Here is a 288358-nt window from a genome sequence, read left to right on the forward strand (position 1 = left end):
TCAAGTCCTCATACTGCAAAACTGAGTTTTGTCATCACATGAGGTTGCCAGGCAACCAGAAGATATTCCAGGAAGTTACTGTGCCCGGCCAAGAAATAGTCCAGCGAGTGGGTAGGAGCCACTTGTTAATCTACGATCATTTCTAAGAGTGTCTTCAGTCTCCATGCCTTTGGGAAACACCCCTTAAGGTTTGTAAAATAAGATTTACTGCACGTAACCGACTATAGGACAAGTCTACAAAAAGGGAGAGCAAGAGAGCAACTTAAATTGATACCATATTTGGAGGTATAATTCAAATACTGGAAGGCAATTTATTGCATGGTTCAGACCAACAATTCTCCTCATATGAATATGATATATTCCTCTCATATGAATTAAAATACATGAAATATAAACTAGACATATGGAATTCTTATCGTGCATTCATCCCATTATATCCCATTGCAGACCTCTAAAAGGGAGGCATGAACATTTAATAAAAGTCTATCCATCCGTTCTCAACACTGGCCATCATTTCTCCCATGCCTTATCTGTATGAAAGGTCACCCAAGTCTTGAATGTAACACTACAGTATACGTATGATAGCTATAGTGAATATCAGTAACCATTATCTATAATGCAGACAAGCATTGTTAAAGGGGGCAGCTAATAAGAACCACTGACATTTGCTGTGCTGTACCTAACACGGGTACAGAGCAATTTTCTTGTTGGCTGTTCAACATAATCTTTCTATCACTCTTCACTCAATGCCCTTCAGTAACAAACATTAAACTCCCTGATTGGCATATAGACCCAAAGTTTTTGGTGTTTGGAGTTGGTGTATGCCATTAATGATTTATTAGGTGTTTTTGTTTGTTGTTTGCTGTAAATTATGTATCTAAAATATCTGTGTGCCACCACTGTCATTGTTTCTAAGCAACCAGGGTTCCTAAAGACCAAAGCAGTATTTTTCTAAAAGAGAGCAAGACCAATTCGATGGCAACTATCTGGATCTGCATGCACAATGATCATCTTCACAGATTAGAAACATATTTTTTGACAGCGACCGCAGTTTTTAAAAAGAATGCCCCCGGGTGTCATGTATACAGTTACAAGAGTTGTTGTTAATTTTGTTTTCAACAGAGAAACATCCATTTTTAATTCATGACGTTTAAACTCAAATTAATATCATTATACTCATTTAATTGTTATTCACTGGAATGAACATCCACAAAGTATGGTGTGTAAACTACAGCACAATAATGAACTCTTCCAAATAAATCAATGTTATCAACTTTTGGAAAGTTGTCAACTAAACTGTATGTTTATGTCTTTCCTATATCCACATGCTACACAGCTCACGTCCTTGAGGCTAAAGAGTGACACTTAAAATCAGTTTGAAAGCGGAGATGCCATCATTTTTACAGAACTTAGTGTAGAAATCCTAAAATTTCCTTCGGGATGAATAAAGTATCTATCTATCTATCTATCTAGAAAATCCATCATTGCTAAAGCACAACCCACAACAACTCACACTGCCTCTCCCTAAAATTGGGTAACATTAGTAGATAGGCTGAAGCTCACATATCCCGGGTTTATATCTCTGATAGACCAAATCTTACCTGAAGCACTATTTAGCAAGACTGATCTGTGATGTTAGTGCTTTCCAAATTGATTTCTCACCATTCAGGAAAAGCTTAAACATCTGAACAGTGTTAACTGTATTCCTTCTCTCGTTTGATCCATATAATCACACAATGTCTAAAGTAATGTATAAAACGCCTACATGTAAATACACCATCCCCTTCATGTAAGGGCAGAAGAAAGAGGCAAATGCTGGGGAAAACACTGCTTTTAAGGTTACATAATTGGAAACCTACTGCTTCTCATGCCAAAATAACCAATTTGCCTGCGACCTGTGTCACACAGCTATAATTACCTCCATCCAATTAGAGACAGATCTTTAGCTCAGCCTACGGCCGGTACCTTAAATTTCCTTTGCCAGGAATATTCCCTTTTGACTTCAGATCTCTTTTTATTGTGCCTTTCATCAAAATCGGGGTCCCAGCCCCACAAAAAATTAATTGGTTGGTATTCTGCTGAGTCACAGCAGCTGGAGGTATGTGTGCTTACAGCTGTCTGGATTGCAAGAGAAAGCTAAAGAATGATTGACAATTTTTTTGTGAATTATTGCCAGATGCACATTTACAGCAGGCAGCCTATTCTCTGTGACTCTGGCCGATGTGAGAAACATACCACATACAGAAAACATCCTAAGCTACCATATACAGTAGTGTACATGTTTTGGCAAAAAGAAGTCAATGGGCATTGGAAACTGCACTGAAACATTCAATAAGCGGTATATGTCCAGTCTGTAGAGATCAACGATGGGTGTTCAAGAGCACACAGTACAAACCCAGTGATGAGTAAGCACTTCCACTATTGCTCTTGACAGATCTGACAGCTTCTCTTCAGTAATACCAAGCTGCAGCTTCATCTCAAGGGTGTCTGAATTGAGACAGATTATTTGGGGAGTGATTTAGAACTTTCATTATTAAGTCCTCTGCAATGCAATCGGCTGCGATTCAATGGCGCCGCCTTGAACAGAGGTTCTGCGAGACAAAGTCTGAAAACTACTTCAGCTAACATAGCCATCCAAGTAGCATTTCCGAGATTAACCAGTGTTCCACTACATGTGGTATGGGACAGAGTGTTATGACTGAGTAGGAGACGAAGAATACACAAAGATAGGATAGTATTGAAATAAAATGAAAGAATGGCAAGTCAGTTAGAAAGGTGACGTGGGGAAGTGGTTTCAACCCTAGAGCAGCTGATATATTCATGCACCACCAGAATTGATATTCTGCAACTGCAGTCCTAACAGAAAAGTCTTCTGTTCCAGGTTTAATGTGTGTTTGCAGGTCTGTGTATGCACCGACTGCATATAATATGATACTATATACAGTGTGTGATGTGAATGTTTGTTTGTTTGATTTGTGTGTGATTGTGTGTATGTGTGTGTGTGTGTGTGTGTGTGTGTGTGTGTGTGTGTGTGTGTGTGTGTGTGTGTGTGTGTGTGTGTGTGTGTGTTAATGGCTGGCTGGCTACAGGTCATCACACATCATATTAAGCGTCTAGTTAAAGACTGCCATATGGTGAGCTGAACTGTGGAGACATGAATTTTTTTCTTTATTTACGCAAATTAAAATACACATTTAGTCTGATTTCATTCATTTGCACAGTACTATTATTGAGAATGAGCTGCTTGAAAGAAAGTGGTTCCAAACCAACCCACCCATAAATATTAAAAGTCATCAAGACAACTCATTCTATGCTATTTCACCTTAAAATGAAGAACATTGGCCAAAGGGTAATATTATAGTTGAAAACATTGGCCAAAGGGTAATATTATAGTTGAAAAATGGTTACAATGCAGATAAGTATATTATGCAATATATTACAGTGCTCAGAGCACTGAATGATAAATGCCTACATGCCTGCATGGTCTTGAGTGACATACATAAATCTAATTTAAATATGCACTGGTGCTGATGTGGCCCACAAGGTTAAAGACACTAATGGTTATGTGGGAATATTGTGTTCCTTGGTAATAAAGTATCATAAATTATGGTTCAAAGATGCTGTATCAAGGGTTAATCCCCTGATATTCCAGCTGCTTAAAGCACAGTCTGTATGTCTGCTTCACTAAATAGCCGGTGGGGTTAGTTACCACTGAGATAGCATATGAGCTCAAATGGAAAAACTGATGAGTAACAATTATTTGTGATGGATGAACGGAGATGTCATCTTCACGCATGAGGAAACTTCAAAGCCATATAGGGTGAGTCACAAATAATGGCCCACTGAGAGTGGTATTCTGCAGTTCTTATATTAGCCGAGATATATCAAAGTCCTAACTACACATGTGTGATTAACATTTTTTTCATCTACCCTATTGAATATTGTTCGAAGCTCATCTCTTTTACAGAGCAGCACAGATTGCATATTTTTACTAATTCTGCATATGTTCTGTTCTTCAGTGCTATTGTGAGAGGCATAATTTTTTCGATAAGATAAAACCGCTGCAAAACGATTGCATATCTGAAAATATCTGATTAGTCTCAACAATATGGGCTGCCATGGAAACAAACATCTTCCAGTTTGAAGTAGTGCTTGTGAAGAGAAATAGGAAGCACATCCAGCATCACTGGGGCTCAGAGATCATTTCTCACATTGAAGTGTGTCGTCGACCAGTGCCTGCAGTTGGTGTTGACACAGACTGACAGCAAACAAAATCTGGGCCATTATGTATTTAATGATGGAGAGGAGGTACAGCCCCCCCCACCCCAACAGACCGTAACTGTTTCTCTTTAGGCACTGTGGACACCCGGTCAGCACTACAAAGAGACTTAAAGCTGATACGTGCACAATGTGCAAGTATTGAAGTGCCTGCTGTGCAGTGTGAAAGAAAACCATTAATAGAAAGGATAAAGACTGGGTTATTGGGCTATAACACTAAGCATTTCTTTGTTTGTGTTTCTTGCTGTTTTTTTTCACTTTTGGTAACCAATAATTTGATTAAGAGCATGTTTTTTAAAATTGTTTGCCTCACTGAGATTATTATATGGTATGTAGTCATATTCTGCAAATATGTCATGCTTACAGAAGCTCAAACCATTTGCACTAAGGAAATAAACTGTCACATCCTGCATCAACCTCAAACTGCTAGTACATTATGTTTACAAGAAAAGTAACATTTAAGAGGGTTTTTGTGCAGATATTCATGGTCCCCCAAAGGATTAAACACACAAACTTTGGGGATACCCCGACATTTCCTCTACACCACCATGAGGTTGACATTTGCGGTTCATAATGGAATACCTTGACAGCTATGTGATGGATTACATAAGAATTTGCTACATATATTCAAGGTCCCCAGAGGATAAATTCTAATGTCTTTGATGATCCTCTGAGTTTTCCTCTAGCACCACCAGCAGATCAAAGTTTTCATTCATTCAGTGAAATATCTCAACATGTACTTGATGAATTGACAGAAAATGTGGTGCAAACATTCATGTTTCCAACACAATGAATCCTCCTGATTTTGGTGATCCCCTGACTTTCCCTCTAGCCACCATGAGGTTAACATTTTAGTTTTTATTGTAATATGTCATAATGGATGGATTGCTGTACAATTTGGACATTAATGGTTCCTTACAGAGCCACTAGCATGGCAGTGGACTCTTAGTCGTGTTTATGTATATTAACACTGAATCAAATGATAACCCTTGTAATGGTTTGCTAATGCCAGGCCCACTGAATCTGTTTGTAATTTTCCCTTGCGGGATTAATAAAGTATGTATTCTTCTTCTCTGTTAAGTCAGGTATTACTGTCAATATATCTCTGGAAATCTGCCAAATTATCGCAAAGTAAAGATCTTGTAATCTAATATTCAAATCAACTTTCACTTCTGTGCAAACATTAAAACTCTGTTACAAACTTGCCGATTATCCTATCTAAAAAACTGTCAAAAAATGGTGAAATTCATTCCTCATTTCTTGTCTATCATTTGTTGATCCAATGAAAGCATGCTGCTCTGAGTCCCTACCGCCAGATTAGCTGTGTTTGAATGTGGTCTCAGGAGGGATGGGCACACAGTGCATATGCAAATAGATTTACAGACAACCAATTACACTGAGAAACTCCTCAAACAAAAGTAGGTCACAAAGGAGAGACCTGTCATTTCTGGATAGAGAAAGCAAAAAGAGCAAAGAGTCAAAGAGTGACTGAGAGTCAGATACACAGTAAGACAAAGTTTAGATTTTAATGTGTTGGATTATTTTATAAATAGGATTGTATTCTGATTGAGTTGTGACCCTAGTATGGATGAGAGGGACACTGAGACTAATTTCAAAACACCAGTATATTATGACTGATTTGTCATTGTGTTTATACACCACAGTAAATAGTCAGCCAGTAATCATCTGCAGCCAATGGAGAAATAATGGGTTATGTAACAATTCTATATTACATTGATTATTTATTTATTTTGAGTTTACGTGCCTGTGTTGTATAATAGAAATGAGTTAAGCAGCATTAGCGTTGGCTTCTCTGTGGGAGTTTTTACAGATAGTTAAGCCAATTGTCCAGAGACATTAATAGTGATTAACGGTGCTGTGTTTTTATTGCCATTTATCGGGATAAAACTGGAGTGGCAGTTTGGTGTGAAGACTCCTAAAATAGACCAGGAGTCAATACACCAATGACTGTTATCTCCTTAACGAGGACAATATCATTTAACATTATGGCAGTTTGGAGAATGACCACCACCTGTGTTCAACAAGGCGTGCAGTTCTTGCGAGTGTGTGTGTGTGTGTGTGTGTGTGTGTGTGTGTGTGTGTGTGTGTGTGTGTGTGTGTGTGTGTGTGTGTGTGTGCGTGCGTGCGTGTGTGTGTGTGTGCGTGTGCGTGTGCGTGTGCGTGTACATGTATGTGAATATCTGTACCACACGTCATGACAATCCATTCAAAAGTTTAGCCACAAATGTCAACCTTGTGGTGATGCTAGATGAAAGGTCAGGGGATCACCAAAGTCATTAGGGTTCACCATCTTGCAACCATGCATATCTGTACCATATGCTGTGCCAATTCATCCATTAGTGGGAACTTTTGACCTGACCTACTGGTGGTACAAGAGGAAAAATAAGTGGATCACCAAAATCAGTAGGATTAATCCTCTGGGGATGTTAATACAAAAATGTCATGACAATTCATCCAGTATTTGTTGAGATATTTCAGTCTGCACCACAGTGGTGGACTGACTGAATAACTGACCAACATTGCCATCCCTGTTGCCACGCCACTAGCATGACATAGAACTGCAACATGATCAGATGTGATGTCATTAGCTGTGATCATTGTATGTTTAGTACTGGTTCAAATATCATTCACCAAAAGCCTTTTTTTAGCAGGTGAAATCCGGATGTGTGAAGCAACCTCTCATGAGGAAGTCCTTGTTTATGCATATTTGTGGCTATGTGGAGTGATCTCACTTGTTCTGATCCCCATGTGTTTGCTGCATACAGTAGGAAAATAATTGTGAATAATTAAGATGAAAGATAAAAGCGTATGTGTACTTTTATAAGCTATAGCAACCATTTCTCTTTCACCTAGGGATGCTCTGTGGATCTGAGGGAAGCATTTGACAGTGCACACTTCCCTCACCTGTGAGACTTAGGAGAGATTGGGAAATCAACCGTAACAAAAATGACTAGTGTTTGTGTCTGAACCTCAACATTCTCTTTCAATCTTTTATAAAACATCTGCTGTTTGCCGTTCACACATTTTCACTTTCCCAAGCCTTCATTCAAATAAACATTTCCCTGGTTTAAATGGTGTATGACCACTTTACGTCTTAAAAAACACTTGAAATTCCATGCTTTTTGGTCTAAACGTCATACCCAAATTAAAAGTGGTACAGCTCCCATATACTTTGACACTCTGGGGTGTGCTTGATATCATTGGAAAGGTAACACTCTCGAGGTTTTGTTACGTGTCAGGGTGATTCTAGGCCTTACTGACACAGAGTTACAGAGGCTAGAATGGAGGTTCGTCCAAGTCATACCTGAAAATGACTAAAATACACTGCTGTAAAAACATCTAGGTGAGATACAATACAATACCATAGCCACATGTCTCAGCTTACTACAGAAAAAATGTGAAGTCAAAAGACTCAAAAATGGATTTTATATGATTTATTTTTCTACAGGTATGTCTGTCCGTTTTTCTTAGATCCATTTGGAAAGTTCAAAGAAAAAAGCCCAAAAAGTGCAAAATACAAAACTTCTCAAATACAAAAACACATCCACATCAATCACACACATACTTGAAATAACTATATACATAATTATATAGAAATAAGTAATTATAAATGTTTCAGGGAGTGCTATGCATTAAACAGTCCCTGTTTGTGCTTTGAAACAGCTACAGCCATTACAGGGTTAAAAATGTCATCATGTTGCATGGGCTCATTTGAATCGTCTCTTTATTGGCTAAAAAGGTAGTAGGGTCTCGTAACATGAAATTGTAACTGGCTGAAGCAAATGTTGATCGAAGCCCCCGTGACCCAGATCGACTGCTGGCTATCTCCGGCTCCCGGGAACGGATTGGCTTATGAGAGGTCTTGTTTGATTCGTAAGACTTCAGAGAATAGAATGGATGCCCTCATTGGCCGTTAGACGTCTAGCATGAGACGCGTTTGAAAAGCCCAGAAGTGGAATAGCGTTTGTCTTTTTTTGTAATTCGGGTCTCGTAATTACAAGATTGTTAGGCAAACAGCTAGTTTTGGATAAAATGGCTTGGATATTCCATTTCCTTGGAGTGTTGGCGAGGTATGAAAAAAAAGATTTTGGGACAATATCACCGATGTCGATAAAGGGAGAATGAAAAAGGTATGAATACTCACGGTGCAGATCCATTTGTCCGACACGACTGAAGCGTGGTGTCGCGACGTCATACATCCATGGTTGATGCTCCACGCCCTTGACCGGCAGCTGATGTGTTGGACGTGTGACGTGGGTCATGGCGGTTCGTTGAGAATACGATCTAGTATTTTACAAAAATAGTTCACCGAAACGTGTTTCTGAAAACATTTTAAGCAAGAAATAGGCCATACAGTTGCTGAATCTGTCTTCATTTCAGATCGACAAAGTTCAACGGATTCATTTGCATAAAGATGGGCATCGGCCAGCTTTTTGACTCGCAGCATTTTTTCAAATGCAGTGCCACCTTCCCGGAATGCTTTACGTGCACGTTGAAGTCGCTTGACGTCACCCATAGGAATAGAGTGGAGCGCAGCGCGACAGAAGCGTTGCACGGTCAAATTGATCTGTACCGACACTCGACTCTCGACACTAGCTGTGCAGTCTACTTCTGTATTTCATTATTTTCTTTAACTTGATTACAGTTGTATAACTGCTATAAATTATCTCATGCTTTGTGTGTGGGCTTAATTGAATCATGAGAGGCTAAGCTTTCAATTGTTATGACGCATGACCGTATATTTTGAAGATTTAATGCTTTAAAGTTATAACGAAGTTTATGAGTGGAGGTAACAGCGACGCCATGAAGTGTGCCGTTCACGGTAAACTCTGTTCTTAAAGAGGTTTAAAGTTTCTGCATGTAGAATATGTCCTCAGGGATCCAACCATAATGCATGGTTAAGCTGACAGTCATTGGCGAGCAGTGAGGGCTTTTTTTTGCATAAATCTAGACACTCCCCTCACAGCCTTTGGCAGGTCAATAAATGGCATAGTAGAGAAGAGATTAAGGAAATTGGTGAAGGGGGGATTTTCCCTACTTGTCATCTCTGTGTTGTTCCACTCATTAAGCACAGTGAAATTAAGCTGGTGTTGAGACTGAGGGCAATCTGTGGTTTGTAGCGGGTTGGATCAGCATGCATGCAGTGGGCGCAGTCAAAAGCTTGTCATAGGTCTATGAACAGGCAGGGCTGAGAGGAAAACAGACAATTAAATCAATAAGACAGCAGTCAGCTGATCACTGTGCTGGCTACCGCTCCCCCTTGCCGTTTTGGAATAAAAAACTCATTTGAAAAAGCTTTTTTTTCCTCTTTAGCTTGAGGTTGCTTACATAATGCAAAGAATGACAACTGTACTTTAAAAATATAAAATTGACTTAGAGCTCCATTCAATTTTATATTTAATATGCTTGTATTGGTAATTATTGGTATGACTGTAATAAAGACAATATTGTAGCCTAAGTATATTATTCATACCATAGTAAATTAGTAAACTTGTATCAACTGTTACTGTGAAAGCTACATTGGCAAGATTTAATCTATAACCAAAATCTCTTAGAAAACTGTATGAAGCAGAGTGCCAAAAAGACAATTCTGTATGATTCCCAGGAAATTAAAAGTATTAGTTCACTGAATGTACTCCCAACTTCATCTGCAATCAATACAACAGTATGTTTCAGGGAAATTAAACTAAACAATGAAACAGTAAGGCCACGTGTATGTTTCAGAAAACTGTAAACTATATAACAATGTCAATGATATTTGTATAGCACCTTTCATTATATGTAAACCCAAAGAGCTTTACATTTAAAACAGCATATACATTAAAACTAAGCATGAATAGAAATAGGAATACACAAAAGACAATCAACAAAAACAAACAAGTGCAACCATACAAAGTCATTTTTGAGTTTGCTTTTGATTGTGCACACAGTTGTGATGGACCTCAGGTCATCAGGCAGCTTGTTCCAGAAAGCAGGACGACAGTAACTAAAGGCCCCTTCACCAGACCTGGATTTTTTTCTGGGTACTGTGCTAGAAGTCCCCTGCCTGATGATCTGAGAGGCCTGATGGGGTTGTGATTAGTGTGCAAGTCAAAGATATACTGAGGAGCTAAACCATTAGGTGCTTTATAGACTATTAGCAGGATTTTGAAAGTGATTCTGTATTGTACCTGGAGCCAATGAAGTGATTTAAGTACCGGAGTAATGTGTTCTGATTGATGTGTACATGGACTTGAGATGAATGCATGCACCAGTCAGTCAGTTTGAGAAATAAATGCTCTAAGTGTTGATGTATTTTTTAAGTGATAAAATATGGGCTGAAATATGTTTCACCAGAAACTGAATTTGAATCATTTATATTTGAATTTGAATTGCTAAACTTGAATAATTGCATTGAAAAACTGAATTGGAATCACATAATTTGAAATTGTATTGTTTAATCTGAATCATTGCATTGAAAAACTGAATCTGAATAGTATAATTTGAAATTGAATTTATTCGTTTGGAACTGAAGTCCAATAAAATTTGCTTGCCTTGCCTTGACCCAGAGACTGGCCTGAGCCGCATGACCACCATGGATTCGGCTGGGACAAATACGGTAATGACAATTTAACATATATCTACGATCTAACGATCTTTTGTTTAACTGTTGTTAACTGTTCAATGTAATGATTCAAATTAAACAATACAATTTCAAATTATGTGATTCAAATTCAGTTTTTCAATGCAATTATTCAAGTTTAGCAATTCAAATTCAAATATCCAGCAATTAATATCGTTAATACAGTTTAATGGTTTGTTAACAGAGTTGATATCATCAGAGGAAAGCGAAATGTACAACTGTGTGTCATCGGCATATGACTGGTAGGATATATTGTGTTTCTTAATGATAATACCAGGCGGGAGCATGTACCGATTGTTTGCCTGACTCGATGTGATCTTAAAATGAAATTCCAGTTTGTCAAAAAATCAAAAAGTATTTTTTTTTCATTTATGATGTTACGCCGTTACCATGATTACGTTAGCGCGCCCTGTGAGAGTGCGAGTGAGGAAAAAGCAGACAGGAGAAGCAATGTCAGCTAAACAAGCGCGACCGATTTTGCAAACACTGGATTACATAGACTTCATTGTTGAGTTTGAAGGCAAGAAGGCAAGGAAAGTGACTTTCACTTTATCCAGCATGGTAAGTTGAACGCTATATAAAGCTTTAGAAAGAATATGCGACATAGTGACATGCAGATGAGCTGCCATGCTGAAGGTCAGATGGCATATTATTCTGAAAGGTAAATAGGCCGACATCTCTCTGACAATGCCTTTCATCCTATCTATTTTGGCATGTTTTTCAGCAACATGGACAGAGGGCGTACGTCCACATTTAACACAAGCACACACAGCAAGGCACATGAGAATACACACACACACACACACACACACACACACACACACACACACACACACACACATACACACACAGATATGACTATATAGCTGTCTGAATAACAGCAGTCCCCGTGCGGGTTGACAGTGATTCTTGCGCGTGTATCACGGTGTGTGTCAATGAGCAGGGCCTCAAACGTTATGTTCACACAGGGCCACGCATACCCCCTGCAATGGCTCTGATCATATATATTGTGATTTGAAAGAGATGCCTCCAGTTGTTTATATACAATTTTTTTCAGTTATGTATTTTTTATAATTGATTGGAAATTGGTCTGTACTTATTAAGTGTACCTGGATCCAGAGTGTTTTTCTTGAGGTGAGACAACAGCACGCTTATGAAAAGCAGGGAAAATGCCAGTCTGCAGAGTTGAAAATTAATAATATTTTCTGTAGTATTTTTAAAGCAATGAAAGACCGATTTAAACAATTAAGTAGGGATGGAATCAAGAGAACAAGTGCTAGACTTTAGGCACTGAATTACCTCCTTTAGATCTTTGGAGTTGACAGGTGAGAATGTTGACAAAAAATATTTATGGTGAGGCTTTTCAACTATAGGGTAACTTTGGTTTACTTTGATTTTAGCTTCTTTATTTAGTCCAACTCCTGAGAAAACTATTTAGGTGTCTTTGGTTTGTAAATGTTTGACTTTCTTCACCAGCTAAAAGGATTTAAGGTCTTTTGGGATTTTATCCATAATGATATAGATTTACAGTTTTTTTACGATCGCTATAACCATTTTTTCAATACTTTTAACAACTTTCCTAAACTCTTAATGCACCAAAACACCTACAACACACAATTGGCAAAACAGTTACAGTTTTTTCCAACTGCTTACACACATTTTCGATACTATGTCTCCTTTTTTCAAAACTCTACACACAATTCCCAAAACTGCACACACAAAATGCAAAATGCCTCACATCTCCTTCCAAATGAAACACTTCATTCAAAATACCATAAACACATCTCAAAAAGATAGCATTTGCATCAAATGGCAAACACTTTTTTCATAATAGTACATTTTTGGATATACCATGTACACACTGTTGTTCTAAATCTAAAGCTCTTATGTCTTTCATAGGCTTATATCTACATTTACAATGTTCTAGAGAGAAAGTAATCTGCTGAGAGGGGTTGAAAAGTGCATTGTAAACAACAATGTAATGTTACAATAAAACAGAAAATATTTATTGGGCAAAACATTACGTTTGTAAGAGTAGCTCAGTGTTGTATATAGTAGCATGAAACAAGAAAACAAAACTACAAACATATGTAAACCAAAGGTATCATTTTTAGAATAAAGTGTGTGTGTGTGTGTGTGTGTGTGTGTGTGTGTGTGTGTGTGTGTGTGTGTGTGTGTGTGTGTGTGCGTGCGTGCGTGTGTGTGTTGTGTGTGTTTGTACGTGTTTGTGTGTGTGTGTGTGTGTGTGTGTGTGTGTGTGTTGTGTGTGTTTGTGTCGGGGCGGGGGGGGGGGGGGGTGTATGCACTTTGTGCAAAACAAAGTCTGATTGATTTGTAATGCTGAAATAGTCATTAGATGGTTGCATGCAGTATGGACACCACTGTAGAGCTACTCAAGATGGCCTTCTCTCGTTGGTCAATCCGTGGTTGATCACATGATGAATAAGTGTGCAATAACACTATGTCTACCAAAACAATGCACACATGTCTCAAAATCAAATAATTCTTCCAAAACACTATCACATGTTCTCTTCCAACAGGAACATTTAGTCAATCATAGAACAATGTCATAAAAAACACTAACATCACATGGAATTACAGAAACTGCATTATTTTATGTGTCAGGTCTGCCCTTATACCACAGACAGACGTGATTGTATTGATCATAGATTGTATTTTGCACTGCAGTTTCTCTTGAAGCCTCTCTTGTTTTGTTGGGTTTAGTAAATGCATGCATATTTGTTTTCTTTTTTTTTTTGTAAGATTATTTTTTGGGCTTTTCCACCTTTATTTGACAGGACAGCTAGTTGAGAAAGGGGAGAGAGAGGGGGAAGACATGCAGTAAATCATCACAGGTCGGATTTGAACCCTGGACCTCTGCGTCGAGGAATAAACCTCCAAGTATATGTGCGTCTGCTCTACAAACTGATCCAACCCGGCCACCATTTTGTTTCTTTTGCTGCAGAGATTCAATACAAAAAATGAATGACCCATCTCAGAGTGGCTTTATAGAATGTACGGTTTATGAAAAAAAGGAGACAGAGACAGAATTGTCCTGGTACTCCTCTTCCTCTCCCTCATGAAGGCATTTTTCTTATTTTCTGTGTGTTCATCTATAGTATATTGTTCAAATAGGTCCTCTTTTTCTGTACTACCATATGATCATGCGATTGAAAGAACCTCAACACCTAGGTGTTGAGGTTCCTAGAGTGTGTTTCCTAGAAGGGAATCAGCTGGGATTGACCTATTTGCATAGCTTCAATCAGCTGTTTCTCAATAAATGCATGTATAAAATGCAGGGGATATATTTGTGTTTCAATTTACAATATGATCAGCTGTTCACTTTGACTTTAGCCTATAAGTTAGGTTAAGAACATGTTGTTATCTGTTCTGACATACAGTTTGAAAGCATTTGTAAATTTGGCAGTAAAGATCCATTGTTTTGGTCTTGGTGGAGCTTGTGTGTAAAAGCAGTTCAAGCATTTTAAATTTGTGTTAACTGTATGCATTTTGTGTCAAAGCAACAAGACATGTGTTACTGTAATTGTATAGCCTACACAGACAGATGTTGTGCTAACTGTGATAAGAGTTTAGGAAAGTTGTTAAAAGTATTGAAAAAACTGTAATTGCTGAATTTTACAATGTATTATTATTCTCCATAATTTTCTGAAAAGAATTTTGTAAAAAAGTTGTTTTTATTTTTTTTTTAACCTTTGGTGATGTTAATATTTAATGTTTAATTGCAAATAAACTAAGCTTAAAGCACCTTTCTTTACAATCTTTGTGTAATTTTAGCATCTATCCAATTATTCTGGCATAGATTTTGGTAGAAAAATGGAAAAATCCTAACTAAAATGTGTACAGTCTGTGCAGCTTTTAGCTCATTCATTCTTAGTGTTTTGTTATCCATAATGATTGGTATTGTTTCCAACGGTGGCTTTTCCAATACTGCCACTAGAACGTGGAAAGAAACAATATTATAAATCGCACACACAGGCGCTTTAAATAAAGCAACCTGCTGACCTGAAAACTAGAAATTAATAAATAACTTAAAAAAAAAAAAAAAGAAACACATTATTTGTAGAGGAGCAATGATCTAAACTAAAACAATATGGTTTTAGATCCCCCAAAAGGGCTGCATCAACTTATTCTCACATGAGAAAAACTTAATTGAAACATGATTGATCTTGTCCCAATATGATAAGTTGTGTCTGCAAACTATAGCCCTTCTACCCAAAAGACAACAGAGTGTAATATTGTATTATAAACTAACATCTTGTTTTCACAATGTATATTTTTTAAAGAGTCATATTTGTGACTTGTAGCAGTTGTTGTTGTTGTTGTTGTTGTTGTTTGCATTACTACAGAAACATAGTAGATTATTTATTGGCTTGCATTAGGACTTTATGGACTTTACATTAGGCTAAGCCATGAACTTCTAAGAAACTTAGAAAAACCTAAGAAATTTAAGACGTCCGCAAAATCAATATTCATCATTTACCAGTGAAGTAGGCTACATTTTTCTCCGTGCATCTCTGTCTCACTATCTCTATTAAGCCTACTGCCTCTCATCATTTCATTTTCCCTCCTGTCTCAGTTTCTCATTAACACTGCTGCCCTGTTGGCTCCTTACCTCCTCTGTTTCCCCTTTTGTACAGCTACAGTACTTCTCTTTTCCTTTGCTCGTCTCAGCCCCTTTCACCACCTCTCATAAGCAATGTGTCAGATGTATGAAAGTAACGGGGGCAGGAGACATCCAATTAAAAGCACAATCCATTATTATTATTTCACAGTTCCCCCTGTACGTCGTCTCCTGAAGCCCTTCAGATTATATAACAGCTCAGTGTCACCGTAGCCAGCCTGTGGAGGACAAGTTAAGGGGGTCTTCGCCAGTGATGCAGCTCAGCGACTCTGGACTTTCCCTAGCAGCTTGCGTACTACCCGTCACCCCTCCTCCTCCTTCTCCTCCTCCTCCTCCTTCCTCCCTTTGCCATATCCACCCACCAGCCCACCCTCTCCCTGCCTTTCTAACACACACATACACACAGACACTCAATCACGAATGCACAGGGATTGCAGCAGCAGCAGCACCGCGAGATGGAGATCTCCGCTGCATGTGTGAGTGCCTATTCCCGGTGAGTGCAGGGACAAGAGCGAATGAGTGTCAGTGATGCTTAAATGAGGTGTATAAAGGAGAAGAGAGCAGAGAAAAAGGCAGAAGGGGGATAACAGTGAGGACCCAATGAGGTTTTGAGGCAATGTCTTTCTGCTTTTTTCCCTCTCCCATCCCAATAACCTGAATCTTTGCCTGATGTGCCACAACTACTCCAGCTGTCACTGCGCCGGCTGCCTCTCTCTCAGTCCTCCCGCAGCCTGTGAGAGCTGCTCCAGTGGCTGGACAGTACCCTGCTGGCACCCACTGAATACATGGATAAACACTGGCTCTACAGAGGATCTGCGCTTTCTTGTCCTTTGCACCTCTGATCTGTTTCTCAAGGTAAGAGTTCTGCTTCTTTTTTTGGAGTTGCTTAAATATTCACAGTTACTGCAAAATAGAGTGGGGGATTCATCTGGTCTGCATTTTAAAATCTTAATTGAATCAAAGTGGATATCAGATGCATGCATCAATTCTGAAATAATACTGTTGAAGTCTTGGTTAGTGATGCATGCATGTGTATGATCCCTGTATGTTTTAGATATGGATACATTAGGGAGGGGGCATTTGTGCATCCAAGCACTGAAAGGTTTAATGACTAATCAGGAGAACACATCAAGGTTTTTCTTCACAATTGAAAATGAAGATGAATGGTGATGAAATTTGACTTGGACTTATATACTTACCATGATGTGTGTCTATGCAGCCTTTGACAGACAAGCAGCATTTATCAGATGATGCAGAGGCTGATTATCGAGATTGCTGTACTTGTGAATTGTCTGGGCTTGATAGTGAAGAATATTGATGAGCTCTCACTAATAGACTATTGTATATCGTGCTGTAACAGACTGCCGGAATGATGATCATTTATTGGAAAACACCTATCGTATTAAGTGGTGTAGACTATACGACAAATTCGTATGCGATGAGTGATGTGCTCCTCAAGGCTGAATTTGATAAAAGGTGGATTCAGACTCATCATGACTAATGACATGTGTGATCTGGGAAGCTCTAGGGTACTGCATCACATACAGAGCTGCACTTGTATTTGCTCTGAGTTGTTGCCTCCCCCCTTCTCTCTGTCCCTCTATTTTTTACATGTCATTCCTTGACTACCTGACTTTACAGGAAACACAGACGGAGACAGCTTTAAGGTGTCAAACACACTGTGGCTTGTCTATCTCAGCATCTTTTTCACTTGTAAATCATCTTCTACGTTACACCACAGTCAATCATCAAATCGACCTGAGTACACATGTATGCCCATAGCCCAACCCCTTATTAATCAATGAACTCATCAGGCTGATGCACTACAAATATAAGTGCTAAAGTTTAAGAGGCAGAGACTGTCTTATCCATTATGTTATACAAAAAGAGACCCACACTACAGCATTAAAGCATGGGATCACAAAAGCCCCCAAATACCCTTCTGCATATCAGCCTCTCCAAACTTACTCTTCCCAAGGATCCATTTCACAGCTAGTGCTCCCATCCAGGAGATAGAGGGAAGGGAGCCTTTTAAAACCTCCCGCTTTTCCCCATAACAGAAAGTGCTGCTCAGTGATAAATCTTTTAAGCCAATGTCATAAAGCAAACTTTCACAGGTGTAGCCGGCAGCACGGATACAGATAGCTCTGGACGACTGCTGGAATAAGATGGTGTGTGTATGTGTGTCTTTGTGTGTGCATGACTGTGGAGATCTCAAAATTGGCTGGGATTGCTTTCAAAAATTGAACAAAAGACAATATAAATTCTGGGACCAAAGGGGCTTACATTGTTGCTGGAAGAAGAACGTGATGGTGTGATGAGAAAAAGATTACTGCAACGTGGAGGGTGTAGGGGCCAGAACCTATACTGTATAATTGCACAGTATTTTAGGAATGCATTTGACTACGCACACACACAACCTTATGGATTGAACAAAGAGCGCGATATCTCGTCCTTTACATTGTGCTTAGTTGGTGCAATGTCATGCTCTGTAATTTATGCAAAAAATCCATAGTATAGTACAGTATAGAATGCATGGGGGATGATGAGCACAGCATCAACCTGTTATATAATGAAGATTGAATCATTTAGCTTGTGATACACAAGTTTTAGCACATGATTACTAAAATGATGAGCTGCAGCATTGACGAGCATCCCATGTTCACGATGCACTTAGTTTGTATAGATGGTGCAGTGGAGGTTACGATGTTTGAGGCCATTATAATAACATTACTTATCCATTAATGAGAGTGGCTAGACAGTGGTATCCTATTTAAATATCCTACAGATGCACTTCAGTAATTATTGTGTTGATCCAGGCTGTCAAGGATGTAAGACGATCTAAGCAAAGCCGCCTCTTTGCTCTTTCACTTTGTTTTTCAATGGGGCATAAATCATGAGTCAGCAGCGTTATAGACCTGCAGTTGCATGGAAAAATGGATCCATTCCCCCTAATAACATTCTTTACAAACAACCATGTTTCTACAACATTAGGGTTATGATAAATCAATCATGATACTGTTGTGAAACGTGTCTTCTTTCTCATACATGCAGCATTTTAGCGTTAAGAACTGAAGGGCAATTGGAACGTGGCCTGCCAGGATACATAAGGAGATTTCAGAGGATTACTTTTGCAATTTTAGAGTCAATGCATTAGTCATAATCCTTTGGATAGCTGAGGCCAAATCAGGGAAGGACCTCAGGTCATTAGCAGAGATATAGCTTGCTTTGAGAGGAGGAGGAGGACGAGAATACAGACTACGAGGCGAAGGAGATTCTCGCTCAACCATCTGAATATATTCATATGTCACGTCAGTCTCTCTCTCAGTCTGTGTGTATCTGATACCAATAATAATAAGTAATTGAAGAGCTTTTCTTGACTCCCTTTGCGTGAATTACCATTTAGCTACTTTACATGCCTCTCATGACTGCATAAGAAATCATATGCACTTAGAGGAGACTTCCTGCAGATGTGATTACCTTTTCAGTGGTGTGAGACTGGTATTTCTGAGTTGTGAAATAGTATGATCCCATGTGAATCAGCCTTGAACAAATTTCTTTTTATCCGTGGATCGGCTTCTGACAAACAACTTGCGCTAAAATCAAAGTGCATACTAAGCTATGTTTCAGAACAAATACCAACCCCAATAAAATTCAGCTGCTCCAAATTCCAAAACAACTGTGTGTAAATTCATGACACAGCATACCATATTGTTCTTGTATAATGAGACTGAGCTAGTTGCATGTTGTTGTTTTTTCTCATCTGGCACTGAATGCATTGCAGTGACTGAAGTGACACTAAAAGCTGTTGGCTTGCCATTTTATTCCAGCATTAATAGGAAGCACGATGAAACATAGTTGCCTCTAAATATATTCCATTTCATCAACAGTTTGAGCTCAGGGTTAGATTACAGTGGACAGGCTGCAAGGTGAAACACATGGCTGGACTTCAAAGAAATACAACCTCATGCTTTTTATTATCTTCCCTTGCCTGCTATTGTGTGTGAGTCTGTGCATGTTTCTGTTTGTGCACACACTCCTGGCAAAGGCCTCTTTTTAAAAAGGTGACAGCACGCACACACACACACACACACACACACACACACACACACACACTTGCAAGAACTGCACGCCTTGTTGACAGTCACAACAAACAGAGTTTTGACATCATTGTAAAGTGTGTATTCACATGATACTGAGTTACTCGTTCTTTGGTGAGTGCTTTTACACATTTAATCATTACGTCACTGGAACTCAACATGCACTGAAGATCAACTGCAGATCAGAAATTAACATTCATCTTTTCTACTCGTGTTTTTCCTTTTACTAATTTCATGGGAGTCATGAAACTTGACAGTAAGGAAATGTCTCTTCAGTATAAATTTCCCCACCAGAACAATCACATTGATGGATTTACAATGTCTCCGAATGATAAAACATGATTACTTTCAGAGAAGCGGCAACACCATGAATAGCTTGCTTTTGTGTGGTAATAAATGATTCAATGGAGTATATTTATCACGTGGTGTCTTGTCATATGAAAATGATTAACCAGCTTCTTCTGATGTTTCCTTTCAACCGTATCAGATATAAATTCAATTCCTTGTGCTGCATGTCAATCTCAAGCTATGAAATGTGTTTCATCACAGATGAGACAGAAAATGCAACATTTCTTAGATGATCATGGGCCTTAATTTGAAACTCTGCATGGGGAGTGACTACAGCAGCGATCCGTGTATTATGAAAGTAATGTTTAGCTCCTTTGCATGATCAAAGCAGTTGTGATTTATTACATATCTATATAAATCAAGCTATGCCATTGTAAATATGTCAAAATAAAGGGAAGACTGGGTAATAATGACATTACAAGTGATTGAAAGTATTTAGTAAATATGCAGACTGATCTCATGAAGTGGCGTATGTATAACACACCAATTCATATGCCATGATTTGTGTGTCATAAAGACGCATACTCGCTATTTCGCATGTTTATCAACACCGTTTGGCCTCCATTGACTTACATTACCTTGTGATTGCGTGTGAATTGATGCTGTATGAAAGGCTGAAAATCCATATGAGGAGGTTGGTTGGGGTGGTGGATGGGTAAAACACAGGACTTTCACCCAGGACTTTCACCCAGGAGAGCAGGGATCGCGTCCCGTGTGTGGCGTTTCCTTTGTGTCCCTCGTGTGATGTTTGCTTTCCACGTTTGTTCTTTTCCTAAACCCAACCCCGTTCTTCTTTTCCTGATCCCAACTGTTTCTTCGTTTCAACCTAAACTCAACCCCATTCTTCTTTTCCTGATCCCAACTGTTTCTTCTTTTCAACCTAAACTCAACCCCGTTCTTCTTTTCCTAATCCAGACCGTTTTGTCTTTTCAACCCAACCCCCACACACCACATGGCTTTAGAAAGACGTTGCAGACTGCAGTCAGCTGTATACAACATAAACATACACAGGGACAGCTGAAAATGCGCACAGATAACACGCCTCTTGGCTTTAGGAAAGTGGCGTGTATGTTTACGCAAAGTCATGATGTCATGTTGAAATATGAATTAAACATTAGAAATGAGTTACTAATTCATGTTAATAATTGGTTAAACGAGATACATCTCGTAAATGAAGCACATCGAATCCAGCTCGTCTAATGCTGCATTTACAAACACTATAAGTTATAATTATTTTTGATTAGCAGATCATAACAACTAGGGTTTGAATGCTTCAAATCAATTATTTAAACTGTTATACAAACCCATGTTTTATAAACCATTATGCTAAAACAGTTGTTAGAAAATATGCTTCACACCTTTTGGAGACTTGACCACTCTTACTCTAAAGTGAAAACTGTTGCTCATTTAAGAACATGTTCCAGTGATTTCAAACCATTCATAAACATATTCAATCACTTTGTCAACTGTTTGTTTCTCAAGCTGCCATTTAATAAAAAGTTGTAACAACAGTAATCTGTAATCAAAGAATTAAAGTTTAAGTTCAATTCAGTCAACCAACTTATGTAAAACCGATTCATTATGTGATCGCAGAGCATGTAGAGCCTTTATATTTGGTGTCTAGGCTCTGACCTCGTCACTCCACTCAGCACAGCATAGATTGGGGAGTGAAGATAATACATTTCCCCCTAGGGAGTTTAGACACAGAGCCTACAGGTGGATACAGGTGGAGGAGCCAAACACCAGCTATTAGTATGAATGGGCCACAGCTGCTGTATGGTCATTTCCTCTGCCATGGACCTCAGACCACAAGGGGAATATATTATATACTAAACACCTTCTACTAGTAGGCCAACCACCCCACAGCTATTCCTTAACAAAACACATCCAACCATTGTGGGGAACATATCAAGCAACGTAAATGCAAAAAGAATGCACAAAATATATCTTCTCAAAATGTTATGTAGCACTGATAAGTAGATGAACATAAGTGGGTGGATATACAGGAAGTTTGAGGGAGACAATGAGTGCAGCTGAGTGTACCAGTGCAGAGCAGACAACAGGAGTTCAGCCGTTTAGATGTAATTATGATATGAAGGACAGTAAAGCGAGCTGTCACATAACCCCATTTATTTGACTTAGAACGTTTCCCTAATATATAGCTGAACAGAATCTGTGTGAATAAAATGTAAATGTGATTCTGCTATGTGCGACAAAAGAGGCCCCATGAAGCAAAGAGAATGGGCTGTGTGCAAGGCCGCTGTGTGTTTAAATCACTAAAGCTAATGTACACTCTTACCTTCTAACAAGTAAAGAGAGATTGGAGTCTACAGTGATCCAGTAGAACATCCAAAGAATTGCATGAGCCGAGGGGAAATAAGCCACAAAACAGATTGAGCCCAAAACACTTAAAGCTGAGCCATTGCTATTTCACAACTACATAAATCAATAACATAAATGAGTCATAATGCATTTGTAAAAGGTCCGCTATTCAAAGTTTTCATTCACAAGCACATCTGACAGTAATTACAGCCTGCAGCTTTGACATTCGTCCTATAGTGTAATTATATTGTCAAATACACAAATACCTCTTGAATGACATAAACTCACGTTAAATATATGTTAGCATAACCAGCAAAAACTTAGCTTGGTGAGGTAAAGCCAAGTGACTCACAGTTGAAGCACCTTTTAAAGCTGTGATGGACATGAAACTCTCCAGGTTCAATCAATAGTGAAAAATATGAACAACTGTATTATCAAATATAATAATAATAATTTATATTTATTGATCTTGCAATGGAAAATACAATTTTGTAATTCAAAATATGTGGCTATTTAATAAAAAGTCAAGACTTGTGTAAACATCAGGTGAGAAATTAACTAGGACTCTGAAGGTGCATTTCCGTAAGAAACATTATGCGTTCAAGGTTTGCAATAAGTAAAAATGGTGGCAATAACCTAAACCTATAGGCTACATTGGGTTTTGGGGAAAACAATAATTGTGGGACTAATTACATGTTACATAATTGGAGAGTCTGACTTGTACATGCAGTATGATTATTAATTCTTTTTGTTGTGTAGTGGTTTTCAGTGTTTTTCTTTTGGCACATTTCATTTAATGTGTATTGATAGAAACCATGTTAAACATTTTGGATCTTTGATTTGGAATTTGCATTTTGGATCACAGATTGTGTCTTTAATAAAGGCTTATAATGTGTTTCCAGAATGTAAAGTTATGGTCCCAGAGGAGAAAAGAATCATTTGTTACAGTATCTCACAGGAGTGATTATAGATTAAATTCCTTCTCACTATGTAACAGAGTAACAGAGACACTGATGTTTTTTCTCTTTTACCTTTTTCAGGAAATATGGTGAGCAAAGAAGACGCCAAATGCATTGTTCTGTCAAATTCGGATGAATCAGATTCAGAGACAGGCCCATCACACAACCTTGATGCACAGCCAGGACCAGAATTAGGCAAACAGCAGGTGAAGAAGAGAAACAAGGCCTTACAAGTGCGTTTTAAGGATATTTGTGACGCTCAGAATGAGCATCGGGGAAAACACTCCAGATCCATTTCCTGCAAAGTGACACACAGAAAGTACATGACCATGCCTGCCAGACGCTCTATTCCAAACGTGACCAAGAGTACGGGTGTCCAGACCTCGCCGGACCTCACTAAGCAATACAAGACTTTCCCTTTTGAGAGGAAAAAAGGACATACATTTAAACATACTGCTTTGGTGGAAGATTATAAAGGACAAAACAATGGCTTTTTGAGTGATATAAAGACAGGAGGAAAGGATGGACAACCTATCGGGGAGTCCTCCAATTACAAGGGTAAGATTGTGGGGCAGACAAAAGCATTGCTTCACCACACTGATGACCACAGTGATACAGAGGATTTGCTTTCCAGTGCCAACTGTGTGGATGAACCCTCTTGTCCAGACCCTTCACATTTCTCAGAAGAGTGCCATCAGAGAAGCCCTCCTTCCAAAAGAGAAACGGAGTACCAGGTTTGTGGGACAAGGACCAAACACAAAGGATTACCCAAAGAAGACATGGAAGCTGGCACTTCCTCAAAGCGCCAGCTGGCTAACTCAGAGTTTTCACAGGACACGTCAAAGGGCAGGGGCCCTGTTGCGTGGAACTCTTTGACACAGGTGGAGTCTTTAGGAAGCCCGTCTGTGAGCTGTAAACGGAAAAAGGGTTCACAGCTAAACGAACAGCAGTCACAAACACTTCCCCATAGTGCCAAATGTGCCGTGCAGTCACAAGGGCAGTGTCGGACAAGGCATGTGTCAGCCTCCTCTAAACTCCAGCAAACAGTTGGAGGGGATGAGGGCTTTCCTCCAAGAGACACAGGAGCCCCAGGCATGGGGAGCAGCCAGCAGATAATGCCCTTATCTGGAGACAAGGATATCAAAGCACAGCTGCAGGCCATGGAGAGCCTCATCAGCTCGAGCCAGGAGACCATCAAGGTCCTACTTGGAGTTATTCAGGAGCTGGAGAAAGGTGAAGCACAGAGAGAGGGGTGAGTAGAGTAATCTTTACAGTTACTTACAGACGTTTATACAACCAAACATACATTATATATTGTACATAACATTTCACAGTGTGCTGTCAAGAAAAACTACGATAAAGGGTAATTTCAGTCTATTACAACTTGAGTCTTGAGTCTTATAGCTATGGCCATTATTTCTATGGGTTATGATAACAATGTACTCACCAAAGTAATTGCTAAGTTTTGGAAACATAGCAACATCAGTATGACAATGACAAAAAATGCAAGCAGTCAAACTGGTTGTAAAGAAGCCAACCGTTAAGTCAGATTATTTTAACACTTTATTTGGATTTAAAACCAAAGGAGAGAGAACCAAAAAAAGTTAACCTCATTATGGGGCTAGAAGAAACGACGAAAATCAGAGGATCACCAAGCCATACCCCTAGCATGGTTAAAGAATATTCTACAAGTGGTGTGACATGACCAACCATCAAGGTCAAATTATATGGTGAATAAAATACACAGCACAATACATGTTAATACTGGCACTGTGTAATTTTAATGCAAGAGCAAGAGTGCCTCCAAAACTTCTATGTCATAATTGATATATATATATATATATATATATATATATATATATATATATATATATATATATATATATATATATATATTAGGGCTGTCAATCGATTAAAAAAATTAATCTAATTAATTACATACTCTGTGATTAATTAATCTAAATTAATCGCATACATAATTTTTGTCCGGTGCCTTAACCGATAAACCGAAAAAAAAGAGAAAAAAAAGGACACTGAACAACAGTCGGCAACATTAAAGAACAGCTTGTTTATTGCTAGGCCATGTGGTCAAAATTAAATGATTTAATAATAATGTAATAACTATAACAATAACTTATTTCACTAGTAAATTGCTGTTGAATGAGAAAAACAACCACCAGATAGGAAAAGGGCATTTAACAACAACTTTGAGTGCACCACGAGACTGTAGGTTACCAGTTTCATTGAACGCACCGCACCGTCTGTGTTTTACCGACAACGGCAGCTGCAGACTGTTACATCCCAGTGTTGAATCCTCTACAGCAAAATACAGTCAGACTTTACACCGTTTAGCGTTAGCTGTCAGCATTGTAACCGTGTTTAATCCAGCTACTAGCTAGCGGTAGGCTAACGTTAGCTGCTGTTGAGTATAGTGTTAACTAGTGTCATGTGCAGCGATGTTTCTGTTGCCTGTAACGTCTGTTCTATTTCGTATAGGCTTCGCCCTCTAAGCCACGCTATTGGGTTTATCCCTTCGCGCATGCGCAGTCGTGAAGATTTTCTTTCCCGCCCTAGCGTGCCGCTCGGGCTTCAACTACGTCCGCAAATACTGTATATAAACAGAGCGGACCCGTAGCTCTGCTCCCACTTTTTCTTCAAGCTAGCAGTATGAAGACAAGCTCGACTTCCAGCGGTGTTCACCTCTGCCCCACCTGCCGGACTGGCTGCATCCTGCTGCCGGACCTCCATCCCCGCTGTGAGACCTGCCTTGGCGTCGCTTACGCCTCTTGCCAGTTCTGCATCCGCCTGCCATCTAAAGAGCTTAACCGGCGGGCGGAAGCTTTCTGGAGTGTCAGGCTCTCACCCCCGACGCCTCCTGCCAGTTCTGCATCCGCCTGCCATCTAAAGAGCTTATCGGCGGGCGGAAGCTTTTCTGGAGTGTCAGGCTAGCGGGGAAGGGGATGGCAGCTAGGCAGATAGACGGCAATCCGTCAACACCCTGGATCCGCCGGAGGAAGGCTTTATCGACGAGCACGAGTCCGATGGCTCGATTCTCTTGGATAACGCCTCCGTCACCGGCTGTCCCTCCTCCCCCTGGGAGATCTGGACCTCAAAACGGGGATCGATGCCCTCCCATTGCGGCTCTCCCCATCTCCGGAATGGCCAAGGGCACCACTCCGGCGGTCTTCCCCTCTGCCTCAGGCGGCTCCACCCTCTCTTTTGGATCTGCCGGAGATCATCAAAAGGCGGCAGACCAGAGAGGCATAGCGCTCCCGGCTGAGCTTCCAGCCCCCGCTCGCGGCCTCTTGAGCGGGGATGTTTACGCTCAGGAGCCGCCCTCCTTACGGGCCCCACTCTGGCCGCGCTTCACGGAGCTTCGGCCGTTTGTGGAAGAGGCGCTCTCCCAGCCCGGGAAACTGAAGGCTCCCGTCTTTCGCTACGCCCCGTTTAGCCGGGTTCAAGGCGACACAGAAGCGGGCTTCCCTTCGGTCCCCCCTCTGGAGCAGAGTCTGGCGTCCATCCTGCTTCCGAAGGCCACTTTTTTTCAGCCACCGGAAGCCTACGCCTCCTTCGCCCCATGGTTCAGGTATGTGCTCAGGTCACTGACCGGTCACACCAGTGTGCGGCCCAGGGTCTCGCGGCACAGAACAATATAGCTTTGCTAGCCGCCTCCGCCATGGCCATTAGCCTACTCCGGGAGCTCCTCCTCCGGAGCTAGTCACGGAGATTGGCAAAGCTATGACCGCGATCCTCACCCTGACCACGGCGTCCACGGTGGCGTTGTCCAGAGTCATGGCGTGGCAGACTGTGGAGCCAGCGGAACATCTGGCTCCACATGACACAGCTACGACATCAGACGCAAGCTTCTGTACGGCCCCATAGCTCCTGATGGACTATTTGGGCCCCGCCTACAGACAGCCACGTCCCATTTGCACCAAGCGGAACGATTTTGAATGCTCGGCTCTTGGAAGGCGGCTCCTCCACAGCAGCGCCGTCGCCATGACAACCGGCATGAAAGGAAGCGCGCCACAGCCTCTACTGCGGCTGCATTTTCCCAGGCTTCGAGCTCCGCTCCTCCGCCCGGCCCCCTCCGCAGCGACTGCCGGCTCCACATGACCGGCAGGCCTCTCGGAGCCGGAGGACCATGAAGGCGGCCCCCACCTGGTCCAACCCACCCCCGAGCCCCCCCAACAAACAGCGGCATCGGGGGCGCGGGAAACGTCTGTCCACATACAGTTGAGAGATGGAAACACAACGGCCCTTTTAAGGGCCACCCCCACCCATCTAAAGAGCAGTTTCCCCTCAGCCAAGCAGCCCCTGTTCCCATTGAACAGTGCGCTGACAACATGACAGTCGTTCCCCACACAAGCGCACACCAGCCCACCGCTGCACGCGGAGCTCTACCGCTCTCTCACTATGCAGACAGCGGGAGCGAACGCTCATTCACTATGAACGGTGCCGCTCAGTCATCCCTCTCCCCCCGGCCATGCCAGCGGGACGAGGAAGACAATGACCCGGACACTTCAGCTCGCCTCCCCCCCGCCTCGCTTCACGGGCGTATTGGAGACAACCGTGTCATCCCAGGCAGAGCCAGATGCCATGACAGAGCTAGGGGAGCTACTGTCATGGAGCGCCCATTCCACATGCTGACCATCAGACATGTATTGGAATGTGTGCGCCACCAAGAATGATTTACATCTCTGGATCTGAAAGACGCATACTTTCACATCCAAATCATTCCCAGACACAGGAGATTCCTGCGCTTCTTTTCCAAGGGGTCCATTTTCAGTACAACCGACTACCGTTCGGTTACTCACTGGCACCCCGCACTTTTTCCAAGTGCATGGACGGCACTTCAGCCGTTGCAGAAAAAAAGGCGTCAGAGTCCTGTTTTATCTGGACGATTTGCTCATCCTGGCTCCCTCTCGGGAAACGGTGGCGCTGCACACTGTGGCAGTTCTGCAGCGCCTGCAGACACTGGGTTTCGCCATAAACTGGCAGAAAAGCTCATTGGTTCCCACACAATCGATAGTTTATCTGGGCGTAGTGCTAAACTCGATTGTTATGAGAGCCAGGCTGTCAACACCAAGGCAAGACGCGCTGCTCTCTCTCCTGTTGCGCACCACGCCACGCGCAAAGGTGTCAGCGCTGTCCGTCATGCGCCTTCTGGGCATGATGTCCGCAGGCTATATGGTGGTCCCCCTGGGGCTTCTCCACATGAGAAAAATCCAGAGGTGGTTCCTCCGTCAGCGTCTCGACCCCATACGTCACAAGTGGCAAATGCTGATCATTCCTCCTTCCCTACAGTCGGACCTGTCATATTGGAAGAACCCCCGGACCTTGTCAGCTGGGGTTCCCCTGGGCAAGGTGACGTCATACGTGACAGTGTACACGGACGCGTCCCTCACTGGCTGGGGGAGGAATGTGCGAATCACAGGTGGTGGGAGGAGAATGCTGAGCGGGAACGCTTGCAGAGGTTAGGCTTGCCTCCTGCCGTGGTGCGCACTATTCAGAGCGCGAGAGCCCCCTCCACAACAGCGTCTTCCAGCGCTGGTGCACGGAGAGTGAAGCAGACCCTATATCGTGTCCCCTGCCTCTCGTGTTGACTTATCTCCAAACATTGGTAGATAATGACCTGGCTCCGTCCACAGTCAAAGCCTACGCAGCGGCCATTTCATCCTGCCACGAAGGCTATGGAAAGAGAACGTTTTTTGCGCACCCCCTAGTAAAGCATTTTTTCCAATGGGATCTGGCCCTGGTGTTTCGAGCTCTGGGGAAGCCTCCTTTCGAGCCCTTGGCACAAGCCTCTCTCAGGTTGCTGTCCCTAAAAACGGCGCTTCTCCTTGCCCTGACGTCAGCCAAGCGAGTGAGCGACTTATGTGCGCTGTCAGTTTCACCGTCCTGTCTCTTCATTAGAGGGGATGGGAGCGCAGCCACCCTACAGCCTACCCTTCTTTCACACCGAAATTTTTTTTTTTACAAATTCCTTTCGGTCGAGGGTCTTTTTCCCTCCAGGGTTTTTCCCCCCCGCCTCATTACAACGACGTGGAGGAGGTTTCCCACCGATTGTGCCCGGTGCGTGTGTTATCACAGTACGTTTTACGCACGGCGGACATAAGGCGGACACAACAGCTGTTTGTACACTATAGGGAACACTCCCAAGGAGCGGCCCTGTCAAAACAGCACTGCATGTGTACTGCCTGGGGTCCGCCCCTACTCTGGGTGGCTGGGAGGGACTCGGGCGTCCCATAATTATCAATCATGTACTACTCTCACCAATCATGCACGCCTGCCCTCGCGGCAAGGCCAAATTATTACCATGGCAGGCCCCGTTACCTAGATAACGGATTATCTGATACAGTCCCCTGTCAGTGCATGAGAGAGAGACAGAAGGGAAAAAACGTTTAGTCTATGTTCCACTGTGGGCTCTGGGTCGCAGGTGGCATTGACTACATCAGCTTCGCCCTAACCCAATAGCGTGGCTTAGAGGGCGAAGCCTATACGAAATAGAACGATAGTTACGTTATTGTAACTCCAGATTCTATGAGTATAGGCGTAGCCCTCTAAGACCCGGGCCACCTGCTCCAGTTACATTAGCTGAAGAAAAAGCTTATGTTGGGAGCAGAGCTACGGGTCCGCTCTGTTTATATATAGTATTTGCGGACGTAGTTGTAGCCCGAGCGGCACGCTAGGGCGGGAAAGAAAATCTTCACGACTGCGCATGCGCGAAGGGATAAACCCAATAGCGTGGCTTAGAGGGCTACGCCTATACTCATAGAATCTGGAGTTACAATAACGTAACTATCGTTTCAGAGCATCCGAGAGAAGCACAGATATATCAGTGGCACCAAAATGAGGCGCCGAAATCCACGTTGCTATTCGGTCCGGTAGATACAGGTCGTGAAGGCACCTGTGCCATATTAGCACCGGATTTCGGTACCCAACCCTATTCAGGAAGAAGATTTTTATAAGTAAATGTTCCAATTAATGATCCAGGCACCACATTCTTGTCTCCCTCCTTCATTTTACAGTCGAATGGTGGCTAGAACGGCTCTGGGTCAAAGTTCAATATGGAATGGATTAATCTGCGTTATTTTTTTCTCCGATTAATTAATCGAAATTAACGTGTTATTTTGACAGCCCTAATATATATATATATATATACAACATATGTACCTGTAAAGAAGAAAATGCATTAACCAGCTTCATAAAGCCCTCAAGCCGTGTCCACTATCAGATTGCTACAGCAGTGCAATTGTAAGAATCAATTTACTTCATCTCTAAAACACAAAGCAACACAAAGCAAATTGTATTTAAGTCGTATCCATATCCAGTAGAGAACAAGGCACCCCAGTGTGGCTCTGTGGAATTTGGTTTTAAAGGCCCAATTAGTGCAGCCTCATGACACTTTGCCTTTCATCTCCATGAAACTGTGCCTGCTGTAGTGCGTTATTAGAGAGATGCAGTTACAGGACGCAAAGCCTACAGTATACCTACCACAGTATGTTCCCAAATACGCTTCTCTTTTTTGCATAGCTGGATAGTCAGATAACCATTTTTAAAGCTACACTTTTTGATGAATCCAACCAAAAGAACCAAAAGAAATACACGATGTCCACTGCTTTTAGCATATAGTGACACAAGGATAAAGTAATCTATTGGCCCAGCAATGGTACAGGCACAATGTTTGTAAGAAAGCATGTTATACATTAAGTTATCTCTACTTCACTGTTTACATTGGAAATAGCGTTATTGTAAAATACCCTACTCCTCCATTTTTTGGGGGGATTTTACTTGCTGTCCCATACGTGTTGCATAAGCCAATTACAAACAAGACAAATATTCCCTGCAAAAGTACAACAAAAACGCAACAGAAATGCGTGTGATTGTCATCAGTTTCATTCTCTGTAAGTGTGATGAAGTCACAAGAAACTTTGAATAGTTATCAATGACATATTGCAAAAAAAGGAACTACAAACAATGCATTTTCTTGTCATCTGTATCACATATCTGATGTGAAACTCTGAAACCCTGACCAGCTTCATTACCTAAACTGTAGTGTTCAAGGTTTTTATCTCAAAGTGGTTGATCGACAGTCAACAACACAGTTACACACAGAATATTGGTTTAACAACAGCCCATAGCTTTATATTTGTTATGTGTGATGCATGCCAACTCTAGGTTATACTGTACTGATAAAACTGCCATAATATCTCTACCCATTCTAGTTAATAATGAAAATCTCTACCCATGCTAGTCACAATGCTGCATCAAATAGTCAGTAAATGTTACTGATGACATAGATGACACACAATACCGTATTTACCCCATGTTTAAGCATGCCATGTGAGACAATATGACCTCACAGGTTTTCAATAAAACACAAAATAGTATGCAGTGCTCAGGCAGGGCAGCAGGCAGGGGGTGTGGACAGTAAAACTGGAATGAAGAGGGCAGGACATCTCCCAGGACAGCTGACGTGGGCAAACAACACAGCAGTGGATCTGTGCCAACAAAGAGTCAGTTAAGAGAACGACTTTCAGAGGTCCAGTTATTTTTTCCCTCATGAAGCATCTATGAAATCATCCTCTGCGACATTTTTTTAATACAGTGGCACTATATTGGGTCATGAGCATTTTACCCTGAATGGGAAAAGTGAGTTTTTTTGTGCTGAGTAAACGTGGTGATTGTGAATTTAGGTTAATGCGTTTTGATTATTAGAGCGAAGCTCTTTAAATTACAAGGCTGTACATGAAAAGCCAGGCAGCAGCATAGCACTAGAGTGGACCTTGCAGTGAGTTACTGTCTGTGCTCACAGCTGTTCAGAGAGACTTAATTTGGAAACAGGGCAGGATGGATGAACTTGTTGACCTTGAGCTCCCATCAGCGTTTTCGACCCACGCGCTGTTCTCTCACCCAATGAGGTCACCTCTCATGTCATGGTGAGCGGTTGAGGTCCAACCCTTCCACATGTCATCCAACAGGGTGAATGGCTGCCGTGACAGCAAACAATTACATGTGCAGCTCTAACACAGCCCCTCCCATTATCCTCAGACCACTGCAGCCTGCCATTGCATGCAAACTCAAATGAGGAAATTTAAACAAAAAACTGGCAATATGAAAGATAAGGACTTTAAATTGTATATTTAATGTGTCATCTGTGACGAGTACACATACTGTAAGCCTCCATCGGGCCCGAGAGATGGCTTAAGTTGCTCCTTTGTAGAGGTCTTTCAACATAACAAATTACAACTCTTATACAGTAAATACAATAGACCCTCGGGGCTGTGTAACAATGCCATAAACAAAGCAGATACAATTTGTCTTGTTGATTGCTTTTTTTGAATCCTTGATGTTCATTATGTCTGTAGCAAATTAAGTTGGCTGAGAAATAAAAAAAAGATGTACAGTATAGCACAGAATGTAAAGGTATTGATTTTTCATTACACATGATTCATGCAGCATTTAGTTGCTACCTACTTCCTATTGCCTATAGAATAGAGACACAGAACACATTTTAAAACAATGTTGTGGCAAAGCGAGGTAATCCTGTTATGTAAAATCAGCAAGTCTACACACTTGATTAACCAAATCTGAGAGAACTGCAGGATCAGAGCCCCTGCTGCATTTTCAACTAATAGGAATAGTAACAACACTGGGTGAAAACAAAGCTGAACAAATTTTACCTGATAGCTGATGCCCACAGGTGTTGAAATGTGGAAGCTAAAGCCTGTCACTGGGTATCACATATATCTTTTCATCTCTCTGTTAACAGGCTCACCTACCGAACAGGACAAGACACAGCAAATTGTGACACTTGCCGAAACAGCGCATGCATCATTTACAGGTGGGCCCTTTTCACTGCCAGTGTCATTAATGCTGCATAAAATGCAGTTTTTTTTTTTTGTATGATAATTTGGTTCAGTGTGTAAGGGGGATGCTTCAAGAGATGTTTGGTGCAGTGAGCTTTACTGGGCAGAAAATGTAAATGTATGCATGTATGTATGAGCATGCATGCGTGCATTTACAGTGATCTGGCTAAGGCATGAGTGATCAGGCAAAGGCAAAAACATATTAGAAGAATTGCAAAATATGCATCAGGGATATGGAAGGAATAACTCAAAGAAGTAAATGTGCATATACTGGCAGTATTGTACACAGTTGATTGGCTGTTACACCAAAGCATGTTTTTCTACAATGGATGATAAAATAGATAATACCACCAATGTCATTTGCAATGGTTTCTGGGGGATGTAGGGCCTCACCGTATGAATAAGTAATCATACACAGCAGTGAGAGGTGAATTAGATAGGATAGGACATACAGTTGATCCTGTGAGGACTTAGAATTTTATCACGTCCCATAAAATGTACCAAGATGTTGGTTTTTTTAGAAACAATGACTGGATTAACCCTCTGGATAAAAAACAAACACTGTGTTTCTGACAAAACACACAGTGTTTTATAGTGGTGTAACTGTTACGGCCTGAAAAATGACTCAGGAGCAGGTGGAAAATCCACTCAAGTTTCAACCTTGTGTCATTTGTCACTTCACTCCAAAAGCCTCCACTGCGGAACCCGCTTGTTACCTTGTTCTCTAAAATGGGAAACAGACAGCTGCTTGGAAAAACTCTCCAGACAATACACTTTGTACAGTGGGACTTCACAGCTGTTTTCACATGAGCCTGTGTTAAAGTAGGTTAAAAAGCACAAAAACATAGATGTTAACTTTGTATCATTTCTGAATATGAGCATAAAGGGATCTTCCCCAACTTCTGCTTTATGCTTCTTTTTTTACACAATATACTGCACGACAATAGAGACTGGTTTTTAACAGCAATACAATACGGTTTGTCCAGTCCTACTCTGCTGTCCTTTCTGGACAATTTTGGATCAATTTCAGATATTTACAACAACTTTGAATATTCTAAACTCATTTGGATACTTACCCATGGACACTTATTGCAACAAAAAAAAAAGAAAACGGCCCTGTCCTGGAGATGATTTTTCAGGATTTTCCACAAGATGCCTTCTCTCTCTTCTCCCTTGACAAGTGCATTGTGTCAAACTGACCCAGATTGTGGTGTAAGACCGTACTGGAACTTGAAAGCACAAGCTACATTTCATATCAGATACAGGGAGATGAGAATTCATTGAGCCTCACAGATTTGTTCCTTGTGGTTTTCTTGTTCCAAGACATTTTTTTGGCACCTTAACTCATGTCAAACCATTCTTTATTTCTGTTCAGATGACAGCTTTTATTTTCTTATTCAGGGTCACCTAATACCATTACTAACTAATTTGTTGTTTTTTCATCTTAAAGTTAGGACTTAAAGCTCCTTGATTATGCTAATGATCGAATGATTAACGTGCAACAACTCATGAACAGGTGGTGGTTGATCATGTTTAAACTTGGAGCACTCCAAGCCACAGGGAAACACTCACATTGGATCTTGGCCGCACACACTAATCAAGACCTACTGGATATGAACACCACAACTGACCCACACGTGAGCCGCAGGCTTGCCTAAGGACGAGGACTAAACATTATTTCGTATTCTGCTCCTGGTGCACCAAAACAAGAGCTTTGGTCTGATGTTGGTCTGGGTAGAAGCAAAAATAGAAAAAAAGGCTTTCCTTCATCGATATCTCTCCAAAAACACAACAGGATAACAGAGACACACAATGCTGCAGAGTGAAAGCCACTCTCAACAGTGCAAAACAGACAGCAGCTGTGGACTGTAATAAAACTGGAAAACAGATTTAAGCCTCTACTGAATAAGCCTGAGTCACCATCAAAGAATAAGAATCACCAACCGAAGGCAAAGGGATATCACCTCTACTCAGCAAGAGCTGAAAAACTGACTTGACATTCCTCAGTAAGGCAAAACAAACATACCATATCAATCTAATTCTGCTATCAGAGACACTGACAGTTGTCAGCAGGAAGGCCTATTTTTTCTTGATGACCTGGTGTCTGACTTGACTAAAAAGTTCCTTTTAATCCTGTCTGCCTACCAATCTGTGAAGACCCTCGTAGGTCTTAATGTTTATTAAGAGTTCAGCTACATTAAATGAACCTGTTCATCTTCAACCTACTCCTACACCTAGCTGTTCATACCACTCATAAATATGTTGAAGTAAACAAGGCCAAGGTGAGCGAAAAGAAAAGAATGTCCCATTTCTCCGAGATGAATTGTGTGATAATTCTTACAGATTATTATAATCTTTTGTAATTTCCACCTGATAATAATTTCCATGAATCCTGCAAAGATCACAAATAATGAATGTGACAAAGCATACAGTGTGAGGCTTAATCAAGATATGCATTGTAAGAAAGATGTTTTTTTAAATATATATTATGCTGTCTTCCTTCTCCTACATTTCTTTCATTATGTAAAGTACTATAGGTGCAGCAAGAGTACTGCAGTGTGTCTGTGTGTGTCTGTTTGTGTCTCTATTGATCAGACAGGCCTTTTCTTTGATTTGTCTTCATGGGTTAAGCCATTATTGTAAGTAAGTGTCGCTTTCAATCTGGGGGTTTAAGCAGAGTAGGTATGTAAGAATATTTATAACCATGTAAATAAATTGTCATATGAGCCCATGAAGGGTATTATCCGTGTTGTGATTTTGTTTCATTGTGTCTTACTGCAGATACTGCATTTGGGAGAAGCAAACATTATAGATGTAACAGTAAGACTGAAGCAATAAGCCAACTGTGTAGAGGAGCAAAGAAAAGTCCTAAAGCCTATAGCTGAGTTTCTCTTTTTTCGCCTCACTGATTTTATCTTCTGCCAATTCTATATGTCGGTGAAGCAGCTTGGCTTAATTAACATACTCTGAACAATTTCTGATGGCGAAAGAAATGCCCTCAGTCGGTTGTTACTAAACCAAAGTATGTGGTATGCTAATAAAGTTTTTCACAATAAAAACCCACTCTGCGGAGTACTAATAAAGTGGGAGATTATCATTTACTCTGTGCTTTGTACCATTAAACATTGTTTATTTCAGATCAACCAATTGGTCATTGAATAGAGCTAGTAAACAGGGTAGTACTCTATCACAGTCCTATCTATCTCTGCCATAGCAATTGTCATCAATATCTTAAACTCTGCAAATAGTGCTGTTTAACAATTTTTCAGATGCACAAAGCTTTCCAGACTGAATTATGTTTTTAGAGAGAGAACAATGAAAGCATTTCTTTATGTTTATCTCTGCTCTTGATTTCAGGTATACCTTTTACTGTCAACCTCACCTTATCACCAGCATCCCTGTTATCATAATAGTATATTAATACAGTGAGATAAACTGCTGATGGTGATCACCATCCTACTTATGACACCTTGATGAGGAGGCCTGAGTACAGTGAGACAAATTAAAATGAGAAAAGCAAGTTGAGACCAAAAGTTAGCCTTCAAAGACAGCAACTGCATGTTGCAACTGTAAGTAAGATTAGCAGCCCCTGAGATCTAGCCCTTAATTTCAGAGCAGTCCAGCATCTCCAGTATATCCGATAAATTCAGGGCTTGAGCAGTTGCTGAGCTCAGGTAGTCAATCTATGGGTCTTATCCAGACTTCAGCTCCCCCCTGACAGTCTCCACCCACTCTCAGTATACTGCAGCATCTCATATATCACTGCAACAAATAGGGCATACATATGGCAAGTAAAACAGAAGGAGATAGAAGTTCAATGTATGGACGATTATTTAAGGGAATAACTATAATGATACTGTCTATCACATCAGGGGAAAAAAGGGTCCGTTAAAGGGTCCCCCTCACCCATGTTACAAAAGAAAACATAATTTCACACCTACCTATAGTGATGTTTACAGTGTTGTGGAGTGACGTTACATGTAACGGCATTACATAATTTAATTACAAAATAACTGTAATCCTTTACAGTTACCTTTTCTGTTAATATTTTCTGTAAAAAGTTAGGCTATATGTTGAATAATATTCATTTTTTTGCTTTCCATGTTTTTCATGTGCATAATATCTTTTGCCATTTCCAGCCACAGCTGTTTAGTAAAGTTTTGTTAGTAAAGTAGAGTTGCCACTATGGCTACGGATAAAAACGTGTTCCACTGCTGGAACTATAAAAAACATTTCATACAAAAACCTGAGAAGGGTTCTAACATAACTGTGCAATGCAAATAATGTTTGTGAGCAGTCAAAATTCTATCAACGTCAAAAATGTGGAAACATCTGCAGGTATGTAAATTAAGTTAGTTTAAAGTAACTGCAAGTAGTCATATTAAATAAAGTAGGGAAGACATGCCCACCTTCCATAAACATTAAACTCAAATATGAAAAAGATGAGACTGTATCCACCTTCTGCTGTTTTATATTCCCTTGTTATCTATTTGTGTAGTTCAAACAAGATTTAAACAAACAGTTGGAGATTGTATGTGGCCTGCCACTAAGTCAACCTAGAGTACAGCAGGAAGCCCAGTTTAACAAACATGCTCAAATCAAAGCATTAAAGGATTTTATTTCTATCATGCTGTGTTGAATAAGAACCAGCATTTGTATCAAAGTATACAATGTAGTTGTTTCCAATTTAGAACTAACAATGACTTTGAAAACAGTTAAGTTCAGGGAAAGGCAACTGCAAAGCAATATGATGAGACGCAAGGAGCTAATTAGCACTTGTATCCCACGCTGAGATGGCAGAACCATGGTTGTTTCGGTGAACAATTGTCAAGATTGCCTATTCTGTTTTGTTCTCATTAATGAGATTGCGTTTTTCTCTGTGCGTCTGTGAAGCAGAAAGCTATGTAATAGACATCGACAATAGCTTTAATATCTGATATACATGACAGGAGAAGAATTTCAACATCTAATTTGCATAACCTGTGGCAAGTTTCTGCTTCAACTGTTGCCTGTCAGTGGAGGAAATAACTGTCAGTCTCTAGTGATTCAATCTACTATGCCCCGTCATGTAGTTCTGAAATGTTACACTATACTGGGCCTGAACCACTCATCTTGTCAAGTGGAGAGTTTGAACACTGTGGATGGCCAAAGGGGAAATCACAGGACGAGAAATGACTTTACGCTGAAAGATGCCAGCAGCAGAAAGAACAGAGAATAGCAGCGAGCAGGTATATGCTGCTGAATGAATAGAGTTTGCCGTGCTAAAAAGACATCTCACAGCAGCAGAATCCCTCCCAGGAGCAACAATCATTGAATGGTGCTCAGCGCACCACGACCACAGACAAACGGCTCGCCACTGATCACAACAACAGCTACTCACACTGCATAGCTGAAGAGATGATTAATCTGCTTTGCTGAATGCCCTAGAAAAGCCTCCCTGTCTCCAGCTGCTTCAATCTGTTTGTGTACAGATGATCTTAGATATAGGGCTTTTGTTTGCTGAAGCACCTGCTCCCTAGTGCCACCCACATCATACAGTGCTGCCTCTGACTTCCCACCGAGGCATTTTGTCCACAGTAATTGCAGTGATCTGTGCAGTGATTAATTGCTTAATAATTGCTGAGGCTATTCTATGTTGCACTGTGCTGCTGTGATTCTGCTCTGCTTTCTGTCAAGTCAACATTGTTTAAACAGCAGTTGTAAAAGACAGTTTTTTAACATAAAACAAAAGATGCAAACAGAGATAAAAGCTGTAGGAAATGAAACAATGAATTATATGAATAAAAGACATAAAACAAGTGTATCTCATACTGCAGAAACAGCAGTTCTGTTAAGATAAGGGCTTCAGTGTAAGTGTTAAGTTTCTCATTGTCAAGGATTCAGTGTCCACCTGCAAATGTTCTATCAGGAAATCAGGAAAAAGCACATACAAGAATGGAGAACAAGCAAAGCACTGTGCAAAAAGACTTTCGTTTTGATACAACCAAACATGCTTAAAAACCCCTTCATAAATCAATAATGATGTTGACTTTCAAGCAGCCACAAACCAAGACTCCTGTACATTTTTGACTTGCTTTTAATGTAATCTAGCGTATTGATTCATTGGAAGTCCAAGCCTGCCAAACTACTATCCAGCCCTGCATTTGTTTTCTCCCCTGAAGGCTTTAATAGAGCTCTGTTCTCAACCGACACTTATCTTAAGGGTAAGAACAGTTCCCAAGATTCATTATGTCACTGTGAGTATAGCATATCCTGCAGTGAACTAATTACACTGCCCATCAAAGCCGTTACCCTGGTAGGCCAAACTTTGTACCTTAATGTCTACTTGTGTGCCTGCAGACAAGGAGAGGACTACATGTTTGACCTTGACATGTCAGATGTCATCTCGTTTGGCAGCTGTACGTCTCCCTTCCACCTTTAATCCTCCAGACTTTGAATGACAGGACTAAGCTTTCTAAATCCTAGTACTCACTGTGCTTTTAAAATGCAGTGTGTTAAGTAATGTTGGCGATTAAAAAAATGAATAAAATGAGGACAAATCAACAAAAAAAAGCAACAGAACATTTCATTATCAGGTTGAGAAATGTCACTTTGACAGGCACATAGCAGATGATTCATTCTCTTTTATTTCCACTCGAATGCTTTCAAAATGTATTGCATACCCCAGGAATAAATACATTAACAGAACACTACAAATCAATAGCAATAAACTGAAAGGAGATGGTGTATAATAATGCATTTATCCCCTGCTTGAATACAGGCAGTTAATCAAGGTTGGCTTGGCCTCTCAATGGTTTCATTTGGATGGGATTAAGCTCCGCATGTCTCCCAGGCCTGAGAGATTTAATCGGAGAGAGAGTTCATCTACAGTGCCGGAACAAAATCAGACGATGACCAGCCTGGGATTTTACTGGCGGATGTGGAAGTCTGATGTCAGGAGCAACCCACATTCCGGCTACAACTATAATCTATGCAGGAAAAGCCCTTTGACTGCATGCATGAAAAATACAGAGATGATGCAAAGGAACTCTATTACTCGGAGGAGTCTCTGAAATGTGGATATGTGCCACAAGAGATATACGCTGCCAGGATGTCTGTCAGTGCATTTGAACTGTTTGCCTCCCTCCCAGCCTCCATCTGGACATCAGTGAATTACTAATATAATAATAAGTCAAAACTGAGTCATAAATGTTATAGCCACCAAAAAGAGAAATCGCTATAAAACCCTTCACATCAATGCACCTGATTTTACTGTCAGTCAAGAAATCTATAATCTAATCTTTTTTTTTTTAAGTTTTTAAAGTACAATACTGAACTGAGTAATGTAAATGTTCAATCTGTCGCCCTCTTTTGCTTGTGTTACAGTGTCGAGCTGGACTTCAAGCTGCAGGAGGACAAGCTACAGCCCCTGATTAAGCGACTTTACCCCCTGGACAGCCAACAGTGCCCCGCTCTGCCTTACTCCAATGAAGTGTTCACATCCACCCCCAAACGCAAGTCCAAGACAGAGTCCAAAAAGCATGCTCGTTGGAAGCTATGGTTCCTTTGAATAAAACATGAAGGCTTTGGAAACAGCCTTTTTGTTGGGCACATTAGTACCTCTGTTATTCTCGAAATGGATGAGGGAATATTCAGAGGGAGTAATCAACATGTAAGGATGGATAACGACAGAAACCAGCTCATTTGGGGTTCTGAGTTGAGACTGCACATTGAGTCAGCTGGGGGACAACAGAGACTAAAACATTTTAAATTCTGTCAAACCTTTTTCTGGAATGTTCACTGAAGAGGATGGGACACACACCTGCAAAAACTAGGTGAGCTTTGGGATACATATATGTTTCTAAGCTGTGAAAAGATGGATGCTATTTTATATTCTGGGTACCTCTCACTTTATGTGTACATCTTTTTATTGCCTTCTAAAATGCAATGCACTTTTGGTCTTTTCCCCCTCAGAGCATATTGCTTGGCAACAAGAGGAGGCGCCATGTGGAGGGCCCTTTATGAGTGAAGCTATAATCTTTGAATGGACATCAGCCCCACCTCCGGCAAAGCACAAACATTTGACTATTGAGAGAAACGTGTAAAAGACTGAAACACAGTATAGTACATGGCAGTGTGTCAGCGCTGTTCTTATAACCCTGTCTATTCTCTCCTCTTCCTCCTTATCTGTTAGCATCCTGCCCAGTTTGTCTGTCCGACTGAACGTTTGCCTGCCATTGTTAATAACCCTTCTCTTTCCTCTCTTTGTAACTCTGTCCCTTTATCTCTCTCTGTCTTTCTTTCTGTCTCTCCATTTGCAGTAGCTCACTGTGCAACCAACCAACCAACTAGCCAGCCAAATTTGCCTCAGTCATTCTGTCATTTTCTGTTGGCTACACTGACACATAATGTTCAGAATCTATTTTTTAGAATATCTGCATCTTTTTAGCAAAGTACTGTGAGATGAAATGTTGGGCCCCTCCTCCTGAAGCAGGTATAATTGTTAAAAATTAAGTTTTCTTGGTTAGGTCAAATCTTTTAACAACATATATAATGTTTTGACTATTTCCAGGTATTTTCTATGATAACTTAATAGGGTTTGGGGTTTGTCTATTTTGAATTTCCAACAAAAAGTAAAGCCTATTTTGACATTTCTCTTTGAGTCCTTTAAGAATTTGCCTTGCCTTTCACTCTGTCACTCATTGTGTCACAGCAAAGCTCTGATTCAAAGACTCAAACCTAATCTTCTAAGTAATTTGTTTCATGCCCAGTTAGCTAACACTTGACATGTTGTTTTGTAATATTAATTTATCTTGCAACTGCTTGCAAAGTTCCATCTTGTAAAATGACAATTTTTTTTCGCTTAAAACAATTACAGAACACCAAACATCTGTTTACCAACCCACACAAACAACTGTGCACTAAACTTGCTAGAGTAGAATGGCTATACAGTGCTAGTATGGTAGCAACCTTACAGCAAAGAAGACTTGTAGCCACCAGCTTTGGTTGAGTACAAAACAAAACACTGATGATGTAGCAATGATACTGAACTTGCACGCTGTTACAAAGCAGGTATTTACTGAAGTCAGTAATTTTATAACAGCAGCTGTTATGTAGATTATGGTACTGTTAAATGTCTGAGAAATGTCTCACTGGCCTCCCATCGTTAGACTGCGCAGTAGATTACATTATTCAGGTCATCAATTTCCATGCAAAGATCTGTACATTGAGAAAGTGCAATTTAGTGAGTATGTGCAATATTATGCATTTTTCTACTGTTTCTACATCACAATTAAAACATTTTCAACTGAAGGTGATTCAGTGTGCTCCTGTTTCCACTGAAAGCCCATGGCAACAGAGTTGTAAAGTGAGAGGAGCTATATAGGGCTCTCCTGGTTCCGGAAGTAAAAGTCCCATTCATTTAGCTCATAGACAATGTTACATGACACACAGTTGGAGCACTTCTACAGCTTCGATTGGCATGAAACTCTTAGCTCAGATTAACAGCCACTACGATTAACAACGTTAAAAAAAAAACATCTGATAATTTCATCTTAACATGCTTTCACGTGCAATGACAAAGTTTCTTGAATTCTCTGCCACTGTGGCTTGTGCCTCTGACTGGATTCTTCTCAAAAGCAACGGTGGCTGCCTGAGGCTTATGAATATTGTAATATTTAGAGCCGTCCCCTCTGCCAAAATGATGGACACAACATGATTTCTTCAGAAACAAAGTTTAAATAATTGAAACCAGTGGCCATAACATAAATGTATATGATGATTGCATTATTCAAGAGAGTCCTGTGTTTAAGTAAAATTGAGTATGGTAAATAATTCAAATGGGAATACAGAATGGAGAAAAGCATCTATTCTTCTACTTCACAGCTCTATTTTACAGCAGACAACTATACCAGTAGGTGTAGTTACAGCCCTGCATTCACCCAATGTCAAACAGTCCACATTTTACATCTTTTGTGCTTTAGTAAAGCAGAGTTGGACCATAACCAGGGCTTAGCAGCAGCAGTGTGGTAAAGCTCCTTCTTCTCTCTTTTAATGTGATTAGTGCTCAATTGCAAGAAGAGACACAACCTTTAAGTCAAGACCAGGAAGTGAATGGGGATTCCATTCCATCAAACTAAGTGATATAATCCCACATCCATTCCTCTCCCCTGAACACTCCTACTCTGTCTGTCTCTTTCATTCTCCTCAGCTGATTCTCTTTTGCTTTTATTTTACCAGTGTATTTCCTTCCTCTATTTTTCCCTCAGCCTTCGTTTGGTGCTCAACTACACTCCTGTAAGGTTTTGTGACTGCATCTTGCACAGTTGCGAGACTATCACGTTGACAAAATCTGGCAGCAGAGATAAACAACTGGCAAAGTACTCAAAACGCCTCTGTGGTAGCCCCTGCTACAGGTAGCAGCAGGACCACATCTGGCCATGATGCAACACTAGACGTAGTCCCTTCTGTAGCATGGTCAGAAAAGGTTTTTACAATCATGTCATGTGATTCAATTAAGTATTATGTCAAAGTAAAGTGCATTTTTTTAATTGATATTGAGGGTTATGTGGAAGCCCATTTCTGCCAAGAAAAAAATAATAATACATAAACATTTTGATTTTTTTGTTTGAGATAGTAGGTCAAAAATTGTCTTTTGGAATTTTGATTTAGTATCTAATCATGTTGGCTTACATGAGCATTTTGATTTTTATCCCCTGACAGAAATGGGCTTCTAAAGTATGGCAGAAGTTTGACCACACCCAACAGCGATGTCACAGTGGACTGACCACATCATCGAGTACACTTCTACATCACTGGAGCGAACCAAGATGTTAAACCACTAGAGGTCAGCAAAAACAATATTTTAATCTAGTGTTATGCTGCTCCTCTCTTTGGTTTATCTAAAGGCCAAGACACACAGACCAGACGGCCGACGCTCGGCAGAAAAGGCAGTTGGACTGATCAGTCTCCCCGAGTTGGTCAAAAAAGTGTCTCGGAACACATCAAAGAGACGAGACGTAATACGTCTCCATAACAGCAGGCGGCGCTAATCTGTATAGTCGCCCAAAAATGAAAACCGGCAGCTGATTGGACGAACGCCTCACGTGGGTCTGGTTTCTCCGGAAATTCAAAGAAAGACTGTCATGGCGGCTTGTTCAGAATACGATCTCATATTTTACTAAAATAGTTCACCGAAACGTGTTTCTGAAAACATTTTAAGCGAGAAATAGACCATGCAGTTGCTGAATCTGTCTTCATTTCACGCTCATTCAGCTCCCCGTTTCCGGGTTAGCACTCTACCAATCAGATGGGTCATTTGAGTCTGACTGCCGGCAGTGCCCGCCACGCCAATTATACATGTCAAAACGGCTAAAATGAAGGCCGACGGCCCCTCCGACGGACGACGGCACGGAACACGCCGAACAGACTGTTGGTCTGTCTCGGGCTTAAGGGGTCATGGTTACTAAGAGCACCCTAAACATTTAGCAAGCACTACATGTTGCACAGCTGACCTAGCCAATTTACTAAGACTTAAATTCTAGTAACAACAAATACAATTGTTTAATTAGAATAATGGAAATAATGTCTGTTGATACTTATTATTTTGTAAACATTTCATAAATACAACCTGAATAGTGTAGTGCATCAAAAGCTGTTGGATATTGTGCATATCATAATTTACTATATACAGTATATATATATATATATATATATATATATATATATATATATATATATATATATATATATATATGTATATATATATATATATATATATATACTACTATCACATTTCAGTTTCTTTTGAAGCAGATGGTCTCTCTAAAATTAGTGCTTTTTGAGTGGTGTTACGAACACTCTTGAGGAAGACCATAAGACTGGATCCACCTGTCCCTGTTTCATTCAGCGCAGTGCCCACACCTCTCAGCGGGCACCCCATGGCGCGGGCGTGATTACCGGGCACAACGACATACTTGGCCACAGTATTGAGGTGGTAGTTCCGTAAATCCACCAGCGCTGAGACACAGGACTTGTAGGCCTGGCAGAGATCAGAGCTGGAGTGGGACAAGATGAAGTCTCGCAGAGAAGGACAGACAGACAGAGTTTCTATCAGCTGACGGTGGGCAGGAGGCATGTATTCCCTCATGCGTGTCAGGAAGGATCCTAAATAGGCCGAATCAATGAAGAGAACAGAAACGAGACTTTGAAAGAAAGAAAATAGCAACTGTTTCTGGAAACATTTTCTGTCAGAGCAATCAACTGACTGCACAAACAGTGATTCATTCATGAGAAGCATCTGATGGGGTCAAAAGGGAAATGCATTTTTACCTGTCTCATCCTCATGCTGGATGCACAGTAAAGCATCAAAGCACTGAATGGTTGAACTCTGGGCTGCACTTCCGCCTGATAACAAAATTGGCTCATTGCTCACACCTTCATACAACAGCCCCCTTGGAAGCATGGGGTTGTCTCGCCACCTAAAACAGTTTAGACCACATACAACCTCTGTTTTATAGATGCAATTAGAAGCACACAGTACTATTTTACATGTTATCCAGTTAAACATACAGTGCAGCAATAGAGAAAAGTACAATAGGAAGGTAGAGGCAGAAGGGAAGTTCATCATTTCATCTGCACCAGATGAGATAAATATTAATAATTTCAGTATGCAGGATATTGTAACGGCCCTAAAACTCACCCTGAGACAAAAATTCTCAATGTTCCATGAAAGGCAGTTGGATCCACATGATCTAGAAAGAGAAACAGTTTTTCTAATTATCTTGAATTTCCCTGCCTTCATAAAAGGCACAGCATGTAAATTGATTAAATTCTGACTGAGCTAGGTTTAATTCAAACTTACTGTGCATGAGTTTGAATGTCTCCTTCATCTTCTTCAAAGACTGAGTTACTTTGACGAGACCTTTCTGTATGCCACTGAGGTCCGAGGTTTTTATAGCATGCATCACCTCCAGAGCCCCCTGGTTAGAGTTGAAAAAATCCATCACTAAGTGACAAGGGACAAAAACACACACATTATGTGGCTGGAACCCAAAAAAGGAAGGGGAAATATGGACAGACAGAATCAGGCTGAGGTTCAGAAAGAGTTAACATAAAAAAAGGAACAGCAACAACTAACCGTTATGCCTGAACTGGCAGCCATCTCGACCAACAATGACACCATGAAAAATCCCCTGCAACTCTCACCACCAGGAAACGAAACTATCAAGTCCATGTTCCTATTTTTGAAAATTATGTTTTGAAAATAAATGAGCTGAACATCACGAGTACCAGACTACAAAAATCATGTGTGCAAAGTGCAGTTGAGAAATTCAAAACAATGTGACAGTGAATGAGCTTTCCTTTTCCTTCTACTCACCCAATTTCCATATCCCTAAAATGAAAATGAAAAGAGAAGCTAGCGTTTTCAATGGAGAGAGATGCATCACATTCTTTGTGAGTGACTGAAAATTAGACATATACAGTTTTATTGTAATGTTACTATTATAATAAAAGAGTGTCTGTGGATTGGACATGAAGTCAAGTCATTAAATAGGGCAATAAAACAACATTACTCACCCTGTGGGATCCTTTAATTTCCAGTTGGCTAAAACTGAATCAGCATAGGTCAGGATGGGTGGAAGGCCGAGCCTACGAGATACCAGCCAATATGGCAAGGCAAGGGCTTTTGGAAGAATCTGTCAAACAAGCATAATAGTAAAGTTTCAATCTGGTAGTGATGGCTGATGGTTTTTAGTCACGCTATTGGTATGTCTCAAGGGGAGGAAATGGCTGTTGGTCAGTCCACCACTTTGATCTAGACTGAAATATCTCAACAACTATGGATGGCTTGGCAAAATACTTTGGGCCCAGAGAATTAATCTTTTTTTTTTTTATTGAGATCAGAATCAAGTTTTGAAACTAGACATCTTGTACAGTTTAGATTTTAAACAGAAAAATACACAGAAGACAAAATTACAGAGCACAACACATTATACATAAAAGGCAAGGAAAAAGAAAAAGAAACAAAGAGTAAATAAATAAAATAAGGCACAAAACTCACCCACCCCACCCCACCCTGGCTTAGTTGGAATAATATGCATACATGCAAAATATAACAGAACTGAGTCTGGTAAGACTTGTAAGTCTGCGAAATATGATAGAAAAGGCTGCCATATACGAAAAACTTATCAATGTCACCTCTCATCGTGTACTTAATTTTCTCAAGTTTCAAGAAAAACATAACATCTTTGAGCCACTGTGAAACTGAAGGAGGGTTTGGAGACTTCCACTGTAAGAGAATTTGACATCTGGCTAGTAAAGAAGTGAAACTAAGAATTTCCTTCTGTGCCAAAGTTAGTCGAGCTCAGAGAATGAATTTTACTGAATTTGTGATTCCCCTGACTTTTCCTCTAATGCCACTTCTTGGTCAATGCTTTCGCTTATCCTGTGAAATATCTCAGCTTCTACTGAATGGATTAGTACAAATCAATACAGTACTAATGACATTCTCACCAGGTGCACTTTGTATTCAGTGCCAATTAACACGTTAGCATTCTAACAAGCTGGTGAACATGGTCAACATTCTACCTTCTTCAGCTTGTTAGCATGTTAGTATTTATCTTAAAATATTTGTCATAACACATTGCTGTGCCAAAGTACAGCCTCACAGAGCCACTGTAGACTCTTAGGCTACGTTCACACCGCAACTCTTAATGCTTAATTCAGATTTTTTGCTCAGATCCGATTTTTTGTTTGGCTGTTCACAGTATCTTTTAAAATGTGGCCTATATCAGATTCCAGTGTGAACTGTTTGCGGTTTCGAACTGACCTGCATGCACAAAAGAACAATAACAATGACATCAGACGCAGCACGCTGTTGCACTAAAGTTAGGGGGGTTATTGATAAGCATTTTCGCTTTTATTTCAAAATGTTTGTGTAATGGCAGCCGTAACATTAATGAGCAGGTGCTGAGGAGGAGAAGAATGAAGAGAAAGAGAGCTAAAGTGGCTATTTTGGCATTTTGCGGGGTTATGGCTGCAAATTCACTACAAATTCATTGCGTTGTGAATAGCTTCACAGAGACGCATAATTGTGACAAATGTCGATGTAGATTGACGTAAAAGTCGCATCAAATCCGCCTTGGTTGTTCACACTGCGGCCACATTGAAGAAAATCAGACCTGGGTCTGATTCAGGATCACATATGGAAGTGGTCTAAATGTGATTTGAAAAAATCCGATCTGGGCTAGTGTTCACGCTACTTCTGAAGAAGTCTGACCTGGTCACTTGACCCCAAAAAAAATCAGATTTGGGCCACTTTTGTCTGCAGTCTGAACGTAGCCTTAGTCATGTTACAGTATATGTCACATTGCCAAAACATCATTGACTGAAATGCATCTTCTTCTTTTTTACTATTCATCATTCCATTACACTGTAGGGTTTTACCTGAGCAGGCGCATGTTGTCCTTCCTGCCATACATATCCCATGCTGATGAATCCCAGCACCAGGTGAGCTAGCCTTAGCTCCCGATGGTCAATCAAGAAATCTGGACTTAAGACCGGCATCTGGATTGTGATAAGATTTTCAGTTTTTATATTTTCATAAGTGAACAGTGAACACCATCAAGGGTTCCACAAATTAAATTATATGTCTACATTTACATGTATGGGTTCTCAACTCTGATTTGCACTAGGAAGGCATTGCTCATTCTCACCTTGTGAACCAGATCCCGTAGTGTATGTGACTCTATCAGATGTGTGAGATTATTTGCCAGGTCCAACCACACCCGATAATAGTCTGGAAGGCTAGTCTAGACGATAATAACAATAAAGTGACTTGCATGTTGATTTTTTAATTTTTATTTTTATTTTTTTGCAGGGGGGATTTTCATGTATAGTGTAATCAGTAATATAATCAGCTCAGGTTTGCCATGGTGCCTGACCTGCATGTCAAGCAATGAATGGTTCTATCAATCAGAAAGAGAAAGCAATTTACAAGAGGGAGGCAATAGAAAACTGAGAAAATAAACAAAGCAGAAAACAGTGGATGCCTAGATGGAAAAAAAACTGTATAAGCAGACAAGTGGGTTTAATGCCAATGTTTAATTCTTTATTTTATAATTAACATCAATGCTCAATTATACATTTTGCAGCATTTACATATCTTTTTCGTAGGTTGTTAACTGAGTTTTCCATTATGTACAATTTTACTTCTACCAAATCTCTCCTTAGTCATAAAAGAGTTTGTGTAACAAACAGTGAGCAGGTCAAGTCATGTGAATGGCTCGATAGAAATATGAAGAGACAGGCTTTTACCAGATCAATAACTCTCCGTAATCCTACTCCAAAACAAGCATAGTTATCAGTTTCAGGCCAGAGGGACAACTGTACTGTATGTGTGCTGCTGACCAAATACTTATACAAAGGCAATAGAGGAAAGAGGAAATAGTCCTCGATGGTAAACAAATGTATGTGTGTCATTGTTATTGTTATGCCATATTGTAACCTTGTTTCAGATCAGTTTTGACTGAAAAATACTGACAGAATAGTCTGTTGTATGAGGAAAGAAATACAACTTACCAGTGGCTCTTCAAGGAGAAATCCAAGCTCCTCAGAAATATCAAATGCATCAAAGTCTGCCTTCAGTGTTTCTCTGCTGTTAGTCTCCATATGCTCTGCCCTGAAAGCCTACTCTGTACCCTGTGTGCTGTAGCAGTTCGGCTTTGAGAGGTAAATCACTCTGTGACACACAGATATCAATTGTTGAATTTGCTCTGAGCCTGATTTTACTATCTTTGTCACATCCCTTTTTGCACACTCCCAACAGCAAAGAGCCTATCAGATCTCTTGTATTGTAAGGTTAGGAGTTCACAGAGAAAAGCTGAAATTCCCTGTTTGGTACAGTGTGCTATGTAAACAATATTTTTCCATTTGTGGCAGATGATAAAAGAAACTGAAACAATAGCTGGTGCCAAACAACAGAAAATAAAGATTATACTTGCACACTTTGTGCAAAACGAACTAGTGACATATTATGTTTATATGGCTCAACCTTTTGCAAAAGTGATGTTTATATTTGAGTCTGTTATTGAGACAAATACCAAACAATTGAATAATACACACAACTGCTGTCTGTTCCAAACTCATGTATATTGATCAATTATTGGAGAAAAAAAACTGTTTATGTTATTTCTGACAGCTGAAAAACATTTTTCACTCTGAAATGTTTCATGTAATATCAGAAAACGTATTTGTGGGTAAAAGTTTTGAATTATTCTGCTTTCTGCTGTACCATGCCTTCTACACATGCATAGGTTGTTAGATTTGTATTTGTTGCTCTGCAACGAAAATACTTAACAATCCAACTTCGATGACACATATTATAGTTAGATATTGTCCTAATAGTCAGGCTATACTAATATTACATTTTTACTTTTGTGTATTTTGGGTGACTTTAAAACCAAGGTAGTACAATTTAAAAAAAAAAAAAAAAAAAAAGCTTCAAATAATGAGGTGAACATATTTAAAAGAAACCAAAACCTCAGATTTCACATTGTTGGGAACACTCTAGTTTCAACAGTTTTTTCTACTCTTGGAGCGTGCCTGGAGAAGATGACCAGGCACGCTACTGCTGTGTTTACATAACTCTGCTACACATAGCTACATGCTAATGCTAGAGAAAGCAGTAATCTTGACTGCAGATGTTGTTAATTTCTCTCCAATTTTGGATCACATTCCTACGGAGCCCTGGAAGGGTCACGGCGAGATTTTTTCAGGGGACTACTTTTGCGTTCTCTCGCAATATTTTGCGTTCCCTCGCAATATGTTTTGCGTTACCTCGCAAAACTTTTCTTCTTTCATTCCTTCTCAGCCATGTGTCTATTTCCACTCAGCTGCCTAGCGCAATGAATCAGCTCGTTTCATTTTACTTTGTGCTAAAAAAAACGTGAAAATACAGCCTGCACTTTGGTTACAATCAACTATGGCTACAACCCTTTCAGTCGCCTATGTTAATTTTCTACCTGTAATAGTAAAATTAAATTACTAAATTAATTATTAAATTAATTACTTAAATGAAGGCCAAATAAAGTTATTGTCTTCTGAGCTCTCAGGGTTTTGTCTGACTAAAGCTATGCCTGATATGGCATTACATTCTTATAATAACAGCCTGCTGTCTAATTAAGCTAAATGTCCAGGTTGGTAAAAGTGTCTACAAGTCTACAATTTGGCATCTACTGTAACACATTTGGGATCTAATAGCATTGTATTTGATTTCAAATTAGATAAAATTGTGTCTTATAATAATTTACAAGTATTAGGATAAATGGCATTTAAATTTAAAGTGTCTAATAGCCTACATTTTGGGTCTAATGTGGCATATTATGTGGTTTCTAATTTAAGTGGTTTCTAAATAGGTTTGTATGTTTGTTTACTGTCTGATAAAGAACGTATTTATTTGTATAATTTGATACAACCATAGAAACAAAATGGACACAAGCTATGACTTAGCAAAACATGAGCGGAGCCTCTATAAAGCTCCAAGGGGAGCTGCAGATTCTCTGATAATTCGATCAATATTGGTACATCTCCACATGTGACAGACGCACTTTATCTTTTCATTCATTTAAGAAATAGGTATTGATTATAGAACAGATATGAATGTGCCCATTTAGCAGTATATCAGCGTTCCCAGCTCAAAGCAACAAATTTCACAGTATAAAATCCCATAGTCCAAAGTCCCAATAGCTTACTTATTCTTCCACACATGCATGAGAAAATCCTATAATCCTGGAAATCCAAATATTTAGATTTGTGTCCAATGTTTGATGACTTTTCAAAAAAGGTAGTGCCATTCGATCATATCTATAGAGACACTGTACTTAAAATTATATTAAAATCTATTACGCATTGGAACTTAAGGAACTTATCTTATCATGCAAACAAACATACTGCTTGGTATATTTTCCAGTGGGTAAACCGGCTTCATACATGTAACTACTTTATGGAGGCTGCTTTGACATCTGTCAGCTGGAAGTGCTGGGTTATTTCTCTTGGATTTGATCAGGTAGGGAGTTGAGACCCATATCTGAGCTGCTGTGTCAAACTGCTGCATCACAGCAACGTAGAGCAATCGCCTCACCCCAAACCATCATGCAAGCCCTCGGTTTCTGCCCCCCATTGTCAGCATGCTTTACTGCCATGGCCAGCAATCTCTCAAACCGTTTAACCCTCCAAAGAGGCAGGAGAAACAGGCGGTAAGGAGAGAGGAGCAGGAGGGGTGGTGGTGGTGATCAAATTAATTTCAAGACCACTTACCGAGTCATCAGACGCAGGGGGCGCAAGGGACACTAAATTTACCCTGTAAGGGGAGAAGTAGAGAAATTGTTAAAATGGACTTTTAGGAATCAGGAAAGGATCTGTGCAGCATACTTCAAGGTGGGAAAGGGGGAAAAGCAGTGTTTAGGCTCATCTTGTTGATTTATACTCTGTTTCAGTCACAGATCTTTCATCCTGCCATCCCTCATTTCTTCTTATACTCGCTCACTGTCTGCTACTCCCCAACTTGTTTTCTTTGCTCTCCTTCATCCACGGTGTCTGGAGGCAAAAGAATGATGTCCAACTGGCACATCTACTGATGGAAAGAGAAATTCTCAGAGAAATGCTTTCCTTTTTTGCTCCTTTGAGTGTTAGTTGTGTTACAGTATAAGAAGGAATTTAACAGTTTTTGGAAGTATTTAATATCTTTTATTGTTAACATTTTAGGGAAAATCCCAGTAATGCATACTATTAATGGTCTAAGTCTTCCTCACCATCTGCAAATACAATATATGGGCATCTAATTCATCCTGTCATGCTTTTTATGCAGTATGTTTAGTTGCTAATGAAGAACCCTTTGCATTTTTTAAATTCATAAAACATTGTGCCAATGAGGGAGCAAAATATAAACCTCTCTTCAACAAGATAATCCAAGTATTAGTCTGATTAAAATGTATAATGTTTTGTCTTTTAAATGGTGTCAAATTTACACGCAATCGTAAAATGTATTTAAATATGAAACACTGTTTTTAATTAACAAAAAGGTCTTTGGCTTTGTCATCTCATGAGGCACATCTTGCAAATTGCCTTATTTGTAATTCATTCTAAATAATTCCCCATGCACAGTCATCGTGGCTTCAGGTAAGTTGAGAAGTGAAACTAAGGTTGAAGACTTGTCTAAATGTTCTCTATGAGATGTGCCAAATTATGCATCATCAAGGGGGGAGGGGGAGGGAGGGGGAGATTTTTTCAAATGTTGCTTAATTACAGTTTTTATTTACCCACAGTTGGGTTAGTAACAAAGTCAATTTCACAGTAACTCACTCCTACACACCGCTCCTCTTGGTTTTAAGCTGAGGCGCAACTACCCAGTGTCAGAGGGGTATGCAGCAACAATTTTGGCGCCACCCAAAAATAAAAAAAAGTGTGCCGGACATCATCATGTATGGGATTTAAATAATAAAGGTTTATTTTAAAGTATATCAGCGACATTAACGGTTGCCTGGTTGCCCTTGGCAACCAAATTGTGACAATTGGCAACCTAATCATCACCCCTGGTTGATGTGATTTGAATGATGAGTGGCTTTCCATCTCTGTCTGCACTATTTTCCCCCAAAAAGGACACAGTGAATAGGTTGGTCAACAGAACTTCAAACCATAGGCCTACTGGACATTTAGTTTTGTGTGGTCTAACTAATAGAACTAATAGAACTCCTATGTCATCACTGGTCTCATCTCTACTTGATGCCATTGCCGACCTCATGTCTGTCTCATTCACTCCTTGCCTGTGTTCTTCTCCACTAAGACATATTGTCAAACAAACATTATGTAATAGATTTTTCATTAGTTTTTCCATATTAATAATATTAAGAAAGTAATCTGTTGGTATCAAGTGCTAGACCTACCTGTTGCCTTTCCCTGTCTTTCCTGATCCACCATCCTCAGACCTGAATGAAATGAACTCACTGTTAAATATAGCAGCCTAAATTCAATTCTTAAATCAGCCTAGTGATGGCATCAGATAAGACAACTATTATGTAGTAAGGTTGTGCTGCTTTTTAAGTTACATTCACATTTTGTATTTTATATATATATATATATATATATATATATATATATATATATATATATATATATATATATATATATATATATATTAATATTTATTTATTTTTCTTCTTGTCATTTATTGTGCATGCTACCTTATATTTACCAGTTGTTATTTTACCTTAATAAAATTGAGATATGTCATGCATGGGATTGGTACCATAGGGTTTAAACAAAATCTAAATGTAGCTATCAGCAACATTGGTTTGCATTAAAGTGCCCATATTATGAAAAAAACACTTTTTCTGGGATTTGGAGTGTTCCACACACATACAAACTTTGAAAAAAATCCATCCATGCTGTTTAGAGTGAGATACAGTTTCTGAATGTGTCCTGCCTTCAGTCTCTGGGTGAGCTGTTCAAAATTAGCACGGCTTGTGACGTCACAAGCCGAAACGAGCAGGCTAACCACAACCATTAGCTTGTAGCGTTAGCATGCTAACGCTAGCATGCTAACGCTAGCATGCTACCTCGTTCTCAATAGCAAAGCACTGCTACAACACCACACAAGTTCACCATAATCTACAAAAGAACTACTTACATGTGCGCCCTCATTTAGAAGTCTCCCAGCTAATCCTGCCTTGTAATTGACCGAAGTTGTAGAAACAGCCTTTCTTTTACTGTCTATGGAGCTAGCTAGCTGACATGATCTACATCTGAACTACTGCGCATGTGCAAGTGCAATCAAAGATAGTACAGAAGAAGAAGAAGAAAAGAGGTCTCACTCTGTAGCTAAAACAGAGACCAGGTGAAAAGAGGAGCTGCAGCAGTGAGAGAGAGCAGTGCAGTACAACAAAAATATGGTGTTTTTTGAAAATTAAACCATGTAAACCAGGGGTGCCCAACCTTTTTTGACCCAAGATCTACTTTTCAAGTAACCAACCTCCCGAGATCTACCAGTCCAGTGTCAACATCGCAAACCCACACACATCGTTTCCAGCCTGCAGTAACTAACCTCACAACACTTTTTCTTGTTGTCACACAACTACTAGACATCACAACACAAACCCTCCCTCTCTCAAACACACACACACACACACACACACACACAAATTCCTCTCACACAGTTGCCAGTTTGCATAGTGCGCTGTAGCACAAACCCGCTCTCTGCTCCTCTCTCTCTCTCTCTCACACACACACACACACACACACACACACACACACACACACACACACACCAATCTGCATGATGAGCAATAGTCATATAACTGACCTTAATATGAACAAAACAGAAACATAAACCAGATACAAAACAGGTAGATCTCTGAGTTTGAAAAAAGGAAATCACTTTCTACCTTAATGGGAGACCTGGCACTGGGAGGAGGAGGCTAGCTTCTCATAGTCAGGAGTGTAGGAGCTGGTTGCAAGGCGTAGGCAGGCTGCAAGGTGGTCATCAGTCACTGTTGATCTGTACTTGGACTTGATGATTTTCATGTGCGAGAAAGCAGACTCGCACAAATAAGTTGATCCAAAAAGAGCTGTCAGGTTCAAGGCACATCTTCTGAGATTGGGATACTTCTCCTCCACCAGTAGTTTCCAGAACACTACATGCTCTCCAGGTTGAGCAGATGTTGATCTGGCTTTGATCTCAATGTCATTTTGCAATGTCAGAATCTCATCCTCAAGAGCGGAGCTTTCCAAGTCGAAAAGTGATTTGACTTTGGCGGCAATGTCACCAACATCAATACTTGCACCAAATGGATAACACATATAGCTGGCTACAGGCTCGATTGGATGCAAAGTCAGTAAAACGCCTCTCAAACTCTGATGAGATGCTCTGAACATGCTCCTCATAACGTGCGCTGTCAAGCTGTGTCACACCTTTACCTTGACGTTGTAGTTCTGCGTGCATGTGAGGGAAGTTGCGCAGGTTACCACTCTGCAGCCTGCTTGACATCAGCTGTAGCTTGCTTTTAAACGTGTTCACTGAACTCATCATGTTGACTACATCTTTACCCTTACCCCGCAGCTCTAAATTCAATTCATTGAGCTCGCCAGTGAGATCAGTGAGGAAAGATAAATCTAAAAGCCACTGTTGGTCCTCTAGCTTTGTATGGTAATCCACATGTTTTGAAAGCTTCAGGAAGTCCTTGATTTCAGGCAATAGCTCCGTGAATCTGGTCAAAAATGTACCTCTGCTTAACCACCTAACATCTGTGTGAAGCAGCAGGTCTGTGTGCTCAGCATCATTCTCCTCCAAGTGAGCACGTAAAACCCTTCTCTGCAGACTCCTGGCGCGAACTGAACACACAATCTTCATCGCAATATCCATCACTTCTTTCATATTTAAAATCTTTCCACACAATGCTTGCTGGTGAATTATACAATGATAATTCAGGATATCCGGGAAAGATTCACTTTCTTTGCACAGTGCAATGAACCCACTGGTGCGGCCCATCATAGCAGGCGCCCCATCAGTCGTGATGGAGATCAGCTTGAAGAGCGACAGTTTTGTCTCGCTAACAAATCCCATGAAAGCATTAAAAATATCCTCACCTCTGGTGTGTCCTTTTAATGGCAAAATTGTGAGTAGCTCTTCCTTGGCGCTCATGTCTTCAAAAACCATCCTGATGAAAACACACAATTGTGCCACATCCACCATATCAGTCGACTCGTCAAATTGGAGGGAAAAGCACTCACACGCGTCAATATCCTTCCTGAGTTGCTCCTCCACATCCACAGCCATTCGCTCACATCGCCTTGTAGTAGTATTGCGGGAGAGTTGCACTTCTTTAATAGCCTTCACGATCTCTGTTTTATTTTTAAAGTCGTCAAAAAGGCTATCCGCTGCCTCGAGAAAGGCTTCCTTCACCATATCGCCGTCATTGAATGGCTTCTTGTGTTTAGCGAGGACATGACTGACGCGATAGGAAGCAATAGTTGCGGCCTTACCCTGGGTCTTCAGTTTGGTGAAGACTGACTGCCGTGCTGCAAGCTGTGCTTTCAAATCCCGCACTTTTGTGGCGCGTAAAGGCGCTTTGAATGAGAATAAACAAAAAAATAATCTTCCTCCCATTCAGGGTGAAAATGGTAGGTCTTGGTTCGTTTCCCCTCAGCCATGTTAACGTTTAGGAGCGTGTAACCGCTCTGTTCGCTAGCTTCTAGCTAGCTACTGTTGACAGCTGTCAACTTCCTGTCATGTCACGCGCGACCGTAGGTTAAACGTGACCTACTTTTTAGTGATTTACTGATAGGGTGCAGGACTCATGATAGACTGTAGTGTACATTTAATACAAAATATAACACACACACACACACCCCAAAACATTTTTTTTTTGTTTCGTTTTTTTTTCCTACACCCCTCGCGGTCGACTTGGGATCAGTCCGCGGTCTACCAGTAGAACGCGATCGACTGGTTGGGCACTCCTGATGTAAACCTATTCTGGTACAACATTAACAAATACAATTATGAACCTGAAAATAAACATAATATGGCTGCTTTAAGTTGGCAAGCACTAGCCAGTCTGTTATGTCATGAATATTTGCAAGCCTCCAAGGTTGGTAGCAAATCTATGCATGATTCCATGGTAAACCAGAGTTATTGCATTAGTTATATTTTCCAGATTCTTGTCATTTATTGTACATGCTACCTTATATTTACCAGTTTTCAGCCCCATGGTGCTGTGCCCCTATGCGCCGCATATAGCGCATACCCACTTTTTGCGCCACTGGCTTTAAGCATGTTATGTGAAAGTGCGTAGTGCCCAAGAAAGTGCTTTCTAGGTACAAAATTAACTGGACAAAGTCAACACTAATTATTTAAATTACGTTACATCTCAAACTCCCCTGCCCTCCCCCATAAGAGTTTCAGGTATCTCCACCAATTTTCAACACTTTTTCACTTCTTAAGGGCAATATACCTTTTTCATTCCCACATTGGAAGAATATGGGAGTTTATGTCTTAAAAGACCTGTATTGTGACCGTGGCTTAAGAACCTTTAATGATTTACAGGCTGAGTATGATTTCCGGGATCATCTTTTTCTTCTACCTGCAGTTAAGGTCAGCCATGAGGACATACGGTGTCCCATGGGACGACTTAATGTAAATGATGACTCCTGTTTAGATTTGTCTGTACAGCAGAGACGCATCTTATTGGCTGGTCTCACGGCAGCTAAGAAGATGTTGGCCTTGAGATGGCAGCTGCCACATACCTTAACCTGGCAGCAATGGGCCAACTCACTTCTTGAAATTGTTTTTATGGAGTGCCAGCATTAAAACTACCTGGGCATGGGATGAAACATACACTTCATTTAAAGAAATGGTGCAGCTTGATCGACTTTAGTCTTTTGTCTTGTTTTTGGGGGTAGCGATCCAGGGTGGGGGGGTTTGGTAGCCATAGGGAAGGGGTTGGATGGGAGGTATACACTGGTTGGTTTTAGTTTTGGAATGTTTTACATTGTATGTGTGTTAAGGGATAGGTGGGCTGGGGGGGGGGAGAGAAAAAGGGCTAAGTCTGTGATGTGTAATGTTGTTAATCTTGTGCCTTTCTCAATAAAAAAAACAAAGTGCTGTACCATACTCATTGCACTGGGGCTCATTAACAAAAATCTGGAAGTGGCCTTTTTGGACTTACACAAGTTTTTTTTGTAACTCTTCAAACTCTAAAGATCTTTGTATTTTAAGAAAGCCTATGAGAACTATCAACCTGAGATTTAGAGCTCAGCCTTTCCAGCATGCAGAGGAATGCTTAATTGGGGCTAAACTGGGTCAAATGAGGGTTTTGTTCAGACAAAGCATTAAAGTTACAGAACACTGTAATAACTATAAAGAGGGGAGTGTGTCATGTGACTTTGTATGATGGAGTATTTTTATATAATTGCATACATTCTTTTTTGTAATTGAGTTGTAAAAATACCAATAATGTGAAAGTGAGGTTCGCACAAATTGTGAATGATGTGAAATGTCACATGGAGTACAATTCAAATGAGTCAATTCACCCTGTTCCCACTTTTATTTACTGTAGCTACAATTTTTCTTGTGTGGTAGCCTACATTTTTTACAATTATAATCACTCAAAATTCTTAGTAATTTGTTTTAAATGGGTCCTTGATTTCAGACAGAGGTATAGGCAAAAGCAGGCTTTAGCTCTATTAGCTCCTAGTCAGTTGGTTGAAAATGCTGTCTCACTTTTTAATGTTTCCAACTAATTCATTTACACCAAATTGTTTGAAGGATTATCAATTACATGCAAAACAACTGGGTAGGTCAGTAAAAGTTCTGTTATTTAAAAGAAATCTGGGCCAAAATAAAAGCATGCAAATCAAATGCTACAAAATAAAAGCTTGCCAGGCCCAAAGCAACACAATAAAACAAACCATGCAAAAAAGGAGAACCACAAAACAAGACTAGTAAACAAAATAAACAAGGGTACTGCAAAACACACAGTTAAAAACATGCAAACACAAAATAGCTGCCTCACTTCCTGCTCACACATACATACCTACACACTGTATACTGTACATACAATACATGTTATTCGTACTAAAAGACTGAGGCTAATGCTGTATGGCCCAGGCAAAAAGTTAGCATCCTCAACAGCTAATGATCCATGTGGAAGACATGGAAATAAAGAAACACTGTTGCTCTTGTATAACAGTGTGAAACTAGTTATTTAAATAGTATTATAATTATGAAAAGAACAAATGTAAGATTGTCATTCTAATGTTTGGCTGCTTCAATGTAGCTTACATAACAGTTGCTGATTCATATTTTCAAAATGTATGTTTTCACTTGTATCGTTTCAAGAGAAAAGGCTTTTAGGATAAGAACTAACCAATGTGTTTGGGAAATGTAACGCTATCTGAGGTAACGTTGGCTGTGGCTTGTGGTTTTGGAAAGCAGAAAAGTAGAGACAATCCTCTGTACTGTTCTAACTACACGCACATGGAGCTATGATTGGACATTCACTTGGTTTGACAAATGGTCAGTTGAGAACTTGAATATATTAAAGTGCCCATATTATGAAAAAATCACTTTTTCTGGGATTTGGGGTGTTATTTTGTGTCTGTGGTGCTTCCACACACATACAAACTTGGAAAAAAAAAACATCCATGCTGTTTTTAGTGAGATACGGGTTTCTGAATGTATCCTGCCTTCAGTCTCCAGGTGAGCTGGTCAAAATCGGCAGGGCAGTCTACGTCATTGGCAGAAACATTTGGTGTGTGCTAACCACTTTGGGTAATACCACATCAGCTAGCTGTTTCTCCAACTTCAGTCAGTACAAGGCAGGATTAGCCAGGAGACTTCTTCTAAACGAGGGCGCACTTCCAACTTTGCGTTGAATACCTGCAGACGAGGGACATGTAAGTAGTTCTATACAATTTCTTTTGTAGATTAGGGTGAACTTGTGTGTGTTGTAGCAGTGTTTTGCCATTGAGAACGAGGTGGCTAACCGCTAGCAGCGTTAGCTTCTAGCTAGTAGCCCAGTACCTAGCTACTGCGCATGTGCGAATCCCAACAAAGATGGGATAGAAGTGTGATGCCTCACTCTGTACAGTAGCTAAAACAGAGAGCTCAACACTCAAGAGGAGCTGCAGCAATGTGCAGTACAACAACAATATGGTGTTTTTTGAAAATTAAACCATGTAAACCTATTCTGGTACAACCTCAAAATACAATTATGAACCTGAAAATGAGCATAATATGGGCGCTTTAATGTATCCTTCAATGAAACACTGAAGCAATACACAGCCGACATTCCACGCTCTCTTAGTATCTATAAAAAAGAGTAAAAAAGAGACTTGCATAACAAACGAGCATTTCTGGATATCAATAATGTATACTTCTTAAATATATTCTTTTAAAGATAATTTAAGGCTGTTGATGGTCTGGCAAAGCGAGACTATGAAAACTGTGACTCTGTTGAACAAATGAAAGGTATGACAATGTATGACAGCCAATTTATCTGTCTCCCTATTTCTTGAAGATGTAATATAAGACAAGCACAGAATCCATCCTGCTCCTGGTCATGCCTCTAACATATAGGACATGTCAACAGAGAAAGAAAACAAAGACTAAACGTTTTGAATAAAGAACACGACCATATGCAGTTCTCGTCATCTGTCTTTTTTTCATTTTAGTTTCCACATTTCACCACTCAAGAATGTACACACACAAGCCCGAATAAACCACAGACTCCATTACATTCAACATCCACTTCCGCTGCAGCCCCCCCAAACAGACAGCGCTGTGAGTGTGGGTTATTAGTCAAAGCTAGAGGATGAGTTGTTTGAGGGTTATATGGTTCTGTGCTAGAGCAGGATGCCTATTCTGTATTAGTACACAATTGATGCTGGTATAGACAGAGAATGTTTCCCCTTCCTGTCTCTCATGAACTATATCCATATTTCAACTGAACTGTCACAGAGCCCAGAGCTGAGGGCACTACTGGAAGCAGCCAGTCAATCACAGTATGAAGTTCGACACTGCTGCTGCTCCTGTAACAAAGAAGTGGAGTAACCACTGAGTGATCGTTAAAATTACTTGGTATAGTCAAACAGTTAAATAAAGATGGTGCAATTTTATTATTTGTAGAGGAAGAGTACACAATTATGATACTGCTCAATAATGAATACTGAGATTTGCTCTAAGTAAATAATTGATGATTTTAGTGAGAGCAACCCAGATATGCTCCAGGGAGGTTAAGGTTCATAGTCCTTTAAGTTACTGTATCTGTCACTGGGCCTCATTTTTCAATATGTTAAAAAATGTGTGTTTTTTGGGTGCATGCTGTTACAGTATGTATTTTACTTTTAAAACATATGTAAAAGTTTTAGCCCACAGAAATAATTGCTAAAACTACAAATATAAGACTCAAGCCAAGGACAACCAGATCTACAAAATATGTACGCTTATTAGTGCACATCTGTAACTTTATTCAAGTAAAGTACCTTTCAAAAGTAATTTGGAAAGTGATTTACAAAAACACATACATTTAGAAAATGATATGCTTTCAAAAGAGATTTAAAAGAAGATAAAAAGCTAGGTTGCATTATTTGATTCCAGAGTCAAGGGGCCTGCAAAAGCCCTTTCTCTGGTTTTTAGCCTCAACATCAGAACCACTAACAAGGACTCACCGGGGGATCTCAGGCTGCACTCAGGCTCATTTGGGGTTATGAGGTCAGAAACATATAGTCAGCAACTATTCCCATAAATGCCATTAAATGATAATTAAAATCTTTAAATCTTCAATAAAGCACAAGGGTAACCAATGCAGAGAGGCTGGATTTAGAGATATGCATTATTCTATTAGATATCAAGGATCATGATACTCCATTTATACAAAGTATTCCAGAACTACCACGCATTTCTAAATGGATAATCAGCATAACATTGCTCAGGGGGGCATTGAGGCAAGTGTTGGTAAAAAGGTGAAGTGTGTATAAGTGTGTTATATACTCCTCTTGACAGTGCCATTAGCAGTGCCTGTGCATTCTCTTTACTAGAATGCTGATGCTGCATAAAGCCGTTAGATGTTGACCTTTGCATTATCAGTGTGGAGCCTTTCTCATAGTGCCACTTGACTGTGACACCATGCAAAGGTGGGCTGTTTTACACTGGGCCAGTGCTACCTCACTCCTTACAGTATGTAAAAGGAAGGTTAGTTTTTAACCTAAATTGTCCTCTTTCCCATCTTGAATGTAATGCCGAATTTTGTGAAATGTAAGATTTGAGAACTAACTTCTGTGTGTGATAGGCTGAGACCCCAGACAATTCTGTTAGGTTAAAAGTTAAGAATGGAGTTCTTCATTGCCACACTAAAATTGAAGGTTTTATGTTCAATAATGGGTCTGAATGTATGCAAAAGTAATTTATGATCATGTTAGCTGTAGAGTGATTCAATATCTGTGTATTTTTCAGTGGCTTTCACACCATAAAATGCATCATGCAGTTGTGGATTTATGTACATACTGAAATAGAGCAACCTAAAGATGATTAAGACACATCACAGATTAAATACACTGTTCATGTGAACATCGTTGATCTCCACATGTCCCATATACACACCAAATCAAAATAAGTCCAATTGAGATGTTATACACTGATTTGCTTGCAGGAAAAGATAGTGCCTTGATAAAAGAGGAATACAACACCCTGACATATGTTGTGGACTTATAAATGTAATTATGCCATTTTTGTGATAAAGAGAGCATGTTTTAATGGGTACAATGAACGCGCCCAGCCAACATATTGTTTGGTAAACTGCTAAGGATAATGTGAAAGCCCAAGGGGTCAAGATCTCTCCATGCAGAAAACTAAAGAGCTCAACACCATGTTTCAATAATATGTAAAAGAAAACAATAAATGCAGACTTTTTCTTTAAATTATGTTTGGTTACAAGGACTTTTTTTTATCACAAATGCATCTGGACAGTTAGTTTCTGTAACAGCTGATAAATGCAGACATAATAGTTGCCCTTGAATAAACTCCCTGATGTGCAAACAGTATTTGATAAATGCACCCAGAAGTTACAGTGTAGCATTTATTGTGATAGACTATGTGAAAATTAAGTTTCTTTCTCTGTGTGCTTCAAAAGTATTCTATCTAATGGCTGCTGGCTGTGATAAAGTAAACATCAAACAACAAAGATTTTTGGCTGACTTTTAAAAGTGTGCATAGCTGCTGCAGCATAAACAGAAAATAACACTGCGAAAGTTTCCATACAAAGAGATATTAAAGCGAAACGACCTTACTTACTACTTACTTACTAACATAAAAAACACATTCAAGGATATCTTTGCTCTCACCTTAAGAATTATCTGTTCATCCAGATCATTTTGATGTTATTTATTTTTAGAGATATACATCGCCTCCATGCAATGTCATCTGGTGCTGTTCTACATAGCAAAAGATTACATCTGACGACACCGTCACACATGATAATCCCCAGACTTGTTAACAGGTTTTGCTTTTCTACTAAATTGTGCTGTTTGTCTATCTCCAGACAGATATAGGAACAAGTTCAAAATGTAATGTGCGTCAAAATGTGCGTCAAAATGTAAGCATTAGTGTGAACTACTTCACCGCAGCAAAACTAAGGGAAACTATCTGAATGGACAGATTGCACTCTGAGCAATAAGCACATTCTCTCGGGGGAGGTTATTATGTTTTGAGGTGAACCCCCCATTTTTATGCATTCCTCAGTCAAATCATTTTACACAAGGAAAATGATAACAATTGGGATTAAAGATGGAGGCTAAATTACATATGTTTTTTTTATATTTTCTGTCCTTTAACCCACAATTGCTGCAGCCAATGATCTGTGTAGAACTTACTGACCTGTAGGTATCATTTAATGGGCGAGTTGATCCTTAGTTTGTCCTTTGAGGAAACAACAGCCCTGAGCTGTTGGACGATGAAAGTTTGTTGTCTGCAATCAGCACTGGTGCCTGGATGCCCGTTCTGACAACTTTGACATGAAGCGTCCCAGAGATGCACTGGACCAAATACTGTAGTCTGTCTTTTCAACATCAGGCTTGTAATGCTGCCAAACAAGTAACATTAATCAACACTAACGGCAAGTGACATCGATCAAGGGGGAAAAGATTAAGAAGAAATGTAATTAAAGATTTTGTAAATTATAGAAATTCCAGGTTACATTTCCAATAAAACAGATTAGCAGTATACAATTTAAGTTAAAAATAAGACAAGCATAAATGCTTAATAATAACAAGTTGTGTTCTCAGTTGTAATTGGATCAGTGATGATTGCCATCTGTGACTCAATAACTCTTAAATTCATGCATGGAAGATGTGCAAGTTGATTCTTGCGCCTCATGCAGTCCAAAGCACTCACATGAATTTATTCATACGTTCTCTGCTTACAGCAGGTTGTAAATAATCATTTTGCTCATACAAGTGGTAGAAGCATATTGTCTGAGGGATAGATTGCTGTGTGAGATTCCTCAGCTGTCTTCCTGTTTTAATTTCCAGACAAATGAGACGTACAAAAGTTTTGACAGATTGTCTGTCATTCAGTGTGTGATAGCATTTGGTGCACGTGTGTGTGTGTGTGTGTGTGTGTGTGTGTGTGTGTGTGTGTGTGTGTGTGTGTGTGTGTGTGTGTGTGTTTGTCTGGGTGTGTTTGTTTCTGGATATTTACATTTAATCATAAATGAATATTCCATCAAAAACAAATGTGTACCATTGAGAAATGTCAATGCATCTATAAATATCACCTTGAACAAGATGAGTCAATTTTTACGGAAGCGTAATGCATTCACTTAAGGAAAGAAAATCTTCTGTTTTTCTGAATTAACGAGAAAACAGAGCAGATCTTTTTTTCATGAAAATATTAGCTCAGAATTCCTGAGATAGATATCTCATTAACTCAGAAAAACAGGGCAAACATCTTTTTCTCAAGTGAAGGCATTATGCTTCCATACATTTTAACATGACATGGGTAATCAATTATGTATCTTTTATGGGATGTCATTCTGACCTAGCATAAAATAAATACTTTATGCAAATGCTTATTTAAATGCAAAAGCATTGTGCACAGCACTTTACTGCAAATATACATTAATATTGTGTGAGTCAACAGTCCTGCTACAGTAGTGCTTCCTCATTTCTTTTTACGTATTGACTTTTGTCATTACCTCACATGATTGATGTTAAACGGAAGTAAATGGTGCAATGAAATGTATAAGAATGATGTCCCCCCTCAGGCCATGAATAACTCAGAGACCTTCACAGCTAGTGAATATGGGCTTCTCCCATATACTGTAGAGGAAAAGGAAGGAAATGTAAATGGTAATGTGCTCCCACACTCTGCATGTGTGCACACAAATGTGTCTATGCATATTTTGTTAGTCCAGCTCTTCCAAATTGATTTCAGTAGGTTTAGACCCTGGCTCCTGTTCTAGCCCTCCTTCCTCACCAATTATCTGCCACCATGTTGGCTACTGCTCTCTGACATGTGGGCTGCAGATGGCCGTTTTGTGTAACACTGCCAGGACAGGGGCAACTGTTCCCTGTGCAAAACAATTGTCACAACTTGTCACATGACACTTTCATTCTAATGAGTCCCATTCATTAAAATTGCCATGTCCTCCACGGGCATGCATACACAACAGGCCTTTCTGTACTTCTGCACAGAAAACATTAAACTTTTGCACAGCAGCAGGCAGTCGTGTCAGGAATCAATGTGAGTGAAAGAAAGAAGACCAGCGTGTATTATAAATCTGTTGTTTGTCAAGGCACGTTTAATGGGAGAGAAAAGCTCTACCTACAATGGATCATCCTGTAAAACATATTGACCATATGGGACATTTGTCATGCACACTGTATCTTTCTATTGCACTCTCTCACTCAATCACCATTTATAGAGCTGGAACTGTAATGTAATTGCCAACCATATGGGCAGATGGTCCCTTAGCTGCATGTTTATTATGTCACACTGCACATTCAGCTATCTTTTCAATGTGTGAAAAGTGATCATGATTAGCAGATTCTCATCATATCTACAATATACAGTATGTGTTTTTTTAATGATTTAAGTAGGGGAGAAGGGAAGGGCAGTTACTGCGATTCTATTCTAAATGTATCAATGTCACCTGCCCTCCATTTCAATCCTAATGGGCTCAATGTTTTGCAGTCTGTGTTGTGTGAATATAGATCCAACTCAGTCTTTAAACAATATATTCTGACATTGAATTTGGAGGGGGGAAAGAAAAGCATACACATTGTGACTTGACTGACCTTCACAGGAAAGTGCAATAGTTCAATGAAATACATTATTTAATAAAAAGCATTTGCATTCAATTTAAGATGCAGTTTTGAAATTATTTTCTTTTTGATTTAGGTCTAGCAAAGAAGTGTACTATAAGAACTGTTACAAAGCTCATTGTAAACTACTTACAGTAATTTCACCACTACCTGGTGCCAGTATCATAAATAATTTTGTTCATCATCACTATCTAAACTGTCAGAATTATGACAGAAAAAGTATATTCTCTAACCTCTGTGATCACCATAATAACACTAGGATAATGTGCTGTATAATATGATGGATTCACTGGCTTGGTGGTTTATTTGGAGGTTCATCAGTCAAATCAGTTTCCAGTAAATTACTTTCTCTCAGCGGGAGGAAGGTCTTATTAAGGCTGACAAACTGATTAGGAGCTTGTATGCTTCCGTTATACCTTCATTGTAATTACTTTTGCCACTGAGGTTATGTTTGCCGTCCCATTTGTTTGTCATTTCACTAGTTAGCAGGGTATCTCAAGAATCAGATTGTAATGGAATCCAAGTGATTAATTTTTGGGGTGAGGACCTACATTTTTTATATTCTTCAGATTATTTCTTAATAATGCAAGACACAGACATGTTTGCCCATTATCTACCTTTTTTTTTTTTTTACATTGCACTTTCTGCACATTTTCTATTATTACAACAACAAATCTAGCCGGCCGTGCAGCCTTTGCACTCACTTACAGCTTTCTCGTATTGAGATGGTTTTGGAAGAGCTGCTGGCCTGGCACTGACTCCTGAACATAATGTAAGAATGTCACCAATCAGCAAAGCACCAATATTGTACATCCAATATTATTATTATTATTATTATTATTATTAATGTATCTCACATTTCACGACTGTTCCAAGTTTGTTTGAGTGAATATCAGTGATCTTTCCATGTATGAGATCAGCAATTGATCTTAATGCCTTCATTAAAAAAAAAAAAAAAAACCTTTAAGGACACCAATTTTCTTTGTGAATGAATAATGTATCGTAAATAAATAAATGTTCTTCCTTAAAATACAGGGGGCATTTTAATTAAAGGGATATTTCACCGTTGGAAAGACGAATATATCTTTAAATCGGGTCACTTATGTAGTAGAAATGTGAATTTGATTTTAGAAATTGGTGCTTTCTAGGCCAAGATAAGCCAGAAAATGTGTTTTTGGCTCATATGGATGAAAGACACCAAATCCCAGAATGCACTTGCTACGCTGCTTTAGAGTCCACTCCCAAGACACACCTACCATTTACAGACAGACAGACAGTGAGGCAGCATTCAACTCAACTCAAGTGTGTTTTATTGTCATTTTAACCATATACACGAAACAACGTTTCACCGTGGCTCAACCGTGGCACACATTTAAAATATATAAAAACGACATTATATAAAAACAACATACGAAACAGGCTACATTTAGTGCACACACATTAGGCTCCGTAAAGTTCAGCTAACACATACTAGCATTAGCGCTTGGTGGGCTGTAAACACCGAGTATAAACACAGCCGTAAATTTGCGTAGAATGTAGAATGGTCGGCATTTAACAGTCACTCCACCAGCAGTTAGCAGTTAGTTAGATACAAATTACCCCATTTCTGCACCAGTCCGGGTTAACACAGCCCACCTCCACTAGTCTTACCCGGCGACAGAGCAGCAGGCCTGGTAGCTGGATAGTCAGGTACACTGTTGTTCAGCCATGTTTCCACAACAACAAAGATATAAACACACTCGCGTTGGGAGTTTCATTGAAGTTGGATGTAGTCCAGTTTGTTGTCTAATGAGCGGACACTTGCAAGCAGGATTGATGGAACAGGTGGCCGGCTAGCGTTAGCTTTCCACCTAGCTGCTTTCCATTCCTGCACACCGCTGTCGAGGTCCCTTTTCCCGGCTATCGGCATCGGGCGACACCGCAGGCTGAGGTGCTGGTCTCTGTAGCAGGCAACGCTCGCGTAGTGTGTCGAGTATTCCGTCTGTAATAAAGTGTCCTGCATATTCTCCGATCTGTACCAATGTATTCCGGTGGTACACATGTGCGGTAGTTTGAATGCACATAATTGTTGTAAAAGTTTTCTGATAAAAAGACGGAGCCAGTTTAGCAATGCTTCAAGATGGCTGACACTCGGCTCCGCTCAGCTAGCATTGGCAGTAACAGTCCCACCCCCTATGGGCGGATTGAAAACATGCGGAACTAGCTGGCTGTAGTCCATAGACTCTGGGCAAAAATGCCTCCGATGAAGCTAAATGACGATTTTTGCGTCATCAGAAGCTTTTTTCCAGATACACAATACAGAGATCTCTCGTCTCAGGGGGACATGAGGGAGGGAAGCACGGTCATTCGAAAATACTACCGGGTTTCTACTGATACAAAGCTTAATGCTAAATGGGTGAAGTATCCCTTTAAGGTAATTAAGATGATTTTTTTATTCCTCTTGTTAGTCAATTTTAGCATGGGTTCATAAACTTATGAGCAACACTGTAATATATGCTGCATTAGAAGATAACAACAAGCAAAGGAAAAGAACAGATGGCACACTTCAAAGTTGTTGTCATGAAAAATGCAATACAGTGCAAACTAACCCTTTTCTAAAAACAACCAAAAAAAACTGTAGTTATCTAGGACAAAATTTTAAAGATTCATTTTCAGCAAGGCAACGCACTGATAACAAACCAGAGAGCTGCCAGGGTTGAGGTGTTTGTGAATGTGTGTGTGTAGAGCGAGAGTCTCCCTCCCACATGCTGTAGGCGTGACTGTCACAGGTGATGAAAGTAACAAGCAGCCTCCATCCAGACAATTTAAACACATATACATGCCCTGTGATTTAAGCTGGCATGACAGCCAATCCTGTCAGCCTCTTACAGTGTCACGCTTCTTATCTGTGTTAAAAACAGCTGCTCAAACTCACTGCATTAGGAGGTGTACCTAGTATAATCTGCTGAGTTAAAGCAATTACTGTAGCACAAGTTAATGAGAGAATAGAAAAGGAATAGTGCATACAATTCAACAACAACAAAGAAGCATGGACATTGTTTCTGACTACAGTACTACAAATAACTATACCATCATTAGGGATGCAAAATTGTGCAAACTAGATAACATTTGCAAAAAGTGACACTTCGAAGGCTTGTACACATGTAATGAGTAACTCATTTGAATCAATGGCATGTCCAAAATATAGCTGGACTGATTCTGACTTTTTCAGGTGGCAAAGCTGAGGAGCAATCACATCAGTACTGGCTTTCCTCTGTTGTTAAAACTTCAACAACTAACTTTTTTTTTAAATACTGTGTGTGTGTGTGTGTGTGTGTGTGTGTGTGTGTGTGTGTGTGTGTGTGTGTGTGTGTGTGTGTGTGTGTGTGTCTTCCTCCATGTTTGTTTCTCTCCGTGAAAGTTCATAAGCTCGTCTCTGCCAGGGTTGTCAGGTCAGTGAAGCCTCATGTGTCCTCTCTGCCTGTCAGTCAAACAACAGAAATGTCCCCATGTTCTGCTATCCAGTGTGCCTGCTGTTTAGTCACGAATGTTGTGCGATGGAGTGCAAATGACTGACATTTACACCAGCATACCCCCACATCGGGTTTTATATAAAAGTTGGAAAGTGTAGCAACGTGTACAACCTGCTAAGTATATCTTCCTAATAGCAGATATCTGAGTATTAATCTTGCAAACTATTCTCAGGTCATAGACTCACTGCAGGAGAAGTCATTTATGATGTTTCTCTTCTCCTGCAGCCAGTGATAATAGAAACATTATGCAACTACATTGCCATTGTCATCAATGTTGCTTCAAATAATAGAAAATGTTGTAATATAATTCACAGTACTTGTCTAATCCTCTCCGCTCTGTTCACCCACAATGACTTAAATGTGAATCTCAGTGCTGTTTTCAAGGAGCAGGAGATTGAAATAAGCTGTGTGTCTGTAGCTTCATTATTGCTAAAAAGTATTACTAATGTTTTCAGTCATTTTGGTTTGTTTGTCAATGAGATTTGGTGGAACGATAGCTATGGGTCAAGGTACAAGTGATTCTTATTTTTTGCTGTTTTGGATCCAGAAATTTTTTGATTTCTAATCATAGTGACATAGGGCTTTTTTTACCTTTTCACAATTTTCCTATGAAATACAAAATGGAAATAATTCTCCCTATTATTGAAATACGTCATAAGGTGAAAAAATACAAATTACCATATTGCAGGACGTGCAGGTGCTGGATTAAAGGTTAACATCAATCCATCAACACTATAATGGAAATAGTATTACAATATACAGCCTTGGTGGAGGTATGTGCTCTTTCCGTGCTTTCTATTATGCCTGTCAAAATACAAAAAAAAACCTCAGCACTTTCTTGGCCTCAAATAACTTCAACCACACCACACAAAGTTAAAAACTCAGTGCTTAAATTGCTTTTACCTAAAACTAATAACAAACCCAAAAATCCCAGACCTAAATTTGAATAGCCACAAAAGACAGTTACATAATCATAATCTTAAAAGACATAAACATTTTTGTATCTAGTGCTTACGAAACTAAAGAAGCAAAACAAATTATTCCACTTCTCAGATCATTGCAGTGGTTATATAAGTGCCAGAGGATTGGTTTTAAGAATTGTATTACTTGTTTATAAAAGCACTTTAATGGTTTCAGACGAAATTACATTTCTGATGAACACTCCAGACCTCTGATCACCTGGGAAGTGTTTGATTACTGCCAGAGGATTAAACCAAAAATCTATGTTTGAAATTTTAGAATGCCATCATCTTGGTATATTAGCTATTGTTGTCTCATTTGCCAGTGTTTCATTTAGTTTGTCACTTATTCAATTTGTGTTGCTACTGAAACCCAAAGGCAAAATGGTAAGATATTTGTTAAAAATCAATAACAACCCCATACAATGCAGCGTTTTTTTCCAGGACACATTCTGTAAATGTAAATGTGATATATTGTAAGGGCTTTTGCTTAGACTCATAACTCTTGATATATTTATGAAATTGTCATTCAAAGTAAACGGTGGATATGAGACTGGTTGTAACTGGTGTAACACACATAGGAAACACCTGCCAATATGTATTTTGACTCCAGTTTTGGTTGTTGTGTAAACCAATACTACTTTTTCTTGTGTATGCATACATGTGAAACAAAACCATAGCGGAGTTGTACTATTCTGCCGCTGATTCAAAATATGGAACATTGATGTTCTGTGCAAATGTTTTATAGACTTATATGTGAACTGTGTTCTCTGTCCTGTGTTTTATGTCTGGGGTTCTGTTTGTATTTTAACAGCCAAGTTTTAATGGCATCCAACATTTTGCCCAGAGAATCAAATATGAATTACTATGAATTATATGAAATACTTGTGGTGTATTCTGTCAAACACTAGTCAAAAGTCATCTAAGGGGATTCTTGTTCAGAGATGACAGCATACCAAGCTCCTGGGATACTGTAGGTTTTAATAGCAATGTGAGACAGCCACACATTTAGGACCATTGAAATTCCACTTGGTTTCCAATAACTTGTTAAATCCTGTCGTCTTTTTGTAAGATTCTGCAAGAACAATCAAACCTTGACAGCGTCTTGACGGGCGGACGGACTGGTGTTTTTTTTAGTAAGATGGTAAAATAGCTCCTCGAGGACCTCCCACCCCGCTGATGCAGAATGGGTTCAGACTGCACTGATGCTGGAGCATAAACTCATTATATCAGAATGGAAGACCCCCTCTGCCCCTCCCTGTAAATCATTGGCATAATCATTTAGGTAGACCAGCCTGGAAGGCCTAAGGCCACACAGACTTAAATGGAAGAGTTAAATTCCAATATCAGTCAGTGGGACTCAGGTACATTTCCAATGTTCTTTCTCACTTTTATTTCTGTAGCAGGGGATTGGCCTGCACTACATCGTTTATCTGTGTTTTTTGCCCCCAACTGCTCCTTCCAGGCAGCGCTGCGACCGCTGCCTCCAAGGCACCTAACCCTAACTTCAACCCTAACCATAACCATAACCATAACCAGTGCCTAATCCTAGTGCCTTCCAGGCAGCGGTGCCTGGAAGGAGCCGCTGGGGGCAAAAAACACCGATAAATGGTGTAGTGCATTGAGCGCACTACACCTCATCTCATCATTATTGCTGTATTTGGCATCGCTGAGTGTTGAAGTATGCTATTGTTTGGTATTGTCCTGCGTGTTTTTTTTAATTTGTTTTACTAATCTATTTTTTCTTTCTTTCGTTGGTCTGTCTGTTCCAACAGTATTCATACTTTCCATGTACAAGTACCGACAATAATACTGCTGGTTGTCCCATCACCACATATGTGTCCCATGCATGCTTAAATGTTTATCTCAAAATGCCAATAAAAAGAAGGTAAAACAAGTGCATATCACTTAAATCTATGATGATTGAAGCAACTATACGCTTTTTATTAGATGAGCTGAGGAATTTACGATCACCCATAGGCTCATTTTCCATTTACAAGACCAAATGTTTACTGCAAAAATGAGAGTTGCGGATGGTTCATAAGAGCAGGTGCTACCAACATCTTCTCGATCCAAGCCCTCCACATGACACACAGTCATCCTATTCTCTTTTGCTGCCTCAGTTTTAATTCCGGCATTATTGTAAAATCAGGCAAACTATTGTGTCATCAAAATCCAGCTGCCTCCTCTTCAAATTTCATTAGAAAATCAACACAAAAGTGTCATCGAAATGCCTGGAGACCTTATTTTGCGTTCATCAACAACTTTAGGCAAGATCAGATTTCTGGCACAGATTTCTTGTCAGGCAAAAGTGTAATACCCCCACAAAACTAACTGAATGTAGACATTTTATTGAGGATAACGTGCAGCCAGAATCTGGACTTCTGGCTTAATCAACCAACTTGGAAATTAAAAAGTCAAGTCTTTAACACTCCCCACAATTCAACCCTGTCCCTTAGAATACGCTTATATATTACTAAATTGTTTTCCTACATGTATGTAGAGTTTAGAAGTAATAGAGAAATCAGAGGAATCTACATTTGCTCTCCCTGCAGCCCTCTGCCTAAGGAAAATATTTTGAGAAGGAGAACATCCTTACTGCACAACTAACCCTGCCATTTCATTTTCATATCAGCAGACCTTAACTTGGAAATGAAAATGCAAACTGGTCTTTTTGCATGTAAATTCAAAGTAGCCTAAAGTCTGTTATTATTATGATAACGCCCAAAGAAAGAAGTGACAGCAAAAAAACAAGCCAAGCCAACATTAATGTACTGTACCTTTATTTTCATGGGACATCAATTAGTCAAATGAAAATGCAAAATTGGATCCATTTTCATTTAATTCCACAAATTAAAGTAAATTCAAATGCAAAAGGTGTCTTTGGACTGAATCACAAATCAAAAGCAGAAAACGCTTTTACTTTGTATTGTTTTGATAAATAGTACTATTTTCCTGTGATGGCTACATTTAGTTTGAATTTGAATTTGGTTTGGATGCAAAAAAAAAGAATTCTGCTACTCTTGATTCAACTGCAGCTCAATGGTAAGCACCATCTCCTAACAACAACAAGGGCATGGACTTTAACCCAAGAGGGATGATGAAGCTGGAAGCTCATTGAAGCATTCCCACACCCTGAGTCTCGACCCCCGGGTTCCCAGACCTTCCAGCCACACCACAACTCTGTTCGACCCCATTCATCCCCAAGGCCCTCTCCTTGGCCCCCTTTTCATACCTCTCCTCGACCCTAATCTTCCCACTGAACGCAACCCTTCCAAATTAAACTACTTTTATACTGAACAAAGGTGGGGTTTTGTTGGTGAAAGTCCACCAAGAAGAGAACGACTTGAGACAATAAAATAGGCCACCTTCCAGTGATTAGAAGCTGACCTTCTGTGATTGGATGAAGTTAAAGTTCCTTTTGTATGCACCTTATGATCCAGATATGCAATATTAAAACTCTTCCAAGCAGTGGTCTTTAACCAAACCACATGATAAATCCAGCTATGCCATTGTGAAAACCTAACATTAAAGCCCTAAACAGAGCTTATAGCTATGGTTTCTGATGTAGGCAAAAGGATCCTTTTGGGTTAGAGAGAAGACAAATTGCTTAGATTTTCTCTATTGAACACAGCGCAGCTACAGTATAGAGCACACTATTGATTGAATGAATCCCCATGACACTTGAAACAGTGGCAATCAAATGAAAAGTGACAATGCTGGAAGACTTAGGTTGGACATACCATACTGTACAACATGAGAATTTTAATAGGATTAGCTCAGAATAGACTCCCCTTCACATATCTAGAGGCACGGTGACAAAAAAGGTATTTTAATTGTAGTAGTAGTAGCCTACTTGCGTGAACTGCAATGTTTTTGTTTATTTCAAGAGATCTCCATCTATAGCAAAACTTCAAATAGGAATTTAAAAAAAAAAGGTTGAGGTGGGGAGGAGGTACAAGGATGACTTAAAAAGTTTGATGCACTAAAGCTGAATACAACAACCACTATGGTCACGTGGTGTTCAACTGTTGTTTGTATGAGTGGAATTGACTTGATTGATAATATATTGGAGGTAACAATTTAAGGTCAACAAAGCCAAATTATTTGTACTTAAAGTCTGCAGTATAACCAACTTATTTTCTGTTTTGCCAGTGATATGTTCATGTTTACAGTATGGGACAAATATTGAACATAGTCAATATGTCACATTAGGAGCAACTCAAGCTAAATAATTTAAAGTGCTCATATTATGCTCATTTTCAGGTTCATAATCGTATTTAGAGGTTGTACCAGAATAGGTTTAAATGGTTTAATTTTCAAAAAACACCATATTTTTGTTGTACTGCACATTGCTGCAGCTCCTCTTTTCACCCTGTGTGTTGAGCTCTCTGTTTTAGCTACTGAGTGAGGCATCTCACTTCTGTTCAACTTTTGTTGGGAGTTGCACATGCGCAGTAGCTAGGTAAGGACTACTACCCAGTCAGAAGCAGAGTATGAGGGTGTGCCATGCTAGCAGCTAGGTGAACATTATAATGTGTGTTACAAAGTGACGCACGTTTGTCACGGAAGTAAAGGCTGGACTACAATAGAGCAGTTTGTGAACAGTGTTTTCTCAGGAAGATTTTAAGTCCCTTTAGGGTGGACTTTGGGATTTTTCACTTTGTAAACCTATAACGTGCACAAAAAAGATATATAACACAATAAAGGAAAGGGAAAAAGCCAAAAGCATAATATGAGCACTTTAATATGTTTGATTTAAAACATATAATTGCATTACTCAGTTGCTACAGCATAATTGTATGACGATGATCAACTTGTATAGGGATGGGTCAAAAGTGATACTAATGAAGATAAAAGTCATCATAAAAGAAAACTACTTGCTATTCATAAATGATTACCGTGTATACGCACAACTATTTAGAGGTATTACAGCACGTGCCTCATAACAAAAGGTGAAGTTATAAGTCATTGATCATCACCTTTCTTCATTCAGTGTTCATATCAGCATAACCACTGGGTCATGAGTCATGACAGGAGTGAAATATACCTCAATGTTTTTACTGTTTTAGTTGAGTAACTGGGTAATTTATCATTGAGACAGTGTAAACGTACTGTACTTCACTGGGATTTTTAATGCTACCCTACTTTGGCTGGGGAGAAACAATAACTTGAATATTCAGCACTTTTTCGAAGCTGTACAGTACAATATCTAGACATTTATTTATAGTTTTGCCTTTACTCTCTCTGTTCTTTTGTCCACATGCACGTCTACCTACTCCCTACTACATACTAGATGTATGCGTCTTTTCAAAGAAGCTTTGCCAGAACATCTGTGACATATTGGTTTGAGTAAGCACTGGTAAGAGTAAAAGAAGGAGCAAACAGCCTCAGTTTATTTTATCTGTGTTTTATTTTCTTTGCTGCATCAGTAGGCAACTGCAGAAGCTGTTAAGAGCCTCTGACTCAATTAATAACTTGTGCAGTGGGGACCTGTTATGTAAGGCCTGAAACCTGAGAGCCAGTCACCTGTTCTGCTACCTGAGCCTGGGCTCTGGGGACGGATGCAGCAGAGTAAAGAAGGGTAGACAGCTGCCTGCCTGGAGGACTCAACTCATATGGACTCATGGCTTCTGTACAGCTGGAAGCTCCAGGGATCCCTGTTAGTATTTTTTAACCAGCATAACTAACCCTAGCTGTGTGCGAACAGAATGAATTATCTGCGAAATATTACGATCCACTTAAGCTTGTCGATAGAGCCATTACTGTTAGAGTTCTACCAAGGACGCAGGCTTGCCTTCTTTTTTTAATTTGCTGAGCATATTCAGCTCTTAACGCTCAGGCAGCTAACATGAGCTCACAGGGTCATTTATATGAACATATTGACTTAGTTGATGAGTTGTGCTTTGCTTCTTGATCCCCTGTTTGCTGAGAGGAATTTCCACTGGGGCTTGAGAAAAGACCACAAAGCGCTCTCGGCTGAGCGACTGGTTGAGTGCAGGAGTGTTCGCACTGGCCTCTGTTGAAAGAAGTGGATCCATCTGTTCCAAAGAATGGAGCAACAGCTGATGTTTTGGCCTTGACACTGCTTTATAAGGTAAGATGTCTCCACAATGTATGCTGTGGAGGTTGGACAGTAGATTTAAGAATTGCATTGTACTGTCTGTATTGTATTGTCTGTTATAAGTCTGTTGTTAACAGTAATTATGTCAAACTTGTGATCCTCAATGGAAAGAGTGATAATAAATAAATGTTGTCATAAAATGTTAGGACAACAATTGCTGCATTTATGGAAAAGGTATAAGAATATACCACATATTTTAGATATTATGTTCACTGGCACTGCCAATATGATCTACTGAAATCAAGCAGACTTTTCAGCAGTGGTATGTCATTTACAGAATTTGTAGAACATTCATAGTTTGTTCTTGCTGTCTCAGGGGATACATGTTGATTATCAAATACAAATAACTCTTGAGGCCACTTGAGTTTTCCTACTGCAAATTCAGACAGATTAAGCCCCATGTGAGCACATTCCAGTGACCCACAGTCAGGACCATTGCAGCATGCTTGACTCAGTCTGACAAATTCCTCTTCTAATCCAGAAATTGCTGCTAGTATGTAACTGCTGCACATAATGACAAGGAGCATTTACATTATGATTATAATCCACGATTCAGTGACCAATAATGCAATTGTGTTCAGAAAGTAATTTGCATCAAGAGCACACTTGAAAAAAGAAATATAGATGTACATATTAAAGAAGGCAATTTCAAGTCATTAGGTTTATTTTTATCAAAAAAAGTAAGTAAAAGGACAGCATGCAGATAAATAAAACATACTGTGTACATAAAGTAAAAGGCCAGGATTATAAAATTAATCCATGACAAAAATAACCTCAGCTAACACCAGCACGTATGACACATCTGAATACCCACGTTTTGTCCCAGAGCTCCCTCAATGAGCCGCATTTCAACACTGGCTTTGCTGATGGGTTTATCTCTCTATATACCCACCGCTCTGCAAAGCCTGTCTGCTTCCTAACCAGCTGTAGGTCCCATAGCCTCTCAGTCTCTTCCTGGCACTGTCAGGAGCACAAAGGTTTACTCAATCACTGGTTTCCATGCATGCAACACTACGTATATGGTCACATTAGCCAAGCACAAACCCTGTTCACTCTCTGTGCATTGTCTCTCTCACAAACACAAACTCTATTACTATTTTTCTTGCATATTTTTCTGTCTCTCACACATCCATTGGTTAGTGCATAAGGTTTACTTTCAAAGGGGCTGCTTTATTCTATATTTGTATGTCAACACGACCAAAAGTCCCTTTTCTTAAAGAAATTAAAGTAACAACCAGCATATATTTTGTTAGTAAGGTGTTGGGCCACCATGGGTCTCCGTAACAACTTCAATACTGCTTATAAGTCTCTGAACTCTAATGAAGGAATGAGCACCATTCTTCAAAATATATTCCTTCATTTTGTGTTTTGAGGATGGTGGTGTAGAGAGCTGTCTAACACATCTCCCAAATGCGTTGAGTTAGGTTACGATCTGGTTACTGTGAAGGCCGTGCAGCAGCATATGATTCTCATCATTTACATACATAAACATTACAGTGAGTGCTTGTTCCATATATGGAAGCACCTACATTCATTGTGTTTCCCTACGCATTTACTCAGGTTTGTCCTTCTGTCACCCATTTGTATGGCTATACAACAATGTAGAAAAAGCTATACATTCTACTCATACACTCACATACAACATATACCAATTATACAGTAGTATTCATTTGCATTTTCTAAGCTGTGCTGTGTATATGCTGCCTAATGTCTTTAGTTGAACAACTCTTGTCACACTCTGCCTCCATTGTTGTTCTTCTATTGTGTTCATCCTAGGTATTTAGTTGAATTCCTGTGTGTGAATGTGTCCTTCAGGGTACTTTTCTCTCACACAAACAAACTCTAAACCAACCCTCCTTTGTTGAGTGCAACATTAGCAAAATGTTATTCCTCCAATTACACGTTCTGGCTGGGCAAAAAATAAATCAAAGGAAAAATGGGGTGAACCTGTAAATGTATAAATTTCAGTGTTGTTGTTCGAGCCTGCATTCCCATCCCATGTGATTCACCTCAAAGTGGAACACACAGGGTAAACATAATTACTTTTCTTGTAGTATATGAACTGTGGCATTAATGCAAACATATTAACAGGCCAACAACATGACTTTAATTTGAAAGGTCTCAACGTGACATTGTGTGACACAGAATGAATTCTCTGCACGCTTGACAAGTTTGTTTAAAGAGAAAATGATGCCTCCATTTGTTACAATCTCACTTTTATTAACTGTAATAGCTACATCGAGCTTTATACCAGCGGAACTGAGAGCAGTGCACTCGGTGTATCATGATTAAAAAACTGAATTACACTGAGTGGTGTATAAAATGAGTCGATAAGCCCGTTCCCAATGCCTTCTGAAACAATAGGCCTACGCATATAAGCTATTGTTTGCTGTTAAGGAATAATCAAAAATGTACCAGGCAAGCAAGGCAGATAACCATGTTAGGAGAGTCATCATCAGCTGAGCTGAGCAGCAGAAGGCCACAGAGAAAGAGAGCGAAAGAGAATTATTTTCAGTGCTGATGGGTGGGAATGAACATGGCTCTAAGCATGGAATAAATGATGAAAGGATGAAGTGAAAATTGCGATACTGAAGTATTAGCAGAAAGACTATTTTATATAAAAATATAGCTGTGCTTATGTGATGAGTAGGTAAGGCTGATAATTTTGTTTCAAGTTGCCTTTGAAGTGGACTTCCCTATTATATCATGTATGGTGTGTGCAGTCTTGTTAAAATCAAAAGCTGCAGTGATCTAATGTAAAATATATGTATTTTTCAGTTGTGAACTGACAATTGAGAACTGAGAAGACAACTGGTCGATGTCAGTGGGTGTCTACAGTTGGAAATTCCCAAGCCTATCGACACCGAACATCAATGAGGTAAACAGCTCTGGGTTTACTTTTTGTTTACCCAAGGACTTATGACTGGGAAGTTACTAAACACTGTTTCTGCAAATACTGGGTGGATACACTGCTGCACTCTGTGATCAGTCACTGTACTGTAAATGGTATTTGTTACTTGAAGATGCAAATGGTTTTGCCTGAAGGAAGAAGATGTACATGCTTGTTGAACAAAATGCATTTCTTTTTTGTAATTATTGTTCTATGCCAGAGTAATTTCACTCTCATCACTGTCAACTGTTTGTTTGTATTTTGATGCAATTTTTTGCTGGTCATACTTTATGTTTATGTTGATCTGATTATGTTGTTGCCACTGGGGGATTCTGTTTGATGTATTTTGATCTTGATTATAATGCTATGCTGGTCATACTTTTGGGGATGACAGGATAGTCTTGATGTATGCTTTTTATCGCTGTGCTGATGATTAGTTTATGTACCTCTTATTATTTATATATAATACTATTATTATTATTATTATTATTATTAGTTACTTTCTATACTTTTGTTTTGTTTGGATTTATCTATGTTGTTTTGGTTGTACTGCTGCAACAATCAAATTTTCCCGCTGGGGGTCAACAAAGGAGGCTTTTTATGTTTGTTCATTGATGGAGTGCTGCTGAGTCTGTGATACTCTGACTAATGTTAGTTCATGTTTGCTTTATGTTGCACTCTATGCTGCAAAGCCAATTGCCCTTGGAGGAAAAACAAAGTTGAAAGTTGAAGTTAAAAATACATATTCTGTAAAAGCTCCATGTCTGAGTATGAAACAAAATAGTGTTTCCTCCATAATTATATGATGTTTGATCTCTGATCTAATTAGGTGATGTCTTCAGATTTCCTTTACTCTAGTTTACAATAGTGATCAAGCAAGAGACAAAATTACTCATTAAGCCAAATTATATTTGTGTATAGCTCTCCTGATATTTGGGTCTTGGGGATGTGAGCCAACACAAGACCTGTTTGAGAAATATGTGTAATTGTTTGCCCTTCAAATAGAGAGAGAAGAAAAATGTCAAAAATCAGCAATATAACCTGTGTACAAAAGCAGCAGGAAAGTGGGTATAACTTAAGTATCCACTGTGTGTTCAAAGTCTGTTTTTTAACTGAAATAGAAATACAGGACTACTACTGTAGTGGTTTTTTTTTCAGGAGACAAATCTGGATTGTTGTTTTAAAATGTCATGGATAATTTGTCCCCAAGTGCTGCCCATCAAGTTACACATTCTCATGGCAACAGCAACAGATCAAGAAACAAGTGGAGCAGGGGAGCAGATAATAAGTCCCTCTAACCACATCACACTGGCTAATATCTTGGTATTTGCAGCCTTTCTTGGTTTCATTTCAGTTACAGAATCTTTTAGTTTGCAGAGGAGTCGACTACGCACTTTGATCACTCTGATATGAAGCTTTTTTTTCTTTTCTCTGTCTTTTCATAGGCCTCAAGTAAGGGTATCACTGCTTCACTGCACAGGAATGTCCTGTCATGGGGTGTGTGGCGGGGGCAAGAGGAGAAGGAGAGTGTGCCTCTTCGAGCAATAACACACTCAGACTGCAGATAGTGGATCTTACAGTGGAGTTTCCAACCTGTTCAAGGCTGCAAGTGTCCCAGATGAGGTGGGAAGAAGTCCAAAGTCAACATTTTCTCTCATCACCATCGCAGCCCAGAGGATTTTGCCATCACTTTCCACCCCACAGGACCCTGTGTATCCATTCACTCCAACACAACCTGTGAAGGAATCAATTCCACCAAAACTACCAGAAACTTTTGGAGAAAGAGCCTCATCCATACTGAGCACAATGAGAGTCTCAAACTGCCAACCGGACGTGTGCAGACAGAATCCTACCATCGTGAGGCTAAATGAGTTCAGACAGGCCTACTCACCAGCTGATGCATTGGCAATGAAGGATCAAGGAAAGAGGAAAGTACAACTTGTACAATGCAGACTGAGCTACACAGAGAGCGACAGGAAGCAGGAAGAGTTAGGTGGCACATTAACAAACCTATCCTCACAGCCCTTCTTCCGGTCTTGTGTCCATCTTGAGGTGCCACTGAGGTCCACCAGCTCTGTTGTGTTTTTGGACAAGTCCCTTTCCATTTCCCTTGTGGAACTAGAGGGAAGAAGAGCAGATCAACCAATCTTGTACAGGTCCACCGTGTCTGTTCGCCTTGGTGTCTCATCCTGCTGCAGATCCTCTACAGAAAACAAACCAGCCAAAAGTAATGAGGGCTACGCGAGGCCCAGAGTGGCCATGTTGGGCCGAAACAAACGCAATGGCCGCGAGAGTGGTTTGGGTCACTGCAGAACCCCTCTATCAAAGCCCAGGGACCACAAGGTCGAGCAAATAGCACCCACTCATGATGTTAACAGCAAGGCTGATGATTCAGACATGCAGCGCCATAAAACTACTTTGGGATTATTGTCATTCAGAGGGCCAAGCCCCTCAAACACAAAGGCTGGCAGGCAGAAGGGGAATGCAGATGAGGCAGCCTTCCCTATCACTAGCAAGTTCAGGCACAGGCAGCACACTTCCAATACTGCCCCAGGTATGAATTTCATCCCCTTGCTTAAGAAGTGAAAGTCTAAAGTACCTATGCAATTGATCTGTATATTGCTTTCAGTGGCCCGCATAATCTTAAAATATTTTAGATTATATCTCATTTCCCAGACGTAACAGTAAGCTGAATGCGGTGCCAAGGTGGTCTTAGCTCTTTCATTCACTCTGCCTCTCGTCTTTTGATTTAGACCTCAATCATTGTTAATAGAACCACACATACACTCCTACTGTACATTCACATTGTTTAAGATGAATCCCAACTGGTGCACACACACACTCAGCACAACTGCAGCTTTACATAAAGAACAAACACTTTATCCTCCTCTGACTTCCAAACCCTTCAATATAAAATCCTAAATTATGAACTGTGACTGTATAGCGGGTAGAATAGACTGAATTTGCATGATTTCTCCAGGTCTCTTGGTACATAAGTTATGAGATCAATGTTATATGAGAGCTGTAATAAGAAATGTAATTTGGTTTATGCTACGGAGGAGCTTCCTGTTTAATTGTTGATGGAACTCTCTTCAAGGTGAAAGTGTAGAACTACCACAAAATACTAGTCCCAAAGCAACAGAATTGGATGTTATACTACACTGCAGGTTTGGTCTTCTAAGAGGTAGCTTATTACAGTAATTAAATCATGCCATTTTAACGGAATAGTTCAACATTTTGGAAATATGCTTTCTTGTTGAGAGTTAGATGAAAAGGTCGATAGCACTCTCATGTCTGTACGCTAAGTAGTCTATAAAGCTACAGCCTGCAGCTGTTACCTGTAGGCTTACATTAGCGATAAAGACTGGAAACAGCTAGTCTGACTTTGTCCAGCGGCAACAAAATCCGTCTACCAGCACCTCTAAATTAACATGTATCGCATTTGTTTAATCTGTACAAAAAAACTAAATGTACAAATGACAAATTGTGGTTTTATGTGACTTCCTAGAGTCTCTGCTGGTTGCCTGAAAATCCCACAGGGACTACAAGATCAAGGAAGTCACTGCACCTGGCCAAGAAATAGTCTGGCTAGCTGTTTCCTCCTGTTTACATTCTTTATGCTAAGCTAAAGGCTGCTGGCTGTGGCTTCATATTTAACACACAGAAGGGCTGCCGACTCTTACGCATTGACCATGAGACCGATACTTTTCTCGCACTCTCACAACACATGTCCATTTTCTCACGCAGTGAAAAACAAATTTATAGGCTAACTGATAACGTTGCGCGAAAAGAGGACACTGACAGCGTACGGACAGACAAGACAAAGCAGCACAGCACAACAGCAGCATAGTGAGACACTGCGGTCAAGTGAGCCATTGTTTGGATTTTGAGGCTGATACAGTAACGGAACTTGGAGCGTCAAAAAAGGACAAAAAGCAATAACTTCTTACAATTTATATACCAAATTAAACCGTCAGCAAACAATCCAAGAGTCCTAATTTGATATAATATAATTAATGCTTTGAAATAATTTTAAAACTCTCATAAATCCAATAAATAAATGTTTTCCTTCAGAGGTTTGCTGCATAATGGCGACATGATCAGAATGACTCTGATTAGGACCATGTCGAATTTAAAGTTATTTTACTGTACAGTTTTGTTTTTGAAAATTAAAGAGAAAATCGCCACAAAATACATTGTAACAGGTAAAAAATTTCCTCATGTTTAGACTCTTCAAAGGTTTGCTGACATTTTTTATGTAATCCATGATGACCCTGACTATGACCATGTCAAATCTGAAGTCATTTTACTATCTCACTCCAAACTAAATTGAAAAGTTGGCAGCCATGCAGACACACATGATAGCGGTATCGGTTTTTGCATCTAACTCTCCACAAGAAATGAAATAATAGTATTTTCCAGATTGTCAAACTATTTCTTTACTAAGGTTTAGTGTAGCAGTAAGGGTAAGCTGAATGGATTGATATTGATACTGCAGCAAGCCATATTACTGCATGTCCTGGATACCTATAGTGTACCTTACATACAGTGAGTAGACTTATATGGCAGTGGATGTCCAAAATGCCAAAAGAAATGCAATGTCACTGCCTCCCCTGTTACCAGGGCTGTCTCAAGAAGAACAACTGCAATATGACACTTTTTAATTATTAATGCACGCTCTTACCTCATTACATTTATTTTCTGCATCATCCCACACCTCCATGTGTTATCTTCTTTAAACTTTTTTGTTTTCACTGGGCACTTCGTTTGTTTCGATGCCTGAAGGGCAAAAAATATCCTGTAGCAACAGCTTGTCCGGCGACATTACACATTTGCGTGTGCTTCCTGAAGCATGTGATGACGCTCTACCTACATGTCACATGGTCATGGCAGGAAATTCAGTGGTTATTTATTCCAGAAAAGGTAAAAGAATGGGGTTTCGGGTGAAGGATGGATGCACATGTCATCTTTGCATTATTCATAGGCCACATTAATGTTTCCATCCGTGTTTTTTCTCTATGAGTTGTGGGGGTAGTGTGTGTGTGTGTGTGTGTGTGTGTGTGTGTGTGTGTGTGTGTGTGTGTGTGTGTGTGTGTGTGTGTGTGTGTGTGTGTGTGTGTGTGTGTGTGTTTGAGGGACAGTTTAAGGTCTGTTCATTTTCCTGCTTTCTCCAGATCATAAAAGCTTAGATGGAACTTGAGAACATTGTGAAAATTGTGCTATAACTCAGTCTGAGGGAAAAAATACAGTCGTCTGGAATACATATACTGTATGTCTTTTATATAGCACCAAACTGTAACAAACTACATCACAAACTGCAAAACACACATCCATTTTAAATTAGTTCTCCCTGTGAAAGTTTTTTTTGGGGGGGTTTTTTGGAAGGATGTGACTTGCCAAATTAAAGTTTATAGTCATTTCACTTCTCTCTGTGTCTCTCAAGTGGACTCCAGAACTTGGAGCAAGCAAGCAAGGAATGACAAGACAGAGGAACGACAAGAACATGACTGTTCCTCAGAGCCTCAAAAAGTCTCCAATAAGACCTGTCATTCCCGACCAAAGGCTGATTCTCTGGAAGGCACACTCAAGACTCTCAGCCTCAAAGTAGGAGCCACATTTCCAATAATGACTTGTCTTTCAGGAAATATACAACACTATAGAAGCAAACTAACATTGAGCTTGAAGGTACATTATTGACCTTGGAAAAAGCCCTTTAACAAAAAGTTCTTAGCACAAAGTCCAATTACTGGACATTTTCTGTAGCTTTTAGCTTTATAACTTTGGTCATGGGATAAGTGATCATATATGCGGAGGAGGTCGTTACCTGTCTCTCTTTAGGAATGGTCTCTCTGCCATCGATAACAACTGAACCGTCTTTTATGCCACGCATTCTTCTATGAAAAACCTACATTACCCACAATACAACCCGACTGCCGACAGCTCAGTTGGAGATATTGGTGCGTTGTGCTAATTGCAGTTAAATTAGCCTTTGAGCTTGAAGTCACAAGCAGAGATGATAAGCTATAAGGAGAACTCCACACCCCCAGATTTTTTATTTTTAAACTTGCAGTCTTCACCCCCAACTGGCAATTTATCAGATTGTGAGCAGCTCCTCCTGGAGCTATAACAGGCTTTATACATTTTTTGTTTTACATATGCAGTACTCATCATGACCTGTAAATAGACTGATGTGTAAAATCTGTGGAGTTCACCTTTAAGTGGATCTTGTGCAAATAATTGTTTGTCAAACCCTGACCATTTCTTTTCTTATAATATGCGTGTATGTGCATTATGGCGGCTACAAATTTGTAATAAACAAGTAGTTCAGATCATTATTCCTATTAAGAACATTAGGGAGACTGTCAGCTGCAACAAAGATATTACTTTATGCAGGTTCAAGCTAAAACTGAAAGTCCACAGTGATCAATCAAAGTTAAGAACTATCAAAGAATGAGTGGAGCCGCTGAGGATGCAAATACAACAAATAATGGTTCCACAAAGTACAGAACCAAGGCTGACAGCCTAAAAGTCATTTACGTGAAGTCAAGAAAATACCACAAAAAGCTGTTTAGTATACATAGTGCAAAGGTTTATGTGGAAAGTGCAGTGTATGTGCCATATGGAAACTTTAAACCTTTTGATGTATTGGACTATTTCAATTAAGGTTTCCCACACAGAGAATCGTAATGTGTTTACTCTTGAAATTAACATTATTACAAAAGAAGCATCATCTCTTAGGGGTGATTTTTACACTTGGAGGGATTTTTGCTTTAGTTGGTGTTTTACACAGTGTCAGCCAAGTGGAGGAGGAATGAAAACAAATCTTTAATAATTACACAATTTGCTTTTTTTTCCTTCTTTCTTTTTGATTTTTGTTTTTCTTTCCACCCAGTTATTATAACAAGTTTTGCTCAGCGTTGTGAGGGGTAAAGATCCAGTGAGGTTTGTAAAGGATTCAGATTCCCCCGTGAGTAAAGTTCTCTTACCTTTATCCCCACTAAAGCTGAGCATAATATTAACATGTTGCCTATACCTCTTAACTATTACGAGGCTGTGAAGAGGATTCTCCAAGGTTAAAGAATAGTCTATGTTCTTAATAGATTCTAACCCAATTGCGATTTCTTTTCTCTTTCCACAGGATTAATGTCTAGGAATTGTACTGTATTCTTCCCACCAACAAGCATCTTACTGTATGTATCCCTCTTTCCACCCAAGGAGGCTTTGGAGCTCTTCAGGCCAGACTTCATCAGCCGATCTCAGGGTAGGGTGAGAAGGTTGGAGCAGAAGGCAAGGAGAAGGAGAACGGCACAGGACTCCAATCCAGACCTGGTGCAGAGCCTCAGGGAGGATCGAGGCAAACAAAAGAAGAACTGCACCACTCCGGATCCACTTAGTGGTAAGTGCAGCTGAATAACTCTGGAATTGGGTAAAATCAGAAGTAATTTCATATCTCTGCCCAACCAAACAGAAGGTTTCCGCTCTTCTGCCATACCACCCATAATGACAGCAGCATACTGCCAGCTGTAGATCATATATGATACTGGCATTCAACCTGTAGTGATGACAGCAAGCAATTCACAGTCTAGCACTTGAAATAGTTTCCCAGTGGTGAGTGTATTGCAGGCCCTCATCTTCTACAACAATACTTTACCATGTTTCCCATCTGTAGTTACATCACTTCTGCAGGGACTAACACATTCATCAAATCCTTAGACTGAGGATGGGATAAAGGCTCCTTTAATGGGTATATATGTTTCTGGTAAATGTAACCCATATCCCCACACATACACTGGGAAATTAGTCAATAATGAACTTGTGGTCATGTTGGCATTGAATCATGTTGGCTTTTCAAGGAATGTGGACTATTTCTCAAATAATCTTTCAACAGCCTCAGCTGATACATATTATTCTTCTCATAGTGTAGTGGCAATTATCCAACTTTGCTCTCTGCTGGCCATTATCTAGTATTGCAGATCAGTTAAAGAATATTTTCTCTAAAACTCTGTATGCAGAGAATACACACAAGCTGAGACAAAAAGTCTAGTCTAGAATATAAATGTGATGTTTTCTTTTCTATTTGTTGCAACTTTTTTCATCCCACGTGAAACTGTTTTGCAGACAGGTATTAAACAAGGGAAACAGACAACAAAGAATCATTTGTCATATAGGAAAAGACGTAATGCATATAAATTCACAAATACCGTTAAAAATTAAAACAAATGGAGCAAATCAGAAACACGCCAAAAAAAAAGAATCGGGGCCTAGACGTAATGTACAGTAAAGGGCACGAAAAACATATTTCTAAGCAAAAATTGACAAATAAGCATTTGTCAAAAATGTTATCCAGCAAGATATAGAAATTGTCTGTAATTCTATGTCTGTCAGTTAAAAACTTTTTATAGTAATAGAATACTAGTATTTTTCTAATATTGTTTGATGTTCATAAAGGTGTAGACAATGATTTTGGTGCAGGAAATGTTATATTCAGTGTAAACACTGTCAGTTTTGTTTTATCTTTCTCCCATATTGAAGCTATCAGACTTTGACAAGGCTTTGTTCGTGAGCGCACACAACATCAAACATTTCTCTCAGCAGTTTTAACTCAACTGTTTGATTCTTTGTCTGCTTTAAGAAAATATTGGATTGTAAAAGCTAGGGAATTGGTTTTCTACATAGGTTAAGTAATATCAGAATTTCTTTAATACTTTTTGATCACACCAGCATGGACACTTTTTTCACACATTCATCACAGCAGATTTTTTACAGATTTTTTTCTTTGCATCAAATCCAACTTTACCAGGCACCTGACCACTCATCACTTTAGTAAAACATTAATAAAGTAGGGAGGCATAGTACTACAGATACTGCATGGCTCCAACTTACTTTTTGTAAGGTCATGGAGAAGTCATGAATAGCTCACACTGGTCTCTGCCTGAAGTCTAAATTATGAATTATGAACAAAGAGTCTTGGTGCTGTTGACCTGAGCAGCAGCACCAGCACTCTGGCAATTTACTTTCGTTTAATCTGTGAGAGACAGAATAGCCAGACTTATTAGGACTGGATATGGATATGTATGGTATGTATTTGATTATGTGTGTGTGTGTGTGTGTGTGTGTGTGTGTGTGTGTGTGTGTGTGTGTGTGTGTGTGTGTGTGTGTGTGTGTGTGTGTGTGTGTGTTAATGCTCAAATGTGTCTGAAAAAGAGAGATCACAGTGTTCCCTCAGTGTTCATTAACATATTCAAGGTTTCATTTGCATATTAATTCTTATTTGTTATTCCTATGTGTGTGTGTGTGTGTGTGTGTATGTGTGTGTGTGTGTGTGTGTGTGTGTGTGTGTGTGTGTGTGTGTGTGTGTGTGTGTGTGTGTGTGTGTGTGCATGTCCTAGATAACCTTTTCAAGCCTGGAGAGAGGTCTATATCAGACAGAGAGATGCAGCTGAGGTCCAGACGGTGAGTTCTCCAGACCAAACCCACGTCAAACGATGTCACTCTGTCACTCCTCGCTCTTTGTTTTTCTTATTCAGCACAATCCATCAAGCTTGTTTATCATATCTGCCATGCATGCAGATTTGTGCACAAACACCATGCACAATTACAAACCCACATACTGTACGGATACAATAGATGTTTTATGTCCAAATGTCTTGACAGGAGATATGGGCTACCCTCTGTATGCCTTATCTCTTTTTTTTCTTGCCTTATCTGGAAAGGCACACCTGATCAGATGATGGCTGATCATTGTAATTTTTTTCAAAAGCAACACTATCTGACTTGGAGGATCGCTTAACAAATTGGCTGTAGTGGTGGGCGTGAAAAAGGAGTCTGTGGGAGACCTGTTTATCAGTGGATCCAGGTTTTTGCCGGCTGTGGCCTCACTAGATAATACCTTGTCTCTGGTATGCCAATTCATTGGCATACCAGAGACAAGCCACCCTTATACTTCTGATACCATACAGTATTCCCCTGCCCTGTATGCAATTGCCTTTTTTGTGTCTGTAGGATTTACAACAAGCTGCCGGAGGTAACAAAGAAAAAGGAGGAGGAGAAGAAGAGAGCTGTATCACAAATCAACAGATTGCGAGTAGATGTCTTTAAAAAGGTAGTAAGGAATCCTTTTTGGTACAAAAATCTATTCAAAACATTGGTCAAATGTGTCAACTTCTACAATTATAATTCAACATAATAGAAAACAAACAGTCTTGCACCAAAAGAAGTTTAAAATCCCAAACATGAAAATCAAATTATAACACTGCGCTACTGTTTTCTGAAGGCATGCTGTTCAACACTGCACCAGGGTCTGAGAGGGTCCTGAATGCTTTTTTCAAGACATGGGGTTAATGAGGAGGTTTTCTTTGGAGGTGTAGATGTTAGCCACTGTATGAATACTCACACTCATTTGTAACCCAGGAGGTGACAACATTTAAATTTTAGGGTAAGGGTGAAAAGTAATAATACAATCATCTCAGCACAGCCATCTTATAACTGTGGGTGGGGATAAGAAATGTTAAAACCAGGTGTCTGCACAGTAAATTGTATGGCAACAATATTTTAACATAGTGTGTCATAGAGTTTTTTATTGGATATTTATGAATCCACAAAACACACCAATCGAAAGGATAACACATTAAAGGGAGAGCAAAATGGTCCCAAGGTGTTAAAAGACAGACAAAACATTAAACAATTAAATACAAAATAACATCAGTTCAAACTAGACCAAAAAAGAAATATCTACCTTAATACACCAAAATACAAAACGAATATAGTATTTGGATTTATTTTGGTGTTCTTGAAGTGTTCCTAGTTCTTGGTTTTTTTGACTTGTTGTAATTGAATGAAATCTACATTAAACATTCTCATTATGTACATACATTTTGTTTGTGTATAAGCATCGTTCATAAAATGAAACATGGTTTGATCATATCCACCAGAGGTCACTATTTGACTGCTAAAGCCAGATCCTCTGCCATTTGTCACACTATCTGTCTATTCATTTCCCTTATACATTATGTTGAATCTGTTACTTTTATGTGACTGGTGTTTTCTTCAAAATCAGATCAGGAAACATTTCACTCCTTATACCACGGTGTGGTTTTGGATTTCAGCACAGTAGAAACCAAAGCTCACACATAACTTAACTAAATGTAACCTATTCCAGGCCCTGCTGACATGATGCACATCCACGTCTTCCAACAGTGGCAGCATGTGGTAAATGAATGACATATTTAGGGCATGCAGTGTCAGACAGATCCATTCAAATTCACGTGTGGGTGAGCCTTAACTCACTCCAACATTATAACCACAACAATGAATTTGCTGTCAGTCAGGTGAGATGTGAAAAATGTGAAGAGATGTTTTCCAATCTCTTACAGATAATTACACAATCATGGCAGCTTCAGACAGTATGTGTGTGTGTGTGTGTGTGTGTGTGTGTGTGTGTGTGTGTGTGTGTGTGTGTGTGTGTGTGTGTGTGTGTGTGTGTCTGTGTGTGTGTGTCTTTTACAAAGATGTTATTTAAGATGATCTCAAGATGATTGGCTTCTCTCTCGTTTATCTCTCTCGTACATTTACGTAAACTAGGAACTGTTTTGCATCAGGCCTCCAACACTTTTCAATTTAAACAGCGAATCTACAGTAAATCAACGCTGTGTGGTTTACTGACACAGCCAGCAATTACAGAGCATAGTGTGACGTCAAATGGCTCTGTAAGAGAAAAAAAAATTCTTGGGGAAATGGAGCAGGCGAGCACTGCTTTGATGCCAGTGTGACCTTGCCACCTCTCAAATGAAGCTATTAGCCGGGCTCAACGACAGTGAGATTGGGAGAAAAAGGAGTGTGTTCCTCCACGATAAACACTGAGTTGTGTGTGCTTTAGAGGCCTCGTTTTCTGTCAAAAAGTCTGCAACACAGACACAAAGGTTGAACCTAGAGAAGAGTCACAGAGGGGTCTGATAGTGAGAGGTAGAGGGTAGGTCGTTTTGACTGCTGGCTGAAATGAGATTCCAGTTGTTGGGTAGTACTGTGAGAGGAGGGTGATTGCATAGCAGTGTGTTTGGTCAGATAGCAAGCTAGAATTATTCCTCCTTCCTGGGCTTGGCCACCTCAGGGGTGAGGCGGATGGAAGGGAAAGCCAATGTAGCAGCGGGAGTCACTCCTGTGTGATGCAGAGCTGCTCTAAGAGATTTAGGGAAGAGTGGTCTGAGTGCAGATACTGTAGATGTGTTCTTGATCTGTTTTTGTTATTTTGTTGTTTTGCAGAGACTTCTGGACCAGATCCTGCAAAGATAAAACACTGAAAAGCAATTGGGGTTAATTCCCTGACTATTCTTCACTTTTCTCCATGTATATTAAATATGACTATGTATTAAATTCAGTTAATCTTCTATGCAAATCATTCCCATGCCTTTGCATATATTCATTTTATTAGGGCTTAATTTCTATTTAATATGTTGTATTTTTGCTCATTGCATTCTGACCGCTTTACATTGCAAAGGAATGCAACAACAGAAACAAAAATTGTTTTTTGCTGACATTGCAAACAAGATTTAGTTTTTTTTATTTGTCACCAGTGTTTATACATATGATTTCATTAGACACGTAACAAAGACACATTTGTATATTTCAGTCTATGCCACAATGGCAGATTATGACAAAATTAGCATTTTAGTTGACTAAAATTATACTGTAAAAGTATTCAATTGATGAAATTGTATATGATGTTCAAGGCATATGGTAATAAGTTAATTGTTGTTGTTGTTGTTGTGTGCAGACATTGACAAAGCCCAACCTTCTCACCTTGTACCGCCAACACACTCATAATTAAAAATTAAGAAGGGTTTGACGGTTGAAATAATAAAGCAATGAAATTGTAATGTTTTTCTTGATTAAACGCAATACAGATTAATCATATAATTTTGCTTCCTAATGATTGTATTCCTTATCTACAATATAATTTTCCTCTAATGTATCTCAAGACAAAATAAAAGCATTTCAAGGATATTCCGTGTGGAGGTAATGTCATTTTTCAGGAAATGTATTCTCAGTGATTTGAGCAAAGCACCTTGACTCTGTCATTGTAGGGTACTGTAGATGTATAAAGTTGGAGAGGGGTGAACCATGTTTCGTCATTGGCTTCATGTCTGCCTCGAGGCCTCTGGATCCTCCCATCCGGAACACTGGAATTCCAAACTAATCGAACTCAGGAGACACGCAACGCCTGTGAAAGGGGGCCTTTGTCACAGAGCTCCCAACCAGAGATGACATTGTAATAAGAGAGGAGACTACAGCCTGTGACTGCAACCCACATATAGCCTGTAAAGGTGACTGACATCTCTGAGGCTTTTAAAAAGAGCCTGCTGGGATGAGGAGAAAACAGGGGAAGGACATGTGCCGCAGGTCTCAGACAAACAAGCTGTATAAATGCATACTGTTGAGGCAGACGTTTGGTGAGTGGGTTTCTCTGCAGTAAATACTGAGTGTTGTACTGTAAATCCCAAACAAAATGCTAGGTTAAATGTTGAATTTTAGTCTGCTGCTGTAGTTCATTCTCCTCCAGTATGAAAATGATGGACCAGCTGCCATGTGCTACAAGGTTTTTGCATCCAGATGGATTGATTGTAGCCCATAGCAAGGCACATATGTAGTAAACAGTATTGATATCCACTGACTTTACTGATGCCTGTGTTGCCAGCAAGGCAATTTAAAAGAATAAACCACATAGGAGAACTGCACTTCTGCCATGTGGGCTGTTTCCAAATGATGAGCACAGACTGACAGGCAGTTGTATAGGAGAAGGGCTCCTGTCAGTCAGCCTCTCTCTCTCTCTCTCTCTCTCTCTCTCTCTCTCTCTCTAAGGCATCATGTGTCTGTATGTCTCATTGCTATCTTCGCATAATGTGAACTGTGTACTCTGAGACCCCTTGGTAGGCCTTGACTGACTCAGATGTCCTGAGGGTAAGGCTGATATGTCTGGCTTAGAAAGCAGAACCCTAGCTGAGCTTACAGGGCTAATTGTGTACATTGAAGCAGAGACTCTGATTATAAGTGTTTTGCCATTAGTCATTGCACTGGCACCCATTTTATCTGAACATCTAGCCTCATGGACATCTCTTTCTAGTAGTGTCTCTGTATTCTAGGATTGTGATTGTAACATTCATACAAGTAGTCTTCCCAATTAAAATCTAAGATATTTACTGTTAGGGAGAGCAACAGGCAAGAAAAGCCTGGGGTATTGTTCAAAAGCACAGACAGAAGCAATTCAACAGTTAAAAGAGAACAACAGAACATAAGGGTGTTTTTTTGGGGTGTACATTTTAATAAAACTCTTCAGAGAGAAAATGAAGATAGACAAATACAATAAGACACGTGTTTAATCCTTTTCTTTGCAATTTGTAGCCTCAGTGGAGATGTAGAGTGAACTAACGCCTGCACAAAGACATCTGTGACTTGTTGGCCTGCACCGTACACATACTAAAAAAGATTAGACTAAACCAGACCAGGTAGCTTGCACAAAACACAGATGGGGCCAGGGTGATGACAGTTTGTCTGTCTGTCTGTGTGTATGTGTGTGTGTGTATCAGAAAGTGCTCTTATTTCATCTCAACATTACAAACCTCAATTATGACAGTTGCGCAGACAAGTTTAGTGTAAACGCATACAGTTTCAAAAACCTTAGTTCAAAGATTTTGAAAAGAAACTTTTACTGGGAACTGAGGGTTCAACAGGTTAAAAGCTTAACATTTTTTGAAATGTCAATTAATAATCCCTCCAGTGTACATGCATAGATTTCATTCTACAGAACTCATCAAAGGGTTTCACACTATATTTTCCAGCCAATTACATCCCAAGCAGTGCCATAGTGAAACTAGGTAACCACGTTGGGAAGTGCCCTTTTCAAAGTTATTTTTTTGTATTTAACTTGGTTATGTTTCTGAAGGAGTCAATCATCTTAATCCACTGTGCACCCACTAGATAACCCCGACATTTTAGCACACCAGAGAGCAGTTGAGACTGAGCCATAGAGACACAGAGGACTGAAACAAAATGAGATGCATCAAAGGTCTTATTAACTGTATAATGTTTGACAATTTGTGTTATATCTACAATACATTAATAAATGTTTTAATTTGAAGCCTCATCCATCGATACACCTTTAACAACAATGGTTGGAGAAAATATTGGTTGTTATGATTGGCCCTCAGTTTATAGTCTACAATTAATTTACACTTAGCCACATATGTGTGTCACTGTAACACACTGTAAGAAATACACTGAAAAATATTCAAATTACAACCATCTTGTTTTTATAATGCTGTAAGGTATGCAAATCTGGCTCAGTTTAAAGTGTAGTTCTGGAGACTGAAAAAGAAAACATCTTCATGAATAACGTAGTATTAAAAAAAAAAAAAAAAAAAAAAAAAAAGCCCTGCAGACATACTTCCTGCTCGCGAATATTTTGTACAAGATTGTCAGGTAATTTATATGTATGTTTATTTGTTGTTTTGTCTTCCTTTTCTGTATTTTGTAACATATTTTTTACATCCTGTTCTGTTGTTTGTCATGTAGCGTTAATGTTATTTTTTCAATAATGTTGTTAAAAAGTTAAGATAGCTTACTGACCCAAACACACGTAGCTAGATAGGCTGTTGGGCTGCAAACTACTAAGCTAGCTACTGGCGTCCCTCCCCCCCCCAAAAAAAAAAAAAAAAAAAAAAAGCTACCTACGCAAACATACGGGAAAATGTCAACACATTATGTTTTTACTTGTTATCCAGCAGCGGGTTGCATCTTTAAATGTATTTTTGTTATCTAACATATAGCTACCTACACTGGCTGCCCGGACGGATAAAATGTTTGCCCGTAAATGCTCTCATACGACGCTAACGTTTTGTAGGCTAACGTTAGCTAGCTAACTTAACGTTACTTAGCTAGGTAGCTAACGTAACGTTACTTCGGCAGTTAGTGGAAATATTGTACATTTGCACCTTTTTCAACATCTTCGTTTTTATATACTCGGATAATAATACACCCTTAATGCTTCTTTGTGTGCATTATGCTTGGGTTTTTCGATATCAAATAGCTTACCTATACAGTGTCTCACTAACATGCATTTAAGTGGTAAGATAGTAAAACTGTGTTTGTATTTGTCTGGCTTTAGGACCCAGCGGAGCCTAACGCGCACATGGCGAAGTGTGGCTGCTCCGGTCCTGGAGGGGATGGGTATGGCAAGTCCGCTTCACACTACTCTCCAACATCCTCTCATTCTGCCTCTTCTATCGCTCCTTGCCATACCCCTACCACATGAGCAACATTTAGCCAACACATGTATTTGTACGCTTTTCCCCAGACCGTTGCATGCCAAACGTCTGGCGTAGGAAGGAAAAGTTTTGACAGCTTCTTTCTTGGTGTGACAGCCTTCCACATTTCGTTGGAGTCTTGGTGGTGAAGCTTTTTCCACACACTACACCACTGTAAACTGCTTTGATCTATATCTCCATCCTGTTACCTGTGTGAAGTCTCTGGTCGTGCAGCTTAAATAACGCACTCTGACCGGAGCGCTTTCTCCGACTTCACCTCACCGAGCCCGGGCATCATGAGAACCTGGAGGCGGCGGAAGAACTTTGCCTTTCTGTTCTTTGCTCTCCGCGTCTGGTGCCTGTCCACAGCGACAGAAAATGCTGACAACACGCTTTACAATACACAGGAAGGTGAGTAGACAACATAACTACCATTTGCCTAATGTGCATGTAGTGCTGCAACATGATTTTTAGATTGTTTGGACTGGATTTCATTTATGTTTTATTAGGAAACATAACTTACAGTGTAAGCAGCTCTGTCTTTAACAGTAGGTTTACCTTGTACTAGTTTATAGACATTCCAATATGTTAAATGGCTTATCTCCCTTGTTTTCATAGATGTAGGCAACTTAATGGGACACTTAAAATACTAATGTTACACACCAGCTTTGACAGTCCTCTTCACGTCCCTTCTTAATTGTCTTGCTGTGCATTTTACATTTGGGAATGCAGAAGGGGAAATTATGATGTTTTTAGATCCATCTTTTTGCTCAGATGAAACAATACAGGGAAGTGTCAGGATGGACAGACAAGATCCAAGAGGATACAGCTTTATCTTTAGGTTGTAAACATAAACCAAACAGGATGTTATTATTATTCAGCAGCTAAAGTTAATCTGCTGAATGAATAAGACAGTGATAACCGGGTATTGTGTTTATGGGGCAGAGCACGAGCCAGGATACAAATGTTTTGTTTTGTGTTAGTGTGTGTGTGTGTGTGTGTGTGTGTGTGTGTGTGTGTGTGTGTGTGTGTGTGTGTGTGTGTGTGTGTGTGTGTGTGTGGGGCTGTGGCTGTGGATGTAGTATTAAGAATGGCTAGATAAAGACAGATAAAAACAGAAACATACATTCTTACAGATTCACCCCCTTTTGAACCATAGCTATACTCTTATGTTTTGTAAATGTTGTTGAGCTGTCAAACAGGTTTCTGTGGATCTTGACATGTTGGCAAGTTGGGGTCCAGCATGCTCCAATTATAAATAAGGGTAAAATAACCTCTAAATAATAATTTAAATAGCTTATCTCTTAATCTTAGGTGATTCAAATCCTGAGAAGAGAAGATAAACACTATCATAAAAATAGAACTGTGGGTCATGTCTTAATAATTTAAATGCATTCCATCTAGCAAAAGTTAAATGCAATGTAGGACCACAATTTTTCTGAAGAAAAAGAATGCACAGACTGCTCATTGTTTATGATTATGTGCAAACAAACATGAAGCCTGAGGGTGCCTCATTAAATGTAACGCAAATTATAGCAAAGCTTCACTGAAAATTACCCACGCTGGCAGAGAAATAGAAAGATGCAGTTCAGGAGATGTTTACCACTCACATAATCTCGATGTGGGGTCATTACAGCTCTCACTCAGAGGGTAGCTGATGTATGAATGAATGAATGGAGTAAGTAAAAATAGTTTTGAAGGGGTTGTGTGAGTATTGAAATAGGGCTGTAGGCCTACATACCACCTCTTTAATGTCAGCAGGATACTGACTTCAGCCTTTCTCTGAAATGTTTGTCATGGCCTCCCTCCACCTCAGTGGAGACTGTGCTACAATGTCTTTATCATGCTGTAGTTTGTGAGACAGAATGAAGTTGAAGAGGTTTTCTCCATCAGTTTTCCCATTGTTTTGACAGATTTAAAAAAAAAAAAATTATTTAAAGCTTTAGTGCGTAACTTTTTGATATTAATGAACGTCCGTTACATTCAAGCCATTGCCAAATGAGTTGCTACAAAGCTAATTAAGACTATCACCTCTACAAAACTCTCTCTGTATTTCTCAGTATGACTATGTTCGGAAGATTGTGTCGTCCGGTGACTTTCCTGCGCAGAAGCTCGAGTGAAGATAATTACCTCTTCTGAAGAGTCCATCATGTTTTTTAATCCTCCGTGTCCTTCTTGGCTATTTGCAGCTGTGTGGAGGGGGGGCGGGGCGGTGCGAGATCATGGAAGTCATGTGGACGCGCCGACAGTGTTGCTGTCATTACTTAGAATTCCTCATGAGGGCGACAGAAACTACGCACTATAGCTTTAATGATGTCAAGGTGGGCATAACAGGAAACGTGTTGTCCCAGGAATATTCAGTTGAATTGCATGTATGGTCTAGCTTGCATGCTAAATGTATATATGTAGCTTAAATGTCTGCATATAGGCCTACAGGTAGATTGGTATGCCATTAAAAAAAGAAAAAAGAGTAGTATATGCAATTCAGCAAAAAGTGCAACAAAAACACATGGTTTAAAAAATACCAAGATAATTGGGGATCCTAACTTAACACTGTCCTCCCAAGAAAAATGACAGCATCAGTCTTTTCAGCAAATGCTCGAAAACAACATATATTCACTGTATATGCACATGTGACAAATCCCTCTAGCGGGTGAGAATTATGAAATGACGTTGGTGGAAAAGCACAAAGTCTACATCTATCTATCTATCTATCTATCTATCTATCTTGATTTCTTTTAACCATGACTGATTTTTCCCTAACCTTAACCAATCAATTATTTGAACCTAAATCATGATCTTTCCCTAACCAAGTCATTTTCTATGCCTAAACCTAACCAAACCTTAACCATAGCGATTAGATCAGAAAAAGGTTTAATATTTGCAATGGTGATTTGTTACAGTTTTAGGCACTGTCAAAAGATTTTACCGTGCGGATAGGGGCGTCAGATCAGAAAACATTTGCTGTATGTGGGTTGTTCTAAAAGGCCATTACAGTACAAATCCTGCATTTTGTCATTCAATTTGAAGGAGGTGTTGCAGAATTTTGGAAAAATAAATTAAGTAGTAGAAGTACAGGTTAAAGATACATTTATTAATCAGCAGGGGGAAAAGATTTCTGGTAGTAATAAAAAGCTCATGGTGTATGTGAAGTGTCTGGTAGATATCCACTTAGCCAAAATGGCTAAATCCGTTACAATGAGTTGCCTGACTTTAGCCAAATTTGTGATGATTGCCTGCCAGAATCAGCCAAACTTGGGACACTGCCATGAGTTGACACTTGCCCAAAGCTAGCTTGAGTGCTGCTAACTGAAACCAATTCTCAGCCTAAATCAGCCAAAGTCTGCACCCCCAAAAACTTAAAACTCGCAGCCATATAGACCAGAGCCGACTGACATTAAGTCCTCCATTGCCAGAGCACTTCGGAGTTTGCCAACAATCAGCTGTAATCGGCTACCTGGATAAAGTTCAAAAACTGTGTTGTGTTAGCAGTTACTGAAGTCAGTGATGCATCAGATAATAGATTTATAATAGCTTTACAACATTTCACTCATAGCATATCACTCATGTCATATTGTCCATCTCCCATTGCCAGAAACTTAAAATAAAAGCTGTTGGGAACAAAACCAATCTGATGTTGAATCCTTTCAACATCAGAAAGAATATTTATTTCTCATAATAGTAACACATTTTTTTTGTTTTAAAGCTGGATTAATAGAACCACCTCTGTATAAATGGTTGGTGTAATTACATTTTAGAAAAACAGTATATGAAAGAATCTACAAAGTCAAAGTCATTTGATCAGTATGTAGTTGAGTGGCTGTCTGCTCATTAGTTTCAAAAAAGCTAAAAGTAAAATAAAAGAAGTCCCATAAGGGCAAGAAATAAACAGACTGTGTTTACAAAAAATTGATGAATTGCTCTCTCTATGGCTCTCTCTGCCTCTCTCTTTGTCTCTCCTCTGCATATCAACTGGTTTTCTGAGGGTCTGATCTTTTTTTCTGGCAAAGGAAACTCAATAAATAATTAGAGACAGAACCAAATAACCCGGATTAGATTTGAGGATATCATCTGGTCAAACCACAGCATCAGACAAAATTAATTAATAAGATTAGAATGTCTGTGTTGTCTAAACAAACTGGCCGAGAGGAGAATAAAACCTGACTTGGGCACCCTGAAACTTCACACACACTCCCTTTGGCCCCTCAGGTGCCCACCTTTCAGCACAGTTTCATGGGATGTAACTCACACCTATCCTGCAGTCTGTGGTAGAACGCTAACGTATGGCTCTCATTCAGGTTAAAACAACCCCTTTCTGCTAAAGCCATTTAAGAAATAGCCTCACCCTGATCTGTCTTTTCAAACCCTTGGGGTGCCTGTCGCTGACATTTTGAGAGCAGGCTGGCATTGATTTGCTGGCCACGAGGGAACGACAGACACAGTCAGAACCATCTCCCTCTGTTAAGCATCATTGGTCATTATAGCCATCAGTGTGATTTAGCTTCCTCCTGCTCACCACGTGCTGCTCTGCCCGAGGATGACGGGATCACAGATATAGTAGATAAGCCGATGTTATGAGATGGCAACAAAACACACAACAGTCAAACCAGCGTCATGCACAACTCAGAGATGCATACTGCTGTGTGATAATCTGAGAAACTAACATGCACACATGGAATACTGCTTTGAGCTATTCCAGATGTCATGAGTGAGACAGGGAAGATGAGAAAGAGGGAAAAGAAAGAAGATGTTGGAGATGTATTGTGAAATTGTGACAATTCTGGGTGACAGGCAACAATAGAGCTGCAGACCACCACCTGCAGAGCCTTGACAGAAATAAGTCAGTCATGTGTGTGATAGATGAAGGTAGGTGCATTTCCCCTCAATCCGCATCAGCCTTCAGAGAATCAAAAGAGACATAGAGACAGGTGTGAAGGCAGTCACCTACCTCTCTCATCCATTTACAGACAATTCTCTCTGAAATGAAGAAAAAATATTACTTTTTTTGTGGAGCGAAGAAAGGAATAATGAAAAGATGTAAAGTAGGAAGGGAACATGAAGCCACTGCTGTCACAACATATCTGTGAACAGCAAGCTGTTGATATCAATGCTCGAACGCAGAATAAAGCAGCTATTGGATTCACGAGAGGTGCACACATGCAGTCAGTTCTCACATTTAAAATGAATGAGAGGCTAGAGGTGTAATAGAAGAAATGGTGAGTATTTTGGCTTAGACAAAAAAGCTGGTGAACGTGAATTCTTTAGAGCAGCGGTTGCTTGTTTGTTTTTTCTTCTTTGACATAGCGCCCTTCTCAAGAAATATTAGGTTTTGCTTGGATGAGAGTAAGGATAGAACAAGAAAGTGAACTGATGCAACAACATGATTCTGGTTTGAGACTCACACAGTTGGACAGCGGACTGAACCACTAGGTAGCCTACATCAATCATTTCTCAACAGAAAGGTCATCACACCTCTGTGCCAGTGTATTTACTGTGAGACATCGTTGATTGGAGTCCAGTCGTGTTCTTAAACCATCAGCCTTCACATTGTGAGAGCTTTTGATGCAGGGAATAGAGGCTGTTTTGAGAGAGTATTATATGACGTGAACATCCTTTGTAAAGAAAGTACTCTGAGACAGAGGTTGGTCGTGCTTTGCTCACAGCAATTTGGGAGTTTTACGTTTGTGTGTGTGTATGAGTGTTGTACTTGAATGAATGTCCTTCCTTGCATGTTTTGCAAAAACCTGACAAATACAACATGCTTTTTCTGTTTGCGGGTTTTGTGCAAATTTAGTACACATTGAATGACAATATTATCGAAAATAGAACAAAAACAAGACGTACTCTTGTTTCAAGACAGAAACAAGAGTACATCTCTACAGCCATGCCAGCGGCTCTGTGAAGCTGTTTGGCACAGAGATTCTGTGAGCTAAATGCTAATGTGAGCATTCTCACATGTTCACAGTGATGATGCTAACATGCTGATGTTTAGCCGGTACAATGTTTACCATGTTTACCATCTTAATTCAGCATGTTAGCAGGCTAAACACATAGTACATCTGAAGGAAATGGAATGTTATTAGTTTTGCAGGTATTTGGTCATAAACTAGTGGCAATCTATTCCATAGTTGTTGGGATAGGACCAAAGTGGTTGACCGATTAACCAAACTATCCAATCGACTTACCGTCATTGCCATCCATAGAGACATTCCGCTAGCATTGCTGAAAATTAATATTCGTTGCAACCCTGTCTCCCCCAGAAATAGCTGCTAGGTGACCCAGCATGAGATACATTTCTGTTAATCCCCAAATCCCCCAAGCTGAAGTCCCCATAGCTCTGAGACATAATGCCCAAATCTGTGCAGGACAAGAAGGGAATTGGCTTTTCCACTGTTGCTCCCACAGGATGGGAATGGGACACACAAGCAAATCTCACTGACCCACCCTGGGAAGTCTCCTATTACCATTATTTCACTGTCAGCCGCTGACCTCGTAGCTTACTCCATCAGGCCAAGAATGGGCTGTTCTGTTTGGAATAGATGGGGGGGGGGGTGTCCCACGTCCAGGATTAACACCTTCTCAACTTCAGCATTAATTACTTCAGTGTGTCATCACAGGGTAGATAGAGGGAGGGATTGTTGAAATGAGGCAATGGGGGAACACTCCTGCGAAAAGGCTTTGGGACTCTTTGTTTTCTCTGTGTGCCTCTCAGTCCCCTTTTCTCTGTCTGTCAGCCTGGCCTCTTGTCAATAAGAAAATCATAATGTTGTGGAAGTCAAATTGTAAACCCCCCTCTTTTCTTTCTGTATCTATTTGATTTTGCTTTGGACAAATTAGCAAATCTAAGAGACCCTGCTTTGTGCTGACATGCACCGCCCCTCACCTGACTAATGAACACTCCCGCTGGTTTGTGACATAATGTGAGGTCGTCTGTATTGACACAGAATGGTGGCCGGCTGGTAACAAATGATCTCGTATAAGCGTTTATTGGTAAGTTGAAATATGTTTCTGGAAATAAGGCGAGAAATAGGCAATGCAGTAGCAATGTTGTTTTTTTATTTGATCAGCGCTGCCTAGTTTTACAGTTTCATCAAAGTTTTTTTAACCTCCGTTATTGCAATACAGAGAACCACAGGTGCCCACTTTCTATTCTCAATCGTATTTCAGCCAAGCAGAGCACTAAAATATCTTTCTCAAAACATTTTAGGTGAGAAATAGGCAATACAGTAACCGTATTTGGATGTACAGTCTGTAGTCAGTCCTAGCGCCAGCAGAAAAACCTTCTACTGGCCTGTGAGTAGAGAGATCCAGGCACTGGTAAGAGGGAGGGAAGTGAACATAGTTCATTTACACATAATACCAACATTATTATGATAACAACTTGGTTGAATATTGGCAAGGCATCCCTGTAAGTAAAACGTTCAGACAGGAAATAATTGACTCTTCTGTGAGGAGTGACGCAGAAACATCATTTTATAAACTTGCCCCTCTACCAGCATCTCTGAATAAATCTGTAAAAACATGTTTGAATAGAGCTTTCAGAGTTTGTTTTTGAACATTTCTAGTGCCTCGAAATTACAGCTCTGGCCAGTGTCTTGTTAAATATAGTAGGGATGCTAGATTATGAAAATCGTTGAAAATCATTGTCACAATTATGTTGGTCAATATTGAAATCATTATATTTTACATGATTACTCATTGACTTTTAGAAACAAAATCAACAGTGAAAACACCTTGAACTGTGAAATTTCCCGTAATACTTTTCCCCTTTGAACTTTTTTCCTTATTAAGAACACAACACAAGACAAAATAGGAGTTTACTTACAAAACGTAATGTGCAAAATAATTGATTTTCTCGATTACGTTGTTTTTGTGATCCTTAGTAGCCAAAATCGCGATCAAAATTCGATTAATTTCACAGCCCTAGAATATACTGTAATTTCCATTTTATTGCTGGAGAACTAACAGAGTGTAAGCTAGCCAGTTAATTATGCTCCTCGAGATGAAATGCAGAGATGAAAAAAGCATAAGCTCTCAATGGAGAAAAGGAAGCCTATACATATGTTTCAATTGACTTATTTTGTCAACTAAAAGAGTCTTTTAGTTTCTTTAAGCAAGGCACTGAACACCAACTGCTCAGAGCGCCATCTGGCAGTGATGGGGCCTCATCATTCCAACATCTCTCAACAACAATAATTCATGTCTTGTGTGTGTGTGTGTGTGTGTGTGTGTGTGTGTGTGTGTGTGAGTGTGTGTGACAACAGAGGGGGGGGAAAACTGAATTTCTCTAAAATGGATTAATAAAGTATATCACATCAATTCATATGCAGCAAAGTACGTAGCTAGCACTTCAGAGAGCTACAGCTGTACTCGTTTTTTTTTGAACAATGCTGTATACTTTTGCATCTCTTTTATTAGTCTCAGAACATCATCATTAAAGATGAACTGTGTCAGCAGCAGAGGCTGTTTTACTGCAAAAAAGGATTCGTCAGAAACCTTTTAACAGGAGGAATTGTAAGTGCTCTCTTTGATGTTCTGGAAGGAGGAGTGTTTATTATGAAAGGAAACCAATGCCTTATTTTAGTGCTGAGTTTCACACTTTGGCAAGACTCACTGTAACAACTTGTAATATGGAAGACCCTAAGACAGTCCAAAAGACTATGTTGACATCTTTCTATTTCTCTGAGTGAGTAAATGCCAGGACAACCTCACAAGTATCACTGTTTAATTGTGAGTAGTTACATGACATTTTTACTTCAAGAAAGTACTCTATTAAGATAGTCATGAGCTGTATTGTGTTACAAAGCGGCCTCATTCACCATTCTCTTTGTTAAGGGCTCTTTATTTCCGTGGGCACAATGTAGGTGTAGCATCCGTTGCTGTATTTAGGTCAGTGTTTTTTTCATACAGAATCAGTAATTGGATGTGTATAGAAAGCTCCACTAAAGTGTTTGTCAAGCTCCTTTGTTCCACTTTGACCTTAAAAGATGAAAACATTTTAGCATTTTTAATTCTCAGATTTCTTGTTTAAGAAAATGTTGAACCTGGAGTGTCTGAGGCAGAAGTAAGAAAACACCAAAGACACTAAGATCTTCACTGAATCAGAGCACCCACTCTTGTAATTAATTTCCTTTTATTCCCCTCTCTCAGATTCCTGTCCCGTGTGTAAACCCTGTGACTGGGTGTGATGTGTAGACAAGCCTGGTCTAGTATGTTCACTAGTTGTATGAAATGTGCCATTGGATCTATAGATATTGTTATTGGTATAGTGTACTAATGTCTAATAGACCATTTTTGTTAACTAGTAATGATGCTGTTAATTTCATTTTGAAAGCCAGTCAAATATAAATAACTTTGAATTCACTTAAAGGAATAGTTTAACATTTTGGGAGAACAAATATAATATTTTAAATGTGAAATGCCTGCATTTATATACCGCTTTTATCCAATGCACTTTACAATTTGCCTCTCATTCACACATTTACACTCACACACAAAGATTGTAGAACTATTGTTTTCTAAGGTGCTCCTATTTTCTATTTATTTTATTTCATGTATTTGTGAACATGAAAAAAGAAAAAAAAAAGCCTTGAAAGAAAGAACAAACCTCTCCACACTGATAATAAAATCTATCTAATGTCCATGCAGTGGTTTCAGCTTGGCTCAATATGTGGCCATTTTATGATCAATTTGTATGATCTGGGCACTCCCAGAAATGATTCTGGGTTAGAGCCAGATTTCCATCGAATCCAATTGCAACAGTTGAACTCACCTCTGCTGTGTTACTTGTCAGCGTTTTTAAAGACATCTGTCCTTGTGTATGATCAGGGTACCTTCATCTTTTCTTTGCTGAAAGATGTTCCTCCAGTGAGTCACTGTTGGTCAAAATTCACCTTTTGAGTACATTCACAGATGCATCACCGGTAGTTAAAGGTCTGTTCATCGAAAATATCTGGAAAGTCACGTCTTCGGGGCCCTGTCGTGTTTCCTCGCTTTTATATTTAAGTTGAAGTTGAATGCTGTTGAGACTGTTGTGAAGCATCAACAGCCTCGGCCATTTCTCCTATAGTCTCCTCTATCTCTCTGCTTTTCACTCTCTCCTGTCCTTCTATTTTCAAGTGTCACCATCTATGATTAAATACTGTAGGTAATAAATGAAGAATATCTTCACATTAGAGCTGAAATGATAAGCTGATTAAACAATTAGTTGATTGACAGAAAATTAATCTGCATCAATTTTGATAATACAATATAGTAGAGGTTCTGGGTAAGATTTGTATACACTTTATTTAGCGGAGAATATCTCAACTGTTATAGACTAATAAGACCCCATTGAACAACGTGGGATGTGTCCCAAAATCTCTACCCGGGACGAAAGTCCTGAAAATGACCACAACAGGTGACACTATTCTCACACTACAGGTGAATGGGACTTTTTCTTCCCTTTATAGATATCCTGGTCTACCAGATTAATCTTCATATTAAGAGAAATACTTTTTGTATTACACTTTGTCTAAAAAATAAAATAAAATATGCAAATGAGGAAGTATCTCATGTAATATGCGTACATATAAATTCTTGAAGCTACAGATTTTCTGAGGTGATCACAATGTTTACAATGACCATGATTATAAGGTCATAGAATAGTGTAAGCAAGTGTGTCAGCTGCGAGTGCTACTCCATTCCCTCGGCTCAATTGCAAACACAAGGAAGCTGATGACAGGATGATGTTCCATGTGCAGGACGTTTTAAGTCACCGTACAGGATCTACATCACTGACACTGTCATCAGGTGACATAGATGTCTTTGTGTGCCTATTATACCACATAACAGTCATTTGGAGAAATCTTGGCCTCCAAGAGCTCTGGCTCACAGTGTCTCCCAGCACTACATGTGCTGACTGGGTGCGATACAACCAGCAAAATATCAACCAAATTTGCAGTTGTGAACACTGTCCGCAAACCAGATGACTCTTCTCTGATTCTCAATTTCAACTGTCCACAGCAGAGAGTGCGATACAAATGGCGGAAACATTCGTGGTCAAACGACCTGCGCATTGCTGCGTTCGATAGTATTGCCCTTAAGATGGATTTTGAGAGGACCGCTTGCCAGAGATGTTCACAAGTCATTTTTTGCAAGTCCAAGTCAAGTCTCAAGTCTTTGAGCTCGAGTCCAAGTCAAGTCTCAAGTCTTTGAGCTCGAGTTCAAGTCAAGTCTCAAGTCTTTTGCCATGAGTCCAAGTCAAGTCTCAAGTCTCTGGCCATCTGATCTGTCCCTAACACTGTATTGTTAAATCTTATGAATTCAAAGCATGTCCTGTAGCTGTCACATCATATGGATACAACTATAAAGATACAATTTGCATGTTCCCAGCATTATCACAACACTTTGCAATGGTTAGCTTGTTACCTGTGATGATATGTGCTAAATGTAATGTCTCTTTCACTCAAAAAAATGTCGAAGTGGAAATCAAGAGAAAAGTGGCAGCGCCACACCAGTTACAGAACAACATGCATCTCAGTGTCAGTCCAAATTACGCACAATAAGTAGTTTGAACTCACTGATGTAATGCCATTTATTTTCTAAGTGTTAGTACGCTCAGTGAAACTGAGTCCAGCGCGAGGGAGACCCGACTCAGAGGAGGAGAGGTTAGTGAGGCCAGCGTCTCCATGGCAGATGACAGTGCGCACGGATCCGCTGCGCCACACATGGATGAAATAGTAAATAGGGCTGCAGTAACAGAAATATGTGCAGAATTAAGACAGTCAAGACGGCCCAGTGTTTGGTGGACCGGGTACACCTTGTTCACTTAATAGTCTACAAATCATCCACGGGATCAATTACGCATCACCTGAGTTTGCCCACCCGACACAGCGTTTGTTCCTGGGGAGATGGATCCGTGCGTCCCGCCTCCTGTGCGCCATGGATTTCTTAGCCTCAGCGACTACTAACTCTAAAGATACTATTTGCCTGTTCCCAGCATTAGCACAACACTTTGTCTTTGAACATTTCTAGTGCCTCATTCATCATTTCTAATGTGCAACACGTTGCACATTATGGCAAAGGGAAGGGGACATACAGCTCGTCATACGTTTCCCCGTATATGCGCCAATAAAAGAAAATAGAAATACATTAATACATTTAGATTTAAAAAGCAATGATTGTATGAAAACAGGTTGTTGACGAGTCTCGAAGCTCGAGTCCGAGTCAAGTCTGAAGTCTTTTGGGTCGACTCGCAAGTCAAGTCTGAAGTCTTTTGGGTTGAGTCCGAGTCAAGTCTGAAGTCAGCTGTTAGTGCGACTCGAGTCCGAGTCTCAGACTCGAGTCCCCATCTCTGCCGCTTGCACCTCAACTACATGTAAAAATAAATGGATTCATTTATTTACATTATCTTTTAGTTTAGTAATACACAGCTTGAATTAGTACATCTACTTACATTTACGTAAAAAAAAAATGTAAACGTGGCTCATTGGCCATAATTCTTACTTTAAAAATGAAGGCACTCAAATACTGGCATATTGTCAATAAGAAAAAAATAATAATCAGTAATGCTCCATCATAATACTGTCCTGTTGATCATTTCTGATGTGCAGCTTGCGCTCATTTATACAAGGCAGACACAACGGACTGATTAAAATGCGCCAGACCGTGACGCCAAGGGTCTATGTGACGAGTTGGGAATGAGAACAGGTTATGCACATATGAAGGCACATTGTATTGTTGTAGCACTTTGACCAAATGCTTTAATCCTGTGTATTCTCTACGCCATTTGTTTATATTGTTAGCTGTGTCACTTCCCTGCTAAGTAAAGTGAACATCAGCCCCTGTTTGAATTTGCATTACCTACCGGATAGTTAGTAATACAGTTAATGCTTGAGGTGGAATCCTAATACAGCAGAAAAGAATCACCCTTGTTAGATCATCAAAATGGAGTTAGTTTTAAAAGAGATCTGGTTTTTGAGGCTATTTAAAAAGAGATTGGGGGAAATATGTTTTTGGCTGCCAAACAGAGTTGTATTTTTTAGATTTATGACCCGCAGCTGATTTTCCCTTGTGTCCAATATGGGGATACAACTGTGGTTAGCTTAGCAATCAAGATACTCTCCAGAAAACATATGGGATTAACCCAGTTTTAGTTTGAATTTCAAAGGGGGTGCTACAATGTTTTTTTTGGAAACCAACAATCTAACAAGTGTACCCGCTTCACGCTGCGAGTATGCAAAAGTGAGAAAGTAGGCAGAATTTGAAATTTTCTTTCAAGCTCACCTTTGTATTTTCAGATACTGTAACTATTTCCACTGCTTTTCACAGGAACAAACACATGTAACACCATGAATGCCTTTGAGGAAAGATTGTCCAAAAGTGTGCAATTCATTGTGTCTCGCCCGCTATGGCGGCAGGCTTTTCGCACGAAAATATGATATTCAGAACAACTATAAACACTTTGCCCTCTGATGTGATCTGATGTTCTACAAACCAATTCTTTTTTAGCATACTCCTGCTTTAGTGTCCTCTCTGCATTGGTATAGTTTAATTAACATAAACTCATTCAGTATTTGAGAGATCGAAATTAATTGCGAGGGACATCAGTGGAAGTGTGAAGTCTTTTATTAACAAGATGTCTGCTTGACTTTCCCTTTATAGCTCCTTTTTATTGGCACTCTAGCCACAGCCTGTGGTCTCAGTCATGCTGCTCCGTCTGTCTAACATGGTTTTCATGCACCACTAAAACCAACAAACTACAATCAGCACGTTTAAATACCCCATTAAATATAGGAGGTCCCTTTTATTCCCTTGTTAGCTTATTACGCACTATGGATAAATGGAGAGTCTGGGTCGGAGAGTACAGGGCAACTGCTGTCACAGACTATTTGAAGTTATAAGAAATGCAGTTGTGGTGGCGCAGGACTCTCTGAATTCCGTCTGCAAAGAAAAGAAACGTCAGACTTTTAAGAGACAGAGTGCTTATAAAAGAAGACATCTCCAGCCGGGAGGAGAGAGGGAGGAAGAGTAAACAAAATATGTAAGACTGTAGTATCGCTGCTCAGTGTGCTACTGAACTCTTGTTGTACTCTGTGTGACTCTACATATGCAATGCAGACAAGCCAAAGCTTTACGTGTGTATCTCAAGGGATTAAGGAATAGGCCTAGACCTAAGACATACAGTAAATAGAGACACAGCACGCTCTTTCAGTCTTCCTTTGGTGATAGCAGGAGTATAAAACCTCAAACAACCTCTCCACTCCCCTTTAACACTCCCTCTCTACTTCATCTCTACAGCTCCTCTCTGGGTTTGTAACATTTATTGGGCTTCACAGGAAGCCTGCTGGGCCTGCTACAATTCAGACATGCTCAGTAGGACCGTAGGGACAGCCTCTGTTGTCTGTGGGAGAAGAGGGAGGAGAGCTTGAGAGACACACTGAGAGAGCAGAGGGAATTGTGACTGATTTCCACATTCTGCTTGAAGCCACTGATCCGGTTTATTATATTTCATCCTATGCTATACATCCCATTTTATTTGCCTCCCAAATGAGCAGTCTTTTAATCGCTAAGTAGCATAATTGGCTTCTAACTTTGTTAATTTCACTTCAGTAGGAGTTTAAAAAAGGTGTAAAATTATATATTAAAGAGAGAAAACAGGAGGAAACAAAGAAAAGCAGTGCTAGTGCAGTGCTAGTTTCTGTCCTTATATCAAGTGAAAGAGGAAAAGATAAATAAGAAGTGGAAAGGACAATTTCATCCTGCCCGTATTTTTTTTTAAACTCCATTCCTATCTGGAGATATCGTAAAGGCTGAGTTCCTCATAAACTGTGTGAGAGCATCTTTTATTGATGCTCTGTCTGTGGCACTGGTCCGATTGCAGAGGCCCTTTGGGGGACAGCACATTTCCTCACAGGAACACAAGTGAGCTTTTACTCTTTCTCAGTAGCGCGGCCCTTAGTAAAGCTGTGCTATGTGGCTGAGGCTTCCCTGCCGTTGCAGTGCTTTTTTTCTGAGCTTGAATTAGGCTGTTGAGGAAATTACATAGCAGTTTTAACCTCTATCGCTGACCCCTTTGTCTGCATGCCAGTTTAACAAAAACTACTGTATAAGCATCTGTTATAGTGTAGTTCCATGTTTAATATCTGTTCTGATGTTCTTTCTACAGGAAGTAGTCCAGACAAGGCTAAACAGCGAGGGGAAGCAACCGATCCAGAACGCTATGAGACCACAGTACCGCTGCTGCTGAAGGGCAAGGAGCGAAGACCTTTCTCCCAGCTCACGGCCGGGGTAAATACTCACAAGGCCACCAAGCAGCACTAGCTTATTGCTAATTAGCTTGCTCAGATGCCAGCCTAGCTGATGCTAGTGTGCTTTCAAGGGCTCAGCCAATACAGATGTCTGGCTTTTTGTTTGACAGAACCACAGTATATGACTTCTTCCCCTGTTGCCTCTTTCCCCACTTGCTTGATTTTCTTTAGTAGAAAGTCCCTTCCTTAGCTCTGTTTATCCTCTGTCGGTTCCCTGTTGTGGTTTCTCTCCTCGCTAGCTCCCTCTCCTTTGTTTGTTGAATATGAGTTCACCCCGTAGGCAATACATACTGTAAAATTATTCCTTTCAACAGTTTTACTAGTCAGCAGTGCACAAACCTGAATCTGTGAGAAAGGTTCAACAGCTTGAAGCAGCCTTGTAACACCTTGTAGATTTTGTCATTTCTTTCCTGCAGCATAAGATAAATGCTAGATTAAAAGATGCATACATACATTCTGTATGTACAGTCAAATCAGCCTTCACTGGACTCTGTGTTCTCAGGCAGGGAAAATCAGTCTGTTCCACCTACGGTAGTACAGCTGGAAAAAAGCAAATGTTTGAAATTCGGCATCCCCCACCACAACTTAAGGAAACTTATACAGAGGAGGGAAATGCGTAGGTGTTGAGAACTCCCTGAGCAATCAAACATTTTTTCATGGTGCAGGGTAGTCACCATCTGAGAGAGTTGTTTTTTTTCCAGCCTTATGCTCCTCTCTCAGAGTCAGTCGGTAGAGAGGGGCAGTGAAGTTAATTACATGAATTGTAACACACGTCACATTGGCATAAAGGAAAATGCTGCTTTTAGCTTTATGGAATTAATTATGCATCACATTTTCATGTTTAACCACCAGCTACTGCTGACGTAAAACATTTTTGCTGAGGAGATGCAGTGGTTTTACAGTAGGCTATCTACAAGCTGACCCTTTCCAAATTAAACTGACTTCTAGGGCAGCTGGTGATTGTCTTAGCAGAGATTGCACTAAGACTTAAACCTCCCTGGATTACAGATTGATATAGCCGCTCCTTGTGCCAATAGAAGGTTATGAAGCAGTCGTAAAGTATTGCAGAGTCATTACTTACAGTGACTCTCCACACAGACACATACATACTTGCAGCCACACTTACACACAAACATCGACACACTGGCTCGCAGACAGAGCTGCAGAACAACTGGCAAAGAATTAGCCTGCAGGCATCGGTCAGCAGACCTGAGAAATGTCACTGTGAGAGAGGACAGAGTCTGAGATATCAACCGATGATACAAAAATCTATGTCTGTTCCTCACTGTGTGCATGTCTGGCAGTTTTTGTCTCTCTGCTAGCTAGGATACATTAATCCTTTTTTTTAATGTTCATGTCTGTTCTTTCTTTCATGCTGTAAAAATGGTCTGGGGCCTCAGGCATGAATACACTTTGCCGCTGTCCAGCTGCAAGGGAACTTCTTCATTCTCATAATTAACTGTTTTCTTTAAAGCATTAAATCATCTTAGAGCTGTTTTGTTGTTTGATTTAGGATCAAATCTCAAACTGACATATAACATTGTGAGTGAAATCTCCTACATCACTTTCATGTCATGGGTTTTTGCAGCCATATATCAGTAGCATTGAAATATTCACATAGTATGGCCATTACAGATGCTCCTGCACTGAAATACAGTTTTTCTGCCAAAGAAACTTCACACCAATATTGAGATGCCTGATGAATACTGGACTCATGTTCTAGGTTAAATAAGAAGTGCTGTCCATATCCAGTATTTAGCATCATTTTTGCAGATAATGTCCTCTTCGGTACCAACAATTTACAACAGAAAAGTGCAATTTCATCAGCTTTTTTTCCATCATTTCATTAGCAACCGTAATCTGATTTCATGCTGTGCACAGCATAAGTAGTTTTCCACACAACAGCAGGGCACCGTAAATATGGTCACCTTGCTGAGGATTTGAAGGTGTGCAGACTGTCATCTGAAACTCTTCATGTAACAGCTCACTGTAGCTGCTCCTTCTCTTGTAAAAATGAAATATGATCTGCTATCAAAACATACCAAAAATGAGTGTAAAAGCATCTTTGATGAACGATCGCTGTAAAGAGAGTAAACCATAAACAGTGAGGCTGCTTTCAATTAGTTAAAATGAACATGCATATTTGCATTGCTTCCTGTGAATCACTTGTGTATAGGTAGGCAGTTTGAATGGTGGACTAACAGTGAAAACTACTACATAGAAAGTTTAAATTAAATACACTGATTAGCTATTGCAGAAATGTCGACCATATACAGTATAGCAATGAAAATTGGACTTAATTTCATGAAAATCGTAACAATTATAATTTACTTACTTAGACAGTATGAATAGAAAACTGAAGTTTGAAGCTTGGGTAAATTAAAACTAGTCCAATGTACCTACTTTTGGGTCATGCACAGACTTGGGAAATGTAGGATGTGGAACCTTTCTTCCTGTTCCTCTAGCACTATTGTGCCTTGCCACATCCTGCCTTGTATACAGCCTGTGTGTCAAACTAAAAGGTGAAGCTTCACACAAATGCTGATCCACAGGCAGGATGGGTGAGATCCGGGCGCCACCTTAACACTCCCGTCATCTTTTTGTGTTTCAGAGTTATCCTCCGTCACTCCAGCTGCTGGTACGTGCAGAAGGTGAACAGTTGATCCTGTTGCTGGAAAAAAATGAGTGAGTTTTCCTCTGATTTATTTAAGTTCTCTTTCCATACTAGCACCAGGACAGTTGACACTAGATTTTTCATATGTTAATCAAACACAGAGCCAATAGATAAACCCACACTCACAGGTATGGCTGGCTGGAGTTATATATGCAAGAGGAGGATAAGTTGTATGGGTCTGGACTACGATATCTTGTATTTAAGGAGGGAGAAAAAAAAATATGTCCCCTAGTGATTGGACTCTTTTATGGTTCAGTGTCTCTGAAGAACCGAGAGATGAAAGCTGATAAAGAATAAGGAAGAGGAGATCTCTAAGGACCTGCTTGTTCTCCTCTGCTTTGCTTTCCCTTTCCTCTCATCACTCCACTCCCTTCCAGACTGCAGAAAATAACACAGTGAACTGTGAAACAAGGGGTGGGAATCATTTGGAGTTCATAAATATGTAGATACACAAACATTCTCACACACAAACCGTTTCATATAAAGAGGAAATATTGCTGTAAAGCCAGAATAAATAGTGCCAGGTTACATATTCGGGGACATTTAAAATCGTACAAGAATGATGGCATCACTGTCTCTGGTCTTGTTCCTGCCAAAGTTTCTTATTCAGAGAGGGTGGAAAAATATTTTACCCTGCTGCTTTGGAATACAGATATTGACACTGGAATAATGGACTTTGTTTATTACTGGTCAGACCTCTATCATTAATAACACGAGCAAAAACAAATCGGACTGCTGAGATTTTTTGGCTGCTTCCCCTTTTCAAACTGCAGAACCTTAGTGGGAATTGGGAAATTAAATGAACGTTGTTGACTTCTAGAAGTGAAATTACTGATTTCTTTCTCTCGTTTTCATCCAACGTATAACAGCCAACAACTCTGAAATATTGCAAATCTGAAACCACTATTAGAAAGATTTAAAAAGGCTATTTCAATAAGCTTTCTATTATTTTAGCAGATAATAACTTGATAAACACCCCTCCCACCGCTTAACTGTATTTCCCCTCAACAAAAGATCGAGGTACCCTGCCATGCCTCTCTAGCACATTTCCAATTTCTTGCCAAACAAACTAAAAATAATCCTATAAATATATTGTCCTTTTCCAGAAATGCCATACTCCCTTGCAAAACTCTGTCCCGACTGAACCTTCCATTCCCCGCTCTCCATTTGACCTCTAGTGACCTCAGCATCAGCTGTGAGTCATCCGTCACCATCCTGAGGCCCGGGAGCATGCTGCCATTCCCATCCGGCCTGTCTGTCTGTCAGGCCAGATGTGTCCTCTGATATCGCGTCACCAGTTCAGCCAACTCAGAGCAGGTGTTCTCTGACCTCTATGTGGTTCAGTTTTGTCGAGACTGTGACAATTCAGTCTGGGGCAGAAGGAAAGATGAGGGCGCATAAAAGGAAAATGCCAACGAGCTAGCTATGCCTTGACATTTTTCTGAATAATTTACAGTAATGTTTTCCAAGCTGGCAACAGTCAGTCCTGCTCGGTTATGCATTTTTCATACATTCAACATATGCACATTGCACAGTCCAAGTATTGTTACAGTAGTTGAACCAATCTGGTGTTGCTGAGATATGCTTGACTTTTGACAATTGCTCAGCATTAATAAAAATGGTTCCTTGTAGTGTTTGAATCACAGTTTAACTGCCTTTAGCAGATAACACTCTCTACTGTCCTGCTTTTACAGACGTGAACAGACAGTTGCCTTGTTCATGGATTCACAGCAGTGTGTCGCTGCAGTTTATGGCGGTGCACTGCTGCAGAATGGAAATAGGGGAAACGCAATGGATATTTGGTGTTATTTTTGGAATACAATTATCAATTATAGGGGAAACACTGCTATTTTGATCCATTAAAGAATGTCTTGATTGGATACTGAACTTCATCATTAGTATGGGATGTATCTACAGCCACAACAAAATCTCATTGTATATGAAGAAATATGTTGAATATTTTAATTAAAACTTAAACCTCTTAGACAGTAACTACTCATTGTCACAAAGGCATTTGAATAGCGAAGCAGTGTTCAGACCCTCAAAACCTTAATAAAAAACTTATTTTCAGTTCTAGTCCAGATCATGAAATTTCTGAAAGGACATTAACAGGAAAAATGATAAAATGATGTCCAACACAGCTTCAATTTAATGTAATGGTCCAAAATAGCATGGACCATTAGAATAGTTTGAGTACTTAACTCAGTGTAAGCATGGTATTTATTTGATGAATCAGGTGAGGAACATAAAACCAATACAGTATGGAAGTAAGTAAACTTTAATGCTGCTTAAGGAGAACTGTGGTGAAAACATTGAAGGTTTAGAAGTAAAAAATAATTGCAGAATCAAGGAAAAGAAACAAACAACCATTAAGTTGTAGGAGCTCTGAATGCAAAGACCTCAAGATTTTAGTAAGTGGTGCCTCTTTGTGCTGAGTTATGGCAGTTTTTTTCATCCTTTTTTGCTTGAATCTGCTGAGCCTGTGCAGTTTGCTCATTTGGCACCGCTGCAGAGCACACCTGCTCCAATGCCAGTGTGAAATGATCTCAGTCCTCACCAATATAAACACGCTACCAGATCCAATTATAAACTGCTGTTTGTTAGCCACTTGGCCCTGTCCCAGAAAAACTTGGCGACAGCAAGACCAGTACAGCTCTACTGAGGAGAGAAATCAGTGGGGGTCTGCTGCGTGTGTGAGGGGAGTATTTCCCTAGGTAGCAATCATACAGCAAGACGTGTGTTTAAGAGAGCCAGAGTTTCTTTGTTTTTGTACCGCTTATAAATAAACACATACGCTTGGATTTGATTTGATTCTTCTGGTTGGTAGAGACGACTTCTTTTGTGTCCTTGCCGGTCACTGTAAAATATAGTATAGGCAGTGAATTTTGTTTTACAAGTTATCACCAAAAGTGTATCACAGTTGTCAAGAAGAAGAGCCCTGCAAACCTCAGTTAAAAAATGTTCCTGTTTGTTCAGATTAAATGTTCTTTTGCAGTCTTTGTTGGTTTTTGTCAGCTCTGTTCTTGAGCAGCACATTGGTACGTGATTTTGTCCCACATGCTAGTTAATTTCAAATTGGTAGCCTAACATGTTTAAAAAGAAGAACATGTTTCAAAAGTTTTCCCATTACTCTTGTCATGTTTTTGTAGTTTTTCTAACGTAAGGGCAATAGAAATGGCCATGTCATACAATACATACATACATACAATATTTAAGGCTTGGCGTGTTGTACAGTGCAACCAGAGCTGGACAGACATGCAGACTTGTGCCAGCAGCAGCTGCTTTGATGTATAACATTGATCAATGGCACAGTTGGCCAGCTTCAAATGATTAATGGTGGCCTTATGGGACATTCCACATTAGTCTTGATTAAAGACTTCAATAGCACTGTCTGGGGGACCAAGGTGCTCGTACGTGAGTGCGTGTGTGAGAGAAAGAAAAAAGTATCAAAGATGTACATCTTGGCCCACTTACTGAAGTTTTCTACATTTAATATCATAATTGCTCATTCTTAGGCCCAGTATTGTTTGAAATAGTTCAATACTAGTGCTGATTTTTTACCACTATGGCTACAATTGACAATTATGGGATAGAGGTAAATACTATAAAATTATTTAGTTTCACAAGTATAGCCACCATAAGCTACTGGCCATATCAGCCTAATTAAGGCTATAGTAAAACCTCTAACTGCATTGAATTAAGCAACAGGGTGTTTTATTGCTCATTAGTTTAACTTTTAATTTGTAAGAGGAAGAATGTGTTACTTCTTCTTTCAAAAGTAATAGTGTCTTGCTTTAACAAAAGAAGCCAAAGTACTCAAATGTTGTCTAAAAACAAACAATTCAATAATGGCCAAAACTTTGAGCAAAACCAGAAACTATCTGAACAAGCAAGATTATAAATCTGATCAAACACTTGATGCTTGCTTTAGGTCAGTTTTCAGTTCTCTGTGCTATGGATGCATTGTAGTCAGTACCAAAAAGCATCTATTCTATAGAGAATACAGTAACATTGAAATGCAAACTCAGCTCTTGAGAAAATAAATACATGAACAGAAACACTTCTATTAACGTTCTAATATTCTAACTGTGTTGGATGTAGTTTACTCTAAGGCATGCACGATATATATTGTCATTGTGATTCACTTCAATCCTTTTCCAAGAATGCTGTTTTTATTAAAATACATTTTTCAGCTTTTCTTTTTAAACTGGATGTGTTCATAGTCTAACTAGCTCGTTACACAAGACCATGCGTTTCCTAGTGAGAACATTTCCTTTCATTCTTCTGTGGCCGGAAAGAAAAGAGGAAAAAGCCCCTTGTGAAACACATGGCCACATCTAAAAAACATCATTAGTTTTTGACAGAAAAAAAAAATCCCCATCCTCAATGTGCACTCTATTTAAATAACACAGCTGACAATGCGATGATCTCTCTCAATAGGTGGTACCACAGAGAATGTATAATATCACCCAGTCAATTCAATGATGAGGAACTCAGACCAAACACAGAGAGATCCCAGGTTACCTTTTTCTGGCTGTCAACCTGATGCCTTATCGGGGTTGTAAAAGGAACTTTTATGCGTGTAAATAGTCAGTAATGATGGCTTTCCATGCAGTCTATATAAAGCCGTGCTGACGTAATGACCTGCATGAGGTCAGGAAATAGATAGATGCTGGATGTTGAGCAGCAGCAAACTTCACGAGGAACACTTTGACAGTCTACTTTTTCTTCTTCCGCCCCTCGCACCAACTCTTCCATCACTCCCACTTTCTCTGTTCCCACATGTCTGTGATCAGGTTGTTGTGATGATCTCTTCCTGTGACATGTCTCTCTCTGTCTATATCCAGGTTTTCTACCCCCCTTATATATTGCTGTCTCCCCATATCCCTTCCTCCCACGCTCTCCACATGCATGCTTGTGTTTTCACTGAGCAGCTTCTGTCACCATGCAACCTGAGACCCTGTCAAAGCCACCAGTGGAGAACGTTGGACCTCAGGCTGCTGTTTGGTGCCAACACATGTGTACTCAGACTTTGGTGCCAAGTCTCTGTGTGACTTTACTTTGGATGCCAAGGCGTTTTGTTCTGCCTGTCACAATCAATTCAAACATTATTACAAGGTTAAACACCAGTCACCTTCATGCAAGGGGTTTCTATTAGCTGTGTCACTGCACTTTGCTTCATTGTATATGCCAAATACTCTATGATTTCCTGGTATGATACAGTATAGCAGAGAAAACTGATGTCCAGTCTACTTTATATCTGTGCACATATTTGAATGCACTGCAAGAACATAATGCTACCTAGGGCGGTTGGCTTAGCTTAGCACAAAGACTGGAAATAAAGGAAAACAGCTAGCCTGGCTATGTCTACAAATAACAAAATCTGCCTACCAGCACATTATCATTAATTAACAGGTTATCTTGTTTGTTTTATCCATATATATATATGTAAACATTTGCCGTTTTGCAAGGGGTTATGTGCTAGTCTATTACTTGGCTGCAACAAGTAACTTTCTGGAGTCTCTATGGTGCCAACGCAGACAGCTCCAGTAACAACAAAAAAAAACACAGGGCAACATTCTGCATTGGCCAAATAAATATATATGCAATACATACACACATTCCTGGTTAGATTACATTGTAGCATGAACAGCATATTTTCCACTGTTGACTGAAAATTGATTTTTGCAGCTGTATTTTTTTCCAGAGGTATAAAATCCTTTTCTCGTAGTGTTATACACCTCTGTGTGGTGTTTGAGTATCTGATAAGCCTTTAAAGTCATTGATCTATCATTTAAATCGACCTTATCTGAATAATATTTAATTGGAATTTTGGTACCCGAAATATAAAGTGTCAGTATCAGGTTGAAAAACAAAATACATTGACAGTTAGACCTTCTCTTTTCACTTGTGCACGTGTGCAGTGACAACTATCCTAAAATGCACATCTTGTCTAGAAAGATGAGATCTGGAACACACGATTATAGTAAGAGTTTACACACATCCTGTCTGTTTAAATATTGATCCGATTGTGAATTTCACCTCTTTTTCCCCTGATGACATTGTAGTTGTAGTTTTTGTTAGGCTTAGAGCACACACTAATCACATTTTGCCTCCTGCCATCTTTAATTAGTTGGTCAAAGAGTTTGTGGATAATGCAGAGCGCCCTTGGGGAAAGTTGCCAAGTCTTGAGAGAGAGAGAGAGAGAGAGAGAAAAAGAGAGAGAGAGAGAGAAGTCTTAGACGTTGCTTGGAGAAAAGATTAGAGTGGTAGTTTTTTGACCGGTGGGCTCAGAGCCAAGCATCGGAGACAAGCTAGCTCTAAGGCTCTCCCTATCTTAGGTTCACTTTTCCTCTTTGCTTCTCTCCTTCCCTAAAAGTGTGATTGATTTTCCAGACCCAGTGATCTCTAGGAAAGATAAGTGTTAAGCCAGTTTTTTTGACCAAACGATCACATACTCACAGAAAATCACATACTCTACTTCTGACCTGTAATAAAGCATCTGCATGATGTTATTCACATAATTATGTGATTATGTAGCTTTAATCAACTTGTTTATTAGAATATGTTTATTACAAGACATTACAACTACCTACAACATTAGTTGGAGTGCAACAGATAAAGTCAAGAATTTTAAGGTATAATAAGCCAAAATGATGTATGTGTTCCAGTTATTGTCATAATTTTGCATTTAATTAAACGGTTAAATACATTAAATCACTAATGCAGTGTGTCAGCGTATCATCTATTTGTTCACTGCTCCATACATATTTTTAGGGCCCTCAGCAGTACAGAGGATGGTGAGGGTGTTGTCAAAGCACTTTGCCAATATAGTGAAGTTGTGGTTCTCTCTCTCTCTCTCTCTCTCTCTCTCTCTCTCTCTCTCTCTCTCTCTCTCTCTCTCTCTCTCTCTCTCTCTCTCTCTCTCTCTCTCTCTCTCTCTCTCTCTCTCTCTCTCTGTATGTTCAATTCTCATTCATGCGAGGGAACATTGAGTGGAACATCTCCCAATTTAACTGCTTTTAACCTGGTTTTAACCTTGTATTTACTGTACAGAGAGTGGGCCTGTCAAGGTGCTAGCTAGCAGAACAATCAGGATCCTGTGAGCACAAGCAGTTTTCTGTTTCCTTTCTGAGCACTTAACAGAGAGCAAAAGCCTCCAAATGAGAGCACAGATGTGATGCATTTGCAGCCTTGTTCACAAACTCCTTAAAAAGGCTGCAGCCCGTTTATAATTTTAAATTAGACTGTGATATACTCAGTATGGTGTCAGACGAGTGAACTATTGCCTTGGTGTAGGTGAGCTGAAATCTGCGTTGGAGTTTTTTAATGACATTAGAGAGTACAGTGCCCGTTCAAAATGTGCCGGTTTGGAACGGGCCGATTGCTTGGCCTGTGGTATTGCTGCTTGTAGAATTCTCTAGAACCATTGTACCCCAAAATTACTTACAAAATGACCCCAAACCACTTAATATGCAACTCCACTGTATAGCCTACTACTGACTTACAGTGCACTTACATCAACAACACATTGTACTACTACATTTACCTGACAGAATGTGGCAGATTCAGAATTTAATCACAAAATATCACAATTAAAATGTGGAGTAATCAGACATTTGCCTCATGGACTCATGGCAGTGCGCTACCCATCCGGCCCGTAATGAGAGCCAATCAGCAACAAGCTGAGTTAATCAACCACCAGAACCGGACCGAGTTTTCAAAATCACCTACTACATACTGCAGATGACTACAGTATGCAGTACCTACTGCATACTGCGTTCATCAGTAGTATGCAGTATGAAACAGTTAAATTGTTTTATTCTCCAGTATGCTAGGCCAGGCTGAGCCTTTGAACAAGCTCTTAAAGCACTGGGCAAAAAAAGAACTCACACCACTATTGCAAATAAAAAATATAACTTATTGAGCTCTGAAACTTAATTTCTTACATCTTTATTTATGTGAAATAAGCAAATAAAACAAACCCTTATTATGAACTGAAATATTAAATCTAATGTATATACATGTTATAATTTATTTACAAGACTGGTATCTCTCTGCCCTGTCAGACGCTGCTCTCCCTGGCATGTGCCTGCTCCGCGGCCGGTGTGCGAGTGACAGCCTGGTCAGCAAGCTTGTTACATTGGGCCCTCAATTTCTTGTAGAGCTTTATAACTTCGAAAAACCACAGGTTCCAGTTAATCTTATAGTGGATATGTGTGTTGTTTTATTTAAACAAACGACCGGGGAAATAAACGCCGCTTGTCCGGGAGTCTCCTGAGAGCGCTCCAGCCAGCTCACAGCGGGGTCTGTGAAGGTGGACAGGCCGACCGGCAAGCCAGGCACCCGCAGGCTGTCATGTCAGACTGTGGAGCTTCTGAACTCTGACAACGTCGCACCAAATTTGCAATTAGCCTTACATTTTCGTAAAATGGCCCATATATGAGCTCTACATAGTTGATTTCTCACATAAAAAGTGTCAGAAGTGAATTGAGTGATGAAATAGCAGACGAACAATGTAAAAAGTTTCCAGTTGTTTGTCACAATGGCAATCCGCGATTGTTGTGATCGTTGTGGCTCTTTGCATTGTGGGTAGGCGAGTAGGCGAGATAGACTGGTCTGTACAGAGCGTGTCAACAGCCTGCTGCGTGCTTTTTTTTTTTTAATGTCAATTTCTTCCTCAACCTTTATTGTTTGGCCGTTTAGTTTTATTCATATATATATATATATATATATATATATATATATATATATATATATATAATATCCAATATCCAATGCTGTCCAAATTGCTCCAAATGCTCCAAAATCCAAACCCCAAGTTCATAAGGTACCCAGGAAACACACACACACACACACACACATACACACATACAGAGGCGTCCCAATTTATGAGCTAGATAGTGTGGGGCTACAGATATTGATGGTGCATAATATTCCTATTTAACCTCAGCATCATTTATCTGCATCAGCAGGAAACTGAAGAAGAAAAAAAAACCAAAGAATGTGGTAGATGAGAAATTACATTACACTCACTCTAAATAGATTTATTAAGATAATAAAATGCATGTGTTAACTGTACATAATAATGCAGTTCCATGCATTTGCCTATGACAGGATTAGAGTACAATTTGTTATCAAATTACAGTTCCAAGGCCAGGGAATCAGCCAGCAGTAGGGCTGCAACTAACGTTTTTTGTTGTTGTTGATTAATCTGTTGATTATTTTCTTGATTAATAGATTAGTTGTTTGGTCTAATAAATGTCAGGAAATGGTGAAAAGGTCCAAGAGAACGTCCTCAAATGTCTTGTTTAGTCCACAACTCAAATATATTCCGTTTAATGACAGAGGAGTAAGGAAACTAGACAATATTCACATTTAAAGTGGCCATATTATGCTCATTTTCAGGTTGATAATTGTATTTTGAGGTTGTACCACAATAGGTTTACATGGTTTAATTTTCAAAAAACACCATATTTTTGTTGTGCTGCACATTGCTGCAGCTCCTCTTTTCACCCTGTGTTCAGGTCTCTGTTTTAGCTACAGAGTGAGACCTCACAACTTCTGTAGCATCTTTGTTGACAGTCGCACATGCGCGGTAGCTAGGTAAGATCACATCATCTAGCTAGCTGTTTGTTTCTCCAACTTCGGCCTGTACAAGGCAGGTTTAGCCGGGAGACTTCTTCTAAACGAGGGCGCACTTCCAACTTTGCGTGGAATACCTGCAGAATAGGGACATGTAAGTATTTCTTTTGTAGATTATGGTGAACTAGTGTGTGTTGTAGCAGTGTTTTGCCATTCAGAACGAGCTAGCATGCTAGCGCTAGCATGCTACGGTTATCCACCTCGTTTCGGCTAGTGACGTAAAAAGCCCTGCCGATTTTGAACAGCTCACCCGGAGACTGAAGGCAGGACACATTCAGAAACCGTATCTCACTCTAAACAGCATGGATGTATTTTTTTTCCAAGTTTGTATGCGTGTGGAAGCACCAGAGACACAAAATAACACCCCAAATCCCCAAAAAATGTTTTTTTTTTCATAATATGGGCACTTTAAGAAACTGGAATTAGAGAATTTCTAAAATCCAAGCAATTAATCGATTATCAAAATAGTTGGCGATTAATTTAATAGTTGACAACTACTTGATAAGTCTTTGCAGCTGTAGCCAGCAGTAGAGTGTATCAAAATCACTTTTCACACGCAACCTCGCCATAAAAGCTTGATATAAAAGCTTTAATGACAAATTATTTTCAAAGTAGAAATTGCTTTGTGTGTGATTCAAATCCTCTTACATTATATCTCAGCATGGCACAGAGAATGGGTCATTTGCAGTGGACCCATGAGAAATAAGGACTGTTCTGCTTGAGACGGCACAGCTTAACAGCTGTTTCACACTCTCAGTGGTGTTTATCTGATATGATTAATGCCAGCAATATCGCTCACCATGCTATCAACTCATACTGGTGATATAAGATACAGATTATAGGGATTATTGAGATTGCTGCTGATGCTGCTCCTCCTGATCTTAGATTGCCCTTATCATGTATGTTCCTGATCCATTCAGTTTACAGTCTGCCTCTCTTAACATAAACAACTAAACATTATAAACGCATATCGCCATGCATGTATAACATACTGTATGCACAGCAGCCTCTTGCAGAACTCTACCAGGTCACATATTGTAGGTTTCAGCACAATGTGACTAACGGCTTTATCAGTAAATGGACTGCTTACATTCATCAGTTCAGAAGGTCGGGGTGTTTACATACAGCACATAAGCATGCACGCACACGCACGCACGCGCGCACACACACACACACACACACACACACACACACACACACACACACACACACACACACACACACACACACACACACACACACAAGAGGAAGTGTGTGTTCACTGTAAATCCAGATGTGCCTTGGAAAACAAGGTAAAGAGGAAGTGCATCATATGACATCACTGATAGAGGGGAAGTTTTTGCTGTACTGGGTCCATGTTGAACTTGACAACACAGGGGAAGCAGCACAATTAATCCACAGGCTGTGTGTATAAACAGAATCCAGTAGGATTTTTTTTCTATGGACTAAAATACAGAGGCATACTCTTGCAGATTTTGTTCTAAATCTGCAGATATGAGATAAATGTATATTGAAAGTGATATATATGTTCTTTTTGAACAGAAACAGGACATCTACATGAAAACATGTATGATTCCCATTTACAATTGGGGAATGTGTATATGTTTAAATTGGTAAAGTATAGTAGTCTTAAGGATACTTTTTAGCCTGGTTGACACCAGACACTTCTCAGTTGTAACTAAGAGTGGGTCTGGGGAAGGTTCATTGACAGTTCATTTCCAAAGGGGGCGTCACCAACGGACGCCGCTCCAATGCCTCTGGGCGCATTGGATAGTCCAACCAATCAGACCAACGATCCGGGTGACGTTGCGCTTCGGTAGCCGTCATGTTGAATGTAAACATAAAGCCGCTCGCCGTCGTTGCGCTATCGTCGTTGCGCTATCGTCGTTGCGTAAAGCCCGCCTCAACGGTTGTGATTGGTGTAAAGCCCGCCTCAGCGGTTGTGATTGGTGCCTCGATTTTGGGGACATTGGAAATGGGTTTGAATGGGCTCTTCGCCAGACTGACTTGCAGAGCAAATCTCAAATTTGCCGGAAGTTCGTCAGGGTTTACCCAGGCTAGATACTTTTACAACTGGGGTTTAATCTTTGCAGTTTGGGTCATCATTTTATTGTGCCCATATACAGAGGCTCAGTCCTTGACGCAGTGGCCACGGGTTCGTTTCCAACCTGCGGCCCTTTGCTGCTTGTCATTCCCCCTATCTCTCCCCTTTAATTTCTAAAGCTGTCCTGTCATAATAAAGGCCTAAAAATACCATGAAATAAATAAAAAAACTCAATGATGGCCAAACCTGCGAAAATAAGAACCAAGTTAGAATTATTCTTTAAGGTTACTTCACATCTTCAAGATATACTGTGCAGTGACCTGCAAGCACATACAGTATTGTCTGAATTTAAACTCTTGAAGGTCAGTGGCATTTTTTGTAATCCTCTTATAGGCCTTCTTGAGAGGCCACCGGTTTTATGCTATACTGTATGTATCCTGGTGTCAGCGGGTAAATAAATGAAGTGCAGTTTTGTATTTTAGACTGCTCAAACTGGCCATAGCTATCTAAAAGAAAAAGAGAAATGTCAAGCCAAAAAAAATGAAAAAAATCAGGGGCTCTGATTAACTTAAAAGCACTTTGTTGTTTTACCAACCGTTGCCCATCCAGTAATTGACATTTCCCGCTCAATACCCAGCAGCCATGACAACTCACGTTATACCGCATCAGCATCAGTGACAGATTGCTCACCCTGATCCTCATGTTAAAATTATACATCAGTGCCAAGTGAACGTTTCCATCTCCACCATGTTTGCAAAGTAATGGGGTGGAGAATGACAGATTGTATGCTATTATCTTATTTGAGAATCAGCGCAGCATCCACGAAATTGTAAAAAGGGGTTTAATGACTTGAGACATTTTTTAAAAGGAGGGGAAGAATGCCATGCGCGGTCTGGGACTGGAGAGCTGATGTTCTGGGATGTGTGCAGTCAGTGAAGTGACGGCGTGTTATATTAAAGGAGTTGTCTTGTGCAGCACAAGTGCTCCTCACAGCTTGGAAGTTTAATGTTGTCAGTGTGTCAACTTTTAGGATTTAAAAAAGGATGCACTGGATGAGGGAGAGCGGGAGATGATTCATATTGATATGCACCAGTTATTTCTTGTTTTTTTTGCAGGAAGAAAGAAATGACACAATAAGACAAAAGTAAAAGGGAAGGGAAGAAAAATGAAAAGAAAGACAAAAAGATCTTTAATATTTTTTTATGCTCAGCTCTTAATTGCATATTTCCCCTGAAGACAAAAAAAGTATGGCTGAACAATGAGGCTGCCCAGGGGAGCCACCATAGATTAATTGGACAGATAGGAACCCTCTGACATTAACATTTATGCATTTGTTTACTCTTTTCCAATGAATAATAATAGGCCACATCCCTCGAAGATCCCTAGTCACTCATTAGTTCCGGTGTGTAGCTTGTTATGGATGGGAATATAGAAGCAGCAAAAGCAAAAAACAGTTCCTCTCTCAGTACTGGGCAGGCATACAAAACTATTTCCAGAAGTTGTTTAGAACACTTCTTTCTCACAAACTTAAAATGGAGAAAGATTTGATGCTTTGAACACTTGTTCATATATCCAACTTCAGTATACAGGAGAACATGGCCTTATGTATTTTATTTAGCAAGCATGCAAATAATAAACCTTTGGGCAAATTCTGCAAAAAACACAATGTACTGTATTCTTTTTTTTTCAGTATGTTTGTAGTATAGTTTATTTTAGAAGATTTATCACCTGGATGATTATTCAGGCATGGTGTGCTAGGTTTTTCTATTAGCTTTACACCATTTTTAAAGTGGTCATATTATGTTTTTTGGCTTTTTCCCTTTCCTTTATTGTGTTATATATCTTTTTTGTGCATGTTATAGGTTTACAAAGTGAAAAATCCCAAAGTCCACCCCAAAGGGACTTACCATCTTCCAGAGAAAACACTGCTCCAAACAGCTCTATTTTAGTCCAGCCTTTACTTCCGTAATGAACGTGTGTCACTTTGTAACACACGTTATAATGCTCGCCTAGCTGTTAGCGTGGCACACCCTCATACTCTGCAACTGACAAGCTAGCAGTACTTACTGCGCATGTGCGACTCCCAACAAAGATGGTACAGAAGTGAGATGCCTCACTCTGTAGCTAAAACAGAGAGCTCAACACACAGGGTGAAAAGAGGAGCTGCAGCAATGTGCAGTACAACAAATATATAGTGTTGTCTGAAAATTAAACCACATAAACCTATTCTGGTACAACCTCTAAATACAATTATGAACCTGAAAATGAGCATAATATGAGCACTTTAAATGAAAACAATGGTGTTACAGATGCTTATTATCATATCTCTCCACTATTTAAGTAGGTACAATGCTTACAGTACATTAACCCTGTGAGATGTGTATTTCAGGTTTTACTGGCACCGTTGGCTAGCAGAATAATGTCAGTATTTCTTAGGAAACATTGATAACTGACTCTTTATTGAGGTCAGCAAACTGTAAACTATGATTTCATTCAGAGCATTTAAAAAAGCAATACTTCCTTGCTATCACTTTTTTTGTAGATGATCAATTATTAAAAGTATTTTCCCAGAAAGAAGTAATGATAGAGTATATAATAATAATATAGAGGACTACAACTACACACCTATTTTCCCTAAAGGAAAATAATATGAAAGCAGACAGCTTGTGCTGCATTATTTTCTTTCACATTAAACTCCATGTGACTCTCCACGAAAATGAAAACAATGAAATAAAAATAAATAAGTCAACAACAAAAACGTTTATGCTGTAAAAAAAAAAGAAGAAAAAAAGGAGGGGGGTTTAATATTGTTTGCTTGTCACTTAGTACTCCACCCAACACAATTGTTGGCTAACTAATTATTAGTTTGAGTTCAGGAGGTAAGTGACTCAACATAAGCAATTATGGATTACCATCTCATATAGAAGTTATCAGTTGAACCTCTCAAAGTAAATTTATTTTTTCTAAATGTAAAAAGAACAACATTTAATCCTCCAGCCAAGAGGAGGTTGGGTTGGATTTGGACTCTTCCTTAGTGATTAGTTACTGAAGATATAACTACAAGATCTCCTTGGACTTGTAACTGTTTGCACCGTTAATACAATAGATTGATCAGGCATGTGTTCAGTGTGTTTTGCTATCAAGAGCATATTTTGCTAACAGCTTACCACATAAAGAGTTTATGGTTCACTGCTTGTTAGTGGGTGGTGATGTTGCCTCCCGGCATTTTGAGTTTGTACCGTCATCATCCGGTGCCCAGAAATATTCTGTGCTGCTTTGTTAGGGTAATAAAAAATTCATACGCTCCTTGAGCCACACATTTCCCATTCATAAGGATCTAATGTTTAGCTGTGGAAGCTTGGAGCATTAATTACCACAAACGGCCTCAGTGGTGCAATATGTGGAGAGGATACAAATGCCAGTGGCTGATTTTGCAAAAGATGTCGTTACAGCGGCTGACCGTACCCAGAGAGATGATTGGCTTGGATTCGTGTGCAGGGTTCACTCTTACTGTACTGTAGAAGAGCGCATTTTCCCTCCCACTGATTTGACAAACTATTCCTTTTAAAGGTGCAGGGGGAATATGACATCATGCTTTTTGTACAGTTATGAGGAAAAATATGTTTAGTGTGGCAATCTTTTTATGGTGTTAAATATTCTGGACATGTAGGCCAGCAGCTATGAAACAGTTCATTCTTTAACAGCTCTGCCGTACCTCACTGCTGTTAGCGATGGTGTTGTCATTTAGTTTACAACTGAGGGAAATAATATTGATTTAACTTCAGTATAAATTGCAATGTTGCACAGCTACCAGACATGTGCTTTCCGTTCGGGGCTTGACACCACAGCATTTGTAATCCTTGTTTTGAACATGCAGCCTTGCATTTTTAACCAAATTATGTTATCAATTCCTCAGACTTTTTAAGACTATGATAGTAAAAAGCAGTGGCAGTAAAAATCAGTGGGTGGTAAAAAGAAGAAATATCTGAAAGCATAAAAGGTAAGGTTACCATCGTCGTGCAATAAAAAAAATAAATAAAAAAAACTTTGGAGATAAAGAAGATACTGGCATGTCAGAGGGAAAAGGCATACCCAGAGCAAAGAAACTGACTCCAGTGATCTGTGAGTTCTTAAGACTCTCACATGTTAGACAAAAGATAAACAATCCCACACTATGGATACCTACATTTATCTTAAGGCACTTATATTATACAGTTAGAAATACAGTCACCTCTCACTGTGTGCTGTAAAGTGATCAGAAGAGTGGTACAGTACAATCCAATATGGATATCTGCAATACATCAGCGTGAACAATGTAAAATGTCTCCTGTTAGAGGGATGCTGTCTATTCCCCAACAGTCACTGACCATCAGAAGCGTCCTATCTCCCAAGGAGAAAAACTATATGAACTCACTGTCACTTTCTATCATTTCCTCTTATTACTTTCTGCCAACACCAATATATCATCTTTCATGGGGCCTACAGTCTTCACAGAAATCAAGTCAAGCAGTCATGAAGGAGATGGTCAGTGTTGTAGCTCAAACAGGAAAATGTCATTTGAATATATTTTTAGGCATTTGTGTTTTTCTATGAATGCCTGTGATTTTGTTAATTTTAGAGAGTGTATGAGAGAGAGAGCCTCCCCCATCTGTATCACTATACCGTGATTCATCATTCACTTCTGCTTTCTAGTGCAGAAAGCCTTGTTTCTCCCTCTGCAGTTTGTTTTACTGATGTGATGACTTCACTCGCCTTGGGCTCCACAACACACAGAGCTGTGAAGTGAGGTGAGGGACACAGACTGAGTGTACCCCTAGTGATGGAATGGAAAAAAGGCAGGTTTTGATTTGAATCTGAACCGAATGTCAACTATAAAGTGGACGCATCCCATAATACTCGTCACTGTAGATTGTAAATTGTGGGCATGAGCACTAATAGATTAAGTAATTGGTACATTTGTATCTGCAGTGCCATTCTGGGTCTTTAATCTCTAAAAAGAACATGGTAGAAATGACTATTTGATATGTTTTTGTCTATTTCCCCCCCTATGTTCACGATCGTATTTTGGGAAAAGTGTCATCTGGACCTTTGTAAACTCACATCAGAACCATTTAAAAGTGAGCAGTAGAAAGCAAGTGCTCTCTGTGACTTTCAACTAAGCAAAGAGGGATCTTGACTCATTAAGCAGCTATCTTTGCTTTGGTCAGTCAATATTAAAATAGGCATGGCTGATCAGTTTGTTTGATATTGGTCTACTGCCTGTTGGAGTGTTTATATTGGACATGTTTAATCTGCTCTCACATTAATGTGACTTTTTAGCCAAACTAGCAGCGGGACTCAGACACTTACTTACTTTTTTTTAAAAGATTTTTTTTTGGTGCATTTTAGGCCTTTATTAGACAGGAAACCTTGAGATGTGAAACAGGAGAGAGAGGGGGAATGACATGCAGCAAAGCATCAAACTTGCGGCTACTGCTGTAAGAACTGAGCCTTAGTACACGGTACCATGGTACTCAACCAGGTGAGCTACCCCCAGACTGAAGAATCTTGACAAGTATGGTATGGATAGTCATGAAATGTTGTACAGACATTCATGGGCCCCAGAGGATCTATCCTAATGACTTTGGTGAACTACTGACCTTTCCTCTGGCGCCATCAAGGGGTTGGCATATTCAAGATCCCCAGGGAAGAATCCTAATCACACACAAGTGCCACCAGCTGATTTTAAATTGTTCAGTTTTCCCGTAAAATATCTCCACATTTGCTTGATGGATTAGTGTGAAATGTCTCCAAAAATATTGCATGGATTGCATGATTGCTTTTTTCATTTGTCCAATACTTTTGTTTATTAGCAGACACCTGCAAAACATACTGTATGACATTCCCATCCGCCTTAACTGTACTTAATTTGCAAATTAGATATTATACCTGCTAAATGTTAGCATTGTCATTGTGAGCATATTAGCATGCTCAAAGAGCTGCTGTGCCTACATACAGTCTCACAGAGCTGTTAGCATGGCTTGACACATTTTGATTTCAGTGGGACAGCAGAGTTCAACACAGATTAAGGATGAAAATATGCCTGTTACCAATCTGATAATATAGTTAAGGTGATACAATTGACACCTGGATTGTATTTTCACAAGCTACAGTTATGTGATTGTTAGCCAGAGAGGCACAGATGTACTTAGTAATCTTTTACATAGCCAGAGAAGTAGAGTGAAGGAAGGCACTCCTCTAATTCTGCAGTTCAGGAGATTTTTCAGTTTTTCTCTCTCCACTCCTCCCACCCTCATCTCCTTCTCTCCCTGGTTTTCTCTGGCTTTGTACACTCCAGTGCACCCGCTACAGCCAAGCCTAAGCTGAAGGGACATTGAGCTGTATGTAAATCAATTTGGAACGCAGCCGTATGTGGAAATAGAATTAGACTTGTCAACCACACCTCTTTAGTTTCTCCTCTCTTCTTCATCTCTCTCTCCTTCTGTAGTAGTTAAACATGCAGTACCATAAGTAGCAGCTATAGGAAGGCTTAGGGTTAGGCTTGTGGGGGGAGAGGGGATTAAAAGAATTCACTGAAGTTAGCATTCTTCAAAGGAAGCAGAGAGACTGCAAGAGGAGCCACATTTCTCTCAAATGGTTTCATGCTCAAGGGGCTTTGTGTAATGGTGAATTATTACATGTGGCATGGAGTTGCATATATGTAAATGAGGCTCGGCGCTTTAAATTTGCACGGAACAGCGTACTCTCTGGATGCCCGAAAAAAGGGATGATATTAAAAAACACTGATTCATGTAAACAACGTGTGTCACATCCAGTTTCGGCTTCATTGATTATCCCGTTGTAGCGAGTGTGTGTCTGCTAGGTTTGATTTGTTCTTTTCAAATAAGACTAAACACATTTTTGGTTCAGCAACAACAACAGTTCTATCTTTGGTAATTTCAGATATGACAGAAAGGCATGCAGCAGAAACAGGAAGAGGGATTTTGTATGGTCCACTGTAATGAGTTTTTCTGCTGTGTCCATGTCTGTATGGTCCCTGCATTTTGATAGTCAAGTCATATCTCCAGAAGCCATTCAGTGATTGTTGTGTGGGTTGTACTATGTCTGCAATCCACCTACGCCAAGAGATGGAAAGGAAAGAGAAGCTTCATCTGAGGTTAAAAGGTAGACAAAGAATTACAAATATCTGCTTAAATGCCTTTTCCAAATAAGAAAGCATACTCCTAATTATTTTCAATGACAATCAACAATATAAGCATAGAGGATAGTGTGGAAAGCTGTTCATCTAGCTTTTAGAAACGATCAATGAATCATGCCGTAATTTATTTTTAGAGAAATGTAATTAATTAAGAGCAGTTTGTAAGATGCTAAATAAAAGAGATGGGAGATTATTTTTTTAAGACAAATAACAATGTTTTCTGCCTCCCAGAGGTGCTATTAAAGAGCCCCTCATTCATCACAATTAACCCAGGTGACCATTAGTGAATCGTTAATTAGATGTTAGACTGTGTCTAATGAATTGCAACACATACTTAGGAGCATTGAATCAGTGGTTATTGACTCAAGCAGTTATAGAAGATTTTTTATGTTTTTAAACATTTTTCAAATTTTTTGAAGAAACATTTAAAGGGACAGTTCACCCCAAAACAAAACATACGTATTTTCCTCTTACCTGTAGTGCTATTTATCAATCTAGATTGTGTTGGTGTGGGTTGTCCAGTGTTGGAGATATTACCCATAGAGATGTCTGCTTTCTCTTGAATATAATGGAACTAGATGGCACTCGGCTTGTGGTGCTCAAAGCGCTGAAAAAATACATTTGGTCAGTAATGTCATGACCTGTTTTCTCTGGATATTTCCCAGACCTCCTAATTGTGAGCAGTTTCTTGTAGGACCTAGGCTTGCTGCGGTAGTTGGTGTATCCGGTATTACACGGTGGTCAGGCACACACTGAATACATTACTTGCCCACTGTTGTTGTTTTTTTTTGTTTTTTTTTACAAAATAAATAAATAAAACCCATTGTGTTCATTTTCGCGTATCAGCGCCCACGTTCATCAAATAAAAAACTAAGTTTGTTATCAATACTTAGTCAAATGACGAACGCTAGTCAAATGTTTAGAATCCATCACTAAATTCATTCGTTGTTATAGTATAATTATTTTAGGAATTATGCATAAAAAAGTCTCACATACCCCCTGCAGTACTCCAAACTACCCCTAGGGGTACTAGTACCCCCATTTAATAATTTAATTATAATTTATACTGTTTATTGATCCCCAGTGGGGAAATTACAATTTACACTCTGTTTGTTAGAAATCACTACACACAGGCCTGAAATACACACACATGCTCAGGACCTATTCATGCACAAATGGAGAGATGTCAGAGTGAGTGGGCTGACAGTGCTGGACCAGCACCCTGAGCGGTTGGGGGGGGTGGGGTACAGTGCCTTGCTCAAGAGCACCTGGCAGTGCCCAGGAGTTAAACTGGCATCTCTCCAGCTACTAATCCACACTCTGTACTTTGGTCCGTACTGGGACTTGAACCAGCGACCCTCCGGTCCCAACCCAAGTCCCTACGGACTGAGCTACTGATGTAGAGAGTAAAGTAGGGTGACCAGACGTCCCCGGTTTCGGTGACCTGTCCCCGGCTGTAGCTGTCCCCGGAAATGTCCCCGGTTTTCACTGTGACTGACAGACCCGAAATTGGAATGACATAGTCGTGCACCCTACACGCACAGGCTCAAGACAGCCAGAGCAAGCCCCAGAGTCTCGTGGGTTTAGCGAACGCAATTTCGCAGACTTTTTATGTTTTTAAAAAAGGATCTTACTCTTTAACAGAAAGATCGACCTCCTTAGAAATCCTTTCCATAATGTTGTGAGACACTTAGAATATTAATCTGAGCCTGTCAGTGGCAAAACGAGCACTTTTATGAACGTAAATACAAGCTGGACAATTGACGTCCTATTAACTTACATTGTAGCTTGTTTCACCGTTGCAGACTGCAGCGATCTCATTTAATACTGGACCAATGTCAAAGGAAAATATTTCCTCAATAGTTTTAATTGTATCCGATACTCAATGAGCTGTTGCAGAAACAAGCCCAGCGTGAAGCAATAAAGCAAAAGCTGTCAGATAAATGTAGTGCAGTAAACATTACAACATTTCCCTCTGAGGTGTAGTGGAGTACTTCTGAAGTAGCAGCAGGAGCGATTCTAGGATCAGACCTTTAAGGGGGCTCAGCCCCTAATGAGAGTGTGACATGGATATAGTGCATGCAAAAGTGTTAATCTGCACCATGAAATTACCAACTTCTTCACAACCGCACTCCTGCTCGTCCTCTGACAGATAGAGACTCAGCCAGTTTTATAGTCCTGCGCAGGCTCCACCCACAGCTTTCGCCGTAACCTACGTAAGTGGCCTGATGTTTATACTTATGCGCTGGTGTGTGCTTCGAGCCAGCATGTGTGTGTGTGTGGGGAGTGTGTTGTAGAGGGAGAAGTGAGAGAGTGACGGCATTTAGCTTTGGAGCGAGTACCGACGCTATAGTCATAGTGAGAGAAACAAATCGTCTCCCCTGTGCTTTCTGACCACGGTGGGAAATCTTTAGCAGGAAAAGTTAACCCTGTCCTTGATTTCATGTTGTTTATGGAGAAGGAGAACCAGGAAATGAGTCGGGGGAAATGCAACGCTACCCAGCCACGGCCTAGCAACGTGCGTGTAGTTACATTTTTCGAGAGGTGCACGTCAGGCTACGGTGTAGGGTCCGGCGTAGACGCAGAGGGGTCTGCGGGGGGTACGCCGTCGATTCGACGCACAACTATAAAAAGGCCTTAAGGAATAACCAACAAGACAATGGCGGAGGATTTTGTGTCAAAGCAAAAGCGCCTGTTTGGCAATATTTCGGATTTAAAGTAGGGCTGTCAAACGATTACAATTTTTTAATCGCGATTAATCGCTGAATTTCTATAGTTAATCGCTATTAATCGCATATTTTATCACATGATTAAAATTCTATTATTTTGCATTTCAGAACAGTTTTTAAGTACATATTAACAATCGAAAGCAATTCTTACCAGTGTATCTTTATTGGGAATAAAATGAATGCAAAGAAAGTTACTTTATGAACTTGATTTTAAGATTTGTAATTATTTATTTACTGTAAACAAAAGAAAAATGTGTGAATCTGTCATTATTGCACAATTCCTCCAAGTACCTGACTAAACAACTAAAAATCCCTAGAGTCAATATAGTGTTTAGTAACTCCTAAATAATGTTGATTACTCACTGACGTCCAGTGATCACCGGTTAATGAGACAGTATTTGCAGCACCTTGCAGCTGTTCCAGTGTGGCTGCTTTCTCCGTGTCATACAGGCTGTGTGTGGGGCTGCTGTCCCCCTCGACGGCAACGAGACAGGTCAAAACATGCCAATCGTAGTACGTCTTTAAGACCCGAGTCCTCTACGATGCTGACAGGTCTGCGGTTAGTTGCCACCCGTTTCGCAAGAGCTGTAGTAATCTTTGGGGATTTGGTTTCATCCACAGGTCGGCAAGTAGCACTCTCCAGCATGCTAGCGGGTAGCATCACGTTAACTGTACTACTATGCTTAGCTCCGTAGGTGGTAGCTCAAGCTTGACGTGCTTCGGTGATATTTTAAATTCGGCTTTACACAACGTGCATATGGCTTTCGACTTGTCTACGAGCCGTCCGGGAGTTTTGGAAAATAAAAAACTCCATTCAGATTGTGTTGCTGCTGTGTTTCTCCATCATGCCTGCAGCAGCAGGATGTGTTAGGAGGAAGTGGCAGCTTGATGATAAGTAACGGTGCTGCAAAGGGTCAAAATAGTAGCCTGTTAGGCACGACGCGAAGCCGAGTGAAGTGTAAAATAAATTAATAAATGCCGGCACGCGATTAATGCGATTAAAAAAAAATTATCGCATCGCGTCGGCCCTTAATCGCATCGCGATTAACGCGTTATCGCTGACAGCCCTAATTTAAACCCAATGTTAATAAGGAACCTAATAACGTTAATGAGGCAATCTGACAGAGGTACCCTCATTTTCCTCCAGTGTTAGGGTTGAGTGGCAAAACACGGCTGACACGTCTTACGTGCAGTGAGAATGACATTCTCTATCTGGTCTCAATAAAAATGTAAAATCTTTTTTTTTAATACACATGCTCAGGAAAAAGTAAGGCCAAGGCCTGTTTTTAAAGGGTTGTAGTCAGTCCAATAGCTCAGATTTACTTCTCTATACTGGGACAGTAAAAAGGCAAAGAGATAGATATTAGAGCAGTAGAGATATGAGAACCAAGGGCATTTGATCATCAGCATTCAGCTGTGGAAGATACACAATCCCACACCACAGAGCAAAAAGGTAACCAGCAAGGGCATAGGGAAACACTTTGCAAACACACTAAACATCCATGGCCTCATAAACTGTGTACTCTTGCCAAGGAGTTGATTACAGGCAGATTCCATCATGTAAAACCCAAAGCTTTAATACAGTATGTGTTGTAGTACCAGGAGCCACGCTGCCATAAGCTGGCTCACCCAAACATGCCCCCAAAGTACAGCACTTGAGCATTTGCTTGGAATTACCACTCACATGACACAAATCCCATCTTTACTGCAAACACATCCTGTATTAGTGCATTTAAAATTTGCCCTTCTTTCAACAAAAACATCATAGTGTTGCTTTGGTGTTATTGGACAGCGGTGTTTATCAATGTCACTTTTTAAACACTGTTTTTTTCAAGTTGAGTATAAAGATACATATTTGGGGATTTTCCATGAAGCATACGCTACCCTCTGATGTGTCTATGGGGTTCTTTAAAGTGATAACTGGCCGCTGGCTTATCTGATTTGTTTTAGAGCTTGCTAATGGTATGATAAGGCACATTAAAGCAATAATAAGTATTTAATGATGTTAAATGTGGTCAAGCTCAGGCCACAGAGGATTGATTCTTTTTTAAACAGGTCATAAAAGATTAACTTCAAATATACAGATAAGATATTAAATTGTCCTGAAACGCACACAAACACACACACACACACACACACACACACACACACACACACACACACACACACACACACACACACTCATTCACATCCTGAGATCATCCTGCCTGATGTCAGTGTGATTATGCAGCTGCAAAAGATGGGTGTTCCTGCTGCTGCTTTGCCAATGCTTGGGGTAGGGCTCACTGTGTCCATCTGCTCATGGCCCTAGGAGGAAAACACACGGACACAGTTTAAAATATGTCCACAGAGACACACACACATGCACAGAAATGCACATGGACAAAATAATTACCTCAGCAGGGATTCTACTCAGTCAAGCCGAATGCCAGGGGATTCAATGACATGTACAAATCACCTAATAAATTCACAAAAAGTCTAGTCTTTTCTAGCCTCAATATGCTAAGCATTTCATCCACATTATCCTCCAAATCCTTACAGCAACACTGAATCTACATAAAAAAGGTAGAGTAGTCTTAAAACTCAGAATATTTTTCAATTTCTGATTCACAGTGTTGAAAAAATACATTGGTTTGTTTGATTTGTCTTTCTTTTTCTTTTTTTTCTTAGGGGTCTTTTTGCAAGCCATTACACTGAGACACATTACCGGGAGGATGGAAGTGCAGTCACCGGTGCTCACAACTTCACGGTACGGGGGCACTCGAGTGCTTTTGACATTTATGGTCGAGTTGATGTGCAGCGGTGTTCCGCAGTCACGCTGTAAAAACTGACCCTTTAAAAGTGTTCACGAAGACAGATGTTTTTTTTACTCACAGAGGATCAGTATTATAGATGATAATCTACACTGTATTGTATGCATTAGTTAAAAATCTATTTTAGGATTGAAAATAGATAGTTTAATTGTTTTTAATTGGTTGTTTTTTTTCACCACTACAATGTGACCCAATGTGTATTTGAAAGCCTCTAGCTGTTGCTGACATTCATCCTGTGGCCTACTTGATGATGAACTGCATTTTATACTAGCAGTTGTTCAGCCAACATTGCTATCAGGATTTTATTATTGAATCCCCATTTAGCAGCTGATCTGTTCCTGAATACTTAAACTTTCTATTCTATGTGTATGCTAGCTGTGTAAAACAGACTGCCTGCTACTCTTGAAAATGAATAAAGATTTATGTCATTTTGAGTACTTATTAAAGCCACTCACTGTGGCACTGTGCCATAATTGATTATTCATTGTATGATGAAGGTATTTTTACTTCAAGTTAGGTAGAATGAGGGTTTCACTGCACATAGGCATTTTTAGTAGCCATTGTAGGGTAAGGATAACATTTCTGTGGAATTTCAAAAACCTGTAATTTGTGACTTTGAAAAGCATTCTCTTTTTTAAACGTAGTTAACAGTCTCTTGACCTTTTGCGGCTAAGTTGGATTGAAATCATTGTTTAATTAAATGGCAGTTAGGACAGTTTGACAGGTCGCTTACAGCTTGGAGGAGAAATGTTTGGTAATTCGGCAATGATTGACAAGTCTGTTTCCCGCAAAGTTATGCAAACAGCGTTTTTCACTCTCACCTTTAATTTTTATTGGGAGAATGGTAAAAAGTATTGCATCAGGCTGTCAAATCCATACACTATATTGTCTTAGATAAGCCTCCCACAGCTGCATTCAGTACCTGCTGTCACTGAACTCAGCAATCAGCCATGTGTTAATCAGGGATCAGTGGAAAGATGTGTACTGTAAATAACTGCCATCTTTTGAATTATTTGATAAGACAAAAAAATCAGTGAAAATATAATGATTTTGCTGCTGCTCCTCCAGCATACAAATCAACACCTATAAAATAAACCTAGGCAGGAACTGTAAATCAAGACAGTGTTTCTAACCTAAAGCCACTTAAGGGGAAATAAAACAGGAAAACTGGATATTAGGGGTTAACCAATCTTTATTATATCTCCATTCTGCTTATTGTAGCTTCTAATAAAAAATAAAAGCTTATTACTAAATATTTTACTTTGAAAGCATTTAAAAGACTTTAAAAGTCAACGACACATTGAGGATAACTGAGGAAGACAATCACTATCCCTGTCTGATGTTTTCTTGTATGAAAGGGGAACTAATCTAGGTTAAGCATAGCCTAAGCACAGATCATTTGTAGCTGTTCTATTTTTATACTTAATGTAATGGATCTCAATTTCATCATCACCTGGCTCAGTAATTTGTACTGTACTCGCCAGAGAGAAATCATTGGAAATGACTTTTTTTGTTTATTGCAAACAGTCTTACCCCAAAGTGTTTCCTCCTGCAGTTCAATATGTGAGATGAGAAATGGTCAGCGTTGTGACTATTGACAGTTGATTGAAGAAGGCTGGAGTGCTGCTAGACAGTAAATGGAGGTCTGTATTCCCTCTTAACAAGAGTCACTTCCTCTGCTCTACTTGAGCTCAGACAACCGTGTTTTCACTGTCTGATGAGCCTTAAATATCCCTCTTTTCCTTTTACTAGACCACTCTGGTGGAATAAGGAAGGAAAAACAATTACCACTTTACTGTCACCTCCCATTCGTGCCAGATCTCCTGCTTCTTTCTTCAACTGTGTAGGTTGCATTTAAAAAAAAAAAAAAAAAAAAAAGGTTTGTAAGGGGAGGAGGATAGGACGAAAGACTGTTACAAGCAATTTTTGTTTTTTTAAATACAGTATAATACATCTTTAATTATATTATTCAGTGGGTGAAGCTCTCTTTGTAAAAATGTTTTCATCTACAGTATGCAAAGCATGCTTTTTTAAATGAACAATTTACCTTTTTTAGAATAACTGCTACTACCATGGGAAAGTGCAAACGCATCCAAACTCTGATGTCACCCTCAGCACCTGCTCAAGCCTTCGGTAAGAAACATAACCATCATTTTGTATTCAAACAGCATCTCAACACTGACCTTTAAGTGCTATTTGCTACTGCAATGTTTATATTTACGTAAGTCACTCTGCACAGCAGCCCATCGCTCTTAAGCCCCTTAAGCACGCTGTCAGTAAGTTGGTGTGTGACTTGCAGGAATACGAGAAAATGTCACACCTCATTGTCTTTGTCCACAGAGGCGTCCAGCAAATATCTGCACTCGTTTTGGCAGTAATTGGTTTCTTGCTGTTGCTAATGGCCAACCACAATTGGAAGATTTGAGATTTGGGCATCAGCAAAAGTCTGAAGTTACACAATGCCATCTCCTGCTTAAATAAACAGCAAGGAAACTATTTAGTTGCCATTTTATTAGTCTCGCATTGCCAGACCTTCTTCCACAGCGCTGCAAAGGAGGGTCTGGCTAGACCACACAGCATTCTGGGATGGGAAGAAAAGGTGCTCTGGTTTATTGGCATTTCTTTAAACCAATCACAATCGTCTTGGGCGGTGTTTAGCACCGGACGGAGCAACAGTGCCTCTGCCAAATAGCCTCGGGAAGGAACTTGTTTTGGTGAAACGTACGTTCAAAAGTTGTTTTAGTCGTGCAAGAGAAAACTCAGATTGGACAGATAGTCTAGCTAGCTGTTGGATTTACCCTGCAGAGATCTGAGGAGCAGTTAACCATAGTCCTCATAAATCCACCGGAGTTTAAAATGCCAACACAAAGAAAGCAGAAGGTAACGGACATTTGGCCGAAATGAGGGACATCCGGCGGAATTTCCGGCAGTGAAACATCGTACCATTTTATTAATGCAATAACAGTTAATGACAAAAAAATTAAAGTTACTGACAATTTATGAATATTATTGATCTGAAAGTATTAATATAAAAAAAATACACATTTGGAAGGCTGATGTATAAGAATATTGAGCTAAGTTGTGAATTTGAAAGAATTTCCGTGCATAAAACCTTGAGGAGTTCTAATGCTAACAAGGCTAGTGTTTAGAATCTGTATGTGGCTTGGCCCTGTTACCAAAATAATTTGAGAGATTGGTTATGCTTTGAGGCTTTGTTTTCAGACTTGCGCTGCTGTCTCTGCAGAGGCTTCATTGCGCTTGAAAACAAGACATTTATCATTGAGCCGGTGTCTGGGCATGACAACGGTGCCCACTTCATCTACCGAGTGGAAGAACTCGCACTGACCCCAGGAGCCTGCGGCCACGGCTTCAACATGTCCTCTGTTGCCCCTGAAAACCACAGCAAAAGCCCCTTTCAATCCTTCCACACGAGGGTGAGATTAGTATTATGTCTTTTATCGCAAAGCTTGTATTAGAGCCAATGGATATCACAGTTCAAAGCTATATTGTCAACAATTTGAGCAGAATTTTTATTGATTTATATTTGATTCTGAAGGGTAAGACTAACATTCATTTGATGAAAGATAAATGGGTGTTTGACCAAAGATCAGCAAACTGGCAAGCAGACCAATTTGGATAAGTTCCCAGAGGGTGTTGCCATTGCCTAGACACATTTTATGTGCACTTAGAGCCCAAAATTGAGGGTCCATGCAGGTTTGGCCAATGATTTTCATGGAGCAGGTGCAGCATCCATCTGCTACTATTCCCAAGCATTAAAGCTCCATTTGAGTCAGGAAGTGAAACTTACCAACATACAGTACTTAATGACCCTAAGCAATATAGTGTAATAAGTTGCGGTTTTACGGGGGGGTTATGTGGTTATCTTAAGGCTTTATATGTAGGTACACAGGGGACAATAGTACATCAATTGTGTGTCTATGATATTTACCAGTGATTGAAATATAAAGTGAGGGTCAGATGAATAGACATCCTTTTAGAAAGACATTTTTTTTAGCAAATCTCCAAACATTTCTAACATGCAGCATATCTGTTTTTTTCTTCAGCATAAAAGGCAGGTTCAGAAGACAACCAAGTACGTTGAGCTGATCATTGTTGCAGACAACAGAGAGGTAATGCACCTACCTTGCTTTCCATTCCATTCTAACAGCAAACACGCTGAAAACAACGCAACCTTTCATGTTATGAGCAGAAAAAGCAGGGTAAGCTGTAGTCACAGTAGAGCAGGTCCCACTGGGGCTGCAGAATAAGGTCAGTGTGCAGCAAGCAGTGTGGTCTTGTGGCAAACGCTCAGTTTTGACAGGAAGTGCTGAACTGTTCCCCAGCAGAGCAGATAGGAAACAGGAAAAGCCCTTGTGGATACAGAAGAGTCTCCCGTAAGCACTGATGAGCTCATTGTGAGGTTTCCTCCTGGCGGCCCTCTGCTAAATGACCCCGACCTAAAAGGAAATTTAAAAAATGGATAAGGGATCAAGTATGTTGTCAGGTTCCAGTGTTTCCCCTAGGATTTTTTCCAGGGGGGGTGGTGACTCTCCCCAAAAAAGTTGTTGAGCTTAACTATTTAGCAACATTAGTAACATTTGAAAATAGGGGCAATGTTGCGCGACTTTGGCTACATTGAACGCTTAACATGTGCGGACCGTTAGCGGAGCGTATGTGCTACACCAGCTGCACACACACTGCGTAGGATTGTGTGAGTCACAGGCGAGACAGAGAGCTTTTGCTTGGGACTGTTTCTTCAGTTTTCAGTCAGCTGTTATCAGAGGATGCAGGTGAGGGAAACAAGAAATAAAAAAAGAAACTCTCAAAATGAAACTGCCAATACGCTTATTCACAGTCATTAAGTCTTTTCCTGTATATTGGTAGTTTAATTTAAAATAAATAATGACACTTTATGATCCATTTCTGTGTAAACACACCTCACGTAAAAAATATAAATAGAAGACTGTCCTATTTTTACGCTTGTAGAGTGGATCTCCACAGAGCATACGCACCACTACGCGCTGCTCTTGTGCCGGTGTTGCCGGTTTCATTGATAATAGTGAAAGTGTGGTGTTGGAACGTCCGCTCTGCATATGTTACGCGTGCAGCGTGTTGCCAGCCCGTAAGTTAAAATGAATTGAACTTCTAAGGTGAGAATGAGAAGCGAATTGCCTGTATGTGTGAAAACAGCTTTATCTCGCGCAACATTGGGCTCAGATTGGAGGTCCAGCACCAATGCATGGTGGATACACAGTAGGGTGGAAATAGAAGTAAATAGAAGACTTTGCTGCAATTTGGATGACAACCTTTGCTGGCTGTCAGATCTGCCAATATACCTGCTCCCTGAGGCCGTGCCATTTGTCTCTCTAACACTAGGAGATTTTTCTAGATCCAGATGGTCACAGCTTGACAAGCTGCCTTACATTCAGTAAAACATATTAACTTTGCGGGTGTTCTGTGTTGTTTCATGGTTTTAGTTCTCAAAATGACTGAAACTATAGTATCATTCATATCTTCATCAACTGAACGTCTTCTAGGTGTAAATGTTCCTATTTCTGATTACATGTCATTTTGTTTTCAGTTTCAGAAACAGGGGAGGGATGTGGAGAAGGTGAAACAGAGACTGGCAGAGATAGCCAATTACGTGGACAAGGTAAAACATCCTTTCCCCGTTGCACAGGAGGAATAAATCACTTTTTTAAAATAGAAATATCGCTGCCAGCTGAGATTAATGGGATGACTGTGTGATGTATTAATGTCCTACTAAAACAGCTGCTTTTAGTCTGTCCAAAACCTCTGCCACAGTTGTGGATCTATAGCTAGCAGATACAGTGGGCAGATGGATTTGCTTAAGGGGAGCATAGATAGAGACATGGAAAAGATGTTCTCTGATCATGTGAAAAATGTGTGCTAATGCACACAGGAGATAGTAATATACTTATTCAGGGCTGCATTAGTAACCAGTGTGTCTCACACTTCTGTTTGAAGGTCTTTGATCATTCATGTAATCTAAGCTCTATAAATCTCGTGGCCTTTCGATCCACACTGACTCTCCCTGCTCACAACAGTTCTACAGGGCCCTGAACATCCGGGTGGCCCTGGTGGGTCTGGAGGTGTGGAGTGACACTGATAAATGCCCAATCACCCAGGATCCCTTCACCACCCTGCACGAGTTCCTAGATTGGAGGAAAGTCAAACTGTTGCCCCAGAAACCTCACGACAATGCTCAGCTCATAAGGTGGACATTTAATTTAACAGAAGAAATTTAGCCCAGAGATGATACTGGTACTGTACACATGAAAACCGATCCTTAAAGGGCCATTAGCTACAAAGTCACTTATACTTTACATTAGTGCTAACCATTTCCCAGAGGATCCCGTTGATTTTTACATTGATTTTCTACCCAGTCAGCCATTTTTTTCCCATTAATTTCACTGTTGTATGTAAATCATGTTTCTGCAAGTTGACTGGAATTATCCCATTAGTTGTCACTTTGGTAACAGCTACTCCTCCTCCTAAGGTCCATATTAGAATATACAGTATAATCAACAAATGTTTGCACTTAACACCGGCTACAGTAAATAAAACCGCTGCAATATCACCATTATACCATTAAGTCAAACCAAACATTTGACAAAAACAAGGAAATAATAATACATTGATAATGCAAAGAATGTTAAAGCTTATTTTGCTTATTTATGTTTTAGGCCTGCCTTCAAAAATAACCCTTTTAGTTTAACTCTACATGCGTTGGTCTTTGGTTGTAGTAGCATTATGAAACCTCTCCTCACCTGTTTGATAACTGTGGGTACTTGCAGAAAATAACATTTTTAAATGCAAATAATGTGGTAAAACTATTGTATTTCCAAACAAAGTTGATACACTACATCTGAACCTGGTAGGAAATTAGCCTAAACCTTAATGGAAAACAAACTGCAATAATAAATTCACACTTTGTGGGTAACAAGCAAAAACAATGCACAACAGCTGTTGTAGTCCTGTAGCTCTAAGCCCTTTTCTCCTACAACATTTGTATCTCCTCTCCACCCTACTTCTGTCCTCTGTTCTTTGCAGCGGGGTTTACTTCCAGGGCACCACCATTGGCATGGCGCCCATTATGAGCATGTGCACAGCTGAGCAATCTGGAGGAATTGTCATGGTGAGTATAAAACCTTCTTGCTGCTCCCACCCTCCTCTTCCTCTGTGTAGCCAGATTGTATCAGTGTAGACATTGTTCAGATTCAGCAGGCTAACACAATCCAGACATGATTTACACATAAAAGGTGTTCGTTGTTTGCTGGCAGGAAGTCATACTTTTAAGCATAATGATATTTGTGCTGGCACTCCCTCAACATTCATGGCCTCATCATTACCACAAACACCCACGTGCACAAAGGAATATGTAAAAATATACTCTCAGAAGGATTGGACTGCAGATACGCACCCCCTTTTAAGGTCATTTGAAGTCTTGCTATCATTCAATCAGGCTTTCCTGTGACATCTCTAAAAGGGTTGGTGGGGCAAAGAGGTAAATCAAAGGCCACAGCGTTTAAACAAAACTACATTTACATTTTTATTAGATGTGATAAATTGTTTATACCAGCTCTTACAGAGCACACATTTGATTTTTTTTTTCACTCAACTGTGCACCCCTGGTACACTAAATTATTACACATAGTAAATTAGCTGCCTGTTGGGCTCCTCTGCCTGCTGTAGCACTTGACAACCATTCCAAATCACAAAGTGGGTATCAGCCCAATGTTATTACGCCCCAGCCCAGATGTGTAGCCCTCATTAATTGATGTGTTTTCTGCTGGCCGTGGCTGCGGTGAGGCATCTCCAGATGTTTGTCTTCCCCATTACTTACAACTGGCAGATGGTTTGGACTGAGATTAAAGGGCCATGTAACCAGTTAGAGGGCGGCCAGATGAGATTAACCATTTCTCAAACCATTCACTACCATGTGTGTTGATCGGCCTCAAATGCTTTATTTGGTCCACATGTTCTTTCAGTTTAAACATCATAATGCTATGTATTTTTTTTTCATTAAACTTACATGAGTCTTTATATGTGAATGGTAAGGTTTAAACTGTGACACTGTGTTTTTACATGGTATTCTTTTTAGGGAGTTACTTTCTCACATGGCTGGAAAAGATATCAGACAGACTATCAGAGCATTTCTTGTAACCAACACTATCAAATTTTCACCATCACAACAATGGCTTATAGCTGCTTCAAAGAAAGGACTGTGGCTTCCAAGAGTTTCATCTATTTCTGCTGACTGATATTACACTTTTTGTGAGGAAGCACTCAACTATGAATCACGCACACACACACACACACACACACACACACACACACACACACACACACACACACACACACACACACACACACACACACACACACACAATGATAAACATGACAGAAGCAGAGGAAAGTTTTCCCATCCTTCTTGTTTAAAGGCGCGGTGCAGCTCCCCCCTGATGCTGCTCTGTAATCAGAGCAGAAAATAGCATGGCTTGCCCTCAACTTTGACAAATGACCCCACTTTCAAAGGAAACATGTGATTTTCTCATGTACATTTCTCATGTAGAGAACATTTGATACCACAGTTAGACATACAGTAGGCGTCGGTATGTGGGTGACCTCTTTCTCAGGGGTTGCCAGATTTGAAATGCTGATTCATTCACATTATTAGGAGTCATGGGTTTTGTTATACATCGATCAGCTTTGTTAAATATGTAACCAACATACAACCATTTATACAACATGTATCTGTCTTAAGGGTAGAACATGCTTCGCTGGGCTTCACTTAGGTGAATATGCACAGGTGCCATTCACAGTCACAGAAGTTTGTGTATTGATTAAGCTAACCGGCTGCTGGCGGTAGCTTCAAATTTACCGTACATGTATGAGATAAATATCAATCTTCTCATTAAACTTCAAGAAAGTGAATAATGTGAGAACATAAAAAGAATAAGATATCAATGTTGGAAATGTATGCAACATCATACATAAAATTATGTTTAAAAAAAAATGTCTGGTCACTATATTGAACTGCAACCAGCAGAATTTAGCTAAATGATGGCACAAAATGATCTTATCATTAAAAGACAATCCCATTGGAAGTTGATAGGTTACCGTCTCCATCTCCATCTATTTTTTCCTTTCCTAGTCTCACCTTGGCATACATATGTACAGAACTTCTTAGTCACCCTCCCTCTCTGTCTGCCTCGTCTTCCCAGTCTCCCTATCAACCCGTCTACAAAAAAAAGAAACTTCCACCTCTCTCTCGTCATTCTCCGTCTGTCTGCCTTGTGAAGGGCAGTTGTCTCGCTTATCAATGCAGCAGCGAGTCATAAAGCGTTAGCTTCATGGAGCTTCCTGCAGTGGCTGTCGTCTCCACTAGCAGCGGGTATGATTGGGTCTGCAGGGGTAATGGAATGGCAGATAAATTCAGGCCTTCATGAGCAGAATGAGTAATAGAAGAAGGATGAGGGGGCAGATCGGACAGTTACTGAACTGTTTTGGGAATCTGCAGCTTAAAAATTGTCTTGAACATTTTTTAGTGACAGTGCACTATAGTTGGCTTGGTTTTTACTCGATTTTGGTCAAGTTACTTTGATTGCACTTTACGCACAGTCAAACATACAAGATTACACAAACAGTAACTACACATAACTCATGTTCTGGAGTTTCCCTTCTTTCCACTACAGGATCACTCTGAGAACCCACTGGGTGCAGCCGTGACTTTGGCACACGAGCTTGGACACAATTTTGGGATGAACCACGACACCCCGGAGCGCGGCTGTGGCTGCAGGATGACAGTTGACCGTGGAGGCTGCATCATGACCCCCTCCACAGGGTGAGATTCTGATGACATTTTTCATACAATACGGTATCCATGAAGAGATTATAAGATTCATGATTAAGCTTTACGATTAAAAGTAAAAACGAATGTGACAAAAACGTTCATGCTGCTGGACTGGTTGGGGCAGCTGTAATTTGTAGCAGAATTCTAATTAAATGTCCACTGCGCCACACTGTCTTTGCAATGATTACTGTATGTTGGTTGTTGTTGTTTTTTTACTATATATGTATTTATATTGTAGTTTTAGGCTGATTTTATTTATAATTAAAAAACATTAGCTCAGCCAAAGGTTTAAAATCGGGACTTTAGTCTGTTTCTCTCTTTTGTGAGTGCATTGATTTAGAGCTGTTAAAAACAATTACCCTTTAAAAGCCTTGTTTCACACAGCTATGGGATTCAAATTTATTTAGTTTATCAGCTTATCAAATTTATTTCGTTTATCAATTGTTTCTGAAATAATTAGGCCTTCTGTTTCACCTGAACAGTCAAAAAATATTTATTAAGCTCCACTAAGCTCCAGAGGTTGGATCGTTTTCATCCATACATGATGCTCCATTGTTTGTTTGGTGTTGTATGAGAGGAGGCTCAAACACACACATACAAACACACAGACACACACACACACACACACAGTTTGGCCTGAGACTAAAGCAGCTGCTCTAGCATTCTACTCGTGTTGTCTGGGTTGCTGTGATAACACTGCTGCTGCAAGTGATGGACTCTGTGACTGTTAGTAAACAGCAAGCAGATAAGGCAAGCCCAGAACGCAATACCAGATTTCACTCTTGGTCTGGTGCCAGTCTGGTTTGCCTGATGGTGAGTCCCGCAACCACGGATGCATGTGGTCAGGATAGATTTCACAGCACTGACAAAAAGGCTGAAAGACTGAGTTTCTGTTTTTATTCAAATATTTTATGGAGTTTCAAAATACAAATTAAAGAAACTGCTCACACAGACTCATCCACCACAAACAAATCAACCTTAGCCTGTCCCACACATTAATGATGTTAATGTGGAATAGTCCAATTTTGAGAATATAATGTAGCAGGAAAGGTTGCCAGATCTTATAAAACTTTCTGAGTGAGCTAAGAGTAGTCTGCTGTAGCTGTTTGAGTTTGAGGTGTGCCATTACATCCTCCAGAAAGTGTTTATGAGATGGCGCCGCGGTGCAGTCTTTTTTCATTTGAGGCAAATCTGTCGTCAAGCAGGCCGTTAAGTAGGCCGCAACTGTATGTTTGTTAGCTGTGATCTAGGCTATCAGAATGTTAGGATAAAAACAATGCTACATACATTTTAAAGTGTATTAAAAACATCTGTCCAAAATTCTCCCGTGGCAGACAGGACCAAAACATATTGGCTGTGGGTGCCCAGATCACACCCACATCCTAAACAATTCTCATCTACTCCTGAAAGAGTTTTGTTAATTTGCTGTTGGTCAGATGGAGCCTGTGAAGTACTTTAAACTGTAGTATTCCATGCCTGATGCATCTTTATGAGGAATAAACTATATAATGATAAATTGGCCAGGGATCTGTATCAAGATTGTGTATGTTATGTGTTTTAAATTACTATTGGCTGATATAAATTTATAGCGTTTTTTCAGTATCAATCTAGAACTCCAGTATCCATTAGGCCAAGGACCCTTTAGCTGAAAGAGAGACAGAGCAGGGTCCCCCTACTACTAATATTGTATACAATTAAGTTGCATATTTAACTGGGCCTACAATAAAGTGTAGGGTGGCCTAACGCCTTTATACGTACCTTTTTAGTGCATAGAATACTAAGCTAATAAAATAATAATTGTCAGCATGATTTTATAAATCATATTTTAATGTTACATGTACATGTGGCACATGAATCCTTAGGATATACTGTATCTGTGGATGGCTATCTTAGTGACTACCTTACCCATAGGCCAGTAAGCCTATCATCAGTGGGGATTTATATTTGCTAATAATATGTTGGATTCATGTTAAGAAATTTAAATTTTTGAAAAAACTTATAATTAACAATAATTTGGAGCCCCCCCTGCAGTGACTCTGAGGACTCCCTCGGGGTCCCGGACCCCTGTTGGAGATCTCTGCTAAAGTCTGAGAAGCTGAGCTTGAGTTTAGAGCAATGAGCAGATACATTACAATCTGTGAAAAGTCCCTGTGGATGTGTGATTTTACTGGCACTAATTGTAGCAATTGTCATTAAACACTGACAGAGAGTAGAAGATAAAGGCTTCAATTATGTTTATAAATCAGAAGGCATAGTAGAAGAAAACCATGGGTGGCTTGTGAGCACATCCTTCAAAAAAGCCACAAAATCTTAAAAAAAAAAACACATAAATAATGTAACTTACTATGTACGAGACTTGTCCCAGAAAAACTTGAATGACCTTTTACTACACAAATAGAACAAAAGGGAGGGGAGGGGCTGTCCAAAACTGTGCATGTTTGTGCAGCCTCTGGCAACAGTGAGCTCATCTGCTGTTCTCATGCTACAACATGTATTTCTGAGAAATAACACCACTGGATTTATGCAGTGTAGTTTTTACATATGCATTTGGCGTACTGACATGATGACTTTGCTTTAGCTCATCACTGGCCAAAGCTATCTAATGATGTCATGCAGACATTTAGAAAAATAACTACATGATGTAAGTGGGTAGGTTAATGAAACACGGTCACTCCTTTTCAGCACTCTGTGCTATATAATTATGAGATCAGACACATTAATAGTTGAGAGATGTGATCAGTGACCTTTCATTTTGGAACTCTCTCCTCTTTTTGCTCAGTAAAGGGTACGGAATAAATCCATACATTAGGGGCTTTCCGACCGGATAGTACTTGTACTTTTTAGAGGAAAAGTACACTTCTAAGCAGTTCTAAGAACTACTCTCCCCCAAAATCTTTTTTTCCGTTTGCATTCCCACTGGCCAAGTGGCCATAGGGACTGGTAGGAGGGGTAAGGGAGTGATGCAAGCACGGCAACGGTCTTTATAGTGTTAAAATCAGAAAAGAAATACACCAAAAAAAGTATGAACTAAATACTAAATCTAATGTATATAGCATATTTGTCATAATTTAAACAAGTCTCCCGAAGAGAAAAGGGTATCTCTCTGTCCCCCGCCTCTGCCTGCTGCACTGTGGACGTGTGTGTGTGTGTGTGTGTGTGCGTGTGCGTGTGTGTGTGCGTGCGTGCGTGCGTGCGACTGCCCGGTCAGCGAGGTTGTCAAGCCCGCAGGGCACGCTTGTGTAGTTTAACTCCAAAAAGACAGTTAACCACAGGTTCCCGTTAATCTTATGATGGACATGTGTTGTGATATTTAAACAAACGATCCGTCAACGGCAAAATAAAAGCCTATTATTTATGAGACCGGTCTGAGAGACCTCCAGCTCACAGCGAGGTTTCTGAGCCAGTCAGGGCCGAGCGACGAGCTAGAGGCCGGGGCAGGCGCTTGCTGGCTGTCGCCTCACTTCATGGAACTCCGAAAACTTTGAAGCAAATTGTCAATTCGGCATCAATTTTCGCAAGAATGCCTATATTCGAAATCTAAACTGTTCATTTCTCGCCTAAAACGTTGTCAGAAGTGAATTTAATTATGAATAAGATGGTGAGAATTGTTAAAAATGTCTCGTTGTTGCTCTGTCTGCAAGTTCCGAGTTGGCAGTGGGCGTGACTTATAAGTTTGACCAATCAAGTACACCTAGGAAAAGGGAAAAGGGAAAAGACCCTGCTCTGAAGTAGGAGCTAAAAAAGTACGCTACTGGGCCAGAGGAACTTAAAAATCCCCAAATTTTTCCTGTCGGAACACGACAAAAAAAAGTGTTCTAGGAACGTTTAGTTCTAAGAACTGCAAAAATCCCTCCGGTCGGAAAGCCCCTATAGTGTGTACGCTGACATGTTGCATGTCAATATTGTGTTGGTAGACTGACTCCAAGTATCAATATTTCCCTGTTTAATTATCAATATTTTATTTGCGCATTGACTATTGCCTACTGCAGTCTGTATGTTTGTACTTGTAACTGTAATGTTTTGTACATTTTATTGATTTGTATGATGGTGTAGTCAAACAATTCTAGTCACATAGTAACATAGTTACATAGAATGTAAACATTTATGAAGAATATGGATCCAGCTGTGGTCAACCAGATAGAACCTGAGACCTGATTTCAATTTCATTCACTGCAATAAAAAGCACTGAAATGAGATGAAAAAAATGAAAACTGGAAGATGATACAGTAAAAAGTCATACACTGAGTGACCAGTTAATTGCACTACTAATATTTTTAAATGAATATAATATAATGAGCGGTTGCTCATAGTGACAAATTAACGATTAATTACCCTTTCTTTCGTCCTCCAAAATGTTGAGTGTTGAATCTATGGACTGTTTTAGCATTTTTCTGCTCATTGTTTCTGTTTCACGTTACATAACCTTACTGTTTTGGTTCAAACTCACCGCTCTCATCAACTCTATTTCTGGCAGCTGTTTTCAGCAACAAAAAATTTTTTTTCATAAACCCACTGTATGGTACCTGTCAAGCACCAAAAGGCAAACAAAGCAACTAGCTGGTAAAAAGTAGAGCATTTAGCAGTTAATGAGCCAGATATTTCCTTCTAAATGCTACATGGCAAAAGGAGATAAATATTGGACTTATATGTGTCAGGTGGACACAAACACAACTCCAAATGAATGCTATTGCTCTGTATCTGCTTGATGTGTAAATAAGCAATTTGTTGTGTTTACAGCTTATTCCATTGCTTCTAAGTGGCCAAAAAAAAACAATTAATACTGCTACATGTACTTCCTTTGTTTTGATGTTTGAAATTAAGGGTTAGATATCAACTGTGGTGTCTAGACAATGTTGTTGTCTAGATGATATCAGTTGTGCTGCGTCAGACTATGAGCCATGGAGTTCATAGTCTGAAGTTTGTCATGGGAAACATTTCGGCAGAGTTTCTGAGCCAACTTGAAAGATGAAAAGTATGACTTTAGTCGAGTTCAAGCTTGACTTAGCCAGTTATCTCTCAAATTGAATTTCCTGAACTATCAGCCCAAATTCACAGTGTCCTGTTGACAAAACCAATAATTTCACAAACCAATCTAGAACTCATTTCCCCCCATCACAGATCTGGTTTCTTTATATATATATTAGCAACCTCCTTTGACCTTCAGCCCAAATCCCTTCAGAATGTTAAACACATCGTTGTAAAGCGGCATAGCTAGTTTGGCTGTGTGTTTGGGATATTCTCAGCTTAGACTTGCTAATGGAGGAAAGGACAGGCTGCATCTAAATGACGTGATTATCAGTGACGCTGCCAGCTGCGATCAGGGCCAGGGCACACAGAGAGAGATCCGCAGAGAGGTGCTTTATGCCTGGATAGACAGGCGGAGCGAGGAAGCAGTGGTTTTATTTGTCTTTTATCTCCCTCAGTGGTAAAGCAGGAAGAGAAACACAAAGAGAGATAGAGGTAAAGAGACAAAAAGAAGAAAGATGACAATGAAGGAATTGTTTGGGTACACATTAATGTCTATGACAGGCGTATGAGCCATGAAGACTGGCCACAAGAGATTTATGTCTTAACAATGAGTGGAAATTTTAGGAACAGAGTTGGACATTTTGAAGTGGGGATGTCTTATAGAAGTTGAGCTAAGAGTTGCATCATATGAATGTGGGGAGAAAGCTCAAAAGTACTTTCCTGTGTCTATATGTGTTACTGGGAAGAAAGTGAAGCCCATCAGGGAGCTGTGGCTGGACTTTGAGACCAAGAAAGGGATTTCTTTGTCAATACAGTAGTTTTTTGCAAGTGAAGTGAGAAGGTACAACATATCATTATCTGATTGTGCTGAAGAGAGGAGGGATAAAGCTAGTTAGGTTGCCAGTGGGTAAATGTTTGCAGTAAATTTAGCTTGTGTTTTGCTTTTCTTTCTGATATTTAATCACCATAGGCTTCTGCCAGTGATGCAGTCTAACATTTACCGAAAGGTCAGACATGTCTCTCCTGCTTAGCTTGGACTAAATGCATGTCAGTCTGTAGAGCAGCTTAGAGAGCAGTAGAGACAGCTTAATGTCAGTCAGAGAGCCTGCAAATAGAAGAGCATTCCTAGCCCTCATGTGACCAATGTATCTACTGTTTCCTTCACTGGCGTCACATGCTGAGATGATCAAACTGACAGGAATCATCTGCACTGCACATATGACTTTAGATCCAGGAAAATCTGCCTGGTGCACAAGAGACTGTATCTCTGCATCTCAGTACAGTGTAAGGGCTTGGGCAGATTTTTTTTTTAACAGAATGCCAGCATGACAAACTTGAGGTGTAGGGTTTGGAAGAAGCCCACATTTAGGAGGCAGGCTGTGTCTTAGAAATATGCTATTGAGGTGGATTATGGGAAATGTAGGATTCAGTGTTTTTGGAGCTTAACCCATACTAGGAACAAAAATCTAGGATATCTCAACCTCTGCTGCTTCAATTTTGACCATTCTATTTTTAAAATATGTCTCGCAAGTCCCCCAACTTAATGAAAATGCAATACTATCGCTGTAGTACACATTTAAATCATTCATTTAAGGCCAGTGTTTTAGTTGATTAGTGGGTCTGTCAAATTGCAGAACATGGGCTTGTTTAGGTTGTGTAGTAGTATGATCATTTTTTTGTTCTATTTGGGATGTGTAGATCATCTGCTGCTCAATTAAAGATAGTGAAAACAGTAGTTCTTCATTGGGTCCTCTAAGCATTGAGTGACTGTCAAGTGGAAGGAAGGGTCAAACTGTCCTGCAGTAGAGGTACTTATGTGTGTGCACATACTGTATGTCTGTGGGAAAACAAAATGAGTCAGTAATTTATGTGAGTAATTTTAGAAAAATATTCTTTTAATGCTTTATTTTGACATTGTGCATTATTTGAAAGCTTTGTTAGCAGTCTAGCTCACCTTGTGCTAACCTGAGCAGGTGGTATGTCCGATGCCAAAGTACATTTACTGTCCATTAAATCAGAAAGCAGGTCTACAGTCATCATCATGAATTTATAGACTGTTTTACTATGAGTAAGTGCTTTTATTGTATATGATGTGCACAAGAACACACATGTACATGGCTGACGTGATACACATTCCTGCCAGTGGTTTCACACTATTCCACTGAGCTGCAGATGCCGATAATGTGCCAAGATTTGCAGCAATACAGTACGTCAACAAAGATCGGGAAACCGGAGACTGCAAGCTAATAAACATATATAAAATATAAATTCTTTCAAACATTACCAACAGCCAGAAAAGAGCTGACTAATTAGATTTTGTATAACTGTTGTGCACAGCCAAATGAGTTCCACCCCAGCAAACTACACCTGGAGAGGGTGCAGGGCTTTATGCTAATATTATCCAGGGAAACCTACACTCTTTGCTCAGATAATTTCCTGAACAGCAGAGCAGCCGTATGGTCTCAGCTGTGATAATACACACCTTCAATGTTGGTCAATTGCAGACTGAGATCTGAACATTTAAATTGTGCATACATTATTTAATGCTAATTTAGGGTGTGTCTTTCTGTATAGACAATTTCGGTTTTGGTGTCTTCTTCGGTTTATCGAAAACTGTGACTTTGTTTCCTGATAGTGTGAACCGTCTATGGTGTGAACATGGTTATCTTCTAGCCTTTTAATTTCTTTTGACTGACGTATTGCCTTTAAATACAACAGCAGCTTACTATGAGTGATGAGATCCTACATGAAGACACAATTTTATGGCAATGTTAGAACAGTTTTGACAGTTTTATGATATATTACAGTTCACCAACAAGCATTTGTCCAGTTGCATTGCTCATTGCACTAAAACATTCAAAATTCTTAGTCAGCATCTGCATCACATACCAAGTGAATAGTAATTTAATTTTGTCTTTTCCTGTTCATATAAATTAATTTCCGTCCTCCCCCTGAAAGCCACAGACATTCAGCCGATGGCACAGAAACAGTTGGAAAGCATTTGTGCTCATCACTGTCCAGACAGTAAGCTCCTTTGCTGTCTGGTATCTGCTCATTAAACTGCACCTGGCAGTGAGTGACGGAGAAGCAAGATATTCTTTCAGCATCCCTGGACATTGCGTGAGGCTAACACTGCACCTGTTACCTAGAGGGAAGTCAACTGCAATTTAGCGGTGCAGCTCAATTGTCAAAGCCCTGTTTGTATACTCAATCACCGGCCACAGCAGGACATCAGTTAAAGATAGATCATTTAGAATGATTTCTTGTCTTCCGCCATGGCTGTTGAGGTGCCCTCTGCTTTAAATAAACCAGCATATAAATGATAGAGCACGTCCTAATGGCTCACTTGTAGAGAGATGTGCTTAATTGGCTTTAAATGTCATTTCACTTCATTCAAAATCCAATCAGTAATATTGCATTACTTTTTTGTTTATGTGAGTCAGCTGCACTCAACTTTGGCATTTACTAGCATATAGCGTTCTTATTTTACACCATGAAACCGATGGGAGAACTGAACAATATCTTAGTGATAGTCAACACATGCGTGGACAGGTTAACGAAGATAGTGTGTTTTTGGTTTATGCTTAAAGACTGTCAGTGTTTCAGAAGATAAATCAGTCAATAGTCTGCAAAGGGGAGTTAACCCAAAGCTGCCTGTATACTGTACATAGCAATAATTCTAAGTTGTTTTTAACATTCACGTATACTTTGGATCTTGTTAATACTTTCCCTGCGGGTCTAATTTGGTACTAAGAAACCTTGTTTTCTTCAGTGAAGAAATATCCAACTGACAACCTTCCCAACTTCTACCATTAATGCCAGTTTACTGAGAACAGACTTTGTTTACCCCTCATACACATTCCAGCCCCTGATGCAGATCCCAAAGCATGCCTGTGTTTTGTTATCAGTGGCAGCCCATGCTATTTACAAGGGGCATGGTCTGCTCTGTGACGTAGTTTGATCTGCATAGTCTGTCTATCCTTGACTTTGTGTGCGGGTCTCAACGCACAGGGCAGCAAAGCTCTTTTTCTATGTGTGTTACGGTGGTAAAATGGCTCTAACAAGTGGATTAAGGGAGCAGACAAGGACAGACAGATAGGTAGTTTGGATTTTGGTCAGTGAGAGATGAAAGCCAACACTCAAAGGTGGACAGTCTGAGTGAAGTGGTCGCAGCGGTTTCACCCATGGGTGGCCGTTAGAAGAGAATGTTTTTTCATGTTCCACGTGTTCCATGTTCTCTGGAAATCTGTGTTCTCTTGGGGAAAAAAGCCGATTTCTTTCCCATTGAATGCCTCCACTGTTATCTCCAGTCCCCTCAGGAGGAGCTTCACTATAGTCAAGTAACAGCAGGGAAATAGCCATGCAATTGCATCAGCCAAATCCCCCTTAGGCAAAAGCAAAGCATCACACACAAACCTCCCCCTCTGTCCAACGCCAGGCTCCACAAACATTCTGTGCAATTTTGAATTTTCACAAATCTGCCCCATCAAGCCGCAAGCTTTGCAGACAGTCTCCATGCCTTGTTGCGTTTGAAGACCCCAGTCAGTCTATCGCTGCATAAGTACGTGTATGACATGTTTCTGTCTGAAGTCAAGCTTTTCAAGTATCCGATGCCAGCTGCCTCTCTCTGTGCCATGTCTGCCAAACTTCTCTGCTATCCATTGCTCACTCCCACCCCACATCTTCTTTTTGATGCTAGACTATGTCCCAGTATGACTGTGTGAGCTGTGGGCTACTCATTTTACACCCTAAAGCCTGCTTTTCTGTCAGTCCTTTTGTGAGGCTGCTCTTTTTTTTTAGCTGGCATGACGCACAAGGTTGAGGGTTGGTTTTGTTAGGATATTATCGTACGCTATGTTGTAATGCTGTATTTCCTGTGGTTTTTGTTTCATACTGCCAGTGTGTTTAGAGAGGTCAAAGCAGGACAAAGGCCTTTTTAAAAGGCACAGTTAAAAGTTACATTGTTCATTCAGTGTTATAAATTAATGCCAAAAGCAACTTTTCTAATATGAAATATTATCAATAATAAGCTGCTATTCCTCCAACTCCAAATAGCCTACAGCCATGGATAGATTATGAAACAATGGGTCCCTGGACAAAGACGTGTAAAAACCCTCCCATCCCTCCTACAAAGTAGCAAGACACCCAAACTGAAAAAGACACAAAACATCTCTTTGTGGTCATTTTGCTTTTGTGGTTGTTTATTAGCAGTCTAATAAGCAGTCTTGTCCATTATTTCATTTCTCCTTTTCTGTCTCTTTGTGGTCATTTTGTGTCCCTTTTTAGTCATTTTGTGTTGTCGTTTCGCCCCTCAATTTGTGTCTCATTTTGTTTTTTTTTTGTGGTTTGTGTCACCCCTATGACCCCACATCTGGTCCATGATTTCATTTCTTGCATAGATGGTTTTCAGTCCCTTTGTCCATGCCTCAGTGTCTTTTGGTCTGTTTCTGTCCCCACTGTATAATTCTGTTTCTTTCTCGTACTTATCTACATATTATTTTAGTTTTTCACTCTCCATCTCGTTTTCCCTATTTATTTCTGGTCTTTGGTTCCTAAACTGCAAAAGCTCACTCTAGCAGGAGAACCATTCCCCCAGGCTTCACAGCTGTTATTGGCATATCACACAGTTTCATCTTAAAATCATAACATTTTCTCGTTTTCAATACGAAATCCAATTTCTTTCCTCAATAAATTAGACATTAGTCAGCCCTTAAGGTAAGTGATACCAGGGAGTGAAATTAATGTGTTATAAATTATGTGGTTTTGGTCTCGCTATTTTGTCAAAGTTTCACGTACACACATGCTCACACACACAAGTTATTCACCTCCAACATACCCCTCTTCACACTCCTTCCCTCCAGTCAGTTGCTTAAATTGTCCCGGTGCCATGATATGCCTCTTGAAAATATAGCTGCCAGAGAAAATGTTTCTCTGGACATTAGATGGTCTGTTTATGTATTCAGTAGGATTGAAAATATATTGATGTGGAGAGTTAAAAGGCCTCTTCAGTCCACTTTTTCCAGATCATTTTGGTTTCTAAACAGTAAAAATACACACAAAGCAGGATTTCGTCTGAATCAGGCAAATTTGTGGAATCGTTTTCGAAAATAAATCTTATCATGTCTCTTAATTCTTTCATTACAGTCAACCTTGTTCTTTTATTCTTCTTGTAGGTATCCATTCCCAACAGTGTTCAGTACATGCAGTAAGAAGGACCTTGCTGCCAGTCTGGAGAAAGGCGTGGGCATGTGTTTGGACAACATGCCTGAGGTAAAGGTGCTCTACGGTGGCCAGAAGTGCGGCAACGGCTACGTGGAGGAGGGAGAAGAGTGTGACTGCGGGGAGCCAGAGGTAAGGTGGAGACCAGATGCCTTCATCCCAACCTGCTTCAGTGGATTGCATCAGTCTCCAACACTGTGGTTGTACTGGGCAGCTCTGTATAACTATGGGAATGTGAAACAGTGTGTAACGAAGAACATGTTCTTGCTGAATAAACAAAAGTAAAAACACAAAAGCAGATCAGAAAATCAATTACAAGTCTTCGGTGAATCAAGATTTACTGAAGTGTAGGTAATGTGATTCAGAAGAATTCCATGGGTGGTCCTTTCCCCAAAATGTCCAAACAAGAGGCCTGATTTTTCTTAAAGCAGCCATATTATGCTCATTTTCAGGTTCATAATTGTATTTTAAGGTTGTACCAGAATAGGTTTACATGGTTTAATTTTCAAAAAACACCATATTTTTGTTGTACTGCAGTGCTCTCTCTCACTGCTGCAGATCCTCTTTTCAGCTGGTCTCTGTTTTAGCTACAGAGTGAGACCTCTTTTCTTCTTCTTCTTCTGTACTATCTTTGATTGCACTGCACATGTGCAGTAGCTCAGATGTAGATCATGTCAGCTAGCTAGCTCCATAGATAGTAAAAGACAGGCTGTTTCTACAACTTCGGTCACTTACAAGGCAGGATTAGCTGGGAGACTTCTAAATGAGGGCGCACATGTAAGTAGTTCTTTTGTAGATTATGGTGAACTTGTGTGTGTTGTAGCAGTGCTTTGCTATTGAGAACGAGGTAGCATGCTAGCGTTAGCATTAGCATTAGCATGCTAACGAGCTAATGGTTGCGGTTAGCCTGCTCGTTTCGGCTTGTGACGTCACAAGCCGTGCCGATTTTGAACAGCTCACCCAGAGACTGAAGGCAGGACACATTCAGAAACTGTATCTCACTCTAAACAGCATGGATGGATTTTTTTTCAAAGTTTGTATGTGTGTGGAAGCACCAGAGACACAACATAACACCCCAAATCCCAGAAAAAGTGATTTTTTCATAATATGGGCACTTTAAGTTTCTCATTTCTATTTACAGTAAACTGCTTCCTCAAATTAATATATATTAATACTCAAACATAAGGAAAGAATGGGTAGAAAGGAATCATGATAAAAAGTCAGTGTGCACTTTTCTTTTTCTTTTCTTGTTAACTTGCTATTCCCCTAAAGACCATTGTCCACAAAAAACAACAGTGACTGTCCTGTAAGCAATCATCCAGAACCACTGCAAATCTCAACAGCTCCCTCAGACCCCCCGACAAACCATAACAAACTTCAGGTTAAACTTTCTATTGACATTGACGTTGTGTATGCAGCTTAAAAGCATCAAAACCTGCTGTGCAAAAAAAAAAGCCTAAAAGCTCAGCATATCACCAGAGGCCTCCAATATAAGTGTTTTATTTACATCACACCTTCTCTTAGTCTCCCACATGTGCAGAACAGTGCTCTGACAAGCTGCCACAGTGATGTCATGTCCTTGCTCAAAGCCCATTAATCAAACCACTGTCCAACTGTGTGACAAAGGAAACAAACAAAAGTGTAATCGGGTCGAGGCTGAAATAAGCTTTCTTTGGCTTTGCCACCCAAACAACTGGGCACGCTCTGATGCGCGTATCCACCCACACACACACATTTTGTTTCTGGCTCACATATACTGTATGCACCCTGGGAAGTGAAGTGAGAATCAGATATGGGAATCGGTATCCATCGGTTGCAGCCAGGGCAGCTGTGTGGATATTTGAGGATGAATATTAGTATACTTAAAATGTCTCAAGGTTGATGGATTTCCTGGGGAATTTTAGGTGTGGAAAAATATTGAAAAATGCCCCTCACAATTCTTCAGATTGCTTGTTTGTGAAATCAACATCTAAAATCCATTAATGTTGTATTCAATTAATGATGATATAAAACAGAAAAAACAGCAAATCCTCTCATTTGAGATGCTGGAACCACCGAGGTGTGGCATTTTTGCTTAAACCTTTTTAAACCTTTGACTGATTAATTGATTATTTCAGCTCTTCAACTGGCAAAAATTCATATTGCCCCATGACATTATGTGCTTCTCAAATCTGAATCCTTTCGAATACATTATCAAATATAGTTTTTAACATTTGCAGGTAACTGAAGTTATAAATAACTGAAAAGATTCAGATCATAAAGCCCTTAGATGTTAGTGGCAGTCTGAGTCTAATTAATATTCACAATCTGAAAATGAGATCAGCAGAAGATATGAAAAATTGATTAAATATGTATCTGATAGATTGAAATTAGTTGCCTACTGAATTTTACACTTTATTTTCCACAAGCTGTTTACGCAGAATAGTGGAGGTCGCAATGCAGAGCTATTAAGTTGATAACCTTAAAATATTGATATTATAAGCATTAAAGTTTAACTAGGAGATTTTGCTGAAATTGACGTAATGCAATCAGCATGATCATTTCTCCAGAGTCTTCACTCCATTGGTCTTGTTGAACCACAAAAACACACTTGTAGTCGTCGAGTGGTGTTACAGAGTGATGTTACTTTCCCCCCACAAAGGATCTTTGACAAGTAAACACACTGGCTTGCCGTGAGCATTTCACAGCAACAGACAAGTTTCATTTTAGCAATTACCAAATTAATGTTATTTAGCTAGAGGTGATATGATCGGTGATGTTCGTCATTTTAACCCAATAAAGGGATGGTCGGCGCCAGCTAAAATATTAATAATAAGAAAGAAAAGTCTAGATAAAAGATTTGTTTGCATGTTAGCATTAGCATTGGAGCTTAACAAATCCGGGTATTTTGGCAAAATGGAACCAGCTATCAGGGTCCATCCCTAATCAGGATTAACCAGAGCTTTGTTTCTGTAAAAAAGACTCATCTTTGAGTGGGCATTTAAGTTTTTGTAATTTTGCTCAACTAACTCTTCAAACGGACTGAACAATGTATTTGATTGTTTAGTTAAATGGTGTTATGACTATGTACTCCATCATTTACAGGCTGTAGGTAGTATTTTAGCGGAGTTATTGTGTTTGACCACCAACGAATCAACTGTATGATTTACATTTGCCAGCTCTATCTCTGCCAGCTTGCCCCTCCATAACCTTAATGATGTCACCACAAAGGGCCTGCTTGTTTTATCTGCCGGCCCACTTAGATCGAGGGATGAAAGCAACCTTTTCTTTCCTCTCTAAACAATAGGCTTACGTCAGGGCAAAGAAGTAAACAGCCAAACTCATAAAACCACACATCAACTGAGAATTAGACATTCAACAAGCCAGCTGCCTCCAGTTCCCAGCCTTCATCACATCTTTTCATTACCTTAAAGCCCCACGAGAGAAGATAAATGTTAGTGGGAGTTGTTTTCTGCGTGATAGCGACAAAGCTGATGTGTTTTGGCATCCAATAAAAGATAAACATTGCAAAACCTTTCCTGATGTCTTTAACAACATTACTCCGCTTTCAACTTTTCCTTATGTGTCCTCTACCTTGTCTGTTTCTGCCAGCAGCCAGCTGATCTTGTCATTGTGGTGAAGTGGCTACAATCTTCGCCTCTTATGGCCTTTCAAACCCAACTCCTGCTCCTGTTCACGGTGCCCTAATAGTCAACTCTGACACATCTTTCTACTATCAAATCAGAGTTAAAGATCATAACAGTGCTACACCCGATTTCTATCTTTTTCTCCTCTGCTTCACAGCTCCCACTTTTTGACCCAACATGGGTCATCGCATTAAACACTGGTCCAAAGGTCTTCAGAATTCCCAAATCAGGAGCATATGAGCTTCAGTTAATATGCTTTCATTCAAAGGTCTCTAGGTCAGTGTAAGTAAGGCGGGAAACCCCGGACAGGAAGTGTGTTCCCCTGACCTGGAAGTCTTGATCTGACAGGGGACCAGCTGAGAGAGCAAATCCAGAGCGATGATCAGGTCCACATGTTGTTAACTATTTTGTTTTCTTTCCCTCATTCAAGGAATGTATGAACCCATGCTGTAACGCCACCACATGCACCCTTAAGGGAGACGCTGTGTGCGCCCACGGACAGTGCTGTGAAGACTGCAGGGTAAGACTTTTCATGCAGGCCTGGGTCTGTCTTGCACATTCTCCTGCCACTTTGGAACTCCTTTTTCCCATTTTAAATGCTCTTCTGCCATTCTCATAGCTGAAAAAGTTTTAAGATTGTATTGCCTCTGCTCCTCTGAGCATTGCACAAAGCTTTACTCTGCAGAAATGAACATTTTTAATTTCAAAACTCAAGGGCAAGACCTAAAACCTTCTAAAACTCTGTTAATTCTCTTTGGTAGGTTATTAAGACTCATTAGAGTGTGCCCTCATATATACTTTAATATATCAGATCAGTTCATTCCAACTTTGTATATGTATTGTATATATTATATTTTACCTCAATAGGCCAATTTCAATTATGCGCAAGTTCACAAGTTTGATTGAAGAAAGTTATTAGTGATTTTTGCTTTGACATGGAAATCTTTTTACAAGTGTGTTCTCTCTTTGAATCGGAACATTTGTTGAAGATGATTAAGCTCATTAATTCATTGTGTCCTTAAACATGTTTTTGCACATAATCCCATTTTAGGGCAAATGAGTCCTTCCTGTGATTTACACAAAAGCATCTTTGACTTTATGGCATGAGACATCAATATTGTACAATGTTTTACTGTACATACACTAATTAACCAGCAGTACTTTATAAATCAGCACAAGGTTAAAGGTGCAGTAGGTAAGACTTATAAAACTAACTTTCTGATATATTTGCTGAAACTGACCCTATGTAGAACTACATGAAGCAGGTAATTTATAAAAGAATCTGGCTCCTCTGGCACCACCTACAGCCTGTAGTGCGATTTGCAAAAGTCCACAGCTCCCTGTTCAGATGCACCAATCAGGGCCAGGGGGGGGTGTCTTAACTGTGAGCAATTCTGCAAATTCCATGTCTGAAAGGCCTTACTGTACTGTCCTGTATGTGTTCACAGCTGAAACCAGCTGGCACCATGTGTCGAGATTCTAGTAACTCATGTGACCTGCCAGAGTTTTGTACTGGTGCAAACCCTCACTGCCCAGCCAACGTTTATCTGCATGATGGACATGCCTGCCACAGCGTTGAAGGCTACTGCTACAATGGCATCTGCCAAACTCATGAGCAACAATGCATCACCCTGTGGGGACCAGGTAAATCAATGGCTACTAATAAGTTGGACTGTATACATCATACTCACTTTAATAAGGAAACCTTTCCCTTAGGTGACTATATTTAGTATTTTGCTTGTTTGTCTTTGTGTGCAGGGGCCAAGCCTGCCCCTGGGATATGCTTTGAGCGAGTCAACTCCGCAGGTGATCCTTATGGGAACTGTGGGAAGGACTCCAAAGGCTCCTTTGCCAAATGTGATGCAAGGTAAGACTGTGCAGCTGTACTGATGTGGTAGAGGTACAAAGAAATGACTGTGCAAAACACAACTGATTAGCTTAAGTGGCGTCATTCGCAATCTTCATTATTGTGTGGAATCTGACATGTGATCTTCAAACAAAAGTTTACATGGGTGAAAAATGTAATTTGAGGAAGATAGCAGCTAATTACGGACTAGGAGAGTATTCATAAATAATTTCATGCTATTCTTGTAGGCTAATTGTTCTAAAGATCTTTTCCCTTTGGGTGAATTCTTTAATCAAGCTCTTTGTTAATTGATGTAATTGCTTTAATGACCGGAGGACTGAAGCACTGCAGCTCTCTTCAGCAGTCTTTTGTCTCTGCAGTTACTTATCTTTGTCAGTGATTGACAGGCCTTTATGTTTGAGGCTTTATTGATTAGGTGTTTTTACTATGTATCTTTAAATGTTTGTGTGCACGCATGTGTGTTGTATCCAGGGACGCAAAATGTGGCAAAATTCAGTGCCAGGGAGGAGCCAACCGGCCAGTGATCGGAACAAACGCTGTTTCCATTGAAACCAACATCCCGCTTCAAGAAGGAGGGCGAATCCTGTGTCGAGGAACTCATGTTTATCTGGGCGATGACATGCCTGATCCTGGGCTGGTTCTGGCTGGTACAAAGTGTGGAGACGGCATGGTGAGTGATCAGTTTATCGTTTAATTGTAAAGAGACATTTTAAAGAGGTTGTATTTAGACCTTATTGTCCTACTTTTTCACAGCACTGTACACATCAGACAATAGTACATACAACAGCACACAGTAACAACATACTGCACAATGACAGACCACTGTACACACTCAGGCCTGTTCAACGAGGCCTATTGTTTAAGGTGGCTATGGCTGCAGGGATTAGGCTTTTCCCAAAGCGAGCCCTTCTCCACCTCAGTGCTCTGTACCTGTGCCTGGAGAACAGTAGGGTAAGGTAGTGATTGAGTGTGTGTGTGTGTGATTTCCTGTGAGTTTGGCCCGATTAGTAATGGATAACATGTTAAAGCAGCAGGTGAAACACTACATGATATCTCTGTCTCTGGTGGCTCTTTTTTTTGGATGTCATTAGTTTGCTGGTCGCAGCTGAGTCTATTGTCAGGTTTCACTCCGGGGTATTTAAAACTGTCAACCATTTCAAGTTTTTGTTAATTCTTCTTAGGTAGCACAGACAATGCTCAATATTTATGATTCAACATTAGGTCTCACCTATGCACAATACACACCTATGCACAATACTAAATCACAAGTGACAAAGTATGATATAGACCAGAAATGTATAATCCTCTGTCATCCAGAGGTCATCCCTGCTATTTGATGTATGTTGATGATTGTTTACTACGTTAATGTACACGTTCTTTCTAAAGCTTGTGAAGTAGCTGTTAGCTTGTTGTTTATTGTCCTTAAAACACAGCATGCAGCTATATTATTTGTCCTCTAGAGACCCTAAAAGGCTGACAACTGTATGAGCCTATTTAGTATTCCTTTGGGTGCTGACTAAAGAGTACTGCCAAGGCAGAGACAGAGAAGTTGCCCTTCCTAAAGAAAAGGGCTAATAAAGTTAACTCTTGAGTGAATCCAGTGATCCTGGATAAGACCATTATATGGCAACCAGTTTTTAATTAGGTGTGCCTCTCGACTTTTCTCCTTCTATGTGCTGCCCTTAAAACCTCTCTCACCACGCCAGTGACATCAGGGCCTATTTTTTGCCAAGAACGAGGCAGAAAAAGAGCTTTGGGCTGGAGCACTTGCCTCCTAAATTTGGCTGAATGTGTGAGGGCCAGGTTATCCTAGAAAATAAGAAGTTTTGTGCAATGTGCTGTCCGGTTTGTCGACCTTTGGACTATGGAACCAAACTGTGGTGTCTTACAGTCCTACAATTACTCATATGTTTTTTCAGTTATCTCAAGGGACTTGCACTGGGAGCTAAAAGGCCTTTGAGCTTTATTGTGCAAAATGGCCGTCTGCCAAGTTAGCTTGTCTCCTGGCTGTTGTCTCTGCAAAATGTGAGTGAGCTCCACACATTATCTTGAAATGTTGCTGGCCTGAAGGTGGGTCTTTGTCATGGGCATTTGTACGTCTCAAAAAGGTTTTCTATTTTCAATGCCAGGCGTTGCATCAGGCGTTAAGTTGGCAGCACATGGCCCACACAACAGTGGCAATTTGAGGAAGAGCTCAAAACTGCTTTGCTTTATGCAGGCCTTATTTTCTACATAAAAGCAACAACTGGCTTTTGCCAGTCTGATGTTGTTGTTTGTTCTAGGAGGGATACACTGTGCCTTTTGTGTCTTCACCTTATTAACTGCAGTAAGGGTTGTGATGTGTATGTGGTGCAGCTACCTGATGTCGCTCTGCACTTTCGCCTGAAAAAGTTGTTTAATTTGGTAAATCTTAAAAATGGTATTCCATTTCCATTTAATTCCACATTAATTCATATATTTCAATCAAAATTTATTTTGTTTATACACAGGCAAACTGCAACTGTACTCTTCTATTTGAGTAGAGATCATGCAGCAGGTATCAATCATACAACTGCTACTAAAACCTGTGCACATACAAGACAGATATTCATTCATATCCATTATATGTCCAATTCTATGACTCTTAAAAATGCCTAATGAAGCTTTCCTCTTTATAGGTGTGCCTGAATCGCGAGTGCCAGAATGTCAGTGTCTTTGGTGTGCATGAGTGCTCTGGGAAGTGCAATGGACGTGGGGTGAGTGCAAAGTACCTACTATCTCAATATTTAGTGTTAAAGGGATACTTCACCGATTTAGCATTAAGCTTTGTATCAGTAGAAACACGGTAGTATTTTCGAATGACTGTGCTTCCCTCCCTCATGTTCCCCTGAAACGAGAGATCTCTGTATTGTGGGTCTGGAAAAAATCTTCCGATGACGGAAAACGACAATTTTTGCGTCATCAGAAGATTTTTTGCCCAGAGGCAATGGACTACAGCCAGTAGTAGGAGTTACTTCCGCATGTTTTCAACCTGCCCATAGGGGGTTGGAGCGTCGTCTTTACCCGAAGCTTGCCGAAGCAAAACGAGTGTCAGCCATCTTGAAGCTTCGCTAAACAGTTTCCGTCTTTTCAGAAGAAAACTTTTACAACAATTATGTGCATTCAAACTACCGCACATGTGTACCACCGGGATACATTGGTACAGATCGGAGAATATGCAGGACACTTTATTAGAGACAGAATACTCGACACACTAGGCGAGCTTCGCCTGCTACAGAGACCAGCACATCAGCCTGCGGTGTCGCCCGATGCCGCTAGCCGGGGAAGGGGACCTCGACAGCGGTGTGCAGGAGTGGAAAGCAGCTAGGTGGAAAGCTAACGCTAGCCGGCCACCTGTTCCATCAATCCTGCTTGCAAGTGTCCGCTCATTAGACATCTCATTAACAAACTGGACTACATCCAACTTCAATGAAACTCCCAACGCGAGTTCAGATACTACTGTATTTTTGTTGTTGTGATAACATGGCTGAACAACAGTGTACCGGACTATCTAGCTACCAGGTCTGCTGCTCTTTCGCCGGGTAAGACTAGTGGAGGTGGGCTGTGTTAACACAGACTGGTGCGGAAATGGGATGCTTGTATCCAACTAACTGCTAACTGCTGGTGGAGTGACTGTTAAATGCCGACCATTCTACATTCTACGCAAATTTACGGCTGTGTTTATACTCTGTGTTTACAGCCCACCAAGCACTAATGCTGGTATGTGTTAGCTGAACTTTACGGAGCCTAATGTGTGTGCACTAAATGTAGCCTGTTTCGTATGTTTATATAATGTCGTTTTTATATATTTTAAATGTGTAACACCACTTGAGCAAGTGAAACGTTTCGTGTATATGGTTGAAATGATAATAAACACACTTGAGTTGAGTTGACTGTCTCACTGTCTGTCTGTAAACGGTAGGCGTGGCTTGGGAGTGGACTCTAAAGCAGCGAAGCAAGTGCATTCTGGGATTTGGTGTCTTTCATCCACATGAGCCAAGAACACATTTTCTGGCTTTTCTCGGCCTAGAAGCCACCAATTTCTAAAGAAATTCACATGTCTACTACATAAGTGACCCAATTTAAAGATATATTAATCTTTCCAACAGTGAAATATCCCTTTAAATTATACACTGCAGCCTGTGAAACAGTGCAACACCTATGGATAGACTCTGTATGTATCTATTTAGTTACATTTTGACTAACTGAACAAAATTAAGTCTTACTTCCCCAATAATTGCACACAATAGCAGAGCAACAGTGTATTTACAGTGCAGCCTGTAAGTAATGGCAGATACTCCTACTCTGTACGATCAATCTTCATTACTTACTCATGTTAAATAAATCCCATTTAACAGCATCATTTGTGGTCTACTTAAGGTGTTGTCCATCATCTTGTGACTGTACAGTGAGAGAAGATACAGAGCAGCACTGCAGGGAAAGACCACTATAGTAGTTTGGTTGCAGTATAAAAGTAACACTTCCTGCCAAGAAATGATCACCTTTCTCTCTTAGTAGTTCATATCAGTAATTCAAATGGGGGTGTTTTATGTTTTATTTACTTTGTTGTTTAGCTGTAGAATAAAACACTCACCAGGGGCTAGTTTACAGTAACCTCTGCTCTTTATCGTCAATTATGGCAATTTAGGGGCTCCCTTGTAGCTCACTTGGTAAAGGGCGTATCATTAAGGCTGAGTCCTTACCGCAGCAGCCTGGGTTCCAGTACGGCCCACAGCCCTTTGCTGTATGTCATACGCTCTCTCTCCCCTGCCTTTCCTTTCTGTCTCTCCATATTGAATAAAAAGCAGAAATGACAACAAAATAAATCTTGAAAGTATGGCAATTTACGGCTCAGAGATTATATACAATGAGAAACCAAAGCTGTGATCCTAAAATGTTATAGTCCTTAGACTTTTTTCTTATTATCTTGTAAATGACCAAACACCCCTGAACCAAATTAGTCCGTCGATAAAAGAATAAAGCTGCCAGTTGAGTGAGTCGCACTGCACTAAAGATAATCACATAGAAAATACTTTGCAAGAGAAATTAAGTAAAGGGAAACGGTTTCCCATTAAAGGAATACGCCACCGTTTGTTGAAATAGGGTTATTCACTGTCTCCTCTATATTTATATAGGTGAGCAAACGCATTTTGTCTCAGTCCATGCATTGTCTTAGTCCGCCAGCGCTAGCTTAGCTTAGCGTAGTCAATGGAATCCTTTGTTGCCGGTTAGCATGTCGTGATTAAAAGTGAGCCAACAACAACAAAAAACAACCTAATTACTTCTTGTGGCCTGCATATTCACAACGAGTACAAATAGCAATGCAGATTAAGACTAGACATTTCCTAGGCAGATATTGATATGGGACTATATTGGGTGGAAGCACAGCCAAAGCACTGCTACATGGGCGCAGAGATCACGCAGCACCTGAAACCCCCCAACTTCCGTCAACATACCGGCGTGAATATTAGCTGGCTATTTTTCCTACAGTAGACAGTGAATAGCGATGAACATGGCGGATTTTGTGAGAGACGAAGAGGATGACTTCTCAGACAGTCAATATCCAGAACCATACCTCTACGAACCAGAGTTTTCAGAAGAGGAGCTGCGTGCTTTGGAAATAGAACGACAGGAGGAGGAGGTTGCGATCGCTCAACAGCTCGAGGACGTGAGGATGAGAGCCAACACAAACTGGTGGTGTGAGTGTGGGGGAATATGCCAACCTATGCCAACTGAAATAGAGTGTCTGTCCTGTGGCGAGTGGGACAAGGTACTGCCATTGATGACCAGGCTCAACGTGTCAGATCAAGATGAGCGTGCCCGCAGTACGTTGTGTCACAGCTATCGAGGATTTCTCGGCATTGATCCATCCTGCAGTCCTCAACTTGGTGTATTCCTTTAAGAGGTTGGACTTGAGCTTCATTTTACCCCCTGCAGAAATATCTGCCAAATCAATTTGTCTGCCATTTTCTCAAACACCTTACACACAGTACGAGACCTGACTGGAAAAGAAGGGATTATCTGAATTCACTGTGGGATAAAGAATATTGTTTGCCTGCAAGTCAACTCACTTTATCTTGCCAGGAATGTATTGGCTGTATTCAGGTGGTATCTGTATATGTTGCTTTTCTATACCACATATGCCTATATAGACATCTTCAACAACAAAAATAGATCCAAATATAAAGTGTCATCTTTTCTGATATATCAAATAATATAAGAAACTGAAGATAGAGCCAGGGACTGATTGTAGTTCCATCTTATTACCATTTCAACCATATGAGATATCCGACTGAGATTTACTCAGACATAGTAAAAATGTCTTTTACAAATGAGCATACAGTGGATATAATATGTCTCTGCATAACAGCATAGCATCTTCAGCTAAACAGGATTTTAAAGAATGAGGTGCCTAGTCTTTTCTTTTCACATTTAAGGTTTTCTGAGTGTTAATCAGGAGAGATAGATAATGTGTCCCTGTGACAAAATGTAGAGATTGTATTTGCTTTTCCCTTCACACACACATAAAATCATACCTCCCTCTAAGCCCTCCCAAGTGCCTCTTAACCCCATCACCCAGTATGAAGGAGTGTCCATGGCCTAGAGGCAGGGAAGGCACTTGACTGCACGTCTGTGCTAAATGTAAATGTCCCACAGCTGCACAACTCCCTCTTTACCTCCCTCACTCCTCCATCCTCCCTGCAACTGACAGCTGGACTGTGTTACCTTGCCAGGGATTCCTCCTGGATCAAACTTCTGCACTAAAAACCTGAGGCTTTACAGAATGGACTCTCCCAAGCACATGTTTTATCTATTATGACTCTCAGTACACACATGCAAAGCCAGTGTCCTCTTGTATTGAAAGTCTCTGAATGACAGTGGTTTATTTATGAAAAATAAACCAATTCAGTTTTCATTCAGACCCAGACATCATTTATATCTGGAGTTTAGCTGGTAGGAATACAAATGCCTTTTGATACTATTTTATGCAGGAGAAAAGGAGTTACAGTATAGCATGTAATATACAGTAAAACTACCTTGTTTGCAGGTGTGCAACAACAAGATGAACTGCCACTGTGAAGCACACTGGGCCCCTCCGTTCTGTGGGAAAGCAGGCTTCGGTGGGAGCATCGACAGTGGGCCAATGAGACTAGCAGGTAGTGTTCTATCCTCACTCATCGAGACATCATCAGTACTGGATTGATGTGTGGTTTGGACTGGAATGTAACTTTCCTATAACACAACACCCCTTCCACCCAGCAATACATTATGCTGTGTACAGTCTGTAGCTCTAAAAGAGAAAGAAAAGGAATTTTAGTCCTTAGAGTAAAGAACAGAGAAATATGAATCACAAACTGTGCTGCTGACCATGGTCCAGCTGTAACAGTCTTTGCGTTGTCCTGTCATTCTGTGCTGTAGATGTGCGTGTGTGTGTATTAATGTGCGTGTTGTCATATATGGCATCAGCCGACAGTGTGGTCATTACTGTGGCAATCCTGGTTACCCTGGTCAGCCTTCTGGTAACCACCGTCATCATCTTTCTGAAGAGAAAGACTCTGCTGCGCCTCATCTTCACCAATAAGAAAAGCACCTTGGAGAAACTCAGGTAACATGTCTGGTTTGATTGTCGCTCAGTCACCTGTTGTGTTTAGAAAACACCATGGTTAAATTCTTTTAACTATTTCACTTAAAGTGAAAGTGTCAACTTATTTTAATGCTGTAAGTCGTTGATCTGAAACTATTTTACTGTAAGCAGCATCTTACAGTTTGGCTCCTATGTCTTGTTACTTTATTATTTTATACATTTTTAGCTTGGATGCACCTGGCTCTACATAACATTTGGCAAATCAATAAATGCTTGTTTTTGTGTGTCAAAAATGAATTTATCTTAAACTGTTCTTGTTTTATTTATAAACAAGGGAAGACAAGCCTGTTTTTTTCAATTATGATTAGCTGAGAAACATTTTTTTTAATGAACAATTCTAAAATTATTTTTTTCATCTACAGTAAAACTTTGTGAATATACCAGAAATGTAATCTAAATAAACCTGAAACATTTAATCTAAATATACATGAAATATATATTGCAAAATAAAAAAATAATAATCAACTACTGACTGGACCTTTAAGTACTTGGGTTGTTCTTATAGATCTGTGGAGGCCAACAGGCCAACCAGCCCCATCAGGACTCCGTCAATGTACAGGCCCACCCCACAGCGCAAGCCTCCACCCAAACCCTCTGCAGCCAACATTTATAAGGTGAGTCACTCCCTACAATAATTTGTTACTGCATTAATCAATATGTATCGGCATATACTGTAAGTTCTTATTCACAAATATGTTTGCAGTATATGTGTGTGTGTTTGTGTGCTCATTTCTGTCACGGCCCATTTGATTTGATTTCCTTTGTAATTACACTCTATTAGATCCTTTCACTAAACTCCAAGCTTCGATTTAGAGTTGTCATGCTTCCAGGCTTGTTGACAAAACAAGATGCCAGATAATTGATTCAGCTTTACTATATTTCTCTCTGAGAAATATCAATTACTGTGCTTTTGCTGACAAGAGGCAGAGAAACTGTAATTGCGAGATTGCTCCATTTAACAGAGACATATGATGTTGTTATTTGAGCCCCCTTAATATTTGTTTTTAAGCAGGTTTTGATTTGTTTCTTGTAGGGCTGAACGATTAATTGCATTTGCGATAATATCGCGATATGTTAAAACGCGATTTCCTAATCGCAAAGGCTGCGATTTGGTCACATGACTCGCGAGAGCAAATCAGTCTGCACTCCGCAGAGAAAGCATCAACTAGCACGCTAACGCTACGCCGTACCTTGAGCTGATTTCTGTCATTCAAACAACTCTGAGTTGTAGTTTAAAACTTTTACAGCCATTTTAATAAAATGAAGGGTTTTATTCGGGCTTGAGTCCATACATGCAGTTAATATAAAGATATGAGTGGAGGAGCTGCCACTGAGAGGGGTAACAACCAGACTGATAAATGACGTTCGGGGAGCTTTCACAGCAGCGTGGCCGCGGTGTTTCAACAGTTTTATTAGTACAGTTAATCCCATGGCAAGAACACCAGCAACTAGCTAACGCAACGATAGCCTCTCTGAACAAGTGCACACGGCAGCACGCAACTTCACGAGAGGGAGGGGCTGGAGGCAGCTCCTCTCTGTGCACTGTAAAAAATTACACGTGTGTGTGTGTGTGTGTGTGTGTGTGTGTGTGTGTGTGTGTGTGTGTGTGTGTATGTAGACTAGATATATACTATATACTATATTTTTACTTATTTAACTGTCTAGTGTGTAATTGTGTGTTCATACTATAAATTATTATATTATTCTTTGTTGAATAATACAGAAGACTAAGAGCTTAAAAAAATAATCGAATCGCAATCGCAATATTTGGGAAAAAAATTGCAATTAGATTATTTTCAAAAATCGTTCAGCCCTAGTTTCTTGGAAATGATAAGCACAGCAGGAGATGAACTATCATGTATATGTGTGACAAAACTAAGGGCATTTATATTCACGAGTGTGTGGATGTGATTTGTTAGCACTGTAGTGTCATAATTGAGCATAGAGGTTCATCCAGTTCATGTTGAGTATTATTCAGTCCACTAGAATGACTATTTGAAACAGCCTGTCCGTTCTTATTATTATGACCACTTTAACCACTCGCTCATGTCAGTCAACATCTCTCTTTGAATACATCTGCATTGTGTTTTGTGTGTGTGTGTGTGTGTGTGTGTGTGTGTGTGTGTGTGTGTGTGTGTGTGTGTGTGTTTTGTCATCCAGCAGCCAAATTCTTTCTGGCCATTTTAGGCATTATTGGTTTGTTCTGGAGCAGAGAGGTAACAGTTGGTCAGGACATGTGGTCAGACTCTGGCTTTCACAATTTCAGAACGTCATATCTAATAATGTTGTTCTCCAGTTTTATGACTGATTCTGACATCAGCTATTTCACACTAATGAGAGTTTCATGACTAAAGTGGAGTTTTACCTTTTATGCCTGCACTACAATCATTACACACGACTAGGGCTGCAACTCATGATTATTTCCATGATCATTTAATGTGTTGATTATTTGTTTGCGTAATCTAATAAATAACTTAGTCAACAAGGTGTTAGAAAATAAGGCCCCTCTCAATTTAATTGATAATTTTAAATTAGAGGTCTCCTTGGGTCCAGACATTTGAACCTGATACTAAACTTATGGAGGACCTACCAGGACTGGACATGCATACATTTCTTTGTTTCTTGTTTTAAGGAGACCTGGTCCAAAAAGGGACCCAAAGACAGTAAGACACACTCTGAATAGACCATAGGATAACTATACCCGATCCCAAACAGACACAAACAGAATGAGAATACCAGAAGTGGCATCTCATGATGACACCAATTAACTAGCAGCCATCTTGAAAAGAATAATATAAATTATATTGATATACACATTGACACATATGCTTGACCCATGCCAATACAATGCAACCCCACCCAGGTACTTCAAACTGTTGCCTGTTATGTCTGACCTAATGTCTAAAACTTTAATATTTAAAATACAACAATATAAAACCAAGAAAAGCAGAAATTCCTTACATTTGAGAAGCTGGAACCAGCAAATCTGTGAAATGTTGTTTGATAAAAGACAAATAATGAATACTCAAAATAGTTGCCCTTTAGATTTCTTTTGGTCAAAAACAGATTTGTTGCGAATTGTGTCATCACTGCACAATATACCATTGTGGAGGGTACAAGATTATCCGGGGTAGTGAGAGTTGAAGAGTAAAAGTGTGTTAAAAAGTTGGATCTGATATGTCTTAGGCGACAGGGGACATACTGTACAATTGCTGACTGTTGAATTCCATTTAGCTGCTTTGGTTTCAGGTTGCTAGTATTGGGCATGCTGGCTCACTGTCACACTGTCATAGCTTACCGGGGCACTTAAATACAACAGAGATTGTTAACATTATGAGTAACACCTATAATAAAAGCCTGTGTACTACTGCCATAAATGATAACACATAACTGCTGGAATTACTGAATATAACTTCCTCTCATTGTCTTTTCAGCCATCTCACCTGAGTGCGGAGCCTCTTCTGCCCCCACACAACTTCCACTCTCACAGTCTGCGCAGGCTGCCCCTTTACCAGCCCTTACACATCAGCCAGCCCATGCCGGTGTCTCTGAGCGTGGGCCAGCCCACTCTGCCTCCTCTCCCAGCCCACGCCAGGGTCCTGCCTGCCAAGTCCCTCTCACCACCTCGAGTGCCACCTTTTCTCAGTCTGCCTCGCCAACAGTCATCATACAGAGTAGACCAGGTTTGTTTGACTCAAGAACTCATAAATTCTGCAAGTTTTATAGCTTTTACTTTGTCATAAATTGTCTTTTAATATTTTAAAATGAACAAAAAAATAATTATGTAGACCACAGCTTTAATGGACCATATATACGGCAAAGCCCATTCAAGTTGTCTCTATTTTACTGTACATTATTCCTAACCATTTTCTAAATCATACTACAGGTTTCTACATTGATTTTCTACAGTGTATTCTAGGCAACCATCAATTTTATTTATTTTTAATAAAGTATGAAAATAACCTGCTGAGACTTGAAAATGGTCACAATGCCCCTATCTTTTCATTTATATGTCATGGTTAATTCACATTGGGTCTAATTAGACGTTGGTGTTGCTTTTACGGACACTGACATCTGAGATTTTAGTCACCTTCTAAAAAAGCATTGCAACCATAGGCTATGTTGACAAAACCATCTCACTGCTCTGAAGCTTTCAATCATATTGTTATGAAACTGTAGATGTTCAAATTTCCATTTTCCGAAGCACTTTAAATGTTGGCTTAAAAATTAAGATTGAAAGTTCATGCTTAACCTGGGAAACAGTCGCTGACAAGCAAGTTTTAAGCCGACATGGACAAGAAGTCCTTAAAGAAAAATGAGAATTGAGACATCTACAACTCCATGATTACTGAATGAACTCTGAGAAAGATCGTGTGAGGTGGGATAATTTTGTCAACTACAAAATTTTTAACCTAAATGAGGTATGTTGTCGGGAAATCCAACCTATGACATAAACAACAAATAAACATGGGTAAAGTTATACAGTGGGTCTACTCATTTCTCGGATGTTACAGTTTCCATGGACACACAGATGAAGAGTTTTAAAAGAAGTTTTTAAAATCACTCCCTGCTCATGCTGCATTACCACATGACAGTAATGTAACTTTAAGAATAAATCCGAATTGCTCAATGTGATGGATGATCTATGTCAAGCAAATTTTGAATCTCGCGATTTTCAAACTGTACTGAAATTAACAGAAACCAGTGGCGTGAAATGGAAGGTAGGAAATTAATCTAAAAACCGAGGTACTCTTTACAAATGCTCTGCAGTAATGTAAAATATATGCAAATTGTAGTTAATGGTCTAAACCTTGTACAGTCACCTGTATGGTCATTTTTAAAGGTTGTAGCAAAGCGTCGGATACCGGAAATCACTGCATTTCTGCACTTCGGTCAGCTTGCTCGCCCTCATATCGACAGCATTATTCAATCCATTTCTCTCCCTGTTACCCCACTCCTGAGTAAGGTGCTGCTTTCTGCTGAGCCAGCAGTATTGGATGCAGGGGAGATAGTAAATCCATCTGCCTGGTGTATTTGGTGGTGCATCCGAATCCTGATACGTTCATGTACCAGCGCAGCAAGGGGAGTTGTGTAGGATGTCAGCACTCTGTGAGCCGCAGCAGGGTGCAGAGGAAAATCGTTGGAGACGTGCTGCTTAAAAAAAAGAGGAAGACATTACCTTTGCAATGTGACACTTTCTCTCTGTTGGATAAAGAGCATAACATAATCCCAGATGTAAAGCAAAAATAAAACCATGAAGGATTTAGAGGGAGGCGTGCAGAGATCCAATTCTCATACCTCCAAGGTTAATCATTCAGGTGAGCAGCAGCAGCAGTGGTGGAAAGCAACTAAGTACATTTACTCAAGTACTGTAGTTGAGCACAATTTTTAGGTACTTGTACTTAAATTGAGTATTTTTATTTTCTGCTACGTTATACTTCTACTCCACTATATTTTGGAAGCAAATATTGTAGACTACTTTTTATTCCACTACATTTATTTTACAGCTATTTTAAATGAATACTTTACATAAAAACATACGATAAGCTTATAAAATACAATAGTTTAGTTAAGGTTAAACCAACCTTTTTTGGATTGTGAGTCCTCACAAGAAAGCAGTGTCTAGTTGGGCCCGCTTGTCACATTTCAGATATCTAGGAGTTGTTAGCAGTTCCACCAAAAAAACATTTCCCTTCAAACTTCACAGATGGTTTCATTTGAATAACTGCGGCCCTAAGATGTAAAATGATTTGATATTTCACAAAAAGGCAAAGATTTGACTAATTTCCAACAGTATTGTAGCAGAACTTCATCTGTAAGTAAAGTAGGTAAAACTAGCTCTAATTTGAACCAGTACTTTGACTTTGTCCTACTTTTGACTAGATTTTGCTAATGATACATATGTACTTTTCCTTAAGTAGCATTTTAAATGCAGGAATTTTACTTGTAATAGAGTATTTTTACATTGTTGTATTGGTACTTTTACTTAAAGTGCCCATATTATGAAAAAATCACTTTTTCTGGGATTTGGGGTGTTATGTTGTGTCTCTGGTGCTTCCACACACATACAAACTTTGAAAAAAATCCATCCATGCTGTTTTGAGTGAGATACGGTTTCTGAATGTGTCCTGCCTTCAGTCTCTGGGTGAGCTGTTCAAAATCGGCACGGCTTGTGACGTCACAAGCCGAAACGAGCAGGCTAACCGCAACCATTAGCTCATAGCGTTAGCATGCTACCTCATTCTCAATAGCAAAGCACTGCTACAACACACACAAGTTCACCATAATCTACAAAAGAACTACTTCCATGTGCATCCTCATTTAGAAGCTAATCCTGCCTTGTAACTGACCGAAGTTGTATAAACAGCCTTTCTTTTACTGTCTATGGAGCTAGCTAGCTGACATGATCTACATCTGAGCTACTGCACATGTGCGAGTGCAATCAAAGATAGTACAGAAGAAGAAGAAGAAAAGAGGTCTCACTCTGTAGCTAAAACAGAGACCAGCTGAAAAGAGGATCTGCAGCAGTGAGAGAGAGCGGTGCAGCACAACAAAAATATGGTGTTTTTTGAAAATTAAACCATGTAAACCTATTCTGGTACAACCTTAAAATACAATTATGAACCTGAAAATGAGCATAATATGGCTGCTTTAAGTAGCATTTTAAATGCAGGAATTTTACTTGTAATAGAGTATTTTTACATTGTTGTATTGGTACTTTTACTTAAGTAGCATTTTAAATGCAGGAATTTTACTTGTAATAGAGTATTATTACATTGTTGTATTGGTACTTTTACTTAAGTAAAGGATCTGAATACTTCTTCTACCACTGAGCAGCAGAAACAACTAGTATCATATCCAGTTCTGGATGGTTTTGTGGCATCCATATCAAGCATTGCAGCACATCAACCTTGATTGTGCCAACTAAAGATGCACTTTAGCTGAGAGTCCACTTTTTACTTTATAAAAAGGCTGCTCAATGACCTGCCAAAACAATGAAACTCCTACCTGCTAATATCTACTAGCTCATTTTGCTGTAATGAAAAAGTAGGAGTGAGTAGAGGCGGCACTTGTAGGCCAGAAATAGATGAGAGGATTCTGTTGAGGTTTAACAACATGCCAGCAAGGATGTACAAGACATCAATCCTTCAATAGAAAGTGTATTACAAGCTTATTATAATACTTGACACAACCTCCCCTCCTGTCTGTGCCAATATGTCTCATTTAAAAAGACTTTTTCGCAGGCTATCTTATACCTGTGTGCCAGTTGCACCCCATTAATGAGGTGTTTCCAGGGGAAGAAAGCCTATCCTGCATCTATTGCTATGAGCGAGTATATGAAAAGAGTGTGGGAGCTGGGGTATTTTCACAAACAGACCTGCTTGTTATTATCTTGAAAAAATACATATCCGATACCTGTAGAGCCATATAAAAGTAAAACAAACAAGCTCAAACCCTGTTCAGATGCACTGCAAAAGCAGAGTGCAGCATCACACTGTTGAGGAGAGAAAATCATGCCTTTCCAGAATCAGAGTCATCTTTTCAGGAACTTAAAAAAATTGCTATGCTTTTGGACAGACGACCTTTAAACCTCCAGAGGAACTGAAAAATGCGTATTTTTCAGTTCCTCTGGAGGTTTAAAGGTGCTTGTAAGCCCAAGGCTCATATATCTTTCTCAAGCCACGGAGGATAGTGCAATCCTTCATTTTGAATTAAGACATGAACACCACTTAGACTCTAGTTACAGTGTGAGATTCTCTGCCCAGAGCGGCATTAGAATGCACATGGGTCCTGGATTATTCTTGCATTTGAGTAGATGCATCTGTCCATTTACATCTTTGTTTTTTCGTCTGTGCACTTCTTTGAAGCCTGCTTTGGGGGTTATTTTAACTCAAATTAAACCGTCCATAAGTTACACATGTAGGAATTTGTCAGAAATAATTGTTAGATCACAGTGGGTGGGTCACCGTATGTTTGAAGTCTGTGAGATGCTGTTAGTTTTGGTTAGGATAAGTTAGGATTCACACAGATTGTCTCTAATGGGATCACAGGAATCCCCTACTTCGTACATTATATTACCCCCAAACTCTCAGCAAGTAAGAACAGTATCCACACGGGACTGTGACGCAGATTCAGATTACAATGGACCTGCTGTACCATTAATGGAGCTCAATCTGATTTAAGCATCGTAATAACATCTCAACCTCTGTGGGGCATCTCATGTTTGTAACTGCACATGAAGAACTTTGGGCTGTTGTATGCAGAGTTTTGCCAATTTTGAGTTTGTAAAAACAATTTTCTCTCAGTTGTTAAATTCTTACTACCAGTAGACATGTACAGTAATACACTATAGTGTGATTTGTGATACTTTGGAAAGAATACACCCTTTGAATATGATATGTTATGTTATGACATCACTGACTGTATTTCATATAGAGCTGAAACAATTAGTTGATAAATTGATTAGTCAATCAACAAAAATGTGCATAGGCAACTATTTTGATAATCTTTTAAGTACATTTTTAAGCAAAAACTGCCCAAAATGATCTTGTTCTGTCTGCTCAAATGTCAATATTTGCTGGTTTTCTTAGTCCTCTATGATAATTAAAATGCTCGCTGTTGGTCAGACAAAGCAAACAATTTGAAGACTTCAGCTTGGGCTGTGGGAAAATGTGATGGGCATTTGACCTGTTTAAACCAAAATGGTTTAATTGAGAAAATAAACATCAGATTAATTGAGTGCATTCAAATTTCCCTAACTCATTTCAACCTGCAACAACACCTACATGGCCAAAAAGTGTGTGGAGATCCAAACACTACGCTCGTATGTGATTGTTGACCATGCTATATCTGCTATAGCAGATATCCAAGCCATCTCAAAAGGTGTTGGATGGGGTTAGCTCAGGGCTCTGTCTGTGCAGGCCACACCAGATTATATAAAGTTCCTCCACACCAGAAAAATGCCAAACCATTTCTTTATGGACCTTGTGTGGTGCAGCGGGACATGTCATGTTGAAAAAAGTATGGATCTTCTCCAATCTGTTGCCACACAGTTTGAAGCACCAAATATCATTTTTTGCTGTAGCATTAAGATTGACCTTAATTGGAACCAAAGAGCCCAGACCACAAAAGTATGTGGATGGGGTGTCTACATACTTTTGGCCATATAGTGAAGAAATATATTACTGAATATGTCCTCCATGCAAAGTTCTCCTGACATAAAACCATGCCGCATGTGAGACCTCGAGCTCTCGCTCACAGGTTTTATAACTGGAAGTCTGTAGATGTGACAAACTTAGTCAAGTCTTGACTTGACTGCACTCACGAATGTTTTAAACCTTCCAGCTCTCTAGACTTTCTCTCTCTCTCTCGCTCTCTCTCTCTCTCTCTCTCTCTCTCTCTCTCTCTCTCTCTCTCTGTCTCTCTCTCTCTCTCTCTCTCTCTCTCTCTCTCTGTGTCTCTCTCTGTGCATTTTAATTCATTTAAGTTTGTCAGTGTATTCCTCTGTGTGTGTGTGTGTGTGTGTGTGTGGGGGGTGTCAGGGTGTGGGTGTGTGGGTGTGTGGGTGTGGGGAGGTTTTGTGCTTATATGTGTGAGTGTGTGACGGTAGCCGAGCTGCTGGTAACAGATGTTTATCACTACCTCGCCTCCTTGCTGTAGATTAGTAACACATGATGGCACCTCACTCAGATAACCTTCTACACTCACACAGCACTGCCACAGAGGTGGTGGAGACAGAGAAGGAGGAGGTTTGGGATTCATCTCATGTTAGCTGTAGGAATTCAGAGGAGATACTGATAACACAGTGCCCTCTAGTGAAACATGTCTGCCTTTGTCTCCAGATTTGGCTGCTATACAGCTGATCCATATTCAAAGAAAGGTAGAAGGTGATGTGAGATATTATTCAGGCTTCCTTACGCTGTGTCTAAAGATAAAAGTAATGTGATTTGTGTTGTTTTTCAAATTAATGTCAGTTAGCAAAAAGGATATATTATTGATGTTTCAATACCAAATTAGTACAGTGCTAATCTGCGTTTAAAAATCAATTAATTCAGAAACAAATCTATCATTCCTCAAGACAGATAAACCTTGATCATGTGCAGTATCTCTATGCATGCAGTGAATGGGAAATTTAAATACCGGACAACACTATTCTCTTTCATTTTATATATTATAATGACCACGTATACAGTATTGACCAGATGGACTGAATTTTACTTTTTTCTCTTCTTCAGGACTTTGAGAAGCCCAGTCCACCTCAGAAACCCCTACCTGCAGATCCACTAGGGAGGAGCTCTCAGCTGGGTCACAGTTTTACAGCCGGGGGGGTCCACATCCCCGGAACTGGACCCCTCCCCATACCTATCCCCACTGTGCCCAGGCCTCCGCCCACCATCCCTTTACCCAGCAGGTCAGTGCAACGGGACAGGAATCCCCTGTTTTTATTGTCCTTTTCCGTCATGGAATATGTACCATTGTTGGCTTCATCTCTTAATATATACTGTATTGCACAATGTTTGGCATTGGTGGACAAGAGGAAGAGGTGGCACTGCAGGGAAATAGTGAGATCACGGAGAAAAATACGTGTTTTCTGTTCTGTCAAAGGTTGCATCACTGATATTTTAAGTTATTGTTCCATTAAAAACCTTAATTGATGAGCGTAAGGGACACTTGACCGCTCTTCTAACTTGTGAATGTTCTAATATATTTCATCACTTTTTAGACTCTTGTTAAAATTTCTATTTGCTGACATGCTGTATGTGAAGTGTTTTGCTGGACATCATTTCATCCATGTGGTTTTGAGTGCTGTATGATTGTTGTTGTGGCTTTACGCAGGTTGTTTTTTTTTTTTGTGCCACACCATGTGGAAAAAAATGTTTTATCTGAGAAAACACTCCCCAACAATTTAAAATAGGCTCATATGCAATGTTTCCTGGTTTATTAAACCGCTTTTAATATCTTTGTGAATGTGATGTGAGAGCTTTCTTACACTGCTCTAACCTTGTTCTGCTGCAGCCTTGGCATTAATCCAATGGCATTCAATTCAATCAAAGATTTTACTACAGTCGGTCCGACCTAATAAGATTACCGTCGTGACTTTTAAGTAGACTTTTAAGTGACTCATTGAGTGCTTATTCAGACATGAGGGCCGACATGTTAAATTGCTATCAGATTAACGCAACAAGGTGCATGTCTGAAAGGGGGTATTTTGCATTAGTATAACATGGACTTGTATTTTATACAAATGCAAAATCATGCACCTATTACATTGTGTATTGCATTTGGGATCACACAGTTACATTTTACAACATTTTATACATTTTATCTTTACTGTGGTAATGACGTCATGTATCCATGCTTACGTTTCAGACCTGTACCGATGTTGCCCTACAGACCACCAAAGACTCATAAGGACTGCTGAGCTCTTGACGTCAACAGACGGAGACTTTCTTGATTTGCACTTATTACTGAGACTCTGTATAAGACCTTTTGGACAGTCGGAAGTAACGCAGAGTTTCCAAAGAAAGGGGGCTAACATCACACCTCGGTGCTACGCTTCTAGAAGGTGCTTTATTGCCCTCGCTCAGGTACCAATCAACTATTTATGTATTTAACCAGTTTGTGCACAGAGCACTCTGATTAAGAGTGATTTTTTTCCCCACGGAAAAGTTTAGAAAAGAAGAAACATTTCTTTATCATTATTTGGTGATTTTTATACTTTTTTTCTCAAATGAAATGCTGAAATATATGATGTTTTTATAACCAGTTAAGTTGCTTAAATAATTGAAGCGCAAAGATGTTTTGTTTTTGGACGAAAATGAAGATAAAGGGAAATGGAGCTCAACTCTGCACATTGTAGCTTGTGAGCCATAAAGCAGTGTTATTTATTCAGTTTTTCATTTTTTTATGATGTATTCAATACCGAATACTTCTTTTCTATCCATTTCTGCCACTGTGCTACAAAGTAGATACTAATCAAATCTTCTTTATTTAGTTTTTTTTAAATACAGTGGACTCATGTTAACCCCTCACACTGTTTTTATTGTGGGATTAATCCGATCAGCTCATTTTACAGCCTCACAGTCAGGCTCTTTTATTCCCTCATAAGTTCACTTTCGTGATAAAGTACTTAACAGGAAAAGTACTTTTTCACACTGGCTCTGACACACTGCTCTGGGCACGTGTTGGACACTCCACATGTTCTCCTGATACTGGCCTACGCTGCAGAGTCTCAACAGATTTGACAGACTGATTGTGTTCCAGAGAATTACACCAACACCAAATAATTCAACATTAACTCTGGTGTTTGTATGTTTAACGTTTACGCTCACTTTGTCCTTGAGTGTGCGAGCCAAGCAGGATGACTTCAGCGCTGTGAGCTTTCCAAGCTCCTTCTCGACCGTGTCCAACGAGATATTTTACCGTATGTGTCCCGTCTTTTTTTTATGCCTTCATAACATTCCTTTTGGATTTTGTATGGTTTTCATATTCTTGAACTCTGAGATTATTCATGCATTCACAGCATCGTTCATTAGATTCAGAGCTTGGCGTTGCACTTTGAGTTGCCACTTTTTATGTTATTTGTTGTTAACTTGCTGTTATACAAGGAAGTATTCAACTGGTAAAAACTTTACAGCGCAATTCTTTTTCCTATTTCAGTGTGTCCAAATGTAGTGCTTGTCTTCTCACCACTGCAGAATGATTCAAGCCTTTAAAGCCCTGCAGAAGTGTGCAAGTAATGCTTTTTCTTGTTTTAAAAGTGTTTAGATGTGTTCAACAGTCAGTAACCGCTCTCCGCTGGAAAATATTTGTTAGTGCTGTGTCGATTAGTCGTTAATTGTTTATGCCATTTGTAAATCCTAAATGTATTGTTTATTTGCATAACCGTAACATGTTTAAAAACCATTGTAAAGTGTAAATATTGTATGTCAGTTATCATCTATCTCCTTTTTTTTTTCTTACAAGCACTTTGAAGCCATGCCCCATTTACACTGGGTGGTAAAAACATGATTTTGAAGATTTCAACCTATAACTTGTAGGCCAGAAACAAATGTTTCAGGATAACATTTAAACTGAGAGATTTTATTTATGAAATCAAAGTCAAATAAAAGTTCCTTCATGACTGTTTAACAAATTGTATTAATTGCATTCTCACTATGATAGTTATTAAAAAATAATTCAAAAAGTGTTACAGCGAAAAAGCTTTAGAGAAAGTGTCTGTTAAAGAAAATAATAAAGGGTTCATAAGAAAAACATGTTCACCATTTGATCAACATGGATAATTAACTGCCGTCATTTGTTTGTTGTTGTGACAAACAAAACAATAAAACTAAGATGATTTCCTTATCCTTTCCGCTAAAAAGTAGCAACCATTCTCGATGTCTTAAAAGTGTGTTAAGAAAAACACTGAATGTGTGTTACTTTCCCCAATTAAAGTGTCGCCTCATTCTTTGTCTGAGCGCCTGCTCTGCTGTCCTGTTGGAGCAGCCCATCATGGTTGTTCAACACTGCCACCTGCCAGAAAACACTGGTCATTACAAAAACTGAAGTGCTTCTCTTCCCTCCAGTTTTATCGTGTTGTCTTGCCTTAATTCTGCAGAAACTTGTCAAACAGTTAACAATACAGATCAGTATAATTCACATCATACTAATGTTCTATTCTGGTGATAACAGATGTACAAACTTGTGGTAGCCTGTGCTGTAAGGAGCATTTAAGCCATTTTAATAGTCACATGCTGGGAACAATTGTGACCTTTTGTGAGGGATTTTTGCTAATTAGTAGTCAATAAATGCATTGATTTACAATATTTACATATCACACTGACCTTTGTATGTAATGTATGTAATATATTTAGAGGGAGGGGAGAATAAGGAATGTTTTAAAAAATGTTTTCACAAATGTTTAGTCAGGTTTCCCTATACTGTGAATTCGTAACGTTACATCCACAAACCCCCATTTCAAATATTGTTTTAATACTGTTTCCAAAGGACATTTTTTTCTGTTGTATTTTTCTGAGATATGATTCTAAAATTGACAAACTGTAGGCTTTTGAAAGTGTAGTAACAACACTGTAGAGGCTGAAAGTAGAGCAGACATTTGTGCTAACCTCTTAGTTTTACAGGCCTTCATTTTCAACCGTTTGGTCTTGGATGTAGAAATACATTATCTTCGTTTGTCAACCACTGGGATAATTCATTTCTTAATTACTAAATTAAACCGCAGTTGAATAATGCATCTTACTTTATGTATAGCTTGTGGCCTTTGCGCGTGAGCCAATTCTCATTGACAAACAGTCAGACCCCTCTGAGTCTCTGCCCCTTTGTGTGTGTGTGTGTGTGTGTGTGTGTGTGTGTGTGTGTGTGTGTGTGTGTGTGTCTGTGTGTCTCATCTGTTGATGACCACACTTCTATGGGATTAGTGGCCACATGACTACACTGGGCTGGCAGCCTAGTGAGCCTTTCATTTGGCTTCACTTGCAGAAGGCGGTCTGTGTGCTGTCCAACAGTTTACTGAAAGCAGGAGATTTCCAAACTTAATTTCTTTGGATCTGTAAGTAAGTCTTAACCGGACAGACTGGGAGCTCACTTGGGATGGCGCAGGACATTACCAGTTTAACTGGAGAGGACTGTTTTGAGGGGAATTCACCCTGTTGTTCAGTCACAGGAGCTTTGAGTCAAGGAGACAAGGAATATGATGATATTTTGGAGCTTAATCAGTTTGATGGACTACCTTATTCCTCTAGGTTTTACAAATTGCTGAGTGAAAGGAAAGAACTGCCAGTGTGGAAAGCAAAGTGTGAATTCATGGACACTTTGGCCAAAGGACAGTTTGTCATTGTCAGTGGCTCTGCCAAAACTGGGAGAAGTTCTCAAGTGAGTACTGTAGCTTTGACACTTTAGATTGCACTGCTATGGAAAATATTGTCCATTTTATTCATGCAACAACTTTGTTCCAGGGAGATAGTCAATCCCACTTACTATCAATTTATAGTGGGGAAGCATCTGTGATGTAAACAAGTTATCTTTTGAAACAGATTCCCCAGTGGTGTGCTGAATTCTGTCTGTCAGTCCAGTTCCAGCATGGCATGGTGGTTTGTACCCAGATTCACGCACAGCAGGCAGTAGATCTCGCCTTAAGAGTGGCTGATGAGATGGATGTCAACATTGGTCATGAGGTCGGGTACAGCATCCCTTTGGAAACATGTTCTACTAATGACACAGTCCTCAGGTATGGTGAAGCAGCTACTTCCTACTTTTAAACGCAGATGTATCCAATGTTTCTCTATCTGATTCTTTCTCTCCTCTTGCCGGGTTACTACAATAAAGCACCGTCATGACAACACCCCCACCCCTCCTTTTCTGATTCACAAGAGAAAAGTGAACAAAAGGCCTGAGGGGGCTCTTTTCAGGGGCTCCTCCACAGCTGCCCCGGCTCCTTGTCTGCCCATATGTCACGCTCCCTCATGTGGTTTGCTCATAAGTCAGCTGGGGAACAAAGAAACCCAGCACATTGGGGGGAGAAAGATCAGATAAACAGGCAGCCGGCATGAACAAAAGGATCCACTCCTCAGAGTAATTATCAGAGTAAATTACACTAATAGGAAAGTTGAAGTGTAGACAAAGTGCCTTTCATTAAGATGCCATTCGGAGGTTCCTCCCTTTCAGCCTAGAGGCTAACAATTAAAGAAACCTGAGGATTTATTTCAGGCTATTATGAATTTAAATACAGTGTGCGCCAAGTGCAACGTATCCCTCCTAATGTCAAGCATCATTTTATCACCAACCACAGGTACTGCACAGATGACATGCTCCTGAGAGAGATGATGTCAGACCCTTTGCTTGAGCGCTACGGTGTGGTAATCTTGGACCAGGCCCACCAGAGGACCGTAGCCACCGATGTACTCCTGGGTTTGCTGAAGGACATCGCCCTGCAGAGGCCAGAGCTCCGAGTGGTCCTCCTTACAGCCGTCGAACCCGTCCCCAAGCAGCTGGCTCACTTTACCGGGTCAGCAGCGCCTCTGATTGGCCTGGAGAGCCCGGGTGCAGGGGAGGTGGTGCACAACAGCACAGGTGACAGCTACTTCTGCTCTGCTCTCCGTCTGGTGCTGGAGATCCATCGCTCTGAAGAGGAAGGAGATGTGGTTGTGTTTCTGGTGACGGCGCAGGTAAAAAAAGAAGCACCGCACAATGGAATCAGTAGTCTGAAAATATGTCTTCCTCTGACTCTCTCTTCTTTGTTTACTCTCCACCAGGAGATAGATCTGGCCCATGAGATCCTGTGTCATGAGGGGCACAGCTTATCCCCTGATCTGGGTGAGCTCCTGCCCGTTGCTGTGCACCCTGGCCAGCCTGGGAATCTACCAATCCTGGGGGAGGAGGAGACAGGCCGGCCCCGCAGAGTATTCCTCACATCCAGCCCAAACGAGGACTTCTTCTGGGCTGTTAGCTCAATACGTTTTGTCATTGATGCCGGGATTGAGAAAAGATATGTAAGTTAAGTAGCATTTTAGTTTAGCTAGTCGAGGTGGCGTTAGCTTTGTCTACTTTAAATACTGTTGGGTATTAATCTAAATCTAAAAAGATAATAATATGTTGAAGATGTAAAATCTCCATCTGCAAAGTAACTAGTAACTGTAGCTGTCACATTAATGTAGTGTAAGGAAAAAGTTCAACATTTGCCTCTAAAACGCAACGTAGATAAAGTATTAAGTATTTGAGTAAATGTACTTAGTTACATTCCAACACTGTATATAATCAAGGTCACCACACTGTGATGCTGTTGCAGGTTTACAACCCCAGGATCAGAACAAACTCAGTCATCATTCAGCCAATCAGCGCAGGTCAAGCCAAGAGTCGCAAACAGCTGGCAGGTCCAACAGGTGAGAAGTTCTTAACGTTTAACTTGTACAAAACACGTGTGATGTAAATCTCTGGCTGTCCTGTCTAAAAAATGATCTTTCTCTTCTGTAGGCAAGTGTTTTTGTCTGTACCCAGAAGACAGACAGCTTCCTATTGAGATACGCCCACATGTTGTGGAGTCTGACATCTCTTCCACTGTGCTCTTCTTGAAGAGGATGGAGATCGCTGGACTGGGACACTGTGACTTCATCGACAGGCCAGGTAAGATTTAGGCTACATGAAGCAAACATAGAGTGTTTTTGTGGCCATTTGTATTGGCTCCTGGTGTTCCACTAAATTTCACTTCATCCTCAGTGATAATGAGATGGTTTTTGGGTTCAGTCAGTCTGTTCCCTTTTGTTCCAACACACAGGAACTTTTTTTTATTGGGAGGCAGTGAGCCGTGCCTCAGCTGAACTGACAGCTCCTGTTCTGCTAGCATCCTTTTAGAGCTGACCTGCTTCGGCGTGCTTTTGTTTCCCCGGATTTATTTACCCCCACTAACACAAACACACACACACACACACACACACACACACACACACACACACTGAGCCTTCCATTAGTTGATTAGTGCATACACATAGTGTTGGTCTGTGGATAATAGAGAGAATCTAAGGTGGATTTAATTCCTTCCTCTCATTCTGTCTCTATCTCTGTGTCCACATCTCTTAATTTCAAAGTAAAAATTGTGTTTGTTGCAAAGACAGAATAGAAAATCTAATTTGTACCATGAAAGACTTTTCATTTTTTTCATGGCAGATGTTGGTGAGGATTATAAAATCCTAATCTTCTGCTGCCTTTTTATTCTGAGCGTGCCCACCAGGGTGCCAGAATACTGCAGGGGGATTGTCCCAGTGGGTCACCACTTTGGATTAGACATCATGAAAACTGAAAAATAATCCATAACCGTTTTAGTCAAAGTGTATTTGTATGTAACTAATAATCTCTTTAAATTTTAGATGGTCATAAAGACATGAATTGGTTCTCTGCACGATTTGGTTCCCAGTTTAACCAAAGGTTTAATTTAGTAAAATCAAAAAACAACGTATGATCAAAAAACCTTTCCATCCCAGATCCTGAAGGCCTAATGCAGGCTTTGGAGGAGCTAGACTACCTTGCAGCTCTGGATAACGATGGCAACCTGTCTGAGATGGGCATCATCATGTCTGAATTCCCTTTGGAGCCCCAAATGGCCAAAACTCTGCTCGCCTCCTGTGAGTTTGACTGTGTCAGCGAAGTGGTCATCATCGCTGCCATGCTAACAGGTACCATGTGCCGGCCTGCCATTTGAACAAATATCTGTTAGTATCTAGTAAACAGTAAGTTGTAAACATTACATGTGTATTGTGGATTTTTTAGTACCAACTTGCTTCACGGTTCCCTCTGCGGACCTGAAGCCAGAGGCGACTCAGTGCCACATGAAGTTCCAGAACCCAGAGGGAGATCACTTCACCCTTATCAATATCTACAAGGCCTTCAAACAGTGCCAGCAGGATCCATGTAAGTTTAAACAGCATCACCACACACACACACACACACACACACACACACACACACACACATACATATGCTAGATCAGTGAATGAAGACAAATCATTGTAATTGTTAGCTAAACAAGTTTATTGACATTTGTTTATTTTTTAATAGTTACAGCAATCTAAAGAATTGGGGGTTACACTTTACTTGGAGGTATCGACATAAGAGTGACATGACATTGTCATGAACGTGTCATAAACATTATAAACAAGTCATAAACGTTTATGACATAACGCTTCTGTCATTAAGTGTAATTCGGTTTTTGTCATGACAAGTTAGGGTTAGGGTCCATGTGTCATGACAGTGTCATGTGTTCATGACAGTGTCATGTCACTCTTATGTAGATACCTTCAAGTAAAGCGTTACCGAATTGGGGGAAATATACTTTACGAGTTAGTGAACAGTAGAGCAAAAAAAAACTAAATCAAAACAATTTTTTCACATATAGTTGTATTGATTATTGTCCCATCCCTATGTCTCCATCACTGACTGTGCCTTCCTGTAATCATCTCCTTGGCTCTGTCCTCTTCCCTTGTTAGACTGTAATGTGGCGAAATGGTGTCAGGATTTGTACCTGAACCACGCTGCTCTGCTGATGGCTGACGCTCTTCGTGCTGAGATCACCGACACCCTGAAGAGGATCGAGCTGCCCATCTCAGTGCCGGCCTTTGGTTCCCGAAGCAACACCCTCAACATTAAAAGAGCTCTGCTGGCAGGTTTTTTCATGCAGGTCAGAAAACATAACTTTATTATACTTTTTCTGATTATTCCGACAGCACATGAATGCATCACAGAAACACCCAGAGGCATCCTAAAGACTCTTAAGGCCATTACGCCCGGGCCACACTGCCTACCTCTACCTGTGTGTGACGGCTATCTCGCTAAACTCTATATTTCTACATTATATATTAGTATAGTGACCCTTTTTTTAGAAATCCATCTGACTGTGCCTGGCTGTGATTTCTCTCAGGTGGCGCGGGATGTGGATGGATCGGGGAACTACTTCATTCTGACCCATAGGCATGTGGCACAGATCCATCCTCTGTCTGGCTACGGAGCCAAGAGCCCCAAGCTGGGCCTGCCTGAGTGGGTGCTGTTCCACGAGCACTCCTTCTTTGAGGACAACTGCCTCCGCACCGCAACCCACATAACACCGGAGGAGTAAGCCTCAGCCTTGTTAACATTTTATTTTTTGTATATTTTAAACTGTGCACTTGTTTTGCAATCACATAACTGACCACATACAGTCTTGCTAACTAGACTGTAGTCTATTGTTGCTTTAAAAGAACTTAGTAGAGCACCCCTCGTATCTTCACATTTAAAGAAGCTTAAAAGTAATCAGACGGACACATTCTCTTCCCCTTTTTGGTCCAGATGTAAAGCCCCAGTTCAGCAGAGACTAGTCATGCTGGTTGTGAGAGGAGGTATCCTAATCCCGTTCTCAAGTATCAGCTGGTTGGAGAGGGGATTATAGATAGCACAGATCCCTGGGAATGTGGAACTGCAATTTCATAGAGGTAGAGAAAGCTCTGCAGCCTTTGTCATGCTCTCTTAGGTTCCACATCTTAAAATGTGTCAATCCAAATAATGCGAGGAGCAGATATTAGTACTGTAAGTACTGTAAGTCTTCTCTCCAACAAAAATGAGTCATTCAAACCTAACACAAATTGAAAGCAATTTTAGGTTAGTACATTCAACAAAAAAATGTTTTTGACTGTGCTTTTTTTACCAACAATATGTCCTCTCTCCTACTAGGTTCATTCAGATGGCACCACAGTATTTTTTCTACAATCTACCGCCTAGTGAGAGCAAAGATATCCTCCAAAACATTTTGAACCATGGAGCTTCTCAGTACCAAGAGCAGAAACCTCCAATCTCCCAAGAGGAACCCCAGACTTCTGACCGCTGTGTCATACAATGACTGACTAACCCACTGTTCTCAGTAGAACTTAATGCACTATATTGCACAGAAGCACATTGTCTGGATAGTTGAGTAATTGATTATTTTGTTTGTTTTTAGGAGTAATTTCCCTTCATCTGTGCCCCTCATCCCTCATTTTTGTCACAATATCATATTCTGTATTTAACAGTTTTACAAAGTGCACTAATGTATGATATGAAAACAATAAATGCTGTTCTTATGTTGATTTTCAGTGCCCACTTATATTTGTACTTAATCCTCATATTCAACAGGAAAAATCTATTTACTTTAGGATATTTTTTTCATACTTTAAAATGTCTAATTTTGTTCTAATCTCGCAAGGTCTAGAATTTGGGTTCACAGTCCCTGCTGGCATGTTGAATGATTCTGTGGCTTACCTTCAGTCACTGTCCAACAGTCAGTCAGTCACCCACAGCACTGAGGGTCCAGCCTGATTAATGAGGTGCAGGGACAGTTTGGCTCCCACCTGCAGCTCCATCTGGTGTTGATACAGTTCAGTAACAGTTGGGTGACCCAGTTCACTGACACAGTATTGAAAACATCATGTCCCCTCTTCAGTGACCCAGGCTGAGCGGTGCAGCCAGGACCAATGCCAGAACCCACACGGTACATTGTCATCTGACCCACTTAAAATCTTTTATGAACTTGTCTACGAATGTCTTTGAGGTTTTGAGATCATTTAGTAAATGTTTAAATGTCAGGATAAAAAAAACTCAAATAATAGTCCAGTATGTTAGATCATAATGTATATTTGTTATCCAAAAATATGATTAACTAAACTAAAAGTTAATTAAAGATGTGTCCTATTAGCCCAAGAATACATTAGCATTTTGTGATGCTTTAGGAGTAACATACAGTACAATATCATGAGGGGGATGGAGCATTTACAGAAATACAGCACATAAAATTGAAAAACCTTTTTATTTTCATGTCACAGCAAATCAAGCTGATATAAACTCACATGTATACATACATCCATGTGGACAAGCTAGCCTCTGAGTTTGCATTGAATATTGCCAAACTATTGCACACTGTTGTTTTGGAAAGCAAATAACACTTTTGATCTTATTTTATTTTACTTTATTTGTCAGCCATCAGTCACACTTCAATCTATTTTATTCACAGCATTATTGGTATTGTTGAATATCAAAAATACCAATTATATTCAGATGATTCATCACTTTTGTGAGCATGTGCTAAATAATTTCTCGATTTTTAAGCCCCTGTGTGTAGAAGTTATACATGATTATACCATTTTGAAATCTTTCTTATGCCGTAGGTTTTTGTTTGTAGAAAAATGAGGCGATCCAGGTGATGTTTGGTACATTCAACGACATATCCTACACATAGGAGCTTCACATGTGACCCATAACTGCTTAAGCAATAAGAACATTTAAATAATATCTTCTGAAATTACAACTCTTTTTCACATAAATGTACAATTCAAAACCTGTGATGCAAATGTTAGAAAAAGATGAAATTTGTTTTTAAAGGCGCAGGAGGTGAAATTAGCTTTGAAACTGTAATTCAGAGTAGGACGGTGTTGCCTGAGCATGTGCCTATTAATAATGGTGTCTATAAATCATCGTTTTCAGTCACAGCATTTTTGAGAAGACAGTTGTTGAGTCTTCCACGTCTTCCCCAGAGTGGCGCTTGGAGAAGAGTTAAGGTCATGAGTGTCTTCCTTGCTATGGTTTATGTCATTATTATCATGAATGCGTACCCGTGTCGTCACTTCCTGTTTGCGGGGTCAGCTGCTGCAGAAGCTCTATGTGGAGCTCCACACGGCTGTGGAGAGGTGCGTTTTTCTCAGCTCGCAGCAGCTTGGAGTACACATTCTTATAGGTTTTCAACAGCTCCTCGTCCTTATTGCTGTAATAAACACAAACAAGTTTGTCAGGAGTGAGCATTGTGAAAGTTGAAAGGAAATGAGATACATAAATAGCTTAACAAACTGTAAGGGTTTTAGATCCTTGCTCACCTTGGTTTCCGTTTCATCGTCGTCATCAGTTTGATCAGCTGCAGCAGCAGGAAGGAGAAACTCGGCTCAAACACGGCAATTAACTTCATCACTTCCTGGAGGTTCAGTCCTGAGGTGGGACCAGCAGCCACATCAGGAGACTCTGCTGATTTAGCAGGGTCTGGTTCACTCAACTACAGCACAAGAGGTGAAAGGAAAAGATGTTGTAGGTTAAGGCTGATTTATGCTTCTGCGTTGAATTGACGACGTACCCCTGCAGACTCCTCAGCGTCTACGCCAGAACCTCCGCCGTAGCCTGATGTGCACCTCTCGAAGAATTTAACTACACAACGCACATCTCTCGGCCATGGCTTGGTAGCGTTGCATTTCCCTCTACTCATTTCCTGGTTCTCCTTCTCCATAAACAACATGAAATCAAGGAGAGGGTTAACTTTTCCAGCTACAGATTTCCCACCGTGGTCAGAAAGCACAGGGGAGACGATTTGTTACTCTCACTATGACTCTAGAGTTGCTACTCGCTCCGGAGCTAATCGCCTTCACTCTCACTTTCTCCCTCGCTCTATCACCCACTCCCCACACACACACGCCGGCCCGAAGCACACACCAACGTACAAGTATAAACTTCAGGCCACTTACGTAGGCTACGGCGAAAGCTCTGCGTGGAGCCTCCGCAGAACCATAAATCAGCCTTTACATCGTGTGATCCAGAAAGCAACTGAACAAAGCTTTGCAAAGATGCAGGAGCATGAGAGAGCATTCCCATCTGCTACTCTGAAATGTACCTCTGTCTGCTCCTCCAGCAGCTCTTTCTGAATCAGCTGGAAAGCATGGCGTGTTTCTGTCATGATCTCTACTGCTCCAGTCAGGCTCTTCAGCTTAGCCGCATTGCTGCTCTGACCTGTGGAAACACAATATATAAAAACGTTACTCTTAAGAGGCTATTGATTCAAATGCTAGTATGTTCTCTTGATAAAACCAAACACTACTGACAGAAGTTACTCACCTGCCATGGTAAACTCAGCAAAGGCCACCCTCTCCAGGAGCGTGCGGAGCAGCTCACAGGGTGCATCTTTGAGGCTGAGAAACAAACAGACAGCCTTGCTGTAGTGAAGCTCTGCCAAGCTGCGATGCTGCTTCCGCAAGTGTTCATCCCCCACCTGTCACACAATTAGAGCCAGAAACACAGACATCCTTTAGTGTGTATTATACTGCTTAAGTATGAAACACAGACATCCCATCACCAGTGATTCTATTCTAGTCTGTGTGTAGTTCTTTTTTCTTTGTAGGAAATAACCATTTGTCTTTTGGCATTAACAAAAAGGGTGAGCTAAGACTATGAATTATTAGCACAAAAACATGCATATCATTAGGGCTGCAACTAACGACTATTTTCATAGTCGATTAATCTGTTGATTTTTTTTTCTCGATTAATCGATTAGTTGTTTGGTCTCTACAATGTCAGAAAATGGTGAAAAATGTGGCTCAGTGTTTCCCAAAAGCCCAAGATGACGTCCTCAAATGTCTTGTTTTGTCCACAACTCAAAGATATTTAGTTTACTGTCACAGAGGAGAGAAGAAGCTAGAAAATATTCACATTTAAGAAGCTGGAATCAAAGAATTTTTACTTTTGTCTTAAAGAATTACTCAAACCGACTAATCGATTATCAAAATAGTTGGCGATTAATTTAAGAGTTGACAACTAATCGATTAATCGTTGCAGCTCTACATATCATGACTTTCCTAGAGGTACCGTTGTTCTGTGCATATGATACCGTCATGTAATTTGCTTTCTGCTTCTTTTTTTTTGGCTCAGTATAACAGATGTTAGGAGAGAAACTTTAAGACATTAATAAAAATAAATGATATATTTTATATTATTGTATAATTTTACATGGTTTCCCACCTGGTTGCGGAAGCAGCTGTGGTACATAGAGGCCAGGCGGTGGTGGATGGTGGCAGCTCTGTACTGGTAGAGCGGCTGACGAGCCGACTCAGTCTGCAGGTCGCAGTACTTCAGGGACTTCATCATCGCCTCGGTCACCTCGCGCTCAATCTGGGAAAACACACATACAGGGATGGATGATTTCAAGTTTGATCCCATGTTGAGGCATTACTGGTGCAAAACAACTAATCATGCACCCATATACTGTACATTCACCATGATTGCCTTTTGGCATCAATGATCTTGACATTTGTAAAAAGTGGATTTCTTTGAGGACATAAAGGTTGCCACACAGCACGTGGAAAAATGCTGTTTTTTTGTGTACGTTTTTTTCTAAAAAACACTTAATTTAGAATATTTGTGAAACAAACCCACCTGCTCTTGGGCCTTCCTGGACAGCGGGGCGTAGTCCTGCAGAAGTGTAGCCAGGGTAAAATAGGTAGTGGACAGCTCCCAGATTACACTGTCCCACACTGCTGAATGGTTCTCTCGGCTTGCCAGTGACTTCATAGCCCGCAAGTAGTAATCTATGGCCTAGGGTAAAAAATGTATTATGAAGAGCATGCTAGTGAAGGGAAGGGTTAATACGTAGTGACATATATAAAAAAAAAAAGACAGATCGTTGCTTCAGTGTGAATGCTCAATGCAGAGTTTAAGACAAAGGGTTTGACATTGCACCTTGTTGTAGTAGAGGGCCTCTTCAGGTGAGAACTCCCCTCTGCTCTGGTCGGAAGACAGGGCACAGTGGGCCTGAGCACAGATTCTCATCAGCCTGCCAGTATTACACAGCAGCAAGGCTGTGTTGGTGCTGTCCCCAATGGCCCCAAAGTCCTTCATGCCTTTCTCAAAGAAGGCAAAACTCTTTTTCCACATCTCCTGCTCTACTACGGACACAGACTTCTTCACTAGAAGGCGAGGGGGAAGAGGGGGGAGACAGTTATATACAGCAACTTGGACAATGGAGCAATACATTTTTATGAATTGTTTTGTACTCCTTATTGGCTGATCCAGGTGTGAAAAGATTGTTTTCTGGACATAATAATTTCCAGTGCGAAGTATCTAAATTTCAGCTGACTCATGCAAGTTCAAAGGAATAACTGTTTTTGTACTCTTTTATGTCCACTTAGTATATTGGTTCCATCTGTTTTATCCAACATACCTTCTTTCTCAGTCTGCATGGCTGCAGCCTGGTTCATATAGTAGACTCCCATCTCGTTGCGGATGTTTCCCAGCCTTTTGAGCACCTGAGCCAGCTGATCTGAGGCGTGATCTTTTAAAGCCTCAGAGACGAGCAGTTCATACGCTGCCTCATAGCACTTACTGCTAACAAACAGCTGGTACTCCGGGTCCATGGCCAGGTCTGCTGCCATGTTGAAGGCTAGTGCGGTAGAGAGCAGAAGCATTGACAAATGGAATGAACAATAACTGAAAAGAACATTGAGACAATAAATTATAGGACATGTGTGGGTAAAGCAAGCACTGAAATGTTATTCTGAATGATGTTGGTGGAACTGATACGGACAGGAAGACGGTGTACACCAGTTATGGATCTGGTGTTTGCAAACACCCCTAATTTCAATACATCAGGCAAGAAAGCCAGACACTGTGTGCTGTAATGATTGTATGATTGTCTGATTGTCTGTCTTTAGTGACCGACCCTGGCAGCTGCTCTCTCTGTGCAGGCTGTGCAGGATCTCCTGGTCCTCTTTGGTCTGGTAGCTGTATTCCTCCAGGTAAGCTGCTCTGTTGTTGGCATTCTGTGCCAACATCAGCTGGATGTCCCCACACAGAGACAGGCACTGGCTGTGAAACTGGAGCACCTGCGGGTGCAGTGTACCGCTCACTGAACAATAGGCATCTGAAGGCAACCATAGAAGAAGGAAGAAGGGGAAAGAGATATAAATGTTAAGTTATTATATTGCCTCATAAAATATCGAAGGAGCTGTTTGTAATCAGGATCAAGTTAAAGGAGGATGATATGAGTAGTCAAAAGTGAATGTTTAATGGAAGTTTTAAAACAGTTTCAGACTCAATCAGATGTAAGGACCTAAAGTTTTTTTTCGATTATAGTACTCAGTTATTTAACTTAACTTTAACTGAATAAATACATTACGTAAATAAGCCACAATTTACACAACACTAAATTTAGGCGGGTAGAAATGACAAAATTACACATTTTCAGCAACTTATGAACAAAAAACATGAAAATACTGAAAATCCATAAATATCATAGCGACATTTCCAATTGTTTCTGGTGTATTACAGAGTTAAATAAACTTACCGTAACACTGCAGTGATAGCTTGATGTAGCGCAGGGCTCGGCCGTACTTCAGCAAGTTAGTGGCAGCATCAGACAGGACGTAGTAGGCCTTGGAGGCTTTGAGGAAGAGCTGCAGCTTCATGCGGTGCTGCCACGAGCCGGGGATCATCCCTGAGCGTGTCGGCTGGTCTGCCTGCAACAGCCTCGCTGGTGACACACACACACACACACACACACACACACACACACACACACGTTGGAAGACCAGGAGAAAGACAGCATGCAGGGTTGAGAGATGAAGAATGTCCTGGCAGCCATTTAGCAACAGTGTGTGTACTTGGTTAAAAAAAAGACACTTGCAACTAAATAGATTTGACCCACCGTGTATGCCATATGCTTACCAATTTACTGTTTTATTATGCGGTATCATATATTGGAAATAAAGACTGTAGACTGACCTCTTTCAAGAAGAAGAGAGATGCCTTGCTCGGCAGCGCAGGCTCCGGTTGCACTTCTGTCCTCATATTTAAGAGGAATGGGTGTGTTAGGGTCTGCAGCTGGGAGATCACTCTCCCTCTTGATGGTGCCATCCACTGCCTTCAGCCCCTGTGTAGTGTATTACAGCGATTATTAAACAGTAGAGGACACATCACATTATTAGCATTGTATGCATACTAAACATAAATATCACGCAGAGACTCACCTTTAGCACGTAGCTCAGGACGTGTCTGCATCTCTCCTCCTTGTCTTGAGAAACAGGGAACGCACTGCCTGGCTGCAGGAATCACAAAAGGGAAGAGTATGCCTTGGTGTTTACATACATACTTATCTGTATATTCCACACACTGTTCCCTTAGGTCTGTTTAGAGATGAAAGACTTTAGAGAGACACTCACTCTGATCTGGTGAGTGGATTTATATTTCTCGGGGACCGACAGCTCCCAAACAGAGCGGATCACAGCCACAGCTTTACTATCATCATGTGGGCTGCAGCAAGAGCTGTAGGAGCCGTTCTCGTCACTGTCCTCCGTCAGCTCCTCTTCCTCCCTGTCCTCGTCGCTGTAGCTGTCCTCTGAGCCGCCACCCCGAGGGGACTCCCCTCCATCTTCTCCTGGGGGCTCGTCGAGCTGGAACAGCTCTGACAGCATGTAGTGGGCGGAGGCGATGATCTGAACAGACAGGGACGGGAGATGGAAGTGATCAGAACTGGAGTCAGGTTCAATCAAATCTATGGCATTCACAGATTTGTCAAGTTGTTTCACTTTTTACTTTCCCGCTGTCTAAAAATGTATTCAAAATACTGCTCTCATCTAATCAGGACGCGTGATGACTAAAGAAGGACTCTCCATGCGAGTTTTCTACCCATCTAACATTTAACCTGGCAGCTCATCCTTTAACTAAATACAGGGTCTGGGTTTGAAACCGGTCCAGGACTTTTGCTGCACATCATCTCCTCCACCGAGTCTGTCCTACTTCCATCGAATTGTAACTCTGAAATAAGGGTGGAATTTCTTTTTAGATTCAAGCTTACCTGGGGGTGCCTTTCCTGATCCAGAAGTCTGACGCAGTTTAAAAGCAGAGTTCTGATTGTGCCATAGTGCTTTCTGTTTTGCCTTGCCTTCAGCATCAAGTTGCTGGCAACTCTGCACCACAAAACAAAAAATAGACAGAACTCATTACAGTTTGCACACTTGCACTGTTAATTGTGTCCGTTTTTAAGGCATAACTGACTTGCAAAAAAATATTTTATATAAACAAGGCTGAGTGTAATTTAATCTCTTACTATTTAAATAAAAAAGAAATGTTAACTTATCTGACTACAATTTATAGATTTGGTCAGCTTAACCTTATATTGTAAGCTAATAAAAATACATATCATAGGTAAAATATTAAATAAACTTGCCATGACATGTCAAAAGCTCTTTTTGAATAGGAAGTCTTTTCAGCCCTGGAATCTAATCCTTCAAACTTATTGACTTTCTCAGTTTTGCACAAATACTGACGCACCAAGTCGCTATCCTGGGACTTACCTGTATAGTAACACAGCCACAGGAAGAGTGAAGGGATTCTGACATTTCTCTTCTTCTGCCTCCTCACACAGAGTAGTAAGATCATAAAGCTTCACAATGTCACTCCCACTTGCTGTGGATTCAAGGATAACATTAAAAAAAACACAAGATAGACAAGTGCATAGCAGGCACAGAACAGTACAGACTTAATACAAAGACTTAATACTTCCTGTTCACTTATATCCCACCTTTGAAAAGCCAGTAGGTGTGACCCTCTTTGGTGCAGTTGGACTTGAGGAAGGAGAGGATATTTTGGGCGATGTCTTTCACCACCCTCGTGGAGAAAGTCGAGTTCTCCAAATGAGGGATTTCCTCTGTCTTTATCATCTCATATTTCTGCAAAACCATACAGGCAAAAACAATGTTGACATTTATTACCACTTTTTCAAAAAGCTGAAAATCAGTGATGTTAAAAACAATGTAACTGCCATTAAAAGACTAACATAGAAGATAGAGCTCATGTTCTTCTGTGAACATCAACTATGGCAATCATCAAACGGATAATAATAATAATAATAATAATAATAATAATAATAATAACAATAATAATAATACTTAGTAATAATAAAATACTGGACAAACCTGAACGATGCCATTGACGTGAAAGCACATGACAAGCTCTGGGACATTACACATCAGATTGTCGAGCCAGTAGTCAATACCTGTCAGAATGTTGATTGGTTTATTGTTGTCCCTGATAAACACAGTAAAACAGTTAAAGGTTAGATGTTAGATTAATGCCTGGTGCACACCAGAGGATTTTTCAAATCTTCACTGATTTAAAAAAAAAAAAAAAAAAGTGGAACCTAACGACAGATTTAAATGATTTTTAATAATTTAATCATAAGAATGCGGACACCAGATGATTCGATCAAGACGCAGCACCACACACTTGGCGTGCTCCTAAGCTGAAAGAATCTAATCTGACAGAAACTGACGGGATCGAACGTGACTTCAGAAAACAAACAAACATAAAGGCAGACTGTCCTCGTCAGATGGTTGCACTTGCGTGTAATTCTGATGAGGTTGTAGCATCCAAAATGACATTACTGGTTCACCTTCTGAGGTCAGATAAACTGATTTGTGTATAGGTTCATTTGCATTATCTTGCTGACACAGACATCTAACAGAAGGCCCCAACAGAAGGTAACAGAAGTAAAATACAATTAAAATGACATCATAAAATATTAGCATTTTCCCTCTGAATGAGTTTTAATTTCAGATCCGTAATGAGAGCATTAGGTTTAAAATTCCAACCTGAGTCTCAGACTGACGGCAGGATAACGACCACCTCCGAAAATAGGCATGTTGGACCCAACCAACATGTGGATATCCTCAAATGTCCACATAATGTTTCGCACAAAGTCGTTTCTTAAACCCTGTCAAACAAGCGACATCAAAGTGTATGCAGACATTAGACGTAAGCTACCAACTGTAGTAATATACAACAAAGGAAGGGTAAGAGGTTGTATTACCTGACTGTTCTCCCCTTCGTTGAAGAGCATAGGGAGGTTTTGCTCTTTGTGTACCGACGTCACCTGGCCCAGAGCAAACTTGCTGTCCATAGAAACACTTTCCTGCACATTTAAGAGTAGCTATACTGTCAGTGCAAGCAGTGCAAACCAAAACCCTCACAAACATAAGCTTAGCAGTCACCCAGGAGCCAATCTGATCGAAAAACCCTTATTTATACCCATATACATTTATTCTTGCTAAATAATGAAAGTTTTGAATGGCTATGGCACACAGCATTGACTCCTAATCAAGAAGAAATTCACATAATTTCAAAGTAACACTTCCCCATTGGAGACTCATAAAAAAACTGTCCAACAGCTAAGACGCTGTACCTGCTTAGGAGCATCTGATTCTTCTGTATCAGACGATGTGCTGGTGAAGGCGGTGGGCCATGAAGAACTGAACTCCTCTGCTTCATTCTCCTCCTCCTCCTCCTCCTCCTCCTCCTCCTCCTCCTCCTCCCCCCTTTCATTTGGGTTGTTTGGTACAGGCTCTGCAGCCCCATCACCATTTATACTGGAGGAAACACAGAAGTTGTTATTAAATAAAACTGGAAAAGATGCACCTTAAAATGAAGTGCAACCTAACTCCCATAATAAACCCCTTTTTTCCCATAATTCGAGTAACGCCAAGCACTCACCTGTAGTAGAGAAACTTGGACAAGATTGCTTTCTGATACCAGTGCTCTTTACTCTTCTTTTTCCTCTGCCACTTCTGATCTATTAGTCGCTGATAAAACTCTTTTAGCCAGGTCCAATCTCCTGTCTACAACGCACACATAGCAGGGAGGATACAATCACTTACACAAAAAACTTAAAAGATACAGTCATAGTATATATGTTGTATCTATGTCATAATATCTATATCTAATCCTGACTTGAAAAAGTCTGGAGTAATTCCCTGCTGTACCTGAGAGGATCGCATGAAGAGCTCCTGAATGTCCAGCTCATCCAAAAGCAACGTTCTCCCAACGCGGTGAACGGCCATACTGACGTGGGACTTGCTGTAGGGAATTTTCAAAAGCTTCTTGATGTTCTAAATGTGACAGAAAACAAAAGTTAACATCAGCTGTATGTGCATGTTCCAGAAAGATATATTAGCTTTGCAACAGCTTCACGAACCTCAGAGTCTGATACCACGTCGACATCATCCCCGATGCAATCAATGAATTCATAAGCCATCCCAAAACTACAAAGGAGGAAAAAAAATGTGAATGGTGATATGGAGTAGGGTCAGACTATCAATCAATTTTTCACATGAAATTGTACGAGGTACAATTCCAGTAAAATGTTACCCTATAACTTGTGCATGATTCATCATATACTAATTAATGACTTAAGACATTTGCTGATGAATCATGATCTGTTATTTACCCACTGACTAACCCAGGCAAGAAGTTATCCAATGCTTCTTGTTAGTGGTGTCTACACTGTATTATATATATATATATATATATATATATATATATATATATATATATATTTCTGTTTCAAATATAGTTTTGTAACATCAATGACAAAAGGGCAGAATTCATTACAGAGGTCCATTATGCACTGTGCCTAAGATGGATAAACCAGTGAGTACTAATCAGTCTTTATGAGTGCATTCAGAGCAACAACAGAGGCATTCTGCCCAGCAGGTTTCCGCAGTTAAGCATAGAGTATGATGCTTTTTAGCCTCTAATACAAACTAAAGAGTTGCATCTTCTATCTCAGCAAAACATATTCACAAGATCTTAAACTGTCATCACACACTGTCCTTTATCCCACACAAACAATAACAGAAACGTGTGTTTCAAATCATTTTAAACATTACTCGATGCATGATCATTTACAGTCTCATCTTAAAATACTAACCTAACAAGAAGTCTTTATAATATTTAGTTTAACCTTCCTGATAAATGATAAATGGGGTTGACAAATACCTCTCAGTATAATGCAATACCATTCAACGGCACCACAATCTCTAAAATTGCAATTTGGTTGAATTAAAGCATATCTAAAACAATTTTAACACAGCCCTGCAATAAATTTGATGACTACATGTTCAGTTTTTGTTGTATTAGACTCACTTATTAAGCAAAAACTACATTTTTCTACAGAGACCAGCACAGTTTCATAATAGAACAATAAACATCACGTGTAGTAAAAGTATTTCTCATGATGTTATACCTAGAAAAAGGCTTGCTCTTGCTGCTGGAGCCTAATACAGTGGTGCCAGCACTGCCCAGCTGGGGGTTTTCTCTGAGCCAGTTGGCAGGAGGCAGCTTCAGGTCTGTCTGCTCCTGCAGCAGGGCATAGCTGGTAGGAGGCGGGGCGGCAGAGTACTTGACAACGGCACGGCTCTTTATTTCACTGTTGCCTGCGCATACTGCAGAGTCCTTCAGGATAACAAAGTAAAAACATCATATTTTAAGTAAGTTACTATGAACAGGACTCACTGGTTGATGTTAGAGTTGGCTTCAGATTCTTGTACATAAACCTTTCTAATCTAGATACTTACATGTTTGCTGCTCTCTCCTGTGCAGGTAGGGCCATTGACTTCTTCCTTTGCATTATCCAGGGGGATCCCAGGCTCTCTGTCCCCAGCTGATGCGCTCATGCTGGACACACGACAGTTCAACCCAGCCAACACTGGCAACTTTTTTTTATCAATTAGACAACCTATCCATGGCTTGGACAACACATCTATGCATTGGCTAGATAACGAGCGAGATAGCTACGTCAATTATTTCAATAAAGTTGTCTCTAGTTTGCTAGCTTGACAGGCTAGCTCCGCGAAAGAGTAACGCTGACTCAATAAGTTGTAACAAATAAGCGTAGTTACACAACAAGGTGGTTAAATTAAAGCCAGATGAAACTCACACGAGAGGCTGTTGTTGCTTTGTTAACATTAGTAATATTTAGCCCTTACTTAGCTAACTAGGTAAATAAGCCTGCAGCTTATTCTCTTTCCATCAGCAGCCAGTCAGTCTGTTGTTGTCAGAGCACACGTTCATGCAAGCAGTAACAACTTCCGGTTTTACGGTAAGACAAACTCCAAAAATCAATCTTTTTCTTATTTCGACGATCGGAATTACTCCGAATAATAAAAAAAAAGATTAACAATTTGTAACGTATAATATTATCTTATATCACGGAACATATTTCAGTTACCGTGACTTATTGAAAAAAATTAATGAACCGGAAGTACTTCCAGAGCCTCTTTCTAGAAAAGTTGAGCACGTTCTACATTCTATTGTATTTTATCCAGAAATGTACTCACTTGAACTGTTTAGTTTAATATGTTGTGTTTATGTTAATAAGTTCTATATTACAGCCAAATGGTATAAAAAAACAAAAAACGATTGTGCTATTTCTGCTCTGTTGTTCTGGGGCTTATTATTGAGTTTTATTATTTGGAAAAGTGTATAAATTAAATCAAATTATTTAGTAGAGCCTACCTACAGATTTGATTAATTGAATTAAATTGAATTGAATTGAATTGAATTGAATTCATTGAATTTAATTGAATTTAATTGAATTTGATTTAATGCCATCTGTCATATTATATGATATCACATAATATTACACAATGATATTACATAATAATTTATTTAATGTAATAGGCTATGTATTACATTATAACAATTTATATTATATTACATTACATTCAGTGGTGTGTCTTTTATTCAGGTAGAAGTATGTTAAAATACTCTTTAACAAGTAAACATTTCTGCTTTTCATAGTTGTACTAACATTTTCTCATTCATAGTGAAATATTAGCAGCATAAAGTAAAGAATAAAAAGTAAAAATACTCACTATAGGTGGCAGAGTGTTCTTCGTTATAAAGTGTTGTTTGTTTGTTTTGTATACATACAAATCATACAAAGTATTAAGATTTAATAAAATCTTAAGTTACTAATTGACTAAGTCAATAGTAGATTTCAAATAAATGTAGTGGAATAAAAGTAGAAAATATTTCCCTCTGAAAGTTAGAAAGTAGTAAAATTGAAGTTGAAAGTAGTATTTAATGGACATATGCTAAAAGTGCAGCTACCTTAACATCGTTCTTAATTACTGTATTTGAGTAATGTAGGCCCTACTTGAGTTAGGCTACTTTCCCTATAGTCTATTATATCATATTATATTAGGCCCATATGATAAATGATATGGCAAGGGGCAGGATCATGTCAGAAGTTATATAGGCCAAATGCAGATCAGCTCAGCTGACTGACTGAACAGGGAGGAGCCGTGAAACTTTGCTTCAGGCAGTTCATTCCTGTGCTGACGGCTACGTTTTAACAACAATTTCGTCTTCGACCAAAATCAAGTGGGAGCGGAAGGACCTTTTGGGGGCTGTTTGAATAGTTTTTGTTACAATGGGAAGCTGGAAGAATCACGCGCGAGCTCGACTACAACTCAGAGACCAAACTGAGAAACTCCCATTCGTTGGCGTCTTCACAAGCTGTAAGATTAATATTTTTTACATTTGTAGTGGTGGTCGATGTTCTCACTGTCATCGGTTTTCTTTTAGTGTCTCAGCTGGAGGAACGTTTTGAAATTCGCAAACAAATTTTGGATGATGTTCAGTCTAAGAGGTCAGTAATGTGGAATTTCACTAGCCTTTCTGATGCCCAATTTTTTTATTTTTTTTTTAAATCTGTACACTAGCTGCTTTTTGTTTTCAGTTTAGAACGAGGTGGACTTGAAGTTGGGAAAAACACCAGACTTCTTCAACTCCAACTGAGAGAGAGTGAACACCTGAAAGAAAAGGTGGGTTAAATAAGGAGAAACCCAATGATACACGCCATATTATCAGCCATCGACTACATGAAAGACATTTCAGCTATCAATCTACGCTATATAGGCAGGAGCAGTTTGCACAAATATTTGTTAAAGGCTAAACCACAGACATTCAACTGCGGTCAAGCCAGCCGACACATCGTTAACGACAGTCAAGACAGCCGACCCAGTTTTTTTGCTGTACGTGATTATAATAGCTTTACGGTAATAGCGTCTCAGAACTGATTTCAAAATAAAAGCATTCGTCTGATACATAGCGAGAGACAGTCATTGAAAGCTAATACCGTCAAAGGAAATGTCTGACAAGGCCCTGTTTCCACACACTAATTTCACTTCAGGGTAATATTAGACGTACACCGCCTCATATTGCCACCCAGGAAGTTTCAAGTCATTCTGGTGTACAGTTTCAAAATAAAAGCCCACCAAAGATTCAAATATGAGAATAATTATATATGATTAATATATAAATTCCACTTCAGGGTTATAGTACACGCCCCATTAAGTATCAAGACATTCTGATGTGTAGTTTCAAAATAAAAGGCCGTCAAAGTCTCAAATATGACAACAAAACATGACAACAACTGAATATCAACAAATATGCGACTAATTATATAATGATTTGGGATTCAATTTAAAAGGAAACGCCCTGTTATCAAAGGATAATTCCACTTCAGGGTCATAGTACACGACCCCATGGTGTGACCCATTAAGTATCAAGACATTCTGATGTGTAGTTTCAAAATAAAAGCCAGTCAAAGTCACAAATATGCGACTGATTATATAATTATTTTGGATTCAATTTTAAAGGAAACGCCCTGTTATCAAAAGATAATTCCACTTCAGGGTTATAGTACACGACCCCATGGTGTGACCCATTAAGTATCAAGACATTCTGATGTGTAGTTTCAAAATAAAAGCCCGTCAAAGTCACAAATATGACAATAATTATATAATGATTTGGGATTCAATTTAAAAGGAAACGCCCTGTTATCAAAGGATAATTCCACTTCAGGGTTATAATACTCGACCCCATGGTGTGACCCATTAAGTATCAAGACATTCTGATGTGTAGTTTCAAAATAAAAGCCCGTCAAAGTCTCAAATATGACAATAATTATATAATGATTTTCGATTCAATTTAAAAGGAAACGCCCTGTTATCAAAGGATAATTCCACTTCAGGCTTGTAGTACACGACCCCATGGTGTGACCCATTAAGTATCAAGACATTCTGATGTACAGTTCCATGCGTTTCCTTTTAAATTGAATCCCAAATCATTATATAATTAGTCGCATATTTGAGGCTTTGACGGGCTTTTATTTTGAAACTACACATCAGAATGTCTTGATACTTAATGGGTCACACCATGGGGTCGAGTATTATAACCCTGAAGTGGAATTATCCTTTGATAACAGGGCGTTTCCTTTTAAATTGAATCCCAAATCATTATATAATTATTGTCATATTTGAGGCTTTGACTGGCTTTTATTTTGAAACTACACATCAGAATGTCTTGATACTTAATGGGTCACACCATGGGGTCGTGTACTACAAGCCTGAAGTGGAATTATCCTTTGATAACAGGGCGTTTCCTTTTAAATTGAATCCCAAATCATTATATAATTAGTCGCATATTTGAGGCTTTGACGGGCTTTTATTTTGAAACTACACATCAGAATGTCTTGATACTTAATGGGTCACACCATGGGGTCGTGTACTATAACCCTGAAGTGGAATTATCTTTTGATAACAGGGCGTTTCCTTTAAAATTGAATCCAAAATAATTATATAATCAGTCGCATATTTGTGACTTTGACTGGCTTTTATTTTGAAACTACACATCAGAATGTCTTGATACTTAATGGGTCACACCATGGGGTCGTGTACTATAACCCTGAAGTGGAATTATCCTTTGATAACAGGGCGTTTCCTTTAAAATTGAATCCAAAATAATTATATAATTATTGTCATATTTGAGACTTTGACGGCCTTTTATTTTGAAACTACACATCAGAATGTCTTGATACTTAATGGGGCGTGTACTATAACCCTGAAGTGGAATTTATATATTAATCATATATAATTATTCTCATATTTGAATCTTTGGTGGGCTTTTATTTTGAAACTGTACACCAGAATGACTTGAAACTTCCTGGGTGGCAATATGAGGCGGTGTACGTCTAATATTACCCTGAAGTGAAATTAGTGTGTGGAAACAGGGCCTTGTCAGACATTTCCTTTGACGGTATTAGCTTTCAATGACTGTCTCTCGCTATGTATCAGACGAATGCTTTTATTTTGAAATCAGTTCTGAGACGCTATTACCGTAAAGCTATTATAATCACGTACAGCAAAAACACTGGGTCGGCTGTCTTGACTGTCGTTCACGATGTGTCGGCTGGCTTGACCGCAGTGACATTCAGCTGATGATCAGAAAATACATAAATACACATCTTTAGGTGTAAAAGTATCATTACATAAGTTCATCCTTTGCGTTTTGTCTCCCCAGCTGTCTCAGACTGTCTCCGACCTGACCACCGTTCTGTATCTGAAAGAGGCTGAACTGCAGTACTGGCAGTCACGGTAATTTCAAGTTTTAACTACAGCCATCACAGTCTACTCCCTGCGTTCTCTTAAAACTGAGAAGCCTATAATCCGAAGAGACAAATGAACACTGTGCTAGGCCTATTGATTGTTGGGTCACATTAAGGCACTGTATGAAAGTTGTTGGAGATTTATTATTTAGCAGCTCTTTTCTCAAAACATTTTTTGTGCTATTTTTTTTTTCAATTATAGTGCCTTGAGAAATTATAGGGAGAGTACTGCAGTTTTCTATAAGATTCAGCCTCCCTTCCCAACCCAATAATTTTCGTTCAGGCCCTTACATTACATCCACCTACAGTATTAGACATTAGACAAGTTGAAGAAATGCTGAATTCCCAGTATATTTTGTGATCTAGCAAAAAAAGAAAACCTTCCCATAATCACTCTGTATGTTACAAAGTAAATAGAAATATGATTACTTTGGGCCTATTGAAGGAACGACAGGACTTTATAAAATGACACACCCATGGTGCAACTGTATATGACACCTTGATAAAGAAGCATGAATCCAGTTTATGCCACGTCGTTCTTCACTAGCAGATAAACTTGTGACCTACAATCCAACATCTAAATGTTTGAAGTAACAGTACCACAAGATGATCAGACAGCAAATCATTCTTTTATTACTTTGCTTTTCCAGTGGGTCTGACTACCATCAAGAGGCACTTACTCTGGCTAAAGGGAGTAACACCCTGAAGGCGACCCTTTCAGAATTTGAGTTCACCATAGAGTGTCAATCCAAAGAGTTGGCAGCCCTTCGTACAGAGCAGAAAGGACTAAATGAGGCGTTGGCACAGGCCTGGAGAGAGAAAGAAGAACTTGTGCAACGATGGATGGAGGAGAAGAGGGGGGATGCAGACAGGTTAAATAAGTACAACGACACACAGGAAAGGTAAGAGGGTGTGATCTCTGTGTGACTTAAAAAGCTCAAACATAAGATTTTTCTCCCTCTGACTGATAACATAACCACTGTTTTTGAGATTTTAAGTTGTTGCTGATTACTGCTTTTCACCAGGTGGCAACGTTTGGCCAAACAGCTAAAGAAGCACCTCCATAGGGAGATGAGAAAAGAGTATGTTCCCAGAGTGACGAGCTCTCGGAGTAATGAAACAGAAGCGCCTACATCAGTCATTCTGAGTAAGCATCAGCGTCCTCTTTAAAATATTAATGCATAATGTAGTGGGTGCAAACAAATGGCTGCCTCTTAATTTAAAACCATTAGTTCACCTCAGTGCTGCACACACACACAAACCCTCGTAGGCACCAAGAGCCTTCATCAAGAGCCTCCTTATGACCTTTTTAATTAAGGAGGTCTAGTTGATGAGGTCTAGACAATGTTATGGTGATAAACAAAGCAATGATAAGGGGCCATTTAGCCTTCATCAAATAACTAATTGAGCTTGTAGGGAATAATACCATTAAGTGCCTCATATCAACACAGTATACTCACATTCAAGTACCTTAAGTTTATCGTGACGTTTATATTGGTACTGGACCTGGACACAGACCATAAAACCGTGTCACTTCAAGAGGTGGCCATTTTTATGCATCTTGTGTGCTTCAACCCATAGACTGTATATATTATATAGTCTATGCTTCAACCTGATGTCAGGAACAGGCCTGTAGCTACCTTTGATGTCAGGACACATTGATGTTGTCATGTCTTTGGTACTTTCTCTGAAAATCTGACCGTTACCAACCTGGAGAGGAGGGTACTGTTAGTTCTACAATTAAAAACTTAGACATGGTTGTTTTACAGGTGGATTTACAGGCGGATTCCAGTATGTTTAGACTTGATATGCTTACATTTTTACTCCTTTTAGGCCAATACAAAATACATAAATAAAGAACTAGGGTTGGTTATCGATGTGGGTGCCTACACAATTGCTTACTTAGAAGAATATGAACATGTTTGGACCCTGGATGGTAACCTAAAACAAATTAAGTAATTCAACTTTTTTGTTTTTCTCATTTTGTCCTAAGGGATCAATAATACAACAGATATGCACCAGGGGCAATCAGACCACAACCATGTCTCAGCGTTGACAAAAGTCTAATTTCCCATGGGATCCTGGAGACGCCAGATCTCAGCATGAGGGTTAGGTCATTTCCCCATTTCTCCATTCTCCATTTGCCTGTAGTTGAAAAACAAATTGGTCATACGTATACGTACATGTATGTGACGCCAGAACGATGACCAAGGAGTGACTGTATCGGTTTGTTTAATTTACCTACTTTAGAATTAATTAGTGACTATGTGCCGTTTTTAACTATTTTTATTTGCAAAGAAAATCATGTAAATAATGTTTTACTTCCTAGGTCAAAAAGTGTATTTGAAAATAATTGATTAAAGTTTACTTCTTTTTTTTTAACACATTTTAAAATTAACTGAATAATTAACATTTTTTACTAAAATGAAGAAAAAAAACTATCCCAGATGAATGTTATTATGTATTGTTGTTTTCCTAAATCCAGTGTTGTGTAAAATAAAGCCACATGTGTTATTTTTGTTTGTTTTGTCATCCATCAGAGAAACCTTTCCTTTGTCCTTAGTTGCTGAATTGTAGAGCTCCTCAACAAAGACTGTCTGTCTAGTTTCTCCACATTTAAAAAAAAAAAAAAGACATAATTCCACATAGTACATTTAATTACTTTTGGCTATAATTTAATATTCCACAAAACATGCTTTTTTTTGTATTTTCTTTTACGACCAGAATTCCAGTTCCACATCTCCATGGCAAATTGAGATCACATTTCAGTTTGTGCATGCAGCAGCATGTTTCCATAGTCACCAGTGTGTTTGCATTAGTTGTTAAGTTGAACAGTGTGTGTGTGGTGTATTGGTGGAACTACTCAGTGGACTCTCAAACTGTGTTAAAATGGTAAAAGGTGGAAAGCGATATTCTTCAATGAGCAATGATGGCAAATGGGTAAGAAATTCTTCATTTCAACACATATAATCAGATCATTACAAATCACAACATTCAAACCTGGCTGTGTAATTAGCCTTTCTTTCATTTTATTCTCAGTTTGCTCATCCAGTTTCAGCAGAAAATGAAACAAGGAGTCGCGAGGGTTGTACAAGCACTGGGATCATGCTGACTCAGGTTAAATCGTCGTTGCCTCACGCTTCGAACTTGGAGCGCTATCCTAAATGGAAAACTCAGCAGGTGTGTATGCACAGTAGATATTAGAGTGTTTGGCATAACTGTTTTTTTCACAGTAGCCTACAGTCATGGCCCAGGGCTTTAAAATTGTTCATTGCACTGCCTATCAAAGCACTTTAGCCTCCTCATTTATCCCAATTCCACTGTGTTCAGTTGTATTAGACTATAACCTGTCCTCCCAATATGAGTGTCTTCATGAGTTTCTTTACAGAAATCCAGAGAACATCCATTCTCAGACCACGACAACAAGCATGCCTTAAAAGACAACATATCTGTCTTCACTCGTGTGAGTATAATGAAAAATTCAGGCCATTATGAAATGTAAGAAAGGAAACCATATATTTTCCATGTTGGTATACTTCAGGGTGTAGGACGCAGAAAGTGTCTTGATGATCACAGACAGCACAACTCCCATTTCTGCCTGTGCCAAGATGGAGCTTACAGCAGCCCTGAAGAGACCGGGGAGAACATCACGGTCCAACAGACTGACTTGACGGTGAAGCAGGCTGTAAATGTTCCAACCAGCACCAGGCGGTTTCCCCGCAACCACAAGCAGAAGTCGGCAGAGGCAGCTTTGGCGCAGGCAGGGGAGCAAGTTATGTGGTTCGGACGACACGACTCCGACCTCTCAGAGACCCTGCAAGTGCTGGCAGCTACTAACTGCTCAGCACAATCCAAGCCCTAAGATACATACATACATACATACATACATACATACATACATACATACTGTACATACATACATTGAGGGGACAGCATAGAGGGGGCCAGGGGAACTTTCTAGGCGGGGTCCAGCTGTCAAATAAAAAAACGGAATTATAAACACCAGATTTTCTTGTTTCAAGAGCTCTAAGGTATTTTGAAAGCTGTATTGCAGACAGGACAAATAGGAAAGCTTACAAACAAGGTTTTATTCCACCCAATTAGACTGGAAAGTAAATAGTTAATCATTTTTGATGTACTAACAATATAAATGCATCTTATCATATTCCTGACTATATTTAAGTACACTTGACAATGCTATTTTGAGATATCAAGTTGTATTTGATTGTATTTAAATGTTTTTTTGTTATGCACATAATCTATACATACTTGAAATATATATAAAATCTGTTTACTCAAATAACACTTTCAGGTGTTAACATATTTTAAGGGGCAATCCAGTAATTTGGCATAACACATTTATTAAATTGGGGGATTTACAAAAGACATTAAAAAAGAAGCAGCAGAGGCCGAGATATCCTGACTTTCTGTCACTAGTGTGGGTTGAGCTCCAAAAATACTGGATCTTACATTTCTCATAATGCAACTTAATAGCGTCTTTCGTTAGACCTTCCCTGTCTGTCCCCTATGACATAGTCTGGGTCATTGTCTATCGAAAAACTCCCCTCAGAGTCACATTATACAACTGTTATATACTCTATATATATATATATATATATATATATATATATATATATATATAGTAATTAAATCTATATTAATAGTTGTCCTAAAATGACTCCAGTATACACAAAGTACATAATTAAAAAGACTAGCATTAGTGCAAAATAGGTAACTTGATTAGACTTAATTATTACTTAAAGAGCGATCCACCGATTTAGCCATGCACTTTTATAAAATTATCAGATTCACGACAAACCATTAAAAAAATCCGAATCGATGCAGCAAAACCAGAGATATCATCTTTTTTATTAAATTTTTTCTTCTTTATTAAAACCTGGTGCCAACATTACCCGCAATGCAGCTTGACTGCGTCAGCTCAGTCATAGATGTGAGTGTTTTGTGCTAGTATAGCAGCTAATGCAACCTGGAGCTGCTAGCCTCAAGCACACTTCTTATTTAACCCCACACCCCCAGATTTCTTTCAGTTTCATGTTTAGTACACACTAATCACAAGTGCATATGGAAGCACACTTAGTACTAATATGAAGTATAATTTATTCATTCATTTACATGGTTCACGTACATGGAACTTTTCTTAAGTGAGAAAATAGAAGCATGATTTCATTTAAATCAGGGGCCACTGTAGAGCCATGTGATGACTGTTGGTAGTTCAGACTTTTGCCAGCAGAGGGCACCATGTCTGCATGAGTAATCAGTTGGCCTCATGATCCACTGAGTTGTTCAACAACCAGTTGTGTGAGAAATGTAATAACCCAAAACCCTGTGCAATGTACATGCTCTGGATACAATGTGGTGGGGAAATAATTACAAAAATAATCCAGCTATTTTTATTCTATGCATATCAACATTAAGACTAAATAAATTATGCTTGATTTGAGGCGTATAATGCATGAGTTTGTTTCACCCCTGGGGATAAAAGGGATGGATATGTGTGTGTGCCACCCCTACAAGAGAGGAGAAAGCGTGGGAGAATAACAGAACACTGCTCAGAGAAAGGCAATTAAGTGAAGAGTATCCCAAACCACTTTCTCGATGATGTTTTCTCCAGAGTATGTTCTGACCAGCTGCTTTCTTTCATTAAGTACCCACCGGGGAAATGGGTTTTTCTCACAACCTTTCTTTTAGCTGTCATTAACTGATCCACATACAGCGCTGACCTTAGGAGTTTGTTTCACTTTTAAAAGGGGACATACAGTACATCTCACGCTTTTTATATAGCAAGACAAGAAAGCTCTGAGACACCCATCTGGAGCTGCTACTCTTTGTGATTTCACTTTGAGATTATCTCACATGTTGCTGCCAAAGAACTGATTCTGTGATGCAGGTGCACAACTGACACAGAGCTGCAGGGCGAAGGGTTTGTAAAGACCCCATCTTTGATAAAACAGGAAAAGAAAACAGGTGCATAGATGGGGAAAAAAAGGGTTACCAGCTCAATTTTAACCCTATCTTTGCCATGTCACTTACACAGAAACCTACAGTATATGGCTATTAAACAGTTTTGGATATCAGATCATACTTAAATTAATCTAAAAAAGAGGTGCTGACGAGAAGGAAATGTTTATTAATGGAAAGCACCTGTGCTTTGTGTTCGACAGCTGGTGCCTTCTGGTCTCAAATGGTTGTCTGCCACCTCTGTCCCTGTGGGTGCAGTTTGCAGACTTCACTTTGCTTTGGACTTGTCACAACTTGAACAACTCCTCCGCACGGAAGCCACCAACACTTCATAATCAGAAACTCTCATTAGCTCTGTCAGAACAGCGGTAAGGCTTTTGATATTTCACAGTGGAGAGGAGAGCAAACTGAAATTGTGTGTCAATCATTAGTCAGTATGTGGTTGTGTGTAATGTACGTGCTATGTTAGGCGAGATATATATATCAAGTAGAGGCAAAACCGCAAGTAGGCCTATATGTAAATACAGCTGCTTGGTGGAATATCAAACCTTCTCCCAAGGACAAAAGACACATCTCAGTAAACAAGCATTCAACCACCAAAGCCTTGCACTTCATGAATATTAAATCAGACACTTTGAATCCTACCTCTTTGGTGTTAGGAGGCCCTAGTCTGGATTCTTACTATTCGCTGTGATTTATTTGCAGGTGCATGTGTCTCTTTGATGTGTTGAGTTGAGAGGTTTTGCACCTGTTAGAGAAAAAATGCTTTGAAAACAAGAGGTGGATTTGCCAGACATTCAAAATGACAGCAACAGAAGGAAGATTTGTGTTGCTCTGGTATATATATATATATTGTGTGCGTGTGTGTGTGTGTGTGTATTGTGTGTGTGTGTGTGTGTGTGTGTGTGTGTGTGTGTGTGTGTGTGTGTGTGTGTGTGTTTTCTATTCAAAAAAGGCTGCTGTGCTGTTTTGACATACTCTGTTGTGCGCACCGCAAAATTACTTTTTGTCAAACATTATCTACCTTTATTTTTTTTTCTTGTGTCAGTTTTGGCATGTGTTCTGACACTATGAAGTTGTGTTTTGCATTTTGTCCATTATCTATTCATTAAAGATGTGACTTGAAAATAGAGTTGCCATGGAGATGTGTCGGTTAAATCTCATATCTAAAAATTTTTTTTTCCGGTTTATTCTTTTGCCAATTATAACTAAACTCTAGCTTTCCCTATTTCTTTAGATTTTTTTTCCTCTCTTCTTATATTCTTTATCTTGTGTAGCATCCTGTGCAAAAAACAACTGTTAAGTCCAAAACAGCCTCCAAGACTTATAGAGTTGACTCCCTTGGCTGGGCTAAACTACCTAACCCTAAGAGTCCTTCCAATCTCCTGTCAGTCATTACACTTGCGGTACTTACAATTCCCTGGCAGTCTCTTTTTTCAGGCAGCCAGTTGGTTAGTGTCCCTTGACAGCCTAGTGGTCCTTCTTCCAGTAATGGTCAGGGGCCCTCCAGAGTCTGAGGGTGGTGATAAAGGTGGCTAGCTATCTTATTTCTACAGAGGACAAGATAACATCCTGAGAACATTCCCATCACTCGAGGAGTTTGTTCAGTTGAGATAAGAGCTCCCCAGCTAAGAAGCTCTGTGGGTGTGTATTTGTGTGTGTCTGATGTACATGTGTGTTTAAATGGAGTACTTTGTAGCTTGTTAGCTGCAATCCTGCTTCCCATGTTGCAGCTGGGAGGTCCGCCGACCTGACATTGTAGCATCGAGCAGTGCTGCAGAAACACTGCCTTAGAAGATCAGACCTCTCCATGCACTAAATCACAGTCCTCCGTGTATTTTTCAAACCTCCGACACAGTTTGCATGCTAATTTGTGTGTAGGTGGTGAGCATAATTACATTAGGCTGGTTGTAAACAAAGACCTACAAGCAGCAGTCTGTTCAAGTACCCCACCCACAAGAGAACAAGAAAATAGTTTATACAAGCATGGATGAATTTATCATGCTTATATGAAGGAAATTGTATTCAAGACTGTGTCAGTTTCTAAGCATAGCTGTCATAGCCGTAACAGCAAAATTGTGCTATATAAGAGTGAAAAAGATTAATTGGTTTTATTTAAGTGCTATGTAAAATTAGACATTTGCTAAAAATTTTTTTTAAAGCCGAATCAGTCTTTTGGATTCCTGATCTTGTGTTTTGTTATATATAAGTAAGGGGCAACAATGCAGGGGCAGGCGACAGGAATGGACACTTCTATGCTCCGCTCGGAAACACACTTCTTAGCTCAACTAAACAGTGGCTTGGTTTTGCTTGCCACATTTGTACAATATTACCAATTATTTCATCACTACTTAAGAAGCTCCACCTCTTAGTTTCATCTAGTCTGCTCCTTCATAACCTCAGCATTACAGCATTTTATTATCATTAAGTAAAATGGATAAATCAGACCACACACACCCCAAAGAATCCGCTTCTTTACTGTCTTTCATACTTGACCAAAAGGAGGTTGATGAAAAATATGGCAACATGTGAAGTTAGTCACATTTGACATGGTCTTGTAATTGGAGGCAAGCATAAATTCTGTTTCCTTCAGTTCTCACACTACTCAACTTGAAGATTATTAGGAACACCCTACTAATAGCGTGTTTGACCCCCTTTCGCCTTCAGAACTGCCTTAATTCTTCGTGGCATTGATTCAACAAGGTGCTGGAAGCATTCTCTAGAAATGTTGGCCCATATTGATAGGATAGCATCTTGCAGTTGATGGAGACTTGTGGGATGCACATCCAGGGCACAAAGCTCCCGTTCCACCACATCCCAAAGATGTTCTATTGGGTTGATATCTGGTGACTGTGGGGGCCATTTTAGTACAGTGAACTCATTGTCATGTTCAAGAAACCAATTTGAAATGATTTGAGCTTTGTGACATGGTGCATTATCCTGCTGGAAGTAGCCATCAGAGGATGGGTACATGGTGGTCATAAAAGGATGGACATGGTCAGAACAATGCTCAGGTAGGCTGTGGCATTTAAACGATGCCCAATTGGTACTAAGGGGCCTAAAGTGTGCCAAGAAAACATCCCCCACACCATTACACCACCACCACCAGCCTGCCCAGTGGTAATCAGGCATGACGGATCCATGTTCTCATTCTGTTTACGCCAAATTCTGACTCTACCATCTGAATGTCTCAACAGAAATCGAGACTCATCAGACCAGGCAATATTTTTACAGTCTTGAAAGGTCCAATTTTGGTGAGCTTGTGCAAATTGTAGGCTCATTTTCGTATTTTTAGTGGAGATGAGTGGTACCCGGTGGGGTCTTCTGCTGGTGTAGCCCATCCGCCTCAAGGTTGTGTGTGTTGTGGCTTCACAAATGCTTGGCTGCATACCTCGGTTGTAACGAGTGGTTATTTGAGTCAAAGTTGATCTTCTATCAGCTGGAATTAGTCGGCCCATTCTCCTCTGACCTCTAGCATTAACAAGGTGTTTTTGCCCACAGGACTGCAGCATACTGGAAGTTTTTCCTTTTTCAGACCATTCTTTGTAAACCCTAGAAATGGTTGTGCATGAAAATCCCAGCCCGTCTGGCACCAACAACCATGCCACGCTCAAAGTGGCTTAGATCACCTTTCTTTCCCATTCTGACATTCAGTTTGGAGTTCAGGAGATTGTCTAGACCTGGACAACACCCCTAAATGCATTGAAGCAGCTTCCAAGTGATCGGTTGATTAGATAATTGCATTAACGAAAAATTGAACAGGTGTTCCTAATAATCTTCAAGGTGAGTGTATATAGACTGCTGTTGTTTTCATGACTGTATAACTTCCTGCATTCAGCTTCATTACATACCCATCTAGTTTATATAGTCAGCCATGGAAACTGCTGTAGGAGGAAGCAAAAACATCCATAGACCTCACAAGTCTAATTAACTGCTTTCACACTTATTCTCCAGTCAAAGAGGGTAAATCTGCTTCATTTGCATTCTATTGGAGGCATAAATATAAGCCAATGACAGCATCCCTGTGTCTTTTAAAGTCTGCTATGAATGTGTCAGAGGCATTAATGTGGTGAAATATAATTAGATGTGAGAGTGGTATTGTGTGGCTTTGTTTAAATCATATTATGCCATCCTCAAAAGTGGTGTTAAAAGACTGATGCACTGTATGCACACTTAGTGGAGGAGGTATATGCAGTACAATGGAACACTCTTAACAATCTGACATCATTATCAAATGTAAATTACACTCCTGTGAGCTTCTTATTACAATATCCCATATGTAGCATGTGTCATAAATTGTTAAATTCTCAATTTAACATGATCTCCACTTTTTACCATCATAAGTGCTCTGGTAGTGATGTTGAAGTTAAATTAGCTGCCCTTCCCTTTCTCAAGAAGGAGGAAAACTGTGAAATGATGTAAAATGTTTATCTAAAATTGTGAAGTGTGTGTGTGAGGGTGATGGTTATCCACAGTGGCATACAGTATACAAGGTTTTTTGAGTAGTAACAGAGTATTTGATATAATAAAAGATGGGTGAATGGTTGGACTGAATAAATAAAGATCTTCACAATTTATTTTGATATTAAAGACCAAAGCAAAAGACAAATGTTACAGTACTGTACACATGCAGGACTACGTAAAAGGAAATGCTATGCAATAAGGTGATTTAAGCATGAGACTGATTCAAGGTTGCAGTGAAATATTCATTCAATGAGGTAAAGAGCAGAGCAGCATAAGAATAACCTGTCTTTAAAGATTAACATAACCCTTGGAGGTGTTATTGTATCCCCGTAACCAAGTCAAGACTTCAGCAGGTGCAGAACAGCTCTCCCTCTCTGTGAGTTACTGCATTAAGTCCCTCAAATTTAGTAGCACAATCATGAGCCTCCCGTTCGCTCTCTGTAGTAGAAGAATCGCTTTGCATTTTAAAAAGGTCAAACACTCAGATCTCTGCCAGGAGAAATTGAGGGATGAAATAATGTCTTTCTGCAGAAATATGCAGTCACACACTACTGATCCTCTCAAATACCCACTGTACAGTGAAGAGATTAGAGGTGTGTGTGTGTATGTGTGTGTGTGTGTGTGTGTGTGTGTGTGTGTGTGTGTGCGTGTGTGTGTGTGTGTATGTGTGTGTGTGTGTGTGTGTGTGTGATCCTCTAACAACTAGTGTATAAACAAAGGCAAATCCTTTTGTGGTGCACATTTTTATAATTTTCAAACTTATTGATTTAGTACATCAGACAAACAGATTATTATGCTAGTGACTGGAGTATAATAAAAAGGGGAACATAAGTCATTACTATTTGAAATGTGCAGTGAGAAATAAAGCACAGGAAGGTGATTCAGTAAGTGACATATAGTAAACACAACAGAGGATAAGCTTATCATTAGCAAACACAGCCTTTGTAGGATTAAAGCAGATTTTGAAACAACTTATATTCAAAATGTCAACAAGAGGGGAAATCTGCCACATATGGCTATGAGTTTAGGATACCAACATATATATTGCAAACTACACCATACATGTCATTTTACACCATTAAATACTACACTGCATCATTGACTTGGTCATTCATCATTAGATTTTAGTGAGTTTAATAGTTTACATACCTTTGTGTTTGCTGTTTTATTTACTTGGGAGAAACGGAAGCCATCTAAATCAAATGTTGACTTACAAAAAAAAAATTGTTTCCTCTGTCTCTTTCTCCTCCTGGCATCCATCCCCTCTGCAAACATATGCTTCAGTTGGTGTCTCACGTTGGTTGGTGTTGGTCTTTGGAGTGTTTGGGTTCATGCCCAGTAGTTACATTGTGCTGGAGACAAAATGACCACAGGGAAAGATGCACTCACAGGGCCAAGAGCCCCCAGGCCTGGGACCACACACACACACAGGGCACATGGTACAGAAGCTACAACAAGATACAGAATTGAAGGTATGTTAATGATTCATACATTGCTAACGCTGATTTTCTTTGCCTTTGTGGAAAGCTCCATTCAAAGACTATGAGTTGCTGGAAGTGTTGGAAAAGTAGGCAGACACTGAAGTGACCAGGAAATCAAAAAATGCTCTCTGCCATCTGTGTCATTGTTTATATGGCCGGCACTGCTGTGTAAATAAATGAAGGGTCCACAATGATTCTACTGCTGAGACTGGAGCTAAAAAAAGGGGACAATTGGGAGAGAAACAGATTGCATGTTTTAAGCATGACATGAAGGCACAGCTGCAGTTGCTGCTATCTGCACCTGTAGCACGAAGAGGAGTGAACAGAGTAAACATGAGAGCGCCAAATCTATCTACAGTATGTACTTACAATCTGTCTGTCTGTACAACAGATATAATTCCAGCCAGGCAGGATTTTAGACATACAGAGGTCGACTCTCAAGTCCCCCCAAAACAGCCATACCCCACTTCAAAAAATATTAACCAGAAGATTGATTTAGCTACACATCGCAAAGTAAAAAATGGATTGCATCACTAGCTAGTTTAGTAGCTTGTTTTTATGTAGAGATTAGTTAGTTAAATATTTGCCCTGAGTAGACCTAACTGCCAGGTGTCTAACACATAGACTGTATATAAGAATGGACCAACAGATCCCGTTGCTCTGGACGGAGACCAGTGAAGGCCTTTAGAAGCACTTTTCCGGTGAGCGCTGAGCGTTACTGCGCAGCCTCCAACTGAGAGAAACGACGTAAATGTGACGTGAGTCTGAAAGTTGGAAGTCTTCTGGTAGCTGTGCCAAGAGAAATCTCAATCATTCCCAATCTTGCAGAGACGGAGAGCATAGGTATATGTAAGGAGATAAACATGGACACAGGCTAATTATTGCTAACTAAAATGCTAGTTAACATTAGTAATTAAACTTAAACAGCTAATGTAAGTCGAAACTGTCTGCGAGCTTCTCCTGTACTATACGGTAATTCCTCTACTATGCGACAGTAAGTCGCGTGGTTATGACACAATTGTTAGCCTATTTTTACAAAAACGTCTGCTACGGAGCCATAACGTGAGGTACAAGGTAATGGAGCCTTTTATACATTGTCGTGTTTCTTTAGAAATAAACAATGGACAAATAAAGTCTTTAAACGCTTCAGATGTAAAGTTATTCGCTGTCAAAGTGACGCCAAAATGAATGGCAGTCAATGGAATGCTAACGGGGGGTGATCGCTTTGTAGCATCAAAATGGCGCCATAGGAGATTCGAGCTCTGAAGCGAAGCTTACCCCCTTGGTCTAACATTAACTTAACCAATAGGGCTTGGGCGCCGCGTTGCATTCTGGAACGTGGCGGCCATGTTGATGGCCTCACGAATGTAAACATACAGCAATTCAAACGAGGAGAAGAAGCAGAGTTGGGAGAAAGAAAAGAAAAAAAAAAAGATGTTAAAATCCAGAAAAGGATGTGGAATTTACAGGGATACTTTAAATAGGGAAGCCAGGGACCGGTATGTGGACAAAATCGGCTGCGCTCCACCTAGCTGCTAGTTTAGTAACCGTTAGTGCTAACAACCATTCACACATGTAATACTTTTAAATATGTGTTTCAAAAGTGTAGTTAGTAGCTGTCAACCCTCCCGTTTTTTCCGGGTTTCTCACGTATTTGAGCTCTTTTCCCGCTGTCTTCCCGTTTTAGTATTTTCCTGTAAAATATCCCGTATTTGAATACTCTCATAACATTAACGTTAGCCCTTCCATCGGACCTGTCAGTCTCTGTACTGTTGTCCTGTTGCTACCCCTTGCCCTTCCAGCGAAACAGATGTTTTCAAAGCATCGTTTTACTTACTTGAAAGCAACCTTAGTGTGATGTTGGCCTTTTTAAGATAACAGCGTGGTTGTTGTGAGAGCACAATTTCACGCCAATCTGTAAGCAAAGTCACGTTAGATCTAGCTTCACACAACTTACACATACACACTAACACACAGCTTAGTTAATGCAGCAGTTTTGTAGTACGAATTTTTGCTGTCAGCAGAGGGATAGCAACAGAAAAATGAATGTTGAAATTTTCCCGTATTTTGGGTGAGTAACCTGGGAAATTTCCCTTATTTTCAATGTTCAATGTTCACTTAAGACACACGACTGAGAGAGACGTTACGTCTATAAACAGTGCGCAGTAGTCCGAGTAGCGGTAAAGGAGGCAATCAACATGGCGGCCACGCCAAGTAGTGACGTCACGACGCCCAAGCCCTATTGATGAAACGTTAGCTTGCTAATATGTGACCAGTTTAGATTAAAGAGTAAAAGAAGTTATTATGGAATATGGTCAACACATCGACCTGACACTTAATCAAAATGTTGTTTGATCAAAATGTGTTTAATTTAGCTATACTTTCAATTACAAAATGGCATGCTAATAACGTTAGCCAAATTACCAAATAGCATCTTAAATTTATGTTAATTTAGCTAGCTAGCGGAATTCTAGCTAGCGATATTTCTCCTTCGCTCTAAACTGGTTTAATATTAGCTAACTCTGAAATACAAATATTTCTCCATGTAAGCAGACAGTATATAAATAAATACAAAGTCATACTTACATTAAGCAAAAGTGACCGCCTGTTTAGCATTAAAGTTAGCTTGCATAGCCTAACATTAGCTAGTTGACTGCTTATTCGAGTGAGTATGTTTTGTGGCCACCAATTTTCACATCAGTAAAACCTTAACTGGCTAAAACGGTGCCTTAGCTAGCTAACTAGCTATGTTGTAAAGGTGCAGCTCAATTTAGTAATTTAGAATTTAGTAAGAAGTCTAAACAAATATAGCAACAGCAAATTAAAAAAATAATAAAATAGCCTACATAAACTCAGTAGCTAAAGTTATGTTTCTATAGCAACCAAGAACAACAAATTTAACAAATATGTGTATGAGTATTGTATTAGATATCAATAAAAAATCGCTTTTCCTGAAATGTCCCACTGTTCCATCTCCATCAACTGCAAGTGTCTCATATGTACTGTCTGTGTGCGCGCGCGAATCCGCGCGTGTGTATGTGAGGGAGAAGTGGGCAAAGGCTCCGCCTCACTAAAAAAGCGAGAGAAAAAAAGGAAAAGCAAACTGATACACACCTCTCAATTCTGGCAGGAGGAAAAGAATAGGAGTGTTTATGAACCGTATAAGTAAACAGCAGGATAACCAGCCGACGCTACTTCCCCCTGTAAAAACCGACACAGGCACCGTTTCCCAGAGCCGGAGATTGTCCCGTTGCGGTCAGGATTAAGTTTTTATGTCATCTAAAGGTGGATCATTATCTAAATCCGAGATAACAAGCGAATTTGAAATGCGTAGCCTTCGATTCTATTTCTGGAGCCCCCAAAGCCGACGTTCGAACTCTCAGTAAACATCCAGTCGAGGTAGGATTCAAGATTATTGCTAAAGGTGGTGTAAAATATTTCAGTGTGTGCTCCACCGGGGTATAGTTTTGAAAGCGACACTCGCGTCGCTGTCCATGTGTCCCTGCGCCATCAGCAAGGAGGGACATAAGAGGGTGGGAGTAGACATTATAGCCGATACACTTCACAGTGATGTGGGAATAGGCTTTATTAAGTTTATATGAGCTGGGCAGTTACAAGGTAATGGTGAACATATCAAAGATCCAATTAGGCTCACGTTTTTTTTTGTAAATATCCTTATGATTCCTTTTCAAAAATACATAAAGACTTAAGGAGTTTGATGAAAAGTTTGGTACAAGTGTATTTTAGTGCAACATTTTTTGCTAGCATGTGCGTAACCAAACAAATCCACTTCACTTGTCATCCGTGGCCTACTAATCAATGAGGGCTTAATTAGTGACACAATCAGGCATCAATATGAGCACCTGCACATTTTGAAACAGGAGGATAATCCTTCCATTTCACAGTTTTGACAGACAGAGTGCATTGGTTTTCAACTCTCCCCACTTTCCCACTCTTCTTTTTCTTTTTTTTTTTTTCTTTTTTTTTTTTTTACTGCATTTGGAGGCTCCAGTGGAAGAAAGATTCAAGTGGAGGAGGAGGAGGAGGAGGAGGAGGAGGGTGGCTCCATTGTCTGGCCAGTGAAGGGGTGGGGATTGAGGCTGTATGCAGATGTGCTGCTGGCAACGGACATCTGCTCCCACCCTGTGGGCATTGTCACAACAGGCAGGGGAACTTAGAGTGGAGCCTTACGACCGCAGAGAAAAAGGCCTTTGTTAATGATATGCAGGCCGTGGCCTGCACCCTTCCAAAGGCCAATGTTTGCATTGAAAACCTTTATTTGAACATTTGATCATATCAAGACATTATGGAGTGTCTTTGCATCAAATATATATCAATTGCTGATGATGCAACAGATACAGTACTAATAAGATGTGCGTACTGGGATTTCGTATTTCATACCTGCAACACCACCCTCCCTGTTCGCCTCTCCCTATCCCTCCTCTCATCCGCAGCCTTCTACTCCTCTGGGGGTTGAACTTCCTCTCACGTCTTCGTGGCCTGCATGTGTTTAGATATGAAAGCTGGCTTCCCAAGGCAAACACATCACAGGCAGCATCGCAATGTACATGGCAGCTCCTATCACGCCTTTTGATTTATCGCAGAGGAGGAAAATGTCAAGAAAATGCAAAACCAACTCTTTAATATTTATGATATCATGCATACAGATTGTGCTTGATGGTAGCTGTGTGTGTGTGTGTGTGTGTGTGTGTGTGTGTGTGTTTGTGTTGAAAATCAGGACTCTCATTTGCCTCAACAGATATTCCCTGGTGGCTGGTGGAGTTGGTGTACTGTGATTACGAACATGATTTGTGCTTGTAGAGAGCACTGTTGTACATGGCTGATCTGCTGTACAACATGCTTGTGTAGGGACTCATTTGTGTTTCTCTGCCGTATTATAACACACTGGAAAGTGAAGAGGCAAGCTGGGGGAGCAAGTGCACCGATGCAGGAATAGATGATGGTTTTTTGAAAGCACAGGTGCTGTCTCTCACTTCCGCTCACCACTTGCTCATTTGGCATGTGGTTTTTTTCTTTGGACAGAGAATGCATGTTATGTTTATTTTATGAGACTGTCTTGCATTGCTGCAATGCCCTATTGTTTGTTGACATTATTACTTTATGAAGAGGAAGAACACAGCAACAGAATAACATGTGAATCATGCATTGACTGCCTGTTTTGAAGTCACAGAAGCAAAGCAATTATATTTGGTTAATCATATTCTCAGAGCCTAATACTCCATTTAACATAGTAATTTGGACGCTGCTGAAATAGCTCTTGTGAACTCTTCGGAGAACTCCCATAATGGCCAGGCCGCTAACGGCTTCTAAAAGTTCCCATAGGAGTTGGTTTGAGAGGATGTTACTGTCATGGGATTGTTCTATGCATTGTGGAGAGGAGGTAATGGGTGTGAAATTACACTGTGCCATCTGCAAGGGGCCGCAAATGCACAGCCTGATGTCGCTCAGACAAACTACTTTGAAAAATCACAGAGCAAGGAGGATTTGGGATTTATACCACAGGTTTGGACATGGCTGTGATTAATCTGTCTTAAGTGATTCTTAGTTTTAGCTTTTCTTCATTTCAAGAGTTTTGTTACATGCATTTAGCTATAACCAATTAGCCAGTTTAGCTTTTTTCATAGTTTCACGATATAACATTTGAATGTGAAACATTCTTTGTTGTTTCCTGCTGAATTTCTGTCACACAGATCTTTATACATCTTAAAGCGTAATTCTCAGATAGCCTTAAGGCTTTGATGTTAAAAACAGATTGTTCTGTGAAGAAGTGCTTTTTGCAAATTGAGAACTGCGTGCTTCAGAGGCATTTACAATAAGGGAACAGTTGTACTTCAGTTGTTTTTTGAGCAAAAATCTATTGCTTGTTAAGTGTAAGTGGTGCACTCTACAAATTTTCAACACCTGTTCTTTGCTTGTTATAACGTGCTTTGTTGTGTCTCAGTTGCTTCTGATTCAGTTTTAATTTGTGGTTATGAAGGATAGTTTTGGGACTGCAACAAACAGCAACATGATATCTGAATCTATTTACCGATACCAGTGTGCTTAAAAAATAGTGTGCATGCACTCTTGTCTGCCAATGACAGTATGAATAAATAGAAATATCTTTGGTAGTTTGCTCTTAAGTGCAGCTTAAATCATTTTTCATTTTCTCACAGCCTCCCTGTAGCTTTCTCCTGCCACATTGGCATCCTAAAAGCTTCTTTGTAACCTTTGCCAATCCAAAATGATGTATTTAATAGTCTTTCCCAGTTCACCTGGCGTAGTGGCCAGAAAACAAGCAAATTGTAGTCCACTTCTTGTATTTGAAAGCATTAAGGTTTCTAATCGAGACAATCAAACATAAAACTGCAGAATCGTATACACACGTTGTGCCCAAATCTTAAATATTGAATCCCAAGTAATTAACTGAATAAGTTTCACTGTTGCTTGTATTAGATTTTCATTATTGTGTGTATTGTGTCTGACCACTGCTGCATCATTGTCCTGCACATTGTGTCTCTGAGTGTTTACATGCAAATGAGTCTTGTAGTAGTCTATATCGACGACGTTTCATTTACGAGATTGTTCCGGTGCCGCCAGATGTCCGTCACCTTCCGCTTTCTTTGTGTTGGCATTCTTCTCCGGTGGATTTTTGAAGACTATGGTTAACTGCTCCTCAGATCTCTGCAGGGTAAATCCAGACCACCGCTAGCTAGACTATCTGTCGAACCTGAGTTTTCTCTTGCACGACTAAAACAACTTTTGAACGAACACGTTTCACCAAAACAAGTTCCTTCCCGAGGCTATTTTGCAGAGGCACCGTTGCTCCGTCCGGGCTTAGTGCTGCCCAAGACGATTGTGATTGGTTTAAAGAAATGCCAATAAACCACAGTTTTTTTCCTATCCTGGAATGTTGTGTGGACTAGCCAGACCTTCCTCTGCAGCGCTGTGGAGATACAGTAGGTCTGGCAATGCGAGACTAGTCTGGTAGTGTTTTGGCTTGCGTAGAAAATTAAGATCAAGCTTTGATCATCATTTCTTTAAGATCTTTGATCTTTGAAGATTTTTCTCTTTGAGTTAAACCTCACATTGGCGTGTCATTAAATAATGCAAATAAAGATTTTTTTTTTCTCCATAATTGATTCAGTATGTTTTGATTAATCAATTAGTCTTTAAGCAGAAAATGGTAAAAAAAAAAAAGTCTGCAAATTGCTTGTTTTGTCTACCCAGTTATTCAAAACCAAAAGATATTCAGTTTACAATTATTTATATAACAGAGTAAAGCAGAAAACATTTTAAATTGTGAAACCAGTGAATGTTTCACATGTTTGATTATCAAATCGATTAATCAAATAATCAGCTATATAATGTCATTGTTCAGATGAAACAATATAAAGTACAGTAAAAGTTGTGTTTTTGTACGTAAATAAAATTTAACATGGTAGAGTAGGAAATGCACGTGTAAATAATAAAATTTATGATGGCTGAATATTTTACATGCTGGCTCACTGTCATGGCTTACAGAGACACTCAAATAGAGGAGAGCCATCTTTAGTGTTACTAGTAACACCTGTGCTAAAAGGGCTGTTGTGAAAAGGGCCAATCTTGAAATGATTGTAGCCTACAGTATAGTGAGAGTGTGGGTACAGTATGTTTTTGAATGCATAAATGAGCATTTCTCTAAATTATGATCTCATTATGTTATTGGAGGAAAGTGCTCGTCGGCAGTGGACAATGTTTACTGTTTCCTGTATTTTATGACCATGGGAGTTTGCTCACACCACTTGGCTGTTGAATCGCCTCCCACCTGGCGTAAACCATCACACTGTGGAGTCCCAGCTCCTCCTTAATGACTGGCTATTTTCCTCCAAAGAAGTCCTAATTGCTCTCAACTGCATGCATGGACATTATGCCAGAGATAGATGGAGCACGGAGGGGGAGGATGAGGATGGGGGGGGGGTTGCAGATCTAATGGGCTTCTAATACAGTGTCTTTCCAACATGGAAAAGCGTGTGTGTGTTTGCCAGCAGGGGAAAAAAAGAAGTTGGTCTTCTCCCACTCAACTCCCCTTCCTTCTCTTGGCATAGCCATTGCTTTAAACACCTGCCATTAACTTTCATGCAAACCACAGAGGATTAGGAATGAATAGTGGTACCGTCTTCCAACTATGTGTGCATGTACATGTGTGCTTCGATTTGTGTCTGCAGTTCACTTTTGCAGGAACTAGCAGAGACAAAGCACCATCTGCACGCAGCAGGCTGTCCTGACTGCCTCCTCTTCTCGCTGGGGCAGAGAAGAGGCTTTCTGTGAGCATTGTTATGAAACCGACTCTGCTGCTGTTGCTGTTGCTGTTCCGCTGGTTGTTAATGCTGACAGCTAATAATGTCCTCCTGGATGACTGTGCCTTGCTGGAGCCAGAGAAGAGAGACAGAGACTAATGAAGAGAGGCAGGAAGTGAAGGAGAGAGAAAGACAGAAACAGATAGAGAGGAAGATACCAGTAGGGTGTGCAGCTCTCTCCCTGTCCAAGCTGGTGAAGTTTCCTGAAGAGGATTACACACAGAACAGGAATATGTATTGTGTTTTAGTTCCTCTTTTTTTAAAAAAAATTTCTTCTCTTCCTTCCTACTGTACTCGCTCACTCCTGTCTCAGGAGGGAGGTGGGCATGAGGAGGAGGAAGAGGGGGAGGAAGGGGTCCATTGTGGCTCAGCAGAGCCCCTATTCCAGTCCAGCTGACATAGACTTGTGTCAGGAGGATCCATCCTGCTGATGTGAGGCAAGCTGAAAACTGAAAGAGATGTCTAAAATGCTGAAGTGGGCCCTGGCTAGTAGAGAGATGGCTCTGTTTGTTTGCCATTCTGCTGAGCACCACTTCACAGAGAAAACTTTTCTGCCTAAATTTGCTGACTGGGAGAAAGGGGGGTAGGGGGGAGTGGGTGGAGAGTTGGGGTTTTGGGAGTCACTTGTGGGCACACAGAGCTTTGCCCATTGTGGGTCTTTGACATTGACATTTGGACATGGTGAGGGGGAGAGAAGATTTAAAAGCTTACTTTTTTTTCAGCTGTCTCTTACCACACAAACTGTTTGCCACTCCTCACAATTCTTAGAGACAGCAGTCATTGAACCTTCCAACCACATGAATATGCATGATAGTCCGCTTTTCTTCTCTGCCCTCTGAGCTGTTTTTTTTTTTTTCTGCCCAGAGACCTGTCGTGTTGTGTTTGATTGGCCCTGACATTTGAAAAGGTCCTTGAATAATAAAAAAAAAAGTTGTTTATGACAACAGGAGAATTCTCCTTGCAGCAGAGAAAAAATTGCATTTTGAAAGCAGCACAGTTCCTGCATATTTAAATGTTAATGGCTCTGTAAATGTGCAGGCTAATAGGATGTTTCAATCTGGAGTAGTGCAGTATGTACACTTTCAGTATGCACGCACACTGCCGGAGTGCTACTTCTAATAGCTCTGGAAGGTGCATCAGCTCATTTCATTAACTGATTATGTGGAGTCTGAAGTTTTTTTTAAATAAATGATCACTTTCTTTTTATGGCAGCATGGAGATTATCTTAACACAGAGGCACAAATAATAGATTTATATCCAGAAAAACCCTCAGGGAAATCTGTTTTTTTGAAATCCTGGCATCTGTGGTGTATTATCGCAATGGTTATGATGCAGATAAAGTTTAACAGCTTGTTTTACAAGCTGCTGATGCTGTGTAGCAGAGTTAGGCTGCTAGTCTTAGACATGGCCCCTGGGGTTCTGGCTGGGCAGCCCTGTAGTGAGGCGTCGAGTCCTTGGGTCTTTATGAGCTGTTTTGTTAGCAATAGCCAGCCACAAGTGCCATGGATCTCCCTGGACCTTGACCTGCTTGTGGAGTATTTGGTCTCATAGTCCTGCTTGCTCTGTAGCTTTTACGTTGTATGGACACAGGACAATTGATGATTGTGCTTGATGCTTGTTATCCCACATTTGACTTAAAACATAGATGTGTTAGGCTCTGTATGAAATTATCACTATTATTATTGTTATAGGCCAACCCCAACATTTATTTTTTAATGTCATGTGCTTATCCTTGCAATCCAGGTTAAAACAGTACCACACTTTCATGTATCGAACAGCATCTTTGCTTGCATAAATACTGGTTGAAATCTGGCATATGTCCATGAAACCATTTGACTCCTAAACCACACTGTTAAGTGAGAGTCTGCACTTCCCATTGATTTAAATGAGCAGTGGACATCAGCATGGTTGCTGCTACAGAGCATCATGCAACACATGCTTACACAATGTCACACAAAAACAGGTATCTACTTGTTGCTGTATATAAAGATAAACAGGATGAGCTGCCATCCTGCTTCTCATCACTCATCTGTGGTGAAAGGTGGCATATTATCTACTCGTTGGTAGCAGTTATGGAAGTGTTGACAAAGTGAGTGAGGGAGCTGAGCGATGCAGTTTTTATCACCTCATCTATCTCCACTATGAATATGGATATTACCAATGTTTGGCGAGCCTGAGGCTAATTCTTTGATTCTTGGCTGCTGAGAAGCTCAATGGGATGGTTGGCTTTTCAACTCGTCAGCTTGTTCGCACAAAGACATGTTTGATTTTCACCCGTATAGAGATGTTTGATTCCTGATCCTGAACAAAAAGGATTTACTGTGAGTTAATGTTTTACTGAGCCAGAGAGAAGCCCCACACTCTCAGTCCCTCCTACTCAGTCCTCTGTGAATACCCCCCCCCCAATATATAACATTTTACTGAACAGGGTTTTGTTCCCAGTCTGAAAATGCATGCAACTTTTTATTTATAGCTCCCAAAATCTTTTGACTTAATGTAAACATTTTTCCAATAATGAAGTTTTGTGCCATCAGGAGATAGGGGAGCGCATTAGTACGATAACAGAGCTACAGTTCATTGGTATTGCTTTGTCAGGATTTTTGCTGATGCATGAGGTCTATGTTTTACCTACAGCCATACTGAACTCGCTGTTTAAAAAAAGCAGCATAGCCAAATGTGAACATGAAGAAAGAGAGAAGTCCTCTTATCCCGTTCAGACATGCAGTCAATGCAGCACTGCTGGTAAGATTTTTTATTTAGTTTTTGTCGTAAAATTGATGTACCACTGGTAATATATAAATGAATTGCACCACTCACTTTATGCTGCCGTTATTAATATTGCACATTTCTTCTCTTGTTATGGGGTTTTTGTTTTTGTTTTAATCTTGTCTAGAAAGTGCTCTGAGGAAAGTTTTTCATTTCACTGCACACAGCAAGCTCAAATGATGATAATATTGAACAGAGGTTATATGTCTTGCAGTCTTTTGAGCCTCAGGGGAAGTTCAAACTACTAAAATATATCAAGTAATTCAAAGAACATAGCTTTTTGTTCCACATTTCACTCACTTGTCCGTGTCTTTTCTCCCTTGGTTAAACCTCATCCCTGATCTTTTCTCTTCTCTCCTTCTACTGCTAAGCTCTCTTTCCCTTATTTTCCTCTGAATATCAGTTGTGCATACTAATCCGTCTTTGCCCTTATCTTATCTCCTTTTTCCTCAGTTTCATCTCTGTGTGCTCACAGGTGGCTGAGGGGTGTGCTGACTGTCTGTTTGTTCTATTTGGTATCCATTGAATACCAGCTGCTGTCCTTGGTCAAGGAAGCATGCCAGTGTAATAAACTTGCCTAATACACGCGTACATATACATAAAAGCAGGCAAACACACACATACCTGCACAAATACATAGACAGAAACACATACATGTATGCAATGATATATTTGCCTGATTTTAAGCAAGCTATAAACCTAATAAGTAGGCTTAAAAAAGACTATCACAAGTATGGTACTCATTAAAGGTGGAGTAGAGAGACAAAACCTGCTGTCATTGAAAAGAGGTCTTTTCAGGTTGCACTGACGTGTTGTGCAGTCAGTGGCATTGCTGCAATTATAAAGCCTCGTAAACAAACACTGCTTCATATGATGGTTTGCCGTGCACCATCAAGACCACAGTCGCTATCTAATGTCTCGATCCCTAGCCTCGAGCCTTTCATGCTGGGCAGAGTTTTTCAGAGCCCTCCCTCCCTTGAGGCTGGATGCAGCCAGACACCCACCTTGGCCCCAGTTCCCAACCGACACGTCTGTGTTTTTTGGTGTCCTTCCTTATATATGTGTCTGTGTGTGTGGGCAGCAGCGTTCAGCGGTGTTCTCACAGCCCAGCTGAGACTGACAGATGGAATCATTTCACACACAGACAGAAAGGCAGGATACAGGAAACCGGGGTGTGTTTAATAGTCCTGGCGCTGCTGTGGTTGGTATTAATCTAGGTCAGAGGCATTTAGCTCACGGCGAGTCGGCCTCTGGGGCAAGCTTGGCCTTTCCATAACCCCATTTACTCAACTAACTTACAGTCTACTTACCTTATACGTAGTTTGCTGTTAAAGAACCTGGCAAGATGTTTACTTTGTGTAGTGTTGGGCAAATTATTACTGTACCTGGTTCAGCTGCTATCAGAGCACAGACGATCCTTCTAATAACCCAGATGGCTCACACCATTGAAGCCCTTGGACCTTCATAACACACTTCAAGATGTTCAGCTCACAGCTTACTAAGCTAAAATGTTTCATTTTGTGGTAGTAATTGCCATATATGTAAGAAAGGTTAGAATTGGGCTATGCTAACCTGACTAGCACAGTTTAACGGTTTAGTTTACCACAGACACACTACCAGTAGGGCTAGGTATTGAATGTCAAAACCTTGAGAATTGAAAGCTGTCACGTAATTAAGTTTTCATAACACGCTTTGCAAGATTCCTAGTGTTGTTTACTTTTTCTTTCATCAAATATTACCTTTTCTGAGTTTAGAATGTTTTATTGAGACAAAGTTCTTGTTTGGCTGCTGTGTTAGGGCAAACACTGCACTGAGAAGTATGGCATGTTTTTCTTTCATATTTCTCAAACTAAGGTATTGTCAGAAATACCAAATACCAAACTCAGTTGTAATGGTACCAGTATTATATTTTTTTTAAATGTTACAAAAAGTCATCCAAGTGGACCTCACACTTTTATTCCACACATGCCAAGACAAAGACTTATTATTAGACAGTTTAAGATGAAACGGACAGATTCATAGTGTCGCAAACCGAAAGAAGCTGTGTAACAAACCATTAATTTATGCCTGAACCAAAAATGGGACAGTTCATAAGTCAAATACCTTCAAGTTTTCGTGAGGGAGGACCCCCAAGTTACCCTCCACAAACATGAAAAAGCTTAAAGGGATATTTCACCGCTGGAAAGCTGAATATATCTTTAAAGCCCATGTTGCAGGTTAACCACCACTGTTGATTAATGGGTACATAAAGCACTCAACATATGTATATCATTGTTAAAAATGTCACCAAATAGTGTTAAAGGCCAGTTTTTACCGTTTTAGTCGTTTAGTGGGTTTTTTAACGCAATTCGGTGATGACGTCACGTTGGGGAGACGTGCCTCAGTCTAGTACTAGAACTATGGTGACTGACTGGGATGAGGAAGAGGTGGAAGAGGTGTTTTTACTGTCTGTGAATAGCACCGAGTGAAAGTCAATGTTTTCTTTATATTTAGTGGCAGTGATCATGTCGTTAGTTCAGATAAGTACTGGTAATCTAGCTAGATCTAGAAATAGAAGGCATCATGTTAGCTATGGGCTAACTTGCCAGTCAGTCCCACCTGTGAAATCCCCCAACGTTGTAAACACATTTTCGATTAGATATCTCACGTTTTGATGGACCCTACTAGCTCCAGTAACAACATATTTGCCTAGTGTTTATTTATTACTTGGATGGGGATGCTGTTCGGCTTTTCACAAGTTTAGACAGCTAGCTAAAGCTACGCCGACGTTTTGCTAACGTTAGCGCAACAGCGTTAGCCTAGACGGCTAGGTAAATATTACGACTGCCTTCGTTGTTTCCTCTATCTGCGTCCACGTTGTCAACATAAGACATGTGGCATTAGTGCTCCTTTTGTACCATAATTGTATTGAATGAAATGTTAAGCTTCGCTCCTACGAGATTGGTGGGTTTTTGTTAGCTACGTTACACACAAAGTTAACTGGCTATAGTTAGCCTGTGCTAGCGGAATTAGCTAATGTTGCGTAGCCAGCCAGCAGCTTCGGCAGTAGTTCCGGCGAGCTAACCACGACAGCTAACACATCCACAAGCATCTCTATTTCAAACATCACTGCAGATTGACTGCTTTTAGCAGGAGAGGTTGATTGTGGGCGACAATACTGTCGTGGTTAGCTCACCGAAACTACTGCTGATTGCCGAAGTTGCTGGCTGGTTATGCAACGTTAGCTAATTCCGCTAGCATACAGGCTAACTATAGCCAGTTAGCTTTGTATGTAGCTAACAAAAACCCACCCATCTCGTAGGAGCAAAGCTTAACATTTCATTCAATAAAATTATGGTACAAAAGGAGCACTAACGCAACATGTTTTATGTTGACAACGTGGACGCAGATATAGGAAACTCCGAAGGCAGTCGTAATATTTACCTAGCTAGCAGTCTAGGCTAACGCTGTTGCGCTAACGTTAGCAAACGTCGGCGTAGCTAGCTGTCTAAACTTGTGAAAAGCCGAACAGCATCCCCGTCCAAGCTGTGTTTCACTTTCCCTCCAATATTATTATACACATAATAAAGACACATGGACTCGGTCGAGACCAAAAGCCATATTTTGCAACACCAGTGGCACAGACGAGCCCATAGACAGTGAACAGAGACGGGGCTTTCGTCTGTCGTCTCCCCAACGTGACGTAATGCAATGCATTGTGGGGGAAAAGAGAATCATTGCAAACCGCTGTAAAATAGTACTACTTTTTCGTATTTTATTCCATTTTGTGATATCCATTGTATTTGATGTTTTTGGGTAACAGTTTAAATGTTTATTACCAACAAGCAAATTGCACAAATTCATTAGAAAATAAACCCTGCAACATGGGCTTTTAAATTGGGTCACTTATGTAGTATAAATGTGAAATTTTTTTTGAAATTGGTGCCTTCTAGACCGAGAAAAGCCAGGAAATGTGTTTTTGGCTCATGTGGAAGAAAGACATTAAATCCCAGAATGCACTTGCTTCGCTGCTCTGAGTCCACTCCCAAGCCACGCCTACCGTTTACAGACAGACAGACAGACAGACAGACAGTGAGACGATTAACTACTCATCTGTGTTTTATTGTCATTTCAACCATATACACGAAACGTTTCACCGTGGCTCAAGTGGTTACACAATTAAAAAATATAAAAACGACATACAAAAAAGGCTACATTTAGTGCACACACATTAGCATCTAACGGTCACAAACTCCACCAGCAGTTAGCAGTTTGTTGGATACAAGCACCCCATTTCTGCAACAGTCCGTGTTAAAAAAGCCCACCTCCACTAGCTAGTCTTACCCGGTGACAGAGCCACAGGCCTGGTAGCTGGATAGTCCGGACCGGTACACTGTTGTTCAGCCATATTTCCACAACAACAAAAACACAGCAGTCTCTGAACTCGCATTTGGAGTTTCGTTGAAGTTGGATATAGTCCAGTTTGTTGTCCAAAGAGACACCTGCAAGCAGGATTGATGGGACAGGTGGCCGGCTAGTTAGCTTTCACCTAGCTCCAACTCCTACCCTCGTCCCGCTTTCTGCACACCGCTGAGGATGTTCTCCTACTGGCTAGCGGCATCGAGGAACACCGCAGGCTGATGTGCTGGTCTCCGTAGCAGGCAAAGGCTGTCAAGTATTCCGGCTAGCGGCACCGCAGGCTGAAGTTCTGGTCTCCGTAGCAGGCGAAGCCTGGCACAGGTGGCTGGCTAGCGTTATCTTCCACCTAGCTCCAACTCCTACCCTCGTCCCGCTTTCCGCACACCGCTGAGGATGTCCCCTTACCGGCTAGCAATGTATCCCGGTGGTACATGTGTGCGGTAGTTTGTATGCACATAATTGTTCTAAAATTTCCTTCGGGATGAATAAATCTGTTTCTGCTGAGAAGCTAAGCGATGATTCAAGATGGCCGACACTCATTTTTACCTCGGCAATCTCCGGAAAAAGCCGACGTCCAACCCCCTATAGGCTATGCGGAAGTACTGGCTGTAGTCCTTTGCCTCTGGAAAAATGTATACCGATGACGCAAAAATCGTCATTTTACGTCATCGGTAAATTTTTCCAGACCCACAATACAGAGATCTCCCCTCTCAGGGGGACATGAGGGAGGGACGCACGGTCATTCAAAAATACTACCGTGTTTCTGCTGATACAAAGCTTAATGCTAAATCGGTGAGGTATCCCTTTAATATTGAGCCCTATGTGGTGCTAGAGAAGTAGAATGATAGCTTCTTGCCTGTTTCACCTAGCCTTTTGAGACCGTCCTGATCTTGCGAGCTCCAGTTTTCCACTCACAGATCAGTCTGGCATCTTGAGATAGAGAAAATTTGGAGCCGTTCGCCAAACGACCGACCAATCAGTGTTGGTTTTGAGGCGGATTTAGGTGTGACGCAACGAGAAGCGACTGTTCAGTCTAAACAACATGGTGGCTTCCACGGATGAGATGAGCGTAGCTATCGTGCAAGTTTTATCCGAATTAGAAAGTATTCCTTCATTGAAAGAAGAGCAAAAAACTGCACTGGAGGCTTTTCTCGGAGGAAAAGATGTTTTTGCTCTTCTCCCGACTGGTTTCGGCAAGAGTTTGATATATCGTTGATCTGATTGGTTGATTTGGCCCGTCTATCACCAACATAGATGGTGATAGACAGATGGTTTATCCAATCAGCTAACCAGTATTTTCGCCCCTTCCCAAAAGTTCTCCAACGGAAAGTTCCCAGATGGATATGCCGAGCAAATGCGAAGCAATCCACTATTACACCCCTACACAAAATAAAAAAAACTAATTGCTTTGTTTGAAATGCTTGCCACAGCAACATTTGTTTTTGCTTTGTGTAAGCTACAGAGTTATTTATGAAAAGTAAAAAACAATTTAATTATCCATTATTCCATGTCACAAATATAAGCTACATGTCTAAACCTTTACTTGCCAAAAATTTGATTTTAATTGATTTAAATTATGGTTAGACTACTTAATATGAGTAAGGGTTCAGTAAGCATTCTTGTAGTAAGGGTTACATTTCTTTATCAAAATGTACCTCCTCTGGAAATATGAAATTAGGAACCAAAGCTCATTCAAAATATGGTTGTTGCACTCACATCGTGAACTCCTCTCTACAGTTAATTTGCAGTTTAATTGTTTTTACAGTTGTTGCATATGCATCAGGTGCTCAGTCTTTAATTGGTAGGAAAAGACAGATCATCAAGTTCAACAATTACAACTTGCACTTGGCTTGCCAACCTCTATTCACAAAAGTAAGTGTAGCTAATTAGACTTAAACTATTCTGAGGAGATTTCATGTAAATGATTTATAGCTATGTATTACATGGAGACAAAATTTTCTCAGTAATGTCGTACCTGATGAGCAGTATTCAAATAGATTTTGCAGTCAACTGTTGACAGTTATCATGATGACATGAAACTGAAGGTATTTGTGGTTATGTCTTCCTTCTTTTTATATGTTTGCTTTTACAAACCCTCAAACGCTCTTTTAACCCAGAAGCAGTTTTAATAGTCTTTCTCTCTTAAGTCATGCTCTGTATTTCTTTGAAAATCCTAAATTTAAATCCTTAAATGGGACTGTGGCATTTTCATTCTTCAATCAGCCATTGGTTGAGGGAGTTTTTAAGAGATTGGCTCCATTATAACACATATTTTTTATTTAATTTCTTTTTTTTTGAAGGAAGAATTTGAAGGTCCATTTCCCAGAGGCATAATTATTCCATAGCCCTAAAATATAATTGCAATTTTGTCGCTTGTCTTTGCTCTTTCCTTGGGGTTTCTGTCATGTTGCAGCTAAATTGTTTTAAACATTTCACTCTGGAGTTGTGTAAGAAATCAGTGAGCATAAAGTTAGATTTTTTGAGTAAATGGAGCTAAATTGTTTTGACTTGTGCTAAATGATAAGGTGTCTGTCTTTTTGCTCTGGCCTTGTGTTAATGAGCTGTGAGCTGAGCAATGGGGAGGTGCTGAGAAAGACAAGGTGAGATGGCGAGGACACCAGCTTATTACAGTTTCACACAGGCTATAGACTGCAATGTATCACTGGCAAGACTTGAATTTATGAGCAAAAGTCGGTATGTACACAAAATCTGGTTTGTGCTGGCTGATACATTGTTTACCCTTTGGAGGAAGTCGTGCCACTGACCTCAGAATCTTAAATCGCTTATAAGATTGCTTCCTTGACGGTTCATGAATTTTCTCAGTGACAGATTGCTACAGATGGATTTAATAGCATTGGAGCTGCAACGATTGTTTTCATTATCAATTGATATGCCAGTTATTTTATTGATTTATCAAACAATCATTTAGTCTATAAAGAAAATTGTGAAAAGTGGCCATTAGATTTTCCAAGTGCCTCAAATGTCTTTTTTTGTTTGACCAACTGTCCATAACTCAAACATATACAGTTTACACTTATATAAAACCTTATAAAGAGAAGCTGGGACCAGAGAATATTTGGTATTTCTGCCTCAACTAAAGCTATTAATTCTCAAAATAGTTGATTAATTTTCTAGCAATTCAATAATTAATTGGTTGACTCATTGTTTTAGATCTAATTAAAGATTTAGCTGTTGAATTCCTACTAAAATCACATATCTACTATCATAACATTTCCAAACCAATTCATCTGTAAGTGTACTGAGACTCGTCTTTCGAATATTTAGTCCCCACAAGAGCTTGATTTTACAGCTTTCACATGATCCTAAACAAACCAAACCTACCGGGAAAACGCCCTAGGCCTACAGTTGGTTTAAACCGAACCAAAGAGGTTATGTGTGAAAGCACCCTGAGTTTCTAGAACACGGTAAAATGTTAAGGTAAGAATCAAATGGGCCCTCAGTTTTAAAGATTAGTTTGGGGGAAGAGACAACAGTTGTCACCTCATGTTTGCACTATTTTTGCTGTATCCGTGATACATATCAGTTAACCATCATAGTGTACAAAGGTGTCTGAGGTCATTTTCTTCAACAGTAAAGTGGAAAAGACAGATGTAGTACCACAGTCATCTTGGAGCATCTTGGACACAGCCTTACCTGTCAGCTTAAGAAGTGTGTGTGTGTGTGGGTGTGTGTGGGTGTGTGGGTGTGTGTGGGTGTGTGTGGGTGTGTGTGGGTGTGTGTGGGTGTGTGTGTGTGGGTGTGTGTGGGTGTGTGTGTGCTTTTAAATGCATGTGTGAGTTGAGATGGGTAAATTCAGTATTTAGTCGATCCGTTAAGGATAAAAAAAAATACAAGCATAATATTTAAAGACATGTTTACAATGCTTTTTATTTAATTCAAATGTGGACTCTGTATTGTTCTAAGTCTTCAGTGGCCTTTGTTGTGAAAAAATAAATAGCCAATTATTCCAGTGGAGATTTTATGTCAGACTTTGTTTTACTTCATTAGATGTCAGGAGCTGGAGAGACGAGGAATGCAGGCCATGCCGAAAGCCTGCCGTGCACAATAATGTCACCATTATGCGTTTCCTGGGTGACTTAAACGAATAGGCATTATTACAAAATTGTGCATTAGCCCAAGTCAGCAGTTAGTGCTGCTGCAGTCTCATTTCGTTTGGAGTTGAGAGGAGAGAAAGATGGCGAGGAGGAGGGAGGGAGAGGGAAGGAGAGGGAAGGGGGAGGATGGGAAAATGGTTCAGAGAAAAGGCGATGTAAAGAAGAAATGGGGAATGAAAAGGACACCCTGTGCCACAAGGCTGACAGGACATGCAAAAGGAGGTAAAAAGGATATATGAAGAGGCACAGATGGACTGACAGACTCTGGGGATAGTGATGATGATGGAGAGGTAAAAAGAGGAAAGCTGTAATTGTCAGTAACTGGGGTATTTAGACAGGGAGGGTTGGATGAAGAAAGAGGCTGGCAGGGAGAAGGAAAGTGTAAATCAGCGGTCTGAGCGACAGCTTTACGTGCACCTCAGAGCCCCAACTATCCGATTAATGAGAGAAGAGAAACCTTAACCACCTTCCCCTCTCTGCCTCTTCTTTTTCTGCTGTCTTGCACTTTCAAGGACATAAATCATAGACTCTTAAGCAGTCACTTTGGGTAGCTGCTACACAATTCTTTCTCAAAATGTTGACTGTAAGGTATCCCTGTACTATGACAGGCTGCATTAATGAAATTTTACTGTAGTTAGTTGAACCACTGAACCACATTCATTCCAGTTGTTAAAGGAATAAGTCGACTTTATGGGAAATGCGCTTATTGGCTTTCTTGTCAAAAGTTCAATGAGATGATTGATACCACTCTCATGTTTGTTCAGTAACTACAAAGCTGGGGCTAGCAGCTAGTTAGCTCAGCATTAAAACTGGAAACAACTAGCCTTGCTCTGTTCAAAGTAAAACAGCCACATTTCAGCACCTCTGAAGCTAATTTATTAACAGAAGACAGAAGTACAAAACCAACAATATGTGGTTTTACAGGAAGTTTTTTTTTTTTTTTTTTTTTTTTTTTTAACAGGAAGTTAACTGTCAGACTATTCCTTGGCCAGGCTTTCCAAAACTTCAATTTATTTTCCTTTTTTTAGGTGGGTTTACACTTTTTTTTTGTACAAATTAAAACATTTTTTTTGATATTGTGACTTTCAGGCAGAGCAAGGCTGGCTGTTTCTCCTGTTTCAAGGCTTTACGCTAAGCTAAGCTAAGCCAAGCCAACCGACTGCTGGTTTGAGCTTCATATTGACTGTACAAACATGAGAGTGGTATCAATCATCCAAGTCTAAGCAAGCAATTGAATAATTATATAATATAGTAGTAGTAATAGTTTGTGAAACTATTCCCTCAAAGGGGCGATGTGTAAAACGCATTGCAGTCAGATGTAAAGACATGACTGCAGTGAAATGTGCAGTAATGATAGTAATGAACATAAATTACATCAGAGATATTACTTTGCCAACTTGGTATAAACATATGTATTTGTTTGGGTGTTGAGTTCAAATACCAACAATCTTTCTCCAGAATCGCTGACTGAAACAAAGAGATGCATTAATAAAAGATGGAAAAGAGTAAAGCGGTTATTTCCCTTTCATCTAAAGGTTTTTTTCATCCTTAAGTTTGATTTGTTGACTACAAACCCATAGTTGCTTGGTCTCTTTTGTGTGTGTATGTATGGGCTGGTGGTCATTAAATTCACATAGTTAAACTAGTTTACTGAGGTTAATGGTTGGAAGCTTGGCTGATCTAAAAAAAAAGATAGAGCAAGATGTTCTTTTTTCAAAATAAAATCTCCCCCTTGTGATGAACGCCTCCACAGATATTTCAGTCAAACACGTGTTATGACAAAGTCAAAGCTGGAGCTTTACTTCATTCTGTGCCTTTTCCCCTTAGCCAAACCCACAGGTTTCTTAATCTGGTGAGAGGGCTCCTCTGAGAGATGGCCTTTGTCAGAAAAAGACCTCTTTCACTTTCTCTTCCCTCCCTCTGTGTCTTCTGTGCTATTACCAACCTAAACAAGATCTCCTGGGCTGCCTGCCTTGTTATGTGCTTTTCACAGAAGGAGTAGAAAAGAATGAGTGTGAGTGAAAGAGATGTAACACAAAGAGCTGAAAGAGAGATATGTTTCTGAAGTGTAAAACTGTCTTTTTCTGCTTGTGAAGTTTCTTGATGTGCACGGCGTCAGATGGAGAAGCACTATGAATTCATAACTTCTTGGAGTGATGCAACAGCTGCAACAATGCAGTGTAACGCCTGTTGCTGGCACTCAGAATCTCTTTGTGGTATTTTGATGAAAATGTTACTTCTGTTTGTAAGACACAGTGGAGAAGCTGTGGTAGCACATCTGCGGTGTACATCTGCCATAGTATTAAAAGCTCTTAACTTACAAACACCACTCAACTATATAGCAATAAGCTATCCACTGTTAAAGTGCATTAAAATGCCTATTTTTTAGGTATATCATGTGAGTGGCAATTAAATCACTTGTTAAGTTTTTCAGGGCAACTTCTGCAGCCCAAACATGCTATGTGAAAACAGTGTGAATTTCTATTAAATATCAAAATGTCAAATGTCTTGTTTTGACCAACAGTATACAACCCAAAGATATTCAGTTTACAATGATATAAAACAGAGAAAAGCTGCAAATTCCTCACATTGGAGAAGCTGGAACCAATAACCAGTATTTGAGATTTTTGCTTGAAAAATGTCTTGGACGATTAATTGATTATCAAAATGCTAATTAATAATTTGCCATTTAATCGAGTAATTGTTTCAGCTCTAGACGTCTGTAGTTAATTTGAGCAAATAGGGAGTAACTACTGATCTTATAGTAGATATAATTTTTTTTTCTACATAATTTGCGAGGGTGTTTAGATAGTGATAAGTACATTTTAAATTTGTACTCTTAAGAAGAGAAGGAAGAGAAGGAAAATTTGTTTAAGTGAAATTGAACTAGTTAAAAATACAGGCATTAAGAACTTAACTGATGTATGTAGTGCAGGAACAACAGGGTGTTGCATTCATTGCACTGGGTACTGCAGGACAAACTGATAAACATGTAATGTAGTACATTACTCTACATACACAGTATATACTGTATATCTTGAAAATGTTCTCATTGTGGCATTACGGCACGCTGCAGGTTGCGGTCACGGAGGAGATTCCCAACAGTGCATGAAATGCATCAAAGTAGATGTAAGAGGCAAGATGTAAAATAACATGGTGTGAACTGATTTCCAGATGTCTTATATAGCTTGAAAAAGTCAGACTTTTATTTATTGTTATGATACATGTTTTTCTCAGCCCACAAAGTAAAAAATCTGGTTAATCAAAGACAAGACAAAAACTTTTATTACCAAGAATATTGTGAGGTTTGCAACATCCATCAGATCAGTTTCTGACTTGGTAACATTCACAGACTTGTCAGTGAACCTGTGAACACGACTTCCCCAGATACATGTAACATAGTGCTGTTTGTTGTTGAGGAGAGTGCATGCCCTCTCTCTACACTAAGGCCGGACAATCCCTTGAGGTGTGTGTGTGTGTGTGTGTGTGTGTGTGTGTGTGTGTGTGTGTGTGTGTGTGTGTGTGTGTGTGTGTGTGTGTGTGTGTGTGTGTGTGTGTGTGTGTGTGTGTGTGTGTGTGTGTGTGTGTGTGTGTCTTTCTCTTCATCTCCTCTAGCACTGAGCACGTATTTTCTCTCAGGTCAATCCCCTTATTGTTAAGTTACATAACAGCACTTAGTCAAGAAACAGTCCAGCAGCGATGGTGCTAAGGGCTGCAGGATAACTGTACTTCCGCTCTGGCACTCCTCCGGCTAAGAGCTCTTCTCCAAATTGTTGACTTTTCAACCTGCTTAGTGGAGTCAACTTTTTTTTTTTTTTCTTTGGAAATGGAGTGAATCTCCTTTATTGCACGAGTCAAATATCTGGAATTAATTCATGGAAATGAAGTCATGTATACCACAGATTTGGGTTTTTGGTCAAATGTAGCTCTCAAACTGCTGAGCAGGCCATTCTTCTAAGCTGGTGGGTTTTGCCATCCCTTCAATGGAGACCACCAGTGAGAACAGAAGTTATGGAATGTCATGTTTGAAATTATCCCAGGTGTAGCTGAGCATGGATCTGAGCCTCTACATTTGTATTGATATATTCACTATGCTTAATCAGTTAATTAATCAATACTAAACACATAGACCTAAATTATATGTGGTCGACAAAAAGTGCACACTCCGTAATAGGGCTCGGTAATGAGGTCAAAATCCTCATCCTAATATTAACAATACTATATATCCTAATATGTCAAATGAAATATAAATGATCACATTGATTTGCCTTGGAATTAACTGTGTTTTATGCATGATACCATATGGTAAACAAACACTTTGTAATAAATCATGTTAATTTTGAACACTAGATAACATGTTATGATCCTGTCATCACAATAAAGGTCCACAAAGTGTTCGTAAAAAGATGAATGAATTAGAGACTGAATTATTGCCTAGCCCTGCCGTATAATAATAAGTTATTATTACATTAGGATTAACTTAACTTGTAAAAATGACCAGACAGCTGATCTTAGATGCAGTTTCTCCAAAAAGCGATGACTTAAGAAATCTAGTTGTACTGGATTGCACATGTGTTGTGATAGCATTATTTTATTCCCATCTTGATATTGTATATCCACCACATGTTATTGCACATTATGATTTTGAGTCCCTGTTCGCTCCAGCAGCCTATATCACTGTTACTCCACTGAGGCAGCTGTTGGTGAAGTGAAGTCTGTATCAGAAGAGTTCATAGTGTCTATATGGGCAGATGCACCCATGACCTGTAGTGCCGCCGCTCATGCAGCACAAAGTAGGAGATGCCCATGCATGTCTCCTCCAGTCTATTCATAGCCAAGGCGGTGTGACTCCCCCGCCTCTGACTGACTGTTTCCTGCTTTCCCTCTTGCTCAATTACTTCTCCTCTGACTCCCACATGTGGGTCGTCAGCTCTTTGGCAGGAAGGCTTACCTTGTGGAGGAGGCAAGCTGAAGCACAGCTGACTGGTGAAGCAAGCTGAAATGTGTTTGGTTAAAGTAAAGACGTGTGTTTGTCATTGTCAAGAAAAAGACAGGAGCTCATACAGTAGTGTGTGTTGAATGCAGGATATGTTTTAACACCTACATCTATAAACTTTAAAATTCACTCAGCTGCAATCATACACTGCAAATATCAATACATCATCATATAAATACTCAAGTGAGAGCTGTTCTCAAAGTGCAGCACTCTAGGATTTGGCCCAGAGGCGAATATGGAAATAAACAGAGAGAGGGTTATAAATGCAAAAGTGCTGAAAAAGATACAGTTAAAATGTAGGAGGAGGATAGTGTCACACTGTTCTCATCCTGTTAGTCGATGTTTTTCTAGTACTTTCCTCTCCCTCCCACCAACCCCCTTTTATGTCTTTATTCTGCTGATACAACCTCCTCCCGTCTGCTGACTAACTGACCCACATTCCTCTGTGACTAGCTGCCCTTAGAATGTGTGTGTGTGTGTGTATTCTTGCACACACAAAAATATAAATAAATAAATAAACTGTGCCGTGTCCCTCAGGCCTCAGCAGGAACCAATTAGAAAATTGCTCTTTAGAGGAGCATCAGTCACTGAACATAAATGATTGGTAAAACGGCTCATTTACTCACTCACTCTGTGTTTGTCTGTTTTTTCGCTGTGTTCCACTCAGTTTGGGGGCTCTGGTTGCAGAAGTGACATTTCTTCATTAAATTAGATAAATAGTGCTCGCTGAGATGAGCCTCCCTCTAGTGGAGGGTCAAGTTTTTGCAAGGTATTTTGCAAGGCATGACAGTGATTCTACTGAGGTTTTGCAGACAAGACAACTGTGCATCATCACTGTCAAGTGACAGTTCTTTGTTTTTCTTGTGATGCACTTTCAGGAAGTCATGATTAGTATGTGTTAGGTGACTGAACGTTATCAAACTTCCTCAGCTTCGTAATGAGCAAGTTAAAAGGCATGTCTGTTAAAGCCAAAACCTATTGGACTATTCTACCACATGATAAAAACAGTTCTAACAGTAGCTTTAAAGCCACATTAAAAATGTAGCTAAATGTAACCAATGACTGCATTATTTTGTTTTTGCATTGCACACACTTTCCCTTGATTTTAATTTGCACAACATGCACTTCTTTTATATGATCTACTGCTGTGCATACTTTAGTATAATGTGTCTTGTCCTGTATGTTGTAAGACATTGTGTGTACAGTGTATTTTAATTGTACCCTCCCAAGGTGACTGCACGTGTAAATTTGCTTCGGATTCATACAGTAAATCAAATGGCAACATTTATGTTAAATACTGTACAGTACAGAGTCCCTTACAAAAGTATGAATAAGTAAATAAATAACCTAAACATAAAATTCAAAGTTGTCAGACTGGTTTTCAAGAATAATCTTTGTCCCTGCTTTCTTGAATTTCAGGTTTATAACATCAGCTAGCTAACATCTGGAGGATTGGAGCATTTGAAACTTTAAGGAGGAGAGAGGTGGAAACAAAAATCCAGAGAGGAGAGAGAAGTTGAAACTGACGGGATGGCTCTGGTCGACAAACATAAAGTGAAACGCCAGCGGCTGGACAAGATCTGTGAGGGTGAGACAGATTCCTTTCCATCTTTTTGCTTTATTTTTATTTATTTTTTTTTTAGATCATTTTTGGGCTTTTTATGGTCTTTTAATCAACAGGATAGCTTGAAGACAGGAAAGGGGAGAGAGAGGAGGGACGACATGCAGCAAAGGGCTACGGGTCGGATTCGAACCCGGGATGCTGCCAAGGCCTCAGCCTACATGGGGTGCACACTCTACAGGGTGCTTTTTTATGTACATGTGGATGCAGTGTGGCAGTGGTGGCCTAAAGGTTAGAGATGCGAGCTTGTGACCGGGAGGTCGTCGGTTCAATCCCCAGACCGACAGGATAAAATCTGGGTGAAAGAACAGTGCTTGTCCCTCCCTCATTGGTGGTCACACACTCACAGGTGCCCTTGAGCAAGGCATTTAACCCAAACCGCTCCAGTGGAGCTGCTCAGTGACCAGCAGATCAGACTGTGGTAGTACTGGGCAGCTTCCAGGTATGAATGTGTAACTGTGTGAATGTGATCAGGGCGTTCCTGCAAAAGAGAGGCTGCCTCTCAGTGAACCTTCCCTGAATAAATAAAGGTTAAAAAAAAAAAATGCGGGCTACACATTCGCAGGTTACTGGAAGTTAATTGTTTAGATTGTGGGATACTTGTGTCTTTGTGTGAGAGTACTTGTAACTTTGAGTATTAGTTCCACAGGTTTATGTTGAAGCTATAAAAAAGATTCCCTCCACTGTTATATGGAAATTAAGTTTCCTCCAGTATTTAAGTCTTTCCGTGTGTGTGTGTGTGTGTGTGTGTGTGTGTGTGTGGTAAAGGAGGTCAGGTTGATGTTTCCAGATTGCTGGAGAGATGAAGTTGGGAGAGTTTGTAATAGAGTGAAGCTCTGGGATTGATTATAGTGTGTGTGTGTGTGTGTGTGTGTGTGTGTGTGTGAAAGGCAAAGCTAAGAGATTTTCCTTTCGTTTTTCTTCTCTCATTTTTTCACTTAACCACCAACAAGAGCCTCTGAATGTTTATTTAGTGTGTGTATCCATGTCCAAACTCATACTCACCCTACTGTATTGTATAGTGCAAGATTATTGTTTTGAATTCTCCTTTTTGTAATGTAGGGATAACCACTAGCCGCTAGCTGCTGTTGCACTAGCTTCTATAACTCTCAAACTCTCATTGAGGGTTTCTTTCATCGGTCTTCATGAAAAAGTAAAACACGTTCCTGAGGTTTACTATAATTATGATTATTAATTTGTTAACTCTTATAAAGTTTCACCTGTCAAATAAAGTGTTTGCTGGATGGTCAAGAAGCATCTGAAATCCCCTCCCCTCACACATCTTTCCAATATTGGAATTGGAGGCACTGCATCCAAAAACTACTTTTGTCAGTTTTTGTGTGTACAAACGAGTTAATGCCTTCGAGCAGAGACTGCCCAAAAGTGTGTGTTGTTTCTCCATTTGAACGATTATCACATCTTGCATTCTTCTGTGACTATAAACTTTTCACCCTGCCTTTAAGTATAGCTGTGCAGAGTCTGCTATGGTAAATGGTAAACGGACAAAGCACTTTATAATTAACCTCTCTCTCTCACACACACACACACACACACACACACACACACACACACACACACACACACACACACACACACACACACACACACCAATGGCTGCCTTGCAAGACTTTGACCTGTCCAGCAACTTGGGGTTTGACATGTGGACAGAAGGGGTCAAGGATCAAACCGCCAACCCTGTGATTATTGAACGACAGCTCCTCTTCCTGAGCCACAGCCGCCGCAAAATAATATATACTGTAGTTATAAACACTTCTGACTGCCTTAAGACATCACCGGATGACACATTGTACAAACTAGTTCAGTTCAAGCATACCCTGCCCCCTTATCTGTTTTCCCCTTGTCTATGATATCTACCCACACTCTCTTCTAATATGATCTTTTCTACCAATGTCTCTGCTGTCTAAAATATGTTTTGTCTAAAATATGTTTTGTCTAAAACTGTTTGTCTCTGTTTGTCTCATTCTTAATGCAGTCACTCGACTGGCCTCAGTTTGTCAAACTAGTAATGGAAAATGTTTGTTAAAGACTGCTCCAAGCAGAACTATTAAATAAACAATGACGTAATATTAAAAAAAAAAAAAAAAATCACTTTAACATCTGAAATGGAGTGAATCGTGTGAGCAAGGTTTATTATTTTGAATTAGGCCTTTTTACTTGTGTAAAAGAACATTGATGTTCCAGGTTTACTTCAGCTCTTTATAAGCGAAACCGAAGGTTTAATATTTCTTAGTAATATTAAGTTACTTCACAATTACTACTCTACTACTCTACTCTACAGAGTATCAAGTGTCAACATTCCTCTTTGTTCATGTCAAAGGAAAATCCCACTGAGATTGAGAAACACAATATAATAGATTCCTAAATGAAGCAGTGATGCCGTCTGTTTCCACCCTCAGAATGAGAGCCACATGTAGCATCTCAAACCTCTCCAAACCACCAACCCTGCTTGATTGGAAACCCTTTTTCCCTCTCTTTTTTTAATACTAAAGAATGATTGTGTCCTGTCTGAGAAGGCAATATGTTAAACATCATATAACAATATTTTATATTTTCAGTAGTGTCTGTCTCCTCTGCCTATCAACAATGAAGTCATTCTATACCAAAGACGGGGGGATTTTTTTTTTTTTCTGGTGCAGTTAGTCACCACAGCTGCTCTTAAAAATGTGTAGAGGAGGGTGATTCACATCGAGGAAGTTAAAAGATCAGAGGGTGGTGAATCACACTGTTTTCACAGTAGCGTTAAATCTGCTCAACCATATAAAAAGGGTATTTCAAAACCATAGGCATGGGGTGTTCTGCACCATATTGTCAAAGCCACCCACTATTATCTATAAACAGAGTGTTGGGACTGAAGCGTGAAATAGAAATCAAAGTTCGCATCATATGTATTGACAAAAACAAGAACGTTATGGAGTGATTGTGATTGCATTGCCGTCGTGGGTTGCACATGGCGAGACGGCGAGAGAAGCTTCCTTAATCTCCATTTATCTTCTGAGGATAAGTGTGTCAATCCAATACTTGTTTCACAGCGGAGTGCATTGATTACATCTTTACTCATTGTGATGAGTGGCTAACTGAGCGGCGCCTGTGGCCTGAATCAAATTCGAAATGGCTGATCAAGTGTAGCTGTTCATTCCCATCAAAAGTAGTCACGGTGCAGGAATGTAGATTTTACCGGAACGGTGGATGTTTTACCATTGAGGATATCTGATGTGATTCACTGTCCTTTGCTTTCATGTTGGATTTTTGTGGTTTTCAAATTAGACATGCAAGGTCAAAACTAGGGCAGTTATGTTTTTGGTAATCATTTTGGCTGTAAACCCAAGGTGACATCCTGTCGTCTTTGTCCAACCAACATATATTATAGATATTTATATTACAATGATATAAAACAGAGAAACCACCTAGTTTTGGACACATCATGTCTTGTGATCACTTTAAGGACTACCTAAACAGCAGCCACTCCTCTGCTCTTTTTCCATAAATGTCAATGGTTTACTTTATAAAAACGTGGAGCTGAAAAGATTATTCGGTCAACAGAAAATTAATCAGCAACTATTTAATTATCAATTAATTGTGGTAATTTCTCAAGCAAAAATGTCAAACATTAGCTGGTTCCAGCTTCTCACTTGTGGTTACTTGCTGCCTTTCTCTGTTTCGTATCTCTGCAATTTAAATATCTTTATGTTTTTGGCTGTTGGTTAGACAAAGAACATCAGGATGTCAACTTGGTTTTACAGGCTAAACGATTAATAGATTAATAAAATAAATAAGTGACAGACATGAGTTGCAGCCCTAGTTTTGACCTTACGTGTCAAACCACAAAAATCCAACATGAAAGCAAAGGACAGTGAATCACATCCACTGTTCCGGTTAAATCTACATTTCATTATAGTTAATCTGATTATCTTTGGGTTTTGGATTTATGACTCTGAATAAAAGAAGCATTTTGAATGGATCACTTTGGACTCTGGGAATTAACAATGGGCATTTTTCACTAGTTACCAACTATTAACGAACATTTCATAGCACAACAATCGATTCATCTAGAAATAAATTGGCAGATTAATCAATAATGAAAACTATCGTTAGTTGCAGTCTTATGAAAGTGAATACATTTTTTATGAAGTTAACAGAGGCAGCTTACCCCTGCTGTATTTTTTTAGTTTTAGTTAGTATTGTGTCAACTCATTGTTTCAACACTTGTCAAAACACAGCATGATTTAGTTTGAGTCATCAGTAGAGTCAGTTTTAACTGATTATACAAATTACTACTATTACTACTTTCTCTATGAAGGCGAACAGCATTGTTTGGTTTAGATATCAGCTTTAAAAATATATATGGTACAACTGCTCCTTCTGTTGTGGGTTTGATAAAGTGCCAAAAAGAGTGTAACTGCAATAAGGGAGCCGTGGCAAACATCTGCTGTGAGCATCAGTTCCCATACTCTCTCTCATTCCCCCTTTTTCTCTCGCTCACTCTCTCTTTCTCTCTGTGTCTCCTTCTGTCCGTTCCATCTGTGTACCCAGCATGCATTGGCTTGGGCAGCAGTAAAAGTCGCTGCCATTGCCGTTTAGCCAGAGCTAACTGACTGATCTGGGCAGAGATGATATGTGAGCGGCGCTGCGACATGAACTAGGTCGCAGTAACAGCATGTTCATGAATGTTGATTTACAAGTTGTAGATCTGTGCTTGGACACATCACCACAAGGTGGGGTAGTGGAATTTGTCATGGCGAGTCCAAGTGTTGTAGTTGGCAGTTAAGTAAATATGTTAATCCTTGATAATGCCTCTTGTTTTGTCATGTGTACAACAGGAGGAGATGTTTAAACAGTGAACGGTAAATAATGTAGCCAGTCGAGCTAAAATACCATAAAACGTAGCATGTGAATTATTCATATTGTCACATTCTTGCAAGCTTATTTCACGCTTCATATTAAAACGGAGAGGACGACCAGGGAGGCTGTGGAAGAAAAGGGAGGGGGGTGTCCTGATGTCATCCCCTCTTGCGCTCTGCTGCATTCACCTCTCTGCTTTCATCCCTCCCTCTCACTCGTTCATGCTCTGGCATCCAGCTCTGGTATGAAGTCATCGGAGCAGTCTCTGGGTCTGACCCCCCCTCTGGCTTGTTACAGGCTCCACACCAAAACCCACGACCCCTTTATAGGCTTTGTGGAGAGGCAGGGAGGGGCATAGAGAACTGGGGGGAGGAGAAGGAAATAGAGCAGATGAAAAATAGTAGAAAGTGTTGTTTTTGGAAGGAAATTCTTTGATAATTAATTTGTAAATAAATAAATAAATAATTTGTAGCAAACCGGCATGTGCGATCATGTTATTATTCTCAGTAAAGTGTGTCTCTCTGCACATCTGAGTAAAAAATTCTGGTACGGTTTTCCCTTTTTTACGTCTAGTGTCTGCATTTGCCTGTGTTCAAGTTGGCATGTAACTTAGCGGCTATTGATAGTTTGAATTGAGTTCCTGAAAAAAAATCTAGTTTCAAAATGAACTCTTCAGCTATGATACTAAGTATTTTAATGACCTGTACCTTTTTCCGGATTGGGCTAGAGATTGGATGAAAAATGGGTCGGAGAGGATGTGCCCAAAAGAGATGGATTATGGGTAGAGGGATCTTTCCATAAGATTGGAGAATTTCTAAAGAATTTGTTGGCTTTTGCTGCTGTGTTTTATGTAGTACACGTATACTAGCAAAATGGAAAATACTGTAAACTGTGTCAATTCAGAATTACACTAACCGAGTATGTGATTGTCATTTAGATAAATACTAGCTTCATTGCCATCAACCTCCATTTAGTCCCTATGGAGATGCTTTCAGAGACAAATAATCCCACTGGAATCACATACAAGGCAGCCATGTACATAATGTCTGTTAAGTGTGCATTACAATTCATCTGACAGAATCGTTCTTTGCAGCCCTACTGGCATTGTAATTCCATTTACAGTTAGTGCCTCCTGCCCCACGCTCATGCATAAGTCAATGTGTGTTTAACATTCAAATCATGCCTTCAATACGTGACGTGTCACACTGTAGGAGACAGTTGTTTTTATTTCTGTTGCAGTGCAGCATTCACTCTTGAGTTGGCGTGTGATTTTTATTCATGTATGCACGTCAGACCAAGGCCAAGGCTTTAGCGGCACTTTGCATGTGTGAATGAAAAGGGACATTAACGAAGCACCGCAGCCACAGCTGTCTCTGCTACACGGCAGAAGACAGGGTCAAAATGCTGAGTGGGGATCCAGGATCATGCAAGCCAAATTTGTTTGTGTTCCATGTGTGTGTCTGAGGATAGATGGAGGGGTGATTGACAGCAAATCTTTAAATGGGCTTGTTGCATGTAAACCCTCTGATTGCAACATTTGTTAAAGCATGCAAACATTTTAGATGGTTAAAACATGCACCAACAAGCGCGCACATAGTAGTCCACCTCCGGTTCTCCTGCTGGATTAGCTGTAATATTAATGTGGAGGCAGAGACTGAGAGGGCTTAGTGACAGGGAGATGTGGAGTGTTTATTAAACAATGGCAAGCGTCTTGTGTGACAGATTAGCCACAGATCTCACTGTTGTACATCATGTCTGTCTTTTTACTTGCTGCTTAATGCAATTTTCTCTCATACTTCTAAGATTTAAAAGAAAAAGTAATACCAGGCTAAAGTAGAGTTTTCTGAAATCTATTACCAGTTAAAAGAGCCCTGAACTGCATAATTGCATCCTCACTTGAGGTTCATTTACTCAAGGTTTCTGTAAGTTTTACTTACATTTTTCACCAGTCAAGTCGTATTCAATGTAAGGTCTTTATAAGCTTCTGGCGGGGTGGTATTATATTTGTTCTAAAATCCCTGGCTTAATTCCTAAATCCCTCTGTTACAGTGAATCTGGCATTGTGTGCACAGTCTGGAAAGTATGGCAAATGGAGGAACATTAGAATTTAAAAGTCAAACATTGTTTAGTTTGAGGCAAACAGAACTCTGTGATTTACTTTCCTGTCAGTATTAGATTGGCAAACCCTGAGTACACACCTCTGCCCCTGTCTCTCTGTTTGAGGTTGACTTTATGGGGATGAGTGATCTGCTGCACTGAAAGCCAGAGTCTCCTTAGAGCTGGGCTAGTAGAATTAATTAGAGGAGTGTATGAGGTTGGGGAAAGAAGCCAGGGGATCAGATATACTCTATAGGCTGTTGCCCATTGTGTGTGTGTGTGTGTGTGTGTGTGTGTGTGTGTGTGTGTGTGCGTGCATTGGCTCTGAACATTTATTCAATATTGTAAGCAACTACTTTCATGTCTCAAAATGAGACCTTGCAATGATATTTGTCGACAAGCTTTTAAATTACGAATATGAAGTGTGTAAGATCAGAATAAATAACAGGAAAGACTGTGTGCCTTTTAGGTGATGAATGACACACGGACTTGAAATGACTGTAAAATTTGATTGACTTTATAACAGCAAAACCCTAATGAATCAAAATGGGCTTCAAAAATGACTCAGCTTTGATTTGATAATTTATCTTAACAGTCGGTTTTAGATCTCTGTGAGGGCTCGCTCTCGCTTCCTCTCTTTCCCATTTTAATTACCTTTTTACATCAAGCTGACTAATGTTCCTCTGACCTTACCAAAAGAAGGAAAAAAAATTCTCAGTCATCTGCGCAATTGGTTTTGGAGCCACTGTCATCAGCTTTTCCTGTCATCTTATGAAAACAGCAGAATTCTCCCATTCCCCTCTGATCTCATCCTAATCTAATTACACAACTGTGATTAAACAAAATATTAGTGCTGATGACGGACATGCCTGCACAGTTTCCACAGGCCCTCTGTAAGATATTCAGGAACGTTTCTCAATATGCTGAGACGGTATTAACAAGACTTTCTTCTCAGTCTAAAATATGTATTACTACCCCTCGCTGTGGTTAGCTCTGAGATTAGAGTTGGATGGAAATGGAGACTCCCTCACCTTACATCTGTTTTCATGCATTAATAAACAAGGATCCTCTGCAGAAGGGATCAGGTTTCAGCCACAGTGACATCAAGTGAGACATGCAGGTAACTAGGTAGGCAGGTGCACCCCCAGAGTCATATGTTGAACACCACCTTGGTTAAACAAAATAATGAATGTATACCATTAATTACATCTTCATGTATAGCTCATGGCCAAGGCATAATATAAAATGCCGCAGCATTACAGCAAATAGATTTGTTGTGTTGCGACTCAACAAGCATAGTGTTTTTTGTTTTTGTAAGGCAAAGAGTGTAGGTGCTTTGGATTAACTGCTGTTACAAAAACCTCCCCCCCTTGCTTTCACACATACACACACACACACACACACACACACACACACACACACACACACACACACACACACACACACAGCCACATACACAGGCACAAACACCACACTCCCCCAGTATTTTACTTGTCTGTCCAAAGGGGCAAATCCAGATTACAGAGCTTCTCTATGTGAAGGAGATCAGAGGAGCTTTAGGAAAGAGGGGGAAGGTGCTGTATTTTACTGACAGTAAGATGCATATGGTTCAAAATCATGTAGTAATATAAATGGCCAAATAAAACTATTTTGAGATTCAAACTTCCTCTACAAGTGTCTCATTTAACACTCTGTACTCTATAAGACAGTAACCTTGATAATTTAGAGGATCATTGCTTGAAATGACAATCATTGTGAGGGCAAATAGGACAAACATTGCAGGGGGATTTTGTTATGCATTCTGCAATCTCTGTGTAATCCTTGGTTATAATTTTTAATGTCCTCCAGTTAACATACAAACAGCAGGTCTGAGTTATCTCAAATCGAGCAGAGTGGGGCAGTGACAGTGAGGCATCAAGGACATTTCAGAGTGAGTTGGGCAGCAGTTGCGTGGTGGCTGTGCCGCAAGCATGGGGCCTGGAGGAGGATTAGTGTCCAATCAGAGTGGATTTGATGTTTACTGACAGCACATGGGATTTTGCTGAGAGAACTGTATTTCATTTGTATTCAATAAGGCCGTGCGCCCTGCCTGGCCTCCCCTCCCCGCGCTGTGAATCTGGCAAACTGAAACCTGTTGAAGACGCAGGTCTGTATCATCAACAGCTTCAGGTAGGTGACTCTTCAGGAGAGGGTGAGGGGTTTGTGGGTGGATTCTAAATCGCTGGTATTATCATCAACATCACTAGATACGCTTGTATCTGGTTCACATGACGTCACAGTGGGAAGTGGAATTAAACAGGCTTTATTTAGTTGTAATCCCTCATAGCAATCGGCAGAGCGAGTAAAATGTCCCAGAGAAGGGAGAGATAAACCCTATTGGATTAGTACAAGACCCTGCCCATTCCAACCTATAACCCAACCTATCTACTCCTTTCGTTTTTGTGTTTTTTATCAGCGTTTCATCAATCCTGCTACTGTGTCTTTCATGGAGTAGCTGTGCTACCTCTGCAGTGTACTGTGTTTGTGTGGTTTGGTGTGATGTGTATGTGTGTGGTGTCCTCTTTCCTTGCGCACAACAAGCCAGCATGACCAGAGATTAATTATTCAAGGACTGCCAGCCAAAGGGGGAGTCACCTGATAGTACGGACTTACAATATTACAACTTGATATCCGGTGAAACGGTAGACCCTGCTTCATCTTCTTTTCTGCTTGTTCTCCTCATCCCTCTCCATTTCATTTTTGGTGCTACAGTACATGAAGACTTGAAAGGCAGCTTTCACAAACTCAGCTACAAGCGGAACATTTTTTTCAGTTTTTTCTTTCTTTTTCTTCCATTAACATTTTCTCTTGCTTTTCCTTTTTTGCCAATGCTTGTCCCTAACAAACAGTTGAGTCTTGGTCGCTCCCACAGTTGGGACACATTAGGGGGGAATGAGGGTCAGTGGGACAGGGCTGAGAGTGTCTACGAGCAGCAGGCAAGAGTAGCCAGCCGGCGGAGCTCTCTGTCATACGGAGAGGGAGGAGGGTGGTACGAGCCTCCGTCAGGGGTGCGTCCCCCTGAGCTGGATTTGAAACGTGACCCGTATTCCCACCAAGACTCTCTGTACGGACAGGTTTACGCAGAGCGTCAGGACCCACGGGGGCTGAGGAAGGGCTCTGTGCCTGATCTAAACCACTACGAACGAGCACCCATGGCTCACCGAGGATCCATTCCACATCAGGATTACTATTCCCATGACCCGGCCATTACACCTCGGCCACCTGAGGGCTTTTACCGGCCAGAACACCATCCTCCGCCACCTCACCCTCATCCACTCAGTAGGTCAGGCTCTCATTTTGGGATGACACCTGGGGCTCGTGCTGTGTGGGATCAGGGTCAGGGAGGGAGAGTAGGACCTCAAGCCCCTTCATCACCTCTACCTCCTCCTCCCCATCCTCCAACAGCTGGCCAACAGCGCGTACCCTCCCGAGAGCCATCTCCTGCTCACTATAGTATGGAGCAGGCATCTCCTCGGTATGCCAGTGAGCCTCCACCTCTGACTAGTCAGTCGGTCTATACTGATGTTAATGGCCGCCCATTGGATCCACAGCAGCAGGCTGCTACCTGTCTAGTAGTAGATACTGCCAATCAAAGTGTGATTATGAGGCAAGACACTGCCTCACCCTACACCATCCAACAACAGCAGCAATTACAACAGCAACAACAAGTACAGCAGCAACAAATACAACAGCAGCATTTACAACAACAGCAACTTCAGCAACAACAAATACAGCAGCAACAACTTCAACAGCAACAATTACAACAGCAACAATTACAACATCAACAGCTTCAACAACATCAGTTACAACAACAGCAACTTCAGCAAGAACAGTTGCAGCAGCATCTGCAACAGCCCCTGCCACCTCCCCCTACCATGCCCATCTCTGACCCTAACCTTTCTATGATGTCTCCACTTCCCGCTCCACCTACCCCAGTGCAGACAGTCGCTCCAGCTGCACCTCCCCTTGGGCAGACTGCCCAATGTTCAGTCCCTCCTCCTCCAGTCACTCCACTCCCTGCTCCTCTTCCCCCCACAGCCCCCCAGACACCTTTGCCTGTGGACCCAAGGAAGACAGTTGATCCTGAGTTTCTTGCCCTGTTGCGAAATGAGGGCCTCTCAGAGAGCACCATCTCCTCACTTATCCAGCAGGGATTTGACTCCACTAGCATGCTGGCTGTTATGGAGGAGAATGATGTCCGCACCGTCGCCCCCAACCTTGGTCAGGCTCGTGTACTGTCTCGCTTGGTCCACTGCAAGCGGCACGTTGAGGCTCCGCCAGCCCCCTCCCAACCTCAGACACCCATGCGAGGCCGCTCCAATAGCTTTAGCCATCGCTCAGACATCTACCACCAGCAGCAGCACCATCATCCAGTGCACCCCCCACAGAGTTTAACCGTGGACCCCCAAATGATGCACCCACAGACTCCTGCGACTATGCAGACCATCTCCCCAAGGATGGGAGAAGTAATGGGTAGGAGGCCCAACAGTGCCCCCTCTCAGCAACTACTGGAAACCTCTGGAGGCTACCCAGGCCAACCACCTCGCACCCCAGGGCCATACGCTGGAGCACTTCTGCCTGTTCAATCAAGACCCATGTCAGCCTACTCTTCTGGGGGGACAATGTCAGGGATGCCCATGCATGGTATGCAGATAATGCCACAGCAAATGACTGGGTCAATGCCTGCCATACCAGGGTCTATGCACTCCATGCCAGGTATGCCACAGCAGATGCCTATATCCATGCCAGCTTTACAACAGCCACCACAACAGGTACCGAAAGCATACTCTACCAATTACACAGTGCCCATGGAGCTGATGAAGAGGGACAGGAACGTAATGCCATTGTCACCCATGCACAGCCCTCATCCCAGTCCTCAGATGATGCGTAAGGGTGGGGGACCTGCACCAGACAATGCCCTCGTCCCTATGGGAGGCCAAGGCCAAGGTGCCCTTGCTGCTAACCAGAAGCTAAGTCGACGCACGGGTCCACCAGTTATTGTGTCCACGATGGCGTCTCCAGATTCCAGTAAAACTACTTTTTTTTTCTCCTTTCATCCTCATCATCTGCTGTTTGTCTGATTTCTTGATACATTGGGTCTTGCTTTCTCTTGGCCATTTCACATGTTTTAAATAGATAAGAAAATTGATTTGTGCTAGAGCTCTTCATTTTTTGCATGCTTTATGTAAGACACCATTTCCCATTCCTCTCATTGCTTTGAATAGCTCCACAAAGCAGTGCTGCTGGATTGTTAAGAATCATATCATGCTTCCACAATTTGCCATTTGGTTGCCATTTCTGAGGGCCATTTAGTATATTGAAAGCAACAACTTGAGTATTAGGTTGCAGTCTTAGGTTTCATACCATCTCTGTCAAATAAGTGTTTTTTTGTATTCTGGTTTGTGAAACCATTATTCAGCTGAGGGGTGCGTCAGATTCATTTAGCTGAAAGTTGTTGCTGGTGTGTGATACATGATGCTTGACCTTAAGAAAGTCCAAACAAATGTTAATAGAGTATTTTTGAAATTGTTATATCTTTCTGGTCAGTGCTGTCATTTGTTTGCTTTCCCGTGTTTGTCATTACATCAACAATAGATAAAGTGTGTCTTCTTATCTAGTCTAGTGGAGCGAAATCTAAATTGCTTGCTGCCTATCTCTTTTCCAAAACTGTTGTCAGGATTATGATTCATAATTATAATTTAATATTAATTATGATTATGGATAATTTTTGCTTAGACAATATGGCTACCCATTCCCTGTCCTACTTTTGGTTTCTGCATTTGCCACGATTCTAAAATGATAGTTGAATCCCGCTTTCTTGTCTGCTTATCTCTGTGAGAGCCAGATTTGTCAGACTTACATATACTTTGTGTAAAGTCCTTTTATTATTTCAGTAATCATATGTAGTTATTTGTTAGAATGACATATTACAACCCAAAATGGCATTGATGAGGCACAATATGGAGGATTTGGGAGGAACAGCTGTCAGCACCCTTTCTGATACCTTTTTTAATTTTAATAGCTGCACACTATCTTTATGTTACAGTCTGTCAGTTGCTGCATTCATGTGTGATTAGTTTACATCAAGACTCTGACCAGAAAAGTCAGATATTGTGGCAGTGGTGTTAACTGTCTCCTGGTGAGCATGTGTGTGTTAGTTTGCAATGATGTGCATGTGTGAACAATATGTGTGATTGCATTTGCCAAAGTCTTCTTGCGAAGATTTTCTCATTTAGCTCTTATTGACTATATAATGCTTTTGGTGAGAAATTGGAGCAAAAGCTCAGGCCACTTTTTAAAAGTATGTATCAACTATACAGTAGTCATAAAGTTGCATAATGGCGATTGCAGCATTAGTTGTAGCTCTTTAGCTGTGGTATCATTGTAACTGCAGCTGTTTTTGATGAAGTCCTTTCTGCTCTGCCACACACCATCTCCCCACAACCCCCAAGGCCCTGTTGTTGTAAACATGGATGTCTTATTGCATTATGATAATAAAGGTGCATCAGAGTGGCCTGGAAAAGCTTTACAGCCACTTGGGCTACACAGTCTTCCTCCAGTCTTGCTGCTTTCAAGGTGTACCACTGACCTGCATGAAATAGCAAATAGCTCTGTCTAGTTCTTCTTGATCAGCTTTGCTCACAGGGATCAGAGTTTACTTTTGAACTGGTGAGTTAAAGGCAAACATTTAATATATGGATGATCTTTTGTTTTTTAGCTGAATTTATTCAATTTAGAATTTTGTCCCAAATTCATGTTTCAATTACAGTTTAAAATTAAATTAATTCAGTCAATGCATTCTCGTGTAATCAGATGAATCATTTACCCATATCAGATTAAAGCTTTAAATTTAGCATAATAAAAGATGCTACAGTAAATTATCACATTCACACCCATGGCCTGATAAAAGTATATTTCAGACATTTTGGGCAAGAAGGGCTGATTTCTCCACCTACACCCGCTCACCAGAGGCTGACTACCAGCATCACTGGACAGATAAAATCGAATTACAGTGCTGATGGCCAATGTGTGATTGTGTCATTTTCTCTGTGCAGGTTGTAATGAGAGAGAGAGGTGGGGGGTGGGAGTTTAATCCAGATGCTCCATTTCCACTGCTGCACTAATCCACAGATATTCTCATTTTGTTGAAACCAGCCTCCTGGCTTTCTATGAGCCTTTCACTGTACTTAGTGATTTATCTGAGGCAGTTTTGTTGTCGTCTCAGATTTTTCGGCCCAAGAGAGCAGATATATAAAAGATTCCCATTGCTTGGCTGTCAAAACAGACTGACACATGCTTTGAAAAGGATTCCTTCTTCTTCCACATACACATAAATCACATTGTTAGTAGTAGTACACATACAGTCAGCAGAGTAGACCTCATTTGCATGTGGCTGACATTTGTTGCTTTGGTAATTTCATCTGTTAATGGACACAGCCGCAAAGCTGCTCTGAAAGCATATTCCTTAATTGTATGTTGCTAGGCAACGTGGGTTTTGGTGGTAATCGTAGGCAGATTTGCTTCTGGTTAAAGGGTCGGTCCATTGCCAGAAAACACAAATTTACATGTTACTACATCTTCCTTTTTTTTTTTTTTTTTTTACAAAATGGATGGCTGAGCTAATGCATCTGGAAGAAAGTATTAATCATATTCATGCACTTCTTTTCATGTGGGATAAATAAAAATTAAAAGGCTATTCTTGCCTATTTTCAAAGGAATTATATGCATCCATATCCAACAAAATATGATTCAGCTTTTTAGTTAAAACTTCATTTATGATATTTTGTCAGGTAGACAAATTATATTGTGAAAGCAGCAATAACACATTTTGCATTCCTTAAAATCAATTAGCTATGAGCTCCTGATATTGTGACAACCTCAGACAATTCATTAGTTACAGCAGTGAGTTGCACCCACAATCAAACATAATTTCTCTCTGAACTAATAGCCCTTGTGTGAATACAGATGGCATGCCCCCACCCACTTTAGTATATGATGCTTTTTGGAATACCGTTGAGCAAGACCCCACCTTTATATGACTAACAGGCCTCCCCCACTCTGAGATTATCACTGTATATGATATTGTGGGACTTCCACACCTCCACCCTTAAGAGTGTGTTGGCTTCCTTCTGTGCCATTCTAGCCAGGCGACCTGATGCCAGCTCAGGTCAGTTTGCTCTGCGTGACACACTAGCCGCAATGTTTCCTCATTGCTTAGGCTTAGCATGATGATGGGGGAGGGTCATGGTTCTGGAGATGGCAGATTATGTATTAACGGGGTCCAGGTCAAAGCTTCAGGCAGTCGTTACACTGAGTGAGGGATTAAGGAAGTGAGAGAGAGAGAGAGAGAGAGAGAGAGAGAGAGAGAGAGATAGTCCTGCTACTGATAGATGATGATTGCTGCTTGCTGTGTGGGGGAGGGGAAATGAAGCGTGACAGCTGTCAGTCAACCTTGGACTCTCCATGGAGATGAGGCTAGCTGTCAATGTTGCATTTAGACTCTGAGGGTCAAACTTTGGCCTTAATCTGGGCTGACAGTCAAAGGTTTTTTGTGTTATACTGATGGTCACTCAGTGATCAGTGATATATATATTTTTTTCCTCCTGACCTGAGAGGTTAGGTTTACCAGTGCCACAACCTTGAGTAATGCAGCCATTGGATTCAACTGGGATGTTTTCAGAGAAACAAGAAATAGACATAGACATCTTAATTGTGCCTTTCAACATTTAAAGACTTGGCTGTGAGTCTGTGAAAAGTAAAAAAGTAAGTAAAAGTACTGTTGATTTTGCGCGGATACAATAATAACTGGCAGTTGGAGTACTTCCGAGACTTGGATGAATGGTTTGTTGAATCATTTGTACAAAAGATGAGCAACTGTGTTAGAACATATCTGGTTGTTTGATTAAAAAATCAAAGGTACAAGCTTGTGTACATAAATGTAAGGAGAAAAAGTTTTTTCAAAACCTGAAAATGCATTCAGCTGTATTTAATTAACTCCTTCTCGGATTCTGGATGAATTGACGGACATTTCGTTCACAATTGCAATGAAAAAATATTTTTTATTTGCCACAGCTCTGATCGGTGCCTATGACAAGCTCCTTTCCTTATAGCAATGGCGGCAGAGGCTCATGGGTATCGTAGTATTAAGGCCGGCTTCACACTGGGTGCGTGGCGTGAGCGTGGCGTGAGCGTGGCGTGAGCGTGTCCACTGCGTGGCGTGTCCGTTTTTATTTTGGCTCCCATGTTAACAGGTTAGAGCTTACACACTGCCTGCGTGACACGCACGAGCCGCGCCGAAAATGCGTGCATGCTAGAAATAGAACTGACGCCTATTTTTCACACGACAAGCAAGCTTGTTGGAAGCGTTTCCAGGCAAAATAGAATAGGAAAAGATGTTTATATGTCATTTTGACACAAATACATATTAATAAATGGCATGTTCATGTTTGAAAGTCTCTAGGTTTTGACATAAATGCAGATATAAATGTAATTTAAAAAAAAAAAAAATTAATAATTATCGATTTTCAAATATTGCACCTGTCAATATAGAACGAGATATTATTATTTTTTTTTTTATAGATTTGTTTTTATTAACAAAAGCTCTTACAAAATGTTAATGGTGTGTAGCAAGGATATAGTCTGATACATTGAAAATCGTATTTTACAAAAGGAACATACATAAATGTATAACCTTATAGACACACCGTACAAGGATAATGATTTTTGATTTTTGAACATCAGAAGAGATAACAGGAAGAACGAGATATTCTTTAGCCTATTTTGCCGTCAATACTGCCGACGTTGTCTTTGCTGTAATCAAATCAGTATATATTTATGTTTAACATGAAGTATACTACTGCTAGAGTGCAGTAAATCAATGGGAAACATACACGTGTACAGACAAGGCTAGCAGCAGCAGCGCCGCATCAGACACGTTTCTGGTGTGCAAAGACAGAAAAATCCATGCAGCCGACACACAACTGAAATGCAACAGAAACGCCACGCTCACGCCACACAGCCAGTGTGTGGCCGGCGTTAGAGCCAAACCAAATTGCCGGTAAAAGCGTGATTTCTCGAAAACAAAGAACATAATTAATGTTGTCGTTTAATTTATCCAGGATACTGCTGTGTTTCTATGTTGAGGAACATTGGGGATATCATTACCAAAAAACTTCCAAAACCAGCCTACCCTCCCACATCGCAAACTCTATGCAGCCTGTGTGTAGGATGATGTGTGTGTTGTTTGTATGTGTGTGTAAGCATGAGCAAACTGCTGTTGGCAGGTGTGTTGAGTGCAGAGTTCCTCTCCCCACCAGATGTTCCACTTAATATCAGGCAGTGATTTCCTTTTCCCTCATGAGTGAATAAAGTCTCTGGTCACAGTCTGCCAGGATTAGATCCATGCAGATCTCCAGTGCTTATTTTCTCTTCTTCTCTTTCTCTTCTCTTTGTATAAATTGATCCAAGTTTGTCTTTGTTTCCCCCAGCTCCCTTTTGTAAATTAATCTTTGTAGGAAATGATTTGGCCAAAACACTCCCCTAACTCAAGAAAGTATAGAGGGGGGTGGGGGTAAGTTTGAGGTAATGGGAGAAATATGTTTCTAAACAAACGTCATACCCAGCTCAGCACATTCATTCAAGACTGTGGTTGTGGGTTGCAGAGCCCTTCTGCAGGGAAACGAGGAAAGTGAAGATGGGAGGTGATTGAACCCGACCAAAGACAGCAGAACAGAGGAGAAGATTGAGTAAGAAAGACCAAGGAATGGAGTTAAATGCACAGAGGGCTGCTTTAGATTAGATACTGAAGGATCGACTGCTTTAGTGGCAGCGATAGATTCTTAGAAATCAGCAGAGGAGTGCAAACGGGAGATTACATAAATGGAAACTCTGTCATGCCATCTTGGAGCAAGTTTGGTTTGTTTTATTTTTAGAAAAAGAAACACTTTGTAAACTTGAACCATTAGTTTTCTTGGTCATTTTTTGTCTGGTTTAGGACTGCAGCTGATAATTATTTGTATTTATTTTTTCAGATTTAGGAGAAAAATGCCCCTCACAATGTTTTTTTTCCCCCTCCAACAGTCCCCACATATACACTGATACAATAGATACCGGCAGATGATAAAATGGTCGGGGTCAAGTAGATATGTGTACAGAATAATAACAATACACATAATATTCTGTATGGGTGTCATCAAAAGAAGCTGGACTAGGCCTGCACGATAAAGCGTTATAAAATCACGATCTCGATTCACCCCGTTCACGATTTCATTTTTAAATGACTTTGATTTATTTTTATTATTATTTTTATTATTATTATTTTATTTTTCTCTCCTTCAATTAATTTATTGAAAGCATTTGACATTGACATTAACATGTTTTAATTATGTAAAGACATGTTCAAGGAGTTCAGATAGAGCCTGTATCAGGGCCATATTTAGTTCAGTGTGTTATATGTCACTATTTTTGGTAGCCTACTGTACTTAAATGGCCAGTATGTACTTTATTTTCTTTATTCATTGAAGCCTCTATGTTGACAGGCTTGTGGTGATGCGCAATGTGCTATAGCTGCCAAAAAAAATCTGTTTGGTACTGCCAATTTGTTTTGTTTTCGTCATGGTTCATGTGTGCAATAAACATTAGACTTTGTGAGAAAAAAATCGTGGCAGAGAATCGTGAAATCAATTCTAAGCTAAAAAATCGTGATTCATATTTTTCCGCGAATCGTGCAGGCCTAAGCTGGACCTTAAAAGGTAAAGTCTGACCATGGAGGCTAAAAGCTCTTTCTGGCCAATTTTTCTCATCTTTTCAGGGAGACTTGAAGTGATTAACTGCAGGTTGTGTGAGCAGAGTCGGAGGAAGGACAGATAGAGACAAGACACAGGAGGCCACATGCTCAAACATTTGTAGCTCAAAAAAAGAAGAAAAAAGGCAATTAAATGAGAATCCTGAGACCCTGACTCCTTCCTGTTCCTCTCCTCCCCTCTCCTCTCAGTGCCAACTGGGGAGTCACCCTGAATTATTCATTTTGAGAAAATGAAATCTTGACGGGTGTTAAACCAGAGTGAAGAAGAGACAGAGCTGGCCATGTTCTCTGCTGTGTGTGTGTGTGTGTGTGTGTGTGTGTGTGTGTGTGTGTGTGTGTGTGTGTGTGTGTGACCAGGCGTTGCAGAACTTGACACTGCTTGGCTGTGTTTTAACAAAAGCGAGGGGGAGATATGTTTAGAAGTGCTGATGAATCTCATTTGCACCCGAGGAAAATATTCGACATTTCTTAGTAGGCATGCCAGTCGTGTTCAGGATCACACAGGACTGTAAATGGGATAGTGTTTCACAGTGTTTTTAGTCTCACACAGGGAGGGTGATTTTATGTGTGTGAGTAATGACTGCATATTTGATCCTAAATTTATATATTTTTTGTTCAGATAATTTATATATTAAAAAACACATTTCTGAGGAAGCTAAATTTAAGGCAGCCAGTTGCTTGCCAGTATCTTACTGTGTGTGTGCGTGTGCGTGTGTGTGTATTTTTATTTTATTTATTTATTTATTTGACAGGGACAATGCACAGCTCCGTAGCAGTACCAGAGTTAGCTATAAGCTAATTTTTATCTGTAGTCCATGTATTTGTTCACTGTTAAATTTTTCATGGCTGTTCACTCTATTTGTCTAAGCCGGCAGCATACATCAGGATAAACAACGCCCCCCATCATCTCTCTCTAACTCTCTCTCTCTCTCTCTCTCTCTCTCACTCACTCACTCACTCACACTCACACACACACACACACACACACACACACACACACACACACACACAGACACAGCCAGTTTCTCAAGTCACAGAGAGAGAAAGAAAAAGGTGGAGGAGAGTGATGGTGTTGGAGAGGTGCAGCGATGCACAGACGGGGTATGAATGGGGAACAAGAATTTATGTGCTGCGAACACCTCCCTGATAAAAAACAAAAAAACCACAACATCTGTTGTCCACCTGCAGCTGTGCCATCTTTCTTTTTCCCTCGTTTTTTTTCACTGCCCCCTCTTCTCCTCCTACTCTCATCCGTGCTTCAATCATTTGGCAAAATCACATCATGTAGATCACAAGAGGCAGATGGGATGGTACATTTTACCGTAGACCCCTTCTCCCTCCAGTGCTCTCTTTTCATGAATGAGGTTTGTTTACTCCAGGCCTGGTTTGTGGGCTCAGGTTACATGTTGTAACCAAACCTACTCAATGGAGCGATTTAAACTCACTACATTCCTGTTGAATTTACAGTAAACACATGTTAACTGTGTGTCAATCACTGCTCATGCGCACACATTAATTCTCCCTTGTGGAGGGAGGGGCTTAGGAGACTGTTTTGGGCTTTAGCGGAAAGGAGGGAGGGACTGAGAAGTTGTCGATGTTCAAATTTTTTGGCTAAGTCCTGGATCTTTGCAATCCTACCTACAGCACCTTTAACATGGCTTTACATTTTTCCAAGGGGACTGGATTATTAAAATGGCGTTTTCCACCAATCAGTGCTAACCATTGGAACCTGAATAAAATATTATAATAGAGTATTTAGAGGGCTGCAATAACAATTATTATTATTGTTAATTAATCTGTCAATTAGCTTTTTGGTCAACCACATATGCTATAAAATGTCAGAAAACAGCAAAAATGTCGATCACAACCTCCCAGAACCCAACATGACAACTTGAGAGAGCTTGTTTTGTCTGACCAACAGTCCTAAACCCAAATATATTCAATTTACAATTATATAAAACATAGAAAAACTTTACTAAACTAAACTAACAATACTTGCATATTTATATATTCTGGATTTGTCAATGAATGAAAATGAGCAAAAGGATGACGTAAGTGTAAGAATGTTTAGTTAGGTAATTCAACTTTTCCCATAACTTATATTCGCATTGCATGTATTTTTACAATTCTTAAAACATGCTTGGATAGAATCTTTAAACTTGAATTTAAAAAAGGAATCAAATCTGCTACTAAATGCAGCCTATAAAACATTATGCACTGTAATATCTTACATACAGTATATCTGCCAGTTTTGTTGATATAACTGTCATGCTCTAATGCTAACAATTTTAAAGGTCCAATGTGTAGGAATTTTTCCCATCTAGCGTTGAGATCATATATCGCAATCAACTCTCTCGCACCACGCAGTTCAAAGTATGTATTACAGCTACGGTAGCCTTCACGCTTCAAAAAGCCTGGCTCTTGCTCTTTTCAATATCCTTTTTCTTTTTCTGGGCGAAGAAGAAGACTCCTGTTCCTGAAATTTGGATTTTGAATATGTGTAGTCCTCCATGTTTCCTTCTTCAAACTTGCCGGGGCTGGGAAGCTACGATACCCATTATCAGCATTAGCAGCACCTGTGAGTTTATCATGTGACAGCGAAAACGTGAAAGGCGGAGCAGTATGTCCTGTATGTCCCTTACCGGCTAACGTATTTCAAGATGTCGCATGAATTATGGAGCGCCTACCTCAGTTCATGCGAATGCAAATGTAAATTTCAATCCAAAAGGAATACTTGGAATTGATGGTGGTGGTAAATATTCACGAAAAAGGACAAGTTTGTGAACGGGCAACACAGATTTTGATAATGAACAACTAACCACGTTACACACTGGACCTTTAAGGCTGCCACTAACAATTTTCATTATCAATAATGAAAATCGTTAGTGGCAGCCTTAGTGGCAGAAAATAATCACTAGATTAATCAATTGATTAATCTAGTGATTATTTTCTAGATTACTTGATTGGTCTATAAAATCAGAAAACTGTGGCAATGTGTGTGAAAATGGTTGCACTACTGAACTGTAATGGATGGCAGATTTACAGAATGTATGTTCCCTCTGCAAAAGCACTGTTGTGTCTACGTATGATGACCTGGAAGCCCTTCTTAACCTTCATTATCAAAATCCTTTTTAAGGTGTCTGTCAGAGACAAAGTGTTGGGCTGCCCTCTCAGACTAGAGTCGTAGTAAACATGTTAATCTGTTACTCCTGTGCTTGGGGTTTAAATCAATTAGACACCGGGATGGATTTTCCTACAGTAAGTGTTACCATAAGTTCACTTGTTGAACTTGGTGGATGTGCTTGTGTCTGAAAGTACACACACACAATCCCCACTCTGACAAACACTCGTTGTGCATGTTCTGATCCCCAGTGAGCTCAGGAGCAGGTGTGTTGAGACTTGTAGATACATACACTTCTTTTACATATGGGAATTAATTTTGCAACTGCAGGATTTAAAAAAAAAAAAAAAAAAAAAAAAAGACTGTTGATAGATGTCTGTGCTTTAGTCTTTGCATGGCATTCCTCCAGCATGTTTTCATGCACTTGTGAGTGCTCACCTCAGCTTCTGCATTCGTCCTTGTATGAAACAGTCATCACATGTGTGTCTCTGGCTTTGCTTGTACATCTTGGTCCTTTGTGCAAGCATGACAAGTATTGACGTGAATGCTGTGTTAAAGCCTAGAAATTAGACACTCAATGGCTCATTGAACGGCAAAACCAATCAAAATGCGTTAAAGAGCGAGGATAACATTTGCAGACTGAGATAGGAAGAGTAAAGGAGAGTTTGTGAGCAAGAGGGAGTGAGACTGAAAAAAGGGGGAAAGGGGCTGGCACTCTTAAAGCCGTGAAGGCCAGATCACAAATAATAAAACAGAAAGGGAGGGAGGGAAGGAGGGAGGGAGGAGAGGAAAAAAAAAGAGAGAAGGAAAATATGTTGAGCGAAGGGGAAGGACGGAGAGAATGGAAGGAGTCGTACGTGTGCCAGGAGCGCTGCACCTCTCGCTGTGACTGCTGCTCTTCAAGGATTTTTTTCCCTCTCTCTTTCGTCTCTTTTATTTACCTCCCTCTTTTCTTTTCTTCTGCATAGCTGTGCCACCGGCTTGTTTGTCTTTTTTTCGGCGTTTACCATTTTTCTCCCCCCACCCCTCCCTCTCTCTCTTTCTCTCTCTCTCTCTCTCTCTGTCTTTCTGTGACTTGCAACAAAAGGCTGACGGAGTGAGCCTGGCGTCTGAATGAATAGCCCAAACCTGCCGTGAAGGGAGAGAGGAGGGAGACGGAGCAGGAAAGAGGAGGCTGAAGAGAAAAGATACAAGTGATCTGGCTGAAGAGGCGTAAAGAGGAGGACGCTCAGAAGTGCTGATTGCTGGCTGAAGACGAATAGAGATCCAATTTTTTTCCCTCCCCCTCTCTTTGGAGATTAAAGGAGTTGACGGCACCGCTTTAACCACATGGGTGTGAGTGAGTGATCGTAGTTCTCGCTCTCCCGTCCTCCCTCTCGCCCACTGCCCTCCTGTGCCACCTTCCATTTCTTTCCCCCGCTCAAGAGTACCAGTCGTCTGAGAAAGAGAAATGAAGCTTCTGGGGGTGAGGTGACGAAGGAGGACAGATTTGGAAACAAGCAGTGGGAGACCAATAGAAGACAGTGAGAGGGAAGGAGGGAGGCTGGAGGAGGAGGTAGAGAGGAGAGGATAACCCCAGGGCATACTGTGTGAGAATACTCCCCCAACCCCAATTTGTTTTTGTCGCTCTTCACCACATTTCCTCTGCCATGTGCAGCTCCTGATTTGAAGAATGTGGCGACAGCATTTCCCAGGCAAGGAGCATGTTTCAAACTGTCGTGTGTGTGTGTGTGTGTGCACGTACTCATCAAGGGTAATAATAAAAAGCTGTGTGTGTGTGTGTGTGTGTGTGTGTGATGGCGAGAGGTGGGGGAGGAGGGATTTGGTTTTAAGGCTAATGAGCCTCTTATTTTTTTGCAATGAAGTGTGTCATGAAAAGTGTGTGTGTGTGTGTGTGTGTGTGTGCGTGTGTGTGTGTGTGTGTAGTTTGACACCACAGAACTCTGCACAGCAGCGAGAGGAGGTGAGATTAGATGGGCTGTCATTTGAAGGGTCAAAGGTTTCAGAAGAATGGGCACATAGTGTTAATAGTTGGTCCGGAGTGTGTATTCAGGCGTGTACTGTGGATATAAAGTGTGTTTTTTTTAAATGTGGATTTATTAGTGTTCACTTTGATGCTTAAATACAAATGAAAATAATGTTAAAAGAATCACTAATATCCAGCTGAAAAATTGCATTAAAAATACAAAACACTATTTTAATCATAGACTGACTTCTGGGTCTCACAATAATAATTCCCAATTTTCTCAGCGTTGTCAGCATTGCAAAAATACCTTGTTCACTGTTTACTAATAATTATCAGTGTTGTCAGCATAACTTTTAGGTGCATTAGGACAAACAATCTTGCTAAAAATATCGTTAAATTTTCACAGGAAAATGTATGGAATTTTTAGATTCTGCAGATGAATATTTGAATTTGTTTCATACTTCTTGATGTCGTCTCCTCCTTGGTTGGTGGTCAGTGTTTGCCTGTGGGTAGGTAACAGAGATTATTCAAAGTTTATTGTGTGTGTGTGTGTGTGTGTCAGTAAAGCTTGAGTGCACTGTCCGCTGTTCATCAGCACTGACAGCTGCTTTTGTCTCAGGACCCCGGTTGTTTTCAGGCCTTGCTAGCGAGGCACAAAAGACAACATTTAAAGAGGAGACGGTGATGGATGGATGCTCTCCTTTCTCACATTGTGTTGTATTTACCGCTGACACCACCTGTGATATCTTTATGTCAGCGTATGTTTCCCCTTTCTTCCTCAGCTCTCTTGCACTTTTACATGTAATTTCACCCTGCCCTTCTCTCTCATCTTTTTATCTCTCCCCTCCCTCGCCCCTCTTGGCTGGGCGTTTGGGTGGTGATAAGTTTGGAGGAGGGCAGGCAGAGGGAGGACAAACAAGGTCTTTGTGTGTCCACATAGTGGAACAAGAAACAGGCTGGGGTTGCGGCGGTGTAGCCGGGTGCTGATAGGGTCGGGTGGGGGCCTGGAGGAGGCAAGTCTGCCAAAAAAAAGATTACACCTCCATTCTTTTTCTATGGTAAACACACTCAAGAAATTAGACACTCCCAAGAATACAGGCGCCGGTTTCTTGTATGCGCGGTTATAGAGTGTAGCATTGCTGTTTTTATATTGTAAGTAGCATGCCGGTGCACATACACAACCAGCACTATGAGAACAGAAGTATACGAGAGCATTGGCATTGAGAGCTGTGAATGCCCTTAAACATTTTATTCAACAAAATTTGTGACATCCCAGAAAACCACTGATCATTAATGGTTATCATCTGTGGGTGTGTGTGAAGCTAATTGCAGCCAAACTCTGTGTGCCGCTGTGTGTGCGCAGTACCACTGTGAACATGTTTGTGTTCCTGATGTCTCCCTGGAAAATGCCACAAGAAACACCGATTGTGCAACTTCTGCAAACCTCATGCTCCATGTTTGGGTTGCCAGGTTGGGTGGCCTGTGGCACGTTGCCTTTTGGGGGCAATATTTTACATCATAATATCGAGCTTTTCCTGTCTCACTGCTGCACTTGCCACAAAGACAGCCTGCTGGGTTATCCGCTTGGACCCCCTCCTCCTCTAACTCTCTGACTATCCCATCACTGAGGCCCCCAGCTTGGGAGTTGCTAGGTAACCAGAACCAGCTGTTGGTCCTAAGCCTGTTGAGCCCGTGTTGGCGCTGCCTCAACTGCAGAGTAGTTTTCTCTGAAAGCTTGCTGTGAACTCAGCGACCGCTGCTGTGGCCCTGACATCATTGTGCCATGGAAAATCTTCCTCACTTCCTTTTGTTTTTGCAGTTTTATTGTTCCATTGATGCGGGGACCGGTGTGGGAGCATCCGCGGCATGTATCACACCAGTTTGAGGCATTTCATCACCTTGCACACACAACTACAGGGGAAATGGGAAATAGAGCGAGAAAGAGGCAGGAGGAGAGTGAAAAGAAGGAGCTGGTTTCCTGGAAGAAGTCACCTGTAATATAGAGTCAGTTAAAAAAGACATCAGGTTATAAAACAGTCTCTAAGGGGAGGATACTAAACTTCTTAGAAGGCTTTTAACAGAGATTCGAGATGGCAGAGTACACAGTAATTATTCAGGAAATCACAACATTGCAGGTAAGTTAATACGACTGCAGTACCCAAAGTGGACAATTTACCTTTCAAAGTGTAGGACAACCTCACAAACAAGCCACAAGTAAATCTGTAGGGAGTGTCTAAATGAAATCGTCTTTGTAAACCAGCTGAGGCATGTTAGAGACCCATGAAACCACAAAACCAGAGAACACAATCTGTCAGAAAATAGAGCTTTAGAAATGGAGATAACTGATGTAGTGTGATGTGTAAAACTGAAGTGCAATTTAAAGATTGGTTTCCAAACCCTAGGGGAAAAACACAGGTTTAAGTTGGGGTTTGTTTTCTTTCATTGATTGTTTGTGCTCGATTCAGGAAATTATCCTTCTCCCTCTGAAAACTCTTGACTCACAGCGTCTGGCAGTGAAGCTTTCTGAGCTGCTTTTCCAAGATCACCCCTTCCAAACGAGAGAATTAGAAACCAGATCCTATTCACTAAGGAGAGACATATTTCTATGAGTTCTGCTTTTTTTTGCTCTCTCTAACATTTAAAAAGATGACTTCTATTTCTGTTGTCAGAATCCAAAAAGGCTTTTTAGTTTGGAACATCTGTAATCCATTTGTGGTTTGAAGTACGCTCTTGCCTGCTCTGCCAAATGTTTTCATACTTCCTGGAGAATCATCCAGTTTGTGATTAGCATTGGCTAAAGGATGATATCAGTCTTAGTCCATTCAAACTTCCCTTGAGGGATGTAACAAGACATGACCTCCACTGGACAAGACTATCTGCTGTCACACTGAACACGGTTTAGATTTAGTTAGCGAAGCTATTGGCTGTGTTTCTTTATTACTTGCTGGCTTACAGACCATGCTGGCTGTTGTGCTATGATAAATACTTTGGGTACAATAACAGGAAATTGACACAAGCAATTTGCATTTTTATGTGAATAACTACCAGCCAAAATATCCTAGCGCCTAATGTAAACCATCTTTAGTCATGTTGGTTTGCCCAGCTCACAGGAGTTACGTAACAGCAAATATGCAATTGATAAATGGCTCTGTGGTGCATTTTTACCCCTCTTAAAAGTGAGACTGGTGTTTTGTGTGTTGGGTGGGACTCTGTGTTTGGTCAAGGAGAATTCTGGCTGCTGGGTGGGGCGGCTGGCAAGCTGCTGGAGGGAGAAAGAGTGATAGAGGGAGAGAGATGAATATAAACAGAGAGAAAGTGGCAAGACAAGAGTAAAGTGAAGTAAATAAAAAGAGCCAGATGCGATCAGTTTTTTTGATTCTTTAGTAGCTGGACCTCTGGCCTTCAAGTGCTGCCATTAGACCAGCTGCCTTGTGATCAGTGGGGGTGTTAAGAGCCACCCTAGGGTGATTATTGGTAATACTGCTTCTCTAACTAGAATAGTGGCAAAGACAGAACATTCTGTTTAGTTGCTGTCAAATGTGCATCTTGAAAGTGTTGGAAATACATCCTCTGAAAAGCTCTCTAAGCTGCGGCACAGTCAGTATATTTGAATCAGTGAGGTATTAGCAAACGTATGTATACATTTTAGAAAATTTCACTTTAGAAATGTAAACTCTGTGGATTATTTGAAATTGCAGCACAAGGTGTACAGTGCACAGCATAAATGAGTACACCCATGCTAAATTTGACTAAAAAGAGGAATAAAAAAATCATCTTTTGGAAATTGAACTTAATGCCTTAATTAAAAAAATGAGGAAAAATCCAACCTTTAAGGACACCAATTTTCTTTGTGAATGAATAATGTATCGTAAATAAATAAATGTTCTTCCTTAAAATACAGGGAGCATAAGTGAGTATACCCCTATGTTAAATTCCCATAGAGGCAGGCAGAGTTTTATTTTTAAAGGCCAGTTATTTCATGGATCCAGGATACTATGCATCCTGATAAAGTTCCCTTGGCCTTTGGAATTAAAATAGACCCACATCATCACATACCCTTCACCATACCTAGAGATGGGCATGTTTTTATGTCGGTTAGCCTAATAGCTGGTTTGATTTGCATTGATATGGATCTTATCTCAGTTAGCTATTAGGCTAACTGAAATAAAACCATGCCAATCTCTAGGTATGGTGAAGGGTATGTGATGATGTGGGGCTATTTTAATTCCAAAGGCCAAGGAAACTATCAGGATGCATAGTATCCTGGATCCATGAAATAACTGGCCTTTAAAAATAAAAATCTGCCTGCCTCTATGGGAATTTAACAGAGGGGGTACTCACTTATGCCCCCTGCATTTTAAGGAAGAACATGTATTTATTCACGATACATTATTCATTCACAAAGAAAATTGGTGTCCTTAAAGGTTGGATTTTTCCTCATTTTTTTAATTAAGGCATTTAGATCAATTTTTTTATTCCTCTTTTTAGTCAAATTTAGCATGGGTGTACTCATTTATGCTGAGCACTGTACCTGTTTGAGAATGGCATCCCATATGTCGACAACTCAGCCTTTTTTCTAAATAACATTTCCCTCTGACGCTGTTTTTGCAGTTAAAGCCTGTCACTGATTGGTTTAAGAACTTCAAATGATGATGAATTCTGCTCGACCTGCACTAGCAGGAGGAAATGCAGTTTAGTGTACTTCTGACGGCATGAGACTAGAGTCTAAAGCCCCAAACTCATTAACTTTGATGTGACAGACAATCCCTGGAGCCATGGTGATAAGAGGCCATTACAGAGCTTTCGCACAGAATGTGTGCTTATTTGTTTGTGAATACACATTATGAGTGTGGATTTATTATTGTTCAAACCTGTCCTCATGTATGATAAACATACTGTCATTTTCAGTTTTTCTTTTTGGCTGAGTGACTGAGGGAAGACTCAGTTCTTTCGGTCCAAACTAAAGAGATCCTTCAAATCGCTGGCCAGGTATCTGAGTCATTAAGACACTCATTAACAGCCTTGTTAGGCGTTAATTATCCGCAGATTCATCATGTGTTAAATGCGGTGCCACGTTCTGCCTTATTAGGCTGGAGAAAGGCTATTAGCCACTAGGACATAATAATAAACAGGAGTTTGACCTATATATGAAGCTGCATTTTTTCCACCAGCGGCGTCTCCTTTACGTGTGTATAAAATATAAGCAAGTGAGCCTGTGTTCGCTGCTTTTCTGTCCTTTCATCTCAGAGTGTGTGCGTTTCCGTGTTTTCATGTGTGCACATGTTTGAGCTGCGTACGTCCTTGTGTGTGACTGTTAGATGATAGAAGTATTTTCTTGCTTAGCCCCCCTCACACACACCATGAGTCCCTCCGGTGAGAATAATGCAAGCTTTCAGCTTATACTAGAAAGATGGATGTCACTACTTCCACATATTTCATTTAACCTTTTCTTTTTTATGCACCTTTCTTCTTTTCTCACCATTCTTCTCTTTTGATATGCTATGTAGGCTTTTAAGAAGCACTGCTTTTATTAGGAGCGCTGCACAATAATAATATTGTTAAGGGCTATAATATAATGAAATATAATAAAACACAATCTCTTTATCTCTACAGCATTTTATAAAGTGGCTCACAAAGCAGTTATAAAACCTTCAACTCATAAAAGCAACACAAAGTAAGCAAAACATAAAAGCAAAGCAATAATAAAAAAGGAAAAGGTCAGTAATAACTAACAGAACATTATTTCATTAAAATAAGTTTCCAGGGGTGATTAAACTGATAATAATTGATCTGCTTGTTTAAACTGCTCAAAGGAGGATGGAGGAAGTATTGCATAAAGTTGGGAAACTTACAAGAGAATGATATAAAATAGAATAATCAAAAATGAAACAACAGAGGTAAAGATATCCTGACTTTAAGTGTTTAGAATGGGTGAAGCTCCAAAACACTGTACAGTATACTACATTTCCTATAATGCAATTCAATAGCTTTTTTTTATTAGGCCCACATTGCCCCCCTAAATACCCACACATCCAGTTTGCAGGCTTTTTGTTAAAAAAAAAGTTAGCTCTTGTGACAAGCAAACTGAACTTCATGTGTAAAATTGGTGGAATACTCCTTTAAAGGCCCATCCACAAATTTACAAATACAATTTATCCTGCAAGTATCAACCCACTTGAGATGTTAAGTTTAAGAGATCTATGATACACTTGATTTTTTTTCCCGCCATCACTGTCCTCCTTCCTTTCTCAAACTGTTTCTCAACACTCCCCTCCTTTCCTTCTTCATCTTTAAGGGGTGTACCGTGTACTCTTCCTCTACATGTCATCTCTGTTTGTAGAGACTTTTTGCTGCACACCTCAATTTCTCGCATCTGAGATGTCTGAATGTGGTTCACCTTCCTCTGTGGTTTAATAGAAACAGAGACCACCAGTTATTAATTCAATTTCAGTTCAATTTTATTTATAGTATCAAATCATAACAAGAGTTATCTCAAGACACTTAACAGATAGAGTAGGTCTAGACCACACTATAATATAGAAAGACCCAATTCCAGTAATTCCCCCAAGAGCAAGCATTTAGTGCTACAGTGGCGAGGAAAAACTCCCTTTTCCCTATTAGAGGAATAAACCCTGAAAGAAAACGCACGTTGAATGTAGGTTTGTCAAAGCTGTGATATTAATGACACATTTCTAAGCTCTTTTTTAAAATGAATCCCGTTTCCATTTCTCTCTGATAGGTCTAGCTCGGGTGGTCTGTTATTCATAATGGTGTGTGTGTGTGTGTGTGTGTGTGTGTGTTTGCATGTGTGTAAAGGTGATGTGGCACCACAGAGGTGTACTGTTTATAGCTTGTTCAAAGGTACAATGTGAATCTACAGTTTGTATAACGTTGCATCCAGAATCTTTTTTAAAATGGACACTTTACCGCATAGACTAGTCTGTTAATCTGCGGTCTACGTGATATCGACTGGGAAAAATATTTTAATAAATAACTGATGAAATGCGGGACACTATTTGCTATACTGAATGTTAATGTTAAAGATAGCCTGGTTGGATATTATTTTAAGACTTTCTCTTAGCTTTAAGCCCCTGAAAGCTTGATTTGAAATGTAAGTATTTCTCTATAAAATCAAGTATTCATGACTAAATAAGCAAGTTAATAAGTTAAAGTCAAAGTTTTGAAAAATAACGTTGTTGGTTATTATTTATTAAGCACTCAAAATCTCCGCTAATCTGCTTCATCAGGACTGTGTGGGTGTGGTGTGATCAGATTTTGTTGACAGTGGCCTGGCAACATAAAACAACAACTGGCATGAAATTTAGATTCAAATGTTTACTCTTTTTCACAACTGAGCCCATTTCAAACCAGTGAGACTTGCACAGAAAAACACACACAAATACAGAAACCTCTTGTGAAATAGCCCAAACTATTCTAACTTTGGCAGAAATGTTTGCGTTCACGTAGGATCCCGTAACTCATAGTAACAAGCTGATTGAGAAAATGGATTTTTAGGGCCTTTAAATTGTAGACCAATACCAGAAAATACAATTTTAGAGGGCCATCTTCTTAAAATTTGGAACAGTAATCAATGCAACCTTTTCGATTATCTGTGCAGAACAGAACACGAGCCTACTGGTGCAGAATTAAAGCACAGTTAACTGAAACACTGCTACATTTACATGCACCCTTTGTTTTATTATTATTTATTATTTTGTTTTCTATTATACACATCTGATCTGTTTAAAGTAAAGTAAACATATGTTAGCATGTTGTAGTCGTGTAGGTCACTAACACTGTCCTTGCTTCCCAGAACTGGAGGAGTTAGAGAGACATAGAGCGAGCAGGCTTGGATGTCCTCTCCAGCAGCGCAGATGTCACTAAATAAAATATTTCATAATCCTGCCCAAATCCTCTAATCACCATGACAACAGGCAGCAGGGAGCCAGAGAGTGGTGGTGTGTGGACCCCCCCCTTTTCTCTTTTTTCTTTTCCCTCTTTTTAGTGGAATTTGGGTCCACACACTGTCACATTTTCTCCTCAATTTTACATTATCACCTAAAGAATACTTTAGGTAGTGTAAGTTAATTGGCACATTCTGCCAGAGTCAACTCAATCTGTCAACTCAATCCGTCAGTCAATCAGTCAAGTAAGACACACATAATTCATCAATACTGGCACATTTCTAGTTTCCTGTGATTTTTTGCCACTTTTCTCCCTGAAGGGCAACCGTATCATAACTCCACAGCAAGGCAAGGAAAAAGATAGAAAGCCAAAAAACTCACTCTGAGAGGTCAAACCTGGAGACGACCACAAGTTTGAATTTAATTATTGAATACCTGGTGATTTTCTTCAGTGTCGGAACAAGTGTGTAGTGGATGTAAACTGTACAGAAGGTGCAGAGACGCACATACTGAAGGCCTGCCGGCTTCTATACGGTGATAGGATAATGGAGGTGATGACCTCATGGGGTGAAAGGACCTGTTGCCTGGTAACAGTGTGGATAACAGCGAGAGAGGATATTCATATTAACAGCGTTGTATGTGTGTGAGAGAATGTGTGTATGTGTGTTATATCGACCAGCGTTGCCAGGTAAGGGAGACGATGATAGTGGTTTAAAGTAGAGAACAAACACACTGGTGTGTGTGTGTGTGTGTGTGTGTGTGTGTGTGTGTGTGTGCAAACCTCACAGTCCCAGCCTGTGTAAAGACTTCCTGCTGCGGGATGCATTTCCTACATTTTACTGCTTCTTCTGCAGCTCACTTGACTGTGTGTGCCACACATAAATAATTAACTCCCTCTCTTCACTCTCTGTCTCTCTGCAGGTATTCGGCCGCAGATTATGAATGGGCCTATGCACCCACGCCCCCTGGTGGCGCTGCTGGATGGGCGCGACTGCACCGTGGAGATGCCCATCCTTAAAGATCTGGCCACTGTGGCTTTCTGTGATGCCCAGTCCACACAGGAGATACATGAAAAGGTATAATCTTTCCCTCTGTAATTTTTTGGAAAATGCAGCAGCTACAAGTCTTCAAGTCAGGATTTCCTCATCACCAAATTCTTTTTATATCTTTACATTAGTTAAACGGTTACCTGCACTAAAACAAACCTGTAGCACTGAACTTTTAAATAACCCCTTGTAAAACGAACCGCCGTCCTGGGATAGCTCTTTAAAGCCTTGTCCAAATTCTTAAGTGTTTTCCATGAAGGTTCCTTATTTATAAGCTCATTTTAGCAGCCTTTGTTTATGTATGTAATTAACTTTAATCAATTCTAGTTGATTTGCTCTCAATTAACTTTTTGTTGTTGCTTTAAACACTCTGTAGCATGTAGATGTCAAGTCTAGAGTGGATATGTTTCTAATCTGCCTCAATACTCAGCCAGGAAAAAAATAAAAAGGGAGGGAATAAGCAGAATTAAAACAATGATGTGTCAGGTAGTGTAGCAGTAACAAGCAACTTCAGGTATTGGGGGATTTATTTGATAATCATATCATGTCATATCATCATATCAAGATTCCTACAGTCATATAGTGTTGTCATTTCCGTTTTGATATTGTAGTTTTAATACATAAAATTAATAAAATGCATAGACTGAAATGAGAAATAAAAGCAACACTAACATTTTATCAAATCAAAAGTATAAATGTGATTAAAACACAGAGACACAGAATAATAAAACAAAAAACACTAACACTTTAAGAAAAGTCAAATTTTCAGTTTAAATTAATTGCCACATTCTTTTCTTCTTCTTTCTTCTTAAGAGTTGACTTTTCTTCCACATAATTTATATATATATATATATATATATATATATATAGCTTATGCAGACATTTACATTACAACTTGCATTAAATTTGTGATTGCTTTGCATGTGACAGACATCGGATATGTGCAAACAGGAATTGAGGCATTGTTTGTAAGTTTAATATACAGTACATGTTTGGAATAGGTTAGACCAGAGATCTTCAATAGGGGGTCCGGGACCCGTAGGGGGTCCTCAGAGTCACTGCAGGGGGGCCTCCAAATTATTGTTAATTTTTGAAAGTTTTTTCAAAAATTAAAATGAATCCAACACATTATTAGCAAATATAAATCCCCACTGATGATAGGCTTACTGGCCTAGAGGTAAGATAGCCATCCACAGATACAGTATATCCTAAGGATTCAATGTGCCACATGTATGTGTAACATTAAAACATGATTTATAAAATCATGCCGACAATTATTATTTTAATAGCTTAGTATTCTATGTACTAATAAAGTATGTATAAAGGCTTTAGGCTGCCCTACATGTTATTGTAGGCCCAGTTTAATAAGCAACTTAATTTTATACAATATATGCAGTAGGGGGTCCCTGCTCCGTCTCTCTTTCAGTTAAGGGGTCCTTAAAAAACGTTAAAGACCCCTGGGTTAGACCACATAATGTTGTACTCTGTAGCAACACAATGAGTCTGTGTTGCTTGCTGTAACAGTAGTAATAGTAGTAGTAGTAGTAGTAGTAGTAGTGGCAGTATTTGCAGGAACACACACACACACACACACACACACACACACTGTGATATGGACATAATATACACTTTGAATGTGATTGTTGAGTAATTTGTCTTTAGTTGAGTGCTGAAGAATCATCTCTTTCTTTCTTCTACATCTCCTTCTCTGTAATGTTTTAATAATATTTCAGCCCACTGACTTGTTCCACTCTCCCAGTGAAACTATAATGGTTTCATCACTGACTCTAATCCCACTGGGTGCTGAAGTGCTGCTTTGTTAAATAAAAAGGAGGCTGGTCATAGAAATGCAGTATAATTGTTCTGAGTCAGAGTGGGTGAAACATTTGTCTTATTTTACTGCCTATACACTGGAGCCAGTCAGTAGCAATTTTACAATCCAAGCTGGAGGATTTGTGTCTTTACACTCAAAAAGAGAATAGGAAGGGTTCCACGTCATGGTTATATTCATTTCAGTGAATGATGCTACCTTGCACTAAATTCTCAAAACTGTCAATGTTTTTAATCTACAATTAAAAGGCAGTCAGTTATACTTTTATGCCTACCGAATTATGTGAATTTAGAGTTTAAAAGGAAGAAATGCAAAATAAATAATTGATTTTTCTTCATATTACTTTAGTCTTTTAGTTCACATACACATATAAACACACACACACACACACACACACACACACACACAAGCAATCTCTGTCCAGCAAGATGCTCTCATAGTGAATACATTACACATACTGAGGACCCATCTGGGAGAATAGATGTTGGCAGCGTTCCCACAACTATAACTGCACAGCAGAGGGTACAGATGGGGCACTACACACATGCACACACACACACTTGCCAAGAACCTCACTGCAAGTTTCAGTAGTGAAGAACTGTTCACACACACAAGTATTTAAACAGACTCACACACCAAGCAAGCAAACCGAAGCACACTGCTGTCTTTTTTGCATTCACTGCCTGGAAGTGAGCAGATGCAGCGATTAAGGAATCTGTCACTCAAAGAATCCATGTACACTGTCACACTTGTGTTCTTGTGCCAGTGGTGACCTGTAAAAGTGTTGTGGCCCATGCTGAGTACAATTTTAAAGAAAATTATTAAAAAGCACTTGTAGGTATGTTAACTAATTAACTAATACACTACTGTCCATGGAAAGACACTAAAGACTTGGTTGAAAAATGAAAAGTGGTTTGTCTTTCAAATCGCTGTATTCGTAACAGCTGTTTTTATGAAGCACTGCTGTTCAAGTGCAAACTAAAATTTCACTGAAAACCTCAAGCACAGCACAGTTTAGGATGTAATTGAGAAAATTATATGTGTCTCGCTCGTGCAGAAAACACGACACCAGGACAAAAAGAACGTTTTAAGAAGAAAAATGGAGAATATCAGTACTTTGTCATACATGAATGGCAGTTTTCTTTGGGCTTTTTTTAATAGTTGAAAGTGTAGTGAATAGACAGGAAAAGTTGGGAGAGAGAGAGGAGGGGCATGACATTCAACAACGGTCCTTAGCTGTAAGTGAAGCAGAGACGTTGCAGTTATGTTGTATGTGCCTTAACTGTGCTCTGTGTTTTGAATATTCTAAGATGTAGGCATAATAAAAATAAAAAAATTAATATATAAAATGATGGTTCTGGACTTTCATGTCTGCATTGTTTTCCTCAAGTGTCTGAACATCCAATGCTTTAATCGCTAAGACTTTTGAGAACCATACACAGAGGAAGGAGAACAGGAGTGTGAATGTGAAACATTGTGTTTATGTTTTCAACAAAGATTATCAAATAATGTATTGAATTAGTTAGTCTTTGTTGCAGCATTTTGGGCATAATCTTTATGGAATAGTTTGATGTTTTGGAAAATTAGCTTTTTTACCAAGAGTTAGATGACAAGAATGATAGAACTTTTTACACCAAGTACAAAGCTAGAGCAAGCAGGCGATGACTGAAAGCAGGGGGAAACTGCTGCACTCCAAAGCTCAAGAATATGCCTACGAACACCTATAAAGCCCACCATTTAATAGTTTATAGTTATTTTTACATATTCACGCTACACAACTCCCTCTTAAACCACAAATAAATCTCAAATGCTCAAGTTTCTTTAAAGCTTTGTAAATATTCCATTACACTGGTGTAGAATAATGTGTAGTGTGTTGTCAAGTGCTTTGGAATATTCACGATCCCTCGCCTACGTATAGCCCTGTACAAAACATTGTAAATATGCACATACACTGTGGCATGCCAGCTCAAACTGCAGAAGAGTTCTTTAACTAATAAACACAACACAAAACACATTAGCTCACTTTTTCCACTTCATGTAAACTTGCTCTCAGCTTGTATTCCTGTTGCTTAACAGTCGGCTCTGATTCTGTGTAGTTCTCCAGCATCGTTCGTCTCCAGCCAAGCCTGCTGCTGGTCCTGCTTTGCTCAAGTAATGAGATTAATGCATGAGGAGAGCTTTAACCTTCAATTTTGCATCCAGCTTTCACTACAGATAGCTCCAATAAAATGATCATCATCATGGCTATGCTAATCTGGCTGGGTTAATTCAAGAGGGTTGTGAATTTAAACCAGTTGTTTAACAGCCGTGGCTTGCAGCAGCTACTTACTCATGCTTTCTGGGTTCTTCAGCAGCTGTCATTCTACTTTATGGTCCTGCCTGCATTCACTTCAACCTTGTTTGCATACAGTCTGAATGGATGCAAACACAAAAGCACTTTTATTCAAATTGCTCATACATAATGTTGCGGAAAAAACATCTGACTTTGAATGTAGAGATGATATTGATTAAGAACAATAATGACATATGTGGTCATAATGTAAACGCAGATTTCCAGTTTACTTCCATCTGTAACGCCGCTAAGGATTGTTAACGGAATACTGATGTAATAAGACCGCGATGATGATGCCTTCTCTTCTCTAATGTCCCCCAGGTGCTGAATGAGGCAGTAGGGGCCATGATGTACCACACCATCACCCTGACCAGAGAGGACTTGGAGAAGTTCAAGGCACTGCGCATCATCATCCGCATCGGCAGCGGCTACGACAACATCGACATCAAGGCTGCCGGCGATCTCGGTAAGACTGCAGATGCAGAGGGACAGATGCAGGCAAAAGAGAAGGAAGATAGATATGAAAAGTGAGGTTGTTCAGAAGCAGACGGTAATCATATGCTGAGAATAATGAACAAGGCGGGGTCATATCTCCCCATAAGGCTCATTCATTCACTACCGCATGAGAACAAAAAAAAAAAAATCAACAACAATTATGCATTATGGATAAGGAAAGTGCACTTTTGGATGGGGGCCAAACCAAACTCTGCTTGCTGTATTGACTTACATAAATAACATATGTAACAGGAATTATTACATACTGTAAACAGAATATGTAATGTTGATTGCATATGCGGAGCAGATGCTCCAACTGATATGAAACTCTCTCCGATTCCCATTTGGCCCCTTCGGCATATGTTTGGTATGAGAGCAGGATTTTTGGGGTAATACATCTTAATACTCTGACATGGATTTTTTTGAGAAATGTTCTTTTCATGGGCATAATTAGCAGTTATAATTATCCTCTTATCCTTCCCAGTTCAGTGCGTTTTTATTTTGTAGAGGGCCGTAAAGAAAAATTATTTCCTACCAATTCTTTTGTGAAAAAAAAAAAAAAAACTAGGCCTACAGATGAATCTCCCTTCAAAACAGCTACAGTAATTATAACCAGCTATTATAACTATTAAATCTGTGAAGCAATTATTTTACTAGTTATTTGAAGCATCTATGTTATTGTCATCTCTAGAGCTTTGTTTCTTCATCTTTTCTCCCTTCTGACCTTTTCCAGGCATCGCGGTGTGTAATATTCCCTCAGCAGCTGTAGAAGAGACAGCCGACTCAACACTCTGTCACATCCTCAACCTGTACCGGCGAAACACCTGGCTGTACCAGGCTCTCCGGGAGGGCACGCGGGTCCAGAGCGTGGAGCAGATCCGGGAGGTGGCGTCGGGGGCGGCCAGGATCAGAGGAGAGACGCTTGGCCTCATCGGATTTGGTGAGATCCTTCTTTCTTTTAAGCCTTGGATTGTTTCTTTTGGTTGACAGCAACTGTACTGTATGTAGCCAGTAACTATATGGCTACTATTATGGCCAGCAGAGACAGCCATTTTGAAATGTATCTTATGTCTGCCTTTTTCACAATGTGAAATGAAATGTAGGCCTACTTTAATGTAGCTTCATTTCTGATGTCAGTTAGGGGTGCTAATTATCCCTTTATTGAGTTTTACTGTGTTTCCAGGTTGTCAGTTTGCTTAACCCAGTTTACTTAATTGTTTGGAACTCATTATGGGCTGCAACAAATATTATTTTTGTTATTGACTACTTCAGTATAATTTTCATAGTTCAGTCTGTCAAACGGCAAGTAAAGCTGCTGGACGTAGGCACTGTGATGTTTTGAGCTCATTACTAATGTCAGCATGCAAACAAGCTCACAATGGCAATGCTAACATTATGTTTAGCAGGTACAGGCTAATGTTTACTATGTTAAAACCAAGTTGGTGTAGTGGGTTAGCATGCTAACCTTTGCTAATTAGCATGAAACACAAAGTACAGCAAAAAAGTTATTTTTTGTGTGTATGGTCATAAACCGAAGTATAATCTGATAATGAATGTTTTGAACTAGCGACTTTTTTTATATCAACAATTAATTAATAATCGCATTTGCTGTAACACATTTTCTGTCAAATAACTAATAGATTTAATTAATCCTTTCAGTGTTAGCGCTCATAGACACATGCATTTTTGCAATCGTTACTGTTAAGGGATGGATGCACTGTCCGTAGACTGAGTGTTAAAACTAAGCTGCTAAAATCTGAATCGTCTCTTAGTC

At 40.0% G+C, this 288358-nt stretch overlaps 9 protein-coding genes across 24 annotated transcripts in view; 7 read left to right on the forward strand and 2 right to left on the reverse strand.

The window, feature by feature from the left end:
• The first annotated feature begins 15784 nt into the window (after window positions 1-15784).
• On the forward strand, window positions 15785-42455 carry insyn2ab (inhibitory synaptic factor 2Ab). 2 transcript variants are annotated; one of them, XM_031307483.2, is made up of 6 exons: window positions 15785-16056; window positions 16253-16418; window positions 23374-24544; window positions 33068-33139; window positions 40530-40978; window positions 41118-42455. In XM_031307483.2, the coding sequence occupies exons 3-5, from the start codon at window positions 23379-23381 to the stop codon at window positions 40711-40713; spliced, it is 1422 nt and encodes a 473-aa protein (XP_031163343.1). In that variant the 5' UTR covers window positions 15785-16056; window positions 16253-16418; window positions 23374-23378; the 3' UTR covers window positions 40714-40978; window positions 41118-42455. The 2 variants fall into 2 exon arrangements, with proteins under 2 accessions (XP_031163343.1, XP_035848333.1); XM_035992440.1 differs by lacking the exons at window positions 40530-40978; window positions 41118-42455 and adding an exon at window positions 34681-36307.
• A 2441-nt stretch (window positions 42456-44896) lies between these two features.
• Window positions 44897-50536, reverse strand: LOC116055474 (indoleamine 2,3-dioxygenase 2-like). The gene is made up of 10 exons (XM_031307494.2): window positions 49725-50536; window positions 48860-48955; window positions 48591-48710; window positions 46722-46840; window positions 46522-46536; window positions 46282-46381; window positions 46006-46123; window positions 45844-45895; window positions 45474-45622; window positions 44897-45308 (listed from the first exon to the last, which is right to left on the reverse strand). The coding sequence occupies exons 1-10, from the start codon at window positions 49812-49814 to the stop codon at window positions 44932-44934; spliced, it is 1236 nt and encodes a 411-aa protein (XP_031163354.1). The 5' UTR covers window positions 49815-50536; the 3' UTR covers window positions 44897-44931.
• Window positions 50537-77146: 26610 nt separating this feature from the next.
• On the forward strand, window positions 77147-93318 carry LOC116055484. 3 transcript variants are annotated; one of them, XM_035992607.1, is made up of 8 exons: window positions 80082-80132; window positions 80387-80486; window positions 81944-83052; window positions 85942-86102; window positions 87714-87894; window positions 89888-89951; window positions 90501-90600; window positions 92757-93318. In XM_035992607.1, the coding sequence occupies exons 3-8, from the start codon at window positions 82305-82307 to the stop codon at window positions 92784-92786; spliced, it is 1284 nt and encodes a 427-aa protein (XP_035848500.1). In that variant the 5' UTR covers window positions 80082-80132; window positions 80387-80486; window positions 81944-82304; the 3' UTR covers window positions 92787-93318. The 3 variants fall into 3 exon arrangements, with proteins under 3 accessions (XP_031163362.1, XP_035848500.1, XP_031163370.1); XM_031307510.2 differs by having other exon boundaries at window positions 80087-80258; XM_031307502.2 differs by lacking the exons at window positions 80082-80132; window positions 80387-80486 and adding an exon at window positions 77147-77581.
• A 2127-nt stretch (window positions 93319-95445) lies between these two features.
• On the forward strand, window positions 95446-186537 carry adam12 (ADAM metallopeptidase domain 12). Of its 4 annotated transcripts, none has more exons than XM_035992120.1 (25): window positions 95446-95556; window positions 96655-96716; window positions 96844-97204; window positions 111942-112063; window positions 114695-114768; window positions 139044-139122; window positions 141243-141319; window positions 142431-142620; window positions 143251-143316; window positions 144768-144839; window positions 145255-145424; window positions 146261-146345; window positions 148906-149054; window positions 160205-160382; window positions 164307-164396; window positions 165325-165520; window positions 165635-165743; window positions 166215-166413; window positions 168401-168478; window positions 172810-172918; window positions 173181-173367; window positions 173912-174020; window positions 176841-177089; window positions 183642-183817; window positions 184777-186537. In XM_035992120.1, exons 3-25 carry the CDS (start codon window positions 97090-97092, stop codon window positions 184826-184828), a joined length of 2931 nt encoding a protein of 976 aa, XP_035848013.1. In that variant the 5' UTR covers window positions 95446-95556; window positions 96655-96716; window positions 96844-97089; the 3' UTR covers window positions 184829-186537. The 4 variants fall into 4 exon arrangements, 3 of the variants coding, with proteins under 3 accessions (XP_035848013.1, XP_031163373.1, XP_031163380.1); XR_004106316.2 differs by lacking the exon at window positions 95446-95556 and adding an exon at window positions 96217-96292 and having other exon boundaries at window positions 96655-97204; window positions 184777-185269; window positions 185300-186537; XM_031307513.2 differs by lacking the exon at window positions 95446-95556 and adding an exon at window positions 96217-96292 and having other exon boundaries at window positions 96655-97204.
• Window positions 186538-187857: 1320 nt separating this feature from the next.
• On the forward strand, window positions 187858-193974 carry dhx32b (DEAH (Asp-Glu-Ala-His) box polypeptide 32b). The gene is made up of 11 exons (XM_031307545.2): window positions 187858-188280; window positions 188442-188635; window positions 189197-189572; window positions 189660-189896; window positions 190193-190286; window positions 190378-190527; window positions 191382-191573; window positions 191668-191808; window positions 192384-192574; window positions 192815-193005; window positions 193600-193974. The coding sequence occupies exons 1-11, from the start codon at window positions 187999-188001 to the stop codon at window positions 193763-193765; spliced, it is 2214 nt and encodes a 737-aa protein (XP_031163405.1). The 5' UTR covers window positions 187858-187998; the 3' UTR covers window positions 193766-193974.
• A 1514-nt stretch (window positions 193975-195488) lies between these two features.
• edrf1 (erythroid differentiation regulatory factor 1) lies at window positions 195489-206557 on the reverse strand. 2 transcript variants are annotated; one of them, XM_035992119.1, is made up of 26 exons: window positions 206055-206557; window positions 205724-205932; window positions 204674-204740; window positions 204462-204587; window positions 204193-204317; window positions 204018-204068; window positions 203885-203987; window positions 203513-203614; window positions 203295-203416; window positions 202620-202731; window positions 202226-202373; window positions 201999-202110; window positions 201500-201611; window positions 200865-201137; window positions 200673-200744; window positions 200428-200575; window positions 199991-200176; window positions 199367-199567; window positions 198869-199087; window positions 198388-198614; window positions 198085-198243; window positions 197671-197820; window positions 196771-196924; window positions 196550-196665; window positions 195768-195940; window positions 195489-195658 (listed from the first exon to the last, which is right to left on the reverse strand). In XM_035992119.1, exons 1-26 carry the CDS (start codon window positions 206151-206153, stop codon window positions 195496-195498), a joined length of 3729 nt encoding a protein of 1242 aa, XP_035848012.1. In that variant the 5' UTR covers window positions 206154-206557; the 3' UTR covers window positions 195489-195495. The 2 variants fall into 2 exon arrangements, with proteins under 2 accessions (XP_035848012.1, XP_031163389.1); XM_031307529.2 differs by having other exon boundaries at window positions 203885-204068.
• A 1181-nt stretch (window positions 206558-207738) lies between these two features.
• Window positions 207739-213185, forward strand: si:ch1073-143l10.2 (uncharacterized protein LOC565165 homolog). Of its 2 annotated transcripts, none has more exons than XM_031307556.2 (7): window positions 207739-208001; window positions 208069-208132; window positions 208223-208307; window positions 210847-210920; window positions 211582-211833; window positions 211957-212078; window positions 212925-213185. In XM_031307556.2, the coding sequence occupies exons 1-7, from the start codon at window positions 207914-207916 to the stop codon at window positions 212996-212998; spliced, it is 759 nt and encodes a 252-aa protein (XP_031163416.1). In that variant the 5' UTR covers window positions 207739-207913; the 3' UTR covers window positions 212999-213185. The 2 variants fall into 2 exon arrangements, with proteins under 2 accessions (XP_031163416.1, XP_035848571.1); XM_035992678.1 differs by having other exon boundaries at window positions 212943-213185.
• Window positions 213186-213484: 299 nt separating this feature from the next.
• tex36 (testis expressed 36) lies at window positions 213485-215179 on the forward strand. Of its 3 annotated transcripts, none has more exons than XM_031301166.2 (4): window positions 213485-213871; window positions 213971-214111; window positions 214320-214394; window positions 214473-215178. In XM_031301166.2, the coding sequence occupies exons 1-4, from the start codon at window positions 213821-213823 to the stop codon at window positions 214791-214793; spliced, it is 588 nt and encodes a 195-aa protein (XP_031157026.1). In that variant the 5' UTR covers window positions 213485-213820; the 3' UTR covers window positions 214794-215178. The 3 variants fall into 3 exon arrangements, with proteins under 3 accessions (XP_031157026.1, XP_035848573.1, XP_035848572.1); XM_035992680.1 differs by having other exon boundaries at window positions 213716-213871; window positions 213984-214111; window positions 214473-215179; XM_035992679.1 differs by having other exon boundaries at window positions 213766-213871; window positions 213948-214111; window positions 214473-215179.
• Window positions 215180-225906: 10727 nt separating this feature from the next.
• The window catches only part of ctbp2a (C-terminal binding protein 2a), a 68339-nt gene continuing 5887 nt past the window's right edge, over window positions 225907-288358 (forward strand). Inside the window, exons 1-5 of one of the 6 annotated variants that reach the window (XM_031307583.2) lie at window positions 225907-226254; window positions 248889-249057; window positions 281802-281956; window positions 286411-286555; window positions 287318-287524. In XM_031307583.2, the coding sequence (XP_031163443.1) occupies window positions 249000-249057; window positions 281802-281956; window positions 286411-286555; window positions 287318-287524 (565 nt within the window). In that variant the 5' untranslated portion in view covers window positions 225907-226254; window positions 248889-248999. Of the gene's footprint in view, window positions 226255-233917; window positions 233937-248888; window positions 249058-253750; window positions 253824-258390; window positions 261115-272026; window positions 272705-281801; window positions 281957-286410; window positions 286556-287317; window positions 287525-288358 lie in introns of those variants that run through there. The other 5 variants (XM_031307590.2, XM_035992060.1, XM_031307566.2 and 2 more) reach the window with 5 other exon arrangements.

The sequence above is a fragment of the Sander lucioperca genome, chromosome 15 (assembly GCF_008315115.2).
Source record: "Sander lucioperca isolate FBNREF2018 chromosome 15, SLUC_FBN_1.2, whole genome shotgun sequence".
NCBI lineage: Eukaryota > Metazoa > Chordata > Actinopteri > Perciformes > Percidae > Sander > Sander lucioperca.

What these genes read in the sequence shown, in the direction of transcription:
- edrf1 (XM_031307529.2), bottom strand. Translation starts at nt 206,153, where the DNA reads ATGAGCGCATCAGCTGGGGACAGAGAGCCTGGGATCCCCCTGGATAAT. An exon ending in AATCCACTCACCAGATCAGA is followed by an intron (nt 200,745 to 200,864) that starts GTGAGTGTCTCT and finishes TGATTCCTGCAG; the next exon opens with CCAGGCAGTGCGTTCCCTGT. An exon ending in ACAGCTGCTTCCGCAACCAG is followed by an intron (nt 196,925 to 197,670) that starts GTGGGAAACCAT and finishes ATTGTGTGACAG; the next exon opens with GTGGGGGATGAACACTTGCG.
- LOC116055484 (XM_031307502.2), top strand. Translation starts at nt 82,305, where the DNA reads ATGAGAGTCTCAAACTGCCAACCGGACGTGTGCAGACAGAATCCTACC. An exon ending in CACTTCCAATACTGCCCCAG is followed by an intron (nt 83,053 to 85,941) that starts GTATGAATTTCA and finishes GTGTCTCTCAAG; the next exon opens with TGGACTCCAGAACTTGGAGC. An exon ending in GAGTAGATGTCTTTAAAAAG is followed by an intron (nt 90,601 to 92,756) that starts GTAGTAAGGAAT and finishes GTTGTTTTGCAG; the next exon opens with AGACTTCTGGACCAGATCCT.
- adam12 (XM_035992120.1), top strand. Translation starts at nt 97,090, where the DNA reads ATGAGAACCTGGAGGCGGCGGAAGAACTTTGCCTTTCTGTTCTTTGCT. An exon ending in TTCAATCCTTCCACACGAGG is followed by an intron (nt 142,621 to 143,250) that starts GTGAGATTAGTA and finishes TTTTTTCTTCAG; the next exon opens with CATAAAAGGCAGGTTCAGAA. An exon ending in TGGGCCAATGAGACTAGCAG is followed by an intron (nt 172,919 to 173,180) that starts GTAGTGTTCTAT and finishes TCTGTGCTGTAG; the next exon opens with ATGTGCGTGTGTGTGTATTA.
- LOC116055474 (XM_031307494.2), bottom strand. Translation starts at nt 49,814, where the DNA reads ATGGAGACTAACAGCAGAGAAACACTGAAGGCAGACTTTGATGCATTT. An exon ending in TTCTCCTTGAAGAGCCACTG is followed by an intron (nt 48,956 to 49,724) that starts GTAAGTTGTATT and finishes ATTATCGTCTAG; the next exon opens with ACTAGCCTTCCAGACTATTA. An exon ending in CCAGCATGAGGATGAGACAG is followed by an intron (nt 45,309 to 45,473) that starts GTAAAAATGCAT and finishes CGGCCTATTTAG; the next exon opens with GATCCTTCCTGACACGCATG.
- insyn2ab (XM_031307483.2), top strand. Translation starts at nt 23,379, where the DNA reads ATGGTGAGCAAAGAAGACGCCAAATGCATTGTTCTGTCAAATTCGGAT. An exon ending in GGTGAAGCACAGAGAGAGGG is followed by an intron (nt 24,545 to 33,067) that starts GTGAGTAGAGTA and finishes CTCTGTTAACAG; the next exon opens with GCTCACCTACCGAACAGGAC. An exon ending in AGCGCATGCATCATTTACAG is followed by an intron (nt 33,140 to 40,529) that starts GTGGGCCCTTTT and finishes CTTGTGTTACAG; the next exon opens with TGTCGAGCTGGACTTCAAGC.
- si:ch1073-143l10.2 (XM_031307556.2), top strand. Translation starts at nt 207,914, where the DNA reads ATGGGAAGCTGGAAGAATCACGCGCGAGCTCGACTACAACTCAGAGAC. An exon ending in CGTTGGCGTCTTCACAAGCT is followed by an intron (nt 208,002 to 208,068) that starts GTAAGATTAATA and finishes GTTTTCTTTTAG; the next exon opens with TGTCTCAGCTGGAGGAACGT. An exon ending in GATGATGTTCAGTCTAAGAG is followed by an intron (nt 208,133 to 208,222) that starts GTCAGTAATGTG and finishes TTTTGTTTTCAG; the next exon opens with TTTAGAACGAGGTGGACTTG.
- dhx32b (XM_031307545.2), top strand. Translation starts at nt 187,999, where the DNA reads ATGGCGCAGGACATTACCAGTTTAACTGGAGAGGACTGTTTTGAGGGG. An exon ending in CATCGCTGCCATGCTAACAG is followed by an intron (nt 191,574 to 191,667) that starts GTACCATGTGCC and finishes TGGATTTTTTAG; the next exon opens with TACCAACTTGCTTCACGGTT. An exon ending in TGGCAGGTTTTTTCATGCAG is followed by an intron (nt 192,575 to 192,814) that starts GTCAGAAAACAT and finishes GATTTCTCTCAG; the next exon opens with GTGGCGCGGGATGTGGATGG.
- tex36 (XM_031301166.2), top strand. Translation starts at nt 213,821, where the DNA reads ATGGTAAAAGGTGGAAAGCGATATTCTTCAATGAGCAATGATGGCAAA. An exon ending in TGAGCAATGATGGCAAATGG is followed by an intron (nt 213,872 to 213,970) that starts GTAAGAAATTCT and finishes TTTTATTCTCAG; the next exon opens with TTTGCTCATCCAGTTTCAGC. An exon ending in ACATATCTGTCTTCACTCGT is followed by an intron (nt 214,395 to 214,472) that starts GTGAGTATAATG and finishes GGTATACTTCAG; the next exon opens with GGTGTAGGACGCAGAAAGTG.